This window comes from Vidua chalybeata, chromosome 20 (assembly GCF_026979565.1).
Source record: "Vidua chalybeata isolate OUT-0048 chromosome 20, bVidCha1 merged haplotype, whole genome shotgun sequence".
In the NCBI taxonomy this organism is placed as follows: domain Eukaryota; kingdom Metazoa; phylum Chordata; class Aves; order Passeriformes; family Viduidae; genus Vidua; species Vidua chalybeata.
This window is the reverse complement of record NC_071549.1, coordinates 8,948,064-9,233,713: the sequence shown is the minus strand read 5'-3', so window position 1 is coordinate 9,233,713 and position 285,650 is coordinate 8,948,064. Positions and strand designations below refer to the sequence as shown.

Below are 285,650 nucleotides of genomic sequence, written 5' to 3'. Positions count from 1 at the left end.
CTGTAGTTCCTGCTCCCAATTTCATCGCAGGATGTTTGGGGTCTGGCTGATTTTTGGTCTGTATTAATAAAATCTCTTAAAATATTTGCTTGGGCTGGGACCATCAGGTGCCTGTGCCATGGGAATAGTCAATGTGATCCCAAATTCCACACAGTGACACGAGGTGGGGTTAGCAGAGCTCTCCTGTATTTAATCCAGCTTGGAATTCAGGATAAGAAATCCACAAACACACCATGTGCTATTTATCATTAATTTCCCCTTTTTCTCATTGCAACAGTGGGCATTTTCTACAGATGAGAAAATTATGTGTATGTGGCTAATCACCCTTAAAAATTTGAGTAGTATCCGTTGCAAAATCTGTGGAGGAGAGTTTTTTTCCTGGAAAAATCATGGGAGGAAAAATGCTCTCCCCTGTGGCAGTGCCTGTGCTGCCAGCCTTGGTGCTGACATGGCTTTAGGAGAACCCAGCAGGGCTCTGTGGGCTGAATTCCTTTGGACTTTAGGGACAGATCCTGACCCCACAGGTGATTCTGGGTTCTGTGGCTCAGAACTGCATCAGTCACTGGAGTTTTGTAGCTGTTTGTGCATAAACTGTCCATCCCAAAGGCATCCTGAAGGGATTCACAGTAAACTTCTGGCTCTCCTCCCTCATCATGTCCTGCATAGACAAGTTCAAAGGGGTACAGAATTGTATTTTATTGTATTGTATTTTATCAAAATCTGCAGTTTTCTCCTTGTTGTCCTCAGGTGCTTTATTTATTTTATTCAAGATGAAGGCACTGCACATTCTGGCTTAGAAACATTTGCTCTCCATTAGTATCCAGTAACCTCTGCTGGAAGTGCAGGAGAAGCCTTTGGCAACTGTAAGCAATTGCTGGTTATTAATGCCAAGGCTGTAAAAATGAAAATAGGAAGTCACTGCGTAGGCTCTGAGTGTAAGTGTTGTGTACATTCCTTATTTAAATCACATATTAACCACAATTAACATGCTCTCTAGATTTCAAGCATATGTTTCTTCTATCACAGAATGGAGTTTTTTCCTCTGGTGCTTTTCTTCAGATTGTTCCTAGATGGAAAAGCTTTGAACAAACTCAGGCAGTGGGGAGGAATTGTGATTTGCATTATTTTAGGGAATCTATTTGTTGGAATGGGGTGGGGATGTTCTGCTGTGCAGTGACACATTTAGCTGTGGTGAGGGAAACTTTCTGAAATTCACCTTTTTTTTCTCTCTCGGTCACTCCCAGATGGAGGTGGTGTTCTTGATTACAAGAGGAATAATAATAATAATAATAATAATAATAATAATAATAATAATAGTTCCCTGAAGTCACACCACTGCTTGACTCCTGGTCCTTCCCTACTCCTGATAACCCCTCCTTTCTCCCCTCCCTGATCTGATCTCCCTCATCCCCCCATTTTCTTTCGTAGCCCTGTGGGCTATGGAGGGATTAATTGTACCAATAAACACAACTTTATTTTATAGTTTTATAGCACGATTAGCTATCAAATCCTCTGTGCTAAAATAACATTTGCTAGGCTGTTTCAAGGCAAAGTTTTGTTAGGCACAGTGGGCCTTTAATCCCCAGAGGAGTTCAGCTAACTAAATATAATATTAGTTAACATACTTTACTGATGTTAAGAAAATACTCCTGTGCTACTAAGAGCTCCTTAGCCATGGCATTCCACTGGCAGCAGTGCCTCTTTTCCTTTGCTTGGAGTTTGTAAGCTGGAGAACAATTTGGTTGATTAATTCTGTCCTTTCTTTTAATGGTGATAGATTTCTTCTATTGGAAATTCCCATCAGCATTACAGGCAGCCCTTGATTCTGTCATTGTGCTATTAATTAAGATATTAGAGGAAATTGCTGTTTACATAAGCTTTTGAGAGCTCACAGATAGGAACAGCACTTCATCCCTCTTGTGCCATTTTCCCACCGATCTCATTCCCCTGCCTCCTTTGGGCTCTTTGAGATTTATTTCTGATACAATTCCCTTTCCTCCATGCCAAATCACAGGATCCCAGACTGGTTTGGGTTGGAAGGGACCTTAAAGATCAGCCAGTGCCACCCCTGCCATGGCCAGGGACAGCTTCCACTGTCCCAGGCTGCTCCAAACTCTGCCCAACCTGGCCTTGGGCACTGCCAGGGATCCAGGGGCAGCCCCAGCTGCTCTGGGCACCCTGTGCCAGGGCCTGCCCACCCTCACAGGGAGGAAATTCTTCCATATATTGGCAATCAATATTATTTATCCAGTATCCAGAATATATTTTCCCGAGAACATGTGGGTAAACTACAGAATAATCTCCCAAAAGGTGACATATGAAACATTTAAAGTGAGATAAATGTCTTTGTAGAGAGCAATGCTGTGTGTGAGGGAGGAAGAGATGGTTTTGCAATTTCTGAATGCACTTGGAGTTTACATGTGAGACCAAATGAGGAAGACTGCACCCAAACCCAAGTAAAGCATCAGGAAATATTCCAGTGGAATATTCAGGGAGCTCTCTCACCTCTGAGGAAACTTCTGTCACGTGTGAAGAGCAGGTGGGTGTCCCTAGGATGGATTGTCTGTGATCTCAAGTGCTGCTCACTGCTGAGAGTGGCTCTGAGCTTCTTGCATGTTAAGGACTCTGAGAGTAAAACTCTCCAAAGTCTTTCAAGTGACCAGATTGTTATAAAATCCATGACTCAGTGGCGCCTTTCCTCCTGTCCTCGTAGTGTCGACCGCCCTTTATGCTATGTTAGAAACTCTCATGTTTTGATCCAGTATAATCCAAATGTATTTAGTCTGTGTTTTATTCCACTTTGTAAACACGTTTTTTCCATAGCTGCAAATGTCTCCGCAATTATTTGTTTCAATTTGTAAATTGAACAAAAGGCTTTAATAAACAATGTCCTCAGGCAGTCTCTCATCTTCTTCTCATGAAGAAAGATGATTTCTAAACCCAGCAGCCTGTAAACTCCTTAGAAATTCGAAGGAAAAACTCCCACCATTTTGTCCAGCTTGGCCATTTAGAAGTCCAGAGCACTTCTTGCCATGAACAAACTCTATGGCTGAGTTTGTAAATAAAGTTTGGGATGATAAGTTGGTATTTTGGAGCCTGCTGCTGGTGGCACTGCTCTCATGCAGTGGCACCGCGTGTGACAGTAAGGAGTTGTTGGAGGAGACTACAAGGCACTTCATTGCTTGATTCAGTGCTCAGCTACGCTTTGTAGCTGACCAGAATGTTTGATTTTATCCTCTGGATTTCTGCTTATGGCTGCTAAGCTGTAATTAGACAAGTCTAACTCCATCAAGCAGCTCCTGGCTATGGATCCATAAACACGGCGGACTGGGATCGCCAGGAGAAGCAAGGCTGCAAACTTTGCTGAAAATTCAAGTTTCTTGTAGCATCCCAAGTCCACAGCTGTTTCCCTGCATTTTAGCAGTGGCTGAGACAGCCTTTAGCTACCCTAGATGCTGAGGAATTTGAGCTGGGGAATTCCTGATTGGTGTTGTTTAAATCACTTACATAAAAGCGTACGATGCGCTCACTGGTGTGTGTTGATAACGTGCACACACCCATTCATAGGCAGGAATTCCATCTCCAAACACTGGAGTGGTTACAAAAGAAAGTAAATCTTGTGCTGGTTCAGCTCATCTCAGGATGAGGATGAAGGATTTTGGGAGGGAGAAAATAAGAACAGCCAAAGCCCAAGTAGAACTTAATGTGGCTGCTGCCGTAAAAGACACAAAAAATGCTTCTACAAATCCATCACCAAAAAAAAGGAGGGTGTGGAGGAGAATCTCCTTCCTTTATTCAGTTCAAAAGTGATTTTCAGGAAAAAGGCACTGGGGTTTTGCTGACAAATCACCAGCTGGTTTTTCAACAGTTATTAAATCTCTCTCCTTGGTACCTGTTGCAGACACACTTGAGTTTCAGTGCATTTATCTGCCCATGTTGGTTTTCCTGCCGTCAGGAGGGGTGGGATTGTTTATTCTCTTGCTTTTTTTTTTTTTTTTTAATCTCTTTTTGTTATCCCTTCCTTGGGGATGGAACTGGTAATATATAATATTACATCTGTGGTTCCCTGCTAGGTGATACTGTCTTTCTCACAAGTCTTTTGCTCATTTTGTGCAATATAATGGCGTGTGAGGTTTTTGTTTTGGCTTTGGCCAGATTCTTGTCCCATTGACTTCATTGTTAGTGCTAATAAAACCATGGGAAATGTTTTGATGGGTAGGAGATTGCAGGGACTTGAGGTTTAAGCTTTGATACTGTATTGGCTGCTGCACATAATCTTTGGTAAACCAAAGATAAAAAGCAAAGCTTGTTTTAGAAAGCCATGGGCTTTTCAGAATGCCACTTGGCAAATTTTGGTCCTCACTTTGTCAAGTATTTGTCCACATATCAGTAGTTTTGTGCCTGTGTTTACACTCATTTTGCCTCCGGGCTTGTTTTAGTAAGTTGGATAAAGTGTTTATTATGTGGGTTGCAAAATATGTTCCTAATGGTGACCTAACCCGTGGTGCCACAGAGACTGGGGGCTGTTGGGATCTCCTGTTGTGCAACAGAGAGTGGGGCAGGTAACCACAAGCCAGCCTTGGCCACCCTTTAGGGAGCCTGGATGGTTGTGGCAGGGCAGGACTTTGCTTTCCGCTCCCTCAGCGTTCCCCGTTTGCTTGGCTTGGCTGGAGGCTCCTGGCAGGCTCTGCTCGAGCCTCCTGCACTGCCCAGAGCCTCCCCTCTTCAGAAATCTGTGCAAATTGCAGCAGCTCCAGGGGCTGGGGTTGGAGTCTCAGCAGTGCCAGGGCAGCTTGTGGTGCTCGTTCTCCTGGCAGATGATTTGAGGGAGCTGGTGGGGAAAGGTCTGTGAAGTTCTCCTTCCCCTTTGACCTCTCCTTGCCTTGGAGCTGCTCTGGGCTGGAGCCTGTTCAGAGCAGTTGTGTGAGCACTCACCAGAATTTCAGCTGATTTTCAGATGGATTTTGGGAGTCTGTTTCCACCCCTCGTGTGGTTTCAGGGTATCTCCCACGTGTCATCTCCCACATTGCTCTGGGTGTTCAGGAACTTTCTCACTTATAAAAAGCTCCAACTAAAGCTCATTTAACTCTTAACTTAATTCAGGCTAAAGAATTTACTCTAAAATATAAGTTAGGCCACAATCCTTCCTTCCAGAGCCAGAGTGCCTCCTGAAGATTCTCCTGGAAATAAATAACAATGAAAAAGTTTGCTCTCTTTAATGCAATAATATGTAGGAAGGTAGGACTTGTATTAAATTACTTTATATGTGATAAGATGTGATTATAATAAGGAAGGAGATTGATGATTGCTATAAAAAGAAATGTGATTGTATTATAGTTTAAATAAGTTATTTGCATTTCAGATTTATTTTGGAGTGGTGTCTTTAGGCACCAGCTGTACACTGGGTTCACATGTGCCAGGAGCTGTGCAGAGAAAACAAGATTATTGCTGCTTCAGGAGCCTTGAGGAAAGTTGTGGCTTCCTGAGTTGTATTGGGAATAAAAGTGTTTCATGTGAGACCTTTTCCCTGCACTGCTGGCCAGTAAAAATTACTTTGACAGTGGAGTTGGAAGGTGTGCCATGACCAAAACCTAGTGGGTCCCTCTAAAAGGCATGTTTTTTCCCCTACTTCAATTTTTTTAAAATTTTTACACTTCTGTTAAGTAGAGACATCCATCCCCAGCAGGTACAGCTGAGATCCGAGGCTGTGTAAATAATGCAGGGGAGCTGACTTGGGTGAGGTGCAAATTGGGATCACACGTCTGCTGCAGTGGAGTGATTTACATTCTCTGGTTACAGCAGTTAATTGTGGGTGCCCTGATAAGACTTGTTTACTGCCACATCAGCTGGTCCCAGGCCTGCTGAGCATCAGCACGGCCTGATTGAAGGTTTGATTACCTATTCTGCTTACTGCTGCAAGGGTTTCATGCAGGAGAAATCAAAATGCCATCTACAGCCTGCTCAGGACTGAAATTCCCATTTCAGGCTCTTCTCCGCAGACACCCTCAGGGAGCTAAAGTGTTAAAGGATTAAGTCATCTGAAAATGCATGTTTGGGAGAATTCTTAACTATAAACACCTGGTTTTGAGCCTAATGAAGGGCTGAAGCTGGTGCTTGCATGGAGTGACCCTGCCCACCACAGGGAATTTGGACATTTTAGGGCAGTGGCTGTGGCCAGTCCCCAGAGCTGGGCTGTGGAGCTGATTACCCAGACTGTGGGGCCCATCCCTGTGAAGATCCCATTGCTGTCAGGGATGCTGCTGGAGGCTCCAAGGAGAAGGCAGCACGTTCCCCAGGCTCTGGTACCTTTCTGGTGTGATTCCCACGGAGCAGGACGGGAGCAGCTCCGACCCTTGACTGCGCTCCTCGCTCCCAGCCTGCCAAGTTTCCACTCCTTTTGGAGGCACATGCTCGTGCCTGGGGATGGGAGGGAAAGGGCAGCATCCAGGGGCAGCTCCAGCACCCTTCCTTCCCTGGAAGTTTCACACATGAAGGGAAAGATGAGCCATCCACAAATATATATTGTGCAGGTGGGGCACAGCCTGGGAGTGCATCCCCTTCCCCTTGTCCCCACAGGGGTTTTCTTTATTTAGTGTTTTTCTCTTCCATCTTCCTCAGCTTGTGGCTGCCCCACTGCTGTCTGCAGTAACACCTTTAAGAAACCTTAAAATCAATTCTCATGAAACACCATTCCAGAGGGGGAGGGATGCTCCTAAACCATTCCTTGTGTGAAAACAAATCTTATCCAAAGCTTTAAACCCCTTCTCGTGTATGAGAAGAGTTGGTTGTACCCAGCAGGCTCAGATTGCTGTTTTTTTTCCCTAAATTGGAAGAAAAGCAGCATCATGGCATGTGTTTTTGAACATTCTGGGTGTTCTTTCACACCCTTGAACAACCCCACTTGAGCATCCGTGGATACATCAAAGATACAACATCTAGAGTTGTGAAATGGCCTACAGAAAACCTTGGTGATAAAGGGACATCCTGTTCTGATCTGAAATCCAAACTGGAAACACAGGAAAAGTGCCCTGTGAGCAGAGCATCCATTTAGGAGTCATTTTATTCCCCAAGGTTGTCCCCTAGACAACTCCACAGAGGAATTTCAGCCTCACTGAGAAGAGGAGGGGTAAGGAATGAGCTCAGTCACTCAGAGGAAAATTCAGCAAACTTTCAGATAATGCATCTTGAATGCCAATATGTTGTTATAGGTTGCAAGATGCTGGTTAATGAATGTTGAATTAGGATGTCAATATTCCCATTCTCCAACCTTTTAGGGTAATTTCACATGAATATTAAAAAAAAAAAAAAAAATTCCCTAAAACATCCAGCAGATGTTTGTGCAGGATTCAGTTTTCAAGGGCAGCTTGATCTGGCCAGAAAGTTTCAGTCCAAGCAGTGGCAGCTAAAAGATGCCACTGTCACCTCTGTGGGCCTGGGAAAGTGCAGGGTGGTTCTGCACGTGTTTTGTGGCTTCTCTGTGTGTTCCTGCAAATGGGAACATCAAATCCTATCAGCACTGTGGCGAATTTCAGTTTGATTTTTTTGTGTTCTTGTGTGGAGTCCTGCTGTGTTGGGATTCTGGGAGAGAGGAAAGCTTAAAGAGATGCAAGCACAGAGACAGGGAAGGGCAGTGCTGGGCGTTGTGGGCACCTGGCTGTGAGCTCCCCTGGCCCCAGAGCAGTCACCTGTGCAGGGAAAGGTGCCCCAGTTCCCAAGCATGACTTCAGCAGTGCCTAAAATTATATTCTTTGCACATCTGATCCTCTTGACCCAATGGAATTCCCGCTGGTGATGCAAATCTCCCAGCACTGAGTTCATGTTAGACCCGGGCTTAATTTTTGGATGAGCAGCAGAGGCTTCTGTGGTTTTACAGTGCAGAAGGAACTGGTCATTTCCCTAAAAAATGATGGATTTCAAATCCATTCAAATGAGATATTTCTGTCTTGTGACAAGAGCTTAATAGCTTCTTGCATTTGTGTTTGGAAACATATCCTTTGAACTTTTGTGTAACGTTCAGCCAGTATAAGGCAAACATTCTTCTTCAGCTGGTAATAGGCTGTCTGGTGTCTGTAATTCAGTTATTTAGCTTTAAAATTAACTGTATATATTTGTAAGTTTTTAATTAAGATGTGTTTCTACTCAGAGCTTTTCAGAGCTTACTCAGAGGAGCATCAAACACTCCACAGTTTTGGTCTTTCCTCTCTGCCTATTAGCTTCTCCCCCTCTGCTTATAAATTTCTGATGACAGACATAAACATTTACCTCCGTGGGCATTACTTAACTCTGAGATCACTTTGTTCTATAAATACAAATAAATAAAAGGCCCTTTAATGGGTGAGGGGAAGCCAGCAGCGAAGTGGTTAAAGGTTTGTGCCGGCAGCCTGGCCAGCAGGAGCTGGCGGTGTGGAGCAGGGGGGACGCCAGCCTGTCTCTAAACTTTTTGGCCCTCCCTGAGTGCAGAGATGAAGGAAGAGCCCTCTATAAATCACTGGAGATTAGAGACCCTGTTCTTGCCGACTCTGCAGGGTTGCACTGCTTAATGTCAAAGCCTCACGTATTACTTTAACAGCACTCCTTTTCTTTATTAAATCCACTTTGAAATAAAAAAATGATGATCTTTCCAGTGAGGGGGAGAAGGTCTAAAAGGATTTAGAAAGTATCTGTTATGTTACATTACGGAGACTAATAACTGCACAGGGAGTAGGTAACATTTTTGCACCATTTCAGAAAGTAAAATGAATAGACTTTACAGAGTTTTCCTCCTTCAAAATATTTATTGCTGTTGATTTTGAGGAGCTTTTGTGGACTCCTCAGTAAAGGTGGACTGAGCGTGAACACCGGCGGGGATTTCCCTCCAGGTCTGCAAAATTAAATTTGCATCTTCATTTTTGCACATCCTGCAGCATCTGGTTTTAGATTACTTTTTTTTAACCTCTGGATTTATTCTGGAGGAATTTTATTCTGTCTCTCTCTCCATCTGAGTATGATGAAGACATATTTTAAACAGCTGTATCTGTGTCAGTGTTTGCTCGTAGCCTCGCTGTCTTGAGGACATTGAGAGGCTTCGAGGCACTGCAAATTTATCTACTATTATGACCTGATTTCTTCTGATTTGTGAAAGTCACATTAGGCAGGATATGATTTTTTTTTTAAAACATGTGAGGTTAATGGGATTGATTTTATATAAAACACTGTTGTTTTTCCACATGTATTTAGTTACCTCCTTTAGTGCATTGCATCCCACCTAACAAATCTCCCGAGCCAGAGGAATTGCACATATGTATTTTTTCTGCACATAAGTGTTTCAGATCCTCCAGGTCATTTAGTATCCATTAGGACACTAAAGCTTCTTACTGTTTTCTCATTAATAGTCGAGTCTCTTACCACGACAAAAACAATTTCTGAGAGACAGGATTCTTTGAGAAACATCCCTGATGAAAGTCCTGGAAATCCTAACAACAAATGTTGTCAAGTTAGATTTCAGCGAAGCATTTCTGTTTCACTGTGCAGCATTATGCCCCAGGAATGTAGTTTTTTCTTTTAGTCTCATGACTTTAAACACAACATTGGCATGAAACCCATTAAGAATAACAGATTTATAAGCTCTTGTTGATGGATTCTGTTCAAATGCAGTAGGATGGAAGGTGAAAATATTTTTAGTCTTTAAACGTATTAAAAATAAACTGTGATTATTTTAATTCTCTACATTTGAAGTCATTTGCTTCCTTGCCACCGTACCCGGAGTGTTTTTCTACCCGTTCACAGTTCATTTACGATACAGTTTTGAAGTTTGGAAATAGTTCACACCTATAAAACGCGGTTTTGCGTTTGCCAGGGAAAATGAATATTGTTTTGCAATGCATCTTATCCAAAAGTTGACAAGTAACAGCTTTTTTGCTGCTTTACTCTGACAAACAGCTTGAAGGTATCACCTTTGTAGGCGGCTGCCGCAATGAACTGCAGATATTCATTTATAGCTGTTTGTACTCCGTGTGTTCTTTCATGTGCTCAGGAATATTGCCCAGTTCCAAAGTATGAGCTCTTAAAATAACTGGAAATGGGGGTGGGGTCAGGATTTTGTATAAACAGGGCGAGTTTCTGGGGCTGGATGGATGCACTGGAGGATCCCAGGAGCACGGTGTAGCCGAGCAGGGAGCAGAGCAGGAGGTTATCACATCCCAGAGCAGCGACGCCGACGTTCCGACCAGCAGTTGGTGTTTTATTAGGAGAGAACAACTCTATAAAAGGAACAGGAGATTCAATCATAATATAGCGGGGTGACATGAAGGCAGCTGACAGCATGGCTTCAAAACCCATTTAAGATCCAAGAAAAGTTGCCACAAGTAATGTGCTGCAGCTGGGGAGAGCGTTTTGGAAAAAAGCAGAACCTGCCACAGCCCTGCGGATTCGCGTTCCCGAGCGGAGCCGTCGCCTCGCACGGAAAGGCTGGGCTGGGCTGGGCCCTCCTTACCACCCACAGGCAGGGCTGGGAAAGATCTCTCACCCTGTGTTTGTGTGTGTTTTTCCTGCTGAAAGTGGTTTGGGGAGAAGAGGGAAGCAATGACCAGTCTGGTGGTTTGGGTTGGAAAGAGAGGGAATGAAGCGTTGGCTGCGAGGTGGCGGAGCGTGTTCTTCTGGAGGCGGTTTGCTGCTCTAAGCAGATGCTTCCAAGAAGGGCCATTTTGGAAAGGGAAAGTGATCCAATTAGGGGATTTTTAAAGATACGTGAAGAAGTGAAATGCAATTTAAAATAAAATTTTAAAAGTATTATTTTCTTCCCCTTAAGTCTTTCTGCTGTCTGGCAGTTCAGTAAGTGACTGCTCTTTGGGTCATCTCTGCTGGATGGAACGTTCCCCAGGGAAGTGGTGGAGTCACTGTCCTTGGAAGTGTCCAAAAAAATCAGTAGATGAGGCACTTCCCAGTGTGGTTTAGTGGGCATGGGGGTGTCAGGCCAAAGGTTGGACTTGATGATCTTGGAGGTCTTTTCCAACCTCAGTAATTCTGTGATTCCATGACCAGCATTGACTGTCTTTCATCTCTCTTCCTCTGAAACCCGTGAGCCAAGTCCTGAGAGGTGCAAAGCCCTTCTAAACCTAAGGCAAAGACTGGAACATTTAAAAGTATAAACTTTGTTGTGCCAGAGCTGATTTGGTTTGGGACTGCTTAAACCCAAGTAATTGGTGAACTGGAATACTTTGGAAATAGGATACTTCAGTGTGTCCAGCCTAAGAATGTACTTCTAAAGACTGTTAAATTTGCATTTTTAAAAGAAATCTGGGAAGAACTTCATGCCTGCTCTCATGTGGCAGTGGCTTTACTGGGAAGTGATTGAGAGCTGGATGGACTTCCTTCCCAAGGATGGATTTTCCAAGGGCAGCAATATCAGCAAGGTTGGTGTCTGTATCTAGAGAGAAGTTGGCCAAATTTCTACTCAACTATGATCCAAACCGAAATTAACTGATATTTTGGCTGGAAGTAGTGTGTCATTTATGTAAGAAAAGGTCATCTTCTCCCTGGTAGAAGGTAATGCTAATTTAGGAATAAACAGCTTTTTTTTTTTTTTTCTAGTTGTTCTTATAGAGGGTTCTTTCACACAAAAATACATTGCATGGAAAGGAGCTCAAAGAGGAGAAGCACAATTAAAACAAATATCACTGGGTTTTCTGAGTAATTACAAGGAATTTCTGCATGTTCTCTTCTACAAGGGCAACACAAATATCGTGTAAAGAAAATTTCAGAATTAACACATAGGTTTGTGCTGCTTCCATACATGGGGAAGAAATTGCCAGCACTGAAAAAAAAAATCCCTCAAACAAGCAAATGTTTCATTTTTAATTTACCTGTATTAGAAGCAGAATCAAAATAGTTACAGTAAGTGTTTGGGATTCCTTTTTTTATTAAAAAATTCCATACCGATTGTATTTGTTGAAAAAAACAGAGGCACAGGTAGAATTAGGAAATCCAGGCTACGCCATCAGCCTCAGCATTGCATGGAATTGACTTTAAATTGGGCACCTGGTGACAGTGACACAGAGAGGTGAAAAAGGAGCTCTGGAGTGGGGAGAGGTTTCCTGCCCTCCGTGGCATCTTCTGAGCTCTGGGAGTTTGGCATGGTTTGACCACAGACTGCAGTTGCAAGGACAGCTTGGTGAAAAAACAGGTTCTGTGCTCCTTGTGCCACTTGAGTCCTCCGTTTCCCCTCCTTTTGGAATTCCCTCATTTCTCTAAGATGCTGCATCCCACACCAGAGATGATCGAATAGGAATGGTTGATCTAAAAAAAAAAAAAAACCAAACATTTTTTGTGGGGTGTGAAAAGCTGGGGGTTTATTTGATGTTGTTGTCTCCCCCCCTCCCCACACCACCACCATATTTATGCCTGGCAAGGTAACATAAAATTCCATGTACTGCTTTGGCTCTGCAAGGAGGTTGGGGTTGTTAGCAAAGCAAGTATCTGTCATCCAGAAAACAAGGGGCTTAAAGATTATGGACTAATTTCACACTTCCCATGGCATAGCATTACTGGTGCAGAAAATGATGGAGAATAAGCTGAGCACTCATTTGCCCGTAAACCTACAGGGGGGTAATGTCCTAAAAAGCCACTGAAATTGGATATGTGGAAAATGAACTCATTTTTTAAGTGGGTCACAACATCTGTGATTATCTCGTTGGGATTACGAGCGTGATCCTGCTGTGGGAGCAGCGACTGCTTCCCGTGGGCTTCACCCCTCCATGCCCAGCTTGGCAGGGACTCCTGGTGTGCCCTGCACATCCCCAGCCTGCCCTCGTGGCTGGCTGCCTGGAAGAAGTATGGCAGGATGGTCTAGGAATGCTCAAAACTTCATCCCTGCCTTAAAAATGTAGATTTGAAATTCGGGATATGTTTTGACCGCTGTTAAAATGACACCGTGCTCTTCTGTGCTTTTGTCTTCTGCTTTCTTGGAGGTAATTTAAATATTCCCAAGGCTTGAAAACTATTTAGAAAATAATAAATTTGTTTTGGAAGCCACATGGAGCTTTGAGTCATGGTGTAGTGGTGTCTGTATCTAGAGAGAAGTTGGCCAAATTTCTACTCAACTATGATCCAAATCGAAATTAAGTGATATTATGGCTCGAAGTAGCGTGTCATTTATGTAAGAAAAGGTCATCTTCTCCCTGGTAGGAGAAGAATGAAAAATGGACCTTCTGTTCTTCCCTTCTGCTGAAGGGGATCCAGTGTGGCTGTGCAGGGGGCAGAATATTTTCTCTGTGAGCAATGCAGATAGCAGGCCTGGTGTCAAAATTTAAAACGAGTTCATAGGAACCCTCTTCTTTTGAGCCACCTTGGTTGGCAGGGAGAGGACATGCTCTTTTTAGCTCATTTGGGTGCCTCTTTCACGCCACCTCAGAGCTGGCTCTCATTTCTCCTCTTGCAATCCCTTTGTGAATGTCTTTGGGGCAAACTACGAAGGAGTTTAACCTCTTAGCAGTTCTTCCTACACAGCCTTCCAAAAACAGGGCCTCGCTCTAGACCTCGAGGCACTTCAGCTGTGCATGTGGTGACTTAATCCTTGGAAGATGTGGGAATCCTCAAAACTGCCTGCTGGGATTTGGGGTGGAATCTCAATTTCCTTCCTCTCAGGTGGAGCACCCTGAGAAAGGGCTGTGGTGGTGGCATCTGCTCCAAAGGAGCCCCCACTGCTCTCCCTGCTCCCTCTCCTCTGCCAGGACATGGGGTGGGACAGGGGACAGATCAGTCTTGACTCCAGAGGCCAAGAAATCAGGGGTTTATTCACACCCTAATGGGAACAGCAGTTTTATGACTAAGAATCCTCTTTGCAGAGGCAACCTGTGCTCCCAGAATCATGACCTTGAGAGGATTTAGAAACACAATTGACTGAAACTTGAAGAATGTGAAACACTCAGAGGGAAAGCCGCCTTGTGTTAGACTGGTTCTGTAGAAAAGGAAAAAAAAACCCACAGGATAAAAGCCAAAACAGGTGATCACACTTCTGCTGAAGACTGAGCAGAGGTTGCCTGCCCTCAGCACAGCCCTGAGCTCCTTGCTGGGGCAAATCATTGCAAAACTCTGGTTTTACCAGGTTATTTTTCTCTATGGCAGCAGTTGGGGTCACAGGCTCCCAGAGGTTATTTCCTGCCCCACAGCCACCCGGCCAAACAACATTGTTCTTGAGGAGTGCCAACCCCAAACAACATTGGACCCCCGTCCCTTGTTTACCTAACACCCAGTTGTGCTTTATTTTTCTTCTCGTGGCACTTGGTGTCTGTTCAGGCTCTCACAAATAAAATAGGAAATGGTAAAACACAAAGAAGCAGAGGGCAAAGCAGTGCAGGGAAAAGATTGATGCTGGGGTGGGGACGGAGGTGACGCCTACAAGGGCCCCTGAAACCTGAAAACTTCAGTTTTTATGTATTTCAGCTTTGCATATAATTAGCTTAGAAGCCCTCCATTGTTTTTTCCATGCTTCAAACAGAGCAGGAAGCTGCAGAGAACTGAGATCTGGGGGAGATTTATGAAGGAAGGGCCCGCAGAGCTGTCAGATGCTGTTTATAAATGTCAGCCCTGTCCCAGCCCACAGTGGGCTCGCACAGGAACCCAGGAGCACAGAGGTCTTGTCCTGAAGCATGACAAAGCAATTATTGATCTCCCAGACAGGGAAAGCAGCACTAAAAAAGCACGAGGGACAGCAGAGAGAGGGGTGGAACGTGCCACGGAGACGGAAGGAGAGGCCAAGGACAGGTTACCAGAGGAGTGGGCCTGAATCCAAATCCCCCAGATGCAAAATCCCTCAGTTTTGGTAAACTTGGATTAGCATGTAAGAACAAACAGAAGAACACAGCTGGCCTTGCAGCTCTATCATTGATTAAACAATATCTGCGGGGCTTTGAAGTCTGGAGAAGTTTGGGGAGCTCAGCCTCGCCGTTTATCTGCCAGGGCTGAAGTATTCCATCCTGGTTTTCTGCTTTAGCACCTCTGCAAAGGGGCTTTCTAATGAGCTAAATATATAGAAAGGTGCAGGGAGAAACTTGGGATTCGTGCATGGAAAAGATCTATTTAGAGAAGGCCTGTAGGAGCTGCACTGGAGGCAGTTTTTAGTATCCAGTGCCTACCCTGCCCTGCTCCCAGCTCCCTGGGCAGCTTTCCTCTTGGCATTGCTTCCATCTTCCCACTCAGGATGTTGAGAGAGAATTTCTTGTGACTGGAAAAACTACCTTCCCAAGCCTGTATACAAACACGAGGATTTTTCACTCCTGGGAGGAGGGAGATGGACAAAAAACTGGATTTTGAGGCTGTTCATTGGTGTGTGGATATTTAAAATTAAAATTCAGAGATGTGGGGGAAGAAGTGAGGACTAGAGGGCAGAAGGGAGATGCAGAAGAAAGGAGTTTTGTTTGTGATTCTTCCACTATTTCTCATGGTACATGGTTGAATTCACTCTCCCCTTAAAAACTGAGAGCAAGACTATTTCCATTCAGTGTTTTTAAATGGCCATATGGGAGGCAATAAGTGTGAACTGTTATTATATCTGGAAAAAATTGTGGGTGTTTATGAATGCCCCAAGGCTGGGATCCATCCCAGATGGGATTCAGCACCTGAGAAAAAGAGCTTGAGTTGATTTATCTCCTCCACCAACTTTTTAAGAGACTTCCAGGAACTGTGTCTGTAATTTGGTCACCAGTTCTGTGCCTCAAACAAGCCAGGCAAAAAAAAGTTCTGTTTTCTCATCTGTTAGCAGTGGGCATTTCTTTCTTAGAAAAGTTGGCATGTAATTCCAAATGCCAGCTTCCTCCAGTAGCCAAACTCTTTCCTGCTTTTGGAGCACCTGGATGCAGCTCAGTAGAGGAGATCAAAAACTTCTGGCTTAAATTCGGGGCTCAGAGCAATTCTAACAGCTTCATAAGCAGGAATATCTTCAATATCTTGAAGGAGATGCTGTTTTGCAGTGGCCACTGAAATCTTTATGCCTCATCTGAACAGGATGTTCCAATGCAGCTGGATACCCACGGTGACTCTGTGCAGATGCTGTATAGAGACATCTTCTTTATCAGGGAAAAAAAAAAAATCTAAAAAGGAGTTCTCTTAAGCCAGCACTTTTAGAAGCAGTTTGAAACAGTTCCAACATGCAAAGAGTTTGGTTTCTTTTTTTTTTTTAATGGAAGTAATAACCCACCTGCACATAAGTATTTGGGGTTGATTTGGTCTGTATTTGCTTCAGGTAGACTCAGGGAGTGAGCTTTGTACCCCAGGTTCATGGAAAATGGCTTATTTTGACTGAAGAGTTCAGCAAAACCCCTTCATTACTGTAACCACTGGTCTCAGTATTTCAGCCCTCCCCTTTCTCCAGGGCAGGCTGCAGGAAATTCTGGGATATCATGCCAATCCCTTATTAGAGAGGGGCTGAGTCCCACAGAATTGGAGCTCATTTGTCATGTCCTGGAGTCTGTTCCCAGACTGATTTTCATGCCTGACTTTATTTCCAAATCCCTCTTCATTTGTGTTCTCCTTGGCACTCCTCACTCACCCTCAGGTATCATTTCCTTAGGTTTGCAGGTCTCCCACCACTTTTCCAGCAGCTCTCTTTCTGTTCATTCAAATCCCTCCTTAAAACTAACATCTTCCAGGAAATTCATCCTCCTCCACTGTCACTTATAATCTCTCCTGCTTCCTTCTTTATCATTTCTCCTCTGTCCTGTTCTCTGTTTTCCTGTCAGACTTTCTGTGAGTGTGTCTGTTCAGATTCTTCCTTATCATAGATATTTTTAAATACATGCTATGAAATACTGTTCATATAATACATTAAAAAAAAGATAATATTCTACTTCTATAAATATTCACCAATACACCTCTGGTGCTTTATACCATCCTAATTCAAAGAGTAGAAGTAAAACATCAGTTCCTGCATAGCAGTGGGGTCTTAATAATAGTAAATATTAAAAAAGCAACCCTTACTGTTCAGGAAATTAGATGAAGTAGAATCAAATCAGATTTGATTCTATAATTTTCAGCTATGGACATGTTCAATTGACAAGCTGAGTCTGTATTTGGGATTGGAAACATGTTCTGTCTGACTGTAGCTGTATTTTTTATTTGTTCATATATGCACAGTGTGCCCATGTGCACGTGCTGTGCATTAAAATACAAAAGTATACAAAAGTAACGTCACCAGATTTTTATTTTGCCTGTGTGTGCCATGAAGTAAGAGCTCTCTTGTGTTAGACTACAGTAAAAGTGGTAATAAAAGCCTGGATTTTAGGCCTGTAGCTAAATGCTTGGTTACACATAAACATGCACACGTAGCTGAGAGCAAAGCAGAGATATGTGGGAGATAAAAGAGAACAAATGGGCAACTTATAATTACACCTATTTTAGTTCATCTGGTGTCCAGATGATCATCCTCGCTTCTGATGGGTTTGACAAATCAGTTTATTAGGACTGTAAGTGTAACCCAGGGCTGTGCAGTATGCAAGGCAACAATGTTTTGGGTTTTTTTTTTTTAATATTTTTTTTTTTCATATTATATTCAGTCATTTCATTATTGGAGGTAAATACTGCTTGTACTTAGAAACACAACAGCTGGTCTCATGTGAGAAGGCAATCCACAGATTAACTTGCCAAATGTATTACCAGTTCATTTCACTAGGCTGAGACCCTAAGGGTATTTTAATAGTTCTGACCTTGATCAGACAAGAAAACAAATGCCCTCATTCTCAAGTTGAACCTGTGACTTCAGCACTGCCCTGCTGCAGGGTGAGGAGTGCCTGGCAGGCTGAGAACAGAGTGGTTTGTGGAAGAAACGGGCACATTCAGAGCTGCAAAGTCCTGGTGGTGCTGCTCAGGCTGCTCGGGAGAGGAGGTGCTTTGCTGTGGGTGCTGCCTGGCTGGGCTCAGAGCTGTTTGCAGAGCAGCCACGCTCGGCTTGTTCTCTGCAAACTGGCTCTCCAGTCAGGAGGGGTTTTTAGTCAGATGTTTACATGTCTGATTTGGCTTTAATGTAGATTTTTTACATTAAAGAAAATCAATTTTATTCTGAACTGAAAGGCCAGATGTGTGCAGCCTCTTCACTGGAGCCCAGAGTCTCCCTCCTGCCATTCAGGAGAAGGATTTCACACACCTCTAGCAGCCCAGGGACAGGTGTGTGTCCAGCACTGGGGAAAGGCCTTTAGTGGGAATTAAATTGCAGCAGATCTTCCAAAGACAGACTGGTTTTAAGGACTTTTCCCTGTAACTTTTTGTTCCATGGATTTCTTCTCCAAGGAAGGCAAGGGACTGGAGCCTGCCCTGAAAGGGCTGGAGGGACCCTTACCCAGCTCTATCAGACATTGCTCTCCCTGAGCAGCCTCTTCTAATGGGTTTCTCTGTTTCCAGGCTCTTGTCTCACTCTAAACCTGCTCAGTATTAAAAATTGGGCAAGATGAAGTTTATTCAGAGGGTAAACTCACGTGTGGGGCTCATCCAGGTTCAGCCCCTTTACTGAGGGCTCCGGTGCCTGTGTGGATACACAGCCCTGACTCTCTGCTTTCCTTCAGGAAGAGTTATGAGCACGAAGGATTTAAGGATGAGTCTTTGGAAAGCTCCTGACACTGGCCTAATTCAGTTCCCTTTGAAGTGGGGAGCTTTGCTGTTGGTTTTGTTGGAAGCCAGGCGCTGCAGACGCCGGGAGCTTCCCAAGCACCGTGCTCAGCTCCTGGAGCCCAGAGAAAAAGGGATTGAGCCTCTCTCTGAGGAGCTGGGTGCTCTCATTTGAGGGGCCACTTGGTAAAACAACTTCTGCCTTTCCAGTTTTGAATCTCTCCTTTCCTTTCTTTCCTCCTCCCTTGCTTCCTTCTGTGCCACGAGCAGACAAGTGAAGAGGTGAGTGACGAAACCTGGGGTCAGCAGCCAGTCCTGACGGTGGCTGAAGCCTCAACACCCATTTTGTGCCAAACTTTTCTGTCTCATTTCCTAATCAGATCCCGGTCAAAGTCTTGTGGTCGCTTCTCATTAATTCTACTTAAGAATTCTTTGAAATAATCAAGTTTGGAGATGCAGGGCGGCCAAGAACTCTGTAACTCTTTTTCCATGGAACCTACATCTTCTTTCACAGTCCTGTGACTGCTTTTAAAAATAGCTTCTCCTTACATCTCCAAAATCCCTTCTCCTGCTCCATGATCTTTGAAGTGAGATAAACCAGACAAATATCAGCATTTTTTTCCTTTTTTTTTTTTTTTTACTTTTTTATAACATTTACCAGATTAGCAAATGGGGATTTACTTCATGCTTCCCTTCTACTGTGCTGTTCCTGGAAGAGATAAGTAGAACTCTGTGTTGTACACAGCTCCCAGAGCCTTGAACTTGAATCTCAGCAACAAAACTCCTTCCATTTGATCTCTAAACCCATTTGTAATTGCCAAATCCATGTGCCTTTTCCATGCAGACTAGGTCCTGCCATCACTGATCCTACAAAGAGTCCTTCTTTAACCTAAAGCTCAATGTATGTTTGGCTTCAGAAAAACCATTTATTATTTGGTTTTTATTTGGGGTTTTGGAGGGGATTTTTTAGTAAATGATTATAATATGCTGAAAATCCTAGATTTTAATTTACTATCTTTTCAAATTAAAATAGAAGCTTTTCAGTCATAGAATCATAGAATGTTTTAGCTTGAAAGGAACCTTAAAGATCATCTAATTCCAACAGGAATGGGCAGAGACAGCTCCCACTAGACCAAGTTATTCAGAGCCATTATTTCCATTCCATTATTTCCTTGGGTTTAGAATCATTCAGTATCTAATTTTACTGAATATTTCAGCTTTATTTAATAGCAGGAAGGCAAGAATAGTTTCCTTACTGCTTTATTCTCCAAGTGTGTTTACTTTTTCATGGTAACACAGATTTGTATTTCTTTAAGAATTTGAGGGTGATTTAAGCATCCATTAATATCCACTTCAACATGTTTTTACTGGTTTTGACATGTAGCTTCCTGAACACACTGGCACTTCCCACTTGGCCTCACATTCTTAAGGCAAACCTTGCTCCACCAGCACCAGTTTTTTTCCTTGTTCGCTGAATTTTCCCCTTTGATTTTGGTCGCCGGTGATGGAAAAACAGCTGAGTTGCCATTATCAGCTCTGATCAATAAATCTGAAGGAGAAAAAAAGAGGAAACCCCAACTCAGGGGAGTCCCAGTCAGCAAACATTTCCTGATAAAGAAAACACTCATACATCTGACACGTCGTCAGCTCCCAGGGTTTGCTCACGCCCCGAGGATCTGTCGTTGCAAGGAGGAACTCAGGGCTGCCAGAGCTGGGTTTGCATGGATCCTCCAAGAGCTGCCTTGAGGCAGAGCTTTGCTTGTGAAGGACAGTGGGAGCTGCTGTTTTCTAGGAATCTTCCTCAAAGGATGGGTGGTTTGAAGGGATGCTTTCAGGAACCCGCCCGAAGCTGATGGTGGGAATGGAAGAGCCCCTGTGCTGTTAGCCAAGCGTGGGTGAGCTTTGCTGTCGTGGTTTTCAGGCCCTGATACTGGTGTGTCTCCTGGATTTCCGGCCCCTATGCTGCAGCTGGATTGATATTTATTGTTACCATTGGAATTTGATGTTAATTTAAAAATAAAATCTGAGGATGGAATGATCCTGGTAAGGGCAGGGAGTAATGTAAGTGAAGGATTAAGCTCACAGCCAGGGAGTCGTGCAGAAATGCTTTGGTGAGTCCTGGCCTGGTTGGGTTTCTGACAGGCTCTTAGTCTCATCAGCTGGAAAATCTTGAAACAAATCCAGCAGATTCAGTGGTGGTGTCTCTACTGAGGAACATTATCCACACAAGGAGTCCTAAGGGGATGCACAAAGTTGCTCAAGTGCCTTGGTTTAGGGTTTAAACTATCTTGCTCTGCAAGTATCTGGAAAGAAATGAAAACTTTGTTTATTTTGCAGTGTGTTACTTCCTTTAATTATTCAGCAGACCTCTGGCAACTAGCTGATTTATCTTCTCTTTGCCTTGCTGCTGTAGCAGCTGTGATCATCAGTTGTTGGAGTGACACCTATGCAGATTAGTTCATTTTTCCCTAGAAATATCCATTCTTTATGGCTTTGGTGTCACACAAGCATGGCTCTTTTTCCTGTTAATGCCTTAAACTTGTAGGAAATCTATAGGTTGGTGTCTGTGTGAAGGAGTTCTTTGCAACAGAGCTTAAACCCATCTCAGTGTCTCTTGGGACTGAAGGAAGTTTAATGCTGTTATTTTAGAGAGAGCCTGAGCATGTCATAGGCAACCTAACCAATAATGTTCTAACCTAAGCAGGGATTCCAGCTATAAATCTATTTTATACAGCATGAAGAAACACTTAGACCAGGCAGAGGGATGAAGCACAAGGTTTGCAAACAGCTCTCTGAAATGAAGACGAGCACAGCTATGAATCTTAGCAGAGCTGCTCTGAAAGGTTTGCCTACCTCAATTTCCCTGATTTTAATTAGATTTTGCAACATGTAGTAGATTAGGGTGTCACTGTACAAAGTGGGTGAAAGTTGAGACCTTCCCTCAGAAGATTGAGGACCTCCACTGCACTGATAGCCCTAATGTTTGCTCATTATTTTTGCAGGCAAATGGAGATTTAGCTTTGTTTATCTGTGGGATTAGTGCTTGGGATTGGCTTTGAAGCCCTGAGGATTATATTATGATGTTTGTGCACAACACTTGAGGAAATCTCTGCATTCCTGGGAGTATTACAAGCAGTGCTCACTGACACGGGGAGAGCAGTGCAGTGGCAGCTGTGACAGTGGCACCTGGGGCACCCTGAGCTCTCTGTGCCCCCCCCCGGGGCACTGAGGGAGGGTAGAAGGAGCTGTCCTCCCTTCCTGGAGTTTTGGGATCAGCCCCTGACCCACCCTTCCATCCGTGCCAGCCCACCCCAGGGTGAGGATGCCAGGGGACCTTGTGGCACTGTGGTCACAGGTGGTGGCTGCTGCCAGTCACAGCAAACTGGGCTGACTTAAACCAGTGATTTAGAGCTGAAATCCTTCTGTGTCCTGGCCCCTGAGCATTCCAGCTTGTGCTGGGGCACAGCTCATTAGTTTGATGGGCAGAGATGGGTTTGGTCCCCAGTGCTTGCTGATTTCTGCCCTTTTTATCCACTTTGCTCCCCCTGATCGGTCTCATGCACTGGAGGTCAGGTTCATTGGGAGAGGGCTCATTTCAGTTCCTCAACCTGTTCCACACTGGGCCCCAGTGGGGTGTGTGTCCCCACAGGGTGTGAGGATGCTGCTGGGGAGGTGCTGGGAGCTCCTGCCAGCCTGGATGTGATGCTCAGGGAATCCTGGGCGTGCCAGGGCTTTCAGGGAGTGGCTGCACAGGCAGAGGCTCTCCTGCCCTCAGTTCAGCTGAGCTTTCACCACTGGGAGCAAATCTGCTCCCCATAATGATCACATCCTGGCTGAATTTCTGTTTCTGACGATACAATTTCTGTTTCTGATGTTTCTGTTTCTGATGATGTGATTTCTCTTTTAAGTTCATTTTCTCTATAATTTCTCTGATGTACTCTGAGAATGGGCTCTTTGCTGGAGACCTCAGTGTCTTCCTGAGCACCACTTGGTGAATCAGTGAATGAAGTTCCCAGAGCTGAGGAGCCATGGGAACTGGAGCAGTTTGGGCTGTACTCCCTCAGATCAGGGCTGGGGTCAGAACCTGAAATGATTATGAGGATATTGAGAGCTGCACACTTGAACCACCTGTTCTAGAAGTTGAGGCAGCAATAAAAAAATGTAAAGCAGAAATAAATGTATCTGTGGGATAATAATACACAAAAGCCTGTGTTGGATTTTAACATTTTAACGTGGGCGATTTTTTGAAGTTCAGCAATTTATTAACCAATAACATCCTTAAGGGTTCTTCTTTTTTTAGTATTATTATCATCTTCATTTTTGCATTTGAGTGTTTATTCCTTTTTTCAAGTTACAGCATCTAGTTTTTTTTTTCTGTCCTTTCCTCGAGGAGTAATGAAAACCAAAAATACCCCACAGTAATGAGAACCAATAGTGTACAAAGATTAACGTCACAAACCCATCACTGACCTCAATAACATTTCACAACATTTAGTTTTCATTACAGTGCAATGTTACTGCAGGCTTTTTTACATGAACTTCTGAAGAAAAATATATGATAGGGCTTTCCAAAAATACACACATGTTGGGAAATAAGACTTTTAAATCAAGAGTTTTACACATCCACTGATCACATTTGACGAATCAGATGTATGGAATTAATTACTCTGAATCACAGCAGAGCAGACTTAAACACTTAGAAAACAAAGATTTTCTGCTTTGCTGGTACAGACACGTGTCATGCCTTCTTCAAAAGGTGCATTCTGACTTTTAGTGCTATTTGCTCCCTTTGGATGATGAAAGAACATTCAATTTTTAAATTGTATTTGTAAAAAGTATTGCTTGGCATGGAGCGTAGGAAAGAACATTTAGAACAGGTTGATCTGTAACACCACGAGCAGTCTGTTTTCTATCAGTGATTCCTAGCCAGCTTATTAAACAGATTTATACAATGAAAGAATCTAATAACAAAAACATTCACCTCCTTTATTACTTGGCATTATTTATGGCTCTTACTTTTTTTTAGCTACCTTTTTATATATAGGAATCTGCCAACATTGTATTTATAAAGTTTATGTACTAGCAGCATTTGTTGGGCAGGGATTTGGGTCATTTTATGTTTCTTTCCTCCTACACTTCTTATTACTAAATCTATATACAAATGCTTGTAAAGATTTAAAAAAGACACCAAAGAAAATACTCTGGAGAAGATTGAATGCTTGAAAAATTAATTAATTCTGGGAAAATTGAGTTTTTAATGTGCATACATTTTAGATATTCTCTCAATAATAATAAAAAATAATGGTGCTTAAGACTGAGGCTGTTCCAAGGCTTAACTGTGTTCCCCAGAATCCTCAGTGTTGAATCATAGATGGGGGAGTGTTTACACACTGTGAATCAAAAGTTCATCCTATGACTGTCCATTCAAAGCTCTAAATATCCATAATTGCTGTCCAAAGAACAACTTTTGTCTTCCAGAGCTCCTTCCTTCCTTCCTTCCCTCCTTCCTCCCTGCTGTCTGTGCCTGTGTCTCAAGGCGATGGAGCCACAATGGCACGTTTGTCACCGTGGGTGGGAGCTCATGGCAGCCCCTGAGCCTTCCCCTGCCTGGCCTCCAGTGCCAGCTCTTGGCTCTGGCATCCAGGCTGGGTTGGGCCTGGCACAGACAGAAATAAAACAAAATAAAATGGAATAAAACAAGTCTCCCTTCCCCGTGGATTGTTCTCTCCTGGCAGACCAGTTCAGCCAGTGCGCTCAGAGCCTCTCTGCTCAGAACAACCCAGCTTGGACATGTCTGTTCTTCTAGAAAGCTCCTCCATGTGCCCAGGAAAATCCTTTTGCTGGTGTTAGAAACACCTTGAGATGCCCCTTCTGTATTTAGGGAGAGAAATAAGAGATTGTATGGGCAAAAAAGGGAAGTGGGGACGGTGGAATTCTTGTGGCAGCAAAGTCAGGACGAAGTGTGGGGTTTGTCCAGGCTGCAGCAGGGGGAGCAGGGAATCCCTGGGGGAGCCATGCAGCAAGCACAGGGAGCTGCTGGTTTCCCCAGGCAGCATAGTGTTCAAATCAATAAAAAGTGAGAAGCAGAAAGAGGGCAGGTTTTGTATGGAACTCCCTTGGTTGAAATTCCAGCTGTTGGGAGCTCCAGTGGCCACCGTGTCCCCACGAGGGGTCAGCGAGTCCTTCGTGCCCCCTCCCACCTGAAGCTGGGCTGGTTTATAAATGATCTGTCTGATGCTGGCTCTTGCTTTGCCTTTTGTCTCACCCTCCCAGGAACGTTCCCCCTGAATGCCCAGGCTCCAGCTATTTCAGAAGAAAACCTTTTTTTTTTTTTTTTTTCCCCACTGAGGTTAACCAAGCCTCCTTCTGTTTTGCTGTGCTCAGCAGTTCAGGCCAAAGTTTACAAGAAAGGTAATTACAGTCTTACTTTTAATTGTAATTAACTAGGAGTAAAGAATCAAAATAATCCAGCTACTCTTTTGCTGAACCAGAGCATTATATATAATGTGACAAGGAGAATGTCTTGCCCTTCAGCCATTAATTTTAGCAGCTCTGTTATTCCTAAATTAACTAAACCTCTGGTGTCAGAGGGGAGAGAAAATGAATCAGCTCTGAGATTTCATTGGAATACCTTGCCCATGGTTGTGTCAGAATGTGCAAGGCTTTTGAAGCACTTCAGGTTATGATAAATTAGAAACACATAATGAAGAAAATCAGGAACTCCAAATAAAGAGGTCACAAGTGAAAAATGGTGGCAGTGAATTACAGGCATTTCTGGTCTCATGAAGACCAAAACTTGGGCTTTTGAAGGGAGTCTTTCCCTTTTATTTGCCAAGGTGTTGGAGCAGTGTGAGTTTGGCAGGGAGTTCAGGGGTTTGGGGGCTGCAGTGCTCCAAGGAGATGTCACTGTCAGGGGTGGGAGAGACACTTGTAGGAACAAGTGGATTCATAGTCAACATAGGATGAAGAAGGGAAACATTTTAGCTCTCAGATTCCTGATTATGACCCAGAACACAATTCTGAACACCTGACAAATGCTGCTCTTCCCAAACTCTTTATTTTGCAGGGATTGGTCTCCTGCTTTCTTAGCTGGCATCGCCTGTACCGTGTCCCTTTCCCTGGGCAGGTGGCAGCCAGCCAGGCCCAAGGGATCTGAGGGAGCACAAGGCTCAATGGCACCACAAAGAAAGGTCTTGAACCAAGCCTTGAAAAGGCAGTGAAATGTCAGATATCCACATTTAAAGCCCAGACCAGGGCGGATTTTCCTCGTGCTGCAGCACTTCCACAGCCAAAAACCCAAGTGCCACGGACCTTGGCAGCATTACTGGGGGGATCTTCCTTTAAAGATGAGCTATTCTTGAACAATTTCTCCACTGTATGTGACACAGACAGGCTTTTCTTTGACACCAGACGTGCATGTCTTCTTGCTCCAGCTATTTCTTTCTTGGACAAACATATGTATTGTAGCCAACGCAAGGAAAATCCCGCTCACTATTTATGTTTGAGTTCCCTGTGTCCCATCAACAATATCCCAGTGTACTCCTGGCACCAGAACATCTTGATCCAGATCCAGCACTGTTTTCCTGGATTCCCCTTTGGTCACTTAAGTGCCACAAACTAATCAGTCTTATTTAGTGCCCTTCCATCCCAGAGGCTCTGTTTTTTGGGCACTGGAATCGTTTCCTGTCCTTTTTTTCTATATATATATATTTTTTTTTTTTTTTTTTTTTTTGCTCAGTAGGGAGCTCCTCGTACTGTGAATCCAAACTAAGAATAATTATCAGGACTAGGAACAGATTTTATCTGCTGTCCTGTGACTCTTCCACACTTCCAGGAGCTCACATTTTGGTGGTGCTCTGATCACCAGGCAGAGATTTATTATATGTGCACTATTTGAATATACTGGGAACTTCATGTGGCTCTCAAAGGGCAAAAGCTTTTCATAGGGAAAAAAATCATGGTGTTGGTGCCTTTCCTTCAAGGCTGCTCTCCTTTGTAGCAATATATAGATGGAGATTAGATTTTCTTTCTCACTTCTTTTCCTGTTTTTCCCTTTATTTTTCTTTTCTCTTTCCTTTTTTCTTACTTTTCTTTTCCTTTTCCCTTTTTTCTTCTTTTCCTTTTCCCCTTATTTTCCTTTTTTCTATTCCTTTTCTTTCCTTTTCCATTTTTTCCTTTCCTTTTTTCCTTTTTTTCTTTTCCTTTATTCTCCCCTTAATTTCCTTTTCCTTTCCCTTCTTTTTTCCCTTTAATTTGTTGGCATAAAAGGTGGCCAGGCACACTCTCCTTCCATATAAATAAATACAGCATTTGCATCAATTAAAAAAAAAAAAAAAACAAAAAGCAGTGCTATGGGCTCCCATTGCATACATTTATTATAGAATACATGAATGCAGATTTATTTTGAGCTGGAATCTGAGTGTTTTTCTGAGCAGAGCTTTGGAGAGCTGCATTTCAAAGGCACTCTCAGCTCCATAAGTTTTGTGTCCCGTCGATGTCAGGCATTGATTTATCCGAGGAGTCGCGTTGTTTACAGCGGAGACATTAAATCATAAAACAACTCCCATTGTATCCTGTGCTCAGATAGGCAAAAGCACTTCCTAACTGTGAAACCAGCTGCTCTAATCTTTAATGACTTCAGTTCAGTGGCCAAATCTACTTCTTTGTGCTCTCCTAATGCACCATTAGATTAGTTACTGTCGCTGGAATTGCTGTCCTTCAGCCCCGGTTAGGGAGGATCATGGTATTTTTCATAAATCATTTTTTTTTTCCCCTTCTTCTTTTACTGTTTATAGGATAATGGTGCTGTAGCTTTGCAATTGTTTTATGAGGCAGTAATCTTGTTGCTGTGAGGATAAAGCGTGAGGCCAAAGGCAGTGCTTATCTCCGGAGAAGCCAGTTATTGCCCAGGAAATCTCTACAAAACATCAATTATCACAGGTTCCACCCCTCTGGAGCAGCAGCAGTGAGGTTTTTGTGTCCAAAGTAGTCCAAAATGAAACACAAACGCAGTATTTGGGGGATACTTTTGCACTTAGTTCCCAGGCTCCTGAAATAAGTTTGTTTGATTAGCAAGGCCAAAATCCTGGGGTGTTACTCAGGGCTGCACATGCAGCTCTGCTCACAGAGCATCCTCAGGCACCAGCATCAATCACCAAAGCCAACCAGGCCAAGGACAACCCATCCTCCTGTAACCCAGCAGGGAATTCCTGGTTTCTGATCTCCCTCCTGGTGTCTTTAACTCAGGCTGCAGGAGGAGGATTTCCTGGCTGATGCACCCGGAGCAGCAGGAATTTCCAGCTCATTGCCTTTACCTAAACATTAATAACGATTTTAGGCCTTTCTGCATTTAAAAGCAAGAGGAGGGAGGCAGCTCACGGTGATAATTATGGTGCTGAGCCTGATTTTTGGGAAGGGAGAGAGATCCAGGCATGCTCCACGCTCAGGAATCCCGCAGCACCTCCCGGGGAAGCGGTTAAACACCGCGCGCTGATGCACTCTGTCTTTAAGAGGTTTATTCAATTAACAGTTTAAACTTTCCTTCTATTTTGCCATTTGGTGAAGAGGATTCTTATGCATTTAATAGTTTTATGCATTTACCCATTAGCCCTTTCTAAGTGGGCTGGCGGGGCCGGGCTGTGCCATTTGGGCGGTGGGCAGGGCAGACAGTGATCCATGGCACGTGTCACGGCCGTTTGCATCTCCCTGACCTCCCCAATCCATCTCCCTGAAGCTTGCTGCCCATTAATCCCACAGCAGCTGCTGCTGCAGCCACTCGAGGTACCAAGGCAGGTAGCCAAGGCTTCAGGTAGCTCCCTGCCCGAGGAGCAGGATATTTTCATCAAAATAGAAACTTTAAAGTAAACGACATGTGTTTGTTAACCTAAGGACTGCTGATCACTTTAAATACTTTAAATTAATCCAGCTTCATTTGTTAAAACTAGCATCATCTGTTTAAGGACTAAGGGAACACTGGGAACACTTCAAAATGGGCACTGCAGCAAATCTTGCCCTGCTGCCTCGTGTAGGGTTGTCTAAAACTCACTTTGCAGCAATATTCCTATTCTATTTTAGTTCTTCTTCATGTTCCATTTTAAATTCCTGCCCTTTCCCTTCCCTTCCCTTCCCTTGCAGATATTTCTGGCCCTGCTCTGTCCATGCAGCAGGTCAGGGATGTATTTATCTGCATCCCAGCTGCTTTGAAGGGAGCCGAGGGCAGGACTAGCTCACAATGCCCAGGTAAATTCAGGTACTTGAATTTGCAGATTCTTCCCGCTATCAGGAGCTTCTGTAAGCCAATATTTTAGATCTGTTTGGCTTCTGATACAGGCTGAGAATGAAATGTTCCCTCAGGGACTGGTGCCACCCTGTATTTGCCTTTTGTCCCTTGTATTCAGGCTGAAGTTGAAGAAGAGAAACTAAATCATTAAAATTTGATGAGTTTTTGTACTATAAAGGGGCAACAAGTAGTTACTTCTATCCCAGTTTTACAGGTTTTATTTGTTTATAAATTCTCTGCTACGGTCAATATGAACAGAGATATCAGAACATTCATCTGCCTTTAAAAGTAATGAAAAATCCAGCAAAACTCACTTGAGAGGATGATTTCTACATAATCTCACTGCTTCTGGCACCTTCTCCTGGTAATAATTGTATCATTATAATACCTGTGTTAAATTGAGCAGAGTTAATTGATGTAATTTATGGGGTTGTGGGTTTTTGTCTAAAATGCTCTTGTGTATGAAGCAGCAGCTGACAGAGAAAGGAGGTGGCACATCCATGTTTTGTATCAAGAGGCTTGAAAGGATCTCTGGGGTAGTTCAGCTTCAGAAATAAACCCAGAGGAGCCATCCCCGCCTGCTCAAGTTCTTCCCAACCACGTTAAAAAGGCTCAGGCCTTCCTTCCAAGTCTGATGCTGCGCAGAGAGTTGGGTTTGGGATTTAGTCCATGAGGAAGGTGTGGTTCTGCAGGAGTTAGTGGGGAATTTCGTGGCAGCATTGATTATCTGCAGGTGTTGGAGCAACCTGCTCTAGTGGAAGGTATCCCTGCCCATGGACCGGCCGATCTCGAAGGTCTTTCCAACCCAAACCATTCCATGTTCTGGGACTCCATGGCTCCTGTCCCACCCCAGAGCAGCTCCCCAGAGCCCTGTGCTCTGCCCTGCTCTCCCCTCCAGCAGGGTTGTCTCAGGGTTGCTCCCTGCAGGCTCCTCGGTGGCGGATGTGTTCTCTCCGGCCGAACACGACCACCTGCGAGTTTGTGCTGGTGTTAGCATTTTCATCTGCCATTATTCAAATCCAGCTGGCTCTCCCTTTGAAGTCCGTTCCCTCATGTTAAATGTTAACTCTAATTTCTCTTGGCCAAGGGAACAGATAGTGCATTCTTTCCTGTCTGTGTGATAATGGCCACACTTGTGCTGGCTGCCTTCGGCCCTTCCCGCCGCTCCGGATCCTCGCTCTCCTCCAGAAGGAATTTGGAGGCCCAGCTCTGCTGCAGGGAGTGGGTTTGTCCTGCAAAAAACTCTCAGCTTAGCCCTGAGAACTGTCCTTACACATCCCTTACCTCGTATGGCCAAACCTCTCTTCCAAGACTGGGCTTAGTGTAGAGAAAAATTACCAAAATATCGCATTTTGGGGTAAATTTGGAGCAAGCCCAGGGTGCTTTGGGTTTTTCTCAGATTCATGCAGGCTAATGTTTGGCTTTTTCCAGCTGCACTAGCATTTTTCTAAACATATTTCAGTGCTTATCCTTACATTAGGCACAATAGGAATGGAGGGGGGGGAAACTTGTGACCATTTGAACTTGAAATCCCCAGAGAGCTTTTTATTCTAATAAAACGGCAAAATATTGGCTACATGACACCCCTTACATCAAACTCTATCATATTAGGGAAACCTTAGAACTCTGCTCTGCAGTCTGGCCTGATACATTACAATTCATCAGGGATCAGGATGAGAAATAATTACATCTATTTATTTATTCCACTGTCAGAATGTTGACACTAGTTTTTCATATTGTCTCTGTCACGAAGAATCCTAATTAAATAACATGTCAAAGGCATTGATCATACATTTATAAATTTGTTTGATATATCATGGAGGCCTTTTGTTATTAGGAGATATCACAAGATTAAAATTAAAGTTTGCCAAGCCATCTAGCTCATTCTACACGGGGCTTTTTCCTCCTAATTAACCACAGAATTTTGATGGCTTGTCATTCTGATGTTGTACAAAGTGATGTCTTCCTTTTTATTTCAACTTCAGGATACCATTTCCCTTTGACCAAAATCTGGCCAGATAAGTACAATTATATTAAGCTATGAAATGACAGGCTCCTCCTGTTTTTTTGGGGTTTTGTTGTTTTTTTTTTTTTCCATTTTTCTGTCCTAATTCCTCTACTTAAGGGGCACTGGCTGATCCCAAAGAAGATCAGGAAGAGCTCACCTTCAGTTCTTGTGCTTTCTGCACACAACAGAGCAGGAGCTTGGACCACCCCCATGTCCCCTCTTTTTGTAGCTGGGTTTGTAGCCAGCCCCAGTCAGGGTCCAGTTAGGTGGCCATAAATCCATGAACATCTTTCCAGCTCCTCCACACTCACTTTCCCTTTAGGAAAAAACCAGATTTTTAGGAAGGTGACAGGGACCAGAAAAATCAGTACTTAAACAGTACAGTTTCTTCCCAAACAAATATAATTTGCAAAGAATCACATTCTCTGTACATCCTACTTGAAAGGATAAAAATGTCAATAAATAGGCATTTGTTGTCCCTTTTTGATGTGTTTTCTCCCGTTTTCCATAAGAACATAAGCTAGGAAGGTTTTACACAGATTTGGTGGCAGAACACATGCATTAAGATTAAGTTTCTTTTTAAAATTTGCATTCTTTGCTTTGTGTGTTTCCTAAATGGGGCAAGAGGGTTTCTTAGTGTGTCTTAGTATTAAAATCTAAAGTAACAGACCTTCATTCTAATGAGCTTTGTAAATCTGACCTAAAAAGTGTCGCCTGGAGTCTTTGAAATGAGTTTCCTACAACTTCCTCTGATCTGATTGTGTGTTTTAGGGGAGGTTAAATGGGTTAAGATTCTTAGCTGTCCTAAAGCCATTGGAGTGATTCCTTATTAATCTTTTTCACCCCCTAAGACATCATCTACAGATCTAGGCGGATTTAGTACATAAGATAACATAGGCAGCCCTGCCATAACTATCCACACAGCTTCTGAAAGGACAAAAGGGTGACAAAAATATGCAGAAACCCTCCCAAAGGTTCATGTTAACAATGCTTCCCCAGTCTTTCCCCTGCCTTTATTCGGCCCTGGCTTGTCACAGAAGGGAAGTTTTATCGTCACAGGATAATATCTCTGTAACTTGTGATCTAAATTACAAAGGAGTTTGTTGTGCTCCGTGTCCTGTGGCAAAACTTGTGAGCATAAGATGGGGTCTGCAGTTAGCCCTGGCCCTGCTGATAACCAAGAGCTCCTTGTTCCTGCAGGAAGGGGCTCGGCGCCCCTGCCAGCGGCTCCTCCTCCCCACCGCTCCCAAGGGATTTTCCTTCCAGTCTCCTCTTCCCTGCTCCCTGTCCAGGCTGGTGGAGGACTTTTCCAGAGCTTTAATTGAGCGAGAAAAACAGCTTTTTCCCCAAGAAATTGGTGAAAAAATGGTGCTGTTCCTGAAAGTGTTCGAGGCCAGGTTGGACGGAGCTTGGAGCAGCCTGGTCTAGTGCAAGGTGTCCCTGCCCTGATCTGGATTAAATCACCTTTAAATGTTCCTTCCAGCCCAAACTGTTCTGTGATTCTAAATAACAGAAAAAAAAGTAAAAACAGAGAGATAGTTTCATTTATCTGAGTGATTGATGCTTCTGTCTTAGGCATCCTTCGACATCCCAGGGCAGTTCAGGGCCTTTGCCTCTGGTGGGAAGGTCATACAGTAGCATTGTAATACTTTTACCATAAATATGCTTTTTTTTTTGAGGAAAAAAAATCCAGTTATCCTTTGACATGGACCATATATTTTATATGATTCTCTTTTACCCCTTCACATGTTATATCTGCATGGCAGCAACATTTTTTTTTCAGTTCCACGCTCTTCTGCTTGAGCTTATTTGTTCCTAATCATTTGCTGTGCTAGAAAATATGAGTGAGGTTCATGGTCAAAAGATTTTTATAGGTCTTGTCCAGGGCATAACAGCATTTGGGACTCTTAGGTGTTGTACAAACAGTGGTAATACAATTTGAGGGATCAGCTGCCATTTAATCAATGTCAGGAGGTTGTCAATTCCTTCCATGATTTATGGCTGGGGAAATACAGAATGATTCGTAAAATAACAAGGAGCATCTCACCCACAAATGGGATATTTTGAAAAAAAAAAGCAAACTGCAACACAAAACTATTCTGGAAGAATTTTCTCAGGATTTTGAAGTGCTTGCCTTAGCCTTGAACTCCCTGTTGACATAAGTGTTCCTTAATCCTTTGCAGGTGCTACTGTAGTGTCACAGAGCTCTCAGGAGCCCATTTACAGTCTTTTGGCTTGGGGAAAAAAAAAAAAAAAGAAAAGAAAAAACACTTTAAAATGGTGAGTGGCTTCTTCAAAGCTGGAGCACCCTGATAAGGAGCCCAAGTGTGTGGTTTCCACGTGTTCTAACGCTTTTTGTGCAGTGTAACACACACCCCGTGGGGCCACTGCCCCCCACAGTCCCATCCCACAGCATCATGGCTCTGCCCCCATATCCTGAACATCCTTCAGTGCCTGCTTGGCTTCTTCCAGGCTGAGGAAAGCATTTAAGCACAGTCCTTCCAACAAATACTGTGTACCTAAAGCAGGGAGGTGGAACCCTACAGGAGCTCTCGCAGCTCATCCACAAACTCACCCGGATGTGGCATTCAGATTTTCCAAACTGTTTTTTGTGTCTCTAAAAGGAGACTCATGATTTTATTTTCTTCCTGTGCTGCAGATATACTGTAGGTCTTTATATTTATGAAATGGATTCAGGTCACCAGGCCTTCAGCAATTTGTAAGTGCATGTGCCCATGTTTAGCTGGATCTGGGAGGGACAGCAAGGGAGATAGAGATGTCACTCTTCCTCTTTATTCAAACCAGAAATTATTACATTATTCAATTACACATGCATTTGGAAAGCTGTTTGACCCGTTGATGGCAGAGGATGAGCAGCTCCCCCTTTTCCAGCAGCTGGGCAGCAAAAGCCATGGCTGGTGATGAGCTGTGCCCAGTAAAAACACCTGCCTCCAAAATTCCCCTCCTGTTCCTTCTTACACCAGCACGCCAGGGATTTTTGTCTGCATGGAGACCAGCTTTGGAGTCTACAGAGATGTTCCAAGCAGAATCTGGGAGAGCTCAGGAATGCGTGCTTTATTAAAAAAAAAAAAAAAATAAAAACAACACTGGAGGCACTTTAGGTATTTAGCTCCTGAAGCATTTTTTGTATCTCTTAATTACTTATAATCTGACTTTTCTTTCTAATTGAGGCTCCCAGCATCTGTCTAGCTACCAATACTCTTAACTACTAATTTACATTGCAGTTGGCACCTGACCTTACATGACACATGTAAGACTCTTAGACAGATAATCCTGGCTTCTTCTTGAGACTTATGTCGCCATGGAGGGGTCAGTGGTGTGAGACAGCACAGCCTGAGGTGCGAAGTGCCACAGCAGCTCACACACTTTACCTTGCTGAGTCTGGCAATCCCTTAACAGGCTGATCCTGGCTTTTGCACAGCCAGTCCTCCTGCTTTTGTCCCAGGCAGGCATTTTTCTGCCTGTCACTTGCAGGCCTTAAAGCAGCACGTCTGTGTTGGTTCATTTGCAGACATCAGTAGGCACATTTCACACTGAATTCCACCCTGTGGGGCCGTGTCTAATTGGACAAATTTGAGCAGCAGGCAGGAAAGCCACCGCAGCATGGAGCAGTGATATATGGGCACAGGGAGAAGGGTTGGGATCTTAAAGTCACAGCTCCTCTGCTCGCCTGCCTGGCTCCCAAATTTGGAGCAGGATGGATCTGAAAAGTGAGATTTAACATCCTGTGCTGTCCTCTTGGTGCTCCAGGGTTTTCCAGAGTGGATCTCTGTGCATTCATTCATTCAGCTCAGAATTATTGAGGCTGGAAAAGCTCTCCAAGATTTTTGAATCCAACCTGGGAGTGATCATCACCATGTCACAGCCCTGAGTGCCACGTCCTGTCATTCCTTGGGCACCTCCAGGGATGGGGACTCCACCACCTTCCAGTGCCTGACCACCCTTTCCATGCAGAAAACTCCCATGAGGAGCAGGAAAAGTGTCTGCACCTTTGGAATGGGGCACAGGAACAGTCCAGCTCAACCCCCTGAAATTAAAGCCTTGTTCAGCTATAAACTGCACAGCTGCCATCCACATTAGGGGTTTTTTGGGGGAATTTCCTGCAATATTGCAGCACCAGGGTGGAGCAGGGAGGCTGTTATTAGCAGAGAGAAAAGGGGGAAAACAAGAATTTCAGAACCTTGGCAATAAAAGGGAGTTGAAGGGTTGTTTCTGGTCATAGATGTTTCTTTTCCATTTTATGTTGCTTAAGCATAATAAATGTCAGATGGCTGGAGTAGCATGTTTTATTAAAATAAGTGAATTTGGAGGTCAGGAGAGCACTGTGTTGGTAGCCCTGTGCACGGGATGGCTTTGTCTGGGTGAGGGGCAAGTGGAGGGCTCCATCCCAGTGTACAGGGACCAGTTTTAGAGGGACAAATGGCCTGAAATCCTATTTCTGTGTCATTTCTTTGGGTTTTGGTATCTCTGCTCAGCCAACAAACAAAAGTGCCACCTAATGACAACTGTGAAAAACCTTTTGGAATGAAAAACCAAAGAATCTTACGTGACCCCAGTAAAATTGTTCCTTAGAGTACATTTATATCAGTGACATTTTGATCTGTTAGAGGTTCCCCACCTGGATTTTGCTTTTTTAAAGATCTCTGAGAAGCATTGCTCCATATGCTGATTTTGCACAGATACTGGTAGGTCTGAAAAAGATCTTAATAGGCACAAAAGCCAAGTGTTGAAAGACTCCCAGAGGATGGCTGTGGTGACAAGTCTTTATATTTTGCATCAGTCAGGCTGAAATTCTCTGCCTGACTCTTGGGCGTGCAGAGAACTTGCTGGGTGCAGCTGCTCCAGGGAGAGAGGGGAAAAAAAAGAAGTGGCTTGGTGGCTTTCAAAGCATCTGGCCAGAGTTTTATGCTTTTACTACACTCTACTGATGCTCAGGGGTTTAAAGACATAGATGCCTTTTGGCTCTTCCTGTGAGTGGAGTGAGTTGCCACAGCAGTGTCTCTCACTGCCCTAAAATGCCAAATTATGGGGATGTCATGCAAAGGTCTCTGCCAAATGGCACGGAAGTGATGGCCTCAACAGATAGCAATTATTGTTTTTTTTTCTCCGTGATGGATGTCTGTTTATATTTAATGTAGTCACTAGATGAAAATGGAGGTCTTTGGTTAATCAGATATGGGTTTAGAAACCAAAATTAAGTCGTTCATGTGGATATGGTTGAATTTCCTCGCTTCCTTGTGACCTGTTCCTTCAATCCTGTAGCTTAGATCTGAGGGTTTGCTTTACTTAACTTTCCCCAAATTGAAATAAAAAGCAGCTTACTTTAACATATATCATGGGAACGCTGTGGATTTTTCCCCCTCTGGGCCACTCAAAACAAGCCCCAGGCCCAGCAGTCCTGAAAACTTGTGTGAAGCTGGAAGTGCAAGATTTAATGCCTTGTAACTTTACTCTGCCTGCACAGTAAATTATTGCTGCAGAACGTGTCAAAAAGGCAGATGTGGCAGAGCAGAAGTCGGGTGAAGGCAGGGAGGCCGTGGTGCTGCCCAGGAGGGTGGCACAGACCCCAGCAGGGATTCAGGCTCTCCTCTCTGGTCACATTCCTGCTTTTCCTTATGCTTTTCCATGCTGCTGCTTCCCATGGCAGCTGATGGGAGTGTCCCAGTGGAAGCTCAATCCCTCAGAAGCACCAGAACACCTATAAATACTAGAATGGCTTTAAAAACACGTGGAGTGTTAGACCAGCAGCTACCAGGGTATGAACAAGAAGGTCATACCCCAAAAAACAAGGGTCATAAATATTTAAGGAGCAGTTTTCACCTTGATGGGGAAGGGAGGCTCCTGCTGAGCATCCCTGGATCCTGACTCCATCACCCACTTGCCAGCCATCCAGCAGGAGTGACAGGACTTCTTCTGCCCTCCCCATCCCCTTTTCCTCCTCCTGTGCAGCAGGAGGTTCATCCCCATCCCAGCAGGGTCCCAGCCCCGTGCAAACCCCATTCAAGCCACGTGCATCCCTCAGCAGCAGCACGAGTCGCTTGCATGGAGGCTAGTAAATATGAATCGTTGCTCAAGTGCCAAAATTATAATTAAAAAGGTGTTGTCTTTTGGCTTTTGTCTACATACTTTCCTAATATTGTCACTTGGCAGGGCCGGGGTGTCTCTCGCGGTGTAATTGCCGCAGAACATTTCCTTGAAAGAGCAGCACCACCCCGCCTCCTCCTCACACTTGCATGTGGAAAGCACCAACTGTTTTATAGGCATTAGTGAGTTCTGCTCTGCAGTGCAAGGAGGGATTGACTGTCTGTGCAGCTGGGACAGCTGTGGAACAGCTTCAGAGCTGGAGTGACCTGCCCCGGGCTGCGCTCGGGATGCTGCGGCGAGGAGGGAGCTGCTGCTGTGCCTCTTCCAGAGAGCAAACACAGAGGCTTTGACAGGACAGGCTGTCTGGGTGGGTTGTTTTTCTTCCCCTTCCCCTCTGCAGGGCTCTGTGTGTAGGAAGGGACCTGTCTGGTCCCACAGCAGCAGTGCCCTGGGCTGTGTGGTCACGCTGAGCCGTGTCCTTGCAGCACCGCAGCTCCAGCTCCCGTCCTTCTGCCTCTCTGCCTGCTGTCCAGTGGGAAGCTGGGATTGCAGGGATGCCAGGACTTCTTCTCAGGCATTTAGGTACTTAAAAAGCCAAAGGGCTCTTGTCCACCCCATTAAAGAGTGCCAGGTAATCCCTTTATGTAGTTAGGGGCATTTCCCTGCCAGCGCATCAGCACCTGCACGAGGATGAGGAGTACAGGTGCCTTCCTGTCAGGGGCTGAATGGCAAGGAATCCCTTGGGATTCATTCTTTTTTAAAGAGCAGTTGTGGTAATATTAGAATAAGTAAATAAACAGAACAGATCTTTAAAATCAGTTGCAGAATATGCTTTCTATTTTTGGTCAAAACTTTGAAGATCTGGAAATTGTCCAACTGTTTCGAAACGAAACCTTAAATTAAATCAATGGCTTGGAGGGGTGCTTTAATTTTTTTTTTTTTTTAATCTTTAGTACCAAGAAAATTAATCTTCCAGACAGGGGTTACATTTGAGGGAAGAGCAGTGCATGGGCATTTAGCACTTTTCCCCCCTTCAGAGTGGTGAAGCAAAGTTTGGGGCAGTGCAGGCTCAGGTCTTCAGCTGGGCTAAATTAGCCCAGCTCTGCTCAGGCTCCAGCTGCAGGCACATATTGCTGCTCCATTGCAGCAGATCTCATTTATGACATGTTTTTAAAGCAGATCTGTGAAATGATCCAGCTTTAAAAAAATAACACTAATAAGGGTGTAGTTACATGAGCATCTTATCCTGCAGCAAAGCCAGTTTAAGAGGCTCCCAGCCCTTCCCTGACCCTGCCTTCTCCTTCCAACCCCACGCTTCATTTCCCCTCAGCTTTGCTGCTGCAACTTTTTGGTGTTTGTGGGTTGGGGTTGGGTTTTTTTTTTTGTGTTTCTTGCATTGTTTCAGTGATCAAGTAGGAGATGGAGCACATGGTGTGATGCAGAGGGAAGGTCATGAGGGGCAAGGGGAAGGGCTGGAAGGGATGCAGCAGAGGCAGCTTTTCAGATGAACTCTGGTGCCAGAATGGGAATTCCTGCAGCTGCCACTAAACCCAAGTCCCTTTTGGGGCTCTTTCTGAAGAGCCAGGCAGGTGAGCAGCTGAGTGGGCACGGCCTGGGGCAGGGCTGGGAGCTCACACCCCACCAGAATCACTGAAAGGTTTGAGTGGAAGGCACTTCTAAAGGCTCCTGCATGACCAGGCTGCTCAGAGCCTCATCCAGGCTGACATTTCCAGGGATGGGGCACCTTCCACCTCCTTGGGCAACCTGTGATGGGCCTTTGGCTCCTGAGTCAGCTGGGGCACAGTTACAGTCAGTTCCTGGAGCTCTGCTGAGCTGGGGCCACAGCTATGAATTGTTAAGTGAATCACACAGATTTTTTTGTTCTCCACAGCAGTTTCCTTTCCCCAGAGCTGCTGGAATAGAGGAGAACCAGTTGAGATTTCAAGGAATCTCAGAATGCTTCGCTCTACCAGGAAATCCAGCCTGCCCAGCCTCTGCACCAGGCAGCAATGAGATCAAATGCTTTCCTAACCTATTTACTTTAAATGTATCTTGAATATTAGCAATGATGGAGTAAACAGACAGCTCTTTGAAAAGTGTGGTGCCTGGTGAGTGTCTGACACAGTATTTAATGAGTGCAGGAAGGGTTTTTATCCAACTGCCTTTGGTATGTGGAATGTGTTTTCCCCTTGTTTTGACTGGATGGGTCTTGTGGCTGATCTGTTTAAAAATACTGAAGAGAACAGTTGCAGCAGCAGCACAGGGTGGTGGTATCTGAGACCTGCACGTGGTGCAGGAAACATGGAGCTTTCCTGATCTGTGGTGTGGTTATCAGTGCTCCCCAAATCCTACTGCTGATAGCATTCCACAGCCTTTCCAAAAGAGCTGAAAAACATGAGGACACGTAATGCCACCTCCCTGGGGTGGCAGTTGGGCATTTGGTGGGGAGCTCCTGTCCCTTGGAGTGCCCAGCACAGTGCTGGCAGTAATGCCCAGCGTGGCTTTGCTTGTCTGCTGCTCCCTGGGAGCAAGATCTATTGCTCACTCCTCTTTTTCCTTTATACATTACACAGAGTGGAAACAAAAATCAGATATAAACACAGATAGACTGTGATAGGAAATCTTCCTTTTGTCTTCTTCTTTCTGGGCTTTGCACACAGCAGTGCAGCAAGTAGGAGCACAAGAAGAATTAAGTTGTTTGGGTGCACACCAGGGTGGCTACTGGAATGGTCTGGATTAAACCAGAGGGGCTGTGAGGTGAAGTGTAGCAGTTCTGGTTTAGCTGAATCAGGAATAAAGTGCTTAACCACAGCCCCAGGTGGAGGCAATGCCCTGAATATCCCCTAAGTACAGATTGGGACCAGTGGCTTTGCCATTTGGATTTCTTTAGTAATCATTTTTTTGCAGCAGCACCAATGAGATCAGGGTGGTTAGAGGGGGACAAATGTTTGTCTGCATTTGGTGTTCGTGTGATTTCTTTTTTGATTAACCTTTTGTGTACTACAGCTGTTCACTGCAATCCAGAGGGGGTTTATGAGTTGAGAATTTATGGTAAAGTGCTCTAACACAGGGAATTTAATCAGGATTAAGCTGGGTGTGCATAGGTAATTGCAGCAGCGTTCACTGCTTTCCTTCTTCCTGTAATTCTGTGGATCCCCAGTTATGTGATCATAAAATTCATATTAGAACATTAGCAAATGCAAATGTGTAGCCACATTCTGGTCATTTACCCGAATTTTAATTCTTTGGATAAAGTACTTTGTTTTTATCAATTCACAGGCATGGAAGTGACAAGCCTGTTTATAACTATCAGTGATACAGAGCAGCAGCTCCAAAAATGCCATGGGATTTTGGAATCAGCACTGAGAAACTTTTCCATAAATGCCAGGAATAACATTATATTTGAATATTTAACCCTTACCCAGGCAATTTGAGGACTGGAAACCATATGTGCTTTTCATGATGGGAGCCAAGATGACCCCTACATAAAGATAAATATAACTACATAAAAGCACTCAGGAAGGATGGTGTTGTGGTTAAGAGCTGGGCAAGGGCTGGGGAGCTCCAAGTCTAATCCCAGCTCAGCCACAGGCTTCTTGGGTGATCCTGGGCATGTAACTGAATCCCTGCATATTTCAGTTTTCCCATTTGGGAGTGAGAGATAATGACACTGCCCCAAGCCGGGAGGGGAAGCACGTTGCTGCGTGGGAGGTGTGGGCTGGGAGATGGTGCTGGTGGCCACCAGGAAAATCTGACCAGGTGCTCTGCTGAGGGCACATGCCTGCTCCACTGCCTGTGGGATTCAGTTTCTCCTCTCCTTCTCCAAAAGCCAGATGAATAAACTCCTGCCTTAATTAGCATGTCAAAGCAGGGAAGCACACCTGAACTCTGGGAAGTCACATCCTTGGCAAACGTTCCTTGTTTGAACATAATTTAAATTGAAAAGCAGTGAGGGAGGAATAATGAGGGAAGGAAGGGGAAACCTGCAGTAGATGAGCCCATCTGGTTTTGTTTGAGTGCTACCTAAGTGAGTTGTGTTTATTGGTTATAGACTCGTGTTTGCTTTATACGCTCACGGGCCAGGTAGCTCTGGTTCTGCTCGTGACTTGGCATCCACTTCTGCCCTTTGAGAGTCTGCTCAGGAGCTACAAATCCTGGTCCTGTTCTCTGGAAAGGTGGGATCTTTCAAAGAAACCATCAAGAAGGACACTGAATTGGGCATTCCCACTTGCAGCCTGTGTCTCCTATGGGATGTCATTCCAGCACCATAGGAGGCAAGGTGCTGGGCTGGCAGCACACGAGAGGCAGCCTGTGCAGCTGCTGGCATGAGGAGGGGTCCTGTTGGTGAGAAAAGGTCTGGAAGGAGCAGCCCCTGCTCTGGGAAGCAGGTAAAATCCTGTAAAATCCTGCTGGATGCCGAGCAGCCGGCGCTGGGCCGCGTAAGGTGCGGGGGAGCGTGATCACCCATTGTTTGGAAGGAAGAGTTTTGATGTAATTATACCCTTCAGCCATTGCCACACTTTCCTCCCTTTCATCTCCAGGCAGGTCCACACGTTCAGATGTGAAGCTGGAAATGAAACACATCTGGCTATCCCAAAATGACAACAGACTTTTATTTGCTATTTTTGGTATACAACAAAAGCTTTGTATCTCGCTAATTGAACATATGGGCTCTCCCTTGCTTTTTTCCCCCCCTGCTAAACTCCACTTTTCCATGTGTCATCATACGATTCCAACATTTGATCTGTCGAGTCCATCTCGGCCATGTGTTTGTTGTAATCTGCTACACATGTAGCCTTGTTTTTGTGTGCATCCTGACCTCCAGTGAGAGCTGCAGTTGTTTCCATCATGGATAGTGTTGAGGAGTTACACATCCTTTTTATCAGTGTTTTTTGGCCACCGGCAGCTCCTCGCGGCGCGGCGCGGGGCTCCTGCCAAGCCTCTGAAAGCTCGGGGCTTGGGGCAGCCATATCTGTTTGTCTTGTGATACCAGATGCTGCCTTTCTTCACTGTAACAGAAGTAGAGAAGGGGGAAATTCCCAAAATAGAAAATAGCCCTGTCAGTAAAACCCGGGGAAGCTGAGGGTCAGCTTAAGCTTGGTAGAGCTGGAGCTTAAGGCAAGGATGGAGATGGATGGATGGGAGATGACCACTGGACACAAGGCAGGCAGCTCTTTGGGGTCAGACAGTCTGTGGGATAAAGAGAGGAAAGTGCCTCTTCTGAGCCCCTCAAAGCAGGGGTTTTGTCATAAAAACCCACTGGATGTTCGTGGGACTCGACTCATTATGGGTACAGGACCTCTTGATTACTGTGAAAGATTCGTCATCAGAATTGGTTTTTTGTGCCTGTGGGGGATCCACTTAGTTATTTCCAACTACAGCCCTAAATTGTTCCCATGCTGCATCGTGCTTTGATTAGCTAAAATCTTGCAGTAACTGTTTGAGGCTCTCACCGTGACAAAAAAAAAAAACAGGTGACAGTGATCAAACCATAGGGTGTGGAGTGGGAACTTTTTTGGGATTTAGGATGGGCAGAAGAAGCTGCTGGGCCAGGATGGGGTTGGAGGTAACCCCTGTACAGGTTCCTGAGCACTGAAGGACAAACCACCTGCAGCTTTCACCATGCTGTGTGTTGTTCCCCAGGAGAAATGGCAAATAAATGCCAAAAATCCAGGCTGAGTGTGCATTTATCTGCCCACACAAACACGCAGGCATAGCCCCAGCCCCTGAGTCCCCATCATGTTCCAGCTGTGCTAATGGTCACCTTTCCTGCAGTAAATACTGGGCCAATTTCATCACATTTGGCTCATGTTTATCAACACAGCACTTAAGCAATGGGGTTTTGGTTGCAGGGAAGGAATGAGTCCATCTCTGTCTCGCCCCGAGGTGAGGGATGAGGAGCCATGCGTGGGGTGTCCTGGCTTGGAGGCTCCTCACTCTGTGTTGCAACCCCCTGACTGCAGCAAAAATCAAATATTTGCGCTTGAAGACAGAGCTGAGGCAATTTCCACCAGGAATATGCCATCTCTCACCACTTGAACAGTGTTATGCATCCATTGTGCTGTTATTCTGTCCAGTTCTTGACATAAACTGCTGAGCAATTTTGTCTTGAGCTCCCTTTTTAGCCAAGAGTATAAGCTTAAAAATTTTGAGGTTGCACTCAAGGACTTCCCAATCAACTGAGGAATGAACTCTGAAGCAGAAGTTGTATTTAGCAAAATGGACTTACAATTATTATGCATAAATGCACATGTTATGGTTGCAGTTGTTTCACTTCTTTCTTTTACAGCCCTATAAATTGTATACAGAACATAAAGGCTTTACTTCTTAAATAAATGTTTTGCAGCCGCCATAAATTATCTTTCTTGCATTCATAATGAAAAAAGAAAATCACTGTTTGATGTTTTATATCCTCTTCACTAAAATGTAAAATATGGTAGTTGGAGCCAGATTTTATCTCATTTGAAAATAAAAGAAGGTTCATTTCCTACTAATTTTTTTCAGTCTTAGGTTTGGAGTTCCCATGAAGTGTTGCCCAATCTGCAAAGCAGCGTTACAATAAACTCTGCTTTAGCTGAGGCTTTGGGTTTGAGTTGTACCAGCACTAATAATCACCATTGTGAACTGAGTTATGAGCATAACCTGAGTCTCTTTTATCATTTTTTTTAATCCCTGATGTTGTATTTCATCTTTCTACACCCCCTGATCACTGGCTGAAGATCAGATTGTTGAACTTCTCCCAGCGCCAGCCCTCGAGGACCCTGCCCCAGCCTGGCTGTCCTGGAAGCAGGCCTTGCTAAACTCCCAGCTCACTGGTTTGCAAAGCAAACTTCAGCCTTGTACTATTTACCTTGGCAAGTGCCCGACCAGATTGATGATCTGTAAAGTGGATTTGTTATTTGGCTGTTTGCTTTGGCAGCTCTTGAAAGCAGTTTGCTGATTACAGCCCCAGATGTCATTGCATACATTACTGCTCACTATAAGTTTCTTCTAAAGTTTTAATTTCAGCCACAAATACTATTAAGCTTTTTGCACCTCTGTGTATTTAGCTCATGGATATTAAATATCAAGAGCAGGCAGCCTCGATTTCCTTAATTTTTCCTCTTATTATCTTTGTTGGCCTCCTCCAGGCATCTGTGTAGTGCCAGGACAGGGGATGCTGCTTTGCCCTGGGTCAGTGCTGTGCCCACTGTGCCACAGGCAGTTGCAAGTTGGTCACATGCACAGTTTCCTAACTGTAGATAAGATGGAAAATTGCCATAGCACTTGTATAAATTATCAGCTTTAACATGACCAAGCAGTTGGGTCAGGAGAGCAGAGATCAGGAGCGATGGTCACTGAAATCGCCCTGTGCCCCGTTTGTGTCAGGGCAGGCACTGAAGGAACATGGTTTCCCTGGGTAATCTCCACCCCCTCTAACTATTATCTTGACTTTTAAAGGCTCTCAAACCTGATAAGCAATTTGGCAGATCAATAGGCTTAGAATCAATTTGTTTCTGACATGGGGTAATCCTGAGTTTGGCTCTGCTGCCAGCAGAGCTCCGCTCCCAGCCCTGTGCATGCAACCATCAGGATTAGGGTTGGGAAATATTGGGATGTCACATTCTCCTGCTGCCTCAAAGTGCATCTGCCTTCCCAAAGTCCAGTAAGAAGCACATGAAAAGCTCAGCTGGGTGTTTGCTGCTCCCCTACCTCAGGTTCTGCAGGGCTGCCCAGGAGCAAAGCCTGGCACAGCCCAGCTTGGGCAAACACTGCTGGTCCTGGCTTTGAGCAGTTAAACCATCCTTTGTGGCCAGGAGCTTTGTTTTTTTCAGTGGAGGCACTTTCAGCTTTGAAATATTTAAGTTGAAGAAGTTAATTCACTTTAAGTAAGTTTACTTTGCAAGGGGAGGATATCATTGTAGTATTTTTGGCCACTGCTTGAAAATTCCTCTATCCCTTTACTATAATAAGCAAATTGAGCAGATTAAAGACACATTATGCTGCCAAATGGTTTTTCTACACGGGGTGACATATATTTTTTCTGTGGAAAAGGTTGTGGGGGTTTTTGTGAGCTGCTATGCTTTTTTTAGCACTTCCTGTTTTATTGTGTTTGAAGTGTCTTTGTGGTGACCTGTTGGGGTAAGATTCTTCCATATGGAAGTGTTTCTTCAACTTTTAATCATTTTGTTTAAAAAAAAAAAAAGGTTTTAAATCCGATTTGCAGATGTCTCTGGTTTTGTTCGCAGAGAGCTTGTCCAACTCACTACAGTGTTGTAGAAATGATGAATTGTTCATCCACGACGTGATGGTGACATCCACGGAGTTGCGCTCTCAGAATACCTTCTTTCAAATCCATTTAAAAATATCTGTAGAAAAGCTTTTGTTTGTGTTTTATGTATTTTTCTCTTTGAAACCCTGCCTTCTCTGAATGCCTTGGCAAAACTCCTGTTGGTTTTGGTGGAACTGGGATTTCACCAGTAGACAGCTGACTTGGTTGCAGGCATCTCTGAAGTCAGGTAATATCAGGATAACAAGCAAACCTGTGTCTATTCCTGGAGAAAATCAAGCTGGGGTTTTATGAAGGGCCAAAAAAAAAGCTACAAGTTTATTTTTAAGTCTACAAGACAAAGTCATTAAAGCACAACAGAATGCAGGTTCCCTGAGCTCTTACTGGGCTGGCCAGGTCGTAAGTGAGAGCAGAGTTTGGACCACTGGAGTTGTGCTGTAGCTGTGTCCTGTGTCCTGTTTGCTCTGACACTGACATCTGAATTTCAGATTCCGTCTGAGTCTGAAATCCAGTGCATCCAACAGACACCTCAGGAGCTCTCTGGAGCTGTCTGGCTTGCAGGGGCTGTGAGGGCAGAGCTGGAGCTGCTGGGCACAGTGTGTTACCAGGCAGCCAGGGATGTCCATCAGGCATCTCCAGACTTCCCCTCTGCATCATACCCTCCATGTTTCAACCCTAAGAAAACTGCCTTTGACAGTGTTTTTGAGCCCACATGTGAATACCACATGTTGAGGTCTCATGTCTGCAGTTTCACTCCTAATTAAGTGTAGATGTAAGTACTGGGTATCGTTTAAGGTCTTTGGCTCTCTGCAATTCACCACAAGCATCTAATTCCCACTTCCTTTGTCTTGGACCTATTATTTATAGGAGAAGGGTAGGTGGACTTGGTGGTTACAAGTCTGTTGGATTATTATGTTTCTGTAGCTGTCATCCCATCAAGGGTCCTGCAGAAATTTGCACCGTGGGCTCTTGGTAGTTTATTGGGAATAAAATCCCCTCCTGTGCCAAAGGTTGGCCTTAGGCCTGCGCACCACTTATGTCTTGCTAAGCCCTGAAAATGAGTCTTAAATGTTATATTGGCCTTCTCAGCACAGAGGTGAACTGCATTCTGTGTGAACAGTGAGATTTCCAGTTCAGCTTAAGGCTGTTTGTCTCTGCTGCTATGAGAATTAGGATGGGGTCTCTGAGCCTGCTGAAACCTTTTGATGCTCATCCCTCAGAAGCCAGGGCCTTGCAGCTCTCTGACCTAACAACAGCACAGTCTGGAAAAAGGCAGCTTTTTGATGTAGATGGGCACAGTACTCATCTGGTTTGGATTTTCAAGGTGTTCCAGAGTCATATTGTTAACTACAGGGGGTCTTCTGTGAGCAGCAATATGCACTGACTTACTGCTGAGACCTCAGAGCATTCCCAGATATCTATTTTTGGAAAACTAAAGTCAGGTAGCTCCTGTCTATTAGACAGATGGAGAAATTGAGGCTTAAGATAGACAGGTGGCTTCCCTGTGCTGGGCAGAGCAGCATCAACAAGACTCAGACATAAAGCTGGAAAGTTATTTTACTCTGGTGCCCACAGTATTCAGTGTGTGTTGGAAACATTTCCCATAAGGAAATCCCTACAACCATATTTGCATCTCCCCAAAAAAGATCATATTGGTATAACCTTCTCAGGTGATGCTCTCCCTTGTCCCACCTGATGAGCTTTGGGCACAGATTTGGTTCTGACTTTTGGGAAAGATGGAATTATGCCCACTGAGGGTCATTATCATCTCCCACCTGATGAGCTTTGGGCACAGATTTGGTTCTGACTTTTGGGAAAGATGGAATTATGCCCACTGAAGGTCATTATCATCTCCAGACCTGGCAGGGCTTCAGAGGCTCTGGGGACAAGGTGCCTTCAGCTCAGGGGCAACTCTGCAGTTTAAATATTTCACCAAAACACCTCCAACATCTCCTGCTTCCTCAGTAGTTTCCTAACAATGTCCAACTAGGTGAAAATTAGCCAGTGTCTTGGTTTGTGGAGCTGCAAAGGTCAAATGTCCTGGAGAAACAAGGTGCTAAGATGCTAATTCTCTCCTGGAATGGGAAGGCAGTTCTCTGCTCAACTGAGCAGAAAATGCAGGTGGGCTTAAACATCTCCATTTTTTGCCTTCTGTTTTCAATGCAATTAAATAAAATCTGCTGTGGTTACAGGGAGGATAACCAGCTTCCAGTGTAATCCCAAATCCTAACACCAGTTCTGAGGCAAACAGCCTGGGAAGGCTGCAAATGTCCTGGGCTGGTCCCTGCCCCATCTGTCCCCAGTGTGGGACACACAGGAAGCTCGCCCTGAACTTCTGTTCTCACACTTCTCCTCTTGGAATCTTGTTTTCCACTTTTTGGAGATTTGTGAAACATATGCCTTGGAGGCTTCCCAATTTTTTTTCACAGCAAGAAGAGAATTGCTCTCTGCGCTGTAAAAACTCTCACAGAAAAGCACACTCCTTTCTAAAGGACCTGCCTGGTGCAGCTCAGCAATTCCCATTTCTCATCACTTCACAGTGTATTTTATAGGGTATAAAAACGGTGTTATGATCCGTGTTCCCAAACCTTGCCTCAGCTAGCAAGAACATCAATAAACATGGCTTGATAGACACCAGAGCTGCCCCGCTGTTCCCCCGGTGCTTTGAACGTGCCCTCACAGACTTTTGGAATCTATTCTCCATGTAGGAAACTCCTCGTGCCTCTGTTGAGTTTTTAATGTATCAAAGGTAATAATTGTGCTTAGGAAAAGTGACTTCTCCCAGGATACATTCCCAATCTGGTCACTTAATGTGCTTAGAAATATTTCCTTTCCTTCATCTCACGTCCCGCAGATTTTTTTTCTTATTCCTTGATTTAAATTAATCTGCAGATTGGGACGCCGGTGTTACCTAGATCTGGCAAAGGATTTTACTTCATTTCTCCCCCTTCTCTTTTCCTTCTCTCTCTATAAAGTTATTATTGTTATTTCTTCAGTTCACAGCTGGGATGATGGGTTTGAACAGCTCCACGCTCCGTTCCAGGAAATTCTGTCTTTGTTCCGAGGCTTCCAGCGCAGAGGCTCCTTTCACCTTGATCTTTCAGCACAGCACTAAGACATTTGGCAAGTTTTTTGTCGTGTTTTTTGTCATGTTTTTTGCTGCTGTCCAGGGCTTTTGAGAGATTCCCCTTGGACAACTTCCACTTCTGAGCTTGCCCACTGGAGGAAATACTTCCCCTTGAATTTACACAGCCACATCATCACGAGTGCTGCATCCCTCTCATATCTTCATTAGCTTCCTTTCCTCCTTGGATTTGCTTCTCTCTGCTTTAAGGTCAGTTTTCCCTGCTGGGAGGATGGTTGGAGCTGGAGCAGCACTGGATCCAGTGGGCTCTCAGATCCTCCCCAAAGGAGGTGGCTCTGCAGGCTGCAGAGAGCAGTTCTCTCTGCAAAACATCAGTGGTTTCACTCGGAATTTTAGTCTGGAAAAGGTATGGGATCAGCTTCTACCTGAATTATATCCATCTCCCTAATAATCAGCTTTCTTTTCCACATCAAATTTTCCCCAGAAACTTGTGATTAGCCCCACTTCTGAGAGTTCACCGCAGCTTAATTCTACTGTAAAACTGTCAGCAGTGATTTTCTTGTTTAAAGACAGATTTTGGTTCTTGTACAGAACTACTTCTTGCTAAATTCCTTTTCAACCAAACACTCTTGTCATTTCTCAGCCATTAAAGACAATAAACTCCATCTTTGGATTTTTACATGCTGAACTTCGTTTATAATGATGGATACTTGTTTATAACACACTGAAGATTTTTGTTAGCTTTCTGGCATAAAAATTGGAATCTTCTCTTTTGATTCGTGGTTATTAGTAGCAGGTTTATCCTTTCAAATATGGACAAGCCATGATTTAAGTGGAATATTTTTTGTGCACAAGCATGGTAGGCTGCAGCTCTCAGAATCCATCTTGCCTTTGCAAGCAGCATCTTTATAATCATCAAACTATTCTTTATTTTATTTGTTTTATTGCATCATAAACCAGAGCAAAGCACGTCCTTGCTCCAAAATAGGGTTTAGTGAAGGAAGAAAAAAAAATTGACTATAATAATCCAGTAATTGTCCTTCCAACTTAGGGCACAAGTTGTGATTCAACAATGTGAATTATCAGACTTTCCTCTTTTCTGTGATTTATTTTGCATTATTTTAGGTTGATGCACGCGCTTCCATCTGTTTTTCTGGTTTTGTGGGAAGAAAAGTAAGAAAGAGTAAGGAAAATTTGCCTTTTAATTTGTCCCCATTAGGGTGATTCCCTACAGGCACACCCTTCTAGTCACCTTTAGTGATTTCTGTAGCAGGAGGTGAGTGCCATTGTCAAGTGCAAAAATGCTGTTGTCGCTCGAGGCAGTCAAAGACCTTGTGTGACTTTTTTTTTAAGGAGTCCTTGCTTGCTCCTGAAAGCTTTGCTGTCAGCCACGACCGGGGAGCCAGGGCTGCCTGACTCCTCTCTGCACTTGGAGCTGCTGCAGCCAGCGTGGAGCTTGGGGAAGGCTGAGTCCCCTGCCCTTTGAGCTCAGTCTGTGCTGAGGATGAGAGGGAGATGAGTTAAATGACTGAAAGCCTTAGGCTGGGACGTGCCAGCTGCGATCATTTTTTCACTCCATCATCTCACCTTGCCACGTCGCTCTGCCTTATCCAGCCACCAGATGCCTGATGGATAACACAAGTGACAAGGGCAAAACCTCCTCCATGGATGCAGAGGAGAACTTCAGGGGCTGCTGGCTCCTGCCCAGCTGTGTCCTGCCTGGCTGCCTTGGATGGGGTTTGGGAGGAGATCAGACCTTGGTGCTGTGAGTTCCCGAGTGCTCTGGCCACGCTCCAGGAGCACACTTAAGCACACACTTAACTTTCAGCATATATACTCCCCTTGAAGTCACTGGGGCTGTTTGCATGCTTAAAAGTAAGTGTATGCTTAAGCTGGCTCAGAACCAGAGGTTTCAGTGCTTTGTAGGTCCAGTCCTTGCTGGAGCTCAGATAATTTGCTCGTGCAACTTGGCACACGCTTTTAATGAATTCAGAATTGGGCCAAAAAATTTATCTTCCCTGACTTGGAAGGATTACAAGGAAACAAGTTTAAGGTTTTGTTGAGTTTTTATTACTTTCTAAATATAAAATTTCATGTTTCTCTGTAGTCCTTAAAGAAACACATTTTTCTAGTGTTCTTGGGGGGATCTAGAGACTTGGAGTGAGAAATTTCCAAAATGCTCAGAGCTGATGGAGGAGTACCTGGCATGTGCTGCCTGGCCAGGGCAGGAGTGGCTCTGGAGGTCCCATCTGTGTTTTCACACCTTGTATGAAGATGTGGAATTGCACTGGGTTGTCCTCAGGCAGAAGATTTCATTGTGGTCACCTTTGTGAGTTACTTGAACCTCAATGTTCCAGCTCTTCCCTGGTGTGATCAATAAAATTCTCTCTATCAGCCCCGAAAACTCATTTTGCCTCAGTGCTTTAGGTGTATTTTGTAGCCTCTTCTTCATCCCCTGATCTTGGTCACTCAGTTAAGAAGTTGCTGAGTTTCCAAACCAGTTCCTGAAGTAAATGGTGCTGTATCCTGGTGGCAGCTGCTCACCTGCCCCAAACACAAACATTTCCATCACTCTGGCTTAACACCTGAATCCATCTCATGCCAGGTTTGAAATATGTTAAAATACTTGAGAGGGAGCTGTGATTCCAGCAGGCTCTGCCCATCCTGTTGGATATAACCCTAATAAATTGAATGGTAACTGAGTGAGATTTGCTCCAGAAGTGGCAGAAGGTTCATCATTAGGAAGAAACTCTTTCCTGTGAGGGTGAGGAGGCTCTGGCACAGGGTGCCCAGAGCAGCTGTGGCTGCCCCTGGATCCCTGGAAGTGCCCAAGGCCAGGTTGGACAGGGCTTGGAGCAACCTGGGATAGTGGAAGGTGTCCCTGACAATGACAAGATGGAACAGGATGATATTGGAGGTCTCTTCCAACCCAAACCATTCTGGAATTCTGTACCTTGTGCTGCAGGAGCTGGGCACTGCCACCCCACGTGCTGGGCACAAAGCAGCAGGAAAAGTCACCCTGTGACCAATTCCCAACCACCCCGAGAGTGCCTGGTGTTTGCAAGTGAGATTTCTTTATCCAAGTCCAAGCAGTGATTAGACAGTAGCTTGGAACCAGCGTGCACATTATCTCACAGTGAGGTAAGACAAATAAATTACAACTTGGAAGGCCCGAGTGGGTTCAGTGATCCACCTTAGGAAAATATTTTGGTTTCTGTTTATAAGTCAGCTGGGTTGTGAAATGTTTCATCTGGGAAAGGTGATATGAGACCAGAGAAATATTTGCTCTTATAATGCAAAAAATATTCCAGTTTCTCTCCTAACGGGTTGTTAGTGACATAAACCAAATTTCTTGTTTCCGGAGCCTCGGTGCTCAGCTGCTTCCCCACAGATGCTCTGCTCTCAGCTCTCTCCTGGCTGACAAGAAACTGCCCATGTTCTCCCCTTGTTTGTGAACATCTCTCAGGCTGCAAAAAGAAGAAATGACCCAAAGCCCAGCAGAACTCTGTGTCTCTGGCAGCCTGTGTGGAGGATGCTGAGGATCCTGGGGCAGGGTTTGGGCACTGAGCCACACTCATCCCTGCTGTGCAGCTCCATCCAGCTGGGAGAGGGATGGGGAAGCCTTCACCCCTCCTTTGCAGCAGGTTTCAAACAGGGATCCCCAACATTCAGCTGCAGATAAACTGTACCCACGATGAACTTGGCCTTTCCACACTCCCCGTTGCTATTACACAAGGAGTATCCTGTTACAATTTGAGTGATACATTAGTACATAGCACAGTTCCAATGTTTTTTCAACACTGAGATTTTTTTTTTTTTTTTTTTTTAATTCAAATGAAACAATCAGAATTAAATTCCTTGGCTCACACAGTCACCACTAAGGCTCAAGCAAGATGACAAATCCACGCTTGTGTCTCAAAGTGTAACATAAGATCTCGGTTATCCCCAAAACCCCGATGAGTTGTCAGATCTTTCCTTACTTGTGGGTAAATGTGAGCCTTTTCTAATCCATTATGTGTCCTTCGTACATGTGTGTATAGCTATGCATTTGCACATGCCACGAGATTGATAATAAGCAAGATAAATCTGTTTTCTTAAGGGAAGTAATATATTATTGCAGCCCCTGCAGTGGAATTGGCATGTTTCTACCTCGTTGAGACAGGGTATGACTGCAAACCTCTTCCCAAGAGTTCAGAAATCACTTGGCATATAAAGAAATAAGGATCATTATGTGGTGTCACAGAAATACCAGATGTATCCTTCCTGCATCTCACACGGCGTTTTCCCCACCAAAGCCAACACAAAAGGCTTCAGCATCCTAAAATCGCTGCTTTTATTCGGAGGAGAAGTCAAACAAAATAAAGGCTCGTCTAAAAAAGCCTCCACTGAGATTTAATGGAATTCATTCTGTGTTTAAATTTCCTAGGCATTGTTGAAAATCTCAATAATCATCTTATTGTAAGCTTAGCTAAGTCGTAGATCTTCAGAGAGTGGGAAAATTTACTAGGAGGGGAAAAAAAAAAAAAAGTTACTGGATTTTCTAATTTTAACCAGGACTGAGAATTATAAGTATGTGAATACCACAAGAAAACATTTCCAACCTTGCAAAAACTAAAAAGTGCTGAAGATCTTTAGTGAATCCTTTTTTAATGAAATTTCCAAACCTGGAGGTTGAAAGAACATCAGGTGAAGTTTTTTTGCTCTGCAGATTCATACCTGGTAACGCAGGCTTGTGCAGAACCCTGGGTTCTTCAGGACACTCTGCCTTTATGCCAGGATTAAATATAAAGAAATGTTAATCTCTAAGGGGGCTTGGGGCTGGTTGTAGCATTCCTGATTTTTTCCAGGCGTTCTGATTCTGTAAAGCGTTAAAATATGCACAAATCTTGCTGTCCAAGGGGGAGGGGGAAGGTTTTTTCTTGGAAATTAATTTTATTACAAAGGGCTATTTTGTTTTCAAAATCATAATAGCATCCAGTTATACTGTAGATTCCATCCCTTTTTGCTTTTAGGCAGCTAAAAAGCATCCAGAACTGGAGAAATACTCTGAGCTGATTGTTGAGTGCACTGTGCTCCTCAGGCTGTGGGTGAGCTGCACCTTCTCTGTGGGTGCAACCTCTGGCAGCACCCACCTGTGCCCACCTGTGCCCCAGCCCCTTGTGCTGTTCTTTAAGGCAAGGAAACAAAGTCTTGTGCTTCTGGTACTGCAAAATACTGCAAAATTCTGCAAAACACCACCAAATTCTGGTGCCACGACACAAATTTCCCCGCTGACACCCAAGCATGCATTTTGTTGCGTTTTCTCTTTTGAAGCCCTGCTTTGGCTGGCTGTCACGTCCTGCCTCCAGTTTTTAAACCATCCCACATCCTTGCACTAACCTCCATGCCCTGGGGAAGCCAGGAGCTCTGCAAGGGCTGGAGGAGCTCTTGGCAGTGCTGGGGGGGCTTTGGGGGGCTCCGCTCAGCTTTCGGGGCTGCGGCGGCGCCGGGGCCCCTCGCTTGGTGGCCAGGTGTGCTGGCAGCAGGAGTCTGCAGTTGGATGGCATCTGACAGGCACTGGGAGCATTCAAGGCAAAGGCAGAGTTTAATAAATACACTTAATCATTTATGTTTTGACCTTAGCCCAGACTCGTAGTCAGACACAGAAAGCGGAGAGCTGGAAACGCACTTTGTCAAGGCTCCTCTGTTAAAGCAGGGCAGCCCTGCTCTGAGGAAAGGCAGATCCTTCAGAAAGGAGAGTAAAAGGTCAGGACTAATCCAAAAGGACAAGCAGTGTATGTCTGTGTGTATATTGGGTTTCACATATGAAATCCAGTCATGATAAATCTGATGGCTTTAGAAACATCTACTTTGATTAATGAAAACATAGTTCCCATAGACCATGGGTTTCATACTTCAAAGTTCCCCTGGATTTAGAACCTTAGGTTTTGCTTATTCATATAACATGCAGGAAACTATTTTTAAATGAATAAGGGAGTATAAAAAAAAAATTTTAAAAGGCAAATGTTTCAGCATCGGTGGTACAGATAGGCTGGATAATAAGGAGCAAAATTAACAAACAACAGACATTTTATTACGCATTTTACAATAATGTTTACATTCTTCTCTCTATATTTGTTTTTCCTTGAAAAGATTTATGTATTTATAAAAATATCTCGCTGCTCCAGCTCTGAAAATTGCAGCCTTGCTCCCATTTGAAAGCCCTCAAGGACGGCTGTGATGGCTGGCTGTGCTCCTGACCATCCCAAATCTCCTGAGCCCCTGGTTAACCCCTTGCGCAGGAGCGGGATATTCGGAGTTTGTTGGGATGTGGGGAGGAGGAGGAGGGTGGGATGGTCCCTAAGGACCTGCACCACGATCCTGGACATCGCCAACACTGCCTGGGCCACTGTCCTGAGTTTGTGGCCACGTGGGCAATGGTTGGTTGGGCAACCTCCTCCCCGAGCTGCTGGGCGTGGGGGCTCCTCCCGGCACTGCGGGTCTGCCCCAAACTCATCTGGAAATCCTGACAGAGGAATAAACAGCGCTTTTGTTTACAAGTCTGTGGTGCTGAGGAGGGACGAGCAACTTCTCAGCCTCACTCAGCCAAGAGTTCAAAGGCATTTGGAAGTGTTGGTTGCCCGTGGGACAGGGTACCCTGGCTGAAGGCTCCATTAATTAAATGCACTCACAGGATACAGAGCTGGTGAGTAATGTCCTGTTTATAGCAGAACTGTGAGCAGTTCTGGAAAAAAAGAAACTCTGTAGGAGGGAAGATGACGGGGAGCAGAGTCACTCCAAAGGCTGTGGCTCCTGCCGTGGTTTCCAAAGGCAATAATTAACACTCACACCTTGGTGTACCAGCGTTCTGTCCCTTGGTAGCTGGTGTGCCGTGGGAGAGCGGGGTGGCAGCGTGTGAGCCATGCACAGGAGAGGAGCAGCAGCACGTGCCACGAGCACAGACCCACCAGACCCGGGGCAGGTCAGGGGGATGTTGCTTCTCCACACTCAAATAAAGAATTTGCCCGGATTCCCCTTCAAGCGCTCAGAGCGGCCGCTTTGTGCCATTCACAAAGTTAGGGCACGGAAGGGAGTTGGCAGAGCCTGTAGGAAAGTTGAACCTTTCGTGTTCAAAGAGGTATGTACACTTTGACTCACTGCTTTGGGCGAGGAGTTTCCATGCCCTGGCTCTCACAGGCCCGGGGGGTTCTCGCTCCCGGCCGAGGCGTTGCTGTGGTCACCAGCCAGAGTCCACTCCTGCTCCTGAAAAGGCCAGGAGAAGCAGGAGAGGTGATGGGCAGCCCTTCTGTCCCTCTTGGTTGCATCTCAGTGTCCCACATCACGCAGGGTCAATGCATGCCATTGATCAGGATGCATTTTTTATCAATTAAAATTGGCAGGACGTTTCCCTCCTCTTCGCTCTGTTCGTTTTGCTCACACGGATGTTGCAATATGCAAGGTGAGGCTCAAAACTGTCAAGCTCTTTAATAGAACCATTACTGTATTTTTGGAGAACGTTCTCTTTTTGATTTACTGTTCCTTAGAAGACAGGAAATGGAGCTACTTGATTTCATATTTTAAACAAAGCCGTCCAGAGGTTTAATGAAAAAAATTTCCCCTGGCTTTTGAATTAAAGAGCTATGGTGAAAGATTTAGCTTAGCTATTTTGACTTCGAAAAATAACACACTAGAAGCATTAAAACATTTTGTAAAAATACTTTTTACTACTAGAGAGAAGAAGTTTCTCTGGTTTTCTTGCTTTTGGTTAGTGGGGCTTTGAAATGAAAGGACATTTCCAAGGTTTAGGGGTGAGTTTTCTTTTCCTTTAGTCAGTAAAATTTATTTTGCTTTTATTTTAAAAGCCTTGAAACAATTGCAGTGCTAGAGACAAATCCTGTGTGTCTAAGCAAGGTAATTTGGTGTGAGTAATGACAGAAGCCTTTGCCATTAATAAAATGCAAGAAATATTAAGCAGAAAGATGGGAACCTGATTCTGCTCCATCAGCAGTGGCAAGAGAAAAGGGTGGTGCTCCTTGAGAGGCCAATGTCTGTGGAAAGAGTGGAGTGTGAGATTGATTTCAGGCAAAAATTAAAGTTTTATTAGGAAAATTCAGTGTATGAAGCAGAATTCGCTCAGAGCGTTTGGGCTGGGATTGCAAAACAAAGCACTTTTGACCTGTATGGTTAAGTCAAGGGTCCTGCTTGTTCCATTTCTGTGGATTTGGGGTTCTGAGATGATGCTTGGACATCATGATCTTCATTCCCTCCCAGTCTCATCTTCAGTAAATAAAGAGAAGTGAGTGTTCTGCAGGCTTGAAAGCACCGTGCAATAGGATGAAATACTGACACCATTTTAAGTCAATATATTTTTTTTTTTTTCCCAGTGATTTAATGAGATTTCACCAGGATTTCACAAGCAATTGCCAGACTCACATAATGCCTGCTTTGCTCACCCTTGAGTTGCTCCTAAATGAATTGCTCCTTTTAGGTGGAACCTGTTCCCCAGCCAAAGCTGTATCCAGGCTGGGGGCAGAGGGAAGTCTGGGCTTCCCACGTCAGGGGCTGATATTGGTGGCTGTCAGGAGGGTTTCAGCAGGCTGTCAGCCTGCCTCCCCTCAGCCCTCAGTAATCCCAGCATCAGCAGGAGCTTTCTCAGCCCCGTTGCTTCTGTGGTTCCGTCCTGAGAGCAGGACTCTCCTCCACCCAGGTTTATTTGTAAACTCCTCGCTGGTCGGCGATGGGGAATTTGATACCTTATCAAGTGAGATACTGGGATTGAAAAGGGGAGAGTGAGGCAGCCAGAAGGAGAGATTACAATATAATAAATAGCAGAGACAGGGTGAGCTGCTATCAGTGGAAGTTTAATGCCATTAGCCTGTGTGCTGTTGGGAATGATGTATGTAGGGAATGATGTAGGCAGGGCAAAGCACCCAAAGGCAGCAACCAGCCCATTGCCATGTCACACACTCCAGAGTCACTTTCTAAGGTGCAAAAATACCCAGAGCTTAATTCTGCCTTGAAAAAAAAAATTAATTATTTTACTCTGATACATGTGCTGTCTGCTGATGCACTGGCAAGAGGTACAGGAAGGTCTGTGACAATAAATCTTGTTTTTCTTGAAACAGTTTTGGTTTACATCAGAGAGGGACAGAGCCAGGGATTTACAGGAGGAAAGAACCTGCCTGCACAAGCAAGGTCCCCTTTTCCACCCCCACGTCCTGAATAACCTCAGTCACACCCTGCGTGTTCAGCTTGACCTGGAACCCATTTTATCCATGTCTATTGAAATTAGGGGCAGTTTTGGGGTTCCACTGCAGCACAGAGCACATGATGGTGCAAGGACCTCCTCTGCCTGCTGCAGGCAGAGCAATCACCCACGGGCTGCAGTGGTGGCTGCTGAATCCCAGCTGGATGTCTGGATATCAATGATCTTGCCAGATGTGCACTGCTACCACGGAGAAGGAGTGAAAAGGGAGGAAAGATAAAACTACAGCTTCCCCAGCCCTACATTTTTTTTTTTTACAAGCAAACTTTCAGTGCAGTTAATCCCTCTAACCTGCATTTGCATTAACACTTGCAGCCTCACACGTTGCTGCTAAGAAGTTTTGGCAGCTCCTGGCCCTGATTGCAGAGGTAACACTGCACTTGTCTCCTTTGCTCTCACTCAAGGATCTCAGGAGCCAGAGCCCAGCACTCCATGAAGTTTCTCCCTGTACACACAAGCAGGCATCTTGGCAGAGCTTCAAAAGCCATTTGCCTTATTATTCATTTGTCTGCTTATAGGAGCAGAAATGCTCCCATTTCTCACTTTTGGAATAAGGGCTGACACCAGGAAAGAGGAGATTTCTCATCTCTGGCACAACCCTGCAAACCTGTGGGGAGCTCATCGTGTGCCTGCTGCTTCCCTGGGGTTTGGGAAGCAGGTTTAAAAGTCCCCTGATCACTCTCAGGGTACACAAACAGCTGTCAAAAACAACTGAAATCCGTGGGGTCTTGGAGAGGGGATCTCAGGGCTGCATGAAACTGTAGATGAATGACTTGGGGGAAAAAAAAGCTTTAAAAAGACCCCCAAATTTTGCTTTTCCTCCTGCCTTTAGGAGAGCTGACATCATGAAAATGCCATAGAGATTTAAACATCATCGAAATTACTTCGCCTCTTCCCTGCATTTTCTCAAACACGCTTCAAGAACCCTCGCTTTAAAACAAATTAGTAGACTGGAGCAACCTTATAAATCCAGAGAGCCATTAAAAGTTGAAATATTTGGTCATTCCTCGTCTGGGTTGAAACTGGGATTCATCCAGAGTTCAAGTGCGGGTGTGACACGAGAGCCACGGTGCCGTTCTGTAGAGGTCCATTTCAGTGTCGATGGCTCTCTAGTGCCAGGAATCCAGCCGGCAGCCAGGCCAGGAGATAAATCAACGCCGATGAAATTCAGGAGCCAGGAGTCACCACTGCAGCCCATATAAATCCCTGAATGCCAGCCCTGGCGCTTCAGTCCGTGCCATTAGAGTTCAGAATTATCTGCCCCTCTTTGCTGATGTATGGATTAACTGGCTGGCCGAGTGTTTACCAACGTTATCACCCGGTACTTGGGGCGTTATCAGAGGAAGGGCCGCCTGCCGCGGGGCTTGGTCTCTCACCCTTTCTATTACCACCTGTCAGTGGCAGGGAGTGTGCTGTGAGGCTGTACAGTCACAGAGCACAAGTGTAGATAGTTTCTGACGGCTGATCAAAGGGGAAAACCAAAGGCCTGATAACAAGGACGTGTTTCATGTACTTTTAACTCTGAGAAACATTGGCATTTGCATTTTTTCCCCTCGGTAGGCTGGCAGAAACCAGGCACAATAAATGCTGCATATTCAGTTACCTAATAGTGGAGTAAATGGTATGTGCTTGAAGGAACAAAGCATAACTGTAATCTTGTTCCAAGTGGGAATGATTTAAGTAAGCCTTCGCAGAAGACTTGCTGTATAATAAAGGAGAATAATTTTAATTTGTACTTTGAAGTGATCCTGAATTCAGAATCTAATCTTTGCATTCGGCAGAACATCATACCCTGCTGTGAATGAGGTAATAACTGCAAGTCAAGGAATTATTTGAAGGATCTTTTGTAGGTACGTGCGCTCCCTCACAAGAGCCAGAGTCTTCAGTAGAGGCTGCTGGTGAAAAAGCCTCTGTTCGAACACGTTTGAGCTAAAACTTCCCAGTGCAGGAGCAGAAAAAACCCACAGATATCCCAGACTGAGGGAAGGGATCCATTTGTTCCTTCGTCAGACACAAAGCAGCTCTGCCTCTTCTCTGTTTCAGAGCAAGAAAAGGAATTTAAGTAAAATTTCTGCCCATTAGCAAAGACAAAATGACTGTTTCTATTGTCCAAGATGAGGAGGGGGAAGAAGCATCTCAGCAGCATCCCAGTGGAAGACTAATCAACTTCAAAAATAATTCCTAGTTGTCTAACATAAAAATACATGCATGCCATTCACATTTGTGTTATTGTGCTGCTTTCCTGACTCTCACCAGTGTGAGAGTGTGGGGCAGTGTGGGTCTGTATTTTAATTTCACCTTTTTGATTGCAGCTGCTTGGCCAAAGTTGGTTCATACTGGTAGCACCAACCTTTTTAACTCGTGTGCTAAAATCATCCTTCCAGGCACTCAAAACGCAGCAGCCACGGGAGGAGCTTGGTGCCAGGGTGTCCCACACGTGTCCCATTTGTCTGTTGAAGGTGCCTTTGACCGGAGCGTGACCTTGCTGGAGGTGTGTGGGAGCTGGCCCGAGAACTTCGGTCTGCGCCACATGTCCTCCATGGAGCACAGCGAGGAGGGGCTGCGGGAGCGCCTGGCCGACGCGATGTGCGAATCCCCCAGCAGGGACATGGTGGGATCAGGAACAGGTACAAAGAAGAGGTGTGATCAGAGATCACGTACAGCTCACCCAATGGTGATTTTTATTCAATTTTTTTTTTTTTTTTTTTTTTTAAGTTTCGCTTTTCCTTTTCTCTGTACGCTCCTCTATCTCTCTGTCTGATTAACTGACTTTTGTGGGGATCTCAGTGGGACAGAAGTCATTTATAAAAAGAAATTAGTGGTAGATCACATAAACACAGTCTGATATATTGGCACATGAAGCTTCCTTATCATACAGCTGGGACAAGGGCTCTCCTGCATCCCCTCCTGTGCAGATTGCTGCCCTGCTCCAAACAATTCCATAATCACACATATCCTCATTTTGTGTCCTGAATAGAGCCACTGTGAAGCGCTGGTTCTGTAATCCAAATTAATCCATCTTCATCAGTGTCCATTATATTGATAAATTGTATCATCTGTTTAAGTAAATGGAATGGCACATCAGAGATTAGGCTGTCAGGAGGGGCCCCGTGGCAGGAGATGCTCAGAAATTAAAGCGCAGTTACTGCGGGTTTATTGTCTCCATTAATTTCTACTTGTTCCAAAAAACACCTCAGAGTGATGGTGGCCCCTAACATCAGCTGCCAACTCACTTGTCACTCTCCTGGCAGTTTGCCTGGGAAGGCAAAAGAGGAGAAACCAGCAGGAAGGTGTGGGAATGCCCACCTATGGATCTTTCAGGAAGAGCAGGAGCTGTTTCTTCCTTTTGCTCTTGCCCTCATGTATCACTGAGGGTCTCGTGCTGCTCTGAGCCCTCCCTGCTCCTCAAGAAGTCTCTGCCTTCAGGGCTCATCCTGACTGTGCTCACTGTGGAGCAGGTACCAAACTGCAGCACCTTCCCACAGCCTGGAGGAGGAGGATGCAGAGGAGCAGGATTTTAGCCCTTGTCTCTAGGTACAGGCAGCAGTAACCAGGCTGAGCAGTGCAGAAACGCCTTCATAACCCAGCTGGTCACCTTGCCAACTGTCCTTCCTCTGATTTCCATCTTGAGAGAGATGAAATCAAAGGATGAGTTGGATTTGGAATCAACAGAAAGGCTTGGTTGAACAGCAAGGGTGGGTCTGCTGCAGCTCTGGTGCAAATCCTCACCAGCTTTTTGCCTTGGCCAGGACACTTCATGAGTCCAGAGCTCCACCAGTGGAGCAGAGATCCTCAGCAGTGAGGATAGAGATGCCTCACTCACATTACTGGTGTGGACTTTAATCAGCTCATGTCTCTAAAGGGCTGGGAAGGTGGAAAAAGCAGGCTATGAAAATAGAGAAGGGCACATATTTCATCACTTAGTGCCCCAGGCTGTGATCAGTGTGAACTTTGGGAGGGTATCCACTGCTGATAATGGGTCAGCACCCCTCAGGCTGTGTATGGAAGGGGAAAGGTGAGGGGAATACCTCCTCTGAAAGCTGAAGCCTTCCAGATGTGCCAGGTTAGGGTGACTGAGTGCCCTGGAGTCTTGACAGTGTATTATATTGTAAACCAAGAACTTTGTCAGAGGCAGGGCTCTGTGTTTTCCTTCCATTTTCACCAAATCCAGCTGATGGCAGCGAGTGCCAGCTTCTTTGGCATTAGATGAGGCTCACAGTACTGCAGGTGTAAAGACAGAAAGGAGCTGTTTATAGAGATGCCATCACTGAGTTAATATTCATCCAGAGAGATTTCTCCCAGCCCTTGCTCCAGCCCCATAAATCTCCCTAATGAGTGTAAGATAGATGCCATCTCAGAGCAGCGATTTTACGCAGCAGTAATGAGTAACATGAGCACTGACCCAACTCACCCCATCCCAGCACCCTCCTCTCCCTGTCACTAACACTCTGTGTTGCCCTGCCTGTCGTGGGATTCTCTCCACCACTAACACACTTTATTCTCAGGATTTGGGCATGTGGTGACTCAGAGCAGCAGAGAAAACCTGGTGATAAGAGGGTGAACTCCCGTGCCCTTTCCACTTCCATCCCCTAACAGCTCTTGAGCTGTTCCTCTTTAGCAGACAGACAGACAAAGTTCTCTCCTGCTCAGATGTACCTGGAGAGCTGCACTCACTGAGGGAGTGGGCTGGAGCTGGCTGCCAGCACCATTCCTCAGCCTGGGGAGCACAGGGAAGGGCTTGCATCTGTCTGCTGCTTAATAAATGGGCAGAGATAAGTGTGGGGCTGCATTGCCCTCACTTCAAAAAAGAGGTGTCTTTGTTGGCTCATAACAAGTAGGAGAGTTTTCACTTCCCCCAAACCACTTATGTCGTAGCCAAGCTTGGCTGAACTGAATTATCTTTGAAAAAACTCAGTTTTCCTCCTTGGGTTCTCTGCTGCCCACTCACCACAGTGAAATGACAGCAAAGAGTTCAGCAGAAAAGGAGGTTTGTTTGTTAGCAGTTGATTTCTGTCTTGCTGCTTCTTTCAAAACCACTGTTGATATTTCTACATTGGACTCAAAATTGTGGCGTTTATAATCCCTTTAATAATCCTAAAATAACTTACTTTATTCATGCCTTTATGTTTTGCATGCTTTAACCCCTGATTGCGCTCCGTGAATTCTCTTCAGTCCTTAAATAGATTTTGCAGAGATTTAACAAAACTTGCAAAGTCTCACTCAAACTTCAGCACAAGTTAATGAACATTTCTAGCTGGGAATGTGAAGATTTGTGCATGTGCAGTGCTGGGGTCCAGTGTGTGGACAAAAACTGGGCTGGAGGGTGGACAGTGAGACTTTGTCAAATGCTCGACTGGTCCTGACATGCACTTAATGGCAAGAGATAAATAGATTCTTTTAATGCCTTAACTGTTAGGGCATAGCTGACACGTAGGTTTATATAGAAATCAGGGCTGATAGGCTGCAGTGGTGTGCAGGAAGTGTGTGCTCGTGGTGCACAGACCACTTTGGGGAGCTGATATTCCCAGAACCTTTGTTTTGTACCTGCCCCGTTGCATTGCAGAGCAGGGGTGGCAACACTAACCCTGCAGAAATACCCAGAGGTTGGTCACAGCACAAACATCCTACTGGAGGATGCTGAAAACATCAGGAATAACCTGGCATTTGCAGGAAGGGGGGATCAGATGGGGCTGTTCCACCTCTGACTCCGTGCCAAGGGCTGTCGGACAGAGGGTGGGAGAAGAACCAGGTCTGGAAAACAACCCCCCAAAAATCTCCTTTCCTTGTGACCTAAATGATAACTCCAGTTGTCCAGCTAGTTGGCTTGATTGGGAAACCAGCTTTTCCCCTTGTTATCCAATTATTCAGATGACCCATGTCTATCTAAAGTGGAGTCTGCTGTACATAAGCTGTCAGCCCAGATACACATTTAATTCCAAGAAAGGCATAAATTGGCAAAGATGCAAAAAAGATGGTTTTGCTGTTTCAGTTTCTGTCAAAGTCTCACTGAAAAGAAAAAATTATGCAAGTCTAGACAGAAATGTTAGTGGTCAGTGCCCTCTTTTGCTTGCAAAGCTTTGTTTTCAAGCAGCTACAATATTTACAATATTTACATTTGCAGTGCAGTTCTTAAGTGTGTGCTGGAGCTTCATATTGCATTAATCCCCCCCCCCCCCCAAAAAAAAAAAAAAACTAGGACTGTGATTTATGAAAGTCTACTTCCAGAAGACAAATATCTCTGACAGAATTCCACTCAAACTGGACAGGAAGAATTTCTGCCAGCTCAGGCTAGAAATCTTTCCCTCCAAAAATACTGTAATTAGTAAATTCCCTGCTTCACCTATTCCTTCAGCAAGTACATTTTTTAAGCTTTCCAGTGTATTTTGATCACTTCTAGGCTTAATATTTGAAATCAGCCTATAGTAGGGGAGCAAGGGATGTTTTTTTGAGATGCATCTTTTCTTCCAAAACTCCTGCAAGCCTCCAAGTCAGCTCTCACCTGCAGGGAGCCTGTGGCACAGGGAGGTGCACCTCTGGCCCTCAGAGGAAACTGTCTGGATTCCTTCCAGATTTCATGAACAGACTCATAATATGCTGAAGGAAGCTCATATGTTGAAGCAAACTCTTTAACCTGATTAATGGGATGTAAGTAAGTGGAGCTAATTAGATGTGCTGTTAGGGAATGGCCTGTAGGAAATCGGGGCTCCAGGCACTTTGGGTCCTGGTCCCCAGCCAAAGCCCGAGCCTAACTTGGGTCTGGACACCTTTGAGCTTTGCAGAGGGATGGTTTTGGAGCCTTCCTGTGAAGTTTGGGGGCTGGAGAAGGGAAGCCTTCACATTTCCTGACGTGCCTGGCTGAGGTGGGAAGCAAAGGGAGGAGAGCAGGCCCCTGGCTCCTGTTCAAGGACCATCCTTCCTGGGGCTTTTTCCAGAGGAGAAAATATCTGTACTCACAAGCTTTTCTCAAAGATCAGCAGCCACCTGGACATTGATGAACCTGTACATTTAGTTTCAGGAATAGGATTAGCCCTTTGTAGAGTCAGAGCTTTCAGAGGTACTTTCCCCTCCCTCTCTCCTTCCCTCCCTCCCTTCTTGCCTTTCTTCCTTCCTTCCTCAATTTTTCTAAGACAATTTTCCCCTTCTCTCTCCTCAGCTGTGTTTTATCCTAACTCAGACATGGGCTATAGATACACAGAGCAAAGTATTTTTCCCCTGAAGAGCATTTCTGCCAGGAAATTTCTGCACAGGTTCAGTGCAAAACCAGCTTGGGCAGCAAACCCACTGGTGGATCAAATAACATCGATGCTAAAAGCAGCCTTTGAACTTTCAGAATATTCATCCCAGGGTCAGAGATTAAATTACCCCCTCCAATAAGTCTGGGAGCTCAGTGCAGTTCTTCCTACAAAAGGTTTATTTGGATGGGCCTGGTTGAAAAGAAAGGAAAATTCGGGTTCTCTAGGAGCCACCATTTTGGAAGTGCTGGATAAGAGGGGCATTGGCCTTGAACACATTTTGGGGTATCAAACACTTCAGTGTGGGTTTTGTGCTCTCTCCTGTCCAAGGGTGTCCCTGAGCAGCCCCATCCCACAGCCCTGGGCAGGTCCAACAGGGGCATTTTTAATTTCCCAGTCATTTCCCATGTCTCCAAATCCAATCTTGCCACCAGCCCTGGGAGGTTTTTCTGGAATTTCTTCCAGCTCATACATTATTTAAGGGGGAGGGGGTGTGAAGGCTGATACCATGAATATTTCTGATGTGAATTCAGGTTCACTGCTGTTTGTAGAAAAATTCTAAAGGGAGCACTGATGCCACAAGACAACTCTGACTTTCTGCCATTTGATAACAAACTTGATCAACTGCATTTGCTTATTATCAACTGTGGTGTGGGGAGATTCCTTTTCTTTTTCTTCTTATTAAACCAAGGCCTTTTTATTTAAGAAATATTTTATTTTTGATACAGAAACAGCCGGTGAAGTAGCAGTAAAAAACATCACCACAAAGAGGCACATGGCTTTGAAATGTTTTGGTATGTAACATGACTGTATTGTTATCAGGTCTTAACTTTTGCACAAAGAGTATTTTCCCTTGTTCTAAAAGCAAACCCTCTCTCAGCTTTCCAAGGGCCACGTACCTAACGTGTCCATAGGGGGACAAACCAAAAAATATCAAAGTGTCTCAAGTCATTTCACAAATAACATTGTTCTGTTGCTCTCCTTAAATGAACAAGAGTTTCTTTGATTTTTTTTTTTTTTTTTTTAAAGTCAAATTTAGGATTCTGCTGTTCAGAGCAGAGAGGTCACAAGGCCCTAATGTATTTAGCATTGACTGCCCTCTCTTGTAGTGCGTCTATTAGTCAGTAATTTGATTTGTACCTATTCATTTGCAGTCCCTGCAGGAGCTCTGAGCTGGCCCCAAGTATAATTGGTGCTGTCTCTATTTTTACATCATTAGATTAGCCCCGACTCCTGGCCACTTGTTGTCTGCGCTTGTCTGTCCATTTATACAACCTAATGTAACACAAAATTCATTACTGATCACATTACTTTCAACTCTGAAGCCAGCTTTGTGATAAACATTTTGTTAACCCTTCCCTGCCTGCGCACAGACCTGGGGGATAAATGCACTTTCCCCTCTGCAGGAAAAATCAATATCATAATAAAACAAAGTGCAGTCACATTCCTGGATTTGTCATTCCTCCCGGAGAAAGAAATGGGGAGGAACATATAGGAGATGACTAAATGGTGTCTGCATCCAGGCATCTCACTCTGCTCGATATGAAATGAGCTCAGCAGTGTCCTTCCTACTGGAATATAAAGAAGTGACACGAGATAGGGCCAGCACTCAATTTAAAACTTAATTTCTTACTCATTGTTCTGCAAGTGTTTTAGCTCTTCTGGTCAGGCTGTAATCAGGTTATGACATTATTGGAACTGGACATTTTTCTTCCAGTGCTTTGTCTCAAAAACAGTGAACAGAGACACAGTTCCCTTTCTTCCTTGGAGATTTGCTGCTGTGTTGGGTTTTTGTTGGTGTTTTTTTTGGTTTGTTTTTTTTTTTGTTGTTTGTTTGCTTGGGGTTGTGGTTTTTCCTCCTAATGATTAAGCAAATTAACTGCAGCACTCTAGAATTTCACAGGAAAAATTCAAAGCTCTGTCCTGTCTAGTTTGGCTTTGCTCACATTTAATTTTCTGCTGAGTCCCTCCTAAAGCATGAAGCTCTTTGCATCCCTGAGGCTTCTGCTGTTGATTCCAGGGCCAACAAGAGGAGAGCCATGGTAGGTATTCCACCAGGGCTGAGCATCCTCCCAGCTCTGCTTGCAGCATCCTGCCCACGAGGTGATTCCTGCTACCCAAATATGTTTTGGTGCACGCAAAAAGCTGCTGGGTTTTTAACCAGTTTTCTAAATTCATTTTCTGTTTGCACAGCTTGGCTTGGAAATCTGTTATTTTGGGTTTTCTAAATATTTAGAAATATTTCTCAGTGTTTATTAAATCTTCCCTTTAAAAGTCTGAGGCCTGAAGCCTGCCCCACACCGAGTGGTCCCACACTGGGAAGGGGGCAGGAGACAATGGGATTTTTCCATCTGTAATTCCTACAATTACCTTGTCATTCCTTTTAGGAGTCTTTCTATGGTGTTTTTGTGTAGGATATGACTTATGGCAAGCGTATCTCTCTCAGTAAGTATAAGAGCCCTCGGGTCCCAGCATTTGAACCAGGACTGGTATTTTTACAGCTGTTTTGTGAGCCAAAACCTCTTGCAGCTGCTGAGGTGGTGGCAGAATAAAGACAAGACAGTTCCTGTCCCTCCTCCCAAGCCCAGCAGCCCCAGAGAGCCGTTGAGTACTTGCTGATTTTTGGGATGTGCAGAGCAGGCCATCACAAAGCTCTCATAAACTATGCATTGCCCTCTCCAGGGGAGATGGGAGAGGAGGCTGTGGAATGGAAACCCATTTGTGCAATAAGCTGTTAAGCAGTCAAACTGTTAAATGAACACTTATTAGAGAGGTAGGATGAAGTATGAGTCACCAAACAGCAAAATACACATTAACACAGCAAACCCCCTGCAGTAAGTGGGAAGTCAAGAGCCAAGGCAAGGCAAACGTTGCAGTGTGAGCCAACCCTCTGGCCCTGCAGCTTCCAGTCCTCTCAGCCCCTCTTCCACCCCAGGATCTGCTCCTGGTGCTTCTCCCTTCGGATGCTGGATCATTCCCTGTCGCTGTGTCGTGGCCTGCAGCTGTGCCCTCACCTCCCAGCACCCCTGCAGCTTTCTCCAACAGAATACCACACAGAGAGTCACCTGATTCTCCCAATAATCCTGCCTTGTTCTCCCTGCTGGAGTCTGAGAGCATCAGCACTTGCTGGACAGTGATGGTGCTGGATGTTTGATGGTCACAGTGTGCCTTAGGGCAGGTATGGGCAGGCAGAAAGAGAGGGCCAGGGAAAACAAGAAACAAACCCAAAGGGATTTTGGCTGGGGGAGGATCTCAGTGATCAGTGGAGACTCCCTGGAGCATCCCCATGGGATCAGCTCTGGTGGCTGCCCCCGGAGGAAGGAGGGTTGTGGCCAGGTCCCTGGCAATGCTGGGAACACTTAGTCCTCCTTGAAGTATATATCCTAATTTGTGGTATGAAAAGATTAGCTTTCCTTCCATTCCTAGCCTGCTGTCTCCCCACCATGGATAATATATAAAACAGTAGACTTTTATTCATTAACATTTATGGGAAAATGTTAATATTAAACTGTAAGTGAAAAGCCCCATCTTATTGAATTCTTCTGCTGTGTTATTGGGAGCCTAATTTCATTTTGCATTTAAATAAAAACCAGATGACGTTCAGGACGGTCAGGCAAGCATTCTGTAAGTGAGAATTTATCTTGCGATCTGGGTAAACAGTGTCTCATCATTTAACAGTTATTATAAATAATGGGGTTTTAAGCACTTTGCTGGGAGTTCATATTGGCTCCACACGGGTTGCACTAAGGGAGAGAGAATTTCAGTGACATCTTCCAGGCATCCGGTGAGGAGGAATCATATCCTGAGCTCGCTTCTCAAGCTGCAGTTTTCATCCTCCTCTGGTTATTATTGCTCAATATTGTGTGCACCATCCACTGACAAAAAAAAAAAAAAAAAAGGAAGGAAAATGACAAATTGGTTGGAAGCATTTTGAAAATGAAGAAACCCTGTTTGAAGCTTCCCTATAAAAGGGGAATGTGTGTTCAGCCCCTTGCAGATGTTCATGCAGGTAGCTGAGCCTCCAAAAGGGAGATTCTTTCAGTAAAAACGGAGCTGTGTAAAAGTTGTGCATTTACAGAGAGTGAAAAAGATGTTGAGGCAAAACATAAAGACAGATCATAAAGCAGCTGCTTTTTTCTGTGTTTCTGCTGGTGCTCTCTGAAATGACATTACTGGTGGTTTTATGCTTGGGAACACGTGAGGTAGATTATAAGAAGAGTAAAAACTGCCAAAATAGTAAATAGCTTTCCCCCCACTCCTGTTGCTTCTGTTCTGCTGTTCAGTGCTGTCCTTTCACTGAGGGGGCAGCACCTGGCTCTCTCTGGCTTTGCTCTGTGTTCCTCAGACCCCCCCAAGGCATTTCCCAGCACAGGCAGGAGCAGCTTCCCTTCCTTCTCTCCTGCATCCTGGGGAGGGGGGAATTAGCCTTCCATGCAGGCAGGGGGTGCATTTTAGGAGCAACTCTCTGCTGTTGTGGAAAGATCCTGAACTGGGAGCTCCTGGTGCTGGCTGGTGGCGTGTCACCTCCCTGAGTCCACCTCAGGACCTGAGCTGCCTGCTGCCTTTTTCTGTGTGACCCATTTTATACCATTTTCCAAAAAGACCCCCACAGCTAAAACACCATCTTCTTTTATTTGTTTATTTACTTATTTTGGGATATTTATTTGTTGTTCCCTCAGTCAGTGACTTTCTCAGTAACTGCCCAACACATGAACTCTGTGTTTACACCAAAACTTGATGGTGTTGTGAAAGACAAAGGGTCGCTATCACTTCTCTGACCCTTTCCAAAGATGTTTTTCTGGGAAGGCTGCAGGCAGGACCTGCTCTGCTGCCTCTGCTCCAGCTCAGTGACATAACAGGGGATCCAGGAGCCAGAGGGGCTGGGGATGGAGAGCCCTGGTTGGGGTGAGTGGCATGGAGATGGTGGCATTTTCCTAAAGAGATTCCAGTGCCCTGTGTTGTAGAGGATGCTTGGAAATGTTGCTGTGCTGGAATTCTCCTCAGGCAGAGCACAGCATTCCCATGGATGGCATCTCCCATCTATTCCCACATGCCACAGCTGTTCCTGGTGGGTGCTCCCACCTTGTCAGGTAGAAATGACATTTGGAAGCATAAATCAAGAGGTAAATTGACCTTGCAGCCTTCTTCCCTCATCTGCAGCCATGGAGGCAGCAGTGGGAGGTGAATTGTGCAGGGACACATCCCTAATGTAGAAGTTGAGGATGCTTTTTGTCCTCCACTCAGGGCTACTTTTATCCACACCCTCTGAAAAAATATCTTTGGATTTTATCATGCCAGCACTGTGTTGTCTCTTTGGTTTACCTTTAGGAAATGTGGCTGGTCACCCACCAAAATGTCAGCAAAAAGTCTGCAGAAGAGCACAACACGAGGAGCAGGTAGTTATGTGAACTTGACTGCCAGGTGTCTAAACACAAGGCAGAATCGTGATTTAAATTGCCTTTTCTGGGGGATGTGACCAGAGGAATGCCCTGGTTTGCCATTAGGTCTTTCAGATTTCACACAGAGTTACCTTCCACCAGCTCCTCCACCAGCTGCAGCTCATCCACACGTTTGTAAGAGTGCAGCTACAAAGGTGGAGTGTAATAGAATCAATGCTTGGAACAATTTTTAAAATACGACTTTCAAAAAGCAAAACCTTGAATTTACTATTTCCAGCTGCCTTCTGCTTTCAGGGGCCCAAATGTGAATTGCTGTGTTCAACAGCTCCATTAACAAAGGGACAAATTAAGCTTTGAATGCCATTTTTATCAAGGCTCTTTCATATTTATGTGTAACATCAGAATTTGGGGCTATATAAATAAGAGAGAGTGGATTGAGAGCCTCAAGCAGCCCTGCAAGAGAGGGAGCCCACGAGACTGGGCTGGTGTTTTTCCAGGCTGGGTTAACACTCAACTCAAGGCAGAGCTGTGATTTTAAGGGAATGGCTGCAAGCTCTGAGTGCTTTGTAAAATTTGGGCTGTGTTTACAAAGTTGGTCTGCTTGAAGCAACCGTGTCAACATAAGCTTTTAAAAAATTGAGTGAATAGACTAAATAAATTGCATTTGGAACTGGGGTGATTTGGGTGGGTTTGGAGCTCCTCAGTGACACTGAACTACTGCCAGGGAAGTGGGAGGAGGAGACTGGTCCTGAACTGCACCTGAGCTCTCCCAACTCCAGAGCCTTGAACTGTTTAGATGAGCAGACAGGGCTGAGGCTGTGGTGACATCATTTCGTGAGCTTCAGCAAAACTCTCCTGATTTGGACCAGCTGAGCATCTGCTCCCCCCCAAACTTTTTAACTTTTCCTTTGAATCAAACCCAAATTCCAGTCTGGTCTAGCTTCCTCCTCAGCATCAATCTGCACCAGGGGAACAGCCCAGAGCCTCTCACTGGCCCAAAAGGCCACTTTGTGTCAGAAGCACTAGAAGTTGTGCCAGATTGACTTTGCTTTGTAATCTTATACTTTTGAAATGAGCTCGGCAGTGTGTGTGTGTCAGAGCACAGAGAGCACATGTGGGAGATGCACAGAGGCACTCTGAGCACTGAGTCCACCCCAGGGCTCTCTTCCTGCCTGAGAGGCTTTGAGGAGGCCAAATGCTGAGGTGGCATCACAGAGAGGATAGAATTAAGTCTTAGATGGGAAAGGAGCTGAAATTTGGAGGGTCAGGTGTGAAATTTTCATGCAGAGTGTCAGCAGTCACTGCTCAGACCCTGAGGTCATCGCCAGGTTTGTGGGTTTGACCTTAAGGCAGCTTTTCCTAACCCAGCTTTTTGCTGGAACCGTTTGGCTGAGCCCAAGGAGGAGGAGAAGGAACCCCCAGCACTCCCTGAGGGCTCCTGGCCATCCCTGTCTTTACCTCTGGGACACAACCTGTGTCCTGAGACTCGAGTGGCTCCAGCTCTGAAGGGAAGAGGAATGCTCAGATCCACACCTGCTCTGGATAGAAGATGTTCCAGGAATAGGAGCATTGCCTCCAGCATTTCTGAGCAATATCCCTGGAGTTCCGTGGGTGCAGGACGTGGTAGGTGTCATAAACATGCATTTTACTTTGAATTTGTAATTTCCTTCGCGGAGTAGAGGCTGACAGAGGGGTCAGTGTTGAGCAATCCAAGGCACTCCCATAACCCTGGGAATGAGAGACCAAACCCAGGAATTTTAATACAGTGTTTTCTCTGCAAATGCTTTTGGTCTGATATACACAGATGTGCTGCTTGCGTAACCAAAGATGCAAGATAGTTCTGCCTAAATGCATTTAAAAACTTGCCTACACACACTGGCTGGCACAGGAAATCATGTATTCCACATAGGATATCTTACAGGAATTTGGAGTAGCAGTATAGTGAAACTTCTCAGGATGGGGTAAGAGAGAATTCCTTTAAACCCAAGCATCGCTGGATATTCATTCAAAAACCTCATCTGTGAATCTTGCACAAGGAGTTGTAGGCTTGGAGGATGTGATGGGCTACAGAAATGATTTTCTGTTTGACTGTCACAGCTTTTGAGATTTCACATGCTGGCTAAAATCAGCAACTCATCCTTCCGAAGAGCCATTTATATAGGAAAACATCCTAAAGCTCTTAACAAAAATATACAGCTCTAGGAAACCTGAGATTATTTTTTAAAAGCACTGGAAGTCATTGTGAAAGTGCCTATCTTGAAGAATATTCTCCCTCTAAATACCAGTCCTTTATCTGGTGCACTTTTAACCCTCCATAAAATGCTCAGAGTCGAGTCTGGCGAGATGCCAGACCTTTGGGTCTCCTACTCCATGGGCTCCAGCCACATGGAGCTTTCTGGGTGCTCCTTTTAAAGGAGTAAACAACCTGTTTAGAAGTTGATGCAGGAAGATGTTTTGTCCTTTTCTCACCCATCTCTTCGTGCCTGAAGCAGACCTGGACATTTCTGTACGCTCAGGTGTCCTCCCTGTGTTGCAAGTGTTAAGTTGTTTGGCATCCCCGCAGTGAAATCAGGCACTAGAAATGAGATTTGGGGTCTCAGAGAGACTCTGATGTTCAGAAGGCTCTGTCTTCATTCCCCTGGTTCTCTCCTTGCTCCTGTAGCTCCCCATCTCCTTGCTGGATCCTGCCACCTTTGTTCCAGGATGCCAGCTTTCATCTCCAAGTGCATGGCATGATCCAACTCTGTGTGGATTCAGCACTGGAGTTATTGTAAGGCAGTTTGACAGTAACTAATATTTTACATAGGCCACTGAATCCTGATTTCACAGAAGTTGCTCAGGCAGTGTTTCCCAGTCTTCTTTACTTGCAAATTTAATGGAGGTGCTTCTGTGGCGTCTCAACATCTCTCAGGTTGTGACAGGATGAGACAGTTTTAACACAGGAATTGATTTTCAATGTTCAGATGCCATGGTTTGTTTTTTTTTTTTTTCCTCATTTGAAAAGAGTTTAAAATCTCTTTTGTGAAACTGCTGAGTTTATAAAAAAGGAAAAAGAAACATTTCTGAGGAGCAGGTCTGTCATGCTGTCACCCAGAGCATGGCAGGAATTCAGTCCCACTGTGCTGAGTGTCAGTGCAGGTGAACAGGCACCAGGCTTGGGGCAGAGAGCAGCTTTAACTGACTTTTGAACATTATCATAATAAGCTGAAATTGTAATCACAGCAATATATAAAACTGGGAACTGACATTTTGCCTGTGCTCCCTCTGGAAAGGAGCAACCCGCATTTGCCCAGAAATTTCAGCCATCTCAAATCAAAACCAGCTTGGAAAATTAAGATTTTTTTTAATGAGGACTCAGTGCTCTCGTTTCACTGCAGTCAAATATTAACGATTTTTGTTCATCCAAGTCCCCAAAAGCACAGGTTCCCCTGGGGGTGCAGTGCCCCCCTGTGCCCTCCCTGCCGGCGGATCCCCGGAGCTGCCAGCGGGGCTGGAGCCCCTCGCTCCAAGCAGCCGCCGAGGGTGCTGGAGATGGATTATAATTAGAGCTCCCTCGTTAGCATAATTGCATTTCATTAAAAAAAAAAAAAAAAAGAAGAGGGAAATACTCAAGAAAAACCTCCAAGTGCAGTAGCAGCGATGTCATTGATGTCATTTCCCAGTACCCTGATATTTCCTCATCCCCACGCACTTTCCCACCTCGCGCCGGCTTTTGAGCTCTTCTGCACCGTGTGTGTCCCAGCAGCAGCTCCTGCTGCCCTGGGCACAGTGATGATGCTCAATGTTTCCTGCAGAAACAGTGCCAAAAGCACCCAGCAGAGTTTGGGATGTCCGAATCCTGAAAGATGGAGCGTTTCCGAGTACAAGTGCTGGTGGGAGCTCCTTGGGGGGGAGCACATCCCGCTCCCTTCGGCAGCAATCAGTGAAATTAAAATGTTTAACTCACCCATTCACTGGGGAGCATTGTGTAAATTACAAACAGTTTAAGAGATCCTCAAGACTTCCATTGTGTTAATACAAATTGCCTTTTAGCGTTCCCTTTAAATAGGGCCCTTTTGAGTGAGAATCCAGATGGCAGAAGCTCCATAATTATTATTCATTGCAGTTAATAAATAACACTCGGGAAGCCCCAGTCAGTTCTGCAAGTCCCCTATGATGGGCATTGTGTAAATGTAAGGGTGAAAAAATAGTCCTTGCCACAGAATCTGTCAGGATTTCAGTCAAAGACAAGGAGCTATGAAGGGCCCTTATGTGTGCCTGCCCCAGATCATGGACCAGGCTGGCATTCCCAGAGCTCTCTCCGCAGGGAATCTCCAAAAGGAAAGGGAATTGTCTTTGATTTCAAAAAGAGGCTTGAATTTTTTGCCTTTTAGCTGTTTATTCAGAAGCCCCCATGGATGAGGAGAGGTGGGTTTGGTGAGCAGCACCTTGTGTCTCTCCCCCACCCCTGGAAAATTCCTGTCCCACATCCTCGTTTCGGGAAGGGGCCGAGCGCATTCCCTCGGCTCACGGCAGAGCCTGAAAAGTTCTCCAGAATAATTGCTGTGAATGACAGAAATGAAATCGAGGAGATTCGAGCTCTGCTGGCCATTACCCCACTTCCTGCATTCCTACTTGTTAATTGTCTAATTCCTAACGAGTCTGATAGACTTTCTGATGCGTGCTCACTCCGACGCTTCCTTCCCTCCCCTCCCTGGCCTCATCCCTCACCAGAGACCTTGTTCCTTTAAAAATGCCATCCTTAAAAATCAGAAATACTCAGCCCAGCAAAAGGAAAAGGGAACTTGACATTAGTTGAGCTTGAAAGGCTTGGTGCTGTGAAAAGTGACTGACGTGTGAAAAGAGGCTACAATTAGTTCTTTCCCCGAGCACTCTCCCATTCAGTGCAGGGTCACTCCTTCAGCGAGCTGCGGCTTTGAGGGTAATGTGTTGTGACAGTTTGAGATGATGAAGAATAATTCTTGTATTCAGAGTTGCTGCCGCTTCCCCGCTGCCCTGACACATCAGGCTGCTGTCATTGTATCAGTTATCCCGGGCAGCCCCTCCGTAGGTAAGAGGAAAGGGTCAGCTCTTCCAGCAAATGATTTGGGATATTTTGAAACTGTGCTTAAAGAGGGGAAGGCAAACAGAGAGAAAGGAAAAACCATTAGGAGAAATAATAATGCACTGGAGAGGAGATTTTTGAGTGGCCATAAAGGAGATACCAGGGCTTCGAGTGGACCACTACAGGAGAGCACGGCTAAGAAAGGCAGCATAATTTATGAGTGTTCCGGGCAAAAGAGGGCTATATAGATTTTCTTCAGGCCTTGAATTAATGTGCCCTATAAAATGGTTTCACATTTAGGCTTGGCAGGGCTTTGTACCTTGGGTTTGATGGGGTCCTTTGACAGTTCCTGGAGCTTTCTGGAATGGAGGGTGCAGCTGGACCTCGAGTGGCACCGCTCTCCCAGACCTGCAGACCCCAGGCTGTCCCCAGAGCAGCTCCTCCTCCTCTTCCTCCTCCTCCTCTTCCTCCTCCTCCCTCCACCTCGCAGCCAGCTCAGGAGAGCAGCGTGGCTCGGGCAGAGGAACGAGGGACAGGACAGGCAGTGGGGAATATCAGCACTAAGAAATGTTTCCATGCCAATTCCTCATGGAACACTCTCCACACTGCAGGAGGGCTGCGGGCAGCCCCGCTGGCAGCCATGCCAGGCAGGCAGCAGCCAACATCTGCTCCCTGCTCCTCTGATGCCCCACTGCTGTCCCAGTGCTCCCGCAGGCCCGGAGCTGTGCCGTGAGAGGGGATGGCTGCCTTGGGCTGGCCAAGGACTCAGGATGGCCACTTGCCATCCCACGCCAGCAGCCACGAGGATTTTCACTGCTGCTGCTGCCTCCACCACGGTGGGAAATGTGTGTGCCCTGAAAATCCCGTTACTCTGGGACCCTGGGTGATGCCAGCAGTGCCCATTACTGTTACTGTCAAAAGCGCAGGCAGGGCTGTTCCCAGCTCCCCTGAAGTGACTTTCTCCTCATGGCTTCAGCAGATGTTCCAGCTCCTTCACTTTTTTTCTTTTTTTCCTTTTTTTTTTTTTTTTTTTTTAGGGCAGGCAGGACTTTGTGAGTCGTTTCCTCCGGGGACATGGGCAGGTTTTAGTATTTGCCTTTCCAGTATTAGCATTTATTTGTATTTGTGTTTGTTTTTCACGGGCTTCTGAAAGCCTCAGGGAGCCATTTATGGGGCCAAAATAATGCAAGTGCTGGTCTTCTCACAGTATTTCATTTCCTTGATGGTGGAAACGCTACAAGAAGAGCAGGTCTCATGTTATTTTGACCCCATAAATAGCTCCCAGAGGCCCCTTTCTTCCTTCTCCCACCCACTCCCCCCCCCAAATCAAATATTTAGGTTTCTGCAAAGCCTGACTTCTCAACCCTGGTTATCTTGCTTCAGCAGAAGCAAATTGCAGTTATTACAAAATAGCCAGAGAGTCTATAAGGCCGAATGGGTTTTATATGATGCACAATTTGTTGGCTACTGTACAAGTTCATTAAAGTGTATCATAAGAGGTTGTTTTACTGGTACATTTAAGGAAGTTAATACATCTCGACAGTGTATGCATGGGGGAATGCAGATACAATAACCCTCAGACTTGCTGGGGCCGAGTCCATTGCTGGCGTAACTCCACCGGAGTGAACGGAATCACTGCCTGGGCAGCCCTGGAGTGCTGCTGATCCCTGATCCTGCTGCTCTGGGCTCTCCTGCCACCCACTCCCATCCTTCCCTGGGGATTTGCTCCTGTTCTGTGTTTTCCCAGCACGGAGGATGTCGGTGGTCTCACCAGTTGTGTGACGTGCCTTTTCTGCTTGGGAGGTGTTTCAGGTCCTTCAGCTGTGCCGCGGGGGCTCGGCTGTCCCATCCCATCCCGGGGTGGCTTTAGGGACCTGTCTCTCCTGATACCTGACAGCCCCACCCTGCAGCTCCTGCTGCACTTGCTTGGTCTGTCTATGAGAAATGATCCTCCAGTTTTCACTCCTGTCACAGGAAAGGTGTCCCCATGTCACGGAGCCATTCCCAGTCTTGTCCGTGCTTCCCATGGGAATCTTATTGATGTTCCTCTGCTCTGCCCCAGTCTGCTCTAAGGGCTGGGAGGAAGAATAATAATATACACTGGATTTTTTTTTTTAATTTATTTTTTATTAATGAAACAGAGCGATTTGGGGAGACGCAGGCAGACGTGCTGCCCGTGGTGCTGGGGTCAGCTGTGTGGGCAGGTAGCCCCTGGTGACCATGTAATGGCTAATTGCCCCCCTCGTGTGACCCAGCCGTGCCGGAGAGCCGGCCGGGGTGAGGGCAAGAGCCCAATTTCCTGAGCACAGCAGAGCTCTCTGTGGCAGCCGAGCACTTTTCCAGGGCTTCCTCGGGTATCAGAATACACAGCTCGTCTGCCTGGCCGGGTAATTAGTTCCAGAGTGAGAGCCGGGCTGTGTGAGAGCACCCGGCCTCGTGTTCCACGGGGAACGTGTGCCCGGGGATGGCAGCTTGCATGGGGGAGCTCCCCGGGTTTTAGCCTGGCACCCCCTAACCTAGATTGGGCTGGAAAATCCCCTCCAGAGCCTCTGCCCCTCCTGTCCCCTGTCTTTTGTCCCTCCCCGTCAGGAATGGTCAGGTTTTCCTGCCTGGCAGCAGCGAGGGGAGCTCAGGACAGCTCGGAGCTGTGGGACACAGGCAGGACAGGGCTCCCTCCCTCCCTGTGCCCACCGCTCTGCATCCCTGATTTCTGCTCCCTGCTTTTTCCCTGGCTGGCATCAGTCTCTGCAGTGCCACCCCCTGGCAGGCCCCCGCAGAGGTGACAGGAGCTGCCAGCTTCAGGAATCCTGCAGACCCCAGGAAAGCCCAAAATCCCCCCCAAATCCCACCCGGGCAGGGCGCAGGGTCCCACACCAGGCACTGAGGGACAGGCAGGAGCTCGGCCCGCAGGGGCAGAAACAGCCGGGCAGGAACCACGGGCAAACAGAACTCCTCTCTCTGTCCCTCTCCCTTGTCTCGCTGGAAACACTTTGCCTGGAAATGGATTCTGGGTGGAAAAGAGAGTGGAATCACCCCAGGAGGAGCCATGCCAGGGTTTGGGGGAGCCCAGCAGCACTGCCCAGCACCCCCAGCTCTGACGTGGGACCTTTAAGCAAAGCCAGCTGTGTGCTGAGGGAGATGAAAGCCCCAAATCAGACAGGATAAGCACAGTATTAGTGTGGGATACGCCACTCATTTCTGATTTAAATTACTGTTTTTACTTCCTGGACTCATGGGAGAGTAAGGATGTGAGGAAAATGAAGAGATTTAGACATGGACATTCCTTCACCAAATACTGGCACAAAATGGTGATGAACACAGCTGAGGTCATTACCAGCGCTGCTTTCAGGGTGATCAGCTTCCTGCTGATTTGTTTTCCTTGTATCCTGGGCAGATTATCCCGTTGCAGGTTACCTCCAGGATGAGGGATTAAATCCCTCAGCCCTCACTGCTAGGTGTGTGCAGGGCTGCTGGCCCTGCAGTGCCCAGGTGCTGAGGGGAGCAGGGCAGTGCCAGATGCTGGGGTGGGATGCTTTTTGTTTCAGGGAAAAGCTGACTTTTTGCTGTTCCCTATACTTTGTGTATAGATCTGCCCTTATCACAGAGCCCCACTGCAGGCAGAGGACTGCTGTGGTGTTTACAGGAGGTTCAGTATCCCAGGTGAGGCAGTGGAAGTGCAGGAATATTTAGCAGAAAGCAGAGCAGGCACTGCTCCTGCAGCTCCTGCAGCTCCTTTCCACCCCAGACAAGTCTTACACAGAACCAGAGAAAGGTTTGGGTGGGAAGAGACCTTAAAGCTCATCTCATTCCACCCCCTGCCATGTGCAGGGACCCCTCCCACTATCCCAGGCTGCTTCAAGCCCCATCCAACCTGGCCTTGAGGATTTCCAGGGATGGGGCAGCCACAGCTTCTCTGTTCCAGTGTCTCACCACCTTCACAGGGAACATTTTTTTCCGAGATCCCATCTAAGTTTCTCTTCCAGTTTAAAGTCATTCCTCCTTGTCCTGTTACTCTATGTCCTTGTAAAAAGTCCTTCTCCAGCTCTCCTGAAGCCCCTCCAGGTCCTCTTTCCCCCTTGGCAGCAGAGGAATTTGCCCAAAACTCGTGTCCCCATCCCGTCCCCTCCAGCCCAGGCTGCCCACACCAAGTCATGCTCGGGGTCACACATCACAACTCCCCAGAGTATTTCTTGTCTCCTGTCACCACTGTCACTCTGGGGGAGGATTCCTGTGCCATCCCTGGGGCTCTGCCTCATGTCCCTGCTGCATGCCACCGCTGAGTGCTGCCAGGGGGATGCTGCACGTGGCCACCGAGTCAGCTGCAGGGTTCAAGTGGCTCACGGAGAGGCCACGGCTGGAAACGATGCCCTGCACAGACAAAAATCCTCCTGTTTGGAGATTAGGGAGCACTAAAGGCTCCTGGAGGTCAGAGAGGGGAGATGTCTGGGTGGGTGTGACCAGGAGAGGGAGAGCCACAGCCAGGCTGCTTTGGGGCACGGCTGAGGAAAGGGGATATTTTCTCTTTGGCTTGAAAAAGCTGAGTTATTTACGTCCATTTGGGCAGGATCAAGGGCAGTGGAAAGTCCTGGTGTTCCCAAGGTGGGGAATGGCAGTGGTTATGCACTGCTGGTGCACACTCTGCCAGTCCCCTTCCCAGCATGGCTGGGAGGGAAGATTTTCCATGATCTGCAGCCATCCCCTCCATACCCTGCCCAGTTCAGCCGTGAGACCCCCACTATGGAATCCTGTCGTGTCCTGAGTCAGCAGCCTCAGGCCCAGGGAAGGACAGCAGGTACTGTCTCCATCTTTGGCTCAGCTGAGCTGTGAGCCCAGCTGGAGAGAAGTGGAACCAGGAGCTGGCATTCCTCGGGAGCGACTCCCAAATCAGCGCAGGAAAGGACGATGAGCGAATGTCAGAGCAATGCACCAGCAAAGGGATCTGTCAGTAAAGCATCTGTCTAACGACCCTGGGGGTTTCTCCCAAACACTAACCACGAGCTGCTCTCTCTCCCTTGCAGAGCTTCAGCGAGAGGGAAGCATAGAGACGCTCAGTAACAGCTCGGGCTCCACCAGCGGCAGCATCCCCCGCAACTTCGACGGCTACCGGTCACCCCTCCCCACGAACGAGAACCAGCCCCTGAGCCTGTTCCCCACGGGATTCCCCTAAACCAGCCGCCCATCAGCGACACATCCAGACAGGGGAACGAGCCTCCTCTCCCCCAAACAGTCCCCGCTGTGTCTGTCACCTGCCAGCTCCCGGGCCGGGATGGTTCTCGTTACCCTGATGAATATTGATGACTCTTAAACCTTCCTGAAGCATACTCGTGAAATCTTGACTCCGTGTTCCTGTGCAGTACAAAGAGGCTCCATCTTCAGTCCTGATAGCTCTGCAGCTTCTTTTCTCGCTGTCTTCAGGAAGAGGTTGGGTGAGGAGAAATACTCCTAAGCCATCTTGGGTCAAGCACAAGGTTTCACAACTGTTCTCTGCTTTTTTCGTGCTGAGAGATGAATCTCTGTAACTCAGAGGAGCTCTCGCCGTTTGTGAAAGTGCCGAGCATTAATGGATGAACTGGAGAGACTGGAAACTGGACAGGGTTGATGATGTTATTCCTTCCTCGTTGCATCTCCTTGCTGCCCTTCTTCCCCTCTGATTCTCATTGATGCCAGGAGTATTACAAATGGAAATGTTTCTTTTTGTTCTTTGGAAGAATTCTCTCTCTTGCTCCGATTTTCTTCTAGTCATGTATTTTAGAAACGTACTTAATTGACTAATTGCAGTCACAGATTTCTCATATTTGGTTATAAAAGTTGTTCATTGGAACTCAGATATCTGTCCAGAAATGCATGTGTCATTGAATAAATCTAAGTTAAACAAGAAACTGCTTAAATGGCAATGTTCATAGAGTGTTACTGGGCTGGCTGTGGGCTTTGTGTATCTCCCTGGACCAGACTCTGTGTGTATTTACTGACTTGAGGGCTTTAATTAAAGCCATCAGTGGCTGTTATGCAGCCAGTCTAGCATGGTTTTGCCTCCCCATTTCCTTGTCCTCGTGTGCACAGACAGGATTTTTAAAACAAGGTATTTAGGTGGTGTGCCTTGCACCCACTTGGCTCCTCTGAAAACTAACCCCCAGCTCCCTGCTCTGGCTGGGGCCCTGCTTCTTCATCCCACTGATTTCAGTGGGCAAGGACTGGGTGCAGGAGGCAGAGGCACCCATACCCATCCGTTCTGCTGTAGGATCAAGGATCAGAGGCTTTGCAGAACAGCCTGAACCTCTGCACCCTTCTGAACGTGCACAGTCAGAGCTAGCACTGCATAACCCTGCTGATAAAACAGTTCTGGGCTCACACATCATAACCACACGAATTCCTACATCTCAGCCAACTTGTGTCTAGAAGCAGAGTGAGATGGGGCTGTCAGCTTATGAAATTTCCTTCCCACTACTTGTTTTTAATAGAAGCCGTTTGAGTCATGGCAGGGAGAGGAAACTATCTAAACCCACAAATCTCACAGCTCCAGCCAGCCACACCAAGGGATGCAGAACCAACCACCCTCTTCCTACTCCATCCCCAAACACCCAGTTCAGTCTTGGGCTTGGTTTGGGTAGTTTTCTTTTTTTTTTTTTTCTTTTTTTTTCTTTTTTTTTTTTTTCTTTTGACTGTAACACAGCCACTCAGAAGGTTTTGTTTTCTTCAGGCTTGGAAACCGCTAATAAAAAGCGAGAGTTTACAGCAATAATTTCAGTTTCTTGCTTGGTTTTCAGTCAGTCTCTTCTCAAGCAAAAAAATAACTTCCTTGGGATGAAATCAGAGGAGAGTTTTGCCTCTAAGTAAGTACTTGCAGCTCCGGCCCGCTGGCTATATCTGCTGTAATGTTATGTTCCTTTTTGTCTGTAAAATAAAGGCTTGAAGTACAGGGTTGAGGGCAGGACTGGCACCACGGACCGCAGGGTCAAGTCAGTCCACACCAGTCAGGGTTTTTAACACAGTTCAAGCCAAGGTCAGCTCCAAAAGTTCAAACAAAATCCAGATTAACACATACAGAAGGGATTGTGTTGTCACCGTGATGCTTGTTTCCTTTCAGGCTTTCCAAGGAGCGGGGTAAGGGACAAAGTTCTCGTGGAAGAAGGAAGGAGGCTCTTCTCCCTCCTGCCTGGGACAGCCTGGCTGCTTCTGGCTGAGCACACAAAGTGGGATAGCACATAACACAGAGTGGTGTCATTGCAAATGTATTTGTTGTTGGCAGGCATTAAATCACTTTTTATAAGTGCTGCAATATGGCCATGTGGAAATTCCCAGTCTGCAAGAAGCTCCTTTGAATCAGGATGTTTTGTTTAAAGTCGGGGGGGAAGAGATTCAAAAAAAAACCCTGCAAACTGGGGCTGTACCAAAATATTTTCAGTCTGGTTCATTGAAAAGAATGTCCTAATTCTCTGCTGTTGATAGCCCTGTAGCCAAACTGTTAAGAAAGCCTACAGCCTAAAAAAAATAAAAAATAAGCATTGCCATGAGGTGGCTAATTTAACTTCAATTTGATACTTTCACAGATGACCCAGCAGAATAACCACTGAGTTCCAGCTCTTCTGTGAGCCAGAGAAAACTGAGTGTGTTGCAGTGATGACTGTATAGGATCTGATTCATTGATAACTCCATGAGGTCTGAATTATCACTAAACTCTAAGGTCTGCAGGTATAAAATTAACGATAATTTTATAGGATTTTGTGCAATAATAACTCTATAGGATCTGATTCATTAGTAACTCTGATGCAACACATCCCTGCACTGTGTTCTTCACTCACACCACACTCCTGCTCCCACCCATGGCCCTAATTTTCAGCTGGGTGCCAGGTGGTCTCGTGCCACACCACCCTTCCTCCTCCTCAACCTCTGCAGCCATATGAAAACTCATTTTCAGGCGCCAGGAGAGAATATCTCTGTTCCTTGATAAGTCTAGAAGCTGCTCTTAAGGGAGGTTCACCCCTGACTGTTAACACAACCAGGTTTTTAGTCGAGGAACTTGATCCAAAACCCACTTAAAAATAACCAGAGGCTCATGGTCTTTGCAGGATTTCGGGCGAGCGGCTCCTGCCGCGGTGGAAATTCTCCAGGTGAGCTTCTGACACGCCAGGTTCTCAAGCACAGCAGCTGGCAGCCCAGCAAGAATGCTGTGCCATGATATAAACCAAAGAGCCCAAGAGACACGGGGACTTGCAGGTTTTTAAACTGTTTCCAGTAGTTGTAAGCAGAGGGCTCCTGCTGAGTTCAAAAGGCAAAACGTCTCATTTAAAGCGGGGCGGACTGTATATCACTCTGGGCATAAAGTGGGGCTCTTCTATTAAAAGTTGAGTTCAGATTTCATGAATTAACATGAAATATTGCTTTCTTATCCTACCCTGGTTTCTGTAATAAACACACGCGTGTAGCGGGCTTAAATCATGGGAGGGGGATGTTGGGCTCTTGGAAAAGGAGTGGGAAGTCCATGGTTTTCCATCGTGACAGCTTGGAGTTCAAATGAAATCAGATCTCAGGAGCAGTCCAGGGCCTGGGTGGAACCATCAGGTTTCCTGGTGCTCTGCAGAGCACGTGGAGCTCAGGGGACGGTGGCTTTGCCGGGGATGCTGAGCCCCAGCCCAGGCAAACCCCATCCTGTCCCTCTGAGGGGACAGGCTCTGGTTTGTCCTGCCCTGAGCAGCGTTCCCCAGGCCCAGAACATTTGCTGGGACAAGGCAAAGGACTGGCCAAGGGCAAAATACTGCCAAGATCTCCATCCTCCTTCCTCAGCAGAGAAGCCAGAGCACAGTTTGGCAAACACACTTTGCACACTGCAAAGTGGAGCTGTGAAATCCCTGAACGCTGCTCCCTGTCCTCCCTGACTGGTAAATCCATGGTGCTCTCACCAGGGCTTCCTCAGGAACTTTTTGAGCATCCAAACCACGTCTGCGCCACGTCTCTACATTTATTTTCTCACTCCTTTGCTCTGGCTTGTTGCTGTGCAGGGTAGGAAAGTTTGCGCCATTTCCTGTTGTCTTTCCCTTATGCTCCTGAGATATTGTAAAAATGTTCGGTATCCTCCAGTAGGTTGTAATCACTTCACCCTAATGTTTCACAGCTGCTAAGTGTAACTTTAAACCCAACCGTTTGAGTGCTTACAATTAGCGAGTCAATGGGGCTGAGATCGGGTCTTTGTGATTGCAAAAAGGAGAAAACGAAACTTCTTTTTTTTTTTTTTACCCTGAGTTTTAATTGGATAAAACGGGAACAAAAATTGTGGAGACGAGGGTTTTTTGGGTTTTTTTTTTTTTTTTTTTAATGCAATAAATGATTAGTGGCTTGTGTGCTAGGGAAAAAAAAAAAATAATTGGATCCACTGCTTGGCCTGTTTCACAGATGGAAAAGGCACCGGGACAAGCATTTGTCTGCGGCAGCGCCTGTCCCGGCGACTGCAGGAGCCCCTCTCCGAGCTCACAGGGGCCGAGCTGCTGGGAGCAGAATTGGGAAGGGACGAGAGGTTCAGCTGTGCCCCTCACCTGCACAGCCGGGCAGAGCATCCCCTCTGTCCCCGCGGTGGAGAACCGTGGCACTGGGGCTGTCCCGTGACGTTAAGTGAATACCGGCGTAAATTTGGGCTCCGGACTCCTCCCAGCCCGTCGGGGTGAGACCTCCTCTGGCTGATGTCACCGGGTTTGTCCCGCTCGGCCCCCGCCTCCGGCACGTGCTGGGGACAGGTTTCAATTATCCCACAAATGCCTTCACCCCGGGGAGCGGAGGGCAGGACACGGCGGGGTACGAGACACCGGCACCAGGGAGGTGGCAGGGGCGCTGTCCCCCCGGCTGCAGCCAGGCCCTTCAGCTCTGCCCAGGGACACTGCCGGACGTGCCACACGTCCCCCCGGCCTTTGGGACATTCCCGGCTGTGCCTGGGCACTGACACCGCACCCATCCCTCCCTGGGCTCAGATGTAATTTGAAGCTGTGCATCTGTCAGTGAGTTCCCAGGCTGAATTTCTGCCTTTCTTGGGAGTTTCTGCTGCAGGAAATTACGCTAAAATACTGACAGCAGGGTCAGGGGCTCCCAGCATTCCCATATCACCTCCATCCCCTTCCCTCCATCACATCCCTGGGGATGGGCACAGTGCAGGGATGCTGCTCCCTGGCAGCCCCCCCTCCATGGAAAGCATTCCTGCCACCTGATCATAAATACTAATTAATAGCAAAGCCCTGGTCTAGATCAAGGAGGAGGCTCTGAATTTTCTTGGGAACTTTGCTGTCTGAAAGATATCAGAAATATTCCCTAGCACTCAGCCTATCAGTGGGTCAGTTATACAGTGAGCAGCCATACAAAGTTAATTTCTAATTTAATACAATGTTAAAAGGTTGTCAGGTTAAAATCTAATCTATAAACAAGACATGAAACATCTCTTTAATAAAAAACAAGTATTGCTAACCCGTCCTGACTCAAACCACAGGCTGCTGCTTCTTTTATAGGATATAATTATTTCCCAGTGAGTATTTACAATATTATTACAGGACATTAATAAAAGGTGGTGCCACTGCCCATGTGGCAGCTGAGCATTAATCCCACTCCCATCCAGCCCCTCTTCCTCCGGACCCTTTTCTGGAGAGGTGGGAAGTGTCAGCTCGTGGGTCCATGGGAAGAAGGACAGGGAGAGAACAGATTATATTTTCCCTTAAAAGTGGGATTGTGGGAGCAGGGACACCCTGACGTGTTCTGGAGGAAGCACAGCATCTCTGCATCCCCCGGGGAGGAGGAGACTCTCCTGGGATGAGATGGGAACGATGGGTGAGCACATTCCTTCCTGAGCAGCTTGGGGAGAGGACTTTGGCAAGGGTCTGCTGTGGGCTGGAGGCTGTGAAGCACGTTCAGAGCAGCAGCTTCATTCAAGCAGAAAACCAGAGAGAGCACCTGCAGCCCGGGGTGGAGAGCTCTGCTCCCCATCCCACCTTGCACCTATTTCATGACCCCCAGTGGAAAGGCCAGACACGTCCCACTGCCTCTCCTCCCATGCCAGGGTGCCCACACTGCAGCCACCTCCCAAGGTACATTGAATTTTGCTCTTTTTGCTGCAGCCACCTCCCAAGGTACATTGAATTTTGCTCTTTTTGCTGCAGCCACCTCCCAAGGTACATTGAATTCTGCTCTTTTTGCTGCAGCCACCTCCCAAGGTACATTGAATTTTGCTCTTTTTGCTGTCGAAAGGAGAAAGTCCAGCTGTCATGTGGGAGTGATGCCATTGTCCTGCCCGGGTGACTGACCAGACTATGAGACTCCCGCTGCTGGGAGTCCGCAGTGTCCGTGGGAGCTGGGCAGGATCAGCCCTGCCCTTGCCAGGCTCAGCCAAAAGCCACCATGTGTCACCCTGCTGTGGGTTACATGATCACCTCTGCTATCATGTGGGTTGATTTTCCAGGAGGAATCTCACCAGCTCCAAAGGCTTGGATCAGGAATCTGAGCTCTCCTTTATGCCCGTGAAGTCCAGCAAGGAGGGGTTTTCCTAAAGAAGACCAAGATTTTGATGGGAGCAGGTGAACCCCACCACAGCAAGGGCTGGAGGGGAATGTGAGGTAATTCAGTGTAAGACTGGAGCTAAAATGGAGGCACGGGGAGATGTGCTGGTCTGAAGCTTCAAGGGATGTGTGGGCCCTTTGCTCTGGCCCTCCACTGGCCAGGACTCTTTCCCTTCCTTTCCCTGGGTTTTCTGGTAAATTCTGCTGCTCTCTGCAATTGAGAAAAGCTGCTGCTGAACATCTGCACAGGCACTGTCCTCTCGGAGCGGCTGCCGGGGCTGTGAGCGCTGCGCTGCCGGTGCTTTGATGTGCGGGTGATTCACGGCTCGGCGGGGCCGCCCCGCAGATGCTGCCCCTGGGTGGTGCGGGACGGGACAGGACGGGATGGGATGGGATGGGATGGGGATGGGATGGGATGGGATGGGATGGGATGGGATGGGATGGGATGGGATGCCGTGAGGTGAGACAGCACCTGCACATCTGTGCAAACAGCAGCCCCGTGTGTGGAACCCCCTGTGCCTCCTCGGCAGGGCACAGGGTGTGACCTCTCCTGTTTCCACCTGCAGAGGAAGCAGGAGGCGCCCGGTGGGGGCGGCTCAGGTGCTCCCCTGCATCCCACCAGCACCTGAAGGGCGGGGGGATGGGGCTGCCCACGCACGGGCCACCTTGCTGATGCCAAGGGGAGGGAGCAGAGCCGCAGTCAGGCAGAGCTGCAGCCCGGGGAGCACAATCTGTGGCCTTAATCCCGGCGTGTCCTGCGCGCTCTCAAATCCCCTTCACTTCAATGAGCGCTCGTAGTGTCAGGCCCGCGCCGGGCGAGACGGCACGCGGGGCTGGCGGGGAGGATTTGCTCAAGAGGCACTGTTTTTAAGGTGAGATTTGAAGGATGGAAGACAGATGGCAACTGGAGAGGACAAACGGATCAAGTGAAGGGTTTGTTTTCAGCGTGGAGGGGAAAACACAGCGGGGAATTACTGCTGGCTACAAAATGGGGGCTATTAATACCTGCGGCAGCTCCAGCTTTGCACTTAGCCCGGTGAGCCGCGACCGTCCCGGGCACCGCGGCGGAGGCAGGAGCGTGGTTTTGTCCGCCGAGATGAATTGGTCCCAGCGCCACTTTGAGTGTCCCCAGACAAAGCTGGGAGAAGGGTTATTAGCCAGCCGGCTGCCCCGCCATTGTCCCCACTATCTTTTCTTCCCTTTCAGCCTCCCTCGCCGTGGCCCAGGTCTCAAAGACCATGTGTCAAGAGATTAGTGACCTGCGGGAAGGGCAATTGCTTGCTTTGTGCCGGCAGGCCGGCGTCGGGCTGTTATTTACTTGTTATTTGGTGCTGCCTCCGTTGAGGTATCCATGGAAAACACGCCCTGGAGAGCAATCTGCCAGCACCGCTGAGCTCGTGTGGGCGAGGAGCTGGAAGGCTGGAAAAGAGGGGCTTGAGGGTTTCAGCATGTCTGCCCTTGCCAAAATCCCCAAATTCCCCAGGATGGTCAGTGCAAGAGCCCAGCACCTACAGAGAAGTGAGGAAAAATCTGGGCAATGAGAAAATTAAGTGCAATGCGGAGGTGCCCGGGAACGGGGCTGGATGCAGGGCTGAGATGTGGCCTTGCCCCAGAGCAGTTTGAGTTTTTAGACTGGTTTTAAGAACTGAAAGATGGGAAGAGCCTGTGCTGCCTGCAGGGGCATGTTCCACCTCTCTGCCTCTGGCTTGGAGGAGCACTAGGTTTTGGAGGAAATGTAAATCGAGGTTATGGGAGTTGGCCCTTCCATGCAGCGCTGGTGTACATCGAATTTGTCCATGGTGAAACACCCTGGAAAGGGACGGATGCAATGAAAAGTGTTACTCCTGCCCAGGACCTGCTCGTGATTTATTCTGGCTGGTTTTATTCTCTCGCCAGTGAAATGCTCTCTCCTATGAACACAAGACAGTGATTTTCTGCAATTCTAAAAGTCAAACCTAGACCAAAACCACAACTCACATGACGTGGGACCAGCGGCGTCAGATCCTGCTTTAGATGTGATTCCAGACAAGTTCCCAGATCCCGTCTGAAGCAAACAGGCCAAGATGTGAGACCCTGTCGGCTCTGCCCACACAGGGCCGGCTCACTCATCCTTCCTTCGATCCCTTCTGCCAAACTCCTGGCCCCAAAGAGGGAGAAAAGGGATTCTGGGGATGCAAGGGGGACTGGGGAGCAGGGGGGCTGAGTGACCCTCGTGGGGCTGGGGGCTGCCCTGCACCTTCCCTGCTCCAGAGGCAACGGGAGGGGACTGCACCCACCAGGAACAGTTTGAAAATAAAACTAAAAAGGGAGAGAAGCCAGGATGTCCCCTGTCCTCGAGGGTTTTGGTGCCCAGGTACAGGCAGGGATCCCGCCCAGAAGGGGATTTTTTGGGCGACTGAGGAGGTTGCACCGTGCGTAGAGCCCCCAGTGATTTTTTTTTTTTTTCCCTCTGCTCCCAGAACCGCCGATTCTGTCGCTTTTCCCCTGCTCGCCAGGACGTCTCAAGCTGCGGGAGTCGGGCAGCCTCGTCCCGGCCGCTCCAGCACTGTGCAGCAGAACGACCCCAAATCCTCGCTGTTAATCCAGAGAGGGAGCAGAGAGGGGACCCCAACAGCATCATTTTATCAAATAACGCCGTTTGCTGGAGCTGTTGGATTTAAGAGAGGAGCCCCGGCTCGCCCTTCCCGAGACCGGCGGGACCCCGATTATCGATAGGCGCCGATAGAACGTCCGGGGGCACCAGGGGACAGCGGGACCCCGATTATCGATAGGCGCCGATAGAACGTCCGGGGGCACCAGGGGACCCGGGAGGCAGCGACACCGATCCCGGGCTCCCGACAAGAAGAGCCCCGACGGAGCGGGGCGGATCTGCGGCTCCGTTTCCCCGCAGAACCGAGCCGCGGTCACGCGTGGCGGCGGCGGGCGGGGGGCGGGGGGGGTGCTCGGCTCGCCCCCGGCCCCATCCCATGACGGCGATGAGGCGGCGATAATGCCATTAGCCCGGGATTACGCGCCCGCGCCGGGATGTGACACACTTTCTCAAATGGAAGTTTTTTAAACAGAGGGATTTGCATGAACCCCCACCGAGCCCCTCCATCCCCATCCCCGCACCCGTTCCCATCCCCATCCTCGGTGCCAGCCCAGGTTCCAGGCGGGTCCCCTCGCTCTGGCACGGCCCGGACCGGGGCTCCCGTCTCCTTTTAAGGCAGCGGGATCGGTGCGGGCTCGGCACCGCGCCCCGGCGTGGAGAGCCCCGGGGGCGCGGGGCTGGAGGGGGTCACTCCGCCCCCGCGCAGGGAGAGCGCTCCGTAACTCAAGAAAACAAAAAAGAATTTAAAATTCAATTAAGTGCAGGTTCACAGCGCAAAGCGGCGCGGTGTAACGGGAGGATGGAGGATGCGTGTGTCTCCTCCCGGCCGGGCCGGGGTCACTCGCCGCCCGCCCTGCCAAACAGGCTGGGAAATGTGTTTATAAATTGTTCAAACTCTGGATAAACTTCAGCGGCGTTTGTGTCTGCGTCTCCCCGCATGTTGTTATTTTCCAGAAATCTGGATTACTGGAAATATTTTCTTTAAAGCTGGAGAGAAATCTAAACAGTCTGAGGGCAGGGGGATCTCGGGGGGAGGGGGGCGGCCCGGGGGCTGCCGCGCTGGCGGGGCTCCGCGGGGTTCCCTGCGCACCGAAGGGGCGCGCAGCTCCGCAGCCGCGCAGCGGGAGGAAAAGGAGGGTGGTGGTGCCGAGGCTGGTGTCAGATCGAGCATCTCTCTCGGCAGCTGTCGGCAAAAGGGCATCAGCCGGGCCCCGGTGCCCGGCGGCCCCTCCCCGTCCCCTCCAGCGGGCACCGGAGCACGGCGGGGGAGCGGAGTCGTTTTCCCGGGATCTCCCGGGATAAGGGGATTCCCACCCCGCCGAAGGGTGCGAGGGGAGATGCGGCGCCCCGGAAAAGGAAAGCGAAGGAGGGGTGTCCTGGGCGCGGGTGGGTGAGATCAAACGAGGACAGTTCCATCACACGTGGGGCTCTTTTCCTCTCTAGGTGGAGCGGAGAAAAGGGGCCGACGAAGCTGCTGGGGCTGCGGGGCCGCCCCTCGCCTCCTCCCCGCCTGCAGCTGAGGCTGCAGGGCCAGGTCGGACCGGGGGAACGCTCCCCGGGGCCTGGAGGACCCGGTTTCCTTCGGGACGGAGGGAGTTCCCCCACCCCGCACCTGCGGCTTCGCTCGGGGAGTTTCTGACATTCCCCAGGTCTGTCTGTCCGGCTGTTCCCAGGGAAGGACAGCCCTGTGGCACCGTGTCCTTCCCCCCACGCCACGGCCTGTTTCCGTCCCGGCTCGACTCCCCCAGTTTGGGAAGGTGCGAGCAGCTGGGCCGCCCTCCCCAAGGGCCCGGGGGTCTCCTCTTGCCGTGGCACCACTGCCGGGGATGGGGGGCCCGACGGGTCGCCCTGGGCACAAGAAAACCCCTTTCGCCTGGTGCACCCCGTCGGGGGGAGCGCTCCCCGGGGCGCGGGGCCGCCGCAGCCCGGTGGAGCCGGGAGGAGGGGAAGGCGGAGGCCCGGCTGCTTGTGAGAATTGTTATTTTTCATCAATCACCCGCAATTTGTGTAAGTGCCCCGGACAGGACACCAGCCGTCCTGCTGGCTGGGGTCACGGAGACAACACAGCGATGGAGAAGAGCAAATTGCATTTGCTCACCAGCTCACAGATCCAAATTACGGCCCTCGCATGGCGCGGGGAAGAGAGCGAAAGGTCCATGTGACATGAGGGAAATATGAAGGACTTTGACAGGTCTTAAACGGCCTGGCGCCAAGGCCTAAGTCTACCGGCTAAAAATAGAAAAGGGATGATGAGTGGAGATGGGCAGAGATGAAAGGGGAAGAGCGAGCGGGGCCGCGATGCGGGGCGGGTGGGGGGCGGGGATGGCCCGACGGGACGGTTTCCCCGGGCTGGATGGGGACGGATCCCCAGGGCAGATCCCCGGGACGAATCCACGAGACAAGCCCGGTCTCCATACGCTCGGCCCGGGAACTGGGGACCGGGAGCGAGGCACGGCGGCCCCGAGCGCTTCAGCGCCCTGGGGCAGGTTGGAACACCTTCCCTCGAAGGGGACAGTGCGGGGACACTCCTCGGCCCCGGCCCCGGGGCACAGCTGCCCTCGGGACGGGACCCGAGGCCGGCGCCTCCTCTCTCCCTGCCCGGTGCTCGGTCACCGACGGGCGATGTGCGGGCACGGCCCGTCCGTGGGCGCAGGCTCCTGGGTCGTGGCCGGGGCCGCGAGGGGTGGCAGCGCAGTGGGTACCCCGGTCCCCGTTGGTACCCCGGTCCCCGTTGGTACCCGGTCCCCGTTAGGCCCTCATCCCCGCAGCCCCGCCGGCGGCCGTCGCTACGGAAGGTCGGGGAGACGAGGCTGCTCTGGATCGGTTTTATTCTGCGGGCGAGGCCGCTTGCGGCGTTACAGCGGTGCGGGGGGCGCGGGCGGGGTGCCGGCCAGTGGCCCGGAGGACAGGTGACCTTTTCCCGCGGGGACACGGCTGCTCCAGGCCCAGAAGGGTCGGGCCCCGCGTCTTCCCGCGGAGCAGAGGGCGAGGTGTCCGCGGGAGAACCGTCCCGGCGTGGGGAAATTCGCCCCGAGGCAATGAAAGGCTCCACTTTTTCTTTGGGGGGGGGGGCAATTGGAAAAAAAAAATACAAGCAAGCCCCACTTTTGCCAAAGCTGCCGTCAGCAGTTTTCCACGGCGGCGAGGAAGCAAAGTCCAAATTGGGTTTAAATTTCAGTCCCCGTTGCCCGTTCAATGGTCAGCGGGGCACCCCCCGTCGGGCGCGGTGCGGGCAGAGGTGAACCTGCCGCGGGACGCGGGGCAGGTGGAGATCGGCCCCGAGAAGAGCCCGGGGATGGGGGTGGGCTCGCCCGGGGATGGGGATGGGCTCCGCCGGGGGCTGCGGGCGGGGGTCGCTACCAGCAGGACGAACCGGGGCGGAGGAATAGAGAGGAGAGGTCGGGATGGGAAGGGGACACCCGGGGGTCTCCGCATCCCACCCTGCGCGGGGAGCAGCGACACAGGGCCACGAGGGCTCCGAGCTGCTGCGGCCGCGCCTCGCTTCGCATCCGCGGAGCGGGAGGGTCCGGGGGCGGGGGAGGACAGGCCGGGGGGCAGAGGAGTGGGCCGGCCGCCACCCCCCCCGTCCCGCCTGGTCGCAGCGCAGGCGGCGGGGCAGGAGCCTTGGAAGGATGGCAGGGCGCTTTTTGAAGATTTGGGGGTAAATATGAAGTGACAAGAGACGGGTCTTTATTGTGAGGGCTCAGCCGCCTGGCGCCAGGGCCCTCTTCAGCCACCGCGGCCCTCAGTTAATCAGCGCAGATCTCCAAACCGGCCTCTCCGAGGGGACACCCACCGCGCCCGCCGCCCCCCCGGGCCCCGGCGCGGCGAGACCGGCCCTAATCCCTCAGCAAACAGCCCCGGAGTGTCCCCCCTCCTCCTTATCTGCCTCCCCCCGCCCGGGTAAACAGCCCCTCCGGCCGGGCACCGCCGCGCTGGCCCCCGGCCGCGTACCCGACGCGCCTGGACGGCGGGGTCTGGGGATCTGCGCCTCCGCCGTGGGCGCGGAGCTGCGGGCGGAACCCCCCCGCTCCCGGTCGGGGCGGCTGCCGGCAGGGTGGGGGGGCGACGGCTGGGAGCGACTCACCCGCGCTGGAGGTCGCCGCTCGGGGCCTCGCCGCCGCCCGCAGCTCTCCGCCGGGCCGCGCTTCCGGCGGCCGCCCCGTCGGCGCTGCGCGGCTGTGCGCGGCTGGGCGCGGAGCGGCGGGCGGGGCGCGCCCCACCGCGATCCGCTCTCCAGGATCTGTCGTAAGGCGGCTGCCGCCGGGCTCCCCCGGCCTCTCCCCCCTCCCCGGCCCGCCGCCCCCGCGGAGACCGGCGGGGGCCTCTGCCGCCGCCCCCCGCCCCCGTGGCTCCGCTCCCCGCTCCGCCGAGGTGGCTCCGCGCTGGCCCCGCACCGGCGGCGCAGCCGGGGCTGACCCGGTATGCGGAAAGGAGCCGGGGGTGGGATTTCGAGCACTTTTCTCTGTCATTGGTTAATATTTTATTCTGTTGACATGTTTTCTTACTGCCGATGCTTCCGACACCTTCTTCTTTTCTTTTTTTTTTTTTTCTCCCTTTTTTTTTTTTTTTCCCTTCTTCCCTTCCTCCCTCCCTCCGCGCCCCCCGCCCCCCCGCGCCCGGAGCTTGGCCGGAGCTGTCAAAACCCCGCCTATGCAGATCCACAATTGGTCTGAAACGCGTAAAATCAGCAATCAAGGGGGCTTGGCTCATTAGCGGGCGGATCAGAGCAGGAAGGACATGTGAGATAGTCACAGTTTTACAGAGATCAGGACAAGATCTCACCGCTCCCACTCGGCTCCTTTGGCCATGAGCAGCCCGAGCCCCAGCGCCGAGCGCGGAGCGCGGAGCCGGGCCGGCCCCGCCGGGGCGCAGCCCGGGCCCGCGGGGGTGTGAGGGCAGCGCGGCCGCCTCTGCTCCGCCGCGCCCCGCGCAGCCCCGCGCAGCCCCGACCCGGCTTTTGTTTCTATTTTAGTGTCGGGAAGGACTTTCCTGGGAGGGCTCGTTCCCTCGCTCGCTCTCTCTCGCTGCAACAACAACAACAAAAAATAAGGACCTACTGTCTCCCCTCCGCAGACCGGGAGTCCCAGGAGCCGGGAACTGCCTCGCTTTTCCTTTTTTTTTTTCTTCTTATTTTTTATTTTTTCTTTTTTTTTCCTTTTTTTTTTTTTTTTTTTTTTTTTAATCCCGAATCTAGTTCGGCTGATTTTCGCCTCTTTTTTATGCTTCTTTTTTTTTTTTTTTTTTTTTTTTTGGAGTGTGTGTGTGTTGTTGATTTTCCTTCCTCTTCCAGAGACTCGAGCGAGTTCGCTGGGCAGGAGAGGGGAAAAAAATAAAACCCAACAAATACACACACACGCATTTTTTGTAAAGGGAATCCCTCTTTTTCTCCTGGATTTGTGGATGCACCGATGAGAGATCCAGCCTTCCCAGGGACTGCCATGGCTTACCACCCCTTCCACGCACCCCGGCCGGCTGACTTCCCCATGTCCGCTTTCCTCGCAGCCGCCCAGCCGTCCTTTTTCCCGGCTCTGGCTCTGCCTCCGGCGGCGTTGGCGAAGCCCATGCCGGACCCGGGGCTGGCCGGCGCGGCCGAGGCCGGGCTGCACGTCTCGGCCCTGGGACACCACCACCAAGCCGCCCATCTGCGCTCGCTCAAAAGCCTGGAACCCGAGGAGGAGGTCGAGGACGACCCCAAAGTAACGCTGGAAGCCAAAGAGCTTTGGGACCAGTTTCACAAGCTGGGCACCGAGATGGTGATCACCAAGTCCGGGAGGTAAGAGCCGGCCCCGCGCAGCCCCCCCAGCCCGCCCCGCACCTGCGCGGCCGCGCAGCGCCCTCGCCCCTCGCTCCATCCCTCTTCCCATCCGATCCCGTGAATTAACGCGGGGAGTTTCGATCCCTGGAGTTTTTCGGAGATGTTTTCCCCCCGCTCCTCCGATCTTTCCCGTCACCGCTCCCCCCGCCTCGCATTATTACTTTTCCGAGCGCGATCCCGAATTAAATTCGTGCACGTTGATTGAGCACTCGGAACCCGCCGCTCCCGTTGTTTACGCCGCTTCCCGCTGCTTCCTTCCCTCCTGCCAAACTTTCCCCACGTCCGGGGTCGTCCCCGGCCCTGCCCGTGGCCCCGGGCCCGGGGGAGGCAGCCCGAGGTGCTGAGCGAGCGGGTCGGCGAAGGGCAGAGAAACGGGGAAAAACAAGGATATGTTTTCGCCCCTTATTTCCCGAAATGGGATTTTTGAGCTCTTTCCCTGCTTTCTGCCACGGTGTGGGCAGCACAGTGGGATGAGAAGAGGTGGGAGGTGAGGAAGGCTGGGAACCCTCAGCGAGCCAAAGTAGAAGATGGTGGTTTGGGAGCAGCAGCCGGGGCCGGGCGGTGCCGGGGGCTCGGTGGGGCCGGGGCCGGGCGGTGCCGGGGGCTCGGTGGGGCCGCAGCCGTCGGGGGTCGGCGGCGGGCGGGGGCAGCCCTGTACTGCTCTGGGTCTCTCCGCAGGAGGATGTTCCCCCCGTTCAAGGTGCGGGTGAGCGGCCTGGACAAGAAGGCCAAGTACATTTTGCTGATGGATATAGTGGCGGCCGACGACTGCCGGTACAAATTCCACAACTCCCGCTGGATGGTGGCTGGCAAGGCCGACCCGGAGATGCCCAAGCGCATGTACATCCACCCCGACAGCCCGGCCACGGGGGAGCAGTGGATGGCCAAACCTGTTGCCTTTCACAAGCTCAAGCTCACCAACAACATCTCGGATAAGCACGGCTTTGTAAGTGCGGCTGCGGGGCAGAGCGGAGCCCCCCGGGCAGGGACCCCGGGTAGGCGCGGGGTCTGCCCGGTGCGGGGTCTGCCCGGTGCGGGGGCTGCCCGTGATCTCCCCGGAGAAACCGCGGGGCTTTAGAGCCTCCTCCAGCCGGGTCGGGCTGAGCGGCGGGGCCTGGCCGGGCCTTGCGGTGGCCTGGCTGTCCCGCAGCCCCTGGTCGTGCCCGGCACCGAGGGGCAGCTCCCGTTCTCCGGGGGAAAAAAGAGGGTTGGGCTGCGGGCAGCCTCGGGCTCCCCTCGGCTCCCACATCCCCGGCCTCTCCGGCCTCTCCTGCTGCGTCTTGCCAGCCTTCGAGGCTCTGTGGGGAGAGGAATTTTGGGAGGTGGATGTGCGGGGCCGGGGCCGTGCGGGGGCTGCAGCGAGGGCAGCCCCGACGGGCCGGTGGCCGGACAGGGGCTGTGGTTGCCACCGGGACCGAGCGGAGCCGGGGCCGGCGGCACCTGCGCTGGGTTTCCGCAGCCGGGAGAAGGGCTGGAATCATTGGCACCATCTGCCTCTGAAAACCCCTGTTTATATCCCTATTGATGGTATCTGCATCACCTAAAAGAGGTAAAACAAAACGAAGGAATTAAGCCAAAAAGCTACGAACCAAAATAAACAAAGAAAGGAAAAGGAGAGAGGGAGAGAGAAAAGAAAGACAGCGGAGAGCGTTGGCCATTTGCAAGAGACCCGCAGAAAGCCGGGTCAGAACGCGAGGGGAGCGCGATCCTGCGGGAATGCACGGAGGGGGAAATCCCAGCGCCCCAGCCAGCTCTCCTTCCTCTGAGCGAGCATTTAGGGCGATAAAGGGAAAGTTCATCGTGCAGCGCTGCTGATACGGTAATTAGCGGGGAGCCGGGCCCGGGCGGAGCCGCGGGGCAGCCGCGCTGCGGGAGCTGCGGGACCCCGCTCGGGTGGGGAGCTCAGAGCAGCTCCGCACCTCCCGGAGAACTTTCTTTCCCCTCTCTTTTTATTTTTTTCCCCTCTCTATTTTTTCCACTCTCTCTCTCTTTTTAATTTTTTTTTTCCTCTCTCACTTTCATTTTTTTCTCTTAAGGCAGGAAACAGCGTCTTTGTTAAATAATACATTGAGAGGTTATTTATAGCCAGAAAAGGTAAATCGATAGAGAAGGAGTCTTAAAAATACCTTTTTTTTTTTTTTTTTTTTTTTTTTTTTTTTTTTGTACTGGTGAAAAACTAGTTTGATTCAGCGCTTTTAACGGTTCGCCTCCTTCAATTAAAGATTTCTGGTATCTGTCGTTGTCCAAAATCCGGACTGTTAAATCTGCGAGATGAGGGTTTAGCCAGTGCCCATCTGGTCAGAGAGGGATGATTATTTTTTTTTAAAGGAATGCAGATTTGCACGCCTGAATGAGACTTTTTGCACCATTTTTATGATAAATCCCATCTAGATTATGTCAATATAACAGCGATCCGTCAGTTCATCAGCAGGTGATTATTGCTTGGGTTAAAAAAAAAGGGGGGGATTTTTTTTTATTACCTTCTAAACCGAAATGAAGTGATAATTATTTAGCCATTTGGCTGACGTTATTTGACAATAATTACTCAAGCTTTCACCGTCCCTCTACGAATTCTGGGCAGTGAATTCTGCATTTCAGTCCGACCACAGCAGGTTGGGGAATTATTTAAAAGCTATCGTGCAGGAAAGCAGGCAGCGAGGGGCAAGGGGTCGGAGCGGCCCCAGGGGCGCGGCTTGGGGTGTTCAGCCGCTTCCAAAAATCCTCAGCCAAATCGCGAGGAATTCGGGTTTTATATTAAAAAAAAAAAAAAACCAACAAACCAAACTCAAAAAAAAAAAATAAAACGAAAGGGTAGAGAACGGCTTTGAGTGTTGGCGAGGCTTTCAGACACCTGGCTGGGGGGAAAAAAAAAAAAAGTCTGTTCCTTCTGCAACGTTGCTCCGAGACATAAATTTGCTATGGCTCGTGGTGAAACGTTCCTTTCAGGTCGCAGGAGCTGGCTGGGGCTGGCACCGGCTCCTGCCGCCCCCGACACTCACCCAGAGCCTTTTAACATTATTTTTTTTTGTGGTGGTGAGGGATAGTAATTTATTTTTAAGGACGGAAATATGAAAAGCGGTGAGAAACGTGTCGAAAAGTCGCCTCGCGTTTGCAGGGTTGTAATAAAACTGGGAGATCCCTTTTGCTGCTTTATTGCCGTGCTTAACACCCGCAAAGATGCTGTTCTGCCTGCGTTCCCTGACCTCCTTCTTTGGGGACAGATCCTGCAATGGCATCAACAACAAAAATAAATCTCCTTCTCTGGCATCTGCCGGCATTCCTTCCTCACGTGAATTTCAGTGCTGTATTTTTTCGGGTTGTTTTCGGGAGAAAAGGGTTTTTTTTAGGGAGGGAGCTGGACGCGTGGGGCTGACGGCAGCCGCGGGCTGTGCTCTCTCGCCCATCCCAGACCATCCTGAACTCCATGCACAAGTACCAGCCCAGGTTCCACATCGTCCGGGCCAACGACATCCTCAAGCTGCCCTACAGCACCTTCCGCACCTACGTGTTCCCTGAGACCGACTTCATCGCCGTCACTGCCTACCAGAACGACAAGGTACGGCCGGGCAGCCCCTGGCCCTGTCCCTCCCCCTGTCCCCGTCCCTGTCCCTCTCCCTGTCCTCACCCCTGTCCCATCCCTTACCCCGTATCAGGGTATTTTTGTGCGTGTGCGTGTTGGCGAGGATATTTCGGGGCAAAAAGCAGCAACAGCAGAAAGGTTAAACCTCAAGCCCTCAGAGTAGGATGCACTCTCACACTGCTTGTATTATTATCGCTATTTTTAGTGTTAAATTTAATGCTGTTGTCAATATTTTTATTATTACTGTGTAATAATTCTCTCAGGGAGTTTGTTGCTCATTTCTGGGCCGTGGGAGTCTTTGCTGCAGGCCCAGGCAGTGAAGAGCAGCATCAGGCCTGGGCAGCCTCACCAAGAAGGTGCCCAGGGCTCTGGAGGAGCCAAAAAATAGAGGCAGATAAGCTAATTTTAGTTGCTTTCGTGATTTAGCAAGTGTCACCCTGTGAGCAGACAGAGCCAGGAGAGCGCGATGGGGAGCAGAGAGCCTCTGCCGTCCCCTTCCAAGAGTCGTGTGTGTGTTTTAACCCAAAAGCTGACCCCCACCTCCACCCCTGGCTCCTGATGCTAATTGACAGCTCCGTCTGAGGGTCCTGGTGGGCTTGTTTCCCTCGTAAAGTTTATGGCGAAGAGTCACAATCGATTAAAGAGCACTTTGTCTGCTCGCCCGCCGCAAGCTGCGCGGGCCGGCCGCCGGCCGTGGGCCCCGTCGGGCGGGGGATGCTCGGGCCGGGGGATGCTCGGGCCGGGGGTCGCGGCGGGGCCGGGCAGCCGGGCCTTTTCCAGCGCCCCTCTCGGGGCCGTGTTTCAGGGCCATGCATTATTGAGCGCCCTGATGTCGCCGGCCCCAGCAGCCCGTGGCAGGGAGGGATAAGAATAGCTTTTAACCAGCGCCGCGCAGCTCAGTCGCCATCTTCCCTCCGGGGGGCCGTGAAAAATAACTTCCTATCATTAAGACGCTATTAATAATTCAAGCCCAAACCTCAGCATCATTTTTAATAAAGCGTGCGGTGTGTTAACGCGGGTTCCGCAGCCTGCGCCGCGCACCCCGGGCTCCCCGACGGCGGCGGGGAGGGGGGGGCGGCCAGGGCTTCACGCCGCCCCCTCTCTCCTTCTCCCCGCTCGCAGATCACGCAGCTGAAAATCGATAACAACCCCTTCGCCAAGGGCTTTCGGGACACGGGCAATGGCCGGCGGGAGAAGAGGTAAGGGGTGCGCCCGTCCCCCCGGCTCCGCGCCCGCGGGGGCACGGCCGGTGCCCGACGCTGCCTCTCGCCCGCAGGAAGCAGCTCTCCCTGCCGTCCCTGCGGATGTACGAGGAGCCCTGCAAGCCCGACCGCGACGGCGGCGAGTCGGACGCCTCCTCCTGCGAGCCCTCGGCCGTGCGCGATGCCCTGCACTCGCCCGTGGGTGCCCTCCCCAGCCCCCTGCGCCTCAAGGGCAGCGGCAGAGGTAAGGCAGCAGCCGCGCTCCCCAAATGTCCCCAAAGGTTCTGCTCCCTCGGGACTGCTGCGTGCTGTGAGCGGGCAGCAAGGCAAAACGCGGGGGAAAATAAAGATGGGGATGCGCGCAGGGGAGTCCAGGGGTCGAAAGGATAAAAACAGAGGAAATGCAAATGGCATTCACGAGTTGCATCGTTTTTCTCTTTATGTATTTTCTTTTGGATATATATTTGATCCTCTATACACCTGATGTCTTGTATTTATATAATACAAGAAGAAATGGCAAATGTGCTAGCCACGTTAGCCCGGCGTGCCCTGCCTTCCATGGGAATCTCACGCTCCCCTAAAAAAGAGAGAAAAAGAGAAAAGAAAAAGAATTAATACACTTGAAAGAGGGAAAAAAAATGTTGTAATGCCAGGGCTTCAGGCTGGTAAATGAAAATAAACCAGCATCTCCCACGCTGCAGTTGTTCGATGCTGGGTTTTGTCTTGCCGCACTATCAATCTGCTCTTTAAACTTCCCACCAACTCGATTCCCTGCAAACCTTCATCAAAACTGCAACCCCCCGCCCCGAGCTGCAGGGAGGGTTTATTACACCCCTCTCCACTTTCAAAGGCTTCCCCGAATATTTGCCCCAGCCTGGAGAGCTTCACCTCACCCGCACCAAAAGGCTTTTCTCGTTTAGTGGAGCCGTTCAGGCAGGGGCTCAGCTCCCCTCGCCCTCGCCAGCCCCTCGCCTCACATCCCCCTGCCTCCTCTGAGAGCTCAATGGGGTTTTTTTAAATTAAATCCCTTTTTAGGGAAGTCTGTACCATATTCCCAGCCTTAAAACTGCCTCTTTAACCTGTCTCAACCTGCACATTTGGAATAAATCCACGGTGCACTGGAAATCAGCTCCATGTAATTAAATATATGCAGGACCATTTCCTCCCGCGCTGTCCACTGCCCGCTCTCCTCATCCTCACTCCGCAGCCTGCTTGGACTTTGCAGCTAAGTAGAGCGATGCTGTAACAGCTTCTGGTTCTCCATCAAATTGTTTTTCCTGTCTGGCACAGCCACAGGACGTGCTGCTGTTAATCCCCATTCCCCAGAGTGACCACAGCACGAGGGCCCATTTCTGCCCCCAAAATGAGTCTCTCCCATTAATAACGATCGCAGCAACCTCTCCCTGACACCAGGGCTCTTGCGAGTGACCCCTCCCTCGCCTCCCCTGGGTGCTTCTGCTCTGACCCTCTGCCCCTCCATCCCCTTGCAGAGGAGAAGCCGGGGGCCGACAGCGACGCGGAGGTGGAGAAGGTGCCTGAGGAGCGGCCGGTGGCAGCAGCCAGCCCCAGCGCGGAGGACGCGACGCCCCGCGGCAGCCCCCGGTGCCCGGAGGAACGGAGCAAGGAGAGGCACAGCCCAGAGAAAGTCAAGGATGGCGCATCCCCCCGAGAGGGTCCTGGTGAGGGCCTGTTCGGCACACGGGGCCTGGAGAAGGACAAGGTGGAAGGAAGGAGGAAAGAGACGGACCCAGGCAAGAAGGACACGGAGGGCGGCGGGCTGGGCAAGGAGGCCTTCGCCCCGCTGATGGTGCACACGGACAGCCCCCCGCACCTGAGCACCGGGCACCTGCAGAGCCTGGCGCTCTCCGGCCTCCATGGGCAGCAGTTCTTCAGCCCGCTGGGCGCTGGGCAGCCCCTCTTCATCCACCCAGGACAGTTCGCCATGGCCCCCGGCGCCTTCTCTGCCATGGGCATGGGACATTTGCTGGCCTCGGTGACCGGCGGGGGCAGCCTGGAGAACGGAGCCCTCTCGTCCGCCCCGGGCGCAGCAGGGACGGCCACCCCCTTCCCTTTCCACCTCTCCCAGCACATGTTGGCCTCTCAGGTAAGCCCTGTGTCCCCATCCTTATCCCTGCTGTCCAGTTGGGCCCTGTAATCTCTTCTTCATGTCCTCCGAAAAAGTTCCCTGAGTGAGCTGAGCACTTTGGGGATGTAGGTCACACCTGGCCAGTGTCACCCCCAGTGTGGGGACATGCAGGGTGGCCCCATGGCAGGGAAGGAGCTACTGGTGCCCCCAGCCTCCCCCAGGCCCTCTGCAGCCCACAGGGGCAAGGGGTGACACACCCCTGAGATGTTACCAGATTTGGCTCAGGCAGAATGCAGAGGACATTTTGAAGGCAGCTTCGGGGGTGATTTGAGGAGGAATCTCGATTTTTTTTGCAGCTGCTATGGCTCCTCCATAGTCAAGGGCAGAGTCAGGAGCTGTGGCCCTGCCTGACCTGGCTGTCCCCATCCAGCAGCTCCCCATCTTCCTGTCAGCTCTGAAGCGCTCCCACAGCGCCTGCGCTGGTGTTGCCTTTCCCATCTCCTCTGATGGAATACACAGAGATGCCTTTGAACTCCCCTAATTTATCCATCCTGCTTAACAATGTGTTTTAATGAGGTTAAGGGGCTGCCATGCTGCACAGGCAGTGTGTGGGGAGGGGAAGGGGCAGATCTCAGACAAGGGTTTGTGCTCGGTGTCACCAGCCTGGCTCAGGATGGGGCGGATGGGGCTGTACCCCTCCCTCAGCCCGTTCCACACGGATACCCCCACGCTCTGCTTTTAGGGTGGCACTGGGCTCTTCCATCTTTGCCTTGTCTTTGGGAGCGCAGCTGTGGGGGGACAGGCAGGAGGGGGGATTCAGCAGAGCGGCAGCACAACTCTGACCACTCTTTCTCTCTCCACAGGGAATCCCGATGCCCACCTTCGGCGGACTCTTCCCCTACCCCTACACCTACATGGCAGCGGCCGCAGCGGCCGCCTCGGCCATGCCGGCCACCAGCGCGGCCGCCGCGGGGCCGCTGTCCCGCAACCCCTTCCTGGGCAGCAGCCGGCCCCGCCTGCGCTTCAGCCCCTACCAGCTCCCGGTCACCATCCCGCCCAGCACCAACCTGCTGACCACCGGCCTGCCCGCCAGCCTCAACCCCGGCTCCGAGGGCTCCAAGGCCGGCAGCAGCCGGGAATCCAGCCCCCTGCCCGAGGTGCCCCTGCACAAGGCGGGCAGCCAGCGCCCCGCTGCCTCCCCCAAGGGCTCCCTGAAGGAGTCCCTCAATGAACTGCAGAACATCCAGAGACTGGTGAGCGGGCTGGAGAGCCAGCGGGAGCTGTCACCCGGCAGGGAGTCCCCGAAGTGACCGGCGGGGCGGGCAGCGAGCCCTCCCGGCGGGGCGGAGAAGCACTGGTATTTTGTACAGCACAGCATAAATATTTATTGTGGAGCGAGGGCTGGGAGCGGACAGGGAGCGGGGTGCTGGAGCAGAGGGACCCCGCCGGCCACGCGGAGCCACCACCCCAGAGCCAGGAGGGAGCAGTTGGAGGGCAGGGCTTGCCCACCCCTTCGGCTGTGGGGCTGGGAGCGGCTCCCCCCATTCCAGCGAGGCCACGCAGCCCCCAGGACCCCCCCAGTTCCCCGCTCCGGGCACTGGGCAGCTCGGGGGAGGGTGAGGAGCTGGTGCCGAGACACCCGATGGACAGGGCGGCCCCTGCCTCGGTGTGGGGGTGAGAGGGGCCAAACCCTCATCTGTGCAAGGGGAGGGGGAAGGAAAAAATAATTTAAAAAGAAAAAAAAAAAAAAAAGAGAGATAAAAAACTGAAGATGGAAACCAAACCGCCTCAGCAGCCGCCGCCGCACAGGGCGGGCACGACGGGGGGAGCCTCGTGGGCACCTGGGCAGATATTTATGAAATAAATGGTAATTTGTGTAAATAAGCTATAAGGATCCCAGAATATGCAAATTGGTATTAATTTATTCAGAGTTGTACATTGGTGTGTACATAATATTTAGAGTTTAACTCCTCGCATTTAAGTTTTTTTCGTTTTTTTTTTTTTCATTTTACATGAACATATATATTGTAAATGAAAACTATCTAGCTCTTTGTGATTGAAGGAGATATCGGTTTCTCTGTGTTTTAAAATATTGTTTATCCCGCCTGTTCTCTAGGACAATCATGTGCCACTGATAAAACAATTTTTGGAGTCATTAAAACGAAGATTTCAATCCTTTAATGGACTTTTGCAAGAAAAAAAAAATAAACTAACGAATCCAAAACGTAACTAAAATACTGTTGCAGTGCGGGGTATAGAGAATGCAGGAATAAACCTCAGGTTTTTATTTTTCACTCCAGAACAAAAAAAAAAAAAAAAAAAAAAAAAAGTATAATAAATTTAAATATCACAGGACTGTGCTCTATATTTGTTTTAAAATAAAAAGATACATGATTTGCAACGTGCTGGTTACTCGGGTATCTGTCTGTTCAGTTTTGATGAATTCTCACATCTTTCAATAAAAAAAAAGTCTACTCGGAGAAGTCCTGCCGGCTCCCGCCTGATTCATTCCCGCGGCCGCTCCGCCCCGTCGGGGCCGCCGCTGCTCCGCAGGTGCGCAGCGCTGGGAGCCGCCCCTTCCGCGGTGCGCGGAGCCTCCGCGGCTGACGGGGAAAGACAAAAACGCCCCGGGCTGCGCGGCCGCGGCCCCGGCGGAGCGCAGGGCACGACCCGCCGGCTCTGCCCGTCGGGGTTCGCTGCCTCCCGGGCCTTCACTCGCCCCGCCGCGGGAGGGGCGCGGCAGGTGCGCGGGGAGGCACCGGGACCTTCCGCGGGTGCCAGGCTGCCTCCGCTGTCCCCGCGGCGAGCCGGCGAGGCAGAGCCGGGGCCGCCGGGACCGGCCCGCCGGTGCTGCGGGGAACCGGCGGGGAGCGGGGAGCGCTGCTCACACCGGCAGCGGCGGGGATGGAGTGAGCGGGGCAGAGCCGCGCCGGCGGCCATGTGGAAGGGGTGACGGGGAAGGGATGACCCGGGCGCGCCGGTGCCGTCCGGGATGGTGACGGAACGACCCGGGCGCGCCGGTACCGTCCGGGATGGTGACGGAACGACCCGGGTGCGCCGGTACCGTCCGGGATGGTGACGGAACGACCCGGGCATCCAGTACCGTCCGGGATGGTGACGGAACGACCCGGGCATCCGGTACCGTCCGGGATGGTGACGGAACGACCCGGGCGCGCCGGAACCGTCGGGGACGGGGCCGCCGCGAGCCGCGGGCTTTAAATCCCCCCGTGTCCCCCGGCGCCCGGAGCCGGTCGCGGCGTCGCGGGGCGCGGTCAGGGAAGAAGGAGCGGCGCCTTTCCTCAGCGGTTCCCGTTCCCCGCGCGGGATCTGCGCGGGGGCGCGGCCCCGGGGCTGAGGCGCAGCGCCGGGCGAGGGGCGCCCTCTGCTGGCGCCGCCGCGCGGCCCCGACGGGACGGGCCCGGCCCCTCCGCCGCCTCCCCCGCGCTCCCGCTGCTGCGGGAACGGGAGAGGGAAGGGGCTTTGAACCTCCCCCAGTGACTGAGGAGAGTCGCTGGGTGGGTTCCGCGGCGTGGGGAGAGGAGATGCTGCCTCTGTGGTTATTTCTGCCGGCAGGGGGACCGGCGGGGTGCTTCCCAGGAGGAGGGAAGTGTGGTGACTAAAGTCAGGCTTGCAGGATTATTTCCGAATAAACATGACTCAGGGTGAGCAGCCATTTAATGGGCTCTGTGTTTAGTGAGGGGGCACAAGCTGTGCCAGTGTGGGGGCTCCTCTGGCCCCTTCCCTCTAATCCATCCGTGCTGGATTTAGGCAAAGGTGGTTGGGAAAATCACAGTGGGGACGTGGTGCTGGTGCTGCAGAAGATGCTGGGGCAGCCTCACAATGGGTTCCCGCCATCCTGGTGGGTCAGGGACAGCCCTGTCACCCATCCTGGAATGGGGACCAAGCACTGGTGCCAGAGGGACATCCCAACCTGCCCCCTGAGCACAAAGCCGCTCTTTACTGGGGAGGGGAAAAGTTTTCTGTGGGTTCATGATAGTGACCCTGAGGAACAGTGCCCAAAGGCAGTGAGCACGGCCTGGCCCCCCCCAGCCAGGCTGTTTCAGCAGGAGCCAAGCTGCTCCACGCCTGCCCTGGCCTTCCCCAGGCTCTGAGAAACCCTATTCAAGCAGCTCGATGAGCAGCTACCGATTAGTCACGCACTGTGCTGGGATTTCTTTTCCTCAGCTAGGAAAAGGCGCTGGGAGGCCCCGCGGGGGCACACCCGGCACAGCACCCCCGTGGCTCTGCTGCTCTGCACCTGGCAAAACCCGGCTTGGCCATGCCACTGTGGTCACTGTCCCATCAGGAAAATAAAGTTCTGGGTGTTCTGGTGGTGCCTGGAGCCGGTGCCTTACCACCTACACGCTGGCGCCGTGTCGCCAGAGCAGTGAGGTCCTCACACACCGAAATCTTCACTAGGTTAGTGCCGAGTTCTGGATTTCTTCAGCTAAACGCACGAGGTGTTTGGCCAGGCACTAAAAATAGCAGAGCTGCCCTGAGGGCTTCGTGGGCCTGGTGGACAAACGCCGGCTGCCTTGGCCGCTGAGCTGCCGCGCAGCACAATAGCGCTGCTGGAAGGGCTCCATGGGCGGGTGTTTGTAAACAGGAACGTGAGCTCATGCCAGAGCATCTCGCAGCCCTGCGGAGGGGGAACGCTGCCACGGCTCTTGTCCCTGTGCAGCCCAGGGGGGCTCTGCAGGACCCCTCGCCCCTCATCTGGGCTGCTGGCCCTGTGTTTGTGTGTTGCCCCAGGGCCACTGTGCATTTTGGGTCATGGGTGTGGGGCAGAATAACAGAACCAAAGAGTGGTTGGGAGGAATCTTAAAACCCTTCTTGTTCCAAGCCCCATCCAACCTGGTTTTGAACACTCCCAGGGATGGAACAGTCACAGCTTCCTTGGGCAAGATGTGTCAGGGCCTCAGCACCCTCACAGGGAAGAACTTCCCACCAACATCTAATCTGAATCTCACCACCTTTAGTTTAAAATCATCTCCTTTGCCTTGTCTGTGTAAGAAGTCGCTCTCCATTTTTTTATAAGCCCCCCTTAAAAACTGAAAGTTGCAGAAGGGGCGAGGGTCTGAGAACGATGCCATGGAGCTGGGCACGCCGTGGTGCCAGGATCCTGCCCCACACCAGGAGCTGCTCCCAGCCCAGGGCCTGTCGCTGCCACACACAGGATCAAATCCCCCACTGGAACTTTTCACCGAGCATCTGCCAGTCCCAGTGCGAGCGCGGGGTGCGGCCGTCGGGGAAGGGGAGCCCCGGACGGACGGAACGGGCGGCGGGGCGGCAGCTCTTTCTGTCGGGCTGGCGCCGTCCTGCCGCCGCGCTGCCTCCGCACCCGGGACAAAGCGGAGCGGGCCGAGCCCCGGCCCCGGCTCCCAATTAGGGCCCCGCCGGCCCCGCTCCCCGCGGAGCGCAGGGGCGAGGGGGCCGCAGCCGCGGTCACGGCCCCGGAGCCCAAATTACCCGCGGGGCCGCCGCTCTGTCTGCGGCTCCCGATCGCGGATCAATAGACAAAGGGCAGCGGCGGGGCCCCGGCGGGCTCTGCACGCACCCGCCCCCGCTCCCGGCGAATCCTCGCCCCCATTCCGGCCGGACATCCCCGCGCACCTGTGCGCTCGGGGCGGGATGCGCGGCCGCGGCTCCGCACCTGCGGCCGCACGGGATTTATGGGGCTGTGGGGTGAACCGAGGTGTGGAGTCCAGTCGGTCTCTGGCGGTGAGAGTTCCCCCTGCCTGCTCCAGAGCCCCTGGACCCTCTGCCTGGGTCCTTCCTCCGGGCACTACCTTCCTTCCACCGGGGCATCTCAAAGGCTTCTTAGCCCCACTCCTCCGGCTCTGGCCCATTATCCCCGCGGGGGCACGGGCACTGTCCCGGGCCGGAGCTGTGGGAAGGACGCAGCAGCCGTCCAGGCTGCCACAAGGTTCCCAGAGCTACTTTGATCCGTGTGGGTGTCTGGGGGGCGGAGGGGAGGGGGGGCAAAGACATTATCAGTGAAAAAGCAGCTGTTTATTTTGATACGGAGCCGGTTCTTAGCCGCAGGCACCGTTTGCTCCGTCCTTGCTCTTCAGGCAGGGTGGGAAAGGGGAAAGGGGAGGCTCTCGGTTTATTCCGGTTGTTTACAGCGGCGGGTGATGGCGAGGGAGAGCCAGGTCCGTCGCCCCTCGGCGCCCGCCTGGGCCTTTTCCCAAGCCTTCCTCGGAGCCGCGCCGGGAAGGGAGGAGGCTCTGCTCGGGACATCCGACGGGATGGAGCGGAGGCTCCCGGCGGGGGGAGCCCAGCTGCCCCCTCCGCTGCTCTCCTGGGCGGGGGGGGCACACCGCTCCCAGCCCGCGCTTCGGGCCAGCGGCACGGGACCGGCACCGCTTGGTTGTGAGGTGGCAGGAAAACCCAAACCCAAATCCAAACCCAAACCCAAATCCAAACCCAAATCCTAGCCCGGGCTTTTCCCTGCCCGCGACGCGCCCCAAACCCGGAGAATCCCGGCGCTGTGCCGGGCTCGGCCGCCAGGTGGCGCAGCGGCGCCGCGCCGAGGGGCGGCCCCGGGGGCGCGGCCGGGCCGGGGGTCCCGGGGGTCCCCGCAGGGTCCCGGGGGTCCCCGGAGGGTTACGGTGGTCCCCGGAGAGTTGCCTGGTAGTGCAGCCGCTGCCGGGGGTCCCCGAAGTGTCCCGGGGGTCCCCAGAATGTCCCCTGGTGGTGCAGCCGCTGCCGGGGGTCCCCGAAGGGTCCCGGGGGTCCCCGGAGGGTTCCCTGGTGGTGCAGCCGCTGCCGGGGGTCCCCGCAGGGTCCCGGGGGTCCCCGGAGGGTCCCGGGGGTCCCCAGAAGGTTCCCTGGTGGTGCAGCCGCTGCCGGGGGTCCCCGAAGGGTCCCGGGGGTCCCCGGAGGGTCCCCTGGTGGTGCAGCCGCTGCCGGGGGTCCCCGAAGGGTCCCGGGGGTCCCCGAAGGGTTCCCTGGTGGTGCAGCCGCTGCCGGGGGTCCCCGAAGGGTCCCGGGGGTCCCCGAAGGGTTCCCTGGTGGTGCAGCCGCTGCCGGGGGTCCCCGGAGGATCCCGGGGGTCCCCGAAGGGTTCCCTGGTGGTGCAGCCGCTGCCGGGGGTCCCCGGAGGGTTCCCCGGAGGCAGCAGCGTGTGCAGGTGGCACTATCAGTGCTCCCAGGGGTTTGGTTTCCTGCAGCCCGCAGGGGTGGGGGTTCTGTGGCAGGTACCCCCCAGATCCTCCAGTCCATGTGTCCCCTGTGTCCTGCCACCCGCATGGCCATGTCGCACCGTTCTGAGGGCGTTTGTGTGGGGGTCTGTTCGCTTTTTCTGTTCATGTAAGCAGCCACCAGGTGGATTGTCGAGGACCTGGCTGGACCATTCCCCACCTTTGTGGGTTCTGCCCAAAACGTACCTACTACACCTCCAGAGCCCCCTGGAATGCAGGGAATACTCACTCCCAGGTGCCTGAGCCCCAACAAGCAGCCTGAAGCAGTGATGCTCTGTGTTCTGCATGGAAGGACTTCCATTGCCTGGGGAATTAATGGATGAAATCATGCAGGAAAGGCTGCTCCTCTCCTTTTGGCATTGCTGGAGCTGGCGACGTGAGCACAGGTACATCTGTCCTTTGCTTCCCATTGATTCCTGTAAATGGCCCTTGCCTCCGGCCCTGGGCCTGGCATGCTCAGTAATTCTTTGGAAATAAGATCTAATTAAAATGAGACAGCGCTGTCGAGGGACTGCCTAATTGTCTTTGCAAAATGACTTTGTGGAGATCCTGGCTCGCTTCCCAGCAGAAAGGTGTTGTCAGTGCAGAAATCCTGTGTGGCTAGGGGGAATCAGTTAAAGACTTTTGGGAAATAATTCCCCAGGCTGGGAAATAATGAGCTGGTGGAGACACTGCAATGTTGTTGTCCCTGGGCCAGCTCGAGCTGTCCTCCCCTTCCAGGCCTCGGGGACACCCTCAAAATGGCTTTAAAAGAAGCCAATTCCATGTGAGGTTCAGCCAAGGCCGATGCCAACAGGAATTCCTGGGATTTCCCTCTACTGCCCCTGTACCCCTGTCTGCCCACACCAGGGAGAAGGGGCAGGAATTTGGCACTTAAAGCCTCAAAGGCATCCAGGATCCTGGGTGATGGACTCAGATGTGCCCCCAGCTCCGAGCTCACCCCACCCCAGAGATCCCACTGGGCCCCGAGGGCTGGCACCATGAGGGTGCTGCGAGGGGAGGGTGTCACCAGCCCCCTTTGTTGCTACAGAGCCCCTCATCCTTGGGACAGTTTTGGGACCAGACCTCTCCTGGTCTCCCGGCCAGCAGGAGAGCAGCCGGCCTCCACGAGAGGGAGCGTTTGCAGGGGTTTTTGTTCCAGCTGGGCTGTTTTGGTTTTCCCCCGCTGTTCTAAAGCACAGACCATCCCTCTGGCTGGCTGAGCCCTTTGCCTGCATGAAATGTCCGTTTTCCTGGCGTGGGGGAGAACTGGGCAGACATCTCAGCTTCCCTGGAGGAGTTGTCATGTTGTCATAGTGCCACGTGCTGTGCTTTGGGGACACGAGGGGATGCTCTGCTCCCTCCCTGGCTGGGTGGCAGGGTCCTGTCCCACGTGAACAGGAGGATGCTTTCCTCCTTTTGGGATTATCAAAAAGGAGAAGCCCCTCTTACTGGGGTGGCTGGGGTGTGTTGTGCTTGGTCTTGGTCAGGTGTGGGGCAGGGCATGAGCAGCCAAGCCAGCAGCAGCCCCCACCATGAGGAGCCCTGGATTGGGCTTGACCAGCTCCCCTAGGCAGGGATGGCTGGAAGCACCCTGACCCTGGGATACCCCAGTGGGGTTCCTTGTGTGGGGCAAAAAATGGCTTTGGCAGCTCACACACTCAGCCTGTGGCCTGGGGTGGTTTGTTGGGACCTCATTTCAGGACAGGGGAGGGATCCCACCCCCCCATCTCACTGCTCCCCTCTGCAAGTCACTTTGAGACTCCCCCAATGCTTGTGATCCTTCTAGAATGGGAACGGGCTGTTTGTAATTTCCCAAGTGACTGCTACAAATCCAAGGCCAAAACTCCCACTTCTGGGGGCACAGGATCATGTCCGGGTGCCTTGGTGGCCACATGAGCTGTGGGTGGTTTGGAAGGAAGATGCACAAACCAGCCCGAGGCCTGGACGTGGTCCTGCCTCCCCCTGCCCTCCCTGCGTGTCCCCGGAGCCTGGGAGAGCCCAGACTGCCCTATCTGCAAATTGCAGAGCAGATTATCAGCGAGCACATCTGAGATTAAAGACCCCTCTTTATGTCTGGCTCCCCCAGAGTCGGGGAGGCCGGGGCTGAGTTCGGTGCAGACTCTTTGGCACCGCGGGGCTGATTGCTGGGGTAACCTTTTGCTTGGCTGGGAGAAGCGAGGAAGGCTCAGACAATTTTCAACCAAGGAAAGGGAAAAAAGAAAAAGAGACGGGAACACGCAACAACAACAACAACAGTTTATTCCAGCAGGGTGGTGGGAGGAAATTCAGGCACAGCTCTGAGAAGCTCCCAGTTTGTGTGATCTGGGGCAGGGAGTGAGTTACTGGGAGGGTTTGTCCCTGTGCTCTTCTTCAACAACCATTTGGTGCTGGGAATTCTTGATGGAGAACCCAGTGAGAAGCCCAGAGGGGGTGGATTGGCAGCTGCAGGATGCAGAAGAGCCCTGGGGCTGCTCCTGCTTTGCTGTCCTGGCTGCACTGCAGAGCTCACACGGGTGCAGCACATGAATCACAGAGCCTGGTGCTGTGCAGGGAGGGCATCCTCATCAAAACAGAGGGAGATTTTTTTTTTTTTTTTTCTGGGAGTGCTCTGAGGGTTCTGCTTAGGAGAAATGGCAAAGATTTCTCTGTGTTCTCCCAAGCAAAATGTGTGCCCAGCTGCTCTGAGCAAACCTCAGGCTTTGGAGGGTGTGCAGCCGAGACCAGCCCAGAGCTGGGATAGTCCTGGCCAGCCAGAGTGGCTTAACGGGCTTAGAGCAGCGTAGTTCTTATAAACAATCACATGAATTAGCACAAATCTCATTAGATCCGTGCTTCTCCTGGTCTCCTGTGTTCCTAATGCCCCTCACAGGGGGTTCTGTGCAGGCGACGGGCGAAGAAATTCTTCCCAAGCAGAAAAAGCCGTGGCATTCTGGGTTTGCTTTTCTCAGAACCATTTCCATTATGCTTAATGCACAGGAGAGCAGAAATCTAATAGGTAAAAAGCCACTCAAGGTCCTTGGGTATTTTAAACCTGATTTAAAGTTTTGGCTGCTCTGTTAGAGCAATGATTCAGCTGATGATGCCCTAGGGTGTCTCCCCTGTTGAGCAACAGGCAGAGAGTGATTTCTCTGCTCTGATGTGCCCCAGACAGCTCTGCTTCCCCTTGGCTCTTGCTCTTGGCTGCCTGGTGGCCTGGCACCGTGGGGAATGGGGCTGGTTGGGCACGGTTTTATAGCACGTTCCATTCGGGGTGTAGTGGAAGAGGTGGTCAGTGCTCAGAAAACATGGCAATAGTAGATTTAGCCTGGAGCGCTTTGGGGAAGGGAATTCTTTTTCTCCTGTTGGTTCTGTGCATGCCTGCTGAATGCTGCCCACTCCTGGGCAGTGCCACCCTCCAGTCTCCCATTTCTCCTCCCAAATCCCTCCAAGAAGCAACACAGGAGTGTCCCTTGCTCCAGAACCACAGCTGCTCCTGGGGTGAAGCACCTCGGCTGCTGCTTCAGGACCAGGCTTGGGCTCCTGGGAGTCGTGGCAGGAAACAACACAGGACCTTTAATGATTAAAAAAAAAAAAAAAAAAAAAAAAAAAAGTATTTTACATCTCTGCTGAAAGTCTGTTGCTGCTTCACCTCTCGGCAGAGGAGAGACGTGAGCAGCAAAGGACCGGGACGGGCAGCAGAGCTTGAGAAAGCAGCTCCCCAGGGACTCGGTCTCTGGCGGAGCAGCCCGGGATAAGCGAGCATGAGAAAAGCAGGCTTAGCCCTCCAGTCACCCTTCAGATGAGTTTCCGGCTGCTTTTCGTCTCACTCCGAGTTTAAAAGCCATCTTATTCCAGCCCTGCCGCTGCCGCCAGCCTCGGCAGAGCTTCAAAGCGGGGCCGTCTGTGGCGGCCCGGGGGAGCGGCCGTGTCCCCGCGGCACCTGCCAGCCCCGGGCTGCGACACTGCCACGGGCAGGGTCTGCCCTCCAGCACCGCCCTGCTCCGGGATCTGCTCCCTCTGTGTTCGTGGCTGCTCTGGAAAGCGTGGGGGGACAGGGCTGTTTGTGGGGGACACGGCAGAGGGGCTCTTTCTCCAGTCCCTTCTTGTCCCGCTGGTGAGCTCAGCCTTGCAGTGGGATCTCTGCTAAGCCAGGGACCAGTGACCTCTTGGAGTTTTGCATCCCCTTTTTACATTCCCACTTTCCAAAATTTCCTCTTCTCCCCTGCAGCTCCCTGGTGTGGCTGAGGATGAGCACAAGTGGGCTGGTTGGTGACACCACTGTCACATACCCAGTGTCAGGGGGACACAAGGTGTTCCCACAGAACATGTTTGTGGGGTTTGGCAATTGCACCACCTGGAAACAAGAGGGAAACAAGAGTGTCCAGCAGAGCTGTGACTGTGTTGACCATCAGGGTGGTGGCTGTGGCTGTCACAGCTCGGAGGATGCTGGTGGATCACCCCCATCACAGAGGGACCATTGCCTGGAGCACTGGGATTCTCCTGCATCCAAGTGACGGCTGGGAATGGGATCTGCTCCTTCCTGGATCGTGCACAAGTGATTTCACCCCACCTGGTGCTCTGGGCAGAGGCTGGAGGCAGCACCTGAATTTGGCTCCAGGAGAGACAGCAGAGAGCAGAGGGGCCAAGCGGTGTCAGAAGCCCAGGATGAGCTGCAAACCTCCCTGATGGAAACGTGCTGCCCAGCCTCTTCTCTCCCTGGCTTTTATTTGTTTGCCAAGCCCCCGGATGTGATTCTCCATTTTCCCCCAGAGTTTTTGCTTCAGCGGATCTGTCGGGAGAAGTGCACTTACTGCTCGGTGACAAAACGCGTTCTCGAGATGGAAAAAGCTCTTTTCAAGGAAAACATGACATTTCAATGGAAAAGTACCTTTGCATGCTGTTTCTAATTTTAAAGCCCTGCCTTGGAATGCTCCCATGGACTTTGAAATCAGAGCTGGCTCTTATGCTTTCCAGGTTTTATCCACCTTTCCCTATATAATTTCAAATTGCTCCCTCTATTAACGAGACAATTCTGCCTTGGTGGATTTTGCATAGACTGCTTCCAAAGCACAGTTTCCCTTATCCCATCCCTTTTTTTCTGTGTTTTCTTTCCCCCAGCTCTAGACTATAAATACCTTTAGGCCAGACTGTGGGAACTGCACCAAGCCCCGTACCTGGCTGATGCCTCCTCAATGGATGAATGAATGAATGTTCTTCCCGGTATTGCTCCGGACTGAGATTAACTCTTAAAGCCACATGCTACAAATTAATGCATCTGCTCATTCCTAAAGCATTTCATCTCCCTTAAACCTGCTAGCATTAATTTCCCCCTGTTAATCTGACCTGTGCCATGAGGGAGGAATGCTGGTGGGCTTTTTCCCCCTCCGTTCTGTGCAGCCCTGGTTTGTCCTCACCGAGCTTAACTTTTAAATCAGAGGAGCAAAACCAGCCGTGAGCCAAGTGCTGCTGGAGCCAGCAGAGGGGAGGCGAGAGCAGAGATTCTGCCTTTCCCGTCTTCGCAATAAATTTCGGGGGAAGGGAAAAAATGGCTCGTGGGTTATTTCTGTTAATTTCCCAAAATAAGAGCAGCGCAGTCGAGCTGATAACGGCAGTTATCAGTATCAATAGCAATCGATCCATGGCAGATCAGCAGGGGCAGATGAAGCTGAGGGGCAGGCAGAGGCTGGAGGGTTTTTCCCATCCCTCATCCCTGCTAGAGCCGCGTATCTCCCGCGTTTCTCCCGCGTTTCTCCCGCATTTCTCCCGCGTTTCTCCCGCATTATCACAGTGCAGCTCTAGAACCCCGCAGTCACCCCCTCTCTCCCAGCTCTCCCATGAGAGGGGTGGATGCAGCATTAAACCACTGCCGTGGTGGCCAAATTTCCCTGTGAGGTCCAAGGCCACCTCCTTCCATCCCCTGTGGGGCCTGGCATCCCTCCCCTTGGCACAGTTTCTGCCAGCCCTGTCCCGCACGCTGGGAGAGCAGGGAATATTTACACTGGAAGATGCTATCGTGGGGCAGCTCGAGCTGTCCCCTGAGGTGAAGCACAAACAGGTTCACTGCAACGAGGTCACTCCTTTAACAGGTTTAAGTGGGTTTCACTGTAAAATGAATTTATTTCAACAAAACCTTTTTTGATAAATTAAACCAGCACTGCTCTGTGTATAATTTCTATAAACAATCTTCTCCAATGTTTACCTAACCTGGGCATGCAGAAACTCTCACACGTTAAATATTAGATTAAAAGAGGCTATGAAACCTTTAGATAATACCTTTTTTTCTTTTTCTTTTTCTTTTTTATAAGCAAGAAAGCCAGAATACCATGGGAAAACACTCTGCTGCTGTTGAGCTGAGGTTTTTGTGCCTTCTGCCAAGGGTGAAGGGAGACAAACCCCTCATGCTGCCGTGGCTTTGTGTTGGTTTTTGTGTTTCCAGGGCTGTAGCACGAGGTTCCCTGGACTTACAGGGTGCCAGCACCCATCCACACTCCCCCTGTGTATCTGCTGGCTGGTGATGTGATGATTTATCTCCTCTGTGATATTTGCAGGGTCCTGGGAAGCTCGTCGTTCAGAATTTGTGATTTTACCACAGAGCATTCATTAATTCATTAATTAAAGGCCTACAACCCCACAGCAGGTGCTGGCTGGGGAGAGCTGAGGGCTGTTGGGATTTGATGTGCCTTGGAGCTGTGGTGCTTCAGGCTGTGCTGGGTCATTTGCTGAGGGATTTGGATGTTTTCCCTTGACCTCCCTGATTGCAGAGCGCCCTGGAAAGATGGACTTGACTTGAGTGAGAACAAACTGTCCAGCTCATAAAAGAGAACTGAGGTGAGTGAGAGATCTGCCTGCAACAAGGCTAAAATTGGCCTGATGGGGATGTGTGGGTTTGGGGGAGTTTGGGTGAATTTGTGCTGTTCTCCTCCAGAAAGGAGGAAGGTGGCAGTGCCTTGGTCCTGCTCCTGCACAAAGCCTCAGCCTGGACACAGCATCACTTTTCCAGCTTGGCTCCATTGCCTCAACTCCTTCTTGGGCTGGACTCTTGCAGGTAAAAGTCTTAATCCCAAGCAAAGTCCTTGCTGCATCTGACTTCTCACTAAGAATCACCAGCCCAGCTCCCAGAGGTTATATGAAAATCAGGGGAACGTGCTTTGCAATTAAATACAGCTTAATTGGGTTGGAGGGAGGACAGCAGAAAATGTTTCTGCTGAATAATTCAGTATTTAGAGATACCCTCACGTGCTTGTCCTGCTCAGCTCTTCAGATCCTTGGGTGGGGCTTGGAGCAGCCTGGGATAGTGGGAGTGAGATGATCTTTAAGGTCCCTTCCAACCCAAACCATTCTGGGATTTTATGAAAGGAAAGGTACAAAACCACCCAGGAGACAGGAATGATGTCGAGTAGGTTGCAGCTGATGGACTCTGTGCTGTGAGAGTCCTCACCTGGCAAAGATGAGACCTGGGCAAAAAAAAGTGTCTTTTGTCACTGTCTTGAGTGCAAGTGCATAGAAACCCTTTCTGCTTTGGGCAGGGAGAGCCTGCAATGAGCTCATGTGTTACTTGAGTGTTTTGTGGATACTGGGATTGCAGGATCTGTCCAAAATATGTGTTAAAAATCAGCTTATCTTCCAAATAAACCCTCAAAAATTCCAGTATCTCCAAGATGTGCTTGGAAGTGATTTATTCTTTTTGCTTTTGGTGTTTCCCTGATGATTTTCAGCATTATTTTTTAATGACACTGTGTTCCCAGAGATCACTTTTGGTGGATAACACAGTATTTATGGAGAAACCAACAGCTAAATCTGGTTATCATTGATGTTGCTTATAAAATACACATAGCAACCAAGATACTGACCATGGCAGTAAATTGAAAATATATTGAAAACATAAAGCATTCTTCCAATTTATTAGTAATATAAAAAAATATATATTTGGGCAGGTTTTTTCCCCCACCCTTGATAAAAAGAAAGATATAGAAGCTGTTGTGAGGAAAGCTGTGGTAGTGTTGGTCCAGAGGCTGGCGTGGTGAGAGGTGTGCTGGGGTTTGTGGGATTTCAGCTAGCAAACAGCCCACTCTGGACACACTATGGGCACAATTTCATTGCCAAAGGCCTTGTGCAGATGCTGCCTCGGGTTTTTTTTGCTGATCCCCCTGGTTCTGAGGGGTCCAGGGAGCAGGTTTAGGAGGGTTGGTGGCTTTTGGGGTGGTGGCATTAAAGCAGGTGACTTTCCCCTGCTGGCTGCAGCCCCTGGTTCTGGTTGAGGTCACGCCTCTGCCCCCACAGCACTGCACAATTTGGGCACGTTGTGGAAGGGTTAACCCTGGCAACTGCTGGGTAAGTGTAAAAATATTAATAAGGCTGCTGCAGGTCACCCTAAAATGGGAATTTATGGTGGTAGTCAAAGCTAATGTTTGGGATCAATGCAACATCCCTTCTCAGAATGAAAAAATAAATTAAACAGACCATCGTACAGAGGGTATGTAACCAAATCAATCATGTTTATGGCATTTAATCAAAACTTGATTCAGTTAAATTTATTCCATATGATAGCCCTGTGCTTCCCAGGATGCACACCTTGCTGGTGAGGCTCAGCCAGCCCTGTGCTGCTCACCAGAGCCAGGGCTCAGCCCTGTGTCATTGCACATTAATGAGATTAGGGGTATTCATTTGTAGGATGCTCTGAGCAGCGGCTGGGGGGGTGTCTGTGCACCCAGAGAAATGATCACAGGGCTTTGCTGTGGAGAAATAATTGGTGTTTAGTGGCAAATATCCCAGTGACAAAGACCCCTGCTCACTGCTGGCTGTGTCTGGAGGGTGAGGTGGTGCACGGCCTCGTGGGCAGCTGTGGTGGGACAGATCCTGCCCCAAAGCCCAGGTGGGGCTGAGGGATGCAGCCCAGGCACTCTGGGTTATGCCATGCTGAAATCACACCCCTTGCATCCACCCATCCTGGCCAGATCCATCCATCCCTTCAGGAAGGCTCCTGCCACCATCCCACAGGAGCAGGCCCTTGGCTGCCTGCACCACCAGGCTCTGTGTTCCCATCCTGCAAGGAGGGTTTGATCCCACAGACCTTCCTTCTCCTCCTGGAAGTTGAATATTAGAATTCTTCCTAGCTGCATATATAATTCACTACATTAATCTTCCCTTAAAACCTGCTCCTTCCACAAAGCCCCTCTGTATTGATCCAACAAAGACAATTATATATTATGGGGGGGGAGGGAGAAAGAGCTGAAATATTTGAGATTGGCCCTTCTGGGGGATTTATTACGTGTCTGAACTATAGTGTCTGCCTATTTTTTATTCTAAGCCTCCATGACAGGGGTCATGTCTTCCTCCATACACTGTACAGTGCTGTGCACAGCGATGGGGCTCTATTAAATGCTCAGGATGATTAATCACACCCTATAAACACACTTCTGGTGCGTTTGGAGGTGTGCACACGTGTGTGCATCAGCAAAACTCCAGCAACAGGTACCTGTCCAACGCCCCTGTGGGGTCCTGAGCAGCGTGGCCTGGCTGTGGGTGCTCCTTGGTGTGTGCAGGACGTTCATCTGGAGACCTTCCCGAGCTGTTTTTGTTCTGGTTCTCTGTTTTTCCCAGCCCTGATGGTTTCAGTGGTTTCCTGAGTGGGATGCAGTCCTGGGACATGTCCCAGAGGTGATGCAGAGCACGGGTCTGGGGGATTTTCTGGAGATTCCCTGCATGGGAGCCCATCACCCTCTGGGCATGGAGATCCAGGCTGTGAGGATGCAGGGGGATCCCTTTAGGACAGGGATTGCATTCCCTCTCCATCCACACCCCAAAATCAGGAGGCAAAGCAGACAAGCCGAGAACCTCGTGAGTCAGGGAATGAGAAAATAATGAGTGGGCAGGATGGACTGTTTGTAAATGTGTGTGAGATTAATGAGCAAAGGCTTCTCCACAGCACAGAAGGCATGAAATCAATCCCCACTTCGAGAATAATGAGGGAATCAATAGGATTACGAGGTTAAGGCTGGAGTAAACCTGAATGACAGCTGCAAAATAAATTTTATTTGGAGGACGTGGCTGGGGTTAAATGAAATGTAATAAATAATGTAAAGCATTTAAGGGGTGGGGAAATGGTCCAGAGATGTAAGGAAGAACAGAAGGCCCTACAGTTGCTAAATCTGCCCAATTTATACCCACAGCACGTTTTTACAGGTGAGTGATGAGTGTGACACACACCCTGCAAGGTCGTGCCTTCTCCCCTCATTGTGCAGGGCAGGGACAGGAGTAGAGGGGTGGCAGTGGTGCCACCAGGAGCTGGGGCTGCAGCAGGGGCACCGAAGCAGGACAGGGATGTGAACGTGAGCTGCAGTCTGGGGTGCATTTAGTGTTTACCTTGTGCGAGCTGCAGGTTGGTGCATCCCTTTTCCCCTGCATTTCTCTCCTGGTGTCCAACTACAAAAAGCCAACACCGCCTTCATCCCATTTCCCACAGAACTCCTGGAGCTGCTGCATGGCACAGAGACTGCCCAAAGCAAGGCTCACACCTACCCCATGCACAGATGCTCTGCCGTGGTCACTGCAGGGACAGGGGCCTTTCTGGATGTCTTTCCTGAACTTTTTCCACTTCTGCCCCCATGGTGGGAATGTCTCCTCCTGCTCTGTGCTCCAGCAGGCACGTGACGTCCTGCTGGCCTTGGCTTTGGGGATAAATCTGTGCAGGTGGGCGCAGTGCTGTGATTTCAGGTGCTCACCACCTTCTCCTGGTGGATGCTCTGGGGCATGAAGCTTTTTGGAGATTGATACCGAGTCTGCTGCTCCCTGAGAGCTCAGATACTTCCAGTGCCTCAGTGAAAACTGAGCTGCTCTGAAAACCGGCCACAGGCGTGGGTGCCAAAGCAGTGTGAAGCTGTAAATGGCTGCCCCGATTTTTCCAACGTTACTAACTCCCGGTCCTGCTCCTCCCTGCCTGCTCTCAGGGAAGGGGATTTGGAGTTCCTGGGATGCGGTCAGTGCTTTGGAGGCAGAGCCCAGCCCAGAGAGGTGTCAGCTGCTCCTGCCCCCCGAGGAAACGCATGTCCCACTGCAGGAGGAGCAGCTCCGAGTGGGGATGGGCAGCAGAGATTTTGCTCTTGAATCACCACGTAAAAACCTTTCTGCTTTTCCAGCAGGGTCACCCCGAGCCCCAGGGTTTGTTCTGCCGGTCGGAGGGTGCGTGTGAGGCTCAGCCCTGCTAATCACGGCTGCTCCGTGTGTTTTTCCAGTCGCTAAGGGTGTGACTAATAGAGCATAATGCACGCTGACAACAGCGAGCACAAAGAGAGGGACGTGAGCGAAATCGCTTCAATTTGTCCCCTGGCCAGCGGCTGGGTTTGCCCTGTGGAACATCCCTGCCGTGCTTGGTGGGAGGCTGAGGAGCTGGACTTGCCTCCTGCCACCCTCCCCGGAGCTCTGAGTGTCCATCTGTCCATCCCAGGGCAGTCGGTGCAGCATGGGGTCACTCTGTGAGGGGTTTGCCCTGGGCAGGGGGAGTCCCTGTGTGTCCTGACCCCGCTGTGTGTCCATGTCACTGCTGGTGCCACCAGCACAGGCTGTTGGTGGCACCAGAAGTTCCTGCATGCACAGGTGGGTCCCCAGCTGCCCTGTGTGTCCCTGCACTGTCCTGCAGCCCCACCTGCCTCCCACATGAGACCTTTCCTCAGCAGGATGCAGAAAAATGCCTTTAAGTTGCCTTTTAATAGCTCCTGTAAATCTTATTTTATGCTAAAGCTAAAGACACATTTACTATCGTCAGAAAGGAGGAAGAACTGGTGAATCCCTGCCTGGCCCCAAACCGGGTGACCTGGGAAGAGCAGAGGGAGAAGGCTGAGGGCCACGGTTACCCCTCATCACCTGGGGACACAGCAATGACACCAGGTAAAAACCTTGGGCTGCTGATGGGGTGCAGATCCCCGTGCCTGGGATGGGCTCAAGGAATCCTGGCTGCAGCACCTGGAGCTTGGATCAGGCTCAGGAACCAGGCTGGGGATATCCAAGAACCCAGGTGCTCGTTTTCCTCCAGCACCTTCCATGCCATAAGAAACCATAACAGGGTGTGTATATATATTTTTTTTTCATGTTTTTATTTAATATTTTTAAACCATTGCACAGGCAACCTCAATCCCAAATCCCAGCCCAGAGGTCAGTGGAGAATTGGCCCTGCACCTGCAACCTGAAACCAGCTCTGCCTGGCTGGAGAGCCTCATGCTGCGCCACTAATGAAGGGTTCAGGGGGTTGTTTTTCTTTTCTATTTTATTTTGAGATGCTGTTTTGAAGCACACGGCCAAGAGTGGGAATTTCACAGGGTAAACAGAAAAGCTGCTCTGAAGTTATTTATTGGTTCTGTTTTCCAGCACGTGGACTAGTATTGATTTATTTTGCAGTGTCTCCAGAGGCTTCTTCAAGGTTAAAATGTAGACATTGCATGTTAGGCTGGACTAAATACTGGCAGGAAAACACATTTGGCTCTTTTAATTGGAAAAACATATTCCTTTTGTCACCCTGAGGCCAAGGCTCTGCCACAGCAGCACAAGGAGGGCAGGGGAATGCACACAAGTGCGAGATGCTCTGCTTCACACTTGCTTGGGGAATTCGGTGGGAGCACAAAGGTCCCCACAGCCAGCTCTGGGGTCCCACCAGGCCCAGAAAGCAATTCCTCGAGGGAAGGTGGGGCCAGCAGCCATTCCAGGTGGGGAAGCTGGGTCTGAGCCTCCTGCTGACCGAACTTATGCTGTTTATAGGAGCCACCATGGCCAGGCTCGGTCCCAGCCTCAGTTTTGCCTCTGTGAGCTGCTCCCAGACAGCACCAGGGGCTGAGCAGGCTGCACAGCCCACTGGGGACAATGCTGATGGCAGGGACTCATCCCAAGTGGAGATGCTCCACACCAAAAGCAGGAGAGACTCCCACATGCCAACCTCAGACCCCACTACCCTGCTTTCTGTCCATGCATTTACAAACATTATTCAGGTGGAGAAGGGGATGGAAAAAAATTCTTCATCCCTAAGAAGCACTTACTTCCTCAGAGTAATTTCCAGCCTCTGTGCTGCTTGCTCCCCTGTCTTTGGCAGGTTAAGGGCCCCTGAAGGAGGCAGTGTCAGGGTGGCTGCTGCTGCCACAGGATCCCCTTCCCCGTCATTCCCGGGCCGGTAGCGACTGCGTGCAGCCAGGATGGAGGTGGGGAGCTCTGCTGGGAAGGTACAAGCTGAGGTTTAGAAATCATGATGTGTGAATTGAAATGGGAAGCAACGGATCTCGGGAATCACCGCAACTGCTACAAGGTGTTCCTGAAGCTGTCAGCAAGCCATCTGCCCGCTCGCCCTGGGTAAACACCGGCTCCAGCCAGCCCTCCTCGGAAAACCGGGAAGCACGGGGGTCCCATGGGGTGAAGCCCTCCAGGGCAGCAGCGTGGGCAGGGTGGGAGCGGGAGGAAAGGGGCTCTGGGGCTGCGGGAGGAGGGAGCTGCGCTGCCTCGCTGGCGCTGGGGCTCTGGAGCGGAGCCCTGGCTGCGCCGCTCGCTCCTCGTAACTCATCGCCGAGACACCGCCGTGGGGAGCCCGCGGCGGCCGCGCCGGGCCCGGCCAGCAATTTATGGCTCCGGGGGAAGCACGGCAGCCGCTCTGGGAGCGGAGCAGCGCAGGAGGAGAGCGCCTGGGGTCAGGCGGCTGCCCGGCTCCTTTCGCTCACGCCTTGCCTCCGCTCCCGGGGCGTGCCGCGCTCGCCCCAGGCACGGCGGGGGCAGAGGGGAGGTGAGCAGCAGGGGAGGTGGAAAGGCTGCCGTGCTCCTGCCGCACCGCACGGCACAGCTGCTGGCACAGCGGGGATGTCACCCCCTTCCCATGGGGACATGGTGCCATCCGCGTGCACCCGTGCGAGCTGGCACCGGCGCCACGTGGAAGCGGCCACGGGCTGGCCGCGTTCACAGCCCCGGCACAGTGAGGCATGTGGCCCTGATTGGAAAAAGCTGCGTGACCCGGGATGACACGGGTGCGGCAGTGCAGCCCCAGAAACGCCCCCCGACGGGTCGGGACTGCGGCATCGCTGCCAGCCCCGAGGGTGGGAGCGGGAGGGAGGGCCCTGGCAGAGACAGACCATGGGAGAGGGTCTGAGAGGCTTCTCATGGCTCCTCACGGGGTTGGAGTGCAGCCCTGGCCAGTGCTCCCAGCCCTGTGCTTGCTGTGTGCTCCAAAACTGTTAATCATGCCGTGCCTCAGTTTCCCCTCTGTGCAGGGGACAGTTGTGGCCTTGTCCCCAGTTGCCCAGAGAAATGTGCTGAGCTTCAGTAAATTCTGAGGCTGAGTGAGCTGAGAAAAGCAAAATTGGGAAATTATTTTTGCAAAACCAGTGCCAAGGTCCGCCAGTGCCATGCAGGGAGGAGTGCGGGGGGTCCCAATTTCGGGGCTGAGCCCCCTTGTCAAGGACGCTTGGTCCATGTTAGCCTGAGTCTTCCTGCAGTGCCAGCCAGCACTCTCAGCCTTCCCCCTCACCCACAATTCAAAATAAATACAGAGAGTGAACATGACCTTGAATGTATAGTCTAAAGCTTTTAAAACTCTCCTCTAATTCTTTTAACTTCCCGCACATCTATCCTCTGCACCAGCCTCCTCATTTCTCTTTCTCTACAGTAAACTTATACCCTTTCTAAAGTGCCCGGAGAAGACGCTGCAGATGAAATGTTGCTTTAGCTTAATTTCCTATTCCTAACATCTGCTTTAATTAATGTCATTTGCTTTGATTTGCTGCCAGCATGCCAGTGCGGCACTTCCTTCGTTTCGCAACCTTAACCATAACCTTGTGGGAATGAGGATCAGGTGTTCCCGGCTGATTTCATCTGGTTCAGGGCATTTATCTCGAGCTCTGAGGCTTTTCTGCACTTTGTCGGTGGCACCAGCACAGAGGCAAAACCACAGCGTTCTCCTTGGCTGGAGGTGCTGAGAATGTGTTGTAGATGAAGGATGCTGCTGTGGAAAGCACTGACCAGCATTTCTTACCCAGATTTTTTACACTTTCTAGGTTCAACTCACAGCAGGAACATGGCAAAACAGGAGAGAGGGGACAGACCCCTCCCCAGCTCCTGATTTGTGTCAGGATCAGAGAGGACCATCCTGCTGCTGTCTCTGTGCCTGCTGTCCCCACAGTCCCTGAGGCTCCATGGCCAGTGCTGGACCCCTCTGGCCAAGGTGATTCCTCAGGTTGATGTTCCCAACCCAGGCAAGCATTTTCCAGCCACTTATCAGCATGGAAATGAATGAACATCATGTGTCAGAGGTGGGGAATGATCTTGAGGATGTTCCAAAGCAGCCAGGCCAGCCCCTTGACCAGCTGGCAGACCCGCAGCAGCCTCATCACCTGGGGCAAGGTGAGAGATCCCAGCGTGGATCCCTCTTCTCTGGTGGTGGAGCAGTGGTTGGGGTTTGGGGCAGAGCCTGTTTTGCTCTCTTCCCTGCCTGGCTGCCAGGTCAGAGCAGGGAATAGCAGGGGCAGAAGCAGCTGGACTCTCTGTAGCTGTGGCTGTGCTGAAGTTCAGCAGTACAAACCTTCTCCATGGGAGCAGCTCCTGCTGTCCCCACTGCCCCTGCTTCTTCCCCAATTTCACTCTTGGTTTATGACAGGTGCAGACTGATCCTGAGGATCATGAAATCCCTTTTCTGTCCCTCTCTCTCTGCTCCCACTGCATGGTGAGACGCTTGTGCCCTTCCTCCAGCAGGAACAGCCTCATCCTCTCTACACCAGCAGGTCAGTGCTCTGAGCTGTTGTGTGAGAAAAATTTCCTAATTTGAGGGATCTTTTCCCTTCCCTTCTGATGGAGCCAGCAGAAAAGCAGAACCCAAGCAGAAAAGCACCAGAAAGCTCCCCACGACTTTCTGTAACTGCTTTGCTTGAGAGCAGCTCCTCGCACAGAGGAGCCTGGAGGAAATTTTAGCAATTGTCTGTTCTGGCCCCAAATCACTGGCACTTGTATACAGCAGGCCTGAAATGGCCCCTTTCCCAGACAGCTCCTTAAGCAAGGTTTTCCTGTCTCTTTATTTAATGAATCTCAGCCATCCTTTCTCTCCTTGCAGGAGCCAGGGGCAGATGCTGCTCCAGCATTTCATCCCTCCCCTCTCGTCAGCTTCCCTCGTTCTAACTGCAACAAATTTGGGGTCCCACAGCAAGTCATGTCCCAGGAGGAGGAAATTCCCAGCTTCTGGGCCCCATCCCAGTTGGCTATCATTTCCCTTCCTGTTTGCTTCTGTTGAGAACCTTCCCCGGGAATGGGAATGTGGCACATTTTTGTAGTTCTTGTCCCTTTACTGGGGGGCAAGAGCACCCCTAAGGTTGAGCCCTGTTTTCAGAGCAAACCCACTCCCTGGGCAGGGAGGAAAATCCCCAAAATGGAGAAGAGCATTTGTCCCAGGCCTGGCCCTGCCGCACTGCAGCCCAAGGAATGTGTGTCAATGTCCCGGGAGTGGGACGGAGGCATGGGAGGGATGTGACTGAGCAGGGAGCAAGCTGCCACATCCCAGAGGCTGGCTGGTGATGTGTGCTGCCCTTGAAGCAAAACCCTTCCCCAGAGTGGCCCCTTTCCCCCAGCCTCCTGCTCCCCAGACCCCCATACTCCCTTTCTCTCCGCTCCCATCTGCCTCTCACCTCTCCTTCCTCCATCCTGTTGTGCCTCCTCCTCCCCAGCAGCTCCACATCCGGATGAATGTTTGTGCCTCTGCTCCAGCCTCTACACTCCGGCTCCTGCTGCTCCCTGCTCCCCTCTGCCCTTTGAAATCCCGGCTGCCTTCCCGTGCTCTGAAAGCCTCACACCCCTAAACCTGCCCCAGGTGATTCAGCCAGGACTCGGGACAGGACTGATCCCTAGGAGGGTGATGCACGGCTCTCTGGCAAGGGTTTAATCCCTCAGGGCGCCTGTTTGCTCCTGGCTTAGTGTTTTCTCTTCCCTCCCCACAGCTGCAGTGCTGAGCCCTGTTTTGACCCCCTGCCATGCTGTGGGTCCAGCCCTGGATGAGGGAGAAAGAGGTAAAGATTCCCTCTGGGCAGCACGGTGGGGGAAAGGGACTGGCCAAAGAGAGCGGCAGGCTCTGCTGGGGTGTGAGGGCTTGCAGTGCTGCCTTGCTTAGGCTGTGGGTCAGGGGTTCTGGCCCCTGAGAGGGCTCTGATGTTTGAACAAGATTGTTTGGCCCCACTGGCCCTGGTTGCTCTGTCAGAGCATCACACTGCGCCCCACTGGGGGCTTGGACAGCGTCTATGCCCAGCTCCAAGGCAGAGGCAGAGCTGGCAGCAGGCTGCCTTCATTCCTCACGCTGGGAATTTCTCACCCAGACCAGCATTTCCCTCTGTTTACCCTGGAGGACAGTGATTTCCCATAGCAATAACCTCCTCCTCATGCCCAGCACAAATTGAATAATCACTTTGGGCAGGACTGTGCCAGTCCCTCATCCCTGCACGGTGAAGGATGGATGATGCCAAGGACTCTGTGCAGAGCCACAGCACATTGCCGGTGCACTGGCCTGGATTTGCAATACCTTAAGGCAGTTTCTTGCTCTGATGCAAGACTGAAAACAAGGTTCTCCTCTTTTCTTCCTGCCTGTGACAAGTGACTTGCTGTGCTGTCCCTTGGTGGATTGATGTGCCGCTCATTTTTGCCCACAGCCCAGGTGCTCCAGAGCAGCTTCACCCAGAAGGTTCCACGTGTCCACCTTCCACTCCGCCAAGGTCCCCGCAGGACACTGAGCTGCCCTGGGGCTGCTGTCCCCTCTCCATGCACACATCTGGCTGCCACCCTGACCCACACCCGAGTCCCTTCTCTCCCAGGCTGCCCTCCAAGGCCTCGCCGTGCCGGTGGCCACCAGGGATGTGCTGACCCGCTGTAAGTGGCACAGCAGTGGTGGCAGGGCCTGCTTGGCCCCCATCCCGTGCCAATGGCAGGCCCTGCTCAGACCCCATCCCACAGCCGAGTTTGGTGGGTGCAGGAAGCAGAGCTGGGGCTGCTGTGGCACTGGAAGCCAGGCTGCAGAGAAATCACCATGCTCTGCGTGCTGGGCTTTGTACTCCTTTTATTTTTTAAATAAATTCCCATTCCAGCTCCATTTGCCTCCTTCCATCCCCCAGCATGCTGTAGCTTTAGGGCTCTTTTCTTAAAAAAAAAAAAAAAAAAAAGTTATTGCAAAATAGATGGAACTTTTCTTTCTTTTTCTTTTTTTTTTTTCTTTATCTTTTGTATGTATGTAAATCTTGAAGATAAATCAGAGGTTTGGATGGGAGATACCACTGGGGACTATCTCAGTCTGACGCTCAGCAGGGCAGTGATCTCTGGACTTCATTCTTACAAAGACTTTGCCAAGCTCATGGTAAAATCTCTTCCTTCAAAAAAAAAAAAAAGTACAATTGATTTGAAATGTTATTTTTTTAGATGCTGCTTTCAAAAATAAAAAATTGAGCATATTCAAAAATAAAAATCTAGAGCATTTGGACAAAATTGGGGCTAGTTAAAAAAATTAAACCAATTCCACAATTGTTAGCTTTTATTTCTAAAATACTTAAGTTTAAAAAAAAATGTCTACATAAGGGAATATTCGTTGATAGTTTAATTATTTATGGATACAGATTTAACATTTCCTGGCTGCATCTTGCACAGCTTTGTTTGAAATTACGACGGGTGAGTACACTTGGTACACTGGGATAAAATTAATAAATACCCCCTCCCAATATTTAAAAACAAATTGGAATATGGTTCTTCGTTTGATTTACCCGGTTCCAGCGGGTGCGAGACTGAGCAGCACATTCGTTTACAACGTTTTAAAACATTCGTTAAAATATTTACTTAACAGTTTAAAACAAAGCCTTAGAGCCTACAAACGTGCCCAGGTCAGGGAAATACATGTGGATAATTGGGCTGAACGATTTGGAAGCAGAGAATCACTTGCATTTCAAACCGTGCATATTTCCAATACCCCCTTAGTGCATCTATTTTAGGCAGATGCTTAAGATTAAAGGGCTGCACGTCAGCCCGTATCTTACCCACGCTTCCTTGTCATCGTTTCTTTGCGATTAAATTTTGTGTTTTCCTTTCAGCCTAGAAGTGTTTGGTACCAGTCTCTTGGCAAAAGAGCCTGAGGAATGGAAGGGTAAAGAAATATGACCCAGCTGCTATGCACAATGAGGTTTGTAAGTCCTTGTATGGTATAAATAAGCATATTACACAGTTATTAGAAATTTGGCACTGTCGCTGTTTAGAAGCAAGACTCTGATGCTGTGTAATTCCTCCCGAGTCCATGCATAACTCAGTATTAGCCTTCCGTTCTTCCAGCCTTGTTACTGGCCAAATTCGGCAACTTTTTCTCAGTACTCATCCATTCAAACCCTTCTCAGCTGTGTAAACCGGTGAGTTTCCTCTCAAGTCAGTAAATCTATGCCAACCCACGCGGTCGAGGCTCGCTCCTGACTTTCCCCCCGCCGCCCTCCGCCTCGCACGGGGCTCTGAGCCGCCGCCGTCGGGGCCGCGCGGTTCCGTCGGGTGCGGACTCGGGGTTCGCTTCTCCCCTCGTCTCCGTCGTGGCTGGCAGCTTTTCTTGGGGGGAATAGAAGCAGGTTTTCTTCGGGGCAAGAGGAGCCACGGAAAGGGGCAGCGGCTGGAAGAGCGCTGGAGCATCCCGCCGAACGGATCTCACTCGGGTTTCCCCGGCCCGCGGACTGAGTGTAACTTCGGAGAAAAGCACAGTAAACTTTTATTAATCGCCGGTGTTTAGGGCCAAGGTATGAGCGAGCTCGGTGACAGTGATGAGTGGCTTGGAGCGCTGGTCCCTGAAAGCGGGGCTTATCCTCCCACTGCTCCCTTGGCTCGGCGTTGATGAGCCGTGAATAGGAGCCACCCTGCCGTCGGGGATCCGGCCGTTTATCTGCCGGGTGATGACAGTCGGGCTGGTTTCGCCTCGCCGTCAATTGCCGGAGCCTTCGGGAAGCGCACGGAGCTGCCGCAGCCGGGGGCTCCGTTCGACGAGGACGTTTCACCCCTCGGTGTCAGCCCCGTCCCCCTGCTCGGGGGGATGAGGAAATCCGTGCAGTCCCGGAGGAACCGGTCCCGGAGCCCGCTACGGGCAGGTGCTGCCCGGGCTCAGGGCACGGTGAGCCGAGCGCGGCCGGACTCAACCAGGGCCGCACGGCGGGGAATGGGCCCCACCGCTCCTGCATCCCCGTACGCACCGACGGGGGAGTCTGAGCCTGGAAGGAGGCCTGAGAGTTTTTGGATTTGCTTTAATTAAATCCTCCCCACCTGGGATTGCCCCCTCCACCCTTTTTTTTTTTTTTTGTTTTGTTTTGTTTTGTTTTGTTTTGTTTTGTTTTGTTTAAGGGGGAAAACACTGCATTTAGTCGGGAAGCTCAGGCAGCGGCCAGCATTTCCCCTTGCCGCGATTGCGGGAGGAAGGGCTGAAGGGACACCCATCCAGACAAAGCCCAGCCCCCGGTACCGGCTGCAGAGTCACACCAAAATTCACCTTGCCGTGGAGCCCGGCCCGCGGGGAGAGCCCGGCCCGCGGGTGGGAACCGGCGGCGGGACGGAGCGGTCCAAGCGAGGAGCGGGCGCGGTGCCCGCGGGCTTGGGGCACGGACCGGGCCCGTAGCTCAGGGGCGGCTGCGACCGCGGAACAGGCGGGGAACCGAGCGAGGCAGGTCAGCGGCGGGAGCGGCGCTCCCGGGAGCCCTGGCTGAGCCGGGCCTCTCGCTGCCCCTCGCCGGGACGGCTCCCCAGCCTTAGCCCCTTCTCAGTCCCCGCTCGGTCTGTGCGGGGACAGGACGGTCGCGGGTCCCCTCTCGCCCCGGCCCCGTCGGGGCCCGCCGCGGCCCGGTCTCACCTGCCCCATCCCGCTGGCTCCTGCGAGATCCGCTCGCCTCGCATCTCTCGGCCCGCTTGGGTCCTTTTTTTTTTTTTTTTCCCTTTTTTTTTTTTTCCTCCTTTTTTCTTTTCTTTCTTTTTTTTTTTTCTTGGTAGGAGTGGGGAAAAGGTTCATTACGAGGTTGACCCCACTTTACTTTTTATTCTGCTCCTGTTCCCAATTTCGGCACCACGTGACGGTGGGAGTGAGTTTGGGTTTAAATTCACTTTCAAGAAAACCCCGATAAGACCCCAGCCCCGCCGGCCCATGGCAGGGTCCCTGTGAGCCCGGCGCTGCGGGAGCGAGCGGCGCCTCGGCGCCCGCCCGGGACCCCCGGCTCGGGTAAGGGTGCGGAGGGGATGAGCAGGGGCTCGGGGGGCACGGTGAAGAGCAGAGCCTGGTGCTGTCGCGACATAGGGCGGGGCACAGAGGTGGAGCTGTCGCGACAGGCCTAGGTACAGGGGGTAGGGCGCGGTTCGGATGTGAGGGGCGGCTCAGCGCGGGGAGGGCAGCGCTGCGGGGCTCTGTGTGTGTGGCTTGGTAATCGCGACAGCCGAGCTGAAGTGGCCCTTTTAAGTCGCGACAGCACTCGGGAACTCTCCCGTATGTGTTCTCCTCCTGATCTGGGGGTTTAGCGTGGCGGTGGGAGCCCCGAGCAGGCGGTGGCCGTGCCGCAGCGTGAGGGAGCTCCAGCGGGCTGGTGTGAGGGGCCTCTGCCCTTGCCGCCCTCACCTCGGCGCAGCCCTGACGGCCTGGCCTGGCCGTCGCTTTGTTGTGGCCGCCCAGCTCCTGCCTGCCTTGTGGAAAGGCTCGGGGCTCTCTGTCGCGACATGGAAAGGAGGGGGAGCCCTGTCCTCGTCCCCGGGCTCTCAAGGGAGACCCGCAAACGAAGGCAGGCCGCAGGCCGGAGGTCGTGGGCACTTTGGTTGCAGTGCAGAGTCAGGGAACCCCACGGGGGTTGTGGGCCCCTCCTGAGGCGGGACCCCTGCCCGGGCGTGATTTCGGCTCTTCCCCATCACCTCTCCCGGGCTATCCCGGCTCCCGCCGCGGGGTCCGGCCGAGCCGGGTGCCCTTCCAAGCGCGGCCTATGCCCCCCGCTGCAGCCCCGGCCTTGCCCGGCTCCACGGCGGGCAGTGGGGAGCCCCAGGACCGTCGGGGCTGTGAGGGGGCGGTGGTGCCGAGGATGTCCCCTCTCCCCGGGCTCCTCCCGGAGCAACGAGCGGCTCCGCTCGCCGCCAGGCCCGGCGCAGCGCCGAGGCAGACCGGGGAAGGCCGCGGCCGGCTCTGGTGCGCGGGGGCCGGGCGGCCGCTGCCCCCGCCGGTGCCCCCCGGTGCCGACCGTCGGGCGGGCGCGGGGCCGGGCCGGGCGGGCCGGGCCGGGCCGGGCGGAGCGGGCCAGAGTCGGTGTAAGGGGATGTGATTGACAGCGGCAACGTCAGCAACAGGAGGGGAAGGAAAAGGGAGGGGGGGGGGGGAGACAAAGAGGGAGGGAGTCGAAAGGCCCCAAACTGGATCTTTATGGAACATTTTCCGCCGAGATCAAGGGAAAGTGAATCCGCGCAGCGGGGGATGCTCCGCACGCCGCTGCCATCGGGGGCCGCGGAGCCGCTCCCGGCCTGAGCACCCCGCGGATGCCCTTCATGCCGCAGCCGCCCCCAGGCCAAGCCCGGAGCCCCCCGCTGCGCCTCCTGCCCCTCGGCCGGCCGTGTGAGTTCCCGGGGTGCGGGGGGAAGGACGGGAGGGAGCGGGGGGTCCAAGGGTGCGGGGCTCCCCGCAGCCCGCCGAGCCCCGGCCTGGGGCGGGACACCGCCGCCAGCCTGCCCCGCTGCTCCCTGGTGCTCCCCGCCAGGCAACCTGCTCCGTACCGGGTGCACCGCTCCCGGTCCGGGGCTGGAGCCTTGCCCTCGGGCTTCGCCGCTGACAGCCTCCCTCCCACCTGTGCCCTCCCGGTCACCCGACTCCGCTCTGCGGTTGGACACCGGGACACATCCGCGCCTCGGCTGGGGCCGTCCCGTCCCGACACCCCGAGCCGGGCGGAGGGACCGGTGGAATTCTCGGGGCATTGAGCCCAGTACCGTGCTCCCCGCTTGTGCTCCCTGCCCCGGCGATTGCGGCTGGTCGCTGGGGTGTGTGTGTCCGCTCGCACACAGCCGGGCTGGCTGTCCGGCTCCTCGGCCGGAGCTCTCCCTGGAATTCTGGTGCGAATGGAACTGGGAGTCCCAGCCCCGCTCTCACCCGAGCTCTGCTGGAGCTGGAGTTTGGGGTGCCAGTCCCGCTCTCCCTGGAGCTCTGCTGGAGCTGCAGTTTGGGGTCCCAGCCCCTCTCTCCCCTTGCACAGCCGCTGTCCCGAAGAGCGGCTCGGCCTTGGCGGCTCGGGGCAGGGACCGGGGCTGCGGGCCGGGATCAGGAGCGCTCCCTCGAGTGCCCGCAGGTCCGCGGCCAGTGCCGGTTTCAGTACCCGGGATGGGCACCCCGCAACCCCCTCGGAGCTGCTCCCCCTCCGCGCCGCCGCTGCCCGTCCGTCTGTCTGTCCGTCAAGCGGGGCGGGCGGCCGCGTCCCTCCGCGCTGTAAAAGTCGGCGTTGATGCGCGGCAGCCCCGGCGGAGCTGTCAGGCCTTATCTTTATTGGCTTTTCCCAGTCTCCGTCCAAGTTTAAGAGGGGCCCTTTTATCTCGGAGCCCAGCACTCCCCCTGTTTACACCGTCCGGCTCCGCCGCAGCGCTTCGTCGCGGAGCCCCGCAGCCCCGACGGGACGGGGCACAGAGACCGACCGGGCCGGGCTGCCCTCCCCGACGGGTACCGGAGGGGAGAAAGAATCGGGGCTGGGGGGCTGCGGCCACTCAGACGTGAGCTGCCCTGGCCTCAAGCGGGAGAGCAGCCACGCGTGGGCAGGCCCGGCCCGGCTCTGCCGGGCACAGCAGTTTCACCCGGGGCCGGCGGTGTCACATCCCAGTGTCGCCGAGTGCCGCCGCCCGAGGAGCCACCACGGGCCGGGCCAGGAGGGCCTGAGCTCGCAGGTGGTCGTGCCCGGGGCTGGGCGAGGGGCCGGGGTTGGACGTGGCCCCCGATACCGCGAGCTAACATTGCGCCTCTTTCCCCCAAGGAAATGCTCCAGGAGAAAAGCCTGTCTGAAACCGAGGAAGGGTTTCCAACAGCCCCCGCGCCCGGCCATGCGGACACCTCCGCCGGCTCCCCCGTCCTCGGCGTAGCCGGGGGGAGCAGCACGCCGCTCAGCAGCCCGCAGCTCCCCGACCCCGAGCAGGTACGCTCCGTCCGGCCCCGCGTCCTGCCCTGCTGCGCCCTCACCCCCTCCACCAGCCCGGCCCGCACCGCGTATCTCCCCCGGCGACGACACGGGGAGCGATTGCGAGGAAAGCTCATTTTTCTTCACTTTTCTCTATTTTTATTTTTTTTGTTGTTATAATTTTATTTTCCCTATCCGCAGCCCGCCGTCGGTGCGTAAGTCGGTAAAGGGCGAATCCGAGCACTGAAAGGCGCGGCCGGCAGGGCCCGACCCGTGGCGGAGCCGCCGCCGCTCCTCCCGGGGCTGCGGCCCAGCGGGGAATTCGCTGGGGGTTTTCCATCCCTAAATAAAACGCGGCTTCTGTGCCTTCACTCTGCGCACGGATGCGATGTTCCCGATATCCCGCGGAACGCACAAAGCGTTCCTGGACGGGGATCCATTGTCCCCGCGGCTGCTCCTGGCCCCGGTTTTTGGGAGGCTTAGGGCGAGTCTACCCCAACAGATTTTTTTTCCCCAAGGAAAAAGAAAAAAAATAAAGAAAAAAAATCCCATTTAGCCGCAGTGTCCTGCCTGGTTGTGAAAGTCTGCAATTAAAACCGGCCTCCGTTTGTTTCTCTTATTTTTGGCAAAGGACAGCGGAATTTTTGAGACTCCATCCTCCTCCCGCACAGGCTGGTGGCTTTGCCCGGAGCCTCGGCTGCAGCGCGGGCCCTGAGTGTCCCCAACCCCAGCCCTTCCACGGCCCTTCCCAGCCCTTCTCGCAGGTTTTCTCCATCGTTTCTTGCTGTTCTCATTATCTTTTAATTTTTTTACAGACAATAGAAAATATCAAAGTCTATCTCCATGAGAAGGAGCTATGGAAGAAATTTCATGAAGCTGGCACGGAAATGATAATAACCAAAGCAGGCAGGTTAGTGAAAATTCCCTGCAAACATGCATTGCTTCTGATCTCTATGAAATGTCCTGTTTGCCAAGACTGGGTTTTGCAGAGCTGCCACAGTCAGTGGCATTTAAAAAATATCATTGTGATTGCAGATTTCAGTAAGATTTTTCAGTGTAAACTGTACTTGTGTTTGAGTGTGGCAGTTGGAATGTAGATGCAAGAAAATGTTGTGGAGTCGTTTGGAACATTTAGTCCCTGTTCTCTCTGATAATGTTTTGTTTTTTTTTTTTTAAATTATTTTTAATTAGGAAATTAGCATAATTGTGGTGGGTTTTTTTCCCGCCCCAAAAGCAAACCCCCTTCCCTTTTCTGTGCCATGCACTAAGACCTATGCTGGGACACTCTGCACCAAAATTTTAGCTTTACAAAGGGTCTTTTAATCTCAAAACTGAAAGAGAAACGGGTGCCACTTCTGGGGAAAAAAAAAATCTGTTTTCCCTTGGAAACAAATAATCATTTTTTATCAAAACAAAGCTCAGTGTGCACACCCAGGGAGGGAGACCAGAGCCTCACAGAAGCTTCAGTTGCCGGGAGAACCCAGCCCTGCCTCTGCTCAGGGCTCCTGTCCTGCCCGGGCTGCTCTGGTGGGAGATGGCAGAATTAACGTCAGAAAATTAAGAATCAGAATTAAACCTCAGGCCATCATCGGCTCGGGAATTAGCTAATTCCCAAGAAAATTAGCCGGATGTCACTGTGGGCAACAAAGTATCTGCCCTTGGCTTCTGCGGCAGCGGGCTCACCTCGCTGCCGCTGGGAAGGAAACATCGAGGCATAAACATTTAATTCCAGCGCAGCTGGAGCAGAGCAGAGCAGAGCAGAGCTTCTGCCCTGCCCTGCGATTGCTTGTTCTGCACCGTGCTAGCGAGCTGTGCAGCCAGACACTCAAATAACGGGGAGAAAACAGAGGAAAAAAAAAAAACCCACAAATATTTTCCATGCAGTATTTATTTCTCTGCGTTCTCTGATCCTTCGTGCAGAGTAGCCATGGGTGCTCATGGAGTGTGTGTGTGACTTTTCTCCCCTGTTTGCTGCTCACACTGTGAGACCCAGAACCCAACCCTCGGCATTGGATTTTTGGGTTTGATGAGCGCGTTCCCTCTGCTTTCCTCCGTCCCGGCAGTGCTGCTCGGTGTGGGGAAGTTAGACTCTAATAAGCAAGAAATTCCCATTATTCCCCCTGGAGAAGGGGTGTATGTCCCAGGAATCTTCCATTTATTTGCTATGTGGCTGTTTATGGAGTGATGGTGCAGGTAACTCTGTCCTTTTCACACCTTATTTTGGCATATAAAATCTCAGGGCTTGTTCTGCAGCGTCTGCTGCTGGGAAGAGCCGGGTTCATTTGGATGGGTCTGCTCCCTAAGTCGGCTCAGATGAGGGGATCAAGACCTCAGATATTTCACCCTTAATTTATAGTATCTGAGTGTGTCTGTGTGGAGACGTGTAATATCTGTACCAAATTCTAGACCCTAAGCATCCCAAACGTGCATGTTATCTCTCTGTAAGTCTTAACGTGGCTTGTTTAAACAGCTCCATATGGACAGGGCTCAGTCCCACATTCTTTGTCCGGTGGAGCTGGCAGTGCACCTTTCAGGAGGTGGGATGGGGGATAGACCACAAGATATACAAAAATTTGGGTATTTTACGTTACCCGAGCTAAATTCTCCATTGGCAAAATTCAGTGCAGCGCCATCGAGCTAAAAGAATTATTTTTTTTTAATAAACAGTTTTGAATTAAAAAAAAAAAATTAAGGAAGTGGCTGAAATGCTGGTGAATAATACGGAACAAAAGAACCTTTTTTTTTTTTTTTTTTTTTTCATTGGGTTCAGCTGCAAATGGTGTCAAATACAGGACGAGGGCTCTTATCGGTGTTTTCAGCAGCGAGGCACAGCCCCGCAGCCCCCGTGCCGCCGCTGCCGGGACCCGGCTCGGTTCCACGGCCCGGCCTGGGCTCTGCCGCAGCACCGACAGCAAAAATATACAAAATAATTAGCATGAAAAATCGAACAACTTAAACCCCGTGGTGCCTCGAGTCCCGGTTCATAGCGATGCCACGCGTGGCTGTGCTGAGGGCGGGGCAGCCCACGAGCTGCAATCTGCTGCTAATCCCCATGCAAAGGACAAAATGAAAATTATTACTTCATGCAGATTTTATTTTACCCAGGCTATTTAAATAGAGAGTCGCAATAATAAACCTCCTCTTGAGCCAATTAAAAAAACGATGGTTAATGGAGATTTGTGTGCACTTGCATTTAGCATTGGGGGGGTGTGGAAAGAGGGAAAGCGGCTAATTGCAGGCACTAATCAGGACTCTAATCCCCCTCCCAGCAGGCACAGAGATGCCCCTGAATGCCGTTAGTTGAAATCACTTAAATGTAGGTCTGTCTGACCTCAAGGGGCACAAACGAAAAGAAATGGAAGCCTGATTTTTAAATTTCAAACAACAACACACACACACAAAAAAAAAGAGTGACTTTAATGACAAGTTCACTCAATGGAGAGGAAATGTAAAGCTCAGCGGAAGCGTTAATTCCATGGCAATGGTGTAAAACAGCTTTTTTTTGTATAAACAAGGCAAATATTGATAACTTGTTGGGGGGAAAGGGGGAGTCATTTGTTTCGTTCTTTGTAGAGCTCCACAGAACGAGCCAACTATAAATTATCGAGAATTTAGGGTTGAGAATTACTTTAGGGGATTATTACTCCCTCTTAGGACTGATCTGTAGGAGATATTAGGAGAACACAGCAAGCTCAGCATTGAAATAGAAATCATGTTGTTGCCAAGAAAGTTTGATTTATAAAGTGGAAACATCTTTAAAATGCACTCGCTATCTTTTTAATGTCCGACTGCTTCATTGTGGGAGGGGAAAAAAAGAGATTATTTTATATTAAAAGGATCATCAAAAGATAAAAAGTTTATGTTAGCAAAGTTCCCTGAACTTCGGAGAAAAGCGCTCGGATCCCTCGGAGCGCCCGTGGCAGCGCCCGCAGGATGGGCGCCGGCTCCATCACTCAGAGCCTTCCTCTCCTTCCTCCTCTTTGAGGTTTGCTGTAATTACGGATTTCTCCTCCGGAGGATTAGCTGGTGATGGTTTTAAAGGGCTGAATGTCTGCGGTGCAGAGATCGCCCCGTCCTGGGCGCTGCCCGGAGCGCTGGGTACCCGCGGCTGCCCGAACCGGAGGGGAACGAGAGGAAAAGCGGCCACGGGTGATCCCTTCAGGCACTGCCCATCTCGAGGGGCGTTTTGCAGGGCAGGTTTTTCGGGAGGCAGAGGGAATCCTGCTGTTTGAGCAGCCGCTCTCCGCGGAGCCCCGGTGGGGCGGCCGCTCCCGGTCCCTGCTCCCCGCTCCAGCATCCCGGTTCCCATCCCTGCTCACAGCGCGGCTGGGGCGCTTTCCAGGGATGGGGGGAATGAGCGAGCTGTGAGCGCCTGGTTTTGGAAATAATTGTTCACAAACCTTCCCGTGTATATGTATATATGTGTGTGTGTGTGTTAAAACAAACGAAAACCCCTCCAAAACCAAACCAACCAACCAAAAAATCCCTTCCCCCAGAAAAAAACACTGAACCGAAAAATACCCTAAAAACCTCCACTGAAAAGTTCCGGTCGGTGAGATCCTATTAAATCAATTTAATCAAATCAATCTAGATGCTAATAAAGGGCACAGGGTGTATTAGAGGATGCAGATGCAGCTGCACATCTGGATTCCTCCCCTCTGGCCGCCCTGCTGTGGGGGCATCGCTCTGTCCTAGCAGGGTGCACACCTTTCCTGCGGGATTTTAGCAATTCCACACTTGTGAAATTGTACAAGGGGTGGGGAACGCAGAAAGCAAATGAGGGACTTCATTATAAATCTGGCTTTCCGATTTCATCCTCTTGGTTTTATGTGCTATTATTTAACTGAACAATTGTAGATTTTTTTTGTAGCTCGTGGCAAACCATTCTTTGTGAAATCTCGTCTTTCAGACTTTATTTCTGCTGGAAGTTAATCTTTGCTTCCACAACTTTCCTGGCTCAGGATTTCTTCTTTCTGTTAGATTATTTTTTTAGCTGTTTCCTAGGGTTTCTTTCCCAAGGTGCCAGTCTTTGCAGCATTGTAATTTCTATCCAGGTGTTGCCAAGGATAAACAATTTGATAAAGCTTTTATTTAATCAGTAAAAAATGCCAGTTCACAGGATGTCTGGTCATATTTTTGTGAGCAGTTTCTGAAGAGAAAATAATGTGTCATTTCTCTGTGGTAGCAGAAGTGTCCCTGGGGCATAACAGGAGACTCGAGATACTGAAATTGAGTTTTGGCTGGAGTGCAGGATGTGCACAGGTACAAAGCCAGCCTTGGTCTCTATGGTAGCAGGTTTTAAGAAGCATATGTAGGAAAATGTTGCAGAGGAAAAAAGTAGAATCGATAAAGCATCTTGCATGTGCAGAAAAGACCCAAATTCCCTTTAGATGTTCAAGTTTCATTTTATAAGTGGCTTATTTCAGTTTTTTTAAAAAAATCTGTTCCTAATCAACTCTAGCAAACGAAAATAAAACTAGTTTTTAGGACATCAAGGTCTGAAGAAGTATAAATGCTTTGGCTTAGCTGGTGCAGCTTTCCTGTGTGAATAATCCTTTAAAAGTTAAATTTTCCATGGCTCTGTAGGGCATATGGATGCCCAGTTCTCGTTACAATTAAAGGGAAATATTTGTCCAGAATCTTTTGAGGCAGTTACAAGAATTTCTGCTGATGGTTTTTGATCCAAAAGCAAACCTTAATATCCGAGATCAACGAAGGAATGTGAGCCGTCAATTTAAAACATAGAAATAAAATAGATATTTGAGGAATGTTTGATCTGCTTGCTCCTAAATTTGGGGTCCTGGAATTATCCTGTTCAGGCAAACTCCTGCTTTTAGAGAAAAAGCAGGAGAGAGCTCCAATGGCTCTTGGCTGGGCTGCTGAAGTTGTCGACAGCTTTGGCAAGGGAGACAGCTTGTGCACGCCGAGGAGGGCAGGGATGGGAGTCTGGTTCCTAACACACTTCTCTCTTCAAGCAGCCATCCCTGCTTTTTAAAGACATGGGATGCTCACAGTTAAGGGTGTTCCCAGAGCTTTCCCTGCTTGTCTTTGTGCTGGAGCTGTGGCACGGTGAGGGGAGGCTTTGGTCAAGCCCAGATCAGATGGGGAAGGTCCCAACCATTGCTGGGGCTCTGCTGCTGCCTCAGAGGCTCCTGGGCACCGGGGCTGTGGCTCCACCAGTGCCAAGGCTGCCTCGGCTCCTCCCTCAGCCCACTGCCGAGGGAGCTGGGCTGGAGAGGGAGCAAACCTGCCCTGAAATGCTGTTGGTGACCATGCTCTTGCCCAGGTTCTCTCTGAGGCACCGCTGTGCTGTGCTGCCGGTGCTGCTGGCACCACCTCTCCCATCCTCCTGCACGTTGGGGACCTTCTCTGCTCAACTTCAGCTGCAGCAAAATGAAAGCCCAGAGAAGCAGCCCATGGCCAGGAGCCTACCCGTGCTTCAAGTCACCATGGGGCAAAGAAAGGAAATGTTTCTAGACCATGAAAGCAGCCATCCAGCTCACCAAGTTCTCAAGTATGTGAGAAACAATGTTTTATTTAAAAATTAGATGTGCTAGCCAGAAGGAAAAAATACAACCTCGCCATTCCAAAATATAAAAATCCCTTAACTGTCTGACCTTCTCATCACTAGGTCATGGTCCTGCCACCAGATAAATCTCTGCTATCTGCCCATAGACTGAAAGTTCAATGTTGCTTGTGTTAGTGACAGTGAATTTGGGGTTGAAAAATGAACTACTGATGAGAACTCCTGTTGAACCTGTATTGTTTGTTATTCTGAGGCAAGGATCTGGCATGGGCTAATCCAGCACTTCAAAGTTAACTGCTCTTACTTTGTATACAGAGCGTCATAACGGAGTGGCGTGGGTGATAAGAGAAATAAGGGACTGAGGGTTAGGATACACTGGGAAAATGGGACCCTGTTGAAAAACTCTTTGATCTCTTTAAAGTATTTTCTGAAAGCAAGAATCTATCAAAAAGGAAATGCCATTTAAAAGGCTAAAAGAAACAGCTGACATCCCCAAATTTGTTTTAATCTGCCCTGGAGAATATTATTTTTAAAGATGCGTTAAGTCAGTGGAAGAAATACTTGTCGAAAGAAAGGAAATTAGAAAAAAATGAAGAAAGGTCATCAGAATGGAGACATAGTTCTTGAAGCCTCTGCACACCATTCTTTTAACAATGAAGACAAGAAGCAGCATCCTCAAGCAGCCATGGCCAAGTCTCAAGAAGAATTTGGGGCCACATTAGTCGTTAGCAGGGGCGCAGGTGTGTCACCTGCCTTGGTAACAGGCAGCTGAGCCATGGCATGGCTTGTTAGCCAAGATGTTGAGTGAGCAGTTGTTTTCTGATCCTTTCACAACCTGATCTGCTACAGGCAGCACAGCATGGGAGCTTCCAAAAATCCAGTCACTGTTTTACTTGGCCATCCCAAAAGCAAGGATTGTAAAATCTCTGTCTGTCTTTGGAAACCTTTGTCTTATTGTCTTAAAAAGTAGAATTTCAGCTGCTGAGCTGCTGAAGTGCTTGGGGGTGTTTTTACCCCCTTGAAAGGACAGAAGGAAGCACTCAGCAGTGTCTGAAGGACCATTCACATCTCAGGGACATGCAGTGAGCACCAATCCACATAAATCCCTGGGCTGCAGAGAGCACTGACAGCCTTTGGTGAGGGCATGGCTTGGGCTGTCCTGGTTCCATGCACTTTTCTCTATGGAAATACTGCTTGAATTCCCTGCTTACCCTGTGCTGGTCAGAGACATCCCTTCCCAGCTAATGCATCCATAGGGATATCAGCAATGGTGTTGGCATCTGAGTGCAGGTCAGATTCAATCCTGGTGAGCAGGAGGGTAGTGAGGGTTTGTTGCTGATGTGCAGTGTGGCACAGCCATTGTTCAGATGGGTATCTGAGCTCTTCAATCAGCTCTGATTCTCTCCACTTTTCTGGTTTGCCATCTTCAGCTCAAAAAATAAGATTTTGCTGGACATGGGAGCTTTGCAGCCCCCCATCTCTCCAGGATCAAGCAGACCTGCTCATCTGGGCATTAAAACACACGTGAGATGCCCACAGAGAGGCCAAGCCTGGAGAGCCTGGAAGGCTGGGAACTGCTGCCCCAAAGAAAAGCAAAGCTTTCCTCTTATCACTCACTTCCAAATCCAACCAGCCAATTACACATCAATTAAACTTTGTTTGAACATAATAGAAGCTTTGGCTCCATGTCAGCAACTGCTCCACGGTTAAGGGGATTGGATAGTAATAGTATAAATAAATAAACAAGAGATGCTTATTCTAACAGTTCATTTTAAAACAATTTGTGAATATCATGTAGAGATAAAATGTGCCTAGCATAAACTTAGCTAAGCAGTGACTGCTTCATTATCAGAACAAATAATTCACTAGCACATCATCTTTGAAGCTTGGGAGGCCTGTGGAATTGTGCTGCTTGTTTATTTTCCTGGCTTTTACTGTTTTTGCTACATTTCATCTGCAGGGAAGGGTTTAGCTGGGGCTCTGGCAGTGTGGTGCCAAGCTCTGGTGACACGGTCCCCAGTGCCAGGCTCAGCCCCTCTTCCCTCCCCAGGGCATCACCCAGTGACTGTGGGATTTTAATGCCACAGGGGGTGTCCGGCTCACACAGGGGGCACTGAGGCCTTCTCCCCATGATCGCTTTCTTTGAGGGTGCCTTTCTTTTGTGAACATAAAAACTGACTTAAGTTTTGCCCTGTGAGGGGCAGTGAGAGCTGCTGCCATGGCACAGCAGCACTTTGTCCCTGCCAGTGCAGGGGTGGGACAGGAACGTGCCTGTCAGAGCCACTAAACCCAGCAGAGAGCTTTGAGGGGCACACGAGACCCTCAGGATAGGGCTGAGGAGCCTGGATGGTCCCTTCTGCTCCAGCTGGAGCTGAAGGGAGGGAGAATGGGTTTAAATGTGCCTAAAACTGGAGTCCTGTCAATTTTGGTGCTTTGCAGACGAGGCTGTTGGGGCTGGTGCTTGGCTGCTCGTGCTGAGACCCTTGTGCATCACACGGGTGCTCCCAGGGCTCGTGGCCCGTCCCTGGGTGGGCAGGGGAGCTGTGGGGGTGCTGGTGGCTGGTGGGCTCTGCCCCCTGAGTGGCCCTGCTGCCTCTGCCTAAGGTGTGCTGCTGGGTTGGACACACACCCGGTGTGGCTTTCAAAAAAAAGGAGTACAAATTAGAAGGAAATTGGTCCAGTGCTGGACATCCCCACCCCAGGGATGGTGTTGTCATTGGCACATCCAGGGCGTTTGCTGCAGCCCGTGGACACTGTGTCCAAAGAGGTTTTGGGTCTAACAAAAGGTGATGAGGCCAGGAATTGCTGCAATCCTGAGTACTGGTGGCTCAAACTTCAGCAGGGAGCTGGGTGCACCCGTGCTGCACTTGTGCCCAGCACTGAACCTCACCGAGCTGCCCCACTTGCCCAGGCAGGGCTGCAGCTGCCCTTGGCACAGGAGGTGCCCTGAGGATCAGATGTCTCCTGCTTGCACACACTCCCCAGGAAGCCCCAGATTCCCAGTTTTTGTCCCCAGTTTCTGCTCAGCAATGCTCTCCCCTGGTTTGGCGCCGTGAGGGAAGGAGGGTGGATAAAACAGGGATCTGCCCGGGTCTTGCTTCAGACCTCCCACCAAAGCTGAGCTTTCCCAGAGCTTGGCAAGACGTTGGCAAGTTTTATTGCAGCGCTGGGTGATTCTTGTGCCTCTGCCGGTCCCCGAGCAATGGGTGATGAAGCAACCTATTGTCCAGGAGCTGGCCGGAGCGGAGCATCCTCCGCGGAGCCGCCCATCCGCCCGGAGCTCCTGCCTGCACAGCGCTGCCAGAGGGGCTGCTTGTGCAAAGCTGCTGCTGAGCTGCAGCTCCTCGTGCCTGTGAGTAGCTCCATTGACCTGTAGTAAATTTGGGGAAGCAGGCAGGTTTTTGGCCCCTTCCCAGGCCTGACAGGGAGCTCTATAGAGCCACTGTAGGCATGGCCTCGCTCCCGGGCAGGGCTGGTGCAGCTCCACCGTGGGTTTCTGCTCCCTTCTTTCAAACGGGACATTCAGAAAGGGCCAGGACACGGTATTAGGTGATGTCTCTTGCTTTTTTTTTTTTTTTTTTTTTTTTTTTTTTTTTTTTAAATTCAATCTGTATGACTGCATTTCCTTGGCCCCAGCTCTTGGGTTTGTCATGCCTTCCCATTAGAGATGCACAACCCATGTTTGTATCATATTGCAGAGATATTTACTAAACGAGCCTCTGCCAAGGGGTTGAGAAATATGTTTTCATTAAGAAAATTAAACTGACAAGTCCCTGGACGGCACATAAGTCGCATATTTTTTCTTTAAGGCCAAAATGCAGCAGCTAATAATAATGATGAAATGTCCATGCACAGCCAAATTACTAAAATCTACCCATGTTTTCCTGGAAAAGAATGTGGAGAGTTGGCAAACTTGGTTGTAGCTGGGTCTGTGGACTGCTGAGTACAATGCTACCACTGCGAGATAGTGAGTGGTTTGCAAGTTAAGCAACACCTTCAATCAGATGTGAGTCCCCATTTGTTATCCTTAAAGAATTTCAGCTGTATATATTATAGTAGTACTTTGGCTCTTTGTATTTATTTTAGAGGGCTATACTAAAGAACATTATAAACTCAGGCATGTCCATGCTATATGAACTCCATATGCTGAAGCTTAATTTTAAATGCCATTAAAAAAGCACTTAACATTTACAATATATCAGTTCAGCTACTTTAGCAGCTTGGATGTTCTACAGTAAATGAAATGATTGAGGGAAAAAGAAATTCAGAAGCTCAATGTTATAAAAATCCCCAGTGCAGGTATAACAAACTGTCAAACTCTGTCCATCTCATTACTGGTTTTTAATAATTTTATCCTCTCTTTTTTTCTTTTTTCTTTCATTTTTAAATGCCATTTTAAGGCCTAATTAAAAAAAAAAATCTTGGCATTCAGATTGGATTCCTTATACAATTTTTTTCAATGTGTGAATTGGTCTGTGTATTCACAAATTGAAATGTCCTACTGTATTTACCCAGGTGCTTACCTGTAGGAGGACAAGGTTAAGAGGAGTGCAGAGTTTATGAATGAAAATCAAAGAGGGACATTGCTAAACCACCCCTTTTTAGTCTGGGCTAATTACATGGTAAACATCTGGAATTTATGCAGGGTGGTTAAAAGAGTCAATTGAAACGATTTTGAACAGGGCCCATTTTGTTGCCTTCTCCCCAAGCTGCGACAAAATGGTGCTGCAGACTTGGACCAGCTCAGGAAAAGAGGGATAAAGTGGGGGACAAAGTGGCCTTGATGTCTGACAGAGAAATGACATCAGGATTTGGGCCCATCTTAATTCACGTAATTAGAACGAGTCCAGGATGTGGCAATTCTCATCCTCCATCCCCTTGTGCTGACGGGAAGGAGAACTTTGTGTCCTGGCTGGAGGGCTGTGGTGAGCCAGTTTGCTCTATTGACTTGGGTGTTTTTACTGGATGAGGAGGAGGTGGGGAAGATGGAGCCAAGAAAATAGTTATTCTGAGGATGTGAAGTGCCTAATCCTGCAAATCCTGGCTGCTGACACGGCCTCGAGGGATTGGGAAGCCCATGGCAGTGTCAGGATCCATTAGGGCCCTCTCCTTTGGATTGCAAGGCTGGACTGTGATGGAATCTGCTGTTTTCACAGCCACATAGCTTTATAAAAAGGTCTTATTTAACATTACAAAGGCTCTTGAGGTCTGTCAGACATGTAAATGTTCTCTGGTGATGCACTGGTTTATGGGATGCTCTAGTTGGGTGCTGGTTGCTGAAGCCAGTGGGACAGGCACATTTTGGTGGGAAGTTCTGCCATGCTCCAGGCTCCAGCAAGGTTTAATGGGTGTGCTGTGAATTTGGGAAAAGGGAAGGCCAGAGGAGCCTGTCTGCACCACCACAGGGTTTAACCCTTTGTCTCCCTCAGTCTTTATGGATCCTCAGTCCTCAGTTTGTTGTAGGGAACACAGGAGTAGTGGTGGGACCTGGTGGATATTGGGATTGTGTGAATGACAAAGCCTGTGCTCAGTTTCCTCTGAAATGTAGTCAGGTCTCCTGACTTTTCAAACACTTCCACAGCAGCAAGAAATCTGCAATTTTGATGCTGCCATAAGCCAGGTAGAGCCTCCTGTAGAAGTGAGGGCTCCTTATCCAAGCCTCCCACAAACAGGGATGTATTCACCCCCAACTCGTACCTCTCTCTGCACCCTCCTTTTCCAGGCACTGGCCCATAGACCCCCTCCCTATACCCTTACCAAAATTAGTGCCCACTTTTGCACCAGCACACATTGTGGAAGGAGTTTAATTCAGGTATGAACAAGAACCAATAATGTCCTCATGTGAATCCCTCTGATGGTGGATCTGCTTTTTGGGCTGCTGCTCCAAGTTTCCATCAGTTCCAGTGCTTCCATTCCTCACTAACGTGGTAACCCTCTGCTTTCCCTAAGGAGGATGTTTCCCAGTTACAAGGTCAAAGTGACTGGAATGAACCCCAAGACCAAGTACATTTTGTTGATCGACATCGTCCCGGCTGACGACCACCGCTACAAATTCTGTGACAACAAATGGTAAGACAACACTTCTGCTTGCCTGGTTTTCCATAAGAAATTTGCTATTGGATCAACCATTTGTTGTGCAAACTTAGAAACCAACAGAAACACCTTCCCACAGGAGGGATGCCAACTCAGCAAGGATGAACACGAGAGCCAGGGCTGGAAGTTTAAACCAGACAAATATAAAATGAAATATTTTTAACAGGCTGGGTGGTTAATTGGAAAAAAGTGCTGCTGGGGGTGGTGACTTGTCCATCCCAAAGTGTTGTAGGCTGGGGAGTTTTCTTGGAGAGGATGCTTTAGGCCAAGCATGGGTTATCTGGCCATGTGCAGTGTAGGAGGGTAAAGCCTGCCTTGTACCAGAGGCTACACAGGATGATCTAATGGTCCATTTTGGCCCTCAAAATTAGGTCTCTCTGTGACTCGAGAAAAGTTTTAAATTCCTTTCTTCTATAGTAATATTTTGCTTTCAGGAGAGCAGCTATAAAGCGAAATATGGGATGGTTTACTCAGAGCCCTGATTCTCTTCTGTTATTCTTCCTTTCCCTGTGCCTTTCCAAGCAAAGTTACTTACCCGAGAGGCAGCTGGGATTTTTGCTCTCTGACAAAGGAAACATGTTGTTTTCTCTTTTGATTTCCCCCCCCACAAAATGCCCGGCAGCCTCCCTCACTGCCACTATTCGCTGTGGTTTCCCCAAACCCTTCCACTGGCTGCTGCCTGGTGAAAAGCAATGGAAAATTTCACAGGGAACGAGCCCAGTGACATCCCAGAAAGCAGAAATTATTTACTTGCACATTAGGGCTGCTCCAGTTTAAAAAAAAAAAAAAATCCCTTTTCCGTGTGCTTTTGTCCCGGAATGCCGCTGGGTAAGAGGAGTGGACTGAGGGTCTCTGCACCATGGTGGCCACTTTGTGTGTTTCAGACATTAAACACGAGATGATGGATAGTTCTTAACTCTGTTTAATTTAGGTTTTGCCAGCCCTAGAGCTGTTTCCCCTTTTCCTTTTATTGCTGCTGGAAAGTTTCTGTTGTTTTTGGTAATATTGCTTTTATCGGGGTTTTATAAGAGGAGAACAATGTGGAGTAATGAGGGCGTTGCCATTAAATGATGTCTCATGCCTGGGCCTTGTGTCCATGAGAGCTGGTGGTGGTGTGGGGCAAGGGGAGCTGCAGAAGGGTGCTGGGCCAGAGTGGGAAGCAGCCCCTTCCCACTGGGACAGGCTGTGGGAGCCCTGCCTGGCTGTGAAGGGTGCAGCCACACCAGTTCTACTCCTGCCCACAGGTACTTCCTCCTGTGCAGGGCCATCTGCCTTTGCAGAAGGGTCTTTGAAGGCTTCCAAAAAACCCACACAAGTCTTCCTCCTTGAAAAGTGTCTCCACAGTGCTCATGTAGAGACACTGTCCCAAGGAAATCCCACGTGGGAGTGGGGATGGGGTTACTCTGCCAGCCTGTGATGCTGAAACAAGGATCCCAAAACCCCCCATGAGCAGCAGGAGCCTCCCTGAGTCCCCATGTCCCACTGCATCCCCCCAGGGCTGGCAGGAGGGTTGTAGGGAGGAGTCCAAGCTCTTCCACGTGCAGGCTGTGCCAGGGTGATGCCATCTGTCCCCTCTGTTGTCAGGATGGTGGCTGGGAAGGCCGAGCCGGCCATGCCGGGCAGGCTGTACGTGCACCCCGACTCCCCGGCCACGGGAGCCCACTGGATGCGGCAGCTGGTGTCCTTCCAGAAGCTCAAACTCACCAACAACCACCTGGATCCCTTTGGACACGTAAGAGAGACATTCTGCAAGGGCTTTGGGTGGAGGTGGGCCTGTAATGCTGAGTTCGTGTCTGGGATGCTGGGTGGGATGTCACAGTTAATAATTGTTAATTTAATAATAAGGAACAGCATTATTTTGTGCTCGGGGGGAGTGTTTAAAGCAAAGGGAGGGGGTCTGTGTGCTTCCCCTGCTCTTGGAAATGCAGCCATGACTGGCTCAGCTGTGTCCTGCTAGATGCCACTGAGGTTTTCTTTTGTGCCCAGGAACTTTCCGGGCAGCGCTGTGAGATTTTTCAGCCTGGCACGTGGTACATGCAGCTCACAGAAGCAGGTTGCATAAACTCCTGATTTTCCAAGCTGGCTTTGGCAGCCCTAAAAAAAGATTAAGTATTTTATTTGGAGAATCTTTATTTATGTGTATTGGGAATACAGAGGTGGGGAGCACACAGTTATCTTCCCCAGTGCATTTAATAACTCAGACCAAGGGCCCTTGCAGCCTGTCAGGAGAGTGAGTGCTCAAATACTGCATATAAAAACACAGACCTGTCTGGTTTGCACAATTTGAGCTGAAAGTCACATAAAAATAAACCATCCTTGGTGAGAGGAAGGGAAGAGAGAGTTTAAAATCCTTCTAGGTTTAGTGCCATCATTTTCTCCTTGTACCAAAGGTAAGAAAATCTAATTTGTGTCTTCAAATGTGGGTTTTAACCTGATGGTGTTTTAAGAAGCAGCAAGGGAGGACTGTGAGAAGGGTGCAGAGTGGGAAGGGATGTATCTGTCTTGCTTAAAATGATTGTGCATCAAGCCTCTAAAGAACAGCTTTTCACTTGGAGTCAATGTCCTGATGCCTCCAAAAGCTGTCCAGAAAGTGTGATTCTGGCACAGCTAAATCAGCTGGAGCTTTAGGGGGTTGACTCCAGAGGCAGGAGAACCCCACCAGCTTAAAACACTGCTAAAAATCCAGAATTTTTGCCAGTGTTTGTAATTTTTTGCGGATTTTGAGCCTCCAAAAGCCAGGCCCTGGCAGGGACTCAGTGATAACCCAGCCCCGTGCTGGGCCCTGACCCCCTCCCCACCCTACTGACCCCACTGAGACATGTGTGAGCTTCAAAGGCTCCCCGGCACCCTTTAATGCTGCTGTTATTAATCACAGCCCATCTCTGCTCCCCTGAAGGGGGGAAGCACCAAGGAAATGAAATGAAACAACTGTGTCAGGGCTCTCTCAGTAACAGTGACACGAAGCCACCCCTGCCACCGTTTGGCTGCCACAGCCATCCCGAGCCGCTGGCTTTGCACGTGGCATTTTTTCACTCTGTGTTTTTCTCTTGGTTAACTCTGCAGCTTAATATATGACTGTTTATGCTGTAAAATGTAAACCATAAAACATGCAGGATGTGCGATGTGGCTGTAAAACAAACAGGATGTGCCGTGTTGGTTTTGCAACTTTAAACGTTTGCTTTTCCTGACTTTGTCATTTTTTAACTGAGATTTTAGCGCTGCATTTTAACAGGGAAGATTTTAACCCCCTCCTCCTTTCCAGTGAACAGCCTGCTTGTCTTTTCCCTAGTGAGACAGTGGTTTGGGTTTTGGGGTAATATCCACCATGCTGTGGCTCCAGATGAGCCCTGCTCAGTGCTCTCAGGCCATGTACCACAGCCCAGCACCTTCCCTCTCACGTTAATGGGAAAATGCCTGAAAGAATCTATTTGAACGTGCCTGCTTTGCTGCTCTGTTCAGGCACTGACAACCTGCCAGGCTAAATGAACCTGTCCTCAGCCAGCTCCTTGTTAGGCTTCTAAATTAATAATCTGCTTTAGTGGTGCTCCACCCTTTGTGGTGCACGTGGAGGAGAGCTGGACTCTGCACCAGGAGAAGGAGAAGGCTTCCACCAGCTCAGGCTGAGAGCAGTTCTGCTGTTGCAGGGCCTGTCCCACGAAGGCATTACGTTAGGAATAATAACAGCTTCTCATTTCTAGGAATTTGTTCCCAGTGACTGCAAACACTTTCTTAAAGCTCCCTAAAAAAACAAGTCAGAAAAGCCACAGGGTTTGTTTGCCTTCCCATGCGCCAGTGGAGCCTGCCTGCGTTTCCTTTTGTCTTTGATTTCCTCCAAACCTCAAAACCATGAGGAGTGAGGATTTCTGCAGCCTTGGCTGGGGCATTTTTGGGTGTGTGGGCAGCTGCCCAGGCAGAGCTATGCTGGCTCACCCACCCTGGCACCCTCTGCAGTGTCCCCATCCCTACATGGGATGCAGCTCCTCTGAGCCAGGGACCTCACCTGAAACACAGGCAGCAGAAATTTCACAGGATTTCATCAATAAATGAACCCATTTATCCAGCCATGCCCTGACTGTGCACTGTAATAGCTGCTCAATATCAGGGATGAGCAGCCCCGTGGTGATCATAAGAAACAGAGGCACTTTTGAGGCTTAAAGTAAGTAAGTTAAACATCTTAATTAATGAACTGTGGAGTTGAAGCCTTTGCTGCAATCCATGGAATTAGACTGGAGATCATTTACCGTGCTGGGGATGTGGGAAAGCCTCACTCTCTGACACCCAGCCCTCTCTCTGCAGCCTCACAAACCTCACTGCTGCTGCTTGCCCTGCCCGTTATCTGTTGTGGTAAATTATTAGTTACAGTCAGGGGCATGGGAGGCATTTGTCAATGCAGACACGTAAAACTGAGCAGGTTTTATATCAGAACAAATTCAGAGCTCTGTAATCTGCCTCAAACCCCCGTGGCTGAGCAGGTTTTGTGGCAGGTAAGCCTGTGCCCAGCTCACACAGCACAGCCTGAAAACGTGGGCTGTGTATTTTGCTCCGGGGGGATTTTTCATCCATGAAAGGCTTCTTTCACACCAGGCTTAACAACTGAGGAACGTTCATGTTGGAAATGGATTAAGAAATCAGCAGCCACTGTAATGTTCAGCTACAGTGAGGTCTATCTGATCCCAAAGAAAGCACTGTAAGCCACCTATGCTTAGAGTGAAATCTGAATTTATGTATTTTCAAAGCATTACATGCAGAGATAATCAACCTGATAGAGCCTCTGATTTACATGGGGCTGGTGAGTGATTCTGAGCACGAGGGATTCTGGCAGGGCTGGTGCTTTGCTCTCTGATGCCATGGGAGTAACAGGGCATTTGCAGAGGTGAAAATAATCTTGTGCCAGCAAGGGTGGCACATCCCTTACCCATTCCCAGTGTATGCTGCCTGGGAAATACCTGGCAGTGTTTTCCAGGTGAAAAATGGGAATGACTCCATCACTCCAGGTTATTTTGTGCTAATCTCAGGTGCAGAGGATGCACAAAAATCCCCTCTCTGTTGGAAAGGGGAACACAACTCCTGTATTTCTTTAGAAAGCTGATTCAGGGCAATATGGCAAAATAGCAAGTGTGTGTCTGCACAGTGATAAATCCTCAGGAAGGGAATTCCACTTTCTCCAGAGGTTTAAAGTACATAAACAGTGGGGTGGAAGGTGCCCATGAGATCATCCTGATCTGGGTCAGCTCCTGGCCCTGGCAGGTGAGGGATGCTCAGGTGGGGTGTGAGGCTGAAGGGCCATGAGGGGGTGGCTCAGAGCTGCAGTGGGGCTGTAGGGAGGATATGGGGAGCCCTGTGGGGCACTGGGGCTGTAGGGAGGACATGGGGAGCCCTGTGGGGCACAGGGGCTGAAAGGAGGACATGGGGAGCCCTGTGGGGCACTGGGGCTGTAGGGAGGACATGGGGAGCCCTGTGGGGCACTGGGGCTGGGGGGAGGATATGGGGAGCCCTGTGGGGCACAGGGGCTGTAGGGAGAACATGGGGAGCCCTGTGGGGCACAGGGGCTGTAGGGAGGACATGGGGAGCCCTGTGGGGCACTGGGGCTGGGGGGAGGACATGGGGAGCCCTGTGGGGCACTGGGGCTGGAGGGAGGACATGGGGAGCCCTGTGGGGCACTGGGGCTGGAGGGAGGATATGGGGAGCCCTGTGGGGCACTGGGGCTGGAGGGAGGACATGGGGAGCCCTGTGGGGCACTGGGGCTGGAGGGAGGACATGGGGAGCCCTGTGGGGCACTGGGGCTGGAGGGAGGATATGGGGAGCCCTGTGGGGCACAGGCCATGAGTGGTGGCTGCAGACAAGTGCTGGCAGCTCAGGAGCCCAGGATCCTTCTCCTGAGGAGTGAGGAATGGGGTCTGCAGTACCCAGAGGTGTTAGGGATGAGCTGGATGGCAGCTGGGAGAAAACATTCCAGCCTTAGCCCAAGCCTCTCTTCCCTGGATTTAGGCAGGCTGTGAGCACTCAGAGTCACATTAGGAAAATGGGAGAGGAGTGAGAGCATCCCAGGAGGGGTTTGTGCTGTTGTTGTCAGTGACTCCACTGAAATTAAACCTCTCTGCCAGAGGACTCAGCTCCTGCAGCCAGGCCAGCTTGGAAAGGGCAAAAGCATCACATCAGTATTCTTGAGAGGTTCTGACTGGGACCAGATCGATTGGAAATGAAAAAAAAATTGGAATATAAAGAATATATAAGTAGATTCTAGAATATATAAAGGTATTCCTGCAGGGAAACAAACTAATTAACAAAGGAGGCAAGTAATAAATGGAGATTAGGAGTGGAGGTTGTGACAAATAAAAGTAGATATTTAATTTAATTGCCCACAACACAGCACTTCTGAGCTTGCTTGTGTTACAAACTCTGTACCTGCCTCACTCCTGGGCTGCTGGTGGTGCCTTTTAATTGCCATAATTACTTTATCTGCTTTTAAATTAAAGCTTTTATTTTAGTTTCTGGGATGTAACCAAGTGAGGTTTAAAGCTACAGGATATTATAGATGGCCTGTCACTCATGACAGCATTTGAAGTGATATTCCTGTTTTTCTTGCCCCAAATCTGCTGTTTACTGGCTTCACTCATTAATGCTGATGAGTTTGTTATTTCTCTTCAGATTTAATATTTGCACACTTGGTTTTATTTGATTATCACTGAAAGCCTTAATTTTTCCCCTAGTCCTGGGGTTTCCTTTTCATTTTTCTATTAATTAAATCAGCCTTTTTCTGCCCGTGCCCGTCAGACGCACTCAGGCCCTTTTAATTAGCTCCACGTCCTGCTAATCTTGCAAAACCCTAATTTTGATTCATAATTTTTTTTTATTTGTTTGCTTTATGACTTGTGGCCAAGCAGTTTCCTCTCGGGTGCTGGTGGGAGGTTTATGTGCTTCCCCACCCCGGGCACTGGGATCACCAGAGGGAGGGAGGGAGGGAGGAATGGGGCCACAGCAGCTCCTGGGGGAAATCCTGCCTGGGGAAAAAGGACACAGCCTCACCCCTCTTGTCCTGCTCAGAGCAATTTTCAGCTAAAAATTTCCTGTATTTTAATGTATAACATTTGGGGTTTATATATATATATGTTTGTAAAATAATATATATGGTTTCTTATATGTAATAAGGAATATATGTAATATTTATTTTTCTTATATCCATATTTATATTTATTTTTAAATATATAAGAATTCATATATATATATATATATATATATATATATATATATATATCTGTAATTTTTCCCCAATACCAAACCACCTTTTTTCCCAGCCCATTTAAACCTTGGAAAAACCCTTTTGTCCAGCCCCTAAATTTTCAGAGCATCACTAAGCCTTCTGCTGAAAGAATATCCATGAAAAGATTTTTTTTAGGAAATCAGAGCAATAGTGGTGCCCAAATAAATTACAGAGTGACATTTTACATTGTTTGCTGGGAAAAAAAAAAGGAGCAGAGCTGTGTTCCACAGGGAGGGATGGATCCAGGGTTTCCATTTCAATACTGGGGAAGAAGTGGCCAGTGGGGTTGGTGGTTGAAAAGAAGATTTACTTCTCTCTCTTAAACCCTTTTGTTGTTACATCGTTGGTTTATGTGAGTCAGATGCAGCAGATTTTGGTAAAGTTTAACTGGAATCAGCTCCTGAAAAGGTCAGGTTTGGAGTGGGAGCCAGCCTGGAGAAGGACAGGGAAGGAGGTCGCTGTTCAGGGTGACAGCGTGGGGTCACACCTGGGGCCTGCCCAAAAACCCTCCCGTGGCAGAGTGGAGGTGGGATCCCCCCAAAGCTGTCCCGATGAATTCCCAAAAACCCTCCCGTGGCAGAGTGGAGGTGGGATCCCCCCAAAGCTGTCCCGATGAATTCCCAAAAACCCTCCCGTGGCAGAGTGGAGGTGGGATCCCCCCAAAGCTGTCCCGATGAATTCCAGCTGATGGGAGATGAAAAAGAACCGAGGGAGAAAAAGCCCAGAAATCCCAGCTTTGGCCATCTCGTAAGGAACTTTTTTTCTGAGCTCATGTTGAACCTTTTCCCAAGATTTTCCAGCCTTTCTTTTATTCCCTGCTGTGCTGATTGCCAGGGCAAACGTGTGGGTTTGGGAGGCTCCCCTGCAGCCCTGCAGGAGCAGCCTGGCTGCACTCGGGGCTGGGACTGGCTGGGAAGAGCCTGGTCTGTCCCTGCCTTGGGGCAGAGAGAGGGGAATCCTCCCCTGGGAAGGGAAAATCGATAGGATGGGATGCAGGGAATATCAGAGCTCGTGTTTTAGCTGCTGGAGAGCCCGTGGGAATAGAATGTTTTATTTGGTTGAACTGGGTGATCTCAGGGGTCTTTCCCACTGTAAATGTTGGTGTGATTTTCATGCTGGCTTTGGGGTGAGGTGTCCCTGGCAGTCCCAAGGTGGGTGCAGGGAAAAGAGGGATCTGGGATCCCAAATCCCCTGGGCACATCCCGGGCAGCACAGCTGGGTCAGCTCCAGTGCTGATGGAGCATCTCCAAACCATTCACTCCTAAAAACCCCTTCAGTCTGGGATGGTTTATACCACCAAATGCTCTAAATATTAATTGAGATGACTCTGCAGAGTCTCCTTGATTAAAACACCGTTTTTTCCATGCAAAAAAACTGGACTGTCAGGTTTTTGTGCTGGGCCATCATGCTCCAGCTCCAAGTCCCAGTGTGGGACCAGGGCCAGCCTCAGCTCAAAGGTTTTTTCACTTTGAAAGAATAGAGGGAAGGAAGAAAGAAGCAGAAAATATATTAAAATGCAAGACTTTATATTAGTTATGTGATCCCTCGGGAGCAACCATAAAATTATGTGGCTTTTTCGTAGCCATTTACTATTCAATATAAAAAGGGGAGTTGCCATAGCAACCACTGCATCATCTGACATCTGATACCTTGGCAAAACAGGGAGCTCTTAAATCAACTCCCCAAATTTCATATGAAAGTAAATACATTTTACTGGTGATTTCAAGGCCAGTTTGCCTTGTGACAAGGAATGTGGCACCATTTCCCCAGCTCAGCTCGTGGCCTTTGGGTCCCATCCTGCAAAGTCAGGCCCTGGAACCGACATTACTCAGCAGTGTGAGAGATTAGAAGTTAGAGGAGTTTGTTTTCCTAAGTAAAATTAAATGAAAGGAGCAAATGACACCATTTTTTTAAACATTTCTTGCTGACTGGGGAATGCCAAAAAAATGGAGACGTTGAGTTCTGTAACAGCTGAAGTTCCAGCTGCAAGTGTGTGAGCAGCACAAGGAGGGAGACAGGGGGATGAAAATAAAAATAAAAATGAGAAGGATGATTGTGTAAGCTCACATTGGCCTTTGGGGTTGGGCTCTCTCACAGTCTGCTCAGCACGTGTGACATGCAGAGAGTAGCAGTGGCATCACCCTGGGGATGCTCTGGCTTCTCTGCCAGCACCAAGGCAGTTCCAGGGGCAGGGGGAGCAGGCAAGAGGTGCAAAACATTTCCCAAAATATCCAGGAGCTCTTTGGGTCTCACCTGGTGCAGTTTAGGAGGGTCCCCACCACTGGGTCCCTGCCAACCTATCCCAAACTACCTACTTTTTGTACAAAAACAATTAAAAAATATGTGTGACAGTGTCTGACCTTGAATTAATCTCCCCATGAAAAAGGGAAGTGCAGGAAAATACCAAGTTATTGTTTTAGCATCACCTTTGAGGCCAAGGGCTCCTACATCACTGCTCAGTGCTCTGTCCCATCAATTAAAATACTTCTCATTTTTGAGACAATTCTTGAAGCTAATCTTTCCACTGATGTTCGTCACTGGAGTGGAATTTACATTTCTTTTGTGTATTTTTAGCTTTCCAAAGCAGCCTTGAAAACTATTTAGCCTGAATTGTTGGCATTTCACTTTGCACAGACTCGGTGTTTTTGTGGCTAAAGGTTGTTTTTGGGGTGGCTTGTAAGGATTTTGAATGCTCAGGGTTTACACAAAGCACAGGTAAGGAGGATTTGTGTGCAGACACAGCCTCTGTGCAGGAGTTCTTGTTCTTCAGTAAAATGCTGGTTTTATGCAGAGAGTGGTTGCTGACCCCCAAAAGGATGTGGGAAATCCCCTCTGCAGCTGGTGGGGAGCCACACACTCAAATTGCAACAGGAATTACACTGAGACAGGTGAGCAAATATTCACTTTTTGTGCAAGGGACAGAAATGCCCAAACTTGTAAATGCAGTGGCAAAATTAGGCCATTTAGGGCTTTTTTCATGATGAACCTCCAGGCAGATCTGCAGCCACAACTGAAACCTTGAGCATCTGTCAGAAATCCTTTCCTGAGTTTTTCTGTCAGGCTCCAAGAAGTTCATTTGTTCATTTTGGAAATAGTTTGGGCTCCTTGACTTTGAAGATGTTATTAAAAATGCATTTATCTTTTTAAAGGGGTCATTATAGCCCAGTGGATCCTGCTTTGGAGGGGGAACACAGGCTATTCATGCAGGGTGTATCAAAACTTGAACTCCTAATTTTCCCTTTAGAAATCTCAGTTTAAAGTTGTTTTCTTCATCCTGAAGCTGAGTTGCTCTGGCTCTGGGGAAAAGTCACCCGTGCTGGGCAGTGTGGTTCAGACAGTGAGGAGAGCTCAACAAACCCCAGCTTTTGCTCCAGACAGCCATTATTTATCAGCATGCCTCAACTCTTAATTACTGAAAATTGAAATGTCCCTTCTTTTATGAAAGTCCTGTCCCTTGGGTGTTACTTTGTTTTACGAGTGGCTGATACATGAAAGCAGCCCAAAACCTGAGCCGACCCTCTCAGATCTACACCCTGCACATCAACAGCCACAAAGTGGTTCAGAGGCTTGATGCAAAGCTGATAAAATGCCAAAAATTCCTCATTCTCTCTCTTGGGGAGCAGGGAGGGTTGTCTGGAAAACGTCAACAGTAAAAATTGCATTTAAGTGGTGCATAATGCAGCAGCTACTGTGGGCAGGGGGACCTGCAGCAGATGAGGGGGTTTGGAGAGCACGAGCTCCATGCACTGCCTCCCATCCCAGCTGGAGCACCTGGAGCTGCTGCTCTGAGCTCTCCTGGACATGGCAGTCATGGACAAGAAAGGGTTTCTGAACACACAGAGCAATCACAGAGCAAAAACCTTCTGCTTCTTGGTAATTCTCATTTAAAACTGGCTAATTAGTGTGAAATGATGCTGCTGTGCTGCAGTGTGCACATCCATCCATCCATCCATCCATCCATCCATCCATCCATCCATCCATCCATCCACCACCAGTGGGAGACCCCACCCATCACAGTGTCCCCTCCTTGGGCCTGTCCCTGTCCCTGCCCTGGGCTTTGGGCACCCCAGGGGTGACAGTCTGGCTGGAATTCCTCTCCCCCAGGAGCAGCTGGGCTCAATGAGCCCATTTGGGAGCGGAAGGAGGAGATTGGAAAGGATTATGCTGAGAAAACAAGGCAGCAGTATTTCTTCTTTGCCCAGTAAAAGGAATAAAGGCTTTTTACAAAAACCATCCCACTTCTTAAAAGAAATTCCATTTCTTGAAGCCATTTTCTTCTGCAGTGTCTGGGCACATCCCTGCTTTGTGGAATCTCAGTGCTGCAATGGGATGAGCCTGGGCAGCCTCTCTCAGGCCAACAAAGCTCCACCAAAAAACCCTTTACTGGAGCCAGGCTGTGATCCCTGCTGGACCTCAGCCCTTCCCCAACCCCCTGGCACCCTCCATAAAAAATCCTTTGGCTGGTGCTGGTCCTGCCTTTCACTGGCCAAGACTCGAGGAGGGGAGAGGTGCCTGGACCAGCCACCCACACTCAGCTACTCCACAAACAGCAGGAAAAACCAATCTGCTGCTTTGTAGGTTTTTGGGTTTTGTTTTTTTTTTTTACCAGCAGATAAAAGAAAAATAGCTTTCTAGCTTTTTTTCCCCCTGTGGTTTCTGTGTTGGTTTTTTTTTCCTCTGCTAAACTGTGTATTTTTCAGCTCAGTAAAGCATTTATTAGGAATCTTTACAGGCCAGGCTGCTGGTGAATTATATATTGTACAGCTTCGGCGTGAGCTGGGGAAAAAAAAAATTATGACATTTTTTCCACCCAGACTGATTCTATCCAATAGCAATGGAAAATGAGGGTTTACCAGGAAAGCTTTAAGTTCAGCTCTGCTTGCCAGAGCTGCAGATACCTTTTGTGTCTTGGTCCATGTGCATTTCTAGAATGTAAATTTTCCTTTCTAACTCACAAGCGAAGCTAAAGCTGAGCTCTGCCGGGCTTTGGGTCCTGCTGCAAAGTGTCCAACAGCCATGGCTTGTCTCTTTTCTTTTTTGAATGGACTTCTCACTTTGGCATCAATTGTTTTTCAGATCATCCTTAATTCAATGCACAAATACCAGCCCCGGCTGCACATTGTGAAGGCGGACGAGAACAACGCCTTCGGCTCCAAGAACACGGCTTTCTGCACCCACGTCTTCCCAGAGACCTCCTTCATTTCTGTCACCTCCTACCAGAACCACAAGGTAGGCAGCTTTTGGGGCTACAAATGCTGTATTTCTGGCCAGGAACTTTGTGAGAGGATCTTCCTGTTGTGCTGGTTTAAAAGACAAGTTTCCATCCTGGCTTTAAGCAGGGGGGATGAGCCAGCTCTGGAGGAGCAGGGATGTTGCTGGTAACAATATTTTGGCAAAGCCTGGGCTCCCCTGACTCTCTGTGCTCATAGAGCTGAGATGTCATTCAAACAGCAAAGCACATCTAATAATGACCAGTAAAGCTTGCTCATAAATCTGCAGTGAACAGTAATTACAGAATGTGTGTTTAGTGAGACAGATGAGGAATGTAACCATAAAAACGGAACTCAGAGCTGCCTCTGCGGTTTGCACGTGGGGGCAGGAGGGGGCTGGGGGTCTGGGGAAGGGGACTTGGGGGGTGTGAGGTACAAAGGGTCAGTTCTGTGCTCTGGGTGGGTGTCAGGGGCACCTGTGTGCTGCAGGGGCTGCTCTGTGGTGTGAGGGTGGTGTTACCTGTGCAGTGGGCAGAGTTCTGTCTGAGGGCTGGATCCCAGCAGGACTGACAGCAGTGGGACAGTCAATTGTCACCTCCCCGTGTCACCTCAGCAGGGCAGGGACAGGGGAGGATGACAGCAGGGGATGGAAAGGCTTCAGATTCTATCCTGCTACTGCTCTGCCTTTGCACAAGCTCCTGCTCCCGGGCATTCTCCTAATAGTAAAGTCCAATTGCTGTATGAGGAATAATTAATAATTTGATTGGAATTTTTAAAGGGCATCAAGATTCGTAACTAAAGGTGCAGAGTGAGGTAGCACTGCCAGAGCCCTCCTGTCACCCTGAGTGTGAAATCTGCCATGTGTAACTGTACCAGTTCCTTTCCTGCACATTCATAGGCAAATCTTGCAGGAACAGGAACAAGTGTGAAATTCTTCCTCCCCAATAACCTGACCAGAGCTTTTCCTCCCAAGCAGGACGCCTGTGTGCCCTTTGATGCTGGAAGCATAGAGTCCTTGCAAAAATGCTGCAATTAGTGAGCCAGTAAAGAGACTCAGAGCAGAAGCATGGATGTGGTATGGTCAGGCAGGATGGGGGAAAAGTGCCCATTAGGACACCGAAGGTAGAAAAGTTGTAGCTGTTGATGTAAAATGACCAATTGCCCAAACATGGTTAACCAAAAAGACTCAAAAGAGCTTATATTTAATACATATTTAAAATGTCTGCTGTCAATGGTGCCTTTCATCCCTGAAGTTCCCAGAGTGCTCCATAAACTCCACACTTGCACTGTCACTGCTGTGCTGGGGGTAATTTGTGGCTGGGGAGCAGCACAGTGTGGACCTGACAGATTGAGGGAAAATGTCCCAGATGAGCCCAAATTCTTTAGTGAAGCTCCTGTGAGGAGCCTCTGTGGTCTGCAGGCTGGGGGGATGGACACTGCCCTGAGCAGCAGGGGACACAGGGACCTGCAGAAGGTGACAGCAGGCAGGTCTCAGCAGGACCTCAGTGTGAAAATCTCAGCCTCCGAGGAATACCTGAATGGTTTTATTTATTCTCTTTAGCATCAACAATTAAAAACCTGGTCTGGGTTTCTTTTAGAGGAAACAAACTGCTGAACTATATTTAGCTCAGAAATCTCCTGCCAGCAAGAAGTGTGGCTGTAAATAATTGTATTCCTAAAGAAAAAAATGATGCTGTTGAGGATAGAGATTACCCCTGGGCACAGGTCAGTGAGGAAGGAGTGTGCTCACCCCAAATCCCCTCCTGGGCTGGATGAGGCCAGGGGAAGGTGACAAGGAGGGACTGAAGCCCTGATCCTGCTCATGTCAGAGGAAAACCACGATCACTACATAACAAAATGAAATTAAGACTTACAAACCTGCTGTCAGGCTGTGGGTTTGGAAGGGTCCTACTCTTCTTGTGGTTCATCAGCTGCTTGAGCTTCCCTGCAAGGGCTTGAGCCCTGGAGGCTGCTTAAATTCACATGTCACCACCTTCCCCTCCAGCACTGATAGCGGCCAGCTGTGTTCTCAGGAGTTTTTTTGGTAAGGGATATTTTTCAACATTGCTAAAAGTGTAGTTGTTAGTAACAGCAACAGCTCTGCAAAACCATCCCAAAGCAGAACTGGCTGCTCTCCTCAGCATTAAAGTGGGATGCAGGGGGCTCAGAGCAGGGAGAGGGGCTGTGCAGGGATAGAACAGTGGCTGAGTTGTGACCTTCACAGAGTTAAAATGACTGAATGGTGGCCAGAAAGGTGTGTTAAATTGTTATGGGAGTTAGGGAGAGCCACACCATGATAAGCAGGGCTCTCTAACATGGAAACACAGGAAACCTTTTAAATCAGACAAATAAATTCTCTCTATCAGGAGTCCAGAAAAAGAACACAGGGCCTAGAATAAGACCCAGACTCTGCATTTCACAGGGGTCATCAGGACTGGGCCTCTCGAGACCCACCAGCTCAGCCCTGCTGCTGCTGTACCTTTGCTTTCAAACACTTTATTCTTGGTTTTGTTCTTTTAAAGATAACCCAGCTGAAAATTGAGAACAACCCCTTTGCCAAGGGCTTCCGGGGCAGCGACGACAGCGACCTGCGTGTGGCACGGCTCCAAAGGTACCTCCCTCCCTCCCTCCCTCCCTCCTCATCCTCCTCAGGGCTGCAGCTCTTGGGAGAAGCAGCTGAAAGGTGTTTGCTTGTGCCTGAATGGCACTGATGTCCCTCAAAGCCCTTCCTGACACACTCTGTGCTGTCAGCCCTTGCCCACGCCCAGAGCAGCGCGATGAGTTCATCGTCTGAAGCTAAGGCTGGTGAAGTCATTGGCTGGAGATGCTCTGGGGGAGCCAAACCAATATTTCCTCACTGCTGATGAAATTCTGATGATGCTGATCACTGTCTAACCAGCCTTAATTTTTCTCACCTCTTTTAGCAAAGAATATCCAGTAATTTCCAAAAGCATCATGAGGCAGAGGTTGGTGTCCAGTCACGGCCAGCTGTCAGCAAAGCCAGATGTTAACCCACTGCATGGGAATCACCAGACCCTTCAGCATTATCAGTATGAGAATGGTGCTCACATGCAGTTTGCAGCTTCGGATACTCAAGATCTGCCACTCAACACCTTCACAGCACAGAGAGATTCAGGGCTCTTCTACCATTGTCTAAAAAGAAGAGGTAACTCGAGTTCACAGCTAGAAAAATACTACAGAAAATAAACCTGAGACCATGAGTTTGGTTTGGATTGGTCTCTTGGGCCTTGATCTTCAGAAATATTGATGTGATTGGAGTGTTTTGGAGGCCAGGAGGCAAGAGCTGCTGTTTGGAGCAATTTTTAGTGGGTTTGTCCGATAGAAGGTAAATTCAGACTCTGAGACAGAGCTGAAACAATTAATTAGAATGTGTAACTCAAATAGCACAGAGCTTCAATGGAAAATTATCCTTTGTTAGGATCAGCTGAATTCAAAATTGTTTGCAGGAGGCCATTAGCATTACTAAAATTCTACACTTTCCAGGGCAAAGCCATGAGCAATTCCCTCAATGTCCGCAGACCAATGGGACTGTGGGAGCTTGGTATGAGCAGCCCTTTCCTCTCATCCACTAATTCTCAAATTTAAGTGAGCTGTGACTGCATTCTCTTCCTTTTAGTCCAGCATCAGATGAGATCATGGCATGTTTTAAGTTAAATGGAAAAATTTTGCACAGAAGAAAAAAATCCTTCTATTTGCATGCTCATGTCTCACTGCCTGCTAATTTATTTAAGCTGGGAGAATCCTCTGATCATGGCCAAATGAAGAATCTAACAGCACCAGTAATGAGGGCTGCAAGGCAAATGTGTCATTTTAGCAGATGGTTAACGTGCAGATGAATTCACTAATTCATCCAGAGAATATTCCTAATAAGTAACAGAAAGCTGCTGGGGAACAGGGCCGTGGTCCTCACAGGAGGAGAGGGGCTGTGCAAAGCTGAGGAAGGGCTGCTCACTGGGAAAGGGCTCCTTTATCTGGAAATATTTCTGCAGCTTTTGACGCGACTATCTGGGAAATGTAGAGTCATTTTTGCAATGACAGGAAGGCAGGCTGTGATAAGACCCTTTAAGAGACTTCTTGAATTTGTCAGGAGGAACCGTGCAGGAGTGTCAGGGCCCTCCGTTATCTGGAGGAACGTGGAGTAATCCCTGATGTGAGAAGAATCCCTCACTTAAGCTGACAAATGTCACCAGAGCGCTTTGAGGCCGGGGAGGATCAGCCTGACATTTGCAGCACAATGTCTTTTTGATGTTGTACATTGTTTTCCCAAACTAAAATGGTTTAGCCGGATTAAGCTGAGAAAGGGCACCAGTTTAGTGAAATAATCGCGGCCTCCGAGGGGACTCCCCAGTCCCAGCGCCGGCTCCCAGCAGAGCTGCTCCTGACTGTGAATTTCTCTTGCAGAAAGCGCTCGGCACCTGGACCTGCCCTGCAAACGCTCCTACCTGGACGCCTCGTCCTCGGTGGGGGACGATCACTATTTCCGCTCGCCGCCGCCCTACGAGCAGCAGATGCTGAGCCCGTCCTACTGCGGCGAGGTGGCCCCCAGGGAGGCCTGCATGTACTCTGGCTCCGGCGCCGACATCGCCGCCGTCTCGGCCGTCGACGATTTACCGCCGCCGCCGCCCCCGCTGAGCTGCAACATGTGGACTTCAGTCGCACCTTACACCAGCTACAGCGTCCAGACAATGGAGACTGTCCCCTACCAGCCCTTCCCTCCTCACTTCACCGCCACCCCCATGATGCCGCGGCTCCCGGCCATGGCGGGCCAGGGCTCGCAGCCGCCGGGGAACGGCCCCTTCAGCGTGTACAACCAGCTGGGCCCGGCTCCGGGCCGGGAGCGCGGCCCCGCCTCGTCCTTCCCCAGGGAAAGGGTGCACCCGGCCGTGTGCGAGAGGAAACCCCCCTCTCCGCACCTGAACGCGGCCAACGAGTTCCTGTACTCGCAGAGCTTCTCGCTGGCCAGGGAGTCGTCGCTGCAGTATCATTCAGGGATGGGGACTGTGGAGAACTGGACCGACGGGTGACCCCCGGGCCCGGCGAGGCCACGGCGACCTTACTGCTCCGGGACAGTTCAGTCAGTGTTGATACCTGTGGGTAACTTGCACTTCGGTGAGACACATGTGCATTTCCAGAGGGATTTGTGTGGGTGAAGAGCTTGTATCTTCAGGCACACAGAGAGTTCCATCTCCTGTCTCGGTGGGCTGGATTCATCAGGCTCTTAGTGACTCCCAAATAAATTCATTCTCGTGTCTTCATCCAGTAGAAACCATCTTCATGACTAACGAGTGACGTAGCTAGCCATGTTCTTTTGCTTGTAATGTTAAACATCCGTGAGCAAATTTTGGCTATTTGGGAAAAATATGAGCTTCACTTTTACGGTCCTTGGCTCACGAAGCCACAACCTCCCAGACCTCCAAGGAAAAAGCCATTCGATCGGTTGCATAGCTCAAGGACTGCCGTGGCAGCGCTTCTTTAGCCCCTTCGGTCCGCAGAGGTTCCTCGCTCCTCTGGGAGTGAGGGAGCGGCGGGAGCGCGGGGCCGGCGGGGCGCGGGCTCCGCTCCGGGAGCGGCGGGGCCGCGCCGCGGGCACGCAGGAGAAGGCACCGATGCACAAATGTCTCTTCTTGCCCCCACACCGACATCGGTCGTGGCTGTGGGAAGCGAAGAAGTGAAGAGTTAAGTCCGAGGCCAAACAGCGAATTAATTGCAGCGTTAGGAACAGACCCAGTGTCTTCAGACTCCCATCTCTTGATTGAATCACATTTGCTTATTGCAATATATTTATGAAGTTTAAGCTTAAAAGTCGCTAATACTTTCCAGAACCAATTTCTGTATTTGCTGGTCCTTGATTTCTTTCGTATTCAGCTGAAACGTGCCTTTTGTGCTATATTCTTTTCTTTTGCAGCTCAGACAGAATGGTTTCCAGCCTAAAGCAGGCCTAGAGGAATACTTTCCTAATGATGGGGTGGGGAGGGAAGAGCTCCCATGACCCGTCAGGCTTTACAGTGTACAAATATCTGTAGAACAGGTAAAATCTGTAAGCAGTGCACCCATTGCTCCCTTTGCTCACTGTGGATGGCCCAGGCTGACTCCTGGCTGTGCCCTCTGCAGTGTCCCTGGGAGCTGCCACGGGGGGATCCAGCACAGGGTGGATTGGATGATCTCAGAGGTCTTTCCCAGCCTCAGTGGTTCTGTCGGGAGGCTGACACTGGGAAGCAGAGGAATTCCCTCTGGGGCAGAACTCCCTCACCCACAGAGCTCCTGTCCCGTGCAGTGTCCATCGTGCTGAGCTCCCGGGCTCGGAGGTGACGCTGCAGCTTGGTTCCACTGAAAAGCACAATGTTCAACCTTTAGTCATTGCACAGTGGGGGGTTTCATTTCCTCCCGTTGTTTCCCAGACGGGCAAAAGCAAAAAGCTGAAATGCAGGTTTGGAAGTGGGGAGGTGCTTCTGTGCTTTGGTGAATCCATCCCAAGGAGGAGCCCGATGGAGACAGCCCTGAGGTCACATTTCAACCAGGACAGTCTCCTGCACCCACTCAGCAGAATTCGTGTGTGACTGGTGAGGATTTTGTAACCAGATTTTGGAAATCACTACAATTTTTGCATGCTGAATAGCTATTTATATACATATATATTTTATATATATATATATATAAAAAATTATATATATCACAAATGCAGGCCACGTGTCCAATTCAGCTTTGCTTTTAACAAATGAAATACTTAATAAAAATGAATGTTGCAAAGGGTTTTTTTTTTTTTTTGGAAAGACATCTATTTAAATTTTTTTTTTTATTACACACCTTTGATGTAAAAACTAAGAATTGGTTAGACAAAAAACCATATATACTACAGATAAATCTTTATTAGAAACCACATTAGATACAGGTGGTATGGAATTTTTAAATGTTTGTTACATAGCATGGACATTTTATTTTACATATCAGAACATAAAGTCATTTTACTACTACAAGCTGTCTCTGGGTGCATTTCAATAATTAGTATAAAAATGTTCCATGGTGAATTAAGATGCTTTGTCTCTCTGCTGTCTCCTGCTGCCTGACTACACCAACCTCTCACTTCCCAAGGTGCACACCTGACCCTTTTTTCACCATCTCAAAGCTCCACCATCAGGTTTTAGATGCCCATGGGTTTATTTGGGATTTTTCAGGTGTTTCTTTGTTTTAGGGGTCACAGGAGTTGATGTGAGCACTGAGTTAAAAGCAGCCCCTGATCCCCAGAGCACCAAGCCACGTCCCTGTGCCCTGTGCTCAGTTCCAGGGCCAGTGGTGAAGAATCAAAGGTGGGAGGGAGGGGGGAGAGGCCTGGGGCTGTCACTGCCCAGAACTTGCAATGCTCAGTTCATTTCTCACTGTGACACAGCATCAACACTGAACAGACAAATGGGACCCAAAAATGAGTGGGGTCAGCAGCCCAAAGGAAAGGAAAACCTGCCTGGATCTTCTGCCTGTTTTACAAAGGTGACCCACACAATAACAGTGTCATTTTTAATGAATAATCACTGCTGCTATTTTCACCGTTCTTCATGTACCTTCTGCTCATCCATGCAATATTTATTGATTTAAGGCAATTAAAAAGTAATTCCTGTAAGAATCCTCTCAGAACCTTTCAGTCAATGCAGGGAGTGTAGAGAAATCTTGACCATGGAATTACTGCAAGTTTTACCTGGCAGCTTTTGCAAAGGGCAGGGCCCAGGCTCTGTCCCACAGCAGCCACTGGAGCTGAGTGAGTGCCCTGGGAATCCAGTGCCAGATAATGAGCTTTTCCTTATAAAAATAGCACAGGATATTTATGAGTACAGGACCTGATTGGGAAAGGCTGAGTTAGCATAAAAATGTGCAAAATTTGGATATATGCTAATCTGGTCATCTGGATTCCTTTTATAGTCACTGGAGAGAGATCAGACATTGAGATTAAATGGGATGAATCATTCTCCAGTGACAATCTTTTTCCACTCAGAGGAATCCAGTTCAGCCACTTACAGATTTCCCATTTCCAAATGGCTAAAAAAGTCATATTAGTGGGATCCCCCTCCTGTGTGACTTTGACAAAAGCATTGAGACATCATTGAATTATTTACATTACAAATCCCACTCAAGATGAGCACAGGCAAAAAGAAAAAAATCTGTTTGTATTAATTTATGGGATGGAAACAGGTTGTTTTTTTTGTTTTGTTTTGTTTTGTTTTGTTTTGTTTTGTTTTGTTTTTTAGTTTGCTTTATGTTTTCATTGCAAGATTTCTAACCTGAGTATGTGTCCAGTCCCAGTCCCAGGCTCCCAGGGTCCATTTGATTTCTCCTGCTTTTCCCACCTGGAAAGGCTTGGCAGGTGCTGATCCTGATGGAGATCCTGGTTGAGCAGGATCCTTCCTAGGGATGAAGCAGAGCACAGCAATCCTGAGTGTCCTGGAGGATTTGCTCTGTTTGTTTTTCAAATCAGAAACACTAAACTGGGGACATCACTAACAAAAAATCCCAACAACCTGCACAGCTTTAAAAGAGATCAAGTGTGCTGTGTCCCAGTTTGATTTACTGCAGTTTAAACAGCTTTTAATTCTCAAGAATGTGGAGGTTCATGTGTGTGGAGGCTTTTCCAGCCCTGGAGTTGCAGCCTGGAATGGCAAGCCAAGCTCAGGGAAACCAGGCCCATTTTAAATCAGATTAAAGCAAAAATTAGCAAGTGAGAAAAATCTGAATACACACGAGGACCATTTTCCATTGATGTGCTCTAATCTGCTCTAAAAGGCCCAGGGAATTTTTTAAATTCTGTTTTTCTTGAAGGTAGATGTCCAGATTTAATCTTGGCCCAGGCAGGCTCAGTTCCACCAGAGCCCAGCAGCACTCGGTGCCAGACTGAGCTTGGACTTCCCTCTAAATAGAACAAATATTTGTATCAGCTTGCTGAGAATGTGAGTAATAGGAATATTTGCCAAAATTTAAACAAGCTAAACTTCAGTCCTGCCAAAAGCCCCACCATTCAATTTGGCATCATTGGCAGCTCACAGGCTCAAGAGGGGCCTAAGTCTGGAAGAGCTGGGGTGTTTTTGGCAAACATGAATTTATTTTTCTCTCTCTCCACATTTTGGAAAATTTGTGCCTCTCTGTATTAATTTATGATGTCATTAAATAATTCTTTTTGCAGCTTGTATAGAAAGAATTTTTCTTTTGAAGATGAGAACTCCCCTGAGGATGGTTATAGTGAAAAATTCCAGCCAGAGGGAAAGAAACCCCCCCTCTCTCCTTGGCCACTCATGTTTCTGCAGTAGTGCTTAAACAGCAAAAAAATCTACAATATTTTAATTTAAGGACCTGTTCCAAGGAGGTGCCATGCACTTGACTGTGACAAGAGGCAGCCTAAATTCAGTGTGATTGGAAGGGTTTTATTCCTGTGATAGCAGGCTGGAAGAGAAATCATGAGCCTGTGACTTGCTGGTAGAAAACATCACGTTTTGAACTGATTTGCTCTCTGCAAAGAACAGGATCAAGATTAAAAATTAAAGCAAAGGAAATCTTGGGAGTGGTACAAGCAAAAGCACAAAGCCTTGGCCAACATGAACTTTATTTAATGTGCAAAGCCTGCCATGAGAGAAATGCCTGTAAAACACTGGGCTTTGGGGTGGTTTCATCACAGGGTTCACAGCCCCTCCTTGCACCAGCACTGGGCAGGAGAGCCCAGCCTGTGTCCTACTTCAACCAGAATTAAATTTAATCCTGGCATGGGCTGCTCAGCCTCACTGGGAAATGGCAGGGGAAGGTTTGTGCCACCTTGCTGGCTGTTTGTGGCCTCCAAGCCCCCACTCCTGCCAGGAAGATCCTTTTCCTGGCCATGGCCAGCAAATGCTCCTGTCTGAGCACTTTTGGGATGCCAGTTCAGGTGGCAGTCCCAGTGGATTTACAGCAGCAAGGTGCCTCCAGGATGGAAACTGCCCCCCTGAGCCCCTGCCCACCTTTGGAACTGGGTCCTGAGAGGAAGAAATAAAAAGGAGATTAATTAGTGCAAAGAGCTAATAACATTAGTTCAATTAAAGTCAGGGTAATTGCAGGTTTTGTTAATTAGGAACTCATTTAATAAAAGAAAAGCAAACCCCACTGCAATGAAAAGAGGAGGAATAGCTACAACAGGTCACAAGGCTCTTGTTCCACTGAAAATACTGATGGGGAAGAGGTTTGGAGGATTATTTGGCAAATGCCAACATTTTTCATCTAGGTTTTTTTTCTTGTTGTCATTCTCCTTAGTTCTCAGCAAACACAAATGTTTGGCTTTGAACCATGCATTGCTGCAGTTTCGAGGAACAATTTCAGTGGGGCTGTATTTACAAACTGGTGGAAATTTGACTTTTTAATAAGAAAAATTAGGTGGAGTGTCAGCACCATCTACTTGGGCAGCAACAGTTTTAACAGTCCTGAAAGACAAAATTTGACAAATGCATCTTCTAGCTGGGAGGTTCACACTGATAACAGGACACTGGGCCAGGTTTGTGTACTCCCTGCCAGGGATGGACATCCCTGAACATTTACAGAGAACAACATGTACAGAGAACAATCCCTTACGTCAGGCAGGCAGCAATGCCTGCTGCAGTTCAGCAGAGATGAAAAGCCCTATTTTTGTGTTTTCATGCCAAAATCCTAAGGCTCAGTCTTATTTCTGTTGAAGTCAATAGGAAAACTTTTATAGACTTCAGGACCAGCCCTTTAATCTTCTCCTCACCAAGCCCAGCCTGCAGCCTTGGCTGTGCAGTGCAGCTTAGGAATGGAGTATTTGAGTTTGATGGATGACACAACCACACTGAAAATTGCAGTTTCCTCCTGCCCAGGGTATCTGAGCAGCTACTGAGAGAATAACAGAAGTCTGAATCTGATATTGTATTTAATATCAGCTGTGAATCTAACACATGGAAGGGTAGCTGAAAATGGAACAGAATAATACCCAAACCATTGATTATCCCCTCTAAAGCCAAGAGCTCATTTTAGCCTGAAACTTTGGAGCAGATTGCCCTGGCCATGAGGAATCAATCACAGGACATCCTGGAAAGGTGATGAACTTGCCTGGTGCACCAGAGTAATGGGAACCAGTCGGTGTGCAGGGCTGGAGGCAGAGGGGACAGGGCAGGGATGGCAGTGGGGACAGGGAATCCTTTCCATTTACAGGAAAAAATCAAAGTATATTAATTATATTTCTTAGCCACAGTGCCTCAGCTGATCAGACATCTTTGGGTGAGGACTTGGTCTAAGCCTTACTCATGAGAACACTAAAGGTGATGAAGAGTAAAAGGATTTTGTCCAAATAAAAATTCTGCTTGAAATGAGTCTGTTCTTCCTTCTCATCTTTCTGATGACACAGCCAGTTCAAAGCTTGGAGGGATCCCCCCACTCCCCCTCACCCTTCCCTTCCCACCATTCATCATTCTGAAGGCAAGGAGACAGCTCAGGGGCAGGAAAGGCTTCCAGAGGGATTTCTGTCCAGGATCACAGTGCAGGACTGCATTTACACCCAGCATCAGAACTGAGCACTGCCTGTAGCCCTGTCCCTTTCCCCTCCAGGAGCAGGTGAGGAGGAAGGGGTTTTAGCTCTGGGTCAGCCTTGCCAAGCTGCCCAGGCCTGGCAGGGCTCAGGGCAGGGGCTGGGGGGTTTGCTTGGGCAGCAAACGTTGTCCTTGCAGACATACAGGACATCCAGCACGAGGCAGGGAGGGCTGGAACTCTGATATCCCTGAGCATCCACTGCCCATCCTCCCTGGAGTGACACAGAAATCTGGGAGCAGCAGAGACATTAAAGCCAGAATGTGGAGACTGAAATACCCCAGAGCTGTGAGAATTCAGGGCAGTAGGGGCTGGGTGAGCAGAGCTGTGAGCTCACTGAGCTCAGTGCCTGCTGCACTCACAGCCCCTCTCCTCCTGCCAATTCCTGGGTTCCACAGGCAGAGAAGTCTCTACTAAGATCTCATTTAGACCAAATACAACTGAAAATCAGCAGATGTGAAGCTGAGCCCCCACACTTACCTGAATTCCTCCTAGCTGGGAGGAAAGCTTCCATTGCAGGCTATGGACTCCATGAAATTCAGGATTTACAGATGCTCCTACCCCCAGCAATGACCCAGCCCTTAGTGAATGAGATGTTTCTCTCATGCATAACACAGAAATAACATCCCCTCACCTCTGGGAGTAGCTAATTAGATTGTCCCCAAATCAGTTTTCATCCTATTAACAGCAAAAGAAGGGGAAGCAGGAGGTCAGCAAGCAGGAATTAAATACAGAGAAAACATGAGCTGGAAAACTTAAAGGAGAGAAAGGGGGAGAAAAATAAAAATAAAATAATTAAATATAAATGCTCTTTTCCTGCCAAGGAGCAAAAGCAACAGGCAAAGGAGTTGCATGAGGATAAGTTATGAGTAATCAGTAATATGGAGAGGTTGAGCTTGTTCTGATCACTTCTTTTTGCTGCTTCTCTTCTCTTCATACAGAAAGAGCTGTGGATAACACAGCCATGCTTCTCACAGCTCCAAAAGCAGATCTCTGAAAATGTGCAGAAAAGGAGAAAAGTGACTTTTATCCTGTCTAAGACAGACTAAACATCCCCCTCCTCCTGGGATCTTTTATTACCCCTTTGGTTAAGTTTGAATTTTTCAGGTACATGGGCCAGTCCTGATCATCACATTGATGTTAATAAAAAATTCCTATTAATTTCCAAAGAACGGGATATTCTCCTTCCACAGGTACTGTATGACCCTTCCTGACAGTCTAACATGGTAACAATTCCTTACTTGGCTCCACCACCACATTCAAAGGTTTGCTTGGAAATACTTTGTTCCTTTCTGTTGTTTCTTGCTGTGGGTTGAGATCCTCTGTGAGACAATGGTTCCTTGAATCGATTTTCCACAGCTGAGCTCCTCTTGTGCCCTTCCCAGTTTTCCTTTCCATAGATACTGCACTGCACCATTTCAATGAATCATGCTTCCTTCTAATAAAATATTATTTGAATCTGATGCCAAAGGCCAGATTTCCATAAAAGAGATTCAGAATGAGTAATAAGCACACACAAAAAAAGGATTTTTATTCTTCTGTGTTTCCCTCCCCTCTCTCATTTTTGGGGGTCAGAGACTCCTTAGAAGACCAGTGGCATTAGAACTGGTATTTTATATCTTCAGTTCTGTTTAAGAGCTGCCTTTTCTGCTGGTCCATGGATGGAGGTGTTTCCACCTTCCTCACACTCCTGAGCAGGGCCATCAAGAGCCAGTTTAGTTCTTGGTTCAACAAAACATCTCTGACCTTACTCCTCTGACCTTTCTCACCCCAGTTCCTACAGCAGGAGCCAGAGGCAGCTGCCAAGGCCCAGGACAGAGAACCCCCAGGGGAAAAGACTTTTCCCCAAGGGAAATCTCCTGCTTATCCCTCTCAGCCTGCCACCTCCCCTCCTGGCAAGGTGAAGACTCAACAGGAAAGTGCTGGGGCTAAAATGTGGGACATTTCCAAGGCAGAGCACAGCTGAGCCAGCCTGCCTGGCAGCAGGGATGGAGCCTGGAATGAGGGATTTGGTTCCTGGCTGTGGATAACCGCTGCCCAAACTGCAGCAGGAGCATGCAAGGCAGCAGAGAGCACAGCAAACTGCAGCTTGTAAATTCACCCAAACTTAACAACAGGGATACACAGAGGAGTAACCACAACTCCTCTGTCCTCTGCACACTGGGGGCTCCTCTGCTTTGGGTGTTTGGTGCTAAACTGGAAACATCCTCAGCTCTCCAAGGTATCAACAATGCCTTTCATGTGTTGGTACCATGCCCTGAGCAGGGAACAACTGGGAATTGCCAGTGTAAAGTGATAGTAAAGGCTGTCCTCACTTCTCATTTAATAGGGTACATTCCTTTTTGTAATATTGCTGAAAGTCCCTCAAATATAAGTGAAATAAAAACTGTTCTTTTACTTACTGCTAATAACAGCCAGTCATGCTGTCCTTGAGAGCCACATATAAAAACAGTCAAGAAATATTTTCAAATGGTAAAATACTGCACTATAAACGAGACTTCTGGAGATGTTACCTAAATTAGCCTCGTTCAAATGCCTTTGTGATATTTAATCATAATCATAAAAGTCAGAGTGCTTTTGCCTTTCCATCAGAAACCAACCTTATATGTTTTGCTAGCCCCAGCTCCACACTGGCTGGGTGTCGTGGTGTATAATTTCATAGACACAAAGACACTTCACTACCATAGCTCTCATTATTAAACAATATATTTTAATTGTCACCACCTTTCTCATATAGACATGGGCCAAATCTGCCCTTATTGGCTTCAACTGAGCTCCACAAGGGATGAATTTGGCTCAATATATATAAAAATACAGCAAGTCGAGTAATAAAAAGAAATGTTTGGGTTTCTTTTTTTATAGCAGCAGGGTTTTTGGTTTTTTTTTTTTTGCCATAGGAACACACATGCCTGGCCAGTAAAATCCCCTGATAAAGGACTAAAGTGTTTAAGACTTCATATGCAGAATATGCCCATGGTGTTTAATTACAATAGCAAAGATGCCATGCTATAAAAGACTTTCTTACCTGGAGAAGGGATCCGTGCTCTCCAGTGAAGCTTAATTACCCAGGACATGCTGAGTTTTCCCCTCTGGCAATAACCTCTCACACCAATAACTCTGCTGGTTCTTTTGACATCTGAATAGTTGAATATTGTTAATTTTTGCTCTAATTTCCTTATTTGGGTTACAGCTTTCCAGTGGTTTGCTTCTGATGAAAGTATTGAGCATTAGAAGAGCTGAATTCCTGGGACATTCCTCTTCCTTTCTTCCACTTTTCCCTTGGAATTTTGCTCTCTCAGCCTGCTCTGCCACTCCTGCTCCCCCATCTCCTTCCCAGCATACTTGGCTCCAGATGGAGATTTATGCATTTCCCCTCCTGTGATCCTTTCCTGCTCCACCAGCAAAGGTTTCAGCTTCATCCCAGGCCCAGAAGATGCAAATTTCTGCAGAATGAATTTACTTTAAACTTCAAAGGGAGTGCCAAGTGCTCCCCAGTCATTGGTTTCACAGCTCTCACACACAAACACAGGGCACAGCACAGTAAAAATCCCCATCCAACTGATATTATTCTGGGGAGACTGAATCTTTGTTATTTATTGAGTTACATCAGATTTATAGCTCACATTTCTGCCGAACTTTTATTGATTCATAAAGAGAAGATTCCATTTTTTACCTGGAAAATGCTGCTTTTTGTGGGGAGGGGAGGAAAGCTCTCCCTGGGAATCTGGGATCTCGAGCCATGATTTAGAACCATCACCTGCATGATCCTCCTCATCCTCACTCCTGCATCCTCAGCTTTTGATGGAGCCAATTTCCTGAGTGCATGTGAGAGCCTGTGGCTGCAGCCTGGAACAATCCTGCCTCAGTGCTTCCCTTCTGTTGTTGATCCTTTAATTTCCTCCAGCCGACTCCTGCAGGGGACTCACAGTTTTATGCTGCTCCTTTGGACTAATCATTTACAACTGCCTTGAAAAAAAACAACCAAATCCCTTCTCTGTTGCTACTGCTCCATGGAAGGGTCACTAATTGGGATGTACCTCCAGCCAAAAGGCAACACAGGCTTAACAGCAATTCACAGCACCCTGAAAATTCTGCCCACAGCTTTCTAACCAGAGCAGTTGTGTAGAATTTTACTCCAAAAAATTAGGGTTGCAATCCATAAAATTCCTCTGCAGTGCAGATTTTCACACTTTGAAAAGCCAGGTGGGCAGAAAGTCAGATGAAACTGATTAATGGATGAAATCACAGTGCCAAGATTTATTCTGATGGTTGGGAATGTTACTGTTATCATTGCCACAGGTCTGGGTGTGGAAATACAAACTTGAAAAGTATCTGCAGTTGCAGATCTGGAAGAAAGGCACAAGCTGGATTAGAAATTTAAAAACATGTGCCTTAGGGGGAACTGTTACCTAATGACAAAACAGGAAATGAGATGAAATACAGAAGGGACATACATTAATTTCCCTGAATTATTGATGTTTGTGGTCTGTAAAATGGAGATCAAAACAGTAATTTTATTATGTAAGAAAACCAATATTCTTTTCAGGCTATTTTAGTAAAAAAATGTATTAAATTCCAGCTTAAAGCTGAGAATCTGATGCCCAGGTCTTAGGCAACAACCTCATTAATTTATCATGTTAATTATGTAATCACAGATGCACATCCTTCCAAATACAGTTTTTATAGTGTAGCTTTTCTGAGCTGTGCTAATAACAACCATCACAGCAGCTGTGACTTAAACACAGACATGAATGATCAGTTATTTTAATGCTTTTTGTATTTCTATACATTGCAGGTGATAAAATTGCTCTTGAAGAATTATTTTATTGCATTAAAGGATAAATTTATACAACAGTTTGATGCATTTTACACACCAGCAACCACTACAAACTATTGCTAAACCTTTAAATGAATACAAGCACATTACTTGCAGTGAAAAAAAAAACCACAGCAGATTTTCAAGAAATGGGGTTTGCAGCTATTTCTGAATCAGCCTAAAAATCAGCAAATTCAACCTTTCACATGCTCATGATAAAAACTTGAGATTCAATTAAAAAAATATTCGGGCATCCTAAACCAAGTGTATTCCAAGCTACTTTAGGGATAATAAGGAGACTTTAGGGGACAGAAAGGAGACATTAGGGGACAGAAAAGAAAGTTTAGGGGATAGAAAGGAGACTTTGAGGAGCAGAAAGGAGACTTTAGGGGATAGAAAGGAGAATTTAGGGGACAGAAAGGAAAATTTAGGGGACAGAAAGGAGACTTTGAGGAACAAAAAGGAGACTTTAGGGGATAGAAAGGAGACATCAGGGGACAGAAGGGAGACTTTAGGGGGCAGAAAGGGGACTTTTGGCTAGAAAGGAGACTTTAGGGGATAGAAGGGAGATTTTAGAGGACAGAAAGGGGATTTTAGGGGACAGAAAGGAGGAGCTGGAAGGGCTGGAGGATGCTTTAGGGCTTGGCTGTGCACGGCAGGAGCAGCACGAGCGCAGCCGATTTATGCGCTGCTAATTCCTCCCCCAGCCTTAGCCTGGTCTGACTGCAGCAGGAAAATCTCTGCATGGAGATCAACACTGCTCTCTGGCATAAGATCCTAATTATTTGTTTTCATAGGTTTTTTTTTTTTCTGTTGTTGTTGTTTTTATGTGTCCAGGTCGATGGCATTTTAATGCCTTATTAAAAGGTTGTTTTACAGCAGCCCGGCTGTTGGCTCGCGGTGCCCGTGGCTGTGCTTTGTGCTGCAGGATTTCACCTCCACGCTGGCCACAGAAATATTTTCCAAATTCCCTGTAAAAGTGGTGGATATTTCCTAAGACAAATAGTGGGAGGTTTTTTTTACCTGCTCTAATTTGCTGTTGATAGGGGAGATAGGACGTGGGGGTGTGTGTGTGTCCCTCTGTTTGTGGCCTGCCTGCAAAAAGGGTTTGTGTTCATTAAAGGATATTCTTGCTAGCTCCATTTTATAGGGCTTTTTAGTTACATAAACAAATGGAAATGTTTTCATTTCTGGGTTTCTTTAATTCAGTTGAAATCACAGCAAGACAAAATATGCCAGTGCTCCCCTACCATGTTTTCAGCCCAGACATTGCCATGGGGGGTTTTGCAAATGCACAAGAAATTTAAAAATGAGGCAATTCAAACTTGGAATAAAATGGAATTGATGAGAATTTTTTTATATTCAATTACTTTGAAGGGTATGTAAGGTAAACCAACATTCAAAAGTGAAAAGGAAGATAAAAATTACCAGGATTCAGAAAATCCCAGTGAAATATTTCTTTTAATCATCTGGTGAAGCCTTTGCTTTGTGCAGTCAAATGGCAGAACCCCCACTGAGGTCGGTGGGGCCAGAATTTGTACCCAGGTAGCTCCTTCCCATCCCTCACACACAAATATTGTGCTGAACACCAGCTTGGTTGGGGCTGGCATTAAATAATTAAAGTCCTTTACTTATCTGTCTTATTAGTCCTGATGAATACATGGCCTGGATCAGCAAAACTTTTCTAAGATAAAACAGGATCTAAATTTCCTGGTTTCAGTTCTGGAGGGTTCTGTAGCAGCAAGCAATAATGAACAGAGGAGGGAAGCAGCCAGACCTACAAAAGAAATGGTATTTTAAAAGGGCTGTACTTAGGGGGGAAAAAAAGGGTTTGCCTTTGTACATAAAGAGCTCTATTCATTAAAAGAAGTTTTTACAAATGTGGTTATTTCAAATAGTCAAAAAGTGTGAAATACACTTAAAATGAGTAAAATTTGTGGGTTTTCCTATGGGTTAAATATGTGCCATACCAATAAAGCTCTCCTCACACCTCTTCCTACCTCAGAGTCTTTGGCCTCATTCTGCAAGATGTTTTGAATTGAGGGGGCTCAGCACTTCCCTGGAATGGAGCATTAGCCCTGCAAGGCCCAGCTCTGTGGAATTCAGAGGGATGCTGAGAGCTGGGCACAGAGCAGCGCCACGACACACAGCAGTGAGCTCCTGCTGCCAGCACAGCTCCGGGGAGCAGCTGCTCCCTGGAGTAAAGGACACTTCACAACAGAGAGCAAGTCACAAAGGCAGAAACATCCAGCAACCTCAAACCTTCTGCCAGGCAGCTCCCAGCAGGTCCGATTTCAAACCAAAAACTGCCTGAATTCTGTGTAGGTGCTCAGACCTTGTGTCGCTGCAGAGTCCAAGCACCTCTGAAGTACATATAAAGATAAATATAAATGTAAAATATAAATATAAATGTAAAATATAAATGTAAAATATAAATATAAATATAAATATAAATATAAATATAAATATAAATATATATATATATAATTTTATATACATGTAATGTATATAACAAATATTAATATATAATACATATAATTAATATATACTATATAACTATATATAATTATATATAATTTATATTATATAATTTATATATAATATTATATATCAATATAGTCTATATAACTAATATCTATATTATATATAATTAATATATATCTATATATAATATAATTAACATCTATAATTATATATACTTAATATCTATAATAGACAACATATATATGTTAATATAGAATAATATATACTATATTATTATATAATTATGTATTTTATCAATTATAATGCAATTTTGTATATTAATATCTGTAATAAATATGTGGGGCCAGTGACTCAGAGAGCCCAACATCAGGCACATCTCACTCCTGACTCTGCTATTCAGTGACAATGAGCTGCTTTCTGCAGGAGGGTCTCCCACATCCAGTGCTCTCCTTCCCATTCCTGTTTTTAAAAGGTACCTGGCACTTAGACTGTAGAAAAACCACATCAACAGCTTCTACATGAAAAAACATCCCTGCCTCAGGTTTCATGAAAGGTGCCCCTGTGATGCAGGTCAGCATTCCTGGATAACCCAGAGGAACTCAGCAGGAGCACGGATTTACATGGGAGCTCGTTCAGCAAGGCTTCACAAACTGATGAAAATCTTTCCAGGACTGATTTTCCAGTGCTTCACCCTTCCTTACTGTTGGAAGAAAGCTTCCAACAGCTTTAAAATGAAACAAAGGTGCTAAAATCTGATTAGTTATAAGTACCACATTTCCAAGCTTTTGTCCTTGCAGTTTTCAGCCACCAGTGATGTGCAGAAGATCAGATATGAGATATCAGATATTGTATCAGATTGAGATATCAGAGTTCAACATAAATGTTTAAACCCATTTCTAGTTCTGTAACTCTGCTCTCTGTTGCTGCACGTGTCAGTGACACACCTGAAATGTAACATGACATCTCCAGAAAAATCAGACATTTTGCAAAGCATGGCTTAGATACAAAAAATTCAAAGCTGAATCTCTGCTGTAGCAAAATCCCCTCAAATTTTCATAGCACTTGGTTTAATGTAGCAAGAAAATTATCAGTCCATCACTTAGTTCACATGCACTGACCCAAGGAATTCTAATGATATTTTATTAAAGAATAGGGATAAAAACACAAAGGTTCCAGCCACATGGTATTGTAACAGCCTTCACTAAGCTACAGATTTTCTTTGCTCCATCCAGCAGTAGAGATGGAGAATTTAATAGCAGAACAATCTTCCTGAACACCAACAAATGAATACATTTTTATTTATTGCTGTATATTTATGTCAGGAGAGACTAATGGAGGATAGAGCCACGTGTTTCCTGTACACAATTGTGCTGTTTGACAAACAAAGTCCAGAGCAGGAATCCCAGACCTGGAGTTGATGTCTTCACCCACTGCTCCAGCTCCCTGTCCCAAAGGAACACAGAATTCCAGGAGAGCCACCTGGACAACAGGACATCAAACCTGGGTTTCCCAGGTGACCTTTTCCTGATGTTTTGGGGTGGGACAATGTTGGGATGAACCCCCAAAGCTGCTCTCTGGATGAAGCTGAGCCTGTCTCACCCCATGAAACCCCAATTCCTGCCTTCCACGTCCTTCAGCCCCTGCAGCCTGCCAGGGTTTGGCCAACCCTCTCCAAAGGAAGCACGGTGGGACCCTCTCTGGGTTTAGGCACTGTCAGATGTTCTTTGAGCAGAAGATGAATTCCTCTCCTGAGAACAGAACATTTTCTTGTGGTAAGTGCCCGTCCAGCCTGGAAGGTGTTTGGAACATGGGGAGGTGAAAATGGGAGCAGTTACAAGAGGTTTTGTTCAAAAACATTTTTGAAAACGTTAAATCACACTGTGCCAGCCACTGAAATAGTTTCCTTCTCACCAAACTCATGCAGTGGTTTTACAATACTAACAAAGCCACAAAAAATCTGCCTGAAATAGTAGCAGTAGTCCTTAAAAAAAAATCCTTAACAAAACCTTCACCTGAGTGGCACTGGCTGGGGAGCTGCTCAGGATGGTCCTGCCTCTCCTCTGCCCTTTTGTGTGTGGAACCATCCCCTGGCTGGCTGTGTACTCACAATTAATCACTTCTGCTTCCAGTGATTCCCTTGGCTTTGGAACTGATGTCAGGCTGAGGCTTTCAGTGTGTTCCAGCCGTTTGTAAATACATCAGTTCACACCTCAGTGTTGTACTTGGTACCAAGATACCATCTAGAGCTAATCTGATCCAGGCAGGCTGGAGCACAGCTCCTTCCCATCCTCAAAAGGCAGCAGGTGCTGGGCCAAAAGTCATCTTTTAAAGCGGCAGTAGGCTTTGTCCTGCTCTGGAAGCTGTTCCTTCTCCTTTTTCCTGAAACTTGGCTCTGCAGGATCCACTGCAGCCACCATTTGACTTTAATCAGAACTGTGAGTGAGGTCCAAAACTCGTTGAAAGCTCATTTATCCATCCCAGTTCACTCCCTGGATGCCCAGTAGCACTTTGTGACAGCGAGGTGCTGGGAATGGCTTGGTTTCCCTCAGAATCCATCTGTGGTACACCACTGTGTGCAGCCTGTGTGTTTATTGGATTCAGAGAACTGATTTTTAACTGGAAAAAACTTCTGGGAATCTAAACACTACCCTGGAACTGGGATTGTGGCACAGCTGTGGTGACTTCAGCCCTGTTCACACAAGTACCAGCAGTGATGGTACCTCTAAATTCAGTAGAGCCTTGGAGGCTCTATGGATCCTGGAGGTATTTTCTGGACCTTTAAGACTTGTATTGATCTCCAAGCTGGTGTATTTTCAAAGTTTCAATTAGTTGTGAAAGCAACTGGAGCAAAGCCAGAGTAAGTACACCCACTTGCTGCAGGGGAATCACTTGAAATCTTGCTGCAGCTCTGCATTTAAAGGAATTTAGAATTTAAATTGCTTAGTGCAAGAAAAAAAATCACCCCTCAAATCTAGAAGCAAAAGTTTCTGCAAATGCATGGCCCTTAAAATACGATTTCCACCACTTGAACCTTTACTTTGATACTGCCCCAGGCAGCTGCTGTAGTGGCTGCCTGCTGCACTGGGAAAATCTCCTCACTCCAAATCAGTTATCTGCAAATTCTATGCTTCATCTGAGCCACATAATTAAAGAAAATTTCCAGGGATTTCATTGGTAAGACAATACTTCCAGCTTGTATTACTCTATTACCAGCCATAATGATCTCCAAATCCTTCCATGGCCTATCCATCATTTTAGTTACACTGCTTGCTCAGAGAGGATGACTTTTCTAAATCAATTTCCCCACCTTTGGAAAGCCCTATGCCTGCCAGCAGTCACTCTCCCTGCTTGAGCCCAATTTATTCTTTTTCAGCCCACCTTGTCCAATAACTGCAGTCTGACTGCAGGGGACTTTATTCCATTCGTTTCCCAGATGCCAATGTACATTCAGAAAGTAAACTGACCAAATCTAGAGAAAAGCTTGAAGCTTTATCCTCATTCCTCTGGAGCTCAGCACTTTCAGCTTCATGTCCTCACATTCCCTGAACTGATTGAAGAACATTCCCCAGACATTTCTGAGGCTCTGTCCTGGCCAGCCTCAGAACAGGTTTTATGGCCAATTTTTTCATAGGTCTAATATTAAACTGAACGACTTCCTTTCTTTTTTTTGTTTCCCAGCTGCCAATTTTCCTTGTTTCACAAACAAAGATTATCACTTTTCCTAATTGTACAGTAAGGCCACGGATCAGATTAGGATTGCCCCTTTTCATCATTCATTTTCCAAGCAGAATTTGAGTGACAGGATTTGGCTGCCAGGAACTCCAGTTTCTGCCCACCTTTCCAGCCATTCATCAGGGCTGGGATTTGAAAGGACCAGACATGCTCCTCATGAAGCCCAGAGCTCAGATGGAGAGGGTTTGTTAGCTTGGAAGTTGAGCTGAAATATCCCATCAGAATTATTCTTGAATTTCAAATGACAAGTTTGTTTTTGCTCCTAGTTTCTCATCTCACAGAGATCGCTGGCTGACAATCCTTTGTTGCACTGTGGGCTTCAAATGTGACCTAAGATTCTTTGATTTGGTTCCAAAATGAATATTTTAGCTTATATCTTCATCTGCCCAAGACTTCCCTTCTCTCTGCCATTTTCTGGGAAGCTCTGTGGGTGATGGCAGCCAGACCTTATCAGTTCAGCCCTGGGGGTCTGTGTCCAGCCTTCCCACCTGGCCTGGGAATTCTCTAGGTGTCCCCAGAACTTTCTTTCTTATCACAGGTCTCAGTCCTTCCAAAAAAGGCTTCCAGATGTTGCAGATACTTGTTGCAATTACATCTGGCACCTTTGATTCCTGAGTGAGTCTTGCAGAAAACAAGAGACTTCAGAAAAAAAAAAAAAAGAAAAGAAAAAAGAGAAAAAAGAAGCAACAACTTCTCAGATACTGATGTTTAAAAACACTGTCTGGATGTTCTGAATTAATATTGTGTTAGAAGAAGCCAAATGGCTGCGTGCCAGGGCTCAACCCAAGGTGTATTTTTATGGCAAAGCTATAAACCCACAAAATAAGTGGTTTATAATGGAAATTCTGACACACTTTTAATATTAAGAGCAGAAATGTACTGCTCGTGGCAATAAGGATTTGACAGCTGCAGTACTCACCTGTCAGCTGCAGTGCCTGAACAATCCATCCTGAAGGGAGGATTCCTCCTTATCTCATCCTGCTCCAGCCCTGCTCATTCATCCTGAAGCCTTCCAAACCCCTTTTCTGATTACAGGAGAAGCAACTCTGGGGTTCCCAGAGCTCTGCAGGGTGCTGGAGCTCAGCCTTGGCTGCAGCAGAGCTCTCAGCAGCTGGAGGATGGGAGGGTTTTTCTGTACCACTGCTCCTTCTGAGTGGCACTCACCACAGGAGACAGAGCCAGGAGCAACTGTGGGACTGAGCTGTCAGTCAAACCCAAAAATCAGCCCTGGAGACTTGATACCAGAGCTATGGATCAGTCCTGGAGAGAGGAGGAACTTTGAGCAGTATTTAGGATACTCCATGAGTTTACACAGGCAGAAAGATCAATGATAGGCTGTGATAATAATAGAAAATATTTGCCACAATGAGAAAGGACTAAAATTAATTTCATAAGGCTGAAATATCAAAGAAATGAACACTATACCTAAAGCAGTTTAATTTGGGAAAAGGGACAGTTTTATTCCCACAGGAATGTTCTAAGTGGTCACCTAATTAGCAGTGTCCCATCAATAAATCATTAGTAACATATAAATCTATAAAGGGAAAGCAGGAGGGAGAATCAGATCTGTTCCATTGACAATATGCAATACACTGGTGTGTGCTGGCTCTGGATCTGATCTGTCTCTATGCCATGTATTAAAGCTGAGATTTCCAAATAAAATTCGGTTCTGGATGATTTTGCCATCCCAAACATCTTGATTTGCAGTCACATTCTTCAGGAAAACCCAGAAAGGAAGGAGTCAACGTTTGGTTGCCAGAATGGAAGCAGAGACCTGTGTACACACACTTATATACACAGCTTGAACTTATTTCATACTGCACACAGCAGTTGCAGAAAAAAAGACTGTGAGGCAAAGTGAAGGAAACCTAAACAGCTGACAAATAAACACAGGATGATGGATTCAACTCCCCAAGCAGCATGAATGCTTTCTATGCCATAAATTAACTTCTGCCCCTCCTAATGCAGATTAACTACAGCAGCAAACAACAATGCAGAAGCCTTTTAAAATAAAACGAAGAGAAAATGAAAACCAAATCACACATTACTTAAAAATAATCTGTCTGGAGATGAATTAAAACATTTGTGACTCTGAAGCAGAATTGATACCTTTATTTCCAGCATCTTCAATTAACACCCCTAGGAAATTTAACACAGTTAAATGAATGTTCTGGAGGGTGTGCTGGATCCAGGGAAGCAGAGCCTGGGGCACACCAACTGCCTCCAGTCTTTAGTAGACTCCAAGAGCTTAAAGACATCAGCAATTCTTACGTGCATCTTGAGGCTATTACTCACAAATGTACACTGGCTTAGCTTGGTAGATTCTAAGGGCATTTATAGCATGCCTAGAAATTAAATCAAAGCTAAAAAAAGCCATTTGTTGTGTGTCAAATCACAAGCAGCCTGCTGGGCTCAGATGGGAAATGCTCTGTGGTTCTCCAAGGAGCTTCCTGGGAAAACCAAATGCTGCTGGGATGGAAGGCAGGACTGAAACACCACTCCAGGACCAAAACACCACTCCAGGACTGAAACACCACTCCAGGACCAAAACACCACTCCAGGACCAAAACACCACTCCAGGACCAAAACCAGACACCCCTCCAGGACTGAAACACCACTCCAGAACCAAAACCAGACACCCCTCCAGGACTGAAACACCACTCCAGAACCAAAAACACACTCCAGGACCAAAACACCACTCCAGAACCAAAACACCACTCCAGGACTGAAACACCACTCCAGGACCAAAACACCACTCCAGAACCAAAAACACACTCCAGGACCAAAACACCACTCCAGAACCAAAACACACTCCAGGACCAAAACACCACTCCAGGACTGAAACACCACCCCAGAACTGAAACACCACCCTAGGACTGAAACAAACTGTCGAACACAGGGCAAGAGATGGGGATGGAGAGGCAGCACACAAAGGAATCTTAACAAAGATACCACCTCAATAATTTGGCAATTAGAGGCTTTAAAAGCCTCTTATTTTTAACCTATAAAATCAGCTCTGATGCTCTGGTGAGCTGAGAACAGCATCAATGTATCTGGGACAAGAGCTGGAGAGGTTACTTTGATTTTTCTGACATCAGGCTTTGCTTTATGATTAGTTTCATATATTTCTTGGTGATTCCTTAGGTTAATTTTAAATATAAATTCATATTAGTTAGTTTAATCTCTGTTTGGGTGCTATTGGAAAGGAGTCTCAGAGTTGGTGCAAGCCCAGCTGTGCCTTGCAAAGGAGGAAAAGGAAGGGGATTGACAGCAGCTCTTGTTGCTCCCAGCCCAGCTCTGCAGATCTCCAACAGCCACAGTGCTTTCCTTGGACCAGCTCCCCTCCTTTTATTAGCTCCTAGCTGCTTGTCTGGGGAAGAAAATCAATGGAAACTGGATTTCTCAAAATATTTGTTTTGGTGTAAAACAAAGATAGCCCAAGAAAAGTACTTCAGGCAGAAATCTCATGACTGAAAAATTAGACTGGTAAGATTTTAAGACCAAGTTAAAAGTTATGGGTTTTCTTGGGTTTACTTTCTTTGGAAGCAACAGAAACCTACAAACTCTTTTTTGGTACAACAATGCTCAGGGCCCTTGAGGGTCTCAGCATCACCTTCTGGCACGACTTAAATCAGGAGAATTTTCATAAATAATTTTTATTATTAGACTTCAATAATTTAGATTTCAAGACACATACACAATATCCACCCCTGAGCTGTAAAAGGTTTAACAACTCAGACCCCTACAGTCCCAGCAGCAGAAGAGCTTCCAATATCCCCTCTATGCCATGGGAGCAGGATATGGAAAGTTGGAAGGTCAGTGGAAAAACTCTGTGCCATAGGAACTCCAGTTTGTTCCATTGTGAAATCACCAGGGGAAAATAAAGGGATGAGTACAAACACAACCCAAGCAGGGGGTGCAGCACTCAGGGAGCAAATTTGGGAATTTGGGAATTTGGGAACTCTGCTTTGCCTGCTCACAGCACTGTGCAAACCCCATTTACCTGGGCATGGCACAGGGAGCAGATCCAGCACCTGGGAATGTGTCCCACGGAGTCTGGTGGGAGCTGGGAAGCCCTAAAATCCCTGGGACAGAGCTGAACGAGTTCCTTAGCCCTGCCTAGACCTGGGGAAGGTTGGGAATGTGTCCCACAGAGTCTGGAGGGAGCTGGGAAGCCCTAAAATCCCTGGGACAGGGATGAACGAGTTCCTTAGCCCTGCCTAGACCTGGGGAAGGGGTGGCCAGGGCTGGACGTGACGTGGCTCTGCAGGACCAGCCTTGGCCCAAAACCCCAGCCCCTGGGGGGACGAGGTCAGCCTGCCAAAGGCAGAAAATGAGGCTTTGTTGAGCCCCTTATTCCCTGTCTGCAGCTGAGGGAAGAAACCCCAACATTGCCACAGCAAGCACTTGGCTTGCCCAAAGCACGGGAGGTCCTTTCCTCAGAGCAGAGGACAAGCCCAGGAATAATTGTGAAAATAAATACTTCAAAACTTGGCTCTCTTTCTTCACCTCCACAAAAAGGAGCAGTTAAATCCATAACCTGAGTTTCAGACTTTTATAAATTATTTCTCCTCTGCAAGAGTTAAGCAGCATTTCTTTGATCTTTGTGTATGAAATACTTCAACTTTCAGAGTAATCCTGGTCAATGTCCACTCTCATTTTAAAGTATAATTTGTGGCTTCAGTATTTACAATGTTATTTTGATGAAACAGAAAAAATATAATTCATTCAATATTGTTTATGTCTGGTTTGAAGTCCCAGATGTTAAAAATTGAAGTTCAGATATTCAGATTTTTCACATCTTTTGGAATTTTAAACTGTGCCTATATGGGACAAATTTTTTGCCTTCCCAAGGCTCCTTCCCTGACTGATCTCCTGTTGATTTCAGGGTGATTTGGCTTCTACGTGACAGTAGAAGAGAGAAATCAGCTAAAAGTAAATTCTGTATCACAGTAAGGATTATTTTGCTTTCTCAGTAACATTATCCTGTAAGTATATACAGTATAAACCACAAAGCAAAGGAATATTTATATATGAATGATTTCCATACAAAAAGGAACTGATTTTTCCTATTAGTGTAATATTATTGCACCACATACGTGGGGCTGTCTGAAAAGATGAAACCTGGGGTACAAGGTGGGAGAAACCACTTGGAGCATGGATGAATGGAAAATAAAGAGCTGGAGGATGTTCATGGACTCTAAAACAAAGCACAGCAACAATTTAAACAAGGATTAATACAAATAAAAGTTTATACTGACAGAAATAGTCCCTAATATAACACATGCCATTTTATATGTAGTAATAATTAGAAAAAAGAAAAAAAAGGATTGGTTCAACCCTGTAAATAATGGGAGTTCCTACAACATTTTCATGTTTTCCTGTCTTATTTATGATTGTGTTTATAAGATTGGATAAATTGCACTACTTTTACTTCCCCTAGGAAGAACATCTCAGTTTGAAAGGATAAGCTCTGCAACACCCCCCATGCAAACAAGGACTGGCCAAGGACAGAGCAGTGTCCTTTTTGGGAATGACTTCACTGCATCCCCTCCAAAACAAAACTAGGCTGAGAAAACAGAGAACTCCTTCAGGTACAAACCAGTATTTTATTTGTAGCAGCATTCATCTCACCCTTTTTGCCCAGCCAGAAATGCAGAAGGACATCCCCAGAGCCCAGAAAGGAGAACAGCTCTGAGGCCACGTGAGCCTTTGTCACCAGAGAATGAATTCTCCCAAGAGGCACCAACAAAATTAGAAGTAGGTGGCAAAGATAAAGCCAATTAGATGCTTATAAAGTCCAGCCCCATCCACTATCTCTGCTCCTTCCCAGCAGACAGCCCCATCTGGAATTTATTCTCAGGATGCTGCCCACAGGTCCAGCAGTGCCCGTTTCACACCACGGAAGGGCTGCGAGCTCCGAGCCCGCGGATTTCCCAGGGATGCACTAATGTGTCAGACTTGTAAAATAGCTCTTAGAGCTGCAGCTCCATTTAGAGAAGGAGGAAACTCACTTTAAATACTTAAGGCTTTAATATCTAGTCCATTACTCTGCAGAAAGGTCTTGTAAAGAGTCAATTATGGGATACTTCTGATTCGATCCACATGCAAGGGAAATCCGCTCCTTTGCCTTTAAACCTCAGGACTAAGTGTCCTGTTTAAATAATTAGTGACACTTTTTCTTTGATCAAATTGATTCACATTGTTATTCTTTTATGTTAATTTAAAGCTTAATCCATGTAAAATCCAAGACAGATCTTAATCCATCATTCAGAGGGCTTTTACAAAAAGGCACTGTGGTGAGATTGTCCAGAAAACACGACAGGTTAAAGACAGTAGTGAACCAAATTGAAGTAAAATGCTAAAATGCCCTTTTTTCTTCTTTTTTTTTTTTTTTTTGGCCTTCTAAAAACCCGTGAATGACCAACCCAGTTAATAGCAGTAGCAGGGTTACAATTTGGAAATAATTGTGAGTGGAGACACAAAGCTGGCAGCTGCTCCAGCACAAACCCCATTCTCCAGCATGTTTAATAATGAAGCCAAAATCTGGGCGTCTCCTGCTATTAAAAATGTGTTAATAATGGAAAATATTTTAAAATAAACTGCAGTTACTTTTACTTATATTCTTGTTTTCTTCTCAAAGCTTAGTTGCCCAGGTTACAGAGAAGTTACCAGCAACAAAGTTGGAATGGTTTTCAGACAGAGCTTGTTAAGGTGCTCAGCCAGTAGAGTATGTAGGAGAAAAACCACTTTCAATATTTATAATTTCCATACTTTGGTAATATTTCTATAAATCTACAAATGAGAGGCTGATAATACAGTTAGCTCTATAAGTGCATAAATATTTAAGTTTTGCCCAAGCCCATAAATGCAAGAGGCCTTGCCAACTCTTTACTTGCTGGACACATTCAAATAATCCAAATTAGTACCTCAAAGCTGAGGTAAAAATTCGTTACAATCTTACTGGAAAGTGACCTGATAATTTCTGGATATCAGTTATATTCTAACCATAACATTTCAGATGTTTTTGTGTTTTCTGATAATAATTAGAGAGTTGTGCTTCTAGACAGCAGCACTGCTGCTAAATGAGGCATAGATGAGGCACAAGAAATACTTTGCTAAAATACTGCTGGATGTGTCTTCAAAACACTGCACAGAGGATTTAAACCCTGCAAGTATCTTTCTAAAATATTACTGCAACACTGCAGAGGAAATAACAACAGCAAATATTCCACAATAATAATAATTTAAAAAGACAAGGCAAAGAAGATGACTGTTTTGTTTATCTCCATGACAAAATCCTTGAGCAAAATTATTTTCTAGAGTGACAAATCGAAGGTAAATGCTGCAAAATTCCCACTTGGGGATGAACAGCTGGGTCTGGAGGACCTCTGCTGTCCAGGGATTGTACAGCCACACATTCCCAGCAGCAGCCCTGCTCTGCAGCCATGGGAACAACCTTGCCTCGTCTTCAGCAATTCCTCTGGCTGTACCATCACTGTGAAATTGCCAAAATTAGTTCATTTAGCTTAATAAACTCACTACTTCTGTAAAAGAGTGGCTCAGCCATCTATGATTTATAAAGTTAGAGACTCTGTGAGAATTGCCATAGGAATATTTTGATTTACCTGCTTAAATTTGTACACAGGTCATGAAACTTGGGGATTTGTGGTTATTTTCCTTTCCCAATTTCAAATAGAGTGGAGTGAAAAGAAATTTCCAGGTGACACTGGGGACACCAAAGCACTGAAGATCCAGCAGATCCATGTGGTCCCACCCGACACAGCAGCTCCAGCCTGGTGAATCCAGCTGGAGAGAAAAGCTTCACAGGTTCCTTCTGCACAGAACAACCTCCATCTTCTGGGAGAAATCAAAACACACAGGAGCTGGAGACAATGGGATGAGTCCCAGGACAACTCAAATGGCACAAAAGCCCTGGGATCCATCCCCCACTGACTGAATGGCACAGACACAAGTCCCTCTTATGTACAAGAGAAATATAACAGTTATGGCTACAAATGTCAGTAAGAAAAAGAATGCCTTGCTATTAAAGCAACGAGGCTTTCTAGGGAGCATGAGAAAGGTAAGGATTTTATTCTGCTCTTTAAGCTTTGGAGAGATTCCCCTGTCTGTCCCATGCTGAGCCCCAGAGTTCATACACAATCAACAGACTTGTAAAAGCAGCTGGGGTACAGTCTAATCTTGGTTAAGCTACTAATTTTCCTTTATTTAGGAATAGATTTGATTTTTCAGGAGAAGCTGGCCAGCAGAATGCTGCCCCAGCACTGCTGAGTGCCACGTGAAGGGAGGCTGCCCAAGGCACTGCTCTGTCCCCTCCCTCCGTGTCCTGCCCTTGACAAGTATTCTCCTTTTAGAGCTATTAAATCTTGGCAACATCCACTGCAGTTCCCACTTAAGCTGAAGTAAGTACATGTACAGAAGGGCTCTGTCAACATATCTGGAAAGATGTTTGGATTAACTAACAAAACCTATTTCAAATCTCAGATAATAAAATGTCCTCCTAAATCCTAATTGCAACTTTCATCTCGTGTCTTAGGCCGGGCAGCAGCTGATGTGCCGATACAGATCAAGTGTTTAGTTTGATAAATGCGGCTTACGGGGCTCTGGTATTGCTGACTGACAGAGTAGCTGAATAGGATCCAGCCCTCTAAAGGTGATTATCTGCCTAAAGAAGGAAGAAGATGAGCACAGGACAACCTTGTTTGTCATTTTGTGCACTTAATCAGACAAAGCTCATAATGCAAAGAGCTTCTCTATACTATCAAAAATAAAACACAAGCAGCTTTCAAATAAATTACACCACCATTTTACAGAGGGGGAAACACATAAGCATGAGTTACAGAATTATCTTTTAGTTGCTGTTTTCCAGCAGAAGAACTTGGAGCTGGAACATTAAATCATATTCCCAGAGACTTTTCCTTACACTGCTGAGGTTGCAGCCAAACCTCACTGTACAGGACACAAAAAGCACTATACACAAATCTCACTATACACAAAAAGGACACAAAAAGCAGCTTTTTTGTTTTAAACAAGATGTCCGGGTAGAGTGATTAGTTAGATAACAAGATCTGCCCTTTAGGTTAAATTGCTATCTAAAAGAAATAGAAACATAATGTTCTTTCCAGGAAAATACCCACCCACTAATACTTTTCTGAACTGACATAACACCAGGGGTATGTGGGCATTGCTTTGGCTTTGAGTCTGCATGAAAAAAAATAATAATAAATGCAAGAATAAAGCAATTCTAGTGTAATCTGGCAAAGTGGTGCATTTCTCACTTATGGATTTAATTTACACAGCTTTATGTTTAAAGCAGGTCAGTGAGCAGTGTCCTGTTACACCTTCCTTTCAGTTTGTTTTATATGACAAAGAAAAGAACAATTCATTTTCATGAAGGTCTTGTGACTTTCAAAAGGGAAAATCTGAGAAGGGAAAAAAAGAAAATTTCCTCCTGGTTCTGCTTTAAGGATAACACAAAATCCACAGCTCTGTCACCAATTTCTATATGGTAAAACATCTGTGATATTTACTTCACAGTACTTTAACAAAGAAATGAAACTTAAATTAAATTTAGTTAAATACTACTATAAATACAAATGTGGTATTAAAAGCAGACTTGTTCAAACTACATACAAATAAACAGCATTTTCAGTGGGGAGTTCTCCACCATTTAAATGACAAAACAAAACCTATAAACTGAAGAAGAAATAAAGGTGCCTAAGGAACACAGTTTTAATACTAGTGTTTAAAATAATAGGAATCAAAATCTCAATTGAACTGGGCTCAATCCAGAAAAAATTTTACATTTAGAATTGCCAATTACTTGTGACTGGCAGCTGATGGCAACTAATGTTATTCTCAATTTTATCCCAGTGTAACAGCAATTCAGTTCTTATTTTCATATTGAAATACAAAGTCTGCACTTGTATACAGCCAATATCTATAATTATAAATATACTTCATAGAGAAAATATTTAAGCAGACTAAATTCTGAAGTGAAGGGCATTTTCTATAAAGGGTGTGAGCAGGCTCAGTGACAGGAGTACTCAGTCAGGGCCAGTGCTGACACTCAGAATTGCACTTTTTGGTCATTGATAGCACAATAAACATATTTCAGTTCCAAATCACAACATTTTCCAACTAATTATTTCCAGTATCACTTATTCCTAATCATAGCTGAAAGATTTGGATTCTCCACTCTGTCACTCCAAACAATTTCCAAGTGTCCTGTGATCACACCTAATTCTCCATGTTAACCATTAGCAGGATAAAGTTATACCTGTAATGGTATTTGTCCTGCTTTGAACGTTCCCAAACTGTTTTCTCTAATCCTTTAGAGAATAATGAGGCTCATCTAATGCCTTTGACTAGTTAGGAAGGCAAACTCCAAGATTTAGCTCCTCTAGTCTGTCTCTAAATCTTCTAAGTGAAAGATGATTTACAGTTAAGCTATGAAAAATGTGACCACTCTCAAGTCTGGAAAGTCTCAATCTGATTGCAGGAACTTCAATCCTGAGGAGAGATTGAGTGTCCCTCACTGGAGACTGCCTGACTTAGGGAATCAGCAGCTGGTGTGAAACATTCATTAACTTATAAAAGCTTTATAGACTTGTCTGAGCTTCTATTAGGGGGAAAATGGTCAGGTTTTGCACTGAAAACACTGATCTGAAAGGTGAAGTTTATAGCTTCTGTGCTGGAGAGCTAAACAAAATGTTTCTCTGTCTCGCTTTCAAAAATGTTATAAAATCAAATAAACCAGAAATCGTTATTGTGAGAAAAAACAGAGTCATCTCAATACATCAGGACAAACATTTAGAGAAATTCAAAGAGAAGGTGGAGTGGTTCTTGTTATGATGAAGCCAAATCCCCATTCTTTGGGAACTGAATCCAAAGGGTCTGAAGAACAAAAGGATAGGACCGACCTTAGAAAGCCATAAAACATTTATAAAGACACGACTACACTTTTTTTAGGATTTAAAGCAAAGATTTAACAGCTAATTTTACAGTAAGCAAATCAGGAGGTGAGAAGGGGAATGGGATCTATGCAATTCAATTAAAATAGAAATTTATTTGTAGCAAGCTTTTGAAAGTTGATGTTTGTCTTTTGCCTTGTCAGAGACCCTCCATCACACTCCAAGCTCCATCTCCATTAACTCAGGCTCTACTCAGCATTCCCAACCAGGCTGGAATTTACAATACAGCCCTGCCCAGTTAAAACAACACCAGCTGATCCAAATTAATAAAACTCAAGTCTCCAATAAACCAGTAGAAGCTGTTTTGTTAAACAGAAATTTTCATTTCATAATTAACCCCTGTGCAGGGCAAAAAAGACAAAAGTGAACCTGCAGCCAACTCAAAGGAGCAGAACTGAAGAGCTGAATTTAATATATCAAGGCCAATATTGACTAAAATATGTATTTAAAGAAATGGATTTCAAAAATCTGATAAATATATAAAAACTTTGAAGTAAAACAGCCTAGGGAATATGCAAATGACGTCTCTGAAAGGAAATTTGGGGTTGATCCTAAAAAACACTCCTAATTAGAGTCAAAGAGGACTATTTCCTTGCAAAAATATTCTTCTGTCTTAAAGTTCTGTACACTGAGCAGGAATTTTATTACCAGTTTGATGGCCCAACAATAATCACCTCAGGGTATGAGCAACTCTGCTCAGGCTGACACCACTGTGCAGAATTTAAACCTCTGCTCCCCTCCTCATCCAGAATAATGAAATGGCTGGAAAGAAAAGCAGAGTCTCAGAAAGGAAACTTTTAAATGGTTTAGAATGGAGGTGAATGCACAGCCAATGTATTTATTTGGAAAACTATTTGGAATAGCCACAAGCTCCTCATGTGGAAATGAAAATTAAAGAAAGATGAAAGCATCCAAGTGTAGTGCCCATTTTGCCTTGCTCTAAGAACATATTCCAACAGAAATCTGGGACAGGAGCTGCTTCATGGGCTGTTCACAGGGCCCAGCTTTGTGCAGTGCTGGCTGCTTTCACCTGCTGAACCTTTATTCTCCACTTCATGTTCACCTGGGGAATGAGAGTTTGGGGCTGCAGTTCCCTGCTGTGCCAACGCTGCACAGGTGATTTGAAAAGGTTATTTATTTCAGCAGCTCCTTTTCAATGACCTGCATTCACTGTGGGGCTGCTCTGGGCTTTTGTCTGTTCTGCTGTGCTGATCCAAAGGAGTTATTTACAACTTGCTATTCAGAGAAGCTGTGAGAGGCTTAATTTAACAGAAGATGAAATGAAAGCATCTCCTGTGGCACTGGGTGTGCCCAGGACTGGCATGTACCATTGCTTTAGCACATTGATGGGATCAGTTCTGGAGGAAATCAGCCCCAGAAAAGCCCCTGCAGTGCTCAGGGTGTTCTCAAGTCCTCTTTGGATTGCTCTGAATGCAGCACTGGCTGATGTGTGACTCAGGCAGGGCTAAATGAACACCTCCAACAGCCAGGGAAGCTGGGAATTGCTTATTTGTTCTGAAAAATATATTCAAAGTGTGCTTTGAACTTCCCTGGGCTGTGAATGCTGACCAGGAAGAACGTGAGAAAGGGGAGAGAGAGCAAACAAATCCCATTTTCTGACTGCCAGCTCCATTGTCCTCAGTGGTGCTTTCCCCACCTGTGCACTGGGAATAACTCCAGATTTAAGCAGAAGTTCCTTTCTGCCATGAAAAGGTTTGATCTCATCACAGCATTGTCAGTTTACCCACAGCCCACATCAATAAGTAATGTGCATTTACTTTATAACTATTTGTGTAATATTTCAGATTTTAGGGCAAAAAAGAATTCTGATAAAAGGTAGACATGGCATTATTGTTCTCAGCAACAACTCCAGTGAAAGATAATGTAAAACTCTGTCAAATAATAAACACAGAAGCTGCCTATGTTTGTCAGAGACTCTTTTTTTCATCTCCTTTCTCTGATAACGCAAATTATTCCCACAATCTTCAGAGAGAGGAAGGCAAACAATATAAAATATTCACTTACAAGCAGCTTATATTTTGTATTATGGTGCCACTTACAAATATTTGACTATTGTACAAAATTTTACAGGATTCTGTCCAAAGATATCTGGTAAATCATCTGCTTATATGTAAAGCTACAGTGCTAATCTTATTAATGCTTAATATTCCCTGTTCTGGCTTTATACACAGAATATCAGTGATTTAGAGTTAAGTAAATAATTGTATTTCTGCAGGCATCAGAGCGAAAATCTCAGAACCCTGGCAGACCAGAATGCTCTGTAATACCAAAGAGAAAAATCAGTCCTGTAAGAAAAATAAATTTTAAAATATGTATTTCCAGGTTGTTGCAAATCAATTTTTTTTTCAACAGCATGATCAGCTTTTATGTCATTAATTGGCTAGAAGTTCATTTAGATACTGGGGCTGGGTGGAAATAACACCAGTGTTCTGCTGCCACCTGCAGCTGAGCCAAGAGGCCTCGTTTCTTCAGCAGCAACCCAAGTGTGGCTGAAGTTATATATTAGTTTCAAGAATTAATATTATATATCCAGGGTTATTATCCCCAAATCTGGCAAATGTTATTATCTTGCATGAGTGAAGAGAAAACTGGTGAGAAATTCAAAAGGCTGATGCATCCACTTGAGAATTTAGGAGAATAAATGCATTAAAGCATTGAAGGTTATGAATGTTTGCCAATTAAGCATGGAATATTCAATACTTGCAGAAATAATTTCAAACTGGTCTTTACTTAATATTTATTTTCACATGCTGTGAAATGCTTCCTTTTGGTCTTCCCATATAGAAACCAGGACCAAATAAAAGAAAATATTGCTCTTCTGTGTGGGCCTGGCAAAAAAGGCAACACAAAAATCAAATTCTCTTTCTTCAGAGCAAGCTGTTAACAAAAAAGGGTAAAGAAGTAAACCCCAAGTTCAAAACATGCTGTGTTTTAAACCAGTAAATAAATACAGGCTAAACCTGTATTTAAAATTTAAACCTGCAAATTTAAACCTAAATTGTTAACCTAAAATTTAAACCTGTAAATAAATCAACAATCAATGTATTCACTACTTGTTATTCTTATCATTTCTACAAGCTTTGGATCTGTTTAGCCTGCCATTAATAAAACACTCCAAATACTTCTGGAGCCATCACAAACACACTTGTCACAACTCCTTGTGCTTTCCTTGTCACCACAATCTATATAAATAGTTTCCTGAGATTACAGGTCATTCCTCCAGGAATGAGGCAGCAGCAAAGATCTATTACAGCCTCCAACCACATCCTGATCCCTTTCTCTGGGTGTGTTATTTCTAAATATTTATTAACATCCAGAAGTCACCCAGCCCTGAATCTGAAGTGACAAGTAAGACTTCACACAGCCACAGAAATTAAATGAACAACCTCCCACTCATCTTTCAGCATTGTGTAAAATGCTCCTAATTTCTCAGTAATTTTTAAAATAAACAAAGCCATTGCCAAGAAAGGCTCGTAAAGCTGGAGATTAAACCAGAAACTTTCTGTAACAGATTTGAATGGTCAGTTCTGAATGGCTTAAATTCTTATGGAATTTATATAGAATGGAAGTCACTTATATACACAAATCTGTGTGTATATAAGATATAAAGATGTTCCCTAAAGCAATGATTGACTACATATCTGTCTGTGTGTTTGTGTGCACACATATTAATCTATTTTTAAAATAAAAAAATATAAAGGTATTGCCTAAAACAATGGAAATCCAAGGTATGAACAGCCATAAAAATTAAACAGGTCATATCCTGACAACTTATCACATATTGCTTCTGGAAGATCTAGAAGTCAAATAAACAGATATCAATATTAAATCAGAGGAGTAGGTAAGAAAATGAAAACAAAGCCTTCTCTTTTGAAAAAAGTATTTTATCCCAGTAACATGAGTTTGAGCATCAGCACAGAACATGTGCCATTTCCATCTCCTCAGAGCCAGGGAAGGGTGGCTGCCATGCTGGCAGTGACTGCCAGGGCTTGGATCCCTGCTGTCATTCCATCCTGGATCCCTGCTGTCATTCCATCCCAGATCCCTGCTGTCATTCCATCCCAGATCTCTGCTGTCATTCCATCCCAGATCTCTGCTGTCATTCCCTCCTGGATCTCTGCTGTCATTCCATTCCAGATCTCTGCTGTCATTCCATCCTGGATCCCTGCTGTCATTCCATCCCAGATCCCTGCTGTCATTCCATCCCAGATCTCTGCTGTCATTCCATCCCAGATCTCTGCTGTCATTCCATCCCAGATCCCTGCTGTCATTCCATCCCAGATCTCTGCTGTCATTCTCTCCTGGATCCCTGCTGTCATTCCATCCCAGATCTCTGCTGTCATTCCATCCCAGATCTCTGCTGTCATTCCATCCCGGATCTCTGCTGTCATCCCCTCCTGGATCCCTGCTGTCATTCCATCCCAGATCTCTGCTGTCATTCCATTCCAGATCTCTGCTGTCATTCCATTCCAGATCTCTGCTGTCATTCCATCCCAGATCTCTGCTGTCATTTCATCCCAGATCTCTGCTGTCATTCTCTCCTGGATCTCTGCTGTCATTCTCTCCTGGATCTCTGCTGTCATTCTCTCCTGGATCCCTGCTGTCATTCCCTTCTAGATCTCTGCTGTCATTCTATCCCAGATCTCTGCTGTCATTCTCTCCTGGATCCCTGCTGTCATTCCACCCCAGATCTCTGCTGTCATTCCATCCCAGTTCTCTGCTGTCATTCCCTCTGCTGTCACTCCCTCCTGGATCTCTGCTGTCATTCCATCCCAGATCTCTGCTGTCATTCCATTCCAGATCTCTGCTGTCATTCCCTCCTGGATCTCTGCTGTCATTCCCTCCTGGATCCCTGCTGTCATTCCATCCCAGATCTCTGCTGTCATTTCATCCCAGATCTCTGCTGTCATTCTCTCCTGGATCTCTGCTGTCATTCTCTCCTGGATCTCTGCTGTCATTCCCTTCTAGATCTCTGCTGTCATTCCATCCCAGATCTCTGCTGTCATTTCATCCCAGATCTCTGCTGTCATTCTCTCCTGGATCCCTGCTGTCATTCCACCCCAGATCTCTGTTGTCATTCCCTCCCAGATCTCTGCTGTCATTCCATCCCAGATCTCTGCTGTCATTTCATCCCAGATCTCTGCTGTCATTCCCTCCCAGATCTCTGCTGTCATTCCATCCCAGATCTCTGCTGTCATTCCCTCCTGGATCTCTGCTGTCATTCCATCCCATATCTCTGCTATCATTCCATCCCAGATCTCTGCTGTCATTCCCTCCTGGATCTCTGCTGTCATTCCATCCCAGATCTCTGCTGTCATTCCATTCCAGATCTCTGCTGTCATTCTCTCCTGGATCCCTGCTGTCATTCCATCCCAGATCTCTGCTGTCATTCCATCCCAGATCTCTGCTGTCATTCCATCCCGGATCTCTGCTGTCATCCCCTCCTGGATCCCTGCTGTCATTCCATCCCAGATCTCTGCTGTCATTCCATTCCAGATCTCTGCTGTCATTCCATTCCAGATCTCTGCTGTCATTCCATCCCAGATCTCTGCTGTCATTTCATCCCAGATCTCTGCTGTCATTCTCTCCTGGATCTCTGCTGTCATTCTCTCCTGGATCTCTGCTGCCATTCTCTCCTGGATCTCTGCTGTCATTCTCTCCTGGATCTCTGCTGTCATTCTCTCCTGGATCTCTGCTGTCATTCTCTCCTGGATCCCTGCTGTCATTCCCTTCTAGATCTCTGCTGTCATTCTATCCCAGATCTCTGCTGTCATTCTCTCCTGGATCCCTGCTGTCATTCCACCCCAGATCTCTGCTGTCATTCCATCCCAGTTCTCTGCTGTCATTCCCTCTGCTGTCACTCCCTCCTGGATCTCTGCTGTCATTCCATCCCAGATCTCTGCTGTCATTCCATTCCAGATCTCTGCTGTCATTCCCTCCTGGATCTCTGCTGTCATTCCATTCCAGATCTCTGCTGTCATTCCCTCCTGGATCCCTGCTGTCATTCCATCCCAGATCTCTGCTGTCATTTCATCCCAGATCTCTGCTGTCATTCTCTCCTGGATCTCTGCTGTCATTCTCTCCTGGATCTCTGCTGTCATTCTCTCCTGGATCCCTGCTGTCATTCCATTCCAGATCTCTGCTGTCATTCCCTCCTGGATCCCTGCTGTCATTCCACCCCAGATCTCTGCTGTCATTCCATCCCAGTTCTCTGCTGTCATTCCCTCTGCTGTCACTCCCTCCTGGATTCCTGCTGTCATTGCCATGGCAGTCATGGCAAGCCCCCTGGCACAGGCTCACAGTGACCAAAGTCAGCTGGTGTCAGTATCTGGCACCAGTGAAACCAGATCCTTGTTCTGTATCCCCAAATGCAGGAATTACAATGGGTCACGGGGAGCAGTGATGGGATTGACAACACAATACTCTAACAACAAAACCATCAGGCAACATTTGCTCATTAAATTCCAGGAGCATGCCATGGCTGGTCCTGGCACTCTCTCCCATAGCTGTTCCTATTGATTTTGCAGCTTTCCATTTTATGAAACAATACATCTCCTCTCAATGTGTGTGTGTGAAACTCATCACTTCTGGTAATGTCATCAGCCATGAATTATTGCTGTGCTACATGGAGACTTCTTTCAGAGTTTCTTTTGGCACTTCATGTGCTCACTTCCACTTTCTGTCTGAAGCATTGCAAGATCATTAGCTAAATCTGGAATGCAATTGGAGAACATGCAGGCTGACAGAAGGATCTGAACCATAGATTCCAGAGAGAAAAATAACTTCTCAGGCAGATATCCTCATTGCTTGAAATATCTGGCACAGTGTTCCCTGGGAAACCACTCTGGCTGAAGGCCACAGCAACTCACATGAACTCACGCTGGGTTTACTGCAAATTCTTGATAGCAAAAAAATGCACACGTCTGCTAACAATCAGAGCTGGGCATTATACCATCCTGTAATGCAATTCTGTGCACCCAAAGAGGATAAAACTGTCCTGCCCCTTCTTAGCCACGGCTGAGGAGGAATTTACCCGGGTACAGTGCAAGAGCAATGAAGCTTTTCCCTCCAGAAGGGAGTTCCAGGTTCTGAGTGGTGCCCACACGCTGGCAGAGCAGATCTGAGTGTTCTTATCCTGACACACACAAAAACCACCCCAGGGATGCAGAGTGACTGTGCAACTCCTCCTTTCTCTTGGTCATTTCTTTGTATCTCCTCCCATGGAACCTCTCCAATGAGTGACCTGCTGAACAGGTCACAAAAGAGCTGCCAGTGCCAGATTTTCCAGATCAGGTGAATACCTGGAGAGCTCGGTGAGACTCTCAATCCCAGCTGAGAAGTGCCAAGCACACTCACATCAGAGGCAGCACTACCTGGGCCCTTCAGGAGGTGCAGAGCTGTCAGATTGCCCAGGCCTCTCTGGGGATGGATCTAACTGAATTATTCAGCAGAACATCGCCAAGCTGAATGGTTTTTTGATGGTAAAACAGGAAAAAAATGTTGGAACTCTAGGAAGCATCAAGAAGAAATAAGAAAAAGAGCAAGAAAAAAAGAGCCTGAGCTCTCTCTGCTCTGACTGTCATGCTTGGAGCAGCCACTGGCACTTCCTGGATGGTCACTTCATGAACTAATTGGTTCATCATTTTTAAGATGAAATGCTCTGTGCCTGGACAAGTTTTGCTTTTGTACTTTTCTAATTCCTTCATCCTTTTAGTGGCTTTAATGCAATTCAGTGCTGACTCAGTTCATGCAGGAGAGATGCAGTTTTAGTTTGGACAGGAATTAAGAAGCTCTCCAGTAGCAGCAAGTTTTTCCTTCCTGCACAAAATGCTTTTTCCCTCTAGCATGCCATCCTTCCATTGTGCCCCTAATCAAATAAACTGATGAAAGTAAACATCTGTAATTCAGGAGGCGTTTGATCACTGCATTTGAAGCCAGGGGTTCTTTTACAAGTGAGCTGCCCTCTCCCAGGGTGGGACACGTGATTACCCAAGTCCTGTTGTTCCAACAGACATGCTTAAACCACCTATTGTGTGTTCTCTCCATAATTCTATTTGTGGTTTTGTTCTGTCCTGGCTCCTGCTCTGTGAGCTCCTGCCTCCCCTAATCCTCTTTAAATGAATGAGACACAGTTCTGAGGCCCAGAGATCTTGTTATCAACAATTACCAATTTCTGCCTTTTTGCAACACTTAAGGAATCAAAGGTACAAAGAGGATATTAAAGATCTTTCAAATACATGAATCAATAAGCCATATTGGATTAAAAGAATTTATCAGCAACCCTTTCATAAATCTGAAAGCATTAAAACTAAGAAATATTACAGTGACCCCAGGTTAAGTACAATAAGGAGCAGAGCTGATGAAACATGGCTAATGATTCTATTTGAAACACACACACAGGAGGCTGGAAAGGCACTGGAGGTTGGCCCCCACACCATTATTTTCATTGTGCTGCTACATCATGAATGTTCCCAGCCCACGGAACAAAAGAAAGCAAAAAACCCATTTTTTGTAACAGAAAGACTCAAGAAATGTGAGGGCCCTGCAGAGGCTGGTTCTAAAGCATTTGGGCCACTTAAAAAAGAAGATTTCCTTGCTACCAGCCTACCAGCTCCATTTGTGTTATTGATGAGTTTTGAATCATCAGAGAAATCCACATTTCCACACATTGTTTAGAAAATACCTGGCAAGGAAAAGCAAAGCCCCCTCCCCACCATGGCTAAACCTGCAGGGAGAAGGAGGAGAGGAACTTTATTAAAACTAAAGTAACCCAGTGGCACTTTCATAATTTTGATAACCCAGTAAATTTTCTTTTGGTAATTCTGTAGCAAAACACAGGTTAAATAACAGGAGTGTTTTATAATGCACAGTGTGATCAAAATCAAAGTTGAGGATAAAAACCTCTCTTCAAATGTCAAATGTTTTTATTGTTTGATGGAAATTTGAAAAGGATCAGAATAATAAAATTTACATTGAATTTGGGACACTACAAAAAGTATAAAAATTCCCTTCCATTATAAAGAGAGTTTTGGTTTTGTGTCAGTTATTTGATGTCTAGAAAGTCTCATACCACCTCCACCTCTATTGATTTAATTTATTTAAACAAACCACTGCAGGATTACTGAAATATATATTTGCTCCATTTCAATGAACATCTAAGCACCGTGTCCCTACAATACTCATATTCATTCCAGAGATAAATATTTTATGGCAAGACCTCACTAGAAAGTTAGTATATTAACAATATTCTTTACTCAAACTCAAGAGACAAATTAATATCCACTCTATGCTGATACCACACATAAAAGGTACTTAATTTAATTGGAATAGCTGGTAGAGTAAAAGGGAAAAAAAATATTAAAGACTGCATTGGAATACTAACACCCTTTTACAGCCCACAGTATATTTATTTCTTTACTGCCTAACTCTGATGGGTTTATTTTCTTTTCTCTATGTGCAACCTTTACCTCTAAGTTGGATTTGAGAGATTAGAAAGTGGATGGAAATTTTTCATTGAAAGGGGCCAAATCCTGAAAGTCCTTTTAACTGAATAATAATAATAATAATAATAACAATAATAATAATTTAAAAGCATGGGCAGACCTGCATGAGTATTGGACAGCCTCTGACAGGGCTTTAAGGTGACAAGAATGTAAAGATTCAGGTACCCAGAGAATCAGGTTAAGCAGCTAAACCCAATCAGCAGTTTAATCCCATGCCCTGCCTCTAACAGGGCCCAGCATGATTTGATTCAGAGTCACACCTGAGGTGACAGGGGTGACAAATTTGAGGTGCCCAGCCCTGAATCCCCAGTAACAAAGGGCATAAACTGGGACCAGTTCAGCAGAGGGGCACCAGGAAGGGCAGGGGAGGAGGGAGCCTGGGAAAGGGCGAGTGCCAAGGGGGGCACAGCAGCACCCCCAGGGCTCCTGAGCAGCTCCCCATGGATGGGCTGGCTGGGCCAAGGGACTGCTCAGGAATTAAACAGGAGGAATTCTCACTGCACTGCAGGAAACAAACCAAAAAGTCCTCTCGGAGGGAATGACTGAGCAGTGCAACAGCCCAGAGAGGCAGGGAAATCTCCACCCTTCCTCGAAAGTTTTGGGGATTGGACAAATTCCCAAGCAAGCTGGTCTGAATTAAATGCTGCTCTGAGCAGGAGGCTGGACTATGGGTCTCCCAAGGTCTCTACCAACTTGAATAAAGCTGTTTTAGGCCAGGCTCAACAGCCACCTGAATCCACAAGACCATTCTTCAGAGAATGGCCAGAAGTGATCAGGAAGAGAAAAAAAACCAGGACAATTATAATGACTCATAGCCCAGATTCCAGTTTATGGATTTCCAGAGCTGGTGGGGTGTTTATTCTCTATTAACATCTTGGTTTCACTTCTTGGAATAATTAAATCAATTCTTGTTGCAGAGCTTTCTTCCATGGGTATTTCTAATTGCTTTTGGAATCCATTTACGCACAAGGCACATGTCACAACCTGCTCCAAGGAGTCACAACTCAATTCAGCAATGCAGGAAAAGTACCAGAGTCTTTCATGTACATCAAACACTTCTCATTCACTGCTGAGCTCATTCTTTTTTTCCCCATTAGAGACCTCTTTTTTTTGTTATTATTTTCAAACAAAGCAATCAAATATAATCAAGCTTCTCTTTTGGAACTGAGGCAGCAGTGATAAAAATGTCCTTTTCAGGTTGGTTTTTTTCTCTGCCAGGCCTCCACACAGGTCTGGCTGTAACCAGAAGGCACCTCCAGCCAGATGAGGCATTTTATTGCTGTGTGGCTCCAGGAGGGCAGGGTCTGGACAGAGGAGCTCATGGCTGTTCAGGATTTGATATCTGTGCAATTCTTATTTTGAATATATTATTTCTCACTATGACAGCTCCAGAGAAGAGAGGTTAAGAACAATAAAGGGCTGCCCTCCCTTGTCTTTCAGCAGCTGTTTCTCCTCTTCTGAAGGTTTGCACTAAATTGAACCCTGCATTGTTACCAGAGCTGTCTCCTCCCAAACCTTTCAACACGTGTTTGATGATCCCTGGCTGAGCAACTGCTGCCCTGCTCTGCTGCTGGCTACAGCAGAACTGGGCTGAACCTGCACAAAGATCAAGGCTGCCCACGGAAATCCCTTCCAGCTCCAGGAGCAGCCCAAGCAGGGCTGCCCAGGGAGCCTCTGGAATCTCTTCCAGTGAAGGTTTTTAGGGTGACAGATACCTGACAAAGATGGTCTCATTATATTTGAGCTCACCCCAAACCAGAATGTCTCTGGTCCCATCCTTCAGTGATTTCTGTGCTTGATGGATTCTTCTCCAAATTTTGGCTTCTGTGCATTGTGCAAACAAATTTATTTTTGCTTCCAAACCACTCCATCCTCCTGCTCGTGCATCAGACTGGAAAGTCTGTACACACCATAAGTACAGCAAATCCTAAACATGTCTCAAATTTTATGCAACTCCAATAGATCACAGGGTTTCTCCTTTTCAAAGATAACACCAGATTTTTGTCTTATTCTCCTTTTAAAAGTATCTAAATACACTCCATACATTTACCATTGAGGTAGAGAACAATACACACTAGAAAGACATACATTTTTTAAACTTAATTCCAGAAAAAATGGCATTTCCTGGGCTCCCTTATTCTACTTGCTGAAGTTTGTTTTAAACTATTGTAACTTCTACATATTAAAACAGTTTTTCTATCTATACATTGAATTTTCAAATTAGATAACTTGAGAGAGTCACTTATCCCATTTTAACTTTTTTAAGAAAGCAATGAAAAGATAATATTCACAAAGTTTGCCCCAAACCAGAAGGGTTTGATTTGGAAAACTGGAAGATTATTCCAATTACATCTGTAGAAACTGCTTAAGAAACCTTCTTGAAATTGTCCTAATCATAAGGAACACTTTTAGACGTATTTTTAGACAACTAACAGTTACATCAAGGGGGCAAAATCGGGCATGTTAAGAACAAAATGATGAACTGAACTATGAAGCTCATTGATACTTTCAACAATGCATTCAATGTTACTATAACATATTTTTAATAGAATTTAAACTAAGCAGAACCCCCTGAATACCACATATAAACCTCCACTGGGAGAAATACTCAATTACTTTCTGCATGCATAATACCCCTCCATAATAATCTTAAACTTCTATAGGAAAGGAGTTGAAGTTTTTAACCAGGGATTTGGTCACACTTCATCAGTATCATATTTACATGAGCTCAGCCAAACACCAGTGAAAGTTTTACTGTCAACTTACTTTGCATGTTCTGGTATTAATCCACCCAAAGCCCATTGAGGTGCTCCCCGAGGTGCAATCAGCTCTGCAGTGTTGGGAAGGGGGTTTAAAATCGAGCCTAAATGGATTTGCCAAGGTATGGAGTTTGTCCTATGGCAAGTTTCAAATGTGTAATGCAATTAAAAACATTCTGTAGGAGCAGCTCGAGAGATGACAGAGAAATAATACAGAATGTGAAATGTGGGAATGCTGTGCACCTGTATGGTTTGTACACATTTATAAATGCATCATAAAAATGTAGAAATCCTATCTACAGACAAATCAGACAAGTCCTAATGGATTTAGACACCCTGCAGATAAAAGATACAACAGACAATACAAGCATTTTAACTTCATGTGCCTTTACAAGTGTTGACTGTATATTTCTATATAGCAACAGCAATTTTTAGTTCTTTAACAATTCGAAATAATCACCGTGTATATGGGAATTTAAGGTCCAAAAAGTAAGTGAATACGAACTATTCTTGAAGTTAGTCACATAAAGCTGCACATTTTAAAGCCATAAACTTCCCAGTCTAATAGAAATAGAGCACATTTGTATTTTAAGAGGTTTTCCAAGTGCAAGTGTGATTTACATTGTTCAGACACTTCCAGTTACTATTCATTTCCATGAAGGAATGCCCAGGAGAAAGGCTTGGAATGATTCATCTCAGACTTGCACCAGTTCTGTACTTTCTGTTTACACCTGTGTCTATGGCAGAGGTTTTGGTCAGGATTTTGTGGCTTTTTTTTCCCCCAGAGCTATATTTTCCCTCTGAACCACCTCAACAAGCACCATACCCCTTATTTTCAAATACTGCTATCCTTAAAGAATATTTGAAGATAATATTTGAAATATTCTATGCATTAGCTCTAAAAAAAATATATCCATATAGTAGTCAAGAACTATCAAGGTCATTTCCTTTAGATGAGTTATGTTTTGTCTGGATTTTTCAATTTTTTTCCTCTGGCAACATATGGCCAATCAGAATAAGAAAATCCCATCTGTTTGCAATTGGTTTCAGCTACCATGCTTTAGTCTGCTGGTAATATTTTGAATTCTAAGCTAAGTAGGTCTTAAGCTGAGATTTTTATTTTTTTTTTAAACAGATCTCTACAAAGGAGAAGATTCCAAACAAGGTTTAAATGAACAGCCATGCTTTGAGAAATAATTTTGATTTTTCATTCTATATTATTATCAGAATAAAAGCTGGTTTTTTTACAGCCCATTTCTAGAGCTGTAGTTCTTAAAGATAAAAGCACAGGGGAAGTGACAGCCCCACTCAGGGTGCTTTTAATGTTTCTAAAGAGCCCAGTAGAGCATTATTGTGCTGAGATCAATAATTGTGTGGAGTTCTGATTTAAAGCACCACTTGATAACAAAGCCTGGCTGCTGCTGGCACTGGAACCACACTGGACTTGTCCAACCAGCTTGGAGTGAAGTTCCTCTCTCATCATCTCTTCCTGCTAAACAAACACCTGGGTGGGGAAAGCAGCTGATGAACCAGGGCTGCAAGCCCGGGCTACATTTAGTTTTGCTGGATTATTTCTAATCCACAGCATTCCTCCTTTCTAAAACTCTGCCATTGAGATATCCTTGGAAGGGTTCACCACTTCCAAAGCAGCAAAACTCCCTTTGAGAAACCCAGCCCAAATGGCCACGGAATGATCAAATTGAATTTACAAAAAAAGAGGGCAATATTTCCTGTATCTGAGTTTTTATATTCACTACAGGCTGCTGCAGCAGGTGCTATGAGAGGTGACTTAGGAGATTTTCCTACTTGCTAAGCAGCAACTAAACCAAATTTCACATTCACAAGACATGGAAATCTTTCAGATTAGTGTCTGATAAGGGAGTAAATAAACCCTACACCAAACAGGAATAATAATCTCAGCATTTCAGTTATGAAACCTACTGGGCATCAAATCATCTCAGCAGTGCCTAGGAGGAAAACTCTGGAGAATAAACACCTGATAAATCATCCATGCAGAGACACAGTTAAATACAAACTCATACAACGTCCACAAGCAAATGAAAATTTCAGGGCAGATTTATTAGCTTGTGGATGTTCCTAATTACTTGAAAAACTATAGGCTTACTACCAATGGTAATAGCAATCTGTAATAAGACCCTAAATCTTCGAAAAGAAAGAAGTTGCTTATTGAAGAAATGGTTTAATTTTCTCTCTCCTTTTATTCTTCAGTCTTGGAACACAAAGCAAATATCTGGTGGGCCAGGGCAGTGGGCCCTGCAGCAGCTCTGTTATCCTGTCACTCCCCACAAGGCTTCCTATAAGTATGGACTCAGAGATGCAAAGCAGAGGGCAGAGCAGGGGCTGATTTATTGCATTCAATTATTTTTGTTTAAAAGTTTCCTCTGGGGCACAAGCACATAATATATTGTACTTTCCATTACCTGGTGCAAATGTAAAACATACCTGAAAAACACATTTCATGCTCATAACATATTAAAACAACAAGTAAGATGTCATGGCATGAGTTTGATAGATTAACTGCCACTTACTGATGTTGTACTATATTAGTTAACAGCAAATTAATATCATCAGGCATATTTCCTCTTTTATACCTAAAAAATATTAGTATGGAACCAGAGATTCCCATAAATTCTTATCACTCAGTTCTAGAAGGGGCCTTTCAATCTAATTTGGGACAAGATAAGCAGCAATTTCTCCATTTGTTTGCAAACCTGCTACTCATTGAAACCCTTTTCTACCTCAGTTACCTTTTGCTAATTAGAAAATTTTTATCCTAAAAGCCCAAAAACCTGCACAGGCATCCCCATGGGTTTTTCACCATGATTCTACCTGATGCCCACACACACTCCTGGACTTTAGGAAGCAGCTCTTAAAGAGCATTTCAACAATTTGTCCAGAGTTTCCCATAACTGTCCCTGCCATGGGCCTTTTGTCACACACTGATCTACACCAGGGGACAAAGGCTGACTTAAGGGGATCTTAAAAACCTCAGCCACCACAAGCTTTTAGAATTCTCTAAGTATGGCACAGAGAATGCTAAATCTTTTCTAAAGAAATCATGAGTAGATACAAAAGCCATAGAACAGAGGTAGACTCGGGGTGTGTTTTGAATTTTAGGTCTAGTGGGGTACTTATGGTTGAATATGGAGTGCACAGAGGAAGAAATTGTCTTTTAAATGCTACCTTTCCAGTTTTTTCTTCAGCATGCCATGAAGCATCAAAACAATTGGTATTTGTGTTCTTGTGCAGTCAGAACATCCCTGCTTCCAGCTCCTTTCCAAACCACCTTCACAGGGCTCTGCTGCAGATCAAGTCATGACAATTTAAACCCAGCAGAGCTGAGATTTGTGTCACCGAAACACAGAGTCATGAAGGGAGAGTCAGCCTGCAGTTCAGTGATGACAAATGAGCTCTAAAGGCTGACATTCCCAGCTTCTGCCAAAAAGAAAAGCAAGAGCATCTTAATGCAAGATGCAATCAACTGCAATCAAACCAAAGCACTGGTTGAGAACCCTCCCATGAGAGGAGCAGGGCTGTGGTAATACAGTGAAATATCAGCTATAAAGCAGAGGAAGAGCTCTAAAGAGGAGCTTGGCTGATGCCCAGAGCCAGCTGGCACAACTGGAAGTGCAGAAAACAAAGCTCTGGAGGATCAGGATTCAGCTTATTCTAAAAATATTAATAACAAGATGATAAATAGAGGAGAAGAGAAAAAATTGTTACATTATTTTGGGCTATAAACCCAAATGCTGAAGTAAGTAAACATGGATCTCTATTAAATCCTTATCTTCATATTTTCCAGATCCAGCCCATAAGGAAGTAAAGAGTGGAGGAAGTGAGTTCAACTAATTAAGAAAGAGGCAGGAGTGCAGCTGTTCCTGCTTAAGCACAGCTTCAGAAAACTTCGTGCAGTTTTGCAACCTTGATCTCCAGGCATTTCACCCCAGTTTCCTTCAGAAGAGGATGAAGACCTTCAATAATGCTGTAGAACACAGCTGACCTTTCATCCAGAATATCTTTTGTGGGTTTTAAGTTAGGAAAATACTTTTTTAAAAGAATTTTTAGAGGGAAAACCCCTGGTATATAACAAAACATAGAATTAGAAAGCAAAAGTGTTCTGGTAAAATTTTATTTAAATATTTTGGAGCGCTAAGCTAAAACTGAAATATAGATCATATTGCTATTAGATTATTTCAAACAATAAAAAAGAATGACTGGGCCTGTTTTATTAAGAATCTAAGGAGTGTTCTCAATGCAAAGGGGGAAGGAAGAAGTTCTGTGCTGGAATCCTAAACGAGCAAGTATCAAAAAACTAGTGAAATGTGCAGCCCAGTGAAAGGTTCAGCATCTAATGATAAAAGCACAGCAGTGGTTCAAAAGCAAACAAATCCTGCTAGAATGAAAAATCAATGAGCTTTGAGAAATTGTGACAATGAAAAGGTCCCTCTCCCTGTGAGATCAAGTGGAGAAGCCCCATTAGCAGAGCAGCCATCTGCCTTTTCCTGCTCCCCATGTCCTGGACCACCACCCAGGCTACTTTCTCCTTCATCAATACAAGCACATTCACAGTGGAGCAAACAGGCCCCAAATTTAGGAGAAAAAAGAAAAATAAATGATCTGGGGTGACACAGAAAGGTGCCAGAAATCAGCCCTTAAAGCCAAGCCCAAGCCCAAGCCAAGCCAGGCCAGCATTTGGAAGGCAGGGAAAGGAGCCCTTGGTGCACAAAATCCCCCCAGTGCCAGGGGAAGGGATGGATCCATGAGCCTGAGGCACATCCCACAGAGCAAACTGATTATTCACACACACCCAGATTAAATATTGCTATAAATTCTTTTGCAAGGTTATCCCACACAGCAGTGGGCTAAAGGTTTATGGCAGCCGATGTCAAACAAATGTGATTTCCCTGAATGCAGCTGAATAAACCTGGAGGTGAAGGACAAATTTGGATTATTGATAAGTGTCTCTGATTTGTCCCCTTTGATAGCTCTCCAGTGTCTTTCCAGCCAGGCTAAATATTTCTCAAATAATGGCTGCAATACAAACTGTGAGGGAAGAAATTTTACAAGGGACACCACATAACAGCGTGCAGTAGATAACACAAGTTTAAAAGACAACAGGAGTAAAAATTCCACTCTCTTGAAGAGTAAATTGGCTCTGACTCATTCCCTGAAGGTGACATTCATAACAAAACCCAAAGCAACAAGTGGTTTATATTTGGGGTCTGTTTTATCAGCTGAGAGTTGAAATCTGACTGTGAGAAAGGCAACATTCTGCTTCTATTCATGGCAGCTCTCTCGTAGCTTTGCATGACTTTCAAAGCAACAAAACAGTTGGGAAATAAATTCAAAAAAGTTCAAGAACTACTCATTAACAGTCAGACATCTGCACTTCCCAAACCACCCAAAACAAAGCCTGGCTCTTAATCCCAGTGGATCATGTGGACAGCAGACTGTGGGGGAATGCAAGGAGTGTTTTGGCTACAGCATTAATTCTTTGCAGTGAATAAATATATTTGCCTAAAAAGTAATGCAAAACACACATATCCCTTTCCAAATTCCCCAAGTGCCTCATCTTCCTCTCCCCATCTTTTCTGAGGGGCTCTATTCAATGGACAAACATTGCTCCAGCTCCAGCTAATTAAGGGGATGTGCCAGTTCTGCACCCCTGGAGTCCAGATCTGTTTCTCTTCAACAAACTCTGCTCTTCAATAAAAGTTATACTCAAAGTATAGCATGAGCAGACCAACTTTGTACAATGGCTCTCCCATTTATGACATGAGAAAATCATTTTCTCTATTACTATAAACTCTAATGATTCATTTGGAACCAGTAAAACAGGGGGTTTAGCTGCCTTGATGAACTTCCACATCCACCGTGGATTCATCTTTTAAAAAGCATAAATAGCACAATGCATCAGAAAAACCCAAACCAAATCATTCCCTAGCTTGTGGCTTTATGAGTTACAATAAAAACAACCTTTATTTATTTATTTTCCCACCCATAAATATCAGGGAATGTTAAAATTTGGCATGGAATCTATCTGCATCTCAGTGTTGTGCACTGATAAAAGAGATGGCAGTGATTTAAGAGATAACAACACCTGCTTGTGCCCCAGGGGAATGAGGTGTAAGCTCTTGGTGGGGTGGTTCAAACAAAATAACATTTACCCCAAAAACCCCACCCCAAACTACTCTGCAAACATTTCTTACTTTCAGAAAGAATGCACAGGACTATCGTGGCTTACTGCGATCTCTCAGATGATTTCCAAATGTTTCATTACTACAGAGTATGGGATAGGATTTCTGATCCAGATGCTTAAAAGAACAAATCTAACAGAGAAACTTAATCTGAGCTAGACTTGGCAAATTTTCTAGGGAAAAAAAAAAAAAAAAAGTAGAATGATGTTTTGGAAGCTGCTCAAACAAAAGCCAAAATGGAAATATGCCTCTTTCAACCATACCCTGGGCTGCTGTTAAAAATAAGAGGGACACTTAGAGTTTCCACAAGTGTGAACTGCAGCTGAGATTTAGAAAATAGAAAATTTCGATGTCAAAACTGCCCAAGAACAGTTCTTTACTTGGATCTTAAGCTAAAGCCACTGTTCTCTACAACGTATTAACAAAAAAATAAGAGAGGTCTTGCATTTCCATGGAAGATTCTAGGTCAATTAGAAGGAAAACATCCATTTTATAAAATTATCATGCTTTAAAAATAACCCACAGAAGTATGTAGATGGCAGAAGAGTGACACAGTCCCCTGCTCAGGAATAATGCAGACTATTTAAACTTTAACCTGACCATTTCAGAGCACCTCATGAGCACAGGCTAAACTTACAGAGAAGGGTTTTTTTTACCTCCAAAGTGAGAAACTGTAGGACAGAGAGCTCCAATCTGCTTGCAGTCACGTAGGATTTATGTGAATTCAAATGTGCTGAGGTATTGCTTTATCTGATAGCCTTGTTCCTCCCCTGAAGAAAGACAAGGCTAAACCTTTGTACAGCACACATCTCTCTATAAACACCAGGAAAATTTCAAATCTTAGCCAATTCTTTTTTATTATTATTATTTCAAGCCATTCAGAGAGGAGAAAGAACCAAACTTATGTTTGGCTTCACTTACTTCTGGGAAAGAATTTGGCCAAATGTTTGTATTCCATCAAGAGGAAGAAACTATGAACTTCAACAATAAAAATAACCAATACCATATACCAATTACATATGGAAGAATGGTGGTAATTGTCTGTCTTTTCACCCCCCCCCCACCTTATATTATTGCTGTATGGTTGCAATTTAAGAAGTAGAAAAGCTCCCAAAGTAGAATTCCTACAGTGAGCAAGCCAGACAGAACTACTACAGGGAGTATCCCTGCATACCACAGGCTGCGTGGAGTTTAATTATGTAAATCTAGAATACCACATTCACGTTCTATAAATCAATTTTATTCTAATTTCCTAGCAAGGAAGAAAGGCTCAAAGAACCCAGAGGTATCAGAGTTAGAAAACATCTGCAACAAATCTAATTCTTTTATTCTGCTACAGCCACTTGGCTCCCGAAGTGTGAAAAATGGCTATCACTTAGTAAAGCTGGTGTCCAACTACTTGAAAGCACACTCACTTTGAGAATAAAAGTTAAATTACAAATGTTCTTACCTTGATTGGAGATTTACATTTTATAATAGCACAGAAATTTATAGGAAGGGAGAGTTCAGTCTATTAAATTTATGATGAGTTTAGATACTTTAATTTCACCTCGATTTTAATTATGTAACAAGATACCAAAGTACAATTTTAAAAAAGGCCTGAATACAATCATTAATATAGACATTTAGACTCCTGTCAGTGAATTGTGGAGCTTTTAATTTCCCTGTGCATGACTGCAATGCTGGTTTGAATTCAGCCCCACAATGGCCAAGACATTTCCCAGAGTGATAACAAAGAGGGGTTTTGTTACGGCTGCCGGAGGGGTCAGTGGCAGCTGCACCCTGGGCCTGCCATAATCACTATAAAATACTGGCCTGCAACAATGGCTGCTCATTGGAATATAAAACAATTGGAATGTTGAATCTGGAATTTCAGCAGCTGCTACTGGACATTTTCCATAGCTTTGAAGCATCAGCTATCAGTGCGCTCATTTTCTGTGTCTTCGTATCCCAGCTCTCATTTTAGTGATAAAAAACATTTGTGGGATTGTACCACGAGTCAGATGCCTAATAGAAGCCAGTATAAAACTAATCCCATAGAAATGGCAATATTCTTAATCCAAACCATCCCAGAGATGCATTTTGCAAGGCAGTTGCTGCAGGAGTTGCCCTGGTGGAGCAGAGGAACAGCCTGAAGCAGGGAGTGAGAGGGGAGAAGGGAAAGGGCAGAACCTTTCCAGCTCAGCCTTGCCTCCAAAACCAGTTTCATCTGCAAAGATACCTGAGTTTATTTAAGCCAAACTTTATTTTTGCACCAGGAAGCAAGTAAAATGATTGCATTTTGCCACTCACAGCTTCAGTGAGCACTGGCCTTGCCTGATGAAAGATCACTTGATTATCAGCACCAGGCAGACAATAAATCAGAGTGCTGTGACTGTCTCAGCACTTTGTTATTCTTACACATTGCATCAGCCCAATACCAGGGTTGTCCCTGTATTTTTAAATCTCTCTCTCCTTAAACGATATTTAAAGAAATTATTGCATATTTTAAAGCAAATTTCAGTATAGTGGAATTCAAATAATTCTGCTAAGTTGGATGTCAGGATTTTTCTGGGAGGCATGAGCAGGGAGGAACACTGGTAACTGCAGGACAGGATTCAGAGGTTGACATTTATTTCTCACTTACTAGGATTTAGTTTCACTTAAATATAGCCCTGAAGGAATGAAAGAATAAAATATTCAGTCCCTGACACCTAAGAGCTCTCAGCCTTCCCAGTGAACAGTGTAAGCATGGATGTGATGATAAATACATGGCAGATTTTGCAAACACACATAGAGACATTTACTAAAACACTGTTCAGCTTCTTCCCAGAGTTATAAATCCATTTTTTCTTCTTTAATAAGGCTTCAGCAAACAATATTCCCAGAGGGTTGAAAACAGCACTGATGCCAGTGAGGATCTACTGACTGAGACAGGAGGAACAAACACATTTTGGCTGAGTGAAAAGAAACATATTCAGCATCAAGCACAAGGAAAGCAATTCAGACAGATAATTCCTGGGAGACAAATGATTCTGGCACCAGCAGAAAGAAGCAACATGAAAAACCTTTTCCAAGGTCATCTCTGGATGCACACCATCAGAAGGGGAAAGCCAGACTCATGGAAAATATTTAATCCATTGACACAAACTCAGGTGAGTTCCAATATTCCCTGGCCATCAGAACATTATTTCTTGGAAATTCTCAACAAGTGCTCAAGAGTTGAATTGTGGGTCATAGCCTTTCATATGAAATACAATCAATCACACACTGAAAAAAAATAGTTCTATTTAAATTAATTAAAATTGGTAACTAAACAGATCAGTTAAACTCAAAGTAGCAGGGAGAGACAAAACACAGAGCAGAAAAAGAACAGGAAAACACAAATTTGTGAAGGAAAAGGAAAATTGTCCAAAGGAAATGTGGATACGAGTCCTTTGCAGCCTGATTTGACAATTGGCTGCAATTACAGACAAACATCAGTGTGCAATACCATCACTGAAAATTCAGAAAGAAAATGATGATCATGGTTGCAGAACCTCTACATTGATAGTACATCTGAGCCTGTTCATAGCAATAGATTAATTTCAAATAATGCAAGTAAATACTTATTTCTGCAACTATTTTCAGTTTTTGTCTGCCAAGTGATTTATCAAGTCAATATCCGTGTGCCCAACAATGAATAGTGCAGTAAAGAGAATTTGGTTTCCACAGAACAATTTAATTTTGATTTTTTGGAAGTGTAATATAGGTCTGTGCTTCAGAAATAGTCAGTAATGATCAGTGTGAAATGTTTAAAGAATATTTACAGCTCACATGCTCCATTTATTTTAACTTAAATTGTATGAAGCCACCACCACATTTAACTGGTGGTATCAGCTGACATAAGCAACTATGCAACATCAACCAAATGCAGTCAGACACTACAATAATTTAATGTAAGTAAAGTCAGATGAATGTTCTTCTCCTCCTAACCCTCCAAGATACCTGTTTTGGTGCTTATATACAGTAAATAACTGCAAAACAGCTACTTTTATTTAGTTCAGATTGTCAAAACCCGAGCTGATGTCATGGTTTTCATGGCATCGTTTCGACAACAAAGCCTGGATCCAAGATCTGACCACTCACAATTTCTAAACCAGATTATAAAGCTAAATCCATGCAAACCCTTAATGGATCAGGATTTTATTTCGAGCGCTGCAAAAACTTTGGTTGTGGCCAAGTCTTATCAGCTACGGTGGCAGGCAGATTACAGGAGCTGTGCCATGGATCAGTGTGAGGCACTCCCAGCTTAAACCAATTACACACTTAGCACAAAGTTGTCAAACTGCAGAGCCGTGCCAAAGCCTGGCATGTCATTTCTGTAATGCTTACAAATTTTAAGGAGAATTACACTGAATGGAGAGTCTGGGAAAATGTATGGTGGAACGAGCGGTGTTTGGAAATCCAGGAGATTTTAGTGGTGTGAAAACGAGGAATCCACACCAACTCAAGCTTTACCTCTGCAGAATCTACTGGATTTTTACCAAAGTCCACGGTTCAAACTCCCCTGCATCTATTCACAGGCAGACAGATCTATTAAATTATTTGCCAGCTGGGAGTCATTTCTTTTACAATAAGCAGAGGAGTGAGAGGTAACTACAAAGCAATCCAGAGCTGTCCTAATTACTCCTTCCAGGCAGGAAAACGTGTGATAAAATGCGTGTTTTGTGATTCCCTTCCCCTTTACTGGCTTCAGCACCGTTAACCTGTAGCTTCTGATGGCCTTCCCCAGTGCTCTTAAACCTGGTGAAAAACCCCGAGACAGACAATCACTGTACAATTTAAGGCACATAATTAGCAATTATTTCATGCACACTTCACAATAATAATCTGTTACGTACTAAGGGGAAAGAAACATTAATGAGCTACTTCTGGTGCCTCTCTGTGTACTGTGTTTGCATAATAATGAGGCCCAATCTGCTGGAAAACACAGAAAGGACAAATTAATAAGGTCGTCATTTTTGTCTAATGATGCTTAATACAGTTTGAGCAATCTGCTCGAGACAAAAGACGGGCACTCAGACATAGCCGATTATGCATTCGCGTGGCAGCTGAAATCTTTATTAAACAGAATGATGAATCTGATTAACATGTGATAACAAATATACAGTCTGGGAGCAGGGCCCTGGCACCTCCCGCCAGCTCCGCTCCGGCCCCTCCGAGGCTTTACTGAGATTGAGGTCAGACTGGAATTCCCGATAGGCGCATTAAGATAAAAGTTTGCCAAATGTGGTAACGTGATGAACAAAACAATATCCTGTTATATAAAAGCTACTGTCTCAACAGCTGACTGTCTAATCAGTGATAGCAACAACTCCTTAATAAGTTTAAAATGTTAATTGTGGGTTTCGGTCGCCTTTAAACATACGAAGGATGATTTAGTACATTAGCTAAGCTACATCTTAAAGCACCCCTACGTTTGTGCTACCAAAATATTCTCTCTAATTCCAAAGTACTGCCTTCTATTCCATTTCACAAACACAATTCTATTTCCAAAAAGGAATATGCAATTATTTAGGGTCCTAAAAAATATAATTACTTAGGGTGTATACAATTACTTGGGGTGTTTAAAGCAATACAAAATAATAATAATTTATATGCCACTGTTTTGGTGTTAATGGAGGTTTCTAGGTCAATGGGGAACACAGGATGCGATTGAATTTGTAGAAATGTAGCAGTAAATTTAAAAATCTAATTTTCAATAGAAATAATTGATAAGAAGGAGGTTTAAAAAAAAGTACAAGATGCAAATTTGTTAATCCCACCTTAAATTTAAGTAATGAAAATACAGCATTGCCTCTTTAAAGAGTGACCAAATCTAGGAGTAAATAACTCTTAAATCCAGGGATTCTATTTTAAGCTTGCTTTGCTGGAGCAATGTGATTTCTATTAAATGAACAATTCCTTGCCTTGCAGAACCAACTGTACTTGATTTATAGTCAGCCCATGACACGAAGCAATTTAAAATGACACATGATACCTCATGACAATGAACATGATTTACCACAGGGTGGGCAGCAGTAGAAACTATAATGTTGATTTTATCTCCACAAATATATTGCTCAGCAACAGCAGGAGCTTGGATTCAAGAGTATAGAACTGGGAGCTAAGACTGACTGAATCACAGCTTCTTCACTTTAATGCATCTGTGTTTGCTCTGGTAAATGATAGCACATCATAAATCATCATTTTCAACTCCTGGGACTCGTTCTGTGTGCCTTCATTTACATCAATATATTCCCAATTACAAGACAACAACAGCCAGTGGATTTAAAGCCAGGAGGTGATAAAATTAAAGCTGTATTTACCTCTAGCATCACTCATCCCCTGTCCATCCTACCTTTGTAAATAAATATCATTATTTTCACACACAAAATAAAAAAAAAGGCCTCAAAAAATAGCAGTTTCCTTCCTCACCCCCTCAAATCCCACATTCAAGTCACCTGGCACATTAATCTACCCTAAGACACGGTCAGATCCAAAGCAGAGATGGACAATGGTTCCCCAGCCCTCTGGAAGACGATGGGATATTTTTATTTTCCTGAAACAAAGCCATGCATTAAGAGATTAGATGTGTCTCTCCCAAAGCCATGAGCTCTCACAATGACTCCCCAAAGCCAGAGCTGGGGGGTTCAGCCTCTTGCAGGCCTGCAAGGTTCTGAGCTTTCTTCCTAGTGGGTACAGAAAAAAAAAACAAGAAAGAATGGGAGAGGAACAGACTCATTCAGAAAATCTGCTGGAGTTAACAGAGTATTTTTAGCTCAAAAAGCCCAGAAGTTGAATCTACAGGTGGGCTGAGAAGAAAACACTGGTTTGTTTTACATTTTTAAGCTAAACCCAGCTGATGCCATATTTACACCTGATGGGAGGGAAGAGCCACAAAAAGACAGTTCAGAAGCTGAAACAAAAAATCAACTCATTCTACCTCAGAGGATCACTTTATTTCATATTCTGCCAGTATAAATTCCCTCAGTGTAACATTTCATTATGTTTGACACAAAATGAATGCTGGAAATGCCATGAAATCTTCGTGGTGGTGTTTGAAATCCCAAAATTCATGGCAAATAATGCTTCACAAACCCTGTCCCATCACCACACTGCCATATTCTGCATTTCAAACAGCTTGGACAGCTGATAATGACACACACAGGCAAAACATGAGGATCATGTTCAGCTTTTGGCAAAGATTCAGTCTCAAAAATCTCTCATTTAGCTCAACTGTATTTATATCCATGGAATAAATGAAGGAAATGCAGGGAAGGCAGAGGTGTCCTGGGCTCACCTGCACAGATCACTCAGGATGGAGCCTCACTCTCCACTTTTAAGATAAAAATACAGAATTTTCTCATCTAAATTTCAAAGGGTCCTATTGAGAATTCAGTTTGCTCACACTGAAATACAATGCCTATAAAGAAATTTCTTCCTGTTGACTCCATTAAACCGTGTCCATGTTCATCCTTTAGGGGCTGATTAACTTCTTCTTTTTTAGTGCCAAAACTAACATAAAATTACATGTCTGAGAATTCAAGTCTACAGCACTTGTGTAAATATGTTTTGTTCTGGTTTTCCTTTCATCAAAGACATGGATGGCTGCTATTTTCCCATCCCTTTTCAGATGTAATACTACAGACATTGCAACAAATTAGGTACAGACAAATATATTCAGTGACCTGAACTCAGTTCTTAACTATCATTTCAAATCTCTGTGGTAGAAATCAGATAAATCATGTAAAATTATCTAGCTAAATAGTCATTCTACCTTTTACAAAAATAGTATTTTAGTATTTCCTGTACAAATCACTCCATGATCATTTTATTATATGAAATAAACTGATCTGACTTACCCATGACTGCACTTTATTACTGAAATGAGTAACCTCAGCTCCTATCAAAGGACTTGGAGAAATGGACTGAAGGACACAGCTCCTGCACTGCAAGTAACTTGTCAGAGAAGATTCCTTCTCATTCCAAATAGCATTTAAAGATAAACTGCCATTCAGGTCTTTCAAAAAGAAAGAAAAAGTGGTTTATATAGGAATCAAGAGAGATAAAAGAGATAAAAGTAATTTTATTGGCTGCATTTCACACATTTCAAAATGTCAGAAAGATGGTAAAGAATGCTCAGTCCTTGTGGCAAAATCACATCTCATTATCTGTGCCAGCCTAACACCACTGACTGGGCAACAGAATTGCCCATATTTGAAATAAAAGACTTTCTTTTTGCTCTCTGTCACCTGAAACACCAAAGGGTTGCTGACAGCAGCAATGATTTCCTGTCAAACACAGCACTCCTGTTTAACCAAAGGTGGTCAATTCATGGATTTTAACTGGCAAGAAGTGGAAAGGATTCTCTGCTCATTATGCTTTTCTTTTATTCTTCATCAGGATATTATGAAAAAAACCCAACAAATCTGGCAGTGCAGGGGACACTGGAGCTCCTTTTCAGTGTTTGTTAAATGTGCAGAGCCCACAGAGCTTTGAGGAAGGAAAATCTCACCATGAGCTTCCCAAAAGGTCCAAGGGAGGGGTGGCAATGTTGTGAATGGTAGTTAATTGAATTTAAAGCAAAAGGGCTTGACAAATGTTAGCTGGAATTTATCAGTAAGAACTTACCTTTCACTGGCATCTGATAAACCTCCAAAGTTTCTTTAAGGTGACCAAGACTTGCAGCATCTGAGATGACCAACATGACATTATCATCTTCTGAAATGGCCTCTAGTTTACACTCACAATTATTAATGGATTCTTTGCTTCTTATATTGGCATTTCTGAAGAGTTTCCAGATTATTTGCAGCTCACTATTAGTGTAACAAGCTTTTCTCAAAATTCCTATAATTTAAAAAGTGGGGTGTAAGACTTATATACACACATGGTTTTGAATACAGTACTGTTCAACCATGCTGCAAACTTTCCACATTTACAAGATGGGAATTTAGGCCCTGATCCAATACCCACTGCAGGCACTGAAAAGACTTCTATTGCTGTAAATGGCCCTTGGAAGAAGGCCTTATTTAAAATTTTTAATGTGTCCAAAATTTACTTTTCAACAGATAATTTTCCCCTTGTTATTACTCCCAAATCGACCAGCGAGCTTGAATCCACTTTGAATAAAGGCATTTATTTTTAATTTTCAGATTTTTAAACTTTCCTCAATCAACTGGCATCTGAGATTCAGTTTAAACAACATAAAACTCCTTGCTGACAACAGCCACGCTGCTAAGTGCAGACGTTTTGTACCCCAGAATGCTTTTCCTGAGCCCTGGCTTCCATTTCACAGGTTCTGCACCAGAGATGTGATGATACTGATAAATTCAGGGAGGGAATGAAAGGCTCCTGATGAGATTACCCAAATCTTAAAGGTTCTTTAAGGGAGGTAAGGAGTGCCTCCATGTCCTGGGCCTGTGGACTTTTCTAACTGGCCTGGTTTTAATAGGTGCAGAATATGGAAAATCTCCCCTTGTCCCTCAGGCACAGGGTTGGTTTGATGAAGAGATTTGTTCTTCCTTGGTTTCATCAGATCCAGGCTGTTTAAGCATGAAGCATCTCTAATTGTTCCTGCATGTAACTGATGAGAACATCTTGTAATTAGGTCATTACCACAATGGCCCAGTGGCCTGAGGATGAAGCTTATTTTTTAAAAAATAAATTGCTGTTACTTTTATCAGCCTTTAGACATTCCCAAATTAAAGTGTCTCACAAAACCACAAAGAATTCCCAAAAGCAGCTCATCCCCACTTTGTACAACGTGTCACAACAGAATAAAACCAAATCAATACAAGGTAGGTTACACATTGAAGAATAGCAGTGTAATTATTTCAGCCAGACTTTTGATAGTTCCATGCAAACATGCACTGGATTCACTGAGTTACTGTGCCAAGGTATTACCAAACTTCTCACATAAACTGGTAGCAAATTAACACCTAATCCAGAGAAGGAACAAACCCCAATGAATGGGTCACTATGCTCCAAATAATTCCTTCCAGCCTCCCATAATGGCAGGAGAAGTTGCCTTCAGTTAACTCTCAAATATCAGACTTAAGCTCAAGACAGGTCAGTGTGGCAGGACCACTGAATCAAGAAAACTGCCAGAAAAAATAACTTATTTTAAATAATTGTTCTTGTCACAACTGCCTTCTCTCCCCTCAAAGGCTTTCTGCAGGTCTCAGAACTCATTTATCCAGATACCAAATCCAGTGGAGAAATGAACCAATTATTGTAAAATATCCCTCCAGCATCCAAAACTGGGGAAGTAAAAGGGTGGATGAGAAATCCCATGCCTCCCAATGAAAGAGCTGATCTTACCCTGTGCTTTGGGCAGGATTTCAGCTCCACAGACAACACAATGAAGTCCTTTCCTGCAAGGCTGGTTGTGTGCTTCCTTCTAACAAGGCAAGGCACAAATGCATGTAAATACTGGTTTGCATACACTAACTATGCAGATTGAAGCATTTAAACAGAAATAAAATAAATCTATGCAAACTGCTTCAGAGAAATACAGCACTTGAAATACTCAAAGGAGTCTGAGTTGATGATTATCATTTATATTAGTTAATAATTCAATATACACCATGCTTAAAATGTTTAACCTTACTTAAATAGAAACACTGTCATATAAAAGATGAGGGATTTTATTGCCTATAACACTGCAGGCTATCAATTTGTTGGGAATTTTGCAAAGGAGCCTGGGATGGTTGGTGCCTTTGTGTTTCCCACGAGAAACAAAGGTATCTATTGAGTGTGGAAATCAGAGCTCTGCAGATCAGGAAGAAACTAATTCATTGTATTATTTCACTTGAAAAATGATATAATAAATGATTCTTAATTCCCTTGCACCTCAGCACTCAGCAGCCACTCAGAACAGGTATTTAATCCATGGATGTGGTACCTTTCTCTCTCGGGAGGAGCCACTTTGCCTAAGGGCAGCTTTCCTTCTGCTGCATCTCCTCTGAACTTTCAATCCTTGAATAAATTCATGATTTTGTTATTATTTTAGGCAACAGAGATTATACTGAGCTACTATATCATAGCAGGAAAAGCATTTTCAATATTTTGGCTGTGATAGATGTAATAAATCCAAATAAATAATTCTAGGAAATTTGCTATATTGACTTCACTTCCCTTCTATCTGCAGGCTGGGCAGCATTTAATTCTGAGAACTACCATAAATATATTAACTCTAACATATCAAATAGCACAGTTATTAAGTGGAAAGACAAATTCAGAATGAATTTACACCAAAAGAAACAGGCCACCCCTCACCTTGCAAACCCAGCAGAACACAAAGGGGGTTTTACCCACCTGTTGATTTGAGTTTTTAGAGGACAGAATTTTTTTCAGAAATCATAGTAACAAGTGCTGATGTTTCAATACCTATTTTAGAACTAATGGTTAATCTGATACAAAGTTTAAATGGGTGTGATTTGACACAGAGCAGGCCCTGCCTTAAAGGATTTCTGATCAAAGGAAGAAGCACCACAAGCTCAAGAAAGGAACAATCTGCTCCAGATAAGGAAAAGGAGATGGATTTTCTTTTTTTTTTCTTTTTTTTTTTTTTTGAATGTTATGGATTTAAAGACAGACAAATCTCCTAAAAGACAAATAAGAGGCTGTGGGCCACTGGCTGAGCAGACAAGTCACAAAGCTTAAGTGATTTCTGTTATCTGTTCAGACACACAGAAATGCACAAAGGGGTTTGGTGCAGAAGATTTGCTGTAGGAAAACTGAGGATCAGGACTCCTGAGGATCAAGCCCAAGGACAGCTCTAGAGGCCAGGAACCAACAGGAACTCCAGCATTATTTCAATAGAAATTAGGAATATTTCTCTTTAGATGAGTCAGAGATTTTTTCAATACTGGAATTCCTGCCCTATTAACTAAACCAAACCTATCAGTGAAATCCAGGACACCTAAACCAAGGAAACTTGATCATCAATATTGCAAAAATTGAACCAAAAGCCTTGTGCCAAATGCTGCCAGTTCAAGAAATTCTAGTGTTCTTCCCATTCTTGCAAATAGTGTCCAATTCCATAAAGATGAATTTATTTCAAAAAGAAAGGTCAGAATTTAAATCCTATTGATATGAGCATGTTCACAGCTCTGTAGGGATGGACTCAAAATGTTATTTAGATGAACTTCCATGGAAAATGACCAGTTAATAATTTAATTTCTACTCTCAAACTAAAAGTATCAATACCTATGAACCAATCTTTAGATTGCAAAAATCCTGCATCATCATATGAATGTAGGATGGCAATGAAGAATCTTTTCTTGAAAAGTCACTATGTTTTATTACAGAAAAATCCTGGCTCTTTTCAATGCAGAAAATGAAAAAACATTAAAATACTTTTTTAAAAAATGGACTGGGCAAGATTCAAAGACCTTTGTGTACAATTTACATTTTATATGTTACACGTAAAAAGTGCTTGTAGGACATACAAATGAGAACAGGCTTTGACATGAATAAACACAGAATCCAACCAACAGAAATGAGATTGTCTCACAAAAGGAAAACTTAAATCTCAATTTTTTCTCTGAAGAAGTTTCTCATCTTCATCAAATATCAAAATGTGCACAGCTCCTACTGGACATTTTGAAGTAAGAAATTGGAAGGAAGGAAAGTAGTGGAGAATACACCTCTTTTGGTATTTAGGCCCAATCTGTCTATGACTTAATGTGCAAAGATACTGTTCTACATGTTGTACTAAAAAAAAACCCAATTTAACAAATGCAGAAAACCATAATTTGGTTATATGGGTGTTTTGCTTTCTGAGGAAAAACCCAATCACTTGACTGTATTTAATGGTGGATTAATTAAACCTGTAATGGACAAACCAATAATTCCAAGTCAGATCCTACTTGGGTTTCTAGTCAGAATTTCCAGACATGATGTCCTTCAGCCATGAAGTCAGGATGAAGAATCTCCATTCTATCTCTAGAAAACTATACCAAAAACCCCAAAAATACAATGAGAAATGGAGCCTGAGGGAAGCTTTTGTTCCATGGGGATAAGGAAGGTGGAGCTGCCCTGTGGTGTTTTGAGGGCTGCTCACCACAACTCCCACAGAAGCTGTCACCAGGTGCCACCATTGCCCAGTAGAAAGGATGACACACCTTTATTTCGGGATCTGGAAAGGCTGATTTTCCTTTTAGGGGTGTCCATCTCCTGAGATCCTCCCTGCTCTGCTCCTGCTGCAGCTGCCACCCCTACAGCACCAACTGCACTGTCCCTGCTCCTCACATCTTCCATAATTCCACGGGGACTTCTGCCAGCCTCAGCTTTTTCAGTCACATTCTGTGTTTCTGAGGTGTTGGTGGCAAAAGGATCAGCAGGGACTGTGGAGTTCCCACATTCCACCCAATTCCCAGTGGTACAACAGGCTGCAAGTGGGGGCTCAGTTCTCTGCTCCTCTGGGTCTGCATCATCATAGAGTTCTGGGGTGAAGTAAATGCTTTCATCCTCATCCTCATCCTCATTTAATGCTGAAGGCTCAGCTCTCCCTGCTGAAGGGAACTCCCTGCAGGGCTCAGCTGGAAGCTGGAGCTTACCAGGATGTCCTTCAGCAACTGGGGCCTCAGCACTTTTAACTGAAAAATGAGTTGTTTCCAAACATGATTCTGGTCCACTTGGTTTATGCTCTGCAATCAATGATGATTGGCATTGATTGAAATGATCAATAAGGTCACTGGGTCCATTCACATGCTCCTGGCTGCTGCTTGCTGTGGCCCTGCAGTTCTTGGCTACAGGAGTTGAAGTCAGTGGTTCAGAGCAGCAATTCTCCACCACATCAGCATTGGTCCAACCATTCATTTCTTCTGTCTCTATTTTAATTGCTGCCATTTTGGGGGTGCAGTCCATATGTTTCTTTCTCTGTCTTACATGGTGAGAATGGCTCTCTACATCAACTTTCTGGTCACCTGTGACAAATCACAAAACATAAATGAATTGCATCTGATTTACAGCATGTTTAGCACATCAGAATTACCACTGTTTTAGAAGGTTTACAGTGATTTTACAACATTCATTAAAAACAATAATACAAACAAAGGCCCAGATGTTTTAACTATCTTGGTACATGAATTGTCTTAATTAAATTAATAGATTAACAGGCACATAAAGTAGAATATGACTGGATTTGAAATTTGTAATCTTTATTATTGTGCTCTTATCTTATTCACCTCTTTCTTGACTGAAATGAAATCAGAACCTTTCCTAAAATTTAGGGATGGATTTCACTTGTGAAGCTGGAACTAGAGGAGATCACATGGAAAGTGTCTCACAGCAATGCCTAAACAACAGATGTAGCTTAAACCAGGGCTCAACTTGCAGTAATGCTAATCTTGATGTGTTTCAAATATATTTTAAATTATCTTCATAGTGTTCAGTGGAAAAAGAAATTAAAATGAAAGCATTTTTGATTGTACTATAAACTTATCAAAGATTATTTTTTTAAGACAACCAGATGGAACGAGAATTAATTTCAGTCTGTTGAGCACAGCTCCTCCACATTTGTGAATAATTATCATTTTCCATTATAGCACTTCTGCAATTTTAAAAAACATTTGTTTCCTCCAAAAAAGATGTAACCCCACATTTGAAATTGCCAGTGGAAATGAACGTACTTTGTTTCACTGTTGCCGTGCTGTCACTTGGCTGATCCCATGCTGTGTGATGAACTTCTGAGTCCAAATTTTGCTCCTGACTTTTAGCAGGAACATCAGGGGACAGAGGAGTGGTGGCCTCTTGTTGAGAGCCTTGTGAGAGGTCCCTGGGCTGTGCAGGGAGCTCAGAGCTGTGCTCTGAGGAAGGTTCCCCACCTCTCTGGTTGCGGAGGGCGAAGGCGTGCAGGGACTCCAGAGCGCTGCCGAAATTGCCGTGGTGCTGGATCTGCTGCCGGATCCACTTGGACAATCCTGGGGGGAAAAAACACCTTACTCCAAAATAACAGCACCTGTATCGGGCATTTCACAGCACTAAACACACCCAATGTGGCAGCAGCTCTCTGGCCACAGAAACACAACTTTCCCAGGCATCGTGCTGGGGAAGGCTGTGAGAAGATCAGAGAAAAGAATGAGAAACAATTCTTATCTCCACTTGCTGCAGCTGGTGTTATGAACATGTAAATCAGTTGGTAGAGCATGAGACTCTTAACCTCAGGGTCGTGGGCTCGGGCCCCACATTGGGCGCCAATTAAAAATGAGGGTGTTGGAGTAGTGGCTGCTGCTGCCTAAAATCTGTCCCCCACAAGCCTCTCCTGTGGAAAAGCAGGTTGAGATAACCTTTAGGCAACACAGACCTTCACTCAACACTCACCGCAGCGATAGAGGCAAGAAAGGTTCTTTTTGCAGGGTTTTATTCCAGCAAAGGCTATCACATGTGGCTGAAGGGAACCCGGCCAGGTAAAAAAAGATCGACCACGTGGAGGAGACAACTTAAGAAGGGGAAGGGATGGCGGATGGAGCTAAGGCTGGACAGAGGGGTTTGGTCTCCAGGGAAAGGAGGGTGGCAGCCCAAATGGGAGACTGTTTTTCTCCCCAGGAGGACTAACTCTATGGTGAGTAGTTACTGCTGTTGCCAGGGCCAAGGACTTGGGAACTGACCAAGGTGGGAGAGTTCATGGGATGCTACAAACATGTGGAATGTGTTATGGAGATTTGTTTACCAAAGAGGGTTTCTTCATTGGCCAATGGTGATGGTGTTTTAAGTAAAGGACCAATGAGGTCCACGTGTATCTAACAGTCTATAAAAGAACAATGGGTTTCTTAATAACAAATTATTGATCAGCCTTCTGTAATACAGGGAGTCTGTGTTAATTATTACCCAGCCAGGGGCCTGTTACAACGATACCCTAAGAGTGCAAATATTTCTGTGAAGGTACAGTCTCAAAGGTTTCAAGAATTTGCTCATGAAGCTACAACAATTCCTCCTTTCCAGGGCTGGGAACTTGATTTATTCAATGGCAATATTCTGATAAGCAAACTAAAATTATCCTTCTTTTTCTATTAAGAGCTTTTCCCTTTTTCACTGATCTTCTCTTTAAGTTCAAACTGCTGCCTTGCATAAACATCATTATATTTCTTTGATGCCTGGCTGTTCATTCTGCTTGTTATCATGAATTATTTAAAAGTCACTTACACAGAGCGCAGCTACTTATTATCATATTAACAGGGTCTGATAAAAATTTGAATATAATGAAGCTTTTTACAACTTTGTGTCAGATTAAGTAACACTAACTCAGAAAGAATCACAGCTGTTCTGCAACTACAGGTTTTATTATAATCTGCTCCTATCAAAATAATCAAAATATTAAATATCAGATGTCCTGAGCATAACAACTTTTTAGATGATATTGGAACACACAGGGGTCAAGTAAAAACTGACTGCCTCGATTTTAGAAAGTGTGATTGAACCCATTTAAATATTCTTGAATATCAATTTAAAAAACAAAACAAAAAAACCCCAAACAAACCCACAACAACAGAGAACTTCACTCTTCTGTGAAGTTTTACTTTTTAGAGAAAGAAATCTTACCAAGTGTTGAACATATGGATTATTTCTGCTCCTATATGAATTTCTAGTGTTTCCTTCAATAATTTCGATGTATTTTTAGTACATCAGAGAAGGAGCTGGACTCAACTGCAGCAGCTGAGCTCCACCTGCTGACTAAGCCCAGCATGGGCTGGTGAGCTCAGCTCTGCCCAGCAAAAAGGGCCAGAACAAAGGTGAAAACTCTTTCCTAAGCAGTTTATTTTCTAATTTTTTTTTTTAAGGTTGTGATCAGGATTCATTTTACTTCACATGCATTTATTTCTACCCAGTATAAAACTACAAACAGAAAACCCTTGTTGTATATTGAATATTCAGCAGTTCAATTTCTGTTCTATGGTTGTGGCACATTCTGAGCCTTCCTATTCACCTGTACTTGTACAACCACGTTTCTGTAATTCATAATTTTCAGTATTTTTCAACATTAGGAAGTTTCCCCAAAAGATTTTTACCTCTTACCAGTTATGTATTTATTGGGGTTCTTCCTGAAGCGGTCGTCAACTAAAATAAGAGCCCCCCAGTCATTCCTGTGCCTTATACACCTAAAAGTGAGGGGAAAAAAAGAGTATTTATGTAATTAGAGGGCACACAGCAAAAACCTGTGGGAATTAGGAAAGAGGGATTGCTCTGAATCAGTTGGAATATGCAAAATTACACAGGAAGTGCTCTTCTACTGGATGCACCAAAAATCGTTATAGATGTCATGGAAGCTTCATTTTCCTTCAGCTGCTGAGTGTACCTGAAAACAGCTAAATTAAAAATAAAGCACACAAATATTCAACAGCCAATCAAACCACATCATTCATTTTCCACTCTTAACTGGGCAGTGTAAAAATTACAGAGTTTCCTGCCAGCTTGGTGGAACATTCTGATTTTATCCAAATCCTTCCCCACATCTCAGGTTAGCAAGGGCTTTGGCTCATAGTTTGATAAGTAATTTGTACCTTTATGTCAGAATGGAAGCCTATTTTCTCCAATTTAGACCATCCAAATAATAAATTAAACAATAAGTAATTGTCACTAAAACTTGATTTCAGTTCAAGCTGATTTATTTCACTACTGGTATTCCACAACTGAGAGCTTTCTTAACCTATTTGAATTAATACTCTTTGATTCCAAAGAGGAATTTAAGAAATCAGGCCTGTAACAAAAAGAATCCAAAGTGAGATTTCCTAATGTTACAATTTCTCTTAATTTTCTCTCTAAGCTTTCATTTATGTCATCACATTTGCATTAGGACTAATTCAAACCAGGAGAGTTTTCCAGCTGATGTTTCTGTGGCTCTGTATCCATGACAGATGCACAGCACCTACAATAGATATGGATGACAGCTCTAATCTGTATTTATCTGATAAATTTTGTTGAAGGAGGATGAATTAATTCTACCTTGTTAATAACATTTGGGGGAATTTTTCCATCTAGGAAATGGAAGCTATACCACTTCTTCTAAATCTGGGAAGAGATCAGTGAGCACAATAATTGAATTGACCTTTTGCAAAGGTCTGAAAAACCCCACTGCTATTTCTCCCTTTCAAAAATACTTGTAGGCTAAATATCAAACAACTGTTCTGAGCCCACTGAGAGTGTGAACAATTAGTGCAAAAGTCCTGAAGATCTTCATTTGCTTTAAAGCTCCAGAACTATTTGTCTCTGCTTGTGCTTTTTGTTTCCTGTATATCTGGACTATGAGCAATAAAACTTCAACTGAATTGAAGTGGGTTCTGAATGTAAAGCAAAATCTCTGAATTATAACAATGCACAACAGGCTGAAAAGCAGAGAGTTGTCAGCACAGAGCAGCTCAAGAGACAAAATTTGCAATATGAGAGGTTTGGCCTTACTTACCCCTTTGTGCTAAAAGTGGGGAATAAATCTTTAAAGATCTCCCTAAAAAAAATGTTATACAAATTTATATAGTTTTAGTTATGTTTATCTCACCTTCCCAGGGCTTGGTTGAGAGCTCTGTAAGCTTGAATTTCATACCACTGACTCCCCGATAAAAGGCCTCTTGTACTTTTGTGCTGGTCATTGTACTTCCTCTTTAATTCAACCTAAGAAAGAAATCATAAAATATTTGGTTTATTAATGTTGTTGAAAAGGAGATATTCTAAACGGGGAAACAAGCAAACATTGATTAAATAAGAGAATATATAAATTGTGCTTCAGTGTTTCAACTCTGTATTTTGTACACTAACCAATTCTGGCTTCTGAAATTGCCCTTAGCTGTGATCTGTTCCAATAATTTAAATGTATTGACATGAGCACTACACACTCATCCAAATCTCTGTGCCAGTGAGAGAAGGATAAACTGTTCAGACAGGTGAAAAAACCCCAAACCAGGTACAGGTAGATGGACTCCAAACCCCAGATTTATTGGCTCTTCCAAAAGGAAATGCCCTACTGGAGCTCTCCATCCTTCCCTTGATCACAAAAGCCACTCCTCATCCCCAGCTGGAACCAGACCCTGCTTTTCCCCAGTGAGAGCTGAATAAATCCAACTTTTCTTCCTTGACAGAAGCTGCAAAAGAGCTTTGGAGACAGCGGGGCCTCTGCCAAGGACCAGGAGTCAGCAACACCAAGCAAAATTCCCAGCTTGGCATCACCTCCTGAGGTCTGGAAATGTTTCACTGCAGAGCATGGGGAGATCAGGAAGGGAAAAACATGTTCCCCTTTTTAAAAACACATCTCTGGTGCTTCAGAATCTGGAATGAACTGCCCAAGAAATCCCCTTCCCAATCAGGATAACCACACACAATGTCTGAATTGGAACAATTTGCATTAGAACATGATTTATATTAAAAGGTACTGTTGTTATTATTATTATTATTATTATTATTATTATTATTATTATTATTATTATTATTATTATTCCAGGGGAATTGAATTATTATTTTTTTAAACAAGCATAAAACTACATGAGAAAGGGTCTTTCTGTTGCTCTTTTGTACAGTATTAACCTTTCTAAACTGACAAGTGAAAGGACACGCTTCAGGAGAGAAAACAGCAGACTTCTAACCTCTTCTGACAGGTAACTTTCAAGTTGCATTTGGATAAGAAATTTTATTTTATGTACTTATGCCCTTTAAATTGCCTGTCAAATTTACAAATTCAATCTTTACAGCCAGAAAGTAAATTCAGTTTGATTTCACAGATTTAATATTTGTTCCAGTCACTCAGAATTTACTGACTGGCATGTGAGGTTTCCTTTTTAATTTTCCAAACAGAAGATGATTTCTTCTGAATGGTCTATGAACATTAAACCGTTCCTTAAAAAGGAACTTGGCTTTATCTGTGCATTTCTACAAACTGAAATACTACCTGGAGAAAGAAAAGGGTACTGCTCACCTCTGGAAATGAGGAATGATGATGGAAAAGTTCACTGAAGCCTTTAAAACATAACCACTGACAATACATTCCTGTGTGTGTTTTGCACTTGTCTTCTAGTCCTGGTCAGTTTTATAACAATTTATTTTTTGGAAGAATTGTGTTATCAGTAAGATTATGGTCATTTGGAACAAATGGAGGTTTATCAGCCCCTTACTTTGCCAGCAGACTGTGCAAACAGTGTTGGAATAACTGCTCCTGTGTCTTATGCTGAAAAATGACATTATTTTTAAATACCTGCATAAACTTACTGAAGTAGCAATAAAATGCAAACCAGTCAGATCATCTAAGTAAAATACATTACTTCTACATTCTTCTAATACATGTCAGTATTACCAAGTTGACTGCTTGTATGACATTTCATTGTTCAAATTAAATAAACCCCATTTTTTAATATAAAACCCCATGAGTTTGGGGGGTTTTAATCCCAAACCCTTGCTCTAATGGTGTAACATATCACTAAAACTTCCTTCTATTAATTTTAAAAGAGTTACCAGAAAAGAGCCATTCTATTTTCTCCCTGCAGCGCTCCTGCCTCAGCAGGGATGATGCCAACCTGCATTGCTGCGAGTTCAGTTTGCAGGGGGAGGCTCTGCAGGTAAAAGGCCAGGGCCTGTCATTTTAATGCAATCAGAATCTATTTCATTGTGGAACTGCTGCATTCCCCCCCATCAATTCCACGCCAGATTCAAGCTGACATGTTACATATGTGAAAAAGCCAGTGCCTCCTGCTAGCAAATATCCACAATGTGCAGGAAAGCACAGGCTAGAAGGGATTAGTTAAAATGTCAAAAGACAGCCTTTTACTTTTACCTGTTCATCCTTAAAAACATCCTCCCAGCTCTGGGGCAGGATTTGCAGACAAAGAGCTGCACAAGGCCCCTGGCAAGCTCTGCCATCCTGTAGCTGTCACCCAGATTAGGCTTTGATCTGTCTGGGAGGTCACGGGCACAGCCACGCTCACTCCAAGCTCCCCACGTTCCACCTGCAAAGCTCTCCTGCTTTTAATGCTTAATTACTCTGACATCTTTCACTCTGCAACATTAACTGGGAAACAGCAGCGAAAAAAGATAAATGCCATGAACAATTTTTTTTTTTTTAAAGGATTGGAAAGATACTTGGAGGCAGTTTGTGTTACAGCTCAAGTGTATTTTTCAAACAGAATTAGCAATAGAGGTTTTTCTCCAATGACAATAACATTAAATGACATTTGTTACATTAGATTTTGAAATAAGTTACCTGTGGTGATATTCCTTCATGTGAAGAAACTCAGACTTATTCAGGATATAAATTGATTTATACTGTGTTGACCATAGATTATATGAGTTAGTTCATAGCACAAAGCTGAGAAGAGGATCTCAAAACTACAGCTTGGTTTTGACCCCCAAAATAATCTGCAAATTCACACAGAACCTGCAGCCTTTTAGCAACACACCAGGCTGAACCAGGCTTATTCAGGATACACAAACAGTATTTAAAGCAATATACAAATATCAATCTATTATGGACTAATTATTTCTAAAGAAAAATCAGTCAGGATACTGTAAACTGATTTATCAGTGCCAGTACCAGAACATGAAGGTTGAATGGGCTAAGCCCATTTATTTTGTGCAATTTAAATCAGCAACATAAACTGTGTTTGGTTTTACTTAATCTGGCAAAGTTTTGAGGGGTATTTTTAATGCATTGCTTCACTGAACCAAATGCAAACTTTGCTTTTTAAGAACAAATATAAGTAGCAGTTTACAAATTTTTTTGTTTGACAAGCCAGGCCTATTCTTTGATAGGACATCACCTCACAGACTTCTCCAAGTGCCTCCTGTTTGCTCTGGTAGGTTAAAGGAAGAGAAAAGAGCTGGAAAAGGCCAATAAATCTGGGCCTGTGTCCCTGCATGGACACGTGGAGGTGGCACATCCACACCTGGATCAGCTCGTGCCCTTCCCTCCCCAACACTCTCCTCCACGGAAAGCAAAACCAGAAAATGGATAGAAGCATTTTCTGCCATTCCACTAACTTGTTTCTCTGGTTTTATGAGAGGAAAAATAGTAATGAAAACAAAGATACTGCTCACATCATCCAAAAAAATTTTTAAAGACACATTCATGTTTAACATCTACTAATTCCCCACATCTTAAAAACAAACAAGCAGAGAAAATACCAGGTGGTCAATTCTGCTTCCATCCCAAAAAAAGACATAAAAATGTTTTTTAAGCAAATCTCCCATCCTAAAAATCTCATATGTCCACTTAGAGTCTCTCTTCCACCTGAAATAGCAATAATTAGAATTTTTCAGGAACATGCTTGCCATCTACTTTCCTCTTGACGAATGCCAAGGAACCATAAAAGTTTGTGAGTGCAGGAAAGTTAAGACATGAAAACCCATTTCTTTTCTTTTACAACTGAAAATTTTTAAATAGAAGCAGCACTGAACAGTGCAGCATTTCACTCACTTCAAAAGCAGGAAAAAGGGCTGGGAGGTTTAACACAAATAATGCAAGTAAAGACCTGGGTGAGTCACAGAACAAGCTTCAAACATCCTCACCCCTCACAGACCCACTCAAAGCCATGTCTAAACACAATATTCCCATTTATTAGCCCACAGGAAAAAGATATTATGGCAGGATTTTATCTTTAAATGTTTCAAGCATTCCAAGTGCAGTGTTAACACATAAATAATATGGAATAAGCAAATGCTTATTAGCTGAATTTTACCAAACTATATTCTGTCAATTGCAATAATTTATTAAGGTCATTCTAACGAGTTCATGTAACTAAATAAGGTCACTAGACACAAATATAACACTTTTATTTTCACATATAAATACTGCATTCCCTTATGAAACAGCAACAACCCCCCCAAACTGCCAATGAGACATGATCAATATTTGTAGTGCTCAATTATCATCAGGATGCTGTTACACAGAAATTCCTCAGGTGACCTTTTCTGCCTGAAAATTTCTACGTGCACTTATCAAAATTGCCTTCCTTGGGTAACACTGAATAAAAAAAGCAACCAATCCAGATCTGTCTCACAGGGGACATGGAAATATATTGGGATTGAACAGTGCAATGTGAATGGGGATAGAATCAAAACTAGAGAGTTACTGAGATAGAAAAAATGGCACAAAAGTGGCAAATCAACCACACAGGGACACAAAACACGTAGGCTTAAAAACTGCCACAAGGACTAGAAATTCAATATTAAAACACATCATTATTCTGAAATGATAGAAATATCTCAGTTTGCTGAGACAGGAGAAGTGGAAACTTCAGCCAAAGAGCTGCAAAATTTTAGTATCATTAAGTTACATAAAGCCCAGAAAACTGCAATTGAAGTGGAGATTTCCTTGGTGTTACATGCCATGACACTGGAAAGAATAAAGGAGATATTCCCCCCATGGCAGCCATGGGAAATAATTCCCATTAAAGGCAAACTCCAGCAATGCCACTGCTCACAACTCCCAGCCTCAGTGACTTTATCTGCCTCTGCTGATGTGAGAGAGTTGGACTTTCTGCATTTTCTGCTGTGTTTTGGTCAAGTTCTGCTGGCTGTTCCATGATTAATTCACTCTCCTGCAGCAGGATCAAAAGCATCTGGAGAGGTGGAAGTGCAGAAATGCTCTCTGGGCAGGGGAGCTCAGTGCCTGCACTTCAGAGCTGCCCATTATCAACATTTCGGAGCGAGCTCTTTCTTTTCAGCTCCCCAAGGTAAGAACAGTAAATTATGACTTGAACTAAACAAGTCACACTTGGCTCCAAAATCAGATTTTCCTACCTCTACTTTTAGGTCCCAGAGGTAGGCAGAGGAAATCCTGGTCACAGCCAAAGAAGTAATTTTTGGCTCTGAAATAAATTTTCCTTCTTTACTGGAGCCAAACTCTACCATTGAGAGCACCAGAGCTTTGAGCAATCCTTGAACATTTTCTTTTATATTATTTTGTTTTAGCAACCTGATTCTTCAGCAATATGAAACCCTCTGCAATAACACAGAATTAGGGGGTTGGCCTCTTTCTTCAATCAGTTTTGTTTATAATCAGGTCCCACTTCTGAGCCTGAATCATTTCTTTCTCCCTAACCCCGACAAAGTGTTTTAGACTCTTCTCTTTGTGAAAAGCAGTGAACCTAAGATATAATATGCCTAAAAATGTTGAAGTGAAACTAAATTATTATCTTTAAAGCCTCCACAGCAATTACTGTAACTTATAAAAGCACACAGTTACTTAAGGAATTCAAATGTTTGCCATTTAATACCAGGATTTGTGGCATATATTTAGCACAAACATATGGAAAAACTAAAATTGGATATTATTCATCACACTTGACAATGAGTCTCCTGCCCATGATTGATGTCTGGATCCAAAATGCTACACTTCAAAATATCTACGAGAAGTTAATTAACAGTATGTTAGCATCAGAGAACACCTCTGTGGGATTATCCATCTCTTGCTGTCACATTATTTATGTTCTCTAATATTACAGCTCAATCAAGTTGCAAATCATAAAACATATTTAGAAAGCAGGTTGATCACAGACAAGTCATATTAGTGGAGATGAGCCAACATCAAACTGCCAACATAAAATATTGCTCTCCAAAGGTCCAATCCCACAAACCCTGCTGCTTGTGCTCAGTCCTGGGAGTATTAAAGGGATTACTCACACAAGTAAAAGCTCTGTGCAGGAGTAAGGGGTTATGGAATTGAGGCTTAAGAGGACTTCTATTAACCCAAAAAGCAGACATTCAAGTGTTTTTTTCACGTAGAAGCCCAGCACTTTTTAGTGATTTAAGCCAATCCCAGAAGCATATAATTCATGGCTATTCCAAGGGAATTGTTAATCACTTGCATTTCCTATTTTTAAAGGAATGTCATTATTCATCATCTTATCAGTTTCCTCCTCTGGTACCTCTGCTGAGCACCTATTGCTGTGTGAGAGCCACAGATGCACAATTTTCTGTCCAAGTCCAGCCTGGCCTGTGCCACTGTGGTTTGAATTTTATGTCTGCTGAAAACTCAAGATCCTCCCCAGAAGTTTCAGGCTTTACCCAGTTTTCTGCTTCACCTACAAAATTCTAAGAAACACCAACCAAATGGTGTGTAGCTATTCTCTAAACTTAAACTGTTCCATTAGGGAATTCCAGCTCCTTTTCTAAGCTGAAAAAGATGCTTAATCTTCCAAATTTCTTTTATATTTCTACAAAGATACTAATAACTTTCTTCAGAGTGACCCTCCTTCACTTTATCTTTCTTGCAACTCAGCTGGTAAAAAAAATGTTCATTAATCCAGAATTTCTGGGGATCTGATAACCCTAAAGCCTTGAGCAAAACAAAACCCTGTTCAATATAAAGACATTTAAAATAAAACCCATTTCCTCCAGCATCCTGCAAGGAGCTCTGCCATGCAGCAGCTCTGCAGATCTCATCCTGAGAGACTGGTGCCTGCCCTTCTCTCATCCAGAATTGATCACTGCAGAGCTTTGGGCATTCCCATCTCTAGACAGACACTCAGACCTTGAGCTGCTTGCAATTTGGCAGCTACTGTTTCTAGCCCTACTGAAAAATTTAGAGGTTTTCTTCAGTCTAATTAAAAAGAAATAGTTCAACAGAACACTGATTTTTAAAATATACTTATCAGAAATGGGTTTGTGATCATGTTATTTGAAATACTTGGTTGATCTTAAGGTAAAATTAAATCATAATCCACTGTGAAGATAATTCACTCATAACACATTTTTTAACCTAATTTTGTATCATTTAGAACCCAAACCCATTGATTTTCAGTAAATCCTTTGACATTAATTGTAGAGTTCCAGCCATACAACAAAGGATTTCCAAAATACCTTGTCAGCACATGCCCCTAAAAACCAGCATTTCTAACCCCAGAAAGGAGGCTGAGTACTCTTGAAATGTGAATTTTTACACTACAGTGGAGTGCATTATATTTCAGAAGGACAAAGAATGTTGTGGCTGAGTAAGTGCTCCAAGGAATTCTGCAAACATTGGAAGAACTGCACTAACACAGCCTCCCTGGCCCTTGTAGGATGTGGTTTTTCCCAGCAAGGCTGGAATTAGGCACATGCTGCAGACAACAAAGAAGCCTTTGCTTGTTCACTTAAGCTCAGAACACATCTCTCAAACCAAAGCTGAGTCTGTTTGGCCTTTCAAGTGCAAACCTATGATTTTCTTGTTTGATTTGGCATTAGTGAGAACCAGAATCCAGCTGCTCCTGGTATTTATTTATTCTGTGATCCTTCACTTTGTTTCTTGGCTTCACAGAGCAGTCCCAAAGGTTCTCAAAGGAACACAGGACAGGGCAGTGACAGTACCTCAGTGGCACAGACCCTTAGAAAGAAGTGGTATTACAAGCTACCCAATAATAAACCTTTTTTTCAGTAAGCAGAAAGCCTAGAAAAAATACTTTTCTATATTTATTGGCTTTCTTTTCCTTCCAGCCTGCTCTAATGGAACATCATCTCTCTTCAGACAAGCCCTGCTCAAGTCAAAAGGAAGGAAGTGTTGAGGTGGGCAATTACACAGCAGTGCAACAGGATGCTGCTTTCACCACCTCCTGAAAAACACAAATAGTTTCAGATTTATTTAACTGCAGCCATTTCCAAATGCTATTTTTACAAGGCGCTTACAAGGTTTTGCCTAAAGTTACACGAAGCTTGAATATTCCAAATAGTGCTGTCCTCAGTATCCAGGAAGAGTTTATGTTGTGTCATAAATTCATGCTTCAAAACTGCAAGCTAATAAAGCAGCACAAGCTTGGAAAAAGTTTTCAGTTGCACTCTGTGCTGAAGTGGGACAAATAATTACACTAAAGAAGGCAATGGGATTAGAAAGGTGAGACAGTGCAAGCAGTGGGACATACCCAGTTATATTGTAAAATAATAACATAATTAAACAGTCCTTACCTTTCCACCTGTTTTCTGCAATAACCTGCCTTATTTAAAGCAGTATTGAAAAGCTTGTATGAAAAAAGCAGTATTAGAAGTTTTTATTTTCTGCAATAACCTGCATGATTTAAAGCAGTGCTCCACCTCTCACCTGTGCAAGGTCACTCAAAGAATTCAAACAGGATGGAGAGAAGTTCAAAGGTAAACCGAAAGAAAAGGTATTTTGTGCATATTTAGTGTTTTGAAGATGACATAAAAATCTATTTTGTGCATATTTAGTGTTTTGAAGATGACATAAAAATCTATTTTGTGCATATTTCGTGTTTTGAAGATGACATAAAAATCAAGTTCAGCCCTGAAGTGATGTCCTACCTGCAGGTCCTTCACGTTTGGGAAGGGGATTCCGATGGTCACGACTGCCCTGGCGTTCTCATCACAGAAATCCAGCCCCTCACTGACCTTCCCTCTGCACACAGCTATCAGCAGAGCTCCATCTGCAACAGCACAGCAACACTCATCATTCCAGGGACAAGCTGGGCATCAGGAGAAACTCCCACCAATATCTTTTAAAGAACTAAACTTAATATGGTAAAATACACTGGCTGGAAAAGGTGATTGGCTGGAAAAATAGAGACTCGTTAGAGGGACGAGATTAACTCCACTTTGATCAATAATATTCTGATTTTGACCATCAAATAGCAAAATAATTTTACACTATATAATACAGAGGTAATTAATTATGCAAGAACAATGTGTATCTACAACAAAAAAATGTTAAACCTTTAGTTTTACTTGAAGAGTCTGCATCAACTATTTTGAATGGCTGAAAAATGTACCTTTTTCTCCTTTACATCTGATTGCATCATAGTAGATTTTCAGCAGCTCATCAAAGTCACTCTTGGCCCCTCCCTGGGGCTCTGCAATGACTGTTTTAACATCCTCCAGCTTCCTCCACAAGCCAGTGTGCATCCACCGATCCTTTAACTTGTCCAGCATCTGAAAACCAACAGAAAAATCCACGTCAACCACTAGAACTGCTCAAATAAAGCACACAAAGACATTTCTTTCAGTGAAGTTGTATTATTCAGTTTTTGTGTTTGTAAATGCAAGTTTTCCTACCATGCACAGAACCTCAGCTGTGCAGCATTTGGGAAACAGGGGGGACATTTATTTTGCTAATTGGAAATAATGCAGATTTTTGAGTTGTCAAAGCAAAACTCTCTAACTCTATGACAGTGGCCATTAAAGAGCATCTTGTGGTATTCCTCAAAGTAGAGGAAAGTCATGCAAAAAAATGGAAGCTACCTGGTTTTTGATTACTAAGTAAGATCAGAAACAAATTCCAAATTAATTTGAAACAAGCCTTTGTATCTTAAATTTCCAGAACATTTCAATACTTGAAAATGTACATAGAGAAGTTGGGGGAGGAAATATTGATGTAGGATTTATCAGCCTCCTCTGCTTCTTGAAGAGCCCTGCAGCTTTGTTACACCTCCCAAATTCTGAACTGTGCACATTTCACTCCAAATGAGATCATGTTCAAATAAACTTGTCCCACTTTTAATGCAAGTAGTGAAAATGTTGCGTTACAGAAATCAAAGTTTAAAATTAGCCCAGAACCTGAAGTCAGCTTGGTGGGGGTCATCTAGCAAATGCATCAAGTTCTACATTGAATTTTATCAAGTCAGGGAGCAAAAATGTCCCTCCTTGAGCTGCACAGTGCTGCCCTTGAGAGAAGGGCAAGGCAAGCAACACATTCCAGGGTGAACCAAGGAGCTCTGGGTCAATGGACAGAATTAAATCCTTTATTTCACCCTTTTGCTGCTCAGTGATCTTTAGTGTGTTACTGACTCTGTGCAGTTCATACATGAGATTCAAACTCACAGATCCTGCAGGAAGGGCTGTGCTCTTGCTGTGTCTGCACTTCCCTCCACTCCCCTCCTGAAGACTTTTCCATATTTTGCTCCAGGCTACACAAACTGCTCCATCTGGAACCTGCACTTGCCCTGCTTCATTCCTTCAAAAGCCACAGCACCCCTTCACTGCAGCCCACTTGTTTCCAGTGCACTCCAGCCAAGATCCCAGAATCTTGAATGGGTGATTGTTACAAAAATAATCTGTCCCGTGTCCAAACCCACAGTTTAAGTGCTACAGTGAAGCAGAACTAATGACAACTAATTGTTGTCACATTTGAGAATTTATAGGAAACTGGTTACAAGGCCCTTTGCATTTTTCATGTCCTCAGCATTAGAGATCTGAACTCATTCTTTGACATGAAGAATTTGGATGGTTTCCTCACAAGAGGGGACAAATGCTGTTATTTCACATTTCCCCTGTTTTGTCCCAGCCTCTACTCAGGGAATTACTCTTGCTTTACTACTGATGTGACACCATTAGCAAGCGAGCACAGAGAGAGTAAGTGATGAGCAGTAGGAACAGTTTCCCCCACACAGCTGTAGCTGCAGAATAAATAATTTCTGCTAAATGGGTCTGTCCCCTTCCCTCCCAGCTCTGTCATTTCCTGGCAGCATCCTGTCTGTAATCTCTTTTTCTAGCAAGGCTGTAATCCTGTGACTGAGCAATGAGTGTCCATCTTGCCATCCCAGCCTGCCACTGCAGCCTCAGTTCTTGGATGTGATGTGGAGATAATTCTGGGAAAGCAAAGAATCAAACACATTACAGCTCTAAGTACATCCATTTGGGATCTGCCAGGGACTGTAACATCATTAACTTCCCAGATTTCATTCCTGCTCCTGTGCAGCTGGGGCTGCCTGGGCCCCACTCAGCAATCCCTGCTGAGCTGGCTCCTGGCACTGCCAGGAATGCCAAGGGAGAGAACACAGCAGACACTTGGGGAGAGCTGAATTTCACTTTTACATTCATAAAACCATCCAGCCTTTGACTTGCAAGGGTCACTCACCCCTGATTTTCTCCTCTCCTCTTGTCCCACCCGTGGTATTTCTCATGAACACACCCCTAGGAAATGTTCTTGCCAGAAGGGCAAGATGCCTCACAAAAATCCCTTAATCCCTCAATTCCACCATATTTCTCTCCTATTTGAAAGAAGTAACATTTATATTCAGAACTGCAAAGATGGCAGGAAAAAACCTTCATCCAAATTCTTAAGAAAACATCTTTTCTCTTTGTGGCTTCCCCAGCCCCTCCAGGCAAGTCCCTCTTGGACCAAGCTTCAGCTTTCATTGACAGCAACCATCACAACAAAAATCTGTGATTTTGATGGAAATATGGGAATTATTCATGAAACCTTTGGCAAGAATGGAGCAATTCATTTAATTCACACAACAGCTATTACCTCTTCCATTAATGGAGTTTGCTAGATATGGAAACTTTCCTTGTATCCATAAAAACACAGGACCCATGGCATGACCAGACACTAAAACAACAAGAATTATGGAGCTGACTGAATACAAATAAATAAAATATAGAACACACACATGCCTCAAAAGAGCCAGGAACCAAGAACGGGTTTCTCATAAAAAATTATTTCACTTTGGGTTGGAAAAGTGCAAATGGGAGCAAGATCTAATGCCAGGAATCACAGGAAGGAACCATTAATGCCCCCAGTCAGTCACTCCTCCCACCCAAGGGAATAATAGCTCCTGCACTGCAAGGCAGCCTGTGTATATTTTATTAAATCCCTTAAAAATGGATTCTCAAATGGTTTATTAACAAATGGTCTTCCTCCAAGAGAGCAGAAAATCTTGTTAGAAAGAATCTGTCATCTTCCCATGCACTGAGGGATGTTTACTGGGATAGCTTTTCTCTTTTATTCCTTTCTGCAATTTACAGACACCTGTAAGCTATGATCCATAAAAACTTGGAGCTCAGTGTGTAGCTCTACCATCCATCTCTGCCAGCACTCTCTTTTGAACAGTTTTTGGAGTGTTCTGGAACTTTGGGGATGAGGGGAGCTGTTTTCTCCTTCCATTATGCTGCACTCCAAGGCCAAACCCTCCCGTGTGTGCCCACAGAGGAGCAGCTTTGCCCTTTTCCATTTGCTGCTTTGTTTTATCCAGTGCCAAAAATCACATTAGGGGGCTCCCAGGTCATGAAGCAAACCCAGAGATTTGTTTAATGTATTTCACCCTAAGGCAAGTTGATTGTAATTTCCACCATTGGATCAAACTTGGGGAGTTAATTTCAGGTTGCTGGGATGTGTTTTCCTGCAGGATCCATCACCTCCTGGCAGGGAGCTGTGGAGTAGAAAATAGCTGAGAAAAGAGGAGGTCTAACAGAAAAAATTCTGGCTTATTTAACTCTTGTCCTGCTAATTTCTTCACATAAAATATTCCTTAAATATTTTAGCATTGATTCATGTCATGAATGGATCACATTTTGTCAGCAGAGAAAAAATGGTATCACGGAAATAATCAAAAGTGCTTGGGGAAGCAACAGAACACCCAAAAATATCCAAGGATGCTCCAGAGCAGTACAGAACAAAAGGGATAATGACCTAAGAAGCATCTGACAGCAGAGTAAAACAGTTCTGATTTTACTGGGTAGTTTAACAACTCTTAACTATTTAAAAATAATTATCATTGCAATTGCATTGTGTACTTGTGCACCTGTAAAACTACAAGCTGTTTTATTTCCCCCACATTTATGCAATAACTGGACAAAAAGTATTTCAAGGTGAACAGAACTTGCACAAACATCTTGCAACCCTTCTTAAAAACCTGCCATGATACCCTAAAATAACCCCACTCCTTCAAACTTTGCTTTTTTTGATCTTGGTTCTATGTAATGATATGAAGTTGCACTTTTCATTGTTATTCAAATATTCAGATAATTGGAGGGAAGAAAGGGAAGAGCCATTAGTAATGGCTCTCTTTTTATTTTTTCTTAATAAAAATCACAGTATTGGCACCACTGTTAGTGCAAAAAGTCTTGAGCTCCCCAAGGGAGCAGCATTGATCTAAAAGCCTCTTCCCTGTGTTTGCTCCCAGGATTTTCTTTGTGAATAAGCACTGCTTCAAATCCAAGTGTGTCTCCAGTGGGCTGGAAACGTGTTTGAAGGGTCAAACAGAAGTTCTACAGGCAGGCAGGCAGCACAAAACTCCAGAGGTGGCAAGAGGAGCTGGGGCACCAGGAGTGAGCTGCTCCAGCCTGGGCTCCCTGCAGAACTTGGTTCTGGTACAACAAGGGGCTCTGCTCCAGCTGGGAATCCAATGGAGCCACTGGCACGGACAGGGAGGGGCTGGCACCGAGAGGGGAGCCCCTGGCACAGAACAGGGATCTCATCCCCCCACCAACATGGAGAGTGCCCCAGGGCTGCTCTAACCATCGTTCTGCAGTGTTTGTATGTGGCCAGAAAAATAACAAGTGGCACAACCAAAGAAAGAGGCTTAAAAAAAAAAAAAAAAACCTCTGAAAACTCTTAAATTCAGAGAGATTGTCAAATAGAAATGCACTTGCCTTGTTTTGCTACAAAATGTTTCCCACCATTTGGGCTGCCTGCAAAAAAAACCAAGCACAAGTTGTTTTGTATCACAGAACAACCCAGCCTCCACCTGCACCTCTCTTCCTTTCAGTGAACATAAATATAAAAATTTTTAAAAATCCCATACACTCTGACAGGTCCTTCTGCAAGCTGAAGCTCTCAGGCTGGAGGACATCATTTTTTCCACTGGAGCAATGCTCTGCTGCTCTCAAGGCCCAGATGTTTTCATCATGGCTCTAATTGCAGAGGTATTGCATTCCCTTCCAAAAGCTTCCAGGAGCAGATTTGCTGAGTCAGCTGCCTACCTCCAGCTGGAAGTTTTTGTTCCAATCTCTCTGGTCCCAGGAGAATCACCTGGATCAATGTTCTACTCCCATTATGAAAGGATGGAACTGCCCCTATATTAGTGATAATCCTAAAACATATTCAGTCATTAAATCAAGGCATTGCTTAAACAAAGTGGCCTTAAATTCCTGTTATTTCAAAGGAACCCTGGAGAGTGGATCTGGCCAGACTTCACCCACTTTTTTTGGTATTACAGGTTCCCATTAAATGAATTTCTTCAAGGATTAAGATGGTTTGGAAAAGCAGAGAATTAGCAGAAATTCTTTGATAGTTCTTGAACTAAAATCTTTGCCAAAACTTGGTACCAAATGATCCAGAATCCTACAGGATTCCACTGAGCTCCAGGAATACTGGAACTCTTCCCTTTGGGGAAGGAAGATTTTACAAAGAATTTACCAATGTGGGGCCACAGCATCACTAGTTTATTCCTTTTGCACCTTTAGTGAAAAACCAAACAAATCAACCCCAAAACAAAAGCAGCAACAGCAAAGAAAGGGCCTTTGAGGTCAAAAGTGAACAGAAAGGAAACAACAGAAGGAAGAAAGGAGACAGGAATGAAATGGGAATAAAAGATTGAAGGGACAAGAACAAACTGCCTGGAAGGATTGGTGTGAAAGGAAAATTGAGTTTCCTTCCAAAAATAGGAGGGAAAATACTTGGGCTAACTAACCAATAAACTCTAAAGTCCATTATCCCAATCTCTGTAATCACTTTTTAATAGTTCTAAGGTGCTGTTCCAAACAGCACCATGAAAAGCACAGTGTCCCTCAACAAGAGCAAAGAAAGCAAGCAAAGCAAGCAAAGAAACCCAACCACATTTATCAAAATCACCAGAATTATTCCACACTTTGAGAAGGACTAGAAGAATATTCATTCACCTCTGGACCACAAGTCATTTACCCAATTGGCAGAAATAATTTACATTTCACCTTTTCTTCTTCTTCTTAATCACCCCACACCCTTTTTCAAAAGGTCATTTTAATCATATTTTTCACCAAAAAAAAAGAGGAAAGCCTCCATTTTGCTCAACACCCAGACATTTGCACTGCTCTGGGCTGGGACTCCACCAGCCAAGAATAACTGAGGCCATTGAATTATTTAAAGCAGTTGTTTGCACTCAATTAGATTTTCATGAAAGGTTAAGCAAGAAACTGATTCACAGCCCCTCCCCATGTTTATGGGAGGGTTTTTACACAGGACAAAGTATTTAAAATTCATTCATTTGAATGACTGAGCCCATGCAAAATATAAATGTATAAGGTAATAAATTTACCTTAATAATAATACCTTTAATAAAAGGTTATTTTAAACTTCAAATTTCATTTTCTCAGCTTCCAATTCTAACAGATTTAATTTCAAGAGAATGTGAAAATATCTGTGCCAAAATATTTCACTTCTGAAGTAAAGATTACTTTTAAAATAGAGCTTTAAATTCCCACTGTTAATAGGAAACTGGAGAGAAATACTGAACATCCATATAAATACACATGCACAGGGTAATCTTGTCTTTATGGACTAAAAATAAATTGATTTAAAGCAGAATTTTAATGGAGAGAGGCCACACAAGGATGGTTTTCTTATCAAGGAGAGGCTCCATCTGCTTTCTCCTACACATTTCCCATTTATTGCATCAGGGGCATCACCCAGCAAGGTTCTGAACCTGCCTGGCTCCCTCTGAGCAAATTCCAGATGAATTCCTGCCTGTTTTCCTTTCCCAAAGACTCACAGAGCCTCTGGAATAAAATGCTCAATAAGAGCAAAACAGAAAATACTAAAAAAAAAAAAAAAAAAAATTATTAATCCAAGGGGCTGTGCAGGGACCTGGAGCCATGTCACACATTTATTATTCTGCTATTTTACATTTCTCCTAGAGTTCTGAAGGAAGATCAGAGACTCTGAATTGTCCTAACAGGTGGTCATGCAGTTTGTCCTCAGCACTTCTGGGAAAAAGCTGCCCTGGACTGGAAATCTACAGCACTGTGCTATTTCAGGAGATTTGTCACTTAATCTCTCTATTTCATCACAGCAGAAAATGACTTGGAAGGATAAAACTTTAAAACCACGGAGGTGTGAATTTCAAGGCTTTCCCTGGAAAAGGTGTCTTTTCAAATTGAGAAGTACAGTACTTATTTTCTCCAGGAGAATTTTAAACAAACAAATAAATCCAAATATTTAGGACCAAGAATGGTGTTGAAATCCCCACATATGGTGGGAAATGTGGGGTAAAATCTGTTCTCATCCACACAGACACTGCAGGGGAAATTAAAAAAAAGGAGAAAATTACATAGATGAAGCTACTGTGCAACTCCACTCCATAATTCAACTAAAGCCTGACCAGAGTGAAAAACTCTGTATTATGAACAAGATTCTGATCACCATGTGCACACTCCAGCACAATAAAAGGTGAATAATTCATCATCATTTTCAAAGGCAAAGTATGCATCACTCAGCTTGGGGGCAGCACGGGGGATTTCACTGGCAGGATTTTTCTTTGGGGACAATGACAAAGTGGCGCTCAGCAGCAGGAACCTGAAGCACTGAAGTGTGTTCCATGTGCCATAAATCAACACTGCAGCCACAGGATGTCTCTCTGCTCCCAACATACCATCAATTTTTCAATAACCCCCTTAAATAATGGAAAACGTGCACGGCGACAACAGTAATGAAAAATGAAATGTTTTGCACGCCAAAGATTTTAGAATAACACTGTTAATATGTTGCTTCTGCAGCTAAAGAAGCTTTTTAATAGAAATTTTCTCCCCAAAAACCCAACATGTTTGACCCCAAACAAGCTGGAGAGTCTTTGTTCAGTCTTTGAGCTCTGTGGCAGCTGGTTAGGAACAACCTGGTTCAAAACAGGGTTTCTTTTGTGGTTTTAAAATTAACCAAGACAACGAGTTCTGTGTTCCAGGAACTGCTTGTACATCCACCCTAGGCTATCATTACACCTTCCCATCCCAGCGAGGGAAAACCCTTCAAGCAACGAGAGCTCTCCAGAAAAAAAATTATTTTTAAAAGGATGGTTTAAATCCCGGTCTGGAATAAAAAGGAAAATGATGAACTGGTCATGGATGAAGTCAGCATCTCCACTGCTGCTCTTCCCCAGCCAGAAGGCAAGCTCAGTCATCCCTGACCTCTTTGTTTTTTCAGAATAAAGGGAAAAAAACCCCAAGGTTGTCTTAGTGGCACGTGAGCAATAAAGCACAGAACCCCTGGGAGAAGTGAGCCAAGGGAGGAGCAGCCTCACCCTGGGCACGGGGCCAAGCAGGGCCACCAGGCTCCCCCAGGAGCTGGCCCAGGCAGCTCCTGGCACTGGGAACCTGCCCAGCCTGGCAGGGTGACAGCTCTGAGCTGCCTCTGCTCCCATCCCCAAGCCAGTGTCCCAGCAGGAAATGCTTCATGTCCCTCCACCACATATATTAGACAATTTTAACTAAGTGTTTCGTCCAAGTACCCAATGATCCCTTCTCACTCCTTCCCTTCTGTCCCCCTAAAAAAAAATTAGAAAGAAAGAAATAACAGACTTTTCTGATTCTTAGGAAAATAATTTCTCACCTAATGATCAAAAATCAGAAGCAAAAGCTGAAAATGAAGTTTTTACTGTAGCACATTGCAAGTTATTTGGTTTGAAATATTTTTGCTAAAAAATAGTCCATTACTGTGCTGTAAAATGAATCAAAGTGCAATGAATACTCTTTAGAATACATCACTCACTAATTAAATGTTCTCACACAGGAGCTTGCTTACCCTAACAGAAGGTAAAACTGAAGCATGATTTTTCTGATTTTCTGAGACACAAGTTGTGGCTCCCAGCCCCCCTCAGTGATGTCGAATTTCTCTGAATTTAAAATAGCCCAAGTATTCCTTTCAATACATTTAATATTCAGATTCTTGTATGAGCTGTTACACTGCTGATGCAGAACATGCTCCCTAAATAAATCCTTTCCAGTTCTTTTCTCTCATATCTGGTGTTTTTCACACATGAAGAAGTCACATCAGGCACTGAATCTTTCACAGAGATGGCAAAGGGACCATGAACTCTGCAGGTTGTAAAGGTTCAGAACATTAATGTTAAAATAACCTGGGCAGGATACACCTTCTTAAGAATGATGTTGTTTATGGATATTATTCCCTGTTCCCAACTGTTTTCCTTCCCTTTTATTAAAAGTTCCTGAGGAAAAAAGAAATGTTCACTCTGTTATTTACTACTAGGACTCCATCATTCACAGAGTGCAAACTCCTTGACTGTGAAAACTCATTTTCAATGCAGTTCCTACTTAAATAGGAGGAAAAATATGCAAGCAGCAAGTGCTAATTACAAGGGAAAATGGAGCATGTGTTAACGAGCTACAACAATTCAGCTTGCAGCACTTTGACAAGTCAGAGCTCAGAAGTGAGAAACAAGAATAGATTTTTCGTTTATTTTCCTGATGCTGTCTGCTCAGGGTATTTAAATTAACAGTGTAATAAATTATTAAACTGCCCAAACTCTCAGGGTGTGAAATTCACAGGCCAAACACTCATCTGCCAGCATGGCAGATAATTTTTTTAGACATAATATCCAATAATCTGCCACGACTGTCGCTCTGGATTGGGCTTTATGTGACGAGCAGCACCAGCAGCAAGGAGCTGCTCTGTGTAAAAAGCAAGTGCCACAGGGCACCTGAATTATTGCACAGCCCTTGCTGGTCACCACAGCAGTTCAGCAAGTCATGAGCAGTGTGTTTGTTCATTCTTTGCAGGCTGGAATTCAGAGAGAGCATGTGGGAGCCAAGGCACACGTGGGAATTTCCCCTGGGCTGAGGAGAAGGTTCCAGCACAAGGAGGAACAGTGGGAAAGGGTCTCAGGGCAGGGAGAGCAAACAGCTCCAGCCCCTCTGCTGCTGAGGCTCTGCACAGCACAGGGGTCACAGCAGGGCATTCCTTTCATATCACCTCACCCACATTTCCAGTCACCCAGAATATTCACCTGAGTGCCTCCCCAGTTACTTGGTTAATTCACAGTCAGACAGAGCCAGTTAAGGATGCTGCAAACTCACACCAAGAGCTTCAGAACATCAGCCACAGTGAAAAAAAAATCAGGATTTCCAGAGGAAGATCTTTATAGATTCTCCAATTACAGTCAACCACTGGAAAACATATTAAAAAAAACCAAACAATCCAGAAACAAGAAAATGTTTCATCCCTGAGACTGAAAACATAAAAGGATAATCTTGGAATGTACAACATCATCTCTTCCCTTGAGCTGTCTCTGACACTTCTCTGACCTCCTGATGAGCCACCACAGTTCACAAAACCACCTGGAAACTAACTAGGAAAAAAAATGAATAAAAAGGATAAAAACTTTTTCTTTGCTCAGGAGATCCACAAAGCAGCACAAGAACAGTCACAGGGAAGGGGGGAAGAACCTGCTCATTGAGCCACAGGCTCCCACATCATCTCCTCTAAGGTCTCAACACATCTCTAACATTTGGATTGTCTCTAATTGCCCAGAAACCAGGAAAATCACCCCATAACTGCTGTGTACATCTATGATCCTCTCATACCATTTAAGAAGAAAAACACATTTTGCAATTATCCAGATTGTCAGTTACCATCTCCAAAGATAAAATTTTATCTTGGCCTGCTGTTGGTAACCAAGCAGTGGTGGGGAAAAAACAACCACCAAAAATAACAAAACTCAGACAACTCAAGGTCAATTAATTGTAAATGAAAACCTTCTAATAAATCATTAAATTTTAGGAGAACTTCAACTACCCAACACTTCAGTTATTCCTCTGCAGAACCCAGCACTATTCTGGCTGTGAGTTTGCTGCAGCCTCTGTAACTCCACAAGAAATGATCCTGCCAGGGTGTGAATTGCCAGCTCCATCTGCAAATTTAATTTGGCACAGCTGGATTGAACTGATGACATTAAAGATAAATATTATATACCTGCTTATAGAAAAACTCTCATTCCAATTATTTTTGTATGGAGTTTATCATTCCTTCTGCTCCTGTTTTTTTTCCTATTTGAAGCAATTTCTCAACAGTGCCCAAAGCAGAGCAAAGTGTTGGGAGGGAATGGTTAAAATTTTCCCTCTCACACTTTTACAGACATTTCTATGGCCAAGTCAATGGGAAAAGCAAACTGTAGACTTCAGGAATCACATTAGGATTTACAGAGCTCTTGGAGCTCTCAGAAAGCACCTCAGATAATTGTATTTCTGGATGACTGTGAGAGCATCAATAGCTAGACAGTTTATATGACTGATATTGAAATGATGGAAAATAGAGAACTCAACTGAAAGTAGATACTGTATATGATTAATGGGAACAAAAATCCCATAAAACATAAAGAAGCTGAGATAAAGTTCAAAAAGAAAACTACCAGTGCAGGGGAAGAGCAAAAAAAACAAGCAATGAAGAAATAATATGGACAAGGAAAATGAAATTCTATCTACATTTATTAGATGCAAATGTTGAAATTAATAATTTGGGAGCCATTAGAACTCAGCTTTTTTTTGGAGCTCATTTTCCCCAAACCATGGCCATCAGACAGAATTCACTTCCCCAAGATTTCCATCAGAGGAAGGACAAAGGACCAGCTTTAAACCTGGCAAGGAGTCTCCCCTTCCAAAGAGAAATAAAACCCCAAAGGGTCGCTGTGGTGTCAGAGCCCTCTCGGGGCAGCACCAAAACAACTCCTGGCCCTTCCAGGGCACTGCTCAGCCCAGAGTGCCAGGACAAGCCCCAGGTGCCCCTCAGGGGTGGTTTCATTACTCCTCCCTCCCCCTGCTCTCCTCTTAGGCAGAAGTTTGAGGCAGAAGGGTGCCAGGATCCTGTCCCTAAAGCCCTCTCCAGCTTTGGGGTCTCTCTCTCTGTCACAGGGCCAGTGCAGCAGTTTGGCTCAAACAAATGAGGCTTCTGGAGAAAGAGAAAACCTCTCCCTTGGGAGCAGAAAGCAAATGCTGGGCAGAAAGTGAGCATCATTATTAATTTACAATTATTTTGTAACTTACTCCTGAAATGCCAAAAGCATCTTCCTTTCCATGCCAGAGATGCTGGGCATTAGCTGCAGTCAAAACATCTAAAACTGGATGAAACATTGAAACATTCTCGTTTCCTGCAGCATTTTCAGGCTGTAACTGTGTCAATTACATTCTCTAACACTAAAATTATGCAGAAAGTTAATGTTGATGTAACTTTAAAGAAGAAATCTCTGTCATAAATGACACGAACAGATCCTTACACCCTGCAAATATTTACACACAGGAGTAAATCTCTTTTTCAAAGCCCTCCTACAGCTGTCAACAGGAGCATCAAGGAGATTATTACTCCTGATGAAGCATTTATTCCTGCATATAATACAGAAATATACCCAACAGAAAAAGTTCAGCATTTTAATGGAACTCAGTAGATAATTCCTCAGAGCCCCATCTGTGGTGCAAAGAACTATTTTCCTATTTAATTTCGAATTCACCTTTTAACTGCATGAACCTAATGGTTTCCAATTATTCCTCTGTACATAATACAAGCAAAAAGAGGCTGTGGAATGTTTCTCTCTTATCTGGATATTGTCATTTTACTGTCTCAAACTTCTAAAAACAAGCTTTTAGCTGGGGAGGAAATCAGCCAGCATCAGACCTAGTGGGGAAACCCTGCACTTGCTCAATGTCTGTGGCTCTTACATAGTTCCAGATGTTCAGAACATTAATAATGCACTAACTCAAAACCTCTTTTTGAAACTTTAGAATGTGCAAATTGCATTAAAACCTCTTTGCCCTCATTAATGGTATTGTTACAATCCCAGTACTCTGGAAAATGTTTTTTGGCATTTGTTTAACTTTGTGATATTGCCATTTACTCATTTTAACAGCCAGTGTTCAAATCTTAATGCTTTTAATAGGCTGGGCTAAACAGACTACCATCCTTTGGAAATTTATTGAAGTAATTTATTAAATAAGTAAAAGTTGTCTGAAAGCAGCATTGCTTTGTTTTATTGATGGCAGAAAAAATGGGTTTCTTATAATTTATTTACAAACCCATGTTTCAGGAAAGTTTTAGAAATGAAAATACTGTCTTTTCAGAGTTTTATTCATTGTCTGTTACTGAAAGACTTCTTGAAAACAAGAATTTCTACCAATCTCATGTATCTCAGTAAGAAAAGGCTCTGTCTGAAATGAAGAAGAGCCAGACACTGAGAATTAATCATGAAATGATATCCCTCCCTCAGCCTGCCACATCTGAGGGTGCCACATTTACATGATGCCAGGGTTTAAATCCATGTGGACACAGCCAGAGGTTAAACTCAGGTCCCTCCTGTTGATTCCAAATCATTCTCCTGAACCTGAACATTCTCAGTCTGTTGAAACCAGCTCCATGCTGCTCAGAGTTAATTAATATTGTTAATTCCTGCCTGTCTGGAGCTGTGGGAGGGTGCCAGGAGTGGTTTGTCAGCACAAGGGCAAACAACACCTGCCTGAGACTCCTCTGCAGGTTTGGTGGATACCTGACACAGGGAGAGGGAGCCAAGCAACAAGGAGAGGAGCTCCAGCCCAAAGGGATTTGCTGTCACCCAATCCTGGCTGTTCCCACTCCAGAAAACATCAGCAGCCCAGAGAGCAGGAAAATGGGATGAGACTGACAGAGCTTCAACTCTGAACTGGCAGCTCCTGAAGTTATGAGACAAATAAAAGCTCAGCTGAGAAATTCAGCATTTATTTTTGCAAGTGGCAAAAGTTGCTGTGTGTGATCACTATAACCTTACCCCAAAATTCTCAAGGAAAACAGCCAGTGCAATGCAGCATGAATAATTTCCATGCTAATTTATGCTAATTGTGCCACTATTCTATGATCATGGAATAGTTTGAGTTGCAAGGAACCTTTAAATGGGATTCAGTCCAACCTCCCTGCAATGAGCTGAGGTTTTAAAGCAGAGAATTCTTATCAGCTCCTAAGTTTTCCTGTTGAAAACACTCTTTCAAACCCTTTTCAACTACAACTGTAAAAATTCTGCTTCCAAGTGATGACTCCTCAATTAGCAGACCCAAATTAACCAACAGTGCCTCAGAGAACACAACAAACCAAACCAACATTAACATCCTTGTCCAAAGCATCTTTTGTTAAAAAAAAAAAATGCTACTAAGAAAGGTCAGTTAATTCATCATGATGGAATATCACTAAAATTTATAAGCATTAGCATTTTTCTCCTTGCTGGATAGCCTGACTTTGACATGACACATATTGAATGAATCATCCAAGATGCAGGCACCAGGCAAGATAGATCTTAATGCAGACAGGTTGGCAACATGAGCCCTAATGGGCCTTATCTTAATCTTGTTTAAAAGCATCTTAGATTTCTGGGCAATCTTTTCACCTTCTGATATTCTCTTTTATAGAGTGGTTTTTGCTGGAGTTGCTACTGATTTTCACATAAATGCATTTTTGCTGCATAGTATCACCAGTTTTTGGAGCATTAAAAATGATGGAGCTTTGGAATTTAGTGAATGTTAAGATCAAGCTGATTTTTTAAAAAGTCAATGTGCCACTACTCCAACAATGACATTAAAAATTTCCATGTTGTTTGTGAATTACCCCACATGAACCATCACAGACACCTATCAAACATGGGGATGCACAGCTGATGGGCTGTTTGCCCATCCATATATCTTCCTCCACTGCATTAACTCCATATATTTGCTATACATATATTTTTAAACAGCCACTCTTCAAATAAAAATATATTTACTCAAATAATTGATTAAGATAAAGGGAAATTTATCTGCTATCGCTTTTTCCCCCATTCACATTGCAGGCAGTAATTCCAAACTGAAATCCACTGTACATACCAAACTAAATTCCAGCTCCATCAAATTACCTGGACAGAAAGCACTTAAAATTCAAAACATTGTCCTTAGCCTTCCAGACAGGACCAAAAAAACACCTTTATTTGTCACTTATTCCAAAGTTGAAGCTTCAATTCATAAAACAGATTGAGCCATCAAAAAATCTGCTTAAATCATAATAGTGAGGTCCATGACCATGTGTATTAATCAGATCTTGACAGCCTTGAAAAATTCCTTTGAAGGCAGCAGCTTTTTAAAGAGAGGCAGCAATTTCCTATGAAAATCACTTTTGAGATGCAAATATTCTTTCTGATGATGAAAGAATACTTTGTTTTCCCTGTATTAATGTGCTTACATTATTCTGTATTTTCAACATATTAATCTCAGACTTAAAGGCAACCCAATCCTGAATAAAAGTAGTAGGAAGAAAAAGGGCATCCATAGAAAAATATTGGCAATGTGATTTTAAAATATCATCCTTCAATTGTCTGCAATTTCTATTTATCAATACTTTGCTGGGCTCAGGGAGTGTTCCTACAAAGAACAGAACACTCAGCGTGTGTGGGGTGACCTTTCAGTGAGGCAGAAGGGCAGGGGGAGGAAGGCTCCAGAGCTGGCCAGCAATTGTTTTCCTCCTTTATTAAATGTCATTACAAAGTCTTTCTGTACTTGCAATTCACATTGATATTCTCATAAATATTTGTCAGGTCTGGATATGGAAGATCAACTCTCCAACATGACACACGTAGAAACATAATGCTGGAAACTTAGAGATGCTCCAGTTAAATTCTTAAATGAATTGGAGATTTCTTGTCAGATCATTTCCTTTGCATGGGAGTGCAGAGTTTTGTGAGGTTAAATAAATTTATGGTCAGTAATCTGCTTTTTTCAGGGGCTTACATTACCTGGTCTGATGTGGTCACCTAATGGTTACTGTCAGGAATTGCACTGTGGTTCCAATTCCTAAAGACACCCAGGCAAGAACAATCCTCCCTTTACAGCCTGCCAGTTAAATAATAAAAGATGAAGTGTTTCTAAAAAAAGAATAAATATTTTTTATTTAATTTTGTAAAATATTCTCTGCTTAGGAACCTTAGGCATGAGCGGAAAGATCTGAAATTCTATTTCCATCATGTTGGTGTTTTCAATCATTTGGTAGGATTTTTTGAGAGGTCTTTGTGTTTTGTCTGTTAAGATGATTTTTAAAAATCATAAATAATCATTTAAAATTTGAAAAGTCACACTCTTGCAAGCACTACAAGAAAAATGAGTATGGGTTACAGAATTATCTTGCAGGTCTATATTCCTGTTCCTGACCATAAACAAAAGTAATAACAAATAGAGAAGAAAGCAGAACTACGGGGAGATCCAGATTAACCTTAATTAGATAACTGTTGTCAGTGAAATTAGATATCACATAGTTTGAAATGGAGAAAGTTGATTTCTTTCAACCAATGTCAGTGAGCAATTCCCCTGACTAAAGAAAAATACACTCCAATCTCCAATGCAGTGAAATGGAACAAGAAACAAGGGAAGGAGAAATTAAGTGGATGAATTCTGCATTCTGATAGCACAGAAAGAACATGCAAAGACATTCTTGCTGCTGAGTCATACAGAAAGTATCATTTCATTATGTGATTTTTAATTTTTTTCTCAATAAACAATTTATAAACCTTCAGGGAAACAACATAAGGAAAAATTATGGATCTGGCTGGTTTTATGGTAATGCTGATTGAAATGATTGTCTGTGTTAATAAGTGCATCTGTTGAGAAAAACCAAACATGTTTGCTCATGAAAACAAACCTGAATGAAATAACAATATCATCCCACTGTGTTATTACAATACATTTATTTGATAAACATTTCTGTATGTTGATGCATAAAGCAGAAGATCACACAGTGCATTTTCAAAGGTGTGTGGTTTGAGGGGAAGAACAGCAATTCCTTACCAATTCCTTAACAGATTTCCTTACCTTATAGGATGGCAAAAAGCACAAGATTCCTTGGCCAAGTGTCTGACAGACTGACAGCAGCAGGGCTCCCACCTCATCCTGGAACTCGAAGGTCTCTGCGTGCTGGAACGTCGCACACAACTTCCGCCCATTGGGGCCCGCTCCCACCGTGCCGACCCAAACCTGGGGTGTTCCACAGGCAGAAAGTTAACTCTAAACCAGGCTGGATAAATCACATCAGGTTCAGTAATGACATTTTAAGTGTGAAAGAAATACTGAGATATTTCTTAAATTCATTTCAGTACTTGAAGTGCAGTAATTGATGTGAGATGGCTGTTACCAATATAACACAAGAAACTTTTCTAGGGAAATGTGTCTAAAAGTTGCCTCTTTATTCATTTGAAAATGTTCTTTTCCATTGCATTAAGCCAAGCAACAGTCTGGACCTTTCTTTTAACTGACAGAAAGGGTTTGCCATCACTTTTATTTGGCTTTAGTACCATGGGCAGCATCAGAGCTCAGGAGAGGCAACAGCCATGCCCAATACCTGGGAATTCCGGATAACGTGATTCGCCTCCAGCTGAATGGAAAACTTCACACCAAGCTCTGAGGAAAAGGAATCCATGGGAGAGAGCGTGCCCGATGTCAGAACAATTGTTCTAACTTCATTTAAGTCAGAAAAAGCCTAGGTGGGAGAAAGAAAAGCAGGAATTTAGAAAATCAACACAATCCCTCTCAGATCTGATGTGTATTTGCTATCACTCAGATTATTTTATCTTTTCTTCACACTCAGCTCACCACAGCAGGGTTCAAGCACCAAAAATTCAGCATGTGGACAAGGGTTTTCTGCCTTGAACTCTTTTTGTGCTTGGGCCTCGTAAAGAAGGAACTTGTATCTGCATCATCACGTTGGTCTTCAGTCATCCAGGTGTAAGTTTGTTGTAGAGCAACCCTGTAATCATCTGCAAACCTATACAGAGAGAAATATCAGTAAAAATTACAATTAAGCAATCAAATTGTGAGCATTCAGCTGATAAATGTTAGACCTGACCTGCTGTTCTCTTTGAAAAGACAGGAAAGGACCATGAACAGGCCTTTGAGCACGATCTGTGCTGCAGGGCTCACAACTGGCACCTCAATAAGTTCCTCTCTCCCATGCATAGACACTTTTTCTTCTTTTTCCAGGACAGCAACAAGATGTTTCTGCAAGAGGTAAATTCCATATTAATAACATTCTAAGTGTCTTCTCTAAACCAAAGTTAACAGGGATACAAGACTGTCAGCTCACTGCTTTAAAAGTTCAATTAAAATCCCTATAAAGTCAGAGGGAAAAGGACAAAGAAGGGCCAATGGAAAGGGAACAATACTTTCAATTTTTACCAATCCTTTTAACATAGCTGGCTTACACAGAAAGGAGGGGTAAACTTGAAAATAGGGTAAAAACATTTCAACACTCAATAAAAGTGCAGCTGGATAGAACAGGCAAAATATCACTGGCTCGATGGTTCAATTCAAATAACTGTATGTGAGCAACTGTATCCTTCAAAACATTGATTCTCCACAAATTCCAGTAGCTCGAGTGGATTACTCCTGATTTTCATCAGGAATCATTTTCAGACAACTTTTCAGCATTGCAGTAAATGAAAAGACCTGTTTCCATTTAACTTATGTGCATTTTAAGATGTTTAACACCCTCAATATTATGCATGGTGGTGCTCATTTATACAGCACACAACATTACCTGTAAAATGGGAAAAGTAATCCCAGTTATTCCCATTTTGTACAGAAAGTTGAGCATTTCTTTGCCACTCCACACCTTACAGGCAGTTTCATAGGCTCTCTCCACCAGCTGCCCAGAGCTCTCCTGCAACCAGCTGAAAGAGAGAAAAAGCAGAAATCATTTCAGCATTGATTTCAGAGATTTAGAGACACTTTGCACGTACAAAGCAAACCTCAAAAATTGCACCAGACTTCTAAGATGATGAATGTTTTACCACATGTAAGGAGAGAGATTCTGCTTTTCCTTTATGCTTGTTTTTCACTCTTGAACTCCCATGGAACTGCTTTGGATGCAGCTCATTGAAATGAGAAGAAAATTTCTCCCCATGTGTTTATACTTTATATAATAGATAATGAAGAAAAGGAATTAAAATCTAATTTCCTCTTATGATATATCAGGCTCATTCAAGCAAGACTTCTGCTACATATTTAAAGTCACTCATCACTACTCCAGTTGCTGCAGGTTGGTTTATCATCCCTGTCAACTGCTGACTTTCCAATTAAGAACAAATCCTGAGGCATGAAATGAACACTTTTCATATTTACACATGGGAGGGAAAGTGGGGCAATAAAGAGTGCCCATTTAAACCTACCCACAGGTATTGGCAACTGCTGCAACTTGAAGCAGAATTATAATTGTAATACAATGCAAAATGTGATTGACTGCTAAAAGCAGGAGCTAAACACAGAGATCATCTCATTTGTGGCAGAGCTGGAATTTTCTCTGGGTGAGCATGTTCTCCTTCATCCCTGCAGTACCACAAGCCCTTTGTCTCTGGTTAGAAAAGCAGGCAGCTCCCTCTCTCCCTCCCTCCCAGGAAAGGCTGGAGCTGTCTGCTCCATCAAAAGGCAGGAGGCATCAAAAAGACAGCTGTCAGTGCTGCAACAGCTCAAAATATTTACCTGCAAAACCAGTTCATCATTAGCAACTCAAGAGCAAGGCTCTGGGACTGTTTCAGTTCTAGATTTCCTGCCCTGTCACCACAAATAATCTGATCCATGGAACAATTAAAATATAACTTCCCTTCTGCCAGGTTAAATGCAAACAAAACCCCACTAGTACTGCCACAACAATCACTTCTTTGGCTAAAATTTGCTTTATCTTATTAAGGAATGGTGACCACTAACACAGGGAGAATTTGGCCTCAGCTTCTTAAATGTAGCATCAAAAAGACCTGGAATTGAAATTAGGACAAGGCCCCTGTGACAGGAATCAAACAGATTTACAGTGGGTAAAACACTTCAGGAAATGCAAAATGTTTCCCTGTTATGAACTTCAAACACCATCACATACTTTTGAAACAATAAATGCAAATACATACTTAACACATTGGCCAAATATCACCAAAAAACACCCTAAACTCTCAAATAAATTCCATCTAACATTAAAGCATTTACTTGCAAAGCCTGTTAAATTATTTTTAGAGCTAAGCAGGAAGCATAAATAAAATCAGCTCGATTCCCAGAAAGGTTATCTCTGGTTTTGAAGTGAAAATTGCTGTATGGAATATTTCCAGGAAAAGAATGAATGGGTGTTGCACACATGCCTTCAATTCCAGGAAGAGTATTTGCTGCTTCCCTCACTACCAGAAAATTCCACTGTTGACACAGCATATTCCATTGACCAAAGTGATCAGTCCTGCTAAATGTGTATCTCAGCAGCAGAGCCTGCCAGCACACCTCCACTGGCCTATCTGCAAATTCCTCACAAAGGTCACTGCAGCACCCCTGTGGCACTAAGCCCATCCTTAAGTGCTTTCTGGAATGAGGGCCCAGGATCTTTAGAAGTGAAATAAGATTTTTTTTCTAGCTCCCCATGCATTTGGCAAAGCCATGTCACTGTGCAGGTGCATTTTACCTATTACTGGCTATTTACACCCAGTCTTCTGCTTTCCAGCAACTGCTTTTCATGCTGCTGGCAGATTTGCCAAGACAATCAACCTTAGTTTTCCTGATAAGGTTAAAAAGCTTGACGCAATCAAATCTTCAGCCATGCTATTCTTATCTTTTACTAAAGTTTAACATTTGAAATATCCAAGGTAGGAGAATTGGCTTCTGCCAAGCAGAAAAAGTCCCTTGTCTCTGTGTGACACAAACATTAACTCTGAGCAGAGAGAGAGGATGGGAGAGTGAGCTCCTCCTGTGCTGTGCTGCACAGTCTATTGCAGCAAAATGAGTACAGCACACACTGAAGCAGAACTCAGTTAACTGCAAAGTCACTTGTAGCATTATTCACCTTTTTCTGCTGACTTTGATACTTCTACTTCACCCAAAAGACTTTGCCCTGGACCTCTTGTTTCTTCCTGGACTTCTGTCCATTTGCTTTTGTTACATCCCCTCTCATGATTTTCAACTTATGCCCAGCTCTTCCCCTTCCAGGAAGTCGCTTCCCAGGGAAAACAAAGGGCATGACTGACAAATTCACTTTCAGCTATGAAGAATTCAGTGGATTCCAATCTGATTCCAAGAACAGATTCCAAACCATTCCAAATACTTTCTGTCCAAGGCTCTGAAAGCATTCTATAAACATGACCTATTTAATTCTTTGACAAAATAATGCTATTAGTATTTGTCAAATAAGCAAACAAATGTGGGAAATACAAAAATTCATCTTATGAAAATTTTCATACTGAGCTTTATAAACCAGGAGTCCAAAAAAGCCCCATAAAGAGCAGCACATCATTCCAGAGCACAAGACTTTTCTAAAGAGAACTTCAATGTTCCCATGCGAGACCAGCAGTTCCTTTAATTGATCAAACCCTGCGGATTCCTCAGATGAACATAAATCAAACAACTGCATAATTGTAAGTGTACCTTTGTTGCATTTTATCTGATGTGACAGAGTAACTTATACCATCCAAAGGAATCTAAAGGTAATTAAAAAAATATTAATTGATATAAAGCAATAAGAAAGTTGCCTTACTTTATCAAGGAGCAGCACACAGCTCGGAGGGGCTCATGGTGCTTCTGCCTGATGTTGTTGTTGACCATGAAATCGAGCTCCTCTCGGGCAGCTCGCAGCTGGCTCTCGGTAACCCCGTAGCTCACGGACTCCCGAGCACAGTCCTCAATGTTGTGGGCTTCATCCAAAATGACTACTTGGTCTTTTAGGTTAATGTCCATCTAAAAAAAAAAAAATTATTGTCTAGTGAAACAGAGTGAAAGACATGAGAAACAGCAACTAACAGGATCCTGTTAAAAAATGCATATTGTGCATCACAGTGCAGATGAAGCTCTTCAGGTTTTGAATCAATTTTCATAACCTAGAAAATAACCAAGGGGGGGAAAATCCCCAAGAGTTATTCTATAGATAGTATTTTGGACATGCATGGGATCTCAGCTGACCACAGAAACATAATATTCAGCGGGTAATTTCTTTTTAACTTCAGTTCTTGCCACTTCTCACCAATATACTCACACTGTCCCGGATCTGTGGGTCCAGGAGATAATTATAAGGACAGAACACGATGTCTGCCCCCACCATGAGCTCTCTGGCTGCAAAATAGGGACAGGCACGAAGCTTCCTGCCCAGGCTCACCAGGTCTTCAATGTCCCAAGCCTGGTAGAGCCCCGCAGGCTGCAGGGCATGGTGCTCACTGAGCTTGTGAACACCGTGGTAATAAGAGCAGGACTTGCCCTGAAAGCAAAGAAGTGCAGAGGCTTAGTGGGTACAAGAAATAAGGAAATCAAAGCAGGCTAAAATCTTCCAATGTTCCATGCATTTGGCTATTTCTCAGAAACACTTCTCACAGCTGCTCTTTATGCCAGACAATAACACCTCACGTAAATCCATGTTTCTAAAATGTACATCAATAAAGGACACTTCTTTCTTCTTCATTTATAAACCCAGAGATAATTTAACTCTTATTACACCATTAACCTAGCAGTTATAAATCTTACTCCTGTCATCATAAGTTTTTACATTATTGCTACTGTGTATCAAGATTTTTTACAATTAATATTTAATTTTAATGCCACCAGGTGGTATTTAACCAATATAATAGAAAGAAGTAAAAAATGTCACTCATTCCAGCTGTTAAATCTGACTTTGTTTAATGAATGCTCATTTTCTCAAACCAAATTACTCACATGTTTTCCTTCCAGCAATTCTACACACATTTCATTTCTGTTACTACTGTTGGACACCACTGGATGAATACAGGTGTAATCCCTGCTGGAAAGGATTGTCATGGGGACACAGGAATACGCTGTCCTCTTCAGCTCCCTGCTGATCTGGGTTATTTGCTTGTGTGTTCGTGTCCCAAAAAAAATTTTGGGAACACACAACCGATCTCCGTTTTCTTTCTTCTTTGTGTGACTGGGATCTTTATCAGGTTCTTTCCCAGAAGAACAGGAACACTCAGTGCAAGGGCCAGGAGGCTGCAAACCAAGACAAAAAAACGATGCACAAAATCCCACTGCGAGATGAATGTGCTAAAGCTGCTTATGGTCTGGGAAAGTGCCCTCTGGGATAGCTGGTTCAGTCACCAGGGCTGCCCATCAAGCTGCAAAAAGGTCTGAAATGTTAAAGCACCACATCCTTCTGCCTGGAAATTTCTAAAAAAAAATCTACCAGCAATCACAATTTTATCATAACCCAAACAGAAAGAATTATTAATCCAGTGGAATATTTACACATGTGAATAATGCAAATAAAGCAAATAAAGCTTCTCACGCTGAAGCTTCAGCTCAGGACACTCCTGTTACAGAGCAAGAGTCCAAAACCTTCAATGAAGAAAACTTGGAACAGACACTCAAATTAAAATAATATTTTTCCTTAAAGCAAGCAGAAGAACTGAAGACAGTTCAGGAATTCTGTGTGCAGATAAAACAGACTACACCACACACTCTCCATTAGAAACATGTTTCCTGTGCCATTCTGCCAAAGGCCATCGAGTAACCAGGAGAATAAAAGAAACACAGGGAATAATTCTAAACAGAACCTAATCCTGTAAAATATCTGTCAAAAGCCTTTTTTTTTTCTTCCTGAGAAGCACTGCTGTCAGAACATTAAATACTGGAACAACTGACATGAAATTGTCATAATGAATTTGAAGAGACACATAGGAAACAAGGAACTCAAGTGTAACCATGTCCAAACACACCTCTCATGAAAAATAAAGAGTTCTTCCAGAGTCAGACAGTTTGTATCTGGGCTCCAGGTGGTAGTGCAGGTAACAACACGTAGCTGCCCACTGCAGTACTCCTCCCTCCCTTTAATTGTGTCAGTAAGATTATCCATTATAAACAACTGCTAAGTCATGCTGTGTGTTACACCACAATTCTGGGGATCAAGCTGTCTTCAGCTTCCACTCCAAGGAAAAGCAAGTTCTTGTTACCCTCAGCCCCACTCAGCCTTGTCTGCCATTAAATATTACAATACATGATAGAGAGCATGTAAATGTAACCCTCTGGAGCTGCCACTCACTGGGATAAAAGGTTCACTGATGTGCCAAATAAACAGGCCTCAAAGCAGATAAAGTTACACCCATGCTGGAATTGTTACATTCCCCTCTCAGGTTGCCAGGAACAGCAGATTTCATTACCCTGTGCTGCCACATTAAATAGCCAGTTCCAAATATCCTGCCTTCTATATTGAATAATTACTTATTCACTGAAAGGATAAAAAGAAGAGTTATGAATGGGGCTCTTGTCACCAGGCAAGCAGGAAACAGCTGACATATGGTATATGTTACATACGTGCAATGCCCAGCTCTGTGCTCACACTGAAAGCTCCAATGCTACCTTGCTATTTCTATCACTTAGATTCTGCTTTGCTCCTGGAAATAATGAAAACCACATTACCAAGCTAAAAATTAATTTAACTGAAGCAGTGACTAGGAAGGGCCTTTAAGAATATGCCTATCTTTTAATTTTAATCCAAGTCAGATTGTGTTTTCAGAGGGAAAAACAATACACAGGACACCAAGATGAGACTTTACCACTAATATTTCACTGCTGTGCTAAGCCAAATAAAAATAATTGAAAAATATTAAGACCCATCAGGCAGCTGTTTTGCCAGAGTTCTTAGAACAACAGGAAAACGCAGCTCAAATTAATATATAAAAACATGACCAGAAGGTTCTCCTATCGTGGGCTTAAAATACCAGATATTATTCTTTTCATAAAAAAGAAGTAAAGTGCTCTTATGTGTGAGGCTTATAAATTACAGTATTTTACAGGTGGGCTTAAAAGTTTGGTTTAAGAGGTTTGGAATTGGTCTAATACTGGTATTAAGAAGCACTTTAGCCATTATTCCACTACTAAAATGTTACCTTTAACTTTGAAAAAAATTTTATGTTCAAAAAACTCTCAAACCCACAATATGAGAAAGTTGTAAACTCAGGCTGATTTTATAGTAAGTAGTTAAGAAATAAAACTGCCTGCAGTAGTCACAGCATTTCTGAAAGCCACAGCCACCATTAGCCCCAAGTACTTTAATAAATAAAACCTTTTAAGAAGGTCCCTCATAATGAAGAAAAACTTTAGAAAATTGGTTAAAACACAGTTTAAAAGTTGAGTTCTTCATATTCTTTCCACTTTACTGCAGTGAGTTGATACACACTTGAATCCTTCAAATACATATTTAAATTTTATTAAAGGCAAACTATTTTAACTCTGTATTTCTCTAAGAAGAACCTACTGTGGATATCATATAGCAACACCTAATGTGGTGTTCCTCTCCCATTCCTACAGCAGAAAGAAAGAAATCTCTCCATGAACAAGGGGTTTCCTTGGCAGTGTTGTCTCAAAGCACACATTTTTACACTCATACCACAGAGATACTGGTTTAGATGTAACAAAACTAGAAAATGTTTCAATTTATCTATGAAGGAATTAGGGGAGGAGGCTGATTAGAAGTAATTCACACTGAGACAACAGAATTGTATTTCATAATACCCTCTGGCTTCAGAACTAAACCTGTTTTCAGCTGTTGGAATCTGAAAGAGGGATTTTCATTTGGAAGAGGGCAAAAAAAGATCCTCCTGTACTTTCTGCAGTATTTAATCAGAAACACCCAGGAACAGATGCCATTAGAGATCAGATATCAGCCTATATGGACCTTAGGCTAATGCAGCTTGTTTGTACTTCTGTCAGGGTTAGATAAAACAGCCTATCACATCAATATTTATATGGCAAAAACGTGGAAGTCCGATTAAAAAAGGAATAATCAAGTCCACCACCCTGTACTGTGTGTAAAATAGAGCTAAACAAACACTGGGGCTGTGATCTTTGAAACACAAAGAGGTAAGAGGAGTTCTTCATATCTCCATCTACATTTCCCAGTTACAAAGCCACCTGAATGCTGCAGCAGTGAATGTCTCTTGTGTGAAATATCACACAAGCACAATCTAGGGAGATATCAGCAGTGACATTAGCAGAGCTTTTCAACTGCTCCTTTGGAAGCTCTCAGAAAGCCCAGTATTCTGCTGCTGCTGCAGCCTCTTGTTTAAAGCACACAAAGCAGCTGTTTATCCTCCCCCAGTCACCAGCAGGTGAACCCGGTTCAATATTTATCACAGGCTTTCACAGATCACTGCTAACCAAGCAAACGTTTTAATTAAGCTGGAACTTGCTTCAAAGAGCTCATTCAAAACGTCAATCAGCAGGAAAAGGATCAGATACGGTGTCAGGTGAGAGCATGTAATACAAATCCACAACTTTCTTCATCCCATCGTGGTAAATTAGCCCCTTCTGGAGTCCAGACCCTGATTGTAACAGGCTGCCAGTCCCCTGGAATGTGTAACAGAAGTCACTCAAACCCCTTTGTGCAGGTTGTAAGCAATATGTTAAACTGCAATGGGCTAGCACATTAAGACAGATTCTTTTCACAGTTGTTTTTTGATACCCCAAGTGTTTGTTACACTACTCTCCATTTACTGTTTACTTTCTTTCCCTGCAAGAAATGGGGATTCCTTAACCCAGCTGCCCCAGTTTCTCAGGCCATATGCTTTGACAGAAGTAATCAAGAGAGTACCCTGAGGTTATAATTTCCCCTTTAAACTCACGCTGGAACTGCCCTCCCTTGCAGGAGTTAATACAGAGGGCCAGAGATGGATTCCCAGGCTCTGGAGTGAGAGCAGCTGAGAACAGGTTTGGATGCTCAGCCACACATCTGCAGGTGCTGTGATGCAGCAGTGCTGGGCAGCACCTCTCACCTTACAACAACCAACCCATTCTCCCTCTTGCAGTATAAACAGGACTTGATAAGAAACTAAATCTGCTTTAAGCAGAGGGCTGACCACTGTAAAACACAGGTTATTCACAGGCAGGCTTGCCTCAGTGAGCAAGACAATGCTGTTATCACATTATTGTATCACCCTAAACACACAGTCCATTAAGGTAAGCCTTGCACAGAAGCTCTGTTGACTTCATCTCCTAAGCCACACTAGAAAAGCATTTTTACACCTAATAGCCTGTGCAGTGATGCCCTTCCTGTTGTGAACTAAATGCAGTTAAGGCTCAGAACTACTAATGAGAAATAAGGCTTTACTTTCTACATTTTTCTTGATACCAAACAAGTTCTCAGTCTGCTAAAGGAAAAGCTCATCACAGCAAAATAATACCTTATTCTTTCATCCTTAAAAAGAAACTTAAACAGAAATGACCCCCTTTCTTTCTTCTTAGGTTACTTCTTTCTAAAGATGTAGCAAACAGTATACTGTTTAGTTTCCAATTTTCTTCTAGACAAGACATTTCTAGAAGTTTTAAATCAAATTTTTTCATGTACCCACACCAAAGAACAACAGGAAATTTTACAATCAGGAAGGACGAAAGGTCTTTTTATTTGAAAATGAATAGCACACTCTGGTGGCGTTTGGGTTTCAAACTACCAATAGGAGCTCAGTGGCACAAAGCATTTCAAATCTCACTCAAAAATCTACAGAGCTCTCCAAAACTAAGAAAAACTACCTCCCATCAAATGGCCTACAACACAGATTCACTTCTCTTAAGCAAATATTTAGCTCCCAGTATCTTACAGTAATCCTATAGCTTTTGGTTTCCTTTGTGGCTACCACATCACAAGGTGGCCTCTCACACTCAGCCCTCTACTGCCTCACATGCCCTCTTCTACTGCTTTTGCTCCAACAAACATTTATGTAAAATCTATTTTCAAACAATAAGAAATGCAGAAAATGCCTAACAAAGCTGCAGAAACAGGTGCCATCTGTATCTTAACTTCTGATGTGATACTTCCGCTACAAGAAGTGGAAATAAAAAACAAAACACTGAGAAACCTTTGCATTAGCTGCAATGTTTGCTCAAACTTCATTAAGCTGCATTTCATGTAATACCCCTTCACATAAAATACTGCTCAAAATTGTTCTTGAGCTAACACTCCTGGTGTAAAAGATATGACTGAATTACTCACTGTTTGGGGAGAAAAAGTAGTGGTTTTCATGCTTTTTTCAGAGTGAACAATCAGCTCTCCATTTTTCCTCTGATGATAAACTTCTAAAGCATCGACCAACTGCACTCCTTTTGCAAAGCACTGACGTTTTCTAACCTGCTGGGGAAAGAAAGAGTGTAAAAATGCACTGGGCAGAGGGATGTGCTCACACTGGCAGTCCTGGTTTTGTTTCAGCTGAGTCTGGTTTAGTAACTGGGCATCAACAGTTTAACCAAGTCTAAGCCACACAAAAGTCATTAAGGAAAGCTATAAAGTTTTAATTATAAAAGAATCTATAGTTATTGCTGAGCTCTTCTGCTTTGCTTTCCTACTATTACAAATCTTACAGAAATTACAACACCATCAACTGGGAATAAATATATTTTGGGGATATTACTTGTCTAAATGTGAAAGATTTTAGGAGAGGGTATAATGAACAATTTATTGCAACAATGGACTCCTTTGTAACAAGTAACAATAAAAATGAACAAAACCCTGTCACTCTGAACTGTGACTGTGGTATGATTCACTTATTTCCCACACCCTCCTCTGTAACAGTAACTGGATTTGAGAGTTTGGCTGAGCTACGCCCGGATTATTTCACTGCCACAGACTCTGCTCACCTGCTGCTCTGTTTCTAAAGGACGAATCCTTTTCCTGTCTACTTGAAAATCATCGTTCTCACTGGCATGAAGAGATAACTTTTTTTTGGCAGACAGCTTTGAAGCTAGCGTTTCATTTTCCTTACATTCTGTAATTAATAAAATAAAATGGATGTCCATTACTAGGGATGCATTAAATAAGGGCAACATTTTAAAATGCAATTTCTACAGAATAGTGACTGCTAGAATTACTATAAACGTATATGGTGTAGGAAACAGTGTTAGACATTTCTAGACACATTAACCACTGTACAGATTTTATACAGGGCAGAAGCGTGGCTGCTGGTCAAAAAAAACATCCCTGGCTTGAAAGCAGCAGAATTTTAGCTGCCTACAGATGAAGTTACCTGTGTTTGTCAGCGGGCTTCCAGGTTTTCTGGAAGATCCTGTGTCAGGATAATTGGCAGGACCAGGAGCACTGTGAGTCCCAGTCGCTGCAGGCTCGTTGCTCTTGGGCTGGGAGTGACACTTGCAGTGACACGGTGGGGACGGCGCTGCCTTCCTGTCCTCCTTGTCACACGACGAGCTTGGCACTGATTTCTCTGGGGGACAAAGTCATTTGTCTGTCATTAAAACCCTCCAGACTCGACACGAGAGCCAGAGGTGCACACCAGTGAGGATGGAAGTTCAGGTACCAGTCAAGCTGAACAAGCTGTGCTCACCCTCTGCAGAACTGCAGTGCACACAGAGGAAAACACCTCCCTCTTCCCATTCAATCCACACAACCCACAGGGATTTTCTTCCAAAGTTCCAACAGCCACATTCCCTTATGGGATCTAAACCAGCTCAGCATTACTGCTTTATGCTGCCATTAAGGCAAGGTGTCCAGTGGTGGACCCAGACCTGAAACCAAATGTTTAAAGGCTGATGAAAAACACTTAATTGCTTTATATTTTGTAATAAAAGTTGTGCAGACATGAAGACACTCACCATACAAAGCCTGCTGCCATGATAATGCAGAACAAAGTAAAGCCAAGCTTTTGCCACTTCCTGTGGGGCTCTCCAGCAAACAGTGCTGCCTGTTATTCAAGCCTTTAACAATCTTTAAGGAACATAAAAGAAACAGAATTAACAGAAAACAAAGCAGATGTGTTTAGCTAATCCTAGCAATAACATCCTAACATCCAGTCTAAACTTCCCCTGGCACATCTTAAGGCTGTGCCCTCTTGTACTGTTGCTGGTTAAAACATTTTAAATATAAATGCAATAATTCATTTAAAAAAGTTCCTCAAAAAAAGAAAACTTCTTGAACTATTACTATACATAATTATTCTGTTTAAACAATGTATTCCCCCCTCTAAAATCTTGAACATTTGTATACAACTGCAATTTCAGCATGCCTAGCTAAACAACCACAGACTTGCACCACATGGAACTTGTTTCTTGGCATAAATGCTCCCAAGTCCAAAATGCACTTCACCATTCCCAAAACCATGGCCCAGATACTGCACAGCACAGAGAACACTGAGGGGTTACCACTGAACTTCTCAAGATACTGCAAGCCCTGAATTTTAATGTGTCAGCTTTCTAAATGCTGACAGAGACGCTGGGATTGCAAATATTGGAAAACACAAGCTCTTCAGGCTGGCAAATGCCAGGGTAAACTCTACTCACAGCGTTCATCATGGCGAGCTGGGAGGGGTAAGCCTTGCAGGGGAAGAGGATCTTCACCCCCCCAATTGTATATTCTGCCCCATCAGAAGGCATTGCTGGGTTTTCCCCCCGTTTGCTTCAGGTTTAAAACTGCAATTAAAGCACAGAATTAGTAACTCAATGCTAACAAGCAAATAAATAAAAAAAAAACACACCATGAGCTGCACACATCAGTTCAGATTCCATTAATCAGACTGGAGGTAGAACCCAAATCCACGCAGGAACAGAACATTTTAGAGTGTTAAGTAACTAAAACCAGCCAGTTTTTTAACTCTAGAGGTCCATCAGCTTGAACTGCAAGATGGCAAAAAAATACAAATATACAGCAGCTTGTACATTTTATAACAATGAAAAATAAATCTGGACAGTGACTTTAAAAATGAGATGCTTAAAAACATCTTTCTTACACAAACAATATATTAATTAGTCAGGGAAAAAGGAGTATCACTCAATTTACAATTCTGTGTTTATTACCTTGAGTATCTTGGAATAATAAAAGACTGACAATTTCCCTGTGTTAAACAGGTGAAATTACTGAATTAAAAATACTACAGAGGCATAAATGGCTTTAAGTGACAATATTTTTGAACAACATAGGGCGATTTTTTCTCATAGTTTTTGAACACTGACAAAGTAAGACAGCAACTTTAAACTGGCAGATTCTCTGGGATAAATTAACTAATCTGACTTTTAATAATTAAACATATACATCAGAAAAGCACCAACGTATGGCACGATTCAGCTTCACCATCGAGCTTCCCCATAGGAAAAAACAATTTTAGCAAACGACGACGGCTGATATGAGTTTATATCCAAGCCCTCCTTCCAGAAGGAAAGGCCACCTCACTCCAAGGCTTTTCCCCAACCCATTCACTTAGAGGAGCACAACTCCCCAGGAGCTTTGCCCCTGAGGAGGAGGAAGGAGGGCCCGGGACACCCTTTGTGGTGCGACCAGAGCCACCAGGCACTCCCCCCAGCGACATCTCGAGCCGGGCAGAGCCGCTTTGCTGCCCGAGCCCTCAGGAAGCGCCGGGGCCGCCCCAGCCCAGCCCACAGAGCAGCACCTGGGCGTTCGCTTCCTCTGTGTGCTCGGCGAGGCGGAGGCGCCGGCAGCCGCTTCCCCCGCGCCCCTCACGGCCCCGCACCTGCGGCCCCTCAGCGCCTCCGTCCTTCCCGCCTCCGCCCCAGCCAATCAGCTGACAGGAAAGGGCCGCGCGCCGCCAATCAGCACAGCGCACACTGGGATGCTCCCGCCATCACCTCTGCGCGCCGACAGCCAATCACAGGGCGCCTCGTTGGCTTCCGGGTTGTACGCGTTGCTAGGCAACCGCGCTTTTTGTGAAATACTGAACTACTACTTATTATTATTATTATTATTGGCCTTTATCATTAGTATTACGACTAATATATTTCTTATTCTTTTATTTTGTTTTAATATTTATTATTTTTATAATATTTTATATGAATTGCCTATTAGTACTGGGTATTATTATTACTATTATTACTCTCCTTGTTTTAAGCAGTGTGCAGAGAAAACACCATGGAAAAATTAATCGTTTTTGGAAAGTCAGTGTCTTTTCACTACTGCCACACACAGCTCCTGTTCTTGTCAGGTGTCTGTGCCCCCAGGTGTTTCCCTCAGGTGAAATTTGGGATGAACCTGGAAACTTAAAAAGCAAAAGAGAACACCCCCTTTGAACTCCAGTCACACTGGGTTTTTTTGTTTGGTTTTTTTTTTTTTTTTTAATTTAAATACCACTACAGGATATAAAATTACACTTGGAACCGAGGAGAAAAAAAAAATACATACATTTCGATTATTTACATAATTTACATAAAGATGACAAAAATACACTGGGCAGGCAGATGGCGACGGGGGTGTTACAGCAGGAATCCTGGAACACAAACCCACGGGGCCTTCCCACATTTCCATGGGGGAATTCCAGCCTTGTACACAAAAGAACAACCAGCTCCATGATGGAGCAGAAAGGATTTGGCCTTGGAACTGCTTGTCCCTCCTCTCCCTGCTCCTCTGCACAGCCACCCTCAGCATCCATTTCTCTTTTCTAGCTTATCCTGATGGCAGCTCAAGATACCTCTGCACTCATTTCCTCAAGTCTTTTTCATCTCTTTTTTTAAAAGTTAAAAACCACAAAACCATCTGAGCTGTATTCTTTAAAAATCTCATGTATATGGCTCATTTTTACTATCAGCACTTTTTTTTTTTTTTTAAAGAAACTTTTAGAGCAGTTTCAAACTCTCAGTGAAGCCTGGCTGATCTTTGAATTAAGTTCCTGATTTCATGAACTCAAGCTTTGAGCAATGGTTTGACACACAAATACATTTTCTAATTTTCTGAGAACTCAGGGTGATGGTGCAAGTTTTTGACACCACTTTTTCAAGTATTCCTTGGAGTATTTTATTCCAACTTGCTCTTCAAGGCCCTGGAGCAGCAGCTCATTTACCTCAAGCAAACTTCCATTTTTTTTTTTCACACATCATTTTGCTGTTTGCCCAACAAAATAAATATTCACTTTTCAGTGTTACAAAACCCTTTCAGGTGTGTTGCTGTGCCACTTCAGGAGCTGAGCAAGCCTGAAAATCACTGTTTCCCTGGAAATTATTTACTGATCCCTTCAAGCCTCACAAGTTCTCACTAAATCCTCTTGAAGGGATTTTCTTCTCAGCCGTGACTGAATCAATGAATGAAAAATGAGGACTTTGCTCCAGCTCCTCAGTCCACTTTCACAGCTTTTTCCAAATTTAGGCACCATAAAGAGAGGGAAAAGCTACAGGACACCTTCCCTGGAGTTTTTTTTCCCCTAAATTCCACTGACACTCATGTTAATTATTTCGATGATGGTGTTTTCCACACACTGGCACAGCTGAACATCAGGGTCTGGCCTTGCAGTGTCCCTGGAGCAGCTTTTGCTGGAGGAATCTTTACAGAGCCCTGAGAAATCGTGTGGCTTCTCCTTCAGCTGCTGGAGACCTAGAAAATGCAGCAGGAGAAGCAAAATAAAGAAATATTGAGAATTGTTATTTCCAGCCATTACACAAATATGAGACTGCAAAGCTGAGCCAGCACCATCCCATGCTTCACCACAGGTTATTTCCAGAGACACCATGTCAGAATCTGAAATACTCTTAGAACTTCAGGCTTGTAAGCTAAAGTTGAGAATTAAATGCAAGATTTGATCTGAAACTTTAGAAAAAGCTTCCAAACTTAAAATACTAGAAGCAAGAATATGAATTTATAGTTTACAGCAAAACCACGTTAAATTAAGTAAAAAAAAATATCAGTTTTAAAGTTTAAAATACAGAAAAAATAAAAGTAGCTACAAAAGCAAACAAGAAGTTTAAAATGCAGTACTCTAAGTTTATCTATCAGAATTAGCTAAAGAAAACTTACACTGAGTCCATAAGATGAAACACTTAAAGATGGAGTCAAAAATATAAATATCCTTATTAACAATATTTTATTAATCAATAACTCCTTAAAAAGTCTTGTAACTAAAGGTCTTGTGATCTTCTAAACCAAACTACAATGATATAAACCAAACTCACCCTCCCTACCTATATAAAAGATAAAAAAAATAAACCACATCATCAAAACCAATTCACAAGTCCCATCTCAATTTCCTTCCAAAACTCCCCACAAGTAAATTATCACAACACCATGACATTTGAGTAAATAATTAAGTAAATTAAGTAGGTAATGAAGTAAATTATCACAACACCACAACATTTCTGTCTCCTTTCCCTGTGCCTGGCCCCTTTGGGGTGCTAAGTCCTTGACTTACGGGTGATGATGGGGTCGAAGTCTCGAGTCTGTGTAGCAACATCAGAGGCACAAACTTGTCCAATTTGGATCAGCAGGGACATGATGTCCTCATAGAGGGGAGGAAAGGCTTGGCAGAAGGACACCAGGCAGGGCAGGGTGGGCATGAAAAACGTGTAACGCTTGGACTGGGTCAGAACTGCCAAGGAGGAGGAAACGCAGAAGTAAAAATCAATTATTATAAAATCCAATCCAAAACTGTTACTTTTACCATAGCAATTAGACAGACAAAACTGCATTCAGCCTAGAGAAATCCTCCTGGCTCCCCCCAGCAGTGGATTTCGGGGTGGTACCTGTGAGCAGGGTCCCCATGACGTTGATGGCCAAACGAGCCACGCTGAGGGATTTGGGCAGGGCATACTGGATACACAGGTAGGAGAGCAACTGGATGGCAAAGATCTGCCAAAGGAGAGAAAAGCAGTGAAGTTACAGGATGGCTTACAACTTCTATCCAAAGCTCTTCAGCACACTTAACAGTAAGTTAATATTCCCTGCTTTACCAGGAAGGAAGCCAACTGAATCCTTAACAAGAGTTATTATGATTATTTTTCTGCTGGTATGAAGAAAAATAACCCACACATGTTTGACATGAACCAAAGTGTTTCAAAATCTCCCCCAGACACTATTGCTTCAACATTAATGATGAGCAATAAAGCAACACAAGCCTTGCAGAAGATATTTAGGTCTGATCCATTCTAGTTTTAATCTCAGTTATCAGCAGTCACTTAATACTAGAAAGGATTAAATAAGAGCAACTACAAAGTTGGTTTGATAGGGAATCTTTAGCCCAACAAATTCCAGTTGCTTTCAATGCCAGGCCTTTAATTTAATGTCAAAGTGCTACAAATATTCCCTGAATATCCCCAGGCAAGTTAGAACAGGATGTTTTTAGTGGCTGTTTTATTCTCCCCTCTCAGCCAGTATTTAATCAGGGTTAGGACCCACAGTGATTCCCCAGCCAGGGGACTGCACAGTACCTGTTTTTCCAGTTCAGGCTGGGCAATGAGCTCAGGAATGAAATCCAGACAGATGTGCATGGATGGGATCCCAGCCACTGTCAGTGCCAGAAGTTCACATGGATAACCCTGTGGGATTAAGAAAAGAGGGCTGTCAATGTGCCACAGGCGTGTTTTAAAAATTCTGCTTCAACTCAGATTTTAAATTACACCTGTGTTAATGCTTTGTTTCAAAATGAATGTATTTATAACTCCCTTTTGTCCAGAGTTTGCAGCAGGCCTGTAATGCCAAGGCAACAAGAGGCAGACTGGGTACAAACCCAGGGTGTGGATCAGTTCTTTACCATCAATATTCAATGATTTATTTGCATGGAAGCTCTCCCTCCACTCCCCAAAGGAAAGCAGACTGCAGTGACCTTTTCCTTCTGTGTCTTTCCTGTGTTCCAAATTTCACCATCAGCCCCAATCTGCTCATTTCACAACTGCCCCATAATGACTTTTTATCATTTAATCAGTTCCAGGTCAAGGCAAATTAACTCCTTGTAAAGAGTCTGCCATCTGGCAAGGAGCAATTTAATATGCATTAAAAACACATTTGTATTTTAGAAATTACTGATCTTCCCCTTCTTCTGCTTTTTTTTTTTTTTCTTTTGAAGGTGCTCAGCTGCTTTTGCAGGGCCAACCTTTTTCCTTCCACTCTAAAGAGATAAAATGTGCCCAAAAAAAAGGGAAGATAAGGAGATGTTTACATTTGAAGCCAGTTTTGAATAATGGGAATATTAATTTAAAAACACATCCAGAAAAAAGTAACCCACAAAAGATGTGGAATGAGTAATTACAAGGTGATTAGGACAGTTTTCCTTGGCCTAGATGGACAAACTGAAAAGGGCAGAGGCACAAAGGAGGGGTTTCATGATGAACAGGCAGAGTCTCACCACAACCAAGAGACCAAGCACTGAAATAGGGAGGAAGTGTGAGCTCTACAAATGGGAGGAGACAGAAGGAGGAAAGGAGGCTGTTATCATTCCTGAGGAACACCCAGCAGCCCCTGACCTCTCCCCTTGGCTCCTTGCCAGCCTGACACACCAGGGGAGAGCTCAGGCAGGGCAGAGCTGACCTGGAAATGCACGAGTTTGACGATGTTGGGGTCAGCAATGTACATCTGGTGCAGCAGGCAGCAGATGAGGCACTGCACCTCCCGCAGGTTGCACAGCAAACTCTGCTCCTCCTCCTCTTCCTCCTCCTCCTCGGCCTCAGCGCCCTGCGGGCTCTGGGGGCTCTGCACATCCCTCAGCACACCATGGGCACTGCTGCTCTGGCCCTTCTCCTCCTCTGTAGGCAAGCAGATCTCCAGAAGGATCTGCACAGCAGCACTGTCCTGGGGAGAAAAGCCACAGAAGATGCTTAAAAACCCCCAGTGAGATAAAACTAATCAAATGCAAAATAAGGATAATTTAAGAAATGGAAGATCATCATGGGATTCATATTTCTACCTGTAGATTTTTTAAAGTACAGAATGAAAATGACTCAGCTCAAGAATCACAAATCCTCTAGACCATTTAAAAAACTTCACCACTTTGTCTCAATCAAAATACAAAGAAACAAAAAGGCTAAATCTTAACAAAATATCATAATCACAGATGACAAGAGTAAATTCAGTGGAATCTCATATTGCTTCAAAATAAATATCCAGTGGTCCCTTAAAGCATCCAGAGCAGACAAAATATGCACAGAGCCATGTAATTCACAATATTCATCCCCTGCTCATTTAAATATAAAACTTCCTATTAACTAAAAAATCATATTATAATAGGAACTCCCTATGTAACATTATTCCAGACAGAGGGATGAAGAGATGTCTGTGGAACAGGATTACTTAAAATTTCCATAATGTCACACTAAGAAATGAACCATCCTTCAGCCTCTGCCTGGCTGCTTCTCTGAAACACCTTTCAGATGATCAGGCATGGGTCTGTCACATTTATTTTTTGTTTTACTGCTCCAAATCCAACCACAGAAACAGCCTCTGGATCACACAAGCAACAAGGCAAAAGGGCTGGTGAGCAGAACTCGTCTGTTCTGACAGAACAACCACTATCAAAGCAGTAAATCAGCACAATGCTTCAGACTAGCAAAAAGAAAATATTTAATCATCTGAATACAGAGGCTGTTTTCTTTTCCATGGTAAAAGAATTTGATTAAAAAAAAAATTAAAAGGCCTCATTTTTTAATTTCCTGTTTCTGCATTTCTTTCATCACTGTTTTTCCTCACATTGTGGAATATCCATTTCTTCCCTCTTACCTGAGCAGCAAGCAAAGCATTTTTTAACTCTTCCCTTGTAACTTCTGGGGCCTCTGGACCCATTGCATTGTTTTGGGATGGCCTCATGTCCTGCTCTGCTGTTTCCTTCAGGTGAGCATTAAGGTAAGCTTTGGAAGCAAGAAGATATCCATTCAACATGTGCAAAATGATATCCATCAGAGGAGGACTCCTGAGATGGGAACACAGTAAAACAAAGACATTTCAGAACCATGAACAAACTAAAAGCACCCTCAAAGGCTGCAGCACCACAGCTCCTCCTCTGGCATCACTGACATCTGGAAGAACCAATTTCCAAGTAATGCAAAGACTCCCTTGGGAAATGAAGCAAATCTGCCTCTGTCACATCCGTCAGCAGCACCCAGTGGCAGAAACTGTCGCCCAAAAGGATGGGAGTAACCCACAGGCACAAGAGCTGGAAGGATGCTACAGCTAAACCTCACCCACCACCACGTGGCAGCAGCCACTTCCAACACTCTGCAAAGCCTGCTCACCACCATTTCACACACCCAAATCCAAAATGGATGAGCCACGTGCTAATCCCAAAGTTCTGAAAACACAGCTGGACAGGATGAAATGCTGGAACAGCAGCTCCACAGTTCTCAGGCCAAGCTCAAAACAACACAGATGCTCCTGTGATGAGTTTGAAAAGATGTTCTGAAGTGTTGAAAGTGTTAAGCATTCACTGTGCAGCAGCACAGACACTCACCTGTGCACTCTCTGGTCACACCTCAGTACAATCAGGGGATCAATCATCAGATCATTCTGGGTGTATTTCTGCTGGCGCACTATTTTTGCTGAAGGCTGCAGGGCATTAACAGTCATCACCCACAACCTAAAATGAGAATATTTTTATGATTTTTTTTTTTAAATAGAAAATTTGTGTAAGAGAAGGGGGTCTCTAAGCATTTGGTCACTCAGCCATACTTTTCTAGGCCTATCAAGTAGCAAAAACTCCATTTGCAGCTCTTGAATTTAACCAAGGTGCAGTTAACTTACAATCCCTGGACTTAGAGCAGTTTTCACTGCACTAGAGTATCCACTTCATAAACAAAGGCATTTTCTCACCAAAGTGAACTCCTGTTCCATCAGTAATTCAGCACAAACAATGGACACTATAAAACCATACTCCTTTTTTTTAAACTGAAGACTTCCTTTCTCTTGAGAACAAGAACCACCTTCCTTTTAAATGCAAAGTTTCAAAATATCAACTAAAAAAATGCAGCTCCAACACATTCTATTCAGTCACAGCCTCCAGTCTCCCAGCTAAACGCATTGTGTTATTATTTTTAAAAGAAAAAGTGGCCTCCCACCTATGTGCACCAAGACACCAAACAGTATTTTGAGCCTTGATACCTTCTGGGCATGACAGTGTTCAGAACCATCCAGAGTTTATTGACAGCCTGCAGAATTCCCCGAGGGACTCCAGCTTCCAGCAAAAGATTCATGTTTGAGGTCAACACCTCCGCATAGGGGATCAATTCTCCAGCTGAGAGAAGGGTCAAATGTTCCAGGATCTGCATCAGCTGGGTGTGATTTCCAGGCAGCATGGAAAAGGCTGTAAAACAGAAACAACAGGATCTTGGTACAGCCGGACTTCTGACATTTGAAGCACTGAAGCATTTTGGTTATACAAATGAAATACAATCACACACTTCCAAATCTACCATATTCCAATCCATTTGGAAAGAATTTACTTGGAATGAAGTTCCTTACCTTCTTGGAGCTGTTTGGGAGAGTGGTTCTTGGCCATGTTGGTGAGGAGCATCCTCCTGAGCAGGGCGTCGGTGCCGGTGATCTGCTCCTCGCAGATCCAGTCGTCCACGATGCACAGGTGGGGGTAGTTGGTGGCCAGGAGCCTCAGCAGGGCAGAGTGCAACCCTTGGGGACATCAGGGACATTCACAGCTCAGATTTGAGCAGCTGCATCTGTCACCTGAACACATCTGCGCCTTTTATTTCAACCCCTGAACTGAATGGCTGGCCAGCAGCTCTGTGAGGTGCACCTTCACAGCCTGATACTCCAACAGAAAGGAAAAGTTACCCTTTGGAAAGTAACTGCTAAACTCAGCCTGGAATATTCAACATTCTCAAGTAATTCCTGCACTAAAACTAAGACCTGCACTAAGACCTACTCTAAAAGAAACTGCTTTCCTCACACTTTCACTGTGACTCTTCAAACATCTCTGCAATCTCAATAGCTACTCCTGACAGATTTTAAAAGGAAGAAAAAGGAAAGCAAGCCATGAAAAAAGCAACAGCCACTGAGCTGAGAACACTCAGCCTTCCTTTTCATGCACTTTAGACCCTCAGACACGTTTTTACCTCCCAGTTCCTGCTGCAGCCCCTGTGCCTGCCGGATGAGGTACTTGATTGGAATCTGATCCATCAGTGCTGAAGAGTAGGACTTGGGTTTTCTCTGCATTGCAGCTACAAGGGAACAGGACAAGAAACCACATGTAGCAGTTACAGCTAAAAACCAGCATTTCCCCAACTGGATTAATAAGGAAAATGTGAAGCACTTGTCTCTATATTATCCAGGTAAAATCAAGAAAATATCAAAGAACTGTAATCGACTTTATAGTATTTCAGACTTCCTTGATTAGCATGAAGAAAAAAGACTGAAGAATACTGGAAGTTTTGCACCTTAAAAAGGGCTGGTAAAAACACACACCAGGTATAAACACTGGATTTTCACTGAAGTTTAATTTCATCAATAAAATACACAACAGTCTTTTAGAACTGATTTAAAGTCTTCATTTCAAAGGTAAAAATGGGATCATTAAGTATTACCAACTATAAAATTGCTAACTCAAAGAAAAGTGTGTGCATGTTTGATGATGCACGTGAATAAATGAAGATCTCAAATAATTACAAAATCTTTGTTAATTGTTATTGCATTCCTTGGATGCTCATAAATATTTCTTGTAACTCAGTTTGGACCTCTTTTAACATGTAAAACAAATTACTCCACTAGAGAGTTCTAGCAGGAACTTTATGTCCTGAATCTCTACAGCAATTTACTGTGTTTATTTACTGCAAACACTTTCTATGCTCTGCTCGAATCTGACAGCAGCATGAATTCTTCCCCTCTTTGCAGCTAATTTTCAGTTAGTCTGCTTCCCCCTGATGCTCTCAATTTACCTAGAATCTTTGTGTTGGCCAGCAGTGCCTCCTCATAGGACAGGACATAGTAGAGGACGAGCAGTTGTGTGGTGATGCTGAAGCGCTGGGTGGAACGAGTGTTTTCTCCCTGCACATAAACCACACACAAAGGTCAGGCTGCATTCCTGATTCTTGAGAAGAAAAATTTGGATTTACCCAAAAATATGATGAATATCTGAGTAAGAAGATTCACTTGAAACACATGACTGTCACCATAGCAGGAGGGAGTTTACAGGCAGTGAAAGCAGAAAGTGAAGCAACTTAACACAAACACAAAATCCTGAACCACATCCCCATCAAGTACAAGAAAGATCCAAACAAGATGATTACCCCAGAGAGTCCTTGGAAAACATTCAGGATCTCCTGCTCTGTGACAGGCTGGTTGGTGGCCTCTGGGTTGGATTTAGATGCAGGAGTGAGGATGGAGTTAATGTAGACATCAATGAGGGGCAGCAGCTGAGGGTGCAGCGGCGTGGTGGTTTCACAGAGCTGCCGATAGATCCAGTCCTACAAGAGAGCAGCCCATGACACAAGCAGAGGCTTTGACTTTGGAAAGTGCAACACCAGTTCTGAATTGGTCATAAACTCTGTATCCTGGACCCTGATTCACAAATAGAACTTGTCCTGGCTGGAAAATCATTCTGACTACGATTAAGCACAGATGGGGGAGAGAGACTTATTATTTTTATCTTCATTAAGAGTGGTCTCTGGATTGCAGGCAAAAAATGGGCACCTTAACTTAAAGCACAGTTCATTCTTAAATTATATGGTAGGAAGGTACAAGAGTCATCAAGAATTCTGCTCCTATAAGTAAACCAACCTGCAAAACCTCATCAGCATTCAGAATTATGTACAGAAACAAAACAAAGGTGGTACCTTAATGGATACTTTGTGCTTGGTGAAGGAACGACTCTTTAAGAGCTGGTAAATGCAGTGAATAGGTAAAAAGCCAGTGATGTTGGCACTGAGGTTGCCTGTCACAGGCACACGGACAGCGTGGGCTGTAACCACCTGAAGGGAAGAGACAATGAACAGAAAAACCACTTAGCACAAGGCACAAGTGTGACAAAGTCACACAGCCACAGCCCTGACTGGCATCTCCTTACTTCTGGGGAATACCCCAAAGGGAAAGGAAAGGGCAAAAGGGGGAAAAAAATCCCTAGGTTGAAAATACCTGTTCAGTGAAAATCTCCTGTGTGAAGATTGTCTTCATCCTGCTCAGTGAGCTGGGCTTAATAACAATCTGAAATTCAGAAGAAAGTACTTAAAATTGCAAGTTCTATCTTTCTTATAACTAAGGACTGCAAGTTTATTTTATAAACTGTTAACTTTTAGCCTTTTCAATTTTGTCTGTTTCCCTGGTTTCCCAGTCAATTCACATCTGGATCAAATGTCAAACAGAAATATTTTCCAGTGTCACAAGTCAATCACCCCACGTCTTCCTTGTCCTAAAAACTCCCTCCCCAGCTTTTACATCTGGTGAGACACCGTTTCACAACAGTGAATTGTTGGCAAACCTCCTTTAGTAATTCACTGAAATTAATTTTTTACATGTATAGATATTTCTTTTAACTATTTAAAATAAAAACTTTGCAGCTCAATTTGGAAAACACTTCAGTTAGTCTTCTAAAAAGCTCATTTCTTGGAAATAATGATTTCAACAGGGCATCACTTTCTGAAGATTCTTTTATCACCACATTCCTCTGTATCAAGAGCTAAGCACATTTCACTGTTCTTCCAGGTGAATTATTACTCACATTTCAGCTTATATTTACTTTAGGTGTATTAGCAAAACCAAAGTTCTTTATATCAAAAGTAAAGTAAATATCAAAGTATGAAAACCCAGTAAAAAATCAGATTTTAACAGACAACTGTACAGGCTAGAAATAGTTTAGGATTTACCTTCATCCCCAAGGTGGAGCAGACCAAATCAATGATGGCACTGAGCTGGTTGCTGTGGAAATACATGGCTACCAAGAGGAGCATCTCTCCAAAGGAAGCAGACACACCAGAAATGCTGATGATAACAAAGAGGAAGAAATACAGGACATCAGTAAATAGGACATATATAAATGTGATATTACTGGAATCATTAAAAGAAATCCAGCCTGCTCTCACCTTTCAAAGTAGGCTTCTTCCTTTATCATCCAACTGAGCCACATCACCATGAGTTGCTCCTGTTCTGGGGTGCTGCACAAAGAAAACCCATAACAGATCCTTTTCCCAGAAAATTAGTGCTAGTTTTACTATCACTTGCAGAAAAGCCACTGTTTGAGGAATCTTACACCAGGAGACTTTTTGTCACTTTCACTTCAGCATCCAACTGCTGATAAGAAGTGATATTTGGCACAAAGGCCAGTCCAACTGCCAGGCAACTTCCTTTTTGGAATGCACCCAACAGAAAGCTACACCCCTGAATTATCTGCACTGCTTCTCTCTAAGGAACTTAGCCATGAACCTGTTCCATGGAAAAGTGAACAAGTCAGGCTTACTTCAGCCTTCAAAAAACCACTCACACTAAGCTCATGCCACTGCTCACCTCTCAACAGACTTGGTATAAAACAAGAGTGAAATATCCATTCACACTCCACAGAGTGAGACAAATCCCTTCCATCAACGTATGGAGATTTTAGAAAGCATTAGGAGGGAAAAAACCATGCAGCTCTGGGAAGGTCATTGCCTTAACGGTGCTAAACCAGTCAGATCTTCCAAAGCTCCCCCTGTTTTGAGAGTACCTGACCAGAGTGGAGAAGGCCAGGAGCATGCAGAAGGACAGGGACACGAAGCGGACACCGGCCGGGGTCGCAGGAGGGCGGCTCGTCATCAGCTGCAGGAGCTGCTCAGCTTCCTCATCCGTGGGCCTGAGCAGGACAGAGAACAAAACAAAGCTGGGGATTTAACAGGGAAGAGATTTCCAGTCTATCACAATGGTTAAAGATTGAATTTTCCCTGTTATTCAATCTGTCAAAGTGGTAATTTGCTCTGAACTTGAGACAACAGTGAGAAAACTTCCCTAGGATATAATCGTGCCTATTGGTACAAGCTACTTAAATTAAAACTAACAATGCATAAAGTTGCTACATTAAAAAGTCTAAAAAAGTCATTTTTAAAAAGTGAAAGCAAAGGAATAGAAATTCAAAATCCATACAATGTATGTTCCTAGAAGTGAAAACAGCTGATAACTCTACACACTGCTCCAACCACGTGGGTTTAGAGTTCTCTGAACAAGTCTGCAGAAGTGATTTTACAGCAACAGAGGACTGAAATTGGTGAGTCCTGCCACAAGTTTTGAGGACACAGTGGCATTACGACAGAAGTGCCCAAAGCCCTCACCCTCTGCTGAAATGGACAGCCAGGAACAAAACCCCAGAGCACGAGCAGGCTCCTTACTTGAGGCCAGCAATGCCCATGAGAGCACAGTAGAGCCGCAGCAAGGCGCTGGCCTTCACCACGTGCTCCTCCTTCAGCCCCGAGTACACGGACACGTTGGGCTCCGTGTCAGCATCGGCCTCCTCCACAATGTGGGTGCTGCGCACCGTGGGCAGGATCCCCATGAGCTCCAGCAGCAGCTGCCTCCTCATCTGCCACAGCACAGAGCTGATGTTATCTCTTTTTCTCTGTGTAAGAGGTTAAGAGATGAGAATAATGTCAAATTCAGCCCAATAAACAATGTATTATGTAAGAGTTTCCATAGTTAAATGAAGAGGGTTACTTCTTTTAAATACAGTTTTCAGTTCCAAGCTTTAACTATGTCACCTGAGCATCTTCCCACTGTGAACACTGAAAATGAACATTTTTATCAGGCAAGTTACAATTACAAACATACAATTCCCTGGTTTCCATGCCTAAAAACCTCTCAGGGGAACAACCAAATAGCTGCTGCCTTCAGGGACATTACTCATAGAGAGCCCCATAAGAGGAGGTTGCCTTATAAAGGTTTCTCCAAGACGTGCAATGGGATTTATGTGCATTCAGACAAGTCCGCAGCACATGTCCAAAAGAGTTAAATCAAGCTACAAAAATACTTCTTTAAAAGCAGAATACTCTTAAGATTTTCTTACCTGTTGTCCGTTTCGGATGAAAGTTCCAAACCACGTCCGAACCTTTGCATTTGTTCCAAGCAGCAAACCACTCACAAAACACACCAGATCACTCACTCCGTCATCTGAGGATTCGTTCTTGGTGTGATCCAAGGTCAAAGCCACACCAAGACCTGGCAGGTGACACTCCTCCACCTGGATAAAACAATCAGGCTCAATCGTCTTTGTTGGGTTTGGAGCTCAAGGAAGGTTCTTAATTATGATTCTCAGGACAGACTCACCACCATGCCCCGGACCCTCAGGGCTTGGGAAGGGTTCATCTTGCACAGGTGCCGAAGAGCTTCGGTCCTGCGCCGGCCTCCGACGCTCTCCTCATCCTGCCGCTCGCCGTTCTTAATCAAACCTCTGCACACTAAAGACCCAACAGCAGCTCTCAGGAAATCTGCCCTTCCCAATTCAAATTATCACCTCATCAGATGGCTCAGCGGAAGGGACAAGAACTGTTAGCAGGGATAGAGGAGGTTCTGAGCCCCCGCCACTCCCTGCCCAATCAGCCTTTGTAACAGTGCCCTACCGATGAAAAGCTGTGACACACACAGCGAGCCTGGCCTGCAATCAGGCTGCAAAAAACGGGAATCAACATGCTCAGGTGGCAGCATCCAGCAGTTCAAACCTGTACAACTCGTGGTTCAGCCCACAATTAACCACACTGGTAGAGATCATTCCAAAAGCTGGAGAAGGAGCTGTAACTCACCCTCGTTGAAGCTGTCAGGGACATTGGCCACCAGCAGGCAGAGGAACCAGGCTCCATTCTTAACGTGCAGCAGAGCTTCAGCCACATCCACTATTGGCAACAGTGATGGCAGCTCTGGATGGAAAGAGGGTGTTAAAAGTCACAGTGTTTCACTGGGAAACAAAAACCCTGTTTCCAAGAGCTGCACAGCTTAGATTAACCTTACACCTGCCACAACAGCTCCCAAAGTTGCTTTGTTACGTTTGTGAGAGGTCAGAAAACACCATAAACACAGAAACACACCTGCTTGCAAAATGCAGAGAACATCTGCTGCCTCCTCCAGGTAAACAGGACTCTCGAAGAGCTCAGAAGATTTGAGGAAAAACTCACCATTTGATTCTGACACCTGCAAGACAACATTTATCATCAGTGAACAGGTTTCATGAAGCAATTTGTCTAAATCTGTTTTAAATTCAGCATGTTTAAAAGATTAAAAACTGCCAAAAACATAAAGCTATCAACACAGAACAAGCAGGAAAAGTTTGCAGAATAAGAAATATTTACTACTGGAAATGCTTCAACACAGATGGTATCATTGCTTCTTTTCAGAAGAAAGAAAAATAGCCCACTGACATTCTAAGTTTACACAAGGAAAATAAAATGTTTGGTGAGGAAGGAAGTGGGGGAAGAGAAATATGATGGCTAATACCACACTGCAGTAGGAGGAAAGAATGGGATGGAGAAAAGTCATCACTTCATTTCCAAATTATTTCTGCACTGACAGATCACCAAATCACATTATGTTTGAGTACAGCATATTAGAGAGTCTCTATAACATCAGCAAAGACCTCCTTTAGGAAGTCACAAAGCGTTTAAGCACAAGCCACTGTTCAATCAGACTGAGACTCTGAATCTTGATAAAGCAGGTAAGGACTGGAGAAGAGTGCTCACACCACCAGCAGCACCAGAAACACAACCAGTTCAGAGGGCAACCTAAAACTCACAAATATCCACCTATGGGGAAGTTCACCTTGTTCATAATGGCCAGCAACTCGCTCAGCACCAGCCGGAGCCGCCGAGGAGAGTCACTGTGCTCAAATTCCAGCGTCAGGCCGTGCTGCAGCTGTGACACCAAGATGCTTTCTCCGCTGCCACCTCCCAGCTTGTGCCTGGCACACAATTCAAAACAAGCATTAAACGTTTCTGCAATGACAGAAATGTTTCCAGCTAAAAGAAGGCAGCAGTTCCCTAAGGATCTCTTCTATCCTTTAACGACTGCTGTAATTGCAGTACAAGAAAGCTAATTCAGTACATTATCAAAACTTCAAGCGCTTCTATTCCCCAGCAGCACAAAGAGTGAGGAAAGCGCATCCACCTGAGCTGTCCCTTCATCCCACAGAGCCATCCCAGCCCTTCCCTGCCGGGGCAGCTCCCGCAGCGCATCCCACACCCTCCGCTGAGCACGGTGGGGAACAGATCCCAGGACACACAGCTAAACCCCAGCGCTTTCCTAGGAGAGGATCGAGGGACACCAATGGCCGGGTCCGTCCGGCGTTTAAAAAGCTGCAACAACTGGAAAAGCCACACAGCGCTTCCGCCACAGATCCCCGCTCTCTGCGTTACCGGAGCTGCTGCTCCTTGCTGGCGTCCTGCTCCAGCGCGTGGAAGTCCACGGACAGCAGCGCCACGATGGAATTGACCGCCTCGACCCCCGAGAGCAGCCGCAGGATCAGCTTCTTGTCCTGCGCCCAGCTCTGGCTCTGGTCGGCGGGCGCGCACAGCGCCATGCGCACTAGGCAGGGCAGCAGCAGCCGCAGCTCGGGGTCGCTCAGCGCGGCCAGGCGCACCACGTCCACCTTCTGCATCGCCTCGAAGGCGTAGGGGCTGACGAACTGCAGCGCCGAGCACTCGGACATGGCGGCAACAGCGCCTCCCTCACGGCCCCCGCGCCCACCCGCCGCCACTACCGGGGGAAGCGGGAAGTGACGTCACGGCGGGAGGGCCGAGGGGCAGGAAAGGCTGAGGGGCGGAAAGGGAGAGGCGGGAAAAGCTGAGGGGCGGGAAAGGCTGAGGGGCACCGCCCTCCCCGCCCCCTCAATAAACCCACGTCACAATCAAGGCTTCATGAATAATTTATTCCATTTGAATTTTTTTTTTTTTTAAAAAGTATAAACTTTTTTTTTTTTTTTTTTT

At 46.0% G+C, this 285,650-nt stretch overlaps 5 protein-coding genes and 1 long non-coding RNA gene across 20 annotated transcripts in view; 3 read left to right on the top strand and 3 right to left on the bottom strand.

Annotated features, from left to right (window-relative positions):
• BCAS3 (BCAS3 microtubule associated cell migration factor) overlaps positions 1 to 81,114 on the top strand; it is a 299,398-nt gene extending 218,284 nt beyond the window's left edge. For 3 of the 10 annotated variants that reach the window (XM_053960983.1, XM_053960981.1, XM_053960982.1), the window contains 3 exons: positions 60,020 to 60,187; positions 65,521 to 65,586; positions 80,254 to 81,114. In XM_053960983.1, the coding sequence (XP_053816958.1) occupies positions 60,020 to 60,187; positions 65,521 to 65,586; positions 80,254 to 80,402 (383 nt within the window). In that variant the 3' untranslated portion in view covers positions 80,403 to 81,114. Of the gene's footprint in view, positions 1 to 60,019; positions 60,235 to 65,520; positions 65,587 to 70,120; positions 70,136 to 80,253 lie in introns of those variants that run through there. The other 7 variants (XM_053960985.1, XM_053960984.1, XM_053960987.1 and 4 more) reach the window with 6 other exon arrangements.
• Positions 81,115 to 94,630: 13,516 nt separating this feature from the next.
• TBX2 (T-box transcription factor 2) lies at positions 94,631 to 104,511 on the top strand. Its single transcript, XM_053961546.1, has 7 exons — positions 94,631 to 95,126; positions 95,847 to 96,114; positions 98,578 to 98,724; positions 99,871 to 99,947; positions 100,025 to 100,194; positions 101,441 to 102,054; positions 102,900 to 104,511. Exons 1-7 carry the CDS (start codon positions 94,762 to 94,764, stop codon positions 103,344 to 103,346), a joined length of 2,088 nt encoding a protein of 695 aa, XP_053817521.1. The 5' UTR covers positions 94,631 to 94,761; the 3' UTR covers positions 103,347 to 104,511.
• Positions 104,512 to 130,196: 25,685 nt separating this feature from the next.
• On the top strand, positions 130,197 to 165,167 carry TBX4 (T-box transcription factor 4). 2 transcript variants are annotated; one of them, XM_053961525.1, is made up of 9 exons: positions 130,197 to 130,410; positions 133,172 to 133,330; positions 134,128 to 134,222; positions 145,788 to 145,907; positions 147,516 to 147,663; positions 158,269 to 158,421; positions 160,925 to 161,013; positions 161,327 to 161,568; positions 162,825 to 165,167. In XM_053961525.1, exons 2-9 carry the CDS (start codon positions 133,175 to 133,177, stop codon positions 163,445 to 163,447), a joined length of 1,626 nt encoding a protein of 541 aa, XP_053817500.1. In that variant the 5' UTR covers positions 130,197 to 130,410; positions 133,172 to 133,174; the 3' UTR covers positions 163,448 to 165,167. The 2 variants fall into 2 exon arrangements, with proteins under 2 accessions (XP_053817500.1, XP_053817501.1); XM_053961526.1 differs by lacking the exon at positions 130,197 to 130,410 and adding an exon at positions 131,595 to 131,775.
• Positions 165,168 to 165,619: 452 nt separating this feature from the next.
• LOC128798223 (uncharacterized) lies at positions 165,620 to 168,853 on the bottom strand. The gene is made up of 2 exons (XR_008434361.1): positions 167,754 to 168,853; positions 165,620 to 166,814 (listed from the first exon to the last, which is right to left on the bottom strand). It is a non-coding gene; the product is annotated as an uncharacterized LOC128798223 (long non-coding RNA).
• Positions 168,854 to 175,923: 7,070 nt separating this feature from the next.
• Positions 175,924 to 269,526, bottom strand: BRIP1 (BRCA1 interacting helicase 1). 4 transcript variants are annotated; one of them, XM_053961422.1, is made up of 25 exons: positions 269,468 to 269,526; positions 268,365 to 268,493; positions 267,681 to 267,792; positions 267,098 to 267,292; positions 266,712 to 266,839; positions 266,071 to 266,208; positions 260,787 to 261,077; positions 260,116 to 260,334; positions 259,621 to 259,820; positions 256,660 to 256,792; positions 255,970 to 256,121; positions 255,717 to 255,888; positions 255,466 to 255,603; positions 254,940 to 255,101; positions 238,169 to 238,328; positions 237,705 to 237,826; positions 228,991 to 229,103; positions 227,514 to 227,596; positions 225,131 to 225,421; positions 223,622 to 224,425; positions 221,398 to 221,471; positions 220,815 to 220,893; positions 219,126 to 219,341; positions 218,357 to 218,514; positions 175,924 to 176,557 (listed from the first exon to the last, which is right to left on the bottom strand). In XM_053961422.1, exons 2-25 carry the CDS (start codon positions 268,455 to 268,457, stop codon positions 176,465 to 176,467), a joined length of 4,326 nt encoding a protein of 1,441 aa, XP_053817397.1. In that variant the 5' UTR covers positions 268,458 to 268,493; positions 269,468 to 269,526; the 3' UTR covers positions 175,924 to 176,464. The 4 variants fall into 4 exon arrangements, with proteins under 4 accessions (XP_053817397.1, XP_053817398.1, XP_053817401.1 ...); XM_053961423.1 differs by having other exon boundaries at positions 266,071 to 266,205; XM_053961424.1 differs by lacking the exon at positions 175,924 to 176,557 and adding an exon at positions 188,774 to 188,856.
• Positions 269,527 to 270,132: 606 nt separating this feature from the next.
• INTS2 (integrator complex subunit 2) lies at positions 270,133 to 285,414 on the bottom strand. 2 transcript variants are annotated; one of them, XM_053961460.1, is made up of 24 exons: positions 285,081 to 285,414; positions 284,488 to 284,626; positions 283,761 to 283,863; positions 283,479 to 283,592; positions 283,006 to 283,136; positions 282,746 to 282,919; positions 282,075 to 282,301; positions 281,420 to 281,545; positions 280,803 to 280,874; positions 280,587 to 280,701; positions 279,859 to 279,927; positions 279,561 to 279,695; positions 279,015 to 279,191; positions 278,664 to 278,772; positions 277,845 to 277,949; positions 277,237 to 277,401; positions 276,877 to 277,078; positions 276,230 to 276,355; positions 275,503 to 275,692; positions 274,318 to 274,578; positions 273,222 to 273,329; positions 272,538 to 272,643; positions 272,207 to 272,383; positions 270,133 to 271,395 (listed from the first exon to the last, which is right to left on the bottom strand). In XM_053961460.1, the coding sequence occupies exons 1-24, from the start codon at positions 285,371 to 285,373 to the stop codon at positions 271,226 to 271,228; spliced, it is 3,594 nt and encodes a 1,197-aa protein (XP_053817435.1). In that variant the 5' UTR covers positions 285,374 to 285,414; the 3' UTR covers positions 270,133 to 271,225. The 2 variants fall into 2 exon arrangements, with proteins under 2 accessions (XP_053817435.1, XP_053817436.1); XM_053961461.1 differs by having other exon boundaries at positions 282,075 to 282,265.
• Between the last annotated feature and the right edge of the window lie 236 nt (positions 285,415 to 285,650).

Coding starts and splice junctions, on each gene's coding strand:
- TBX2 (XM_053961546.1), top strand. CDS start 94,762: ATGAGAGATCCAGCCTTCCCAGGGACTGCCATGGCTTACCACCCCTTC. Junction 100,195..101,440: donor CCTCAAGGGCAGCGGCAGAG/GTAAGGCAGCAG, acceptor ATCCCCTTGCAG/AGGAGAAGCCGGGGGCCGAC. Junction 102,055..102,899: donor AGCACATGTTGGCCTCTCAG/GTAAGCCCTGTG, acceptor CTCTCTCCACAG/GGAATCCCGATGCCCACCTT.
- TBX4 (XM_053961525.1), top strand. CDS start 133,175: ATGCTCCAGGAGAAAAGCCTGTCTGAAACCGAGGAAGGGTTTCCAACA. Junction 145,908..147,515: donor AAATTCTGTGACAACAAATG/GTAAGACAACAC, acceptor CTCTGTTGTCAG/GATGGTGGCTGGGAAGGCCG. Junction 161,569..162,824: donor CCATTGTCTAAAAAGAAGAG/GTAACTCGAGTT, acceptor TTTCTCTTGCAG/AAAGCGCTCGGCACCTGGAC.
- BRIP1 (XM_053961422.1), bottom strand. CDS start 268,457: ATGCCTTCTGATGGGGCAGAATATACAATTGGGGGGGTGAAGATCCTC. Junction 255,102..255,465: donor ACGTTATCCGGAATTCCCAG/GTATTGGGCATG, acceptor GGAACACCCCAG/GTTTGGGTCGGCACGGTGGG. Junction 237,827..238,168: donor CAGATGTAAAGGAGAAAAAG/GTACATTTTTCA, acceptor GTGCTGTTGCAG/ATGGAGCTCTGCTGATAGCT.
- INTS2 (XM_053961460.1), bottom strand. CDS start 285,373: ATGTCCGAGTGCTCGGCGCTGCAGTTCGTCAGCCCCTACGCCTTCGAG. Junction 281,546..282,074: donor ATGGGCATTGCTGGCCTCAA/GTAAGGAGCCTG, acceptor TGTCCTGCTCAG/GCCCACGGATGAGGAAGCTG. Junction 280,875..281,419: donor GCCTTCTCCACTCTGGTCAG/GTACTCTCAAAA, acceptor TTCTTTGTGCAG/CACCCCAGAACAGGAGCAAC.